This window comes from Staurois parvus, unplaced genomic scaffold (genome assembly GCF_062004578.1).
Source record: "Staurois parvus isolate SC_StPar_1 unplaced genomic scaffold, SC_StPar_1.0 ptg001043l, whole genome shotgun sequence".
NCBI classification, from domain to species: domain Eukaryota; kingdom Metazoa; phylum Chordata; class Amphibia; order Anura; family Ranidae; genus Staurois; species Staurois parvus.
Genome location: NW_028318839.1, coordinates 418,151 through 706,508, shown reverse-complemented (window position 1 = coordinate 706,508; position 288,358 = coordinate 418,151). Strand labels below are relative to the sequence as shown.

Sequence of the window (288,358 nt, the reverse complement as noted above, 5' to 3'; positions counted from 1 at the left end):
GGTGCTGCAGTCCCTCCCTTTCCAAGTGGTGGACTCAGCACCTTTCCGAGAAATGATTACTTGTGCCGCGCCGCGGTGGAGAGTGCCAAGCCGTCATTTCTTCGCCAAAAAGGCAGTGCCAGCCCTGCATTCACATGTAGAAGAGATGGTGGGCCAGTCTTTGAGCATGTCGGTCTCTGCCAAAGTGCACGGCAGTGCCGACGTGTGGAGCTGTAACTACGGTCAGGGACAGTACATGTCATTTACGGCCCACTGGGTGAACGTGGTGCCGTCACAGCCGCACCAGCAACTTGGACAGGTCACGCCACTTTTGCCTCCACGTTTGCACGTCCTTGGTCCACAAAAGATGTCCGCCTCTACCACCTCTTCTTCCTTCGTGTCCTCAGCCTCCACCCCCGTGCCAAGTCCCATTACCCGACCGGCATATCACATGTGCAGGGCGCAACGGTGTCACGCTGTGCTGCAACTGGTATGCCTTGGCGAACGTAGTCACACAGGGGAGGAACTTCTGAGTGTAATGAACAGAGAAATCGACAGATGGCTGTCTCCGCGCAAACTGAAAATCGGAACCATGTTGACCGACAACGGAAAGAACATGGTGTCTGCTCTGCGTCAAGGAAGGTTGTGCCATGCGCCATGCATGGCTCACGTGTTCAATCTGGTTGTCAAGCGGTTCCTAAAATCCACCATCCCACTGCAAGACATCCTTAAAATGTCACGTAAACTTTGCATGCATTTCAGCCATTCCTACACCGCAAAGCACACCCTCCTTGAGCTGCAGTGGCAGAACGGAATTCCACAGCATCGCCTGATCTGCGACGTTGCAACAAGGTGGAATTCAAGCCTACACATGTTTGACCGCCTTTACGAACAGCGAAAGGCCATCACCGATTTCCTGATGTTACAAGCGGATAAAGGTACTCCCCTGTGTAACTTCGATGTCAGCCATTGGCAGCTCATGCGTGACACCTGTCGCTTGCTCAGGCCCTTTGAGGAGGCCACGCTAGGACTATGGGATGAACGACGTCATTCCTCTGTTGCACGTCCTGGAACAAATGCTGTTAACAATGGCTGGTCAGGGTGCGGTAGACGTGGCGCACAGATCTCAACGCCACATGACCCCTGTGGGGGCAGGACAGGAAGAAGAGGAGGAGGTAGAGGAGGACATTTGTGCTCAGGAATTATTGAGTGAAATGGGTGGTTTTTCCACTCAGCGGACAGGAGTGGAGGAGCAGGAGCATCTGGTAGAGGAGGAGGAGGAGGAGACAGAGGACCCAGATGCACCGTGGCAGTATGCTGTGGAGATGGAGGCAGAGAGTCCCTCGCATTCCTTGGCACAAATGGCCCATAGCATGCTCGGTTGCTTGCGTAGCGACAGCCGAATAATAACCATCAGACAGAGGGATGACTTTTGGCTGTCCACCTTGTTGGACCCTCGCTACCGTTCAAAAATGGTGGCCTTTTTCACACCTGCTGAGAGGGAGGCCAAAATAACGTACTATAAAAACCACCTATGTAGTCAGTTGGTCTCTGCCTTTGTGCGCCAACGTCCATCCTCAGACACTGTGGGCCCTGTGCGCTCGCGTTCCGCTGCCATGGCAGCAGGGGAGGGGTGGGGTGGTAGGAGCAGTGGTAGCTCCACCAGCAGCGGCTGCCTCAGTCTGCAGTCGATGATGAGTAGCTTTCTTCACCAGCGCAGTGAGGAAACTACTAACCAGCCGCAGCAGCAGCAGCATCAGGTGGACCTGGAGCAGGACCTCAAACAACAGGCTTGGGCCTACTTGGACAGCACCCTGCCAACCGAGGTAGACAATCCCCTTGACTACTGGGCAACGAAACTTGACCTTTGGCCCCAACTAGCTGAATTTGCCCTTGAAAGGCTGTCATGCCCGGCCAGTAGCGTGGCATCGGAGCGCGTGTTTAGTGCGGCAGGAGGAATTGTAACTCCGCGGAGGACACGACTGTCCACCCAAAGTGTGGAGAGACTCACGTTTGTGAAAATGAATCAGGCGTGGATTAGTCTGGATTTCAAACCACCAGTTCCTGACACAACTGACTAAATCCGCCATGAATCATGCCCCTGCCATGTGCCACTTTCACGTCTCCTCACACTGCTGGTGTGTTCCATTTTTTGTCATAGGGTGCTGGCAGATTACGGGCCTCTCATAGCTGCTGCCAGGACCATAATCTGCCATGGGCCCCTGTACCGCCTCCTCATGCTGCTACCAGGTCCACAGTGTCTCATGCCATGTGCCACTTTCAGGTCTCCTCACACTGCTGGTGTGTTCAATTTTTTGACATAGGGTGCTGGCAGATTACGGGCCTCCCATAGCTGCTGCCAGGCCCCTAATCTGCCATGGGCCCCTATACCGCCTTCTCATGCTGCTGCCAAGTCCAGAGTCTCTCATGGGTCCCTGTACGGCCTCCCATTGCTGCTGTCTCCATCGCCACACTCTGCCATGTGCCACTTTCTGGTCTCCTCACACACTGCTGGTGTGTTCAATTTTTTGACATAGGGTGCTGGCAGAATACGGGCCTCCCATAGCTGCTGCCAGGCCCCTAATCTGCCATGGGCCCCTGTACCGCCTCCTCATGCTGCTGCCAGGTCCACAGTGTCTCATGCCATGTGCCACTTTCAGGTCTCCTCACACTGCTGGTGTGTTCAATTTTTTGACATAGGGTGCTGGCAGATTACGGACCTCCCATAGCTGCTGCCAGGCCCCTAATCTGCCATGGGCCCCTATACCGCCTCCTCATGCTGCTGCCAAGTCCAGAGTCTCTCATGGGTCCCTGTACGGCCTCCCATTGCTGCTGTCTCCATCGCCACACTCTGCCATGTGCCACTTTCAGGTCTCCTCACACACTGCTGGTGTGTTCAATTTTTTGACATAGGGTGCTGGCAGATTACGGGCCTCCCATAGCTGCTGCCAGGCCCCTAATCTGCCATGGGGCCCTATACCGCCTTCTCATGCTGCTGCCAGGTCCAGAGTCTCTCATGGGTCCCTGTACGGCCTCCCATAGCTGCTGCCAGGACCATAATCTGCCATGGGCCCCTGTACCGCCTCCTCATGCTGCTGTCAGGTCCACAGTGACTCATGCCATGTGCCACTTTCAGGTCTCCTCACACTGCTGGTGTGTTCAATTTTTTGACATAGGGTGCTGGCAGATTACGGGCCTCCCATAGCTGCTGCCAGGCCCCTAATCTGCCATGGGCCCCTATACCGCCTCCTCATGCTGCTGCCAAGTCCAGAGTCTGTCATGGGTCCCTGTACGGCCTCCCATTGCTGCTGTCTCCATCGCCACACTCTGCCATGTGCCACTTTAAGGTCTCCTCACACACTGCTGGTGTGTTCAATTTTTTGACATAGGGTGCTGGCAGAATACGGGCCTCCCATAGCTGCTGCCAGGCCCCTAATCTGCCATGGGCCCCTGTACCGCCTCCTCATGCTGCTGCCAGGTCCACAGTGTCTCATGCCATGTGCCACTTTCAGGTCTCCTCACACTGCTGGTGTGTTCAATTTTTTGACATAGGGTGCTGGCAGATTACGGACCTCCCATAGCTGCTGCCAGGCCCCTAATCTGCCATGGGCCCCTATACCGCCTCCTCATGCTGCTGCCAAGTCCAGAGTCTCTCATGGGTCCCTGTACGGCCTCCCATTGCTGCTGTCTCCATCGCCACACTCTGCCATGTGCCACTTTCAGGTCTCCTCACACACTGCTGGTGTGTTCAATTTTTTGACATAGGGTGCTGGCAGATTACGGGCCTCCCATAGCTGCTGCCAGGCCCCTAATCTGCCATGGGGCCCTATACCGCCTTCTCATGCTGCTGCCAGGTCCAGAGTCTCTCATGGGTCCCTGTACGGCCTCCCATAGCTGCTGCCAGGACCATAATCTGCCATGGGCCCCTGTACCGCCTCCTCATGCTGCTGTCAGGTCCACAGTGACTCATGCCATGTGCCACTTTCAGGTCTCCTCACACTGCTGGTGTGTTCAATTTTTTGACATAGGGTGCTGGCAGATTACGGGCCTCCCATAGCTGCTGCCAGGCCCCTAATCTGCCATGGGCCCCTATACCGCCTCCTCATGCTGCTGCCAAGTCCAGAGTCTGTCATGGGTCCCTGTACGGCCTCCCATTGCTGCTGTCTCCATCGCCACACTCTGCCATGTGCCACTTTAAGGTCTCCTCACACACTGCTGGTGTGTTCAATTTTTTGACATAGGGTGCTGGCAGATTACGGGCCTCCCATAGCTGCTGCCAGGCCCCTAATCTGCCATGGGCCCCTGTACCGCCTCCTCATGCTGCTGCCAGGTCCACAGTGTCTCATGCCATGTGCCACTTTCAGGTCTCCTCACACTGCTGGTGTGTTAAATTTTTTGACATAGGGTGCTGGTAGATTACGGACCTCCCATAGCTGCTGCCAGGCCCCTAATCTGCCATGGGCCCCTATACCGCCTCCTCATGCTGCTGCCAAGTCCAGAGTCTGTCATGGGTCCCTGTACGGCCTCCCATTGCTGCTGTCTCCATCGCCACACTCTGCCATGTGCCACTTTCAGGTCTCCTCACACACTGCTGGTGTGTTCAATTTTTTGACATAGGATGCTGGCAGATTACGGGCCTCCCATAGCTGCTGCCAGGCCCCTAATCTGCCATGGGCCCCTATACCGCCTCCTCATGCTGCTGCCAAGTCCAGAGTCTCTCATGGGTCCCTGTACGGCCTCCCATTGCTGCTGTCTCCATCGCCACACTCTGCCATGTGCCACTTTCAGGTCTCCTCACACACTGCTGGTGTGTTCAATTTTTTGACATAGGGTGCTGGCAGATTACGGGCCTCCTATAGCTGCTGCCAGGCCCCTAATCTGCCATGGGCCCCTATACCGCCTCCTCATGCTGCTGCCAAGTCCAGAGTCTCTCATGGGTCCCTGTACGGCCTCCCATTGCTGCTGTCTCCATCGCCACACTCTGCCATGTGCCACTTTCAGGTCTCCTCACACACTGCTGGTGTGTTCAATTTTTTGACATAGGGTGCTGGCAGATTACGGGCCTCCCATAGCTGCTGCCAGGCCCCTAATCTGTCATGGGCCCCTATACCGCCTCCTCATGCTGCTGCCAAGTCCAGAGTCTCTCATGGGTCCCTGTACGGCCTCCCATTGCTGCTGTCTCCATCGCCACACTCTGCCATGTGCCACTTTCAGGTCTCCTCACACACTGCTGGTGTGTTCAATTTTTTGACATAGGGTGCTGGCAGATTACGGGCCTCCCATAGCTGCTGCCAGGCCCCTAATCTGCCATGGGCCCCTATACCGCCTCCTCATGCTGCTGCCAAGTCCAGAGTCTTTCATGGGTCCCTGTACGGCCTCCCATTGCTGCTGTCTCCATCGCCACACTCTGCCATGTGCCACTTTCAGGTCTCCTCACACACTGCTAATGTGTTCCATTTTTTGACATAGGGTGCTGGCAGATTACGGGCCTCCTATAGCTGCTGCCAGGCCCCTAATCTGCCATGGTCCCCTATACCGCCTCCTCATGCTGCTGCCAAGTCCAGAGTCTCTCATGGGTCCCTGTACGGCCTCCCATTGCTGCTGTCTCCATCGCCTCACTCTGCCACGTGCCACTTTCAGGTCTCCTCACACACTGCTGGTGTGTTCAATTTTTTGACATAGGGTGCTGGCATATTACGGGCCTCCTATAGCTGCTGCCAGGCCCCTAATCTGCCATGGGCCCCTATACCGCCTCCTCATGCTGCTGCCAAGTCCAGAGTCTCTCATGGGTCCCTGTACAGCCTCTCATTGCTGCTGTCTCCATCGCCACACTCTGCCATGTGCCACTTTCAGGTCTCCTCACACACTGCTGGTGTGTTCCATTTTTTGACATAGGGTGCTGGCAGATTAGGGGCCTCCTATAGCTGCTGCCAGGCCCCTAATCTGCCATGGGCCCCTATACCGCCTCCTCATGCTGCTGCCAAGTCCAGAGTCTCTCATGGGTCCCTGTACGGCCTCCCATTGCTGCTGTCTCCATCGCCACACTCTGCCATGTGCCACTTTCAGGTCTCCTCACACACTGCTGGTGTGTTCAATTTTTTGACATAGGGTGCTGGCAGATTACGGGCCTCCTATAGCTGCTGCCAGGCCCCTAATCTGCCATGGGCCCCTATACCGCCTCCTCATGCTGCTGCCAAGTCCAGAGTCTCTCATGGGTCCCTGTACGGCCTCCCATTGCTGCTGTCTCCATCGCCACACTCTGCCAGGTGCCACTTTCAGGTCTCCTCACACACTGCTGGTGTGTTAAATTTTTTGACATAGGGTGCTGGCAGATTACGGGCCTCCCATAGCTGCTGCCAGGCCCCTAATCTGCCATGGGGCCCTATACCACCTCCTCATGCTGCTGCCAGGTCCAGAGTCTCTCATGGGTCCCTGTACGGCCTCCCATTGCTGCTGTCTCCATCGCCACACTCTGCCATGTGCCACTTTCAGGTCTCCTCACACACTGCTGGTGTGTTCAATTTTTTGACATAGGGTGCTGGCAGATTACGGGCCTCCCATAGCTGCTGCCAGGCCCCTAATCTGCCATGGGCCCCTGTACCGCCTCCTCATGCTGCTGCCAGGTCCACAGTGTCTCATGCCATGTGCCACTTTCAGGTCTCCTCACACTGCTGGTGTGTTCAATTTTTTGACATAGGGTGCTGGCAGATTACGAACCTCCCATAGCTGCTGCCAGGCCCCTAATCTGCCATGGGCCCCTACACCGCCTCCTCATGCTGCTGCCAAGTCCAGAGTCTCTCATGGGTCCCTGTACGGCCTCCCATTGCTGCTGTCTCCATCGCCACGCTCTGCCATGTGCCACTTTCAGGTCTCCTCACACACTGCTGGTGTGTTCAATTTTTTAACATAGGGTGCTGGCAGATTACGGGCCTCCCATAGCTGCTGCCAGGCCCCTAATCTGCCATGGGCCCCTATACCGCCTCCTCATGCTGCTGCCAAGTCCAGAGTCTCTCATGGGTCCCTGTACGGCCTCCCATTGCTGCTGTGTCTATCACCACACTCTGCCATGTGCCACTTTCAGGTCTCCTCACACTGCTGGTGTGTTCCATTTTTTGACGTAGGGTGCTGGCAGATTACGGGCCTCCTATAGCTGCTGCCAGGCCCCTAATCTGCCATGGGCCCCTATACCGCCTCCTCATGCTGCTGCCAAGTCCAGAGTCTCTCATGGGTCCCTGTACGGCCTCCCATTGCTGCTGTCTCCATCGCCACACTCTGCCATGTGCCACTTTCAGGTCTCCTCACACACTGCTGGTGTGTTCAATTTTTTGACATAGGGTGCTGGCAGATTACGGGCCTCCTATAGCTGCTGCCAGGCCCCTAATCTGCCATGGGCCCCTATACCGCCTCCTCATGCTGCTGCCAAGTCCAGAGTCTCTCATGGGTCCCTGTACGGCCTCCCATTGCTGCTGTCTCCATCGCCACACTCTGCCACGTGCCACTTTCAGGTCTCCTCACACACTGCTGGTGTGTTCAATTTTTTGACATAGGGTGCTGGCAGATTACGGGCCTCCCATAGCTGCTGCCAGGCCCCTAATCTGCCATGGGCCCCTATACCGCCTCCCCATGCTGCTGCCAAGTCCAGAGTCTCTCATGGGTCCCTGTACGGCCTCCCATTGCTGCTGTCTCCATCGCCACACTCTGCCATGTGCCACTTTCAGGTCTCCTCACACACTGCTGGTGTGTTCAATTTTTTGACATAGGGCGCTGGCAGATTACGGGCCTCCTATAGCTGCTGCCAGGCCCCTAATCTGCCATGGGCCCCTATACCGCCTCCTCATGCTGCTGCCAAGTCCAGAGTCTGTCATGGGTCCCTGTACGGCCTCCCATTGCTGCTGTCTCCATCGCCACACTCTGCCATGTGCCACTTTCAGGTCTCCTCACACTGCTGATGTGTTCCATTTTTTGTCATAGGGTGCTGGCAGATTACGGGCCTCCCATAGCTGCTGCCAGGCCCCTAATCTGCCATGGGCCCCTGTACCGCCTCCTCATGCTGCTGCCAGGTCCACAGTGTCTCATGCCATGTGCCACTTTCAGGTCTCCTCACACTGCTGGTGTGTTCCATTTTTTGTCATAGGGTGCTGGCAGATTACGGGCCTCCTATAGCTGCTGCCAGGCCCCTAATCTGCCATGGGCCCCTATACCGCCTCCTCATGCTGCTGCCAGGTCCAGAGTCTCTCATGGGTCCCTGTACGGCCTCCCATTGCTGCTGTCTCCATCGCCACACTCTTCCATGTGCCACTTTCAGGTCTCCTCACACACTGCTGGTGAGTTCAATTTTTTGACATAGGGTGCTGGCAGATTACGGGCCTCCCATAGCTGCTGCCAGGCCCCTAATCTGCCATGGGCCCCTGTACCGCCTCCTCATGCTGCTGCCAGGTCCACAGTGTCTCATGCCATGTGCCACTTTCAGGTCTCCTCACACTGCTGGTGTGTTCAATTTTTTGACATAGGGTGCTGGCAGATTACGGGCCTCCCATAGCTGCTGCCAGGCCCCTAATCTGCCATGGGCCCCTGTATCGCCTCCTCATGCTGCTGCCAGGTCCACAGTGTCTCATGCCATGTGCCACTTTCAGGTCTCCTCACACTGCTGGTGTGTTCCATTTTTTGTCATAGGGTGCTGGCAGATTACGGGCCTCCTATAGCTGCTGCCAGGCCCCTAATCTGCCATGGGCCCCTATACCGCCTCCTCATGCTGCTGCCAAGTCCAGAGTCTCTCATGGGTCCCTGTACGGCCTCCCATTGCTGCTGTCTCCATCGCCACACTCTGCCATTTGCCACTTTCAGGTCTCCTCACACTGCTGGTGTGTTCAATTTTTTGTCATAGGGTGCTGGCAGATTACGTGCCTCCTATAGCTGCTGCCAGGACCATAATCTGCCATGGGCCCCTGTACCGCCTCCTTATGCTGCTGCCAGGTCCACAGTGTCTCATGCCATGTGCCACTTTCAGGTCTCCTCACACTGCTGGTGTGTTCCATTTTTTGTCATAGGGTGCTGGCAGATTACGGGCCTCCTATAGCTGCTGCAGGCCCCTAATCTGCCATGGGCCCCTATACTGCCTCCTCATGCTGCTGCCAAGTCCAGAGTCTCTCATGGGTCCCTGTACGGCCTCCCATTGCTGCTGTCTCCATCGCCACACTCTGCCATGTGCCACTTTCAGATCTCCTCACACTGCTGGTGTGTTACATTTTTTGTCATAGGGTGCTGGCAGATTACGGGCCTCCCATAGCTGCTGCCAGGCCCCTAATCTGCCATGGGCCCCTGTACCGCCTCCTCATGCTGCTGCCAGGTCCAGAGTCTCTCATGGGTCCCTGTACGGCCTCCCATTGCTGCTGTCTCCATCGCCACACTCTGCCATGTGCCACTTTCAGGTCTCCTCACACACTGCTGGTGTGTTCCATTATTTGCTATAGGGTGCTGGCAGATTACGGGCCTCCCATAGCTGCTGCCAGGCCCCTAATCTGCCATGGGCCCCCGTACCGACTCCTCATGCTGCTGCCAGGCCCGTAATCTGTCATGGGCCCCTGTTGTCGCTTGTTGGCATATTCCGCTCGTTCAGATGCTCCTTCTCCTGCTACTCCTCTTCACGGATTCCGTCAGCAGTCTTTCTTGGAATCCGTTTCCAAGAGACAACAGTTTGCGAGCACGCACCCGACGGTGCAGAAGCTGAACGTCCTCCTGTCCAAGTTGCTGCTGCCAGGCTCGTAATCTGTCATGCGCCCCTGTTCCGCCTCCTCATGCTGCTGCCAGGTCCAGAGTGTGTCATGGGCCCCCGTACCGACTCCTCATGCTGCTGCCAGGCCCGTAATCTGTCATGGGCCCCTGTACCGCCTCCTCATGCTGCTGCCAGGTCCAGAGTGTGTCATGGGTCCCTGTACGGCCTCCCATTGCTGCTGCCAGGCCCGTAATCTGCCATGGGCCCCCGTACCAACTCCTCATGCTGCTGCCAGGCCCGTAATCTGTCATGGGCCCCTGTACCGCCTCCTCATGCTGCTGCCAGGTCCAGAGTGTCTCATGGGTCCCTGTACGGCCTCCCATTGCTGCTGTCTCCATCGCCACACTCTGCCATGTGCCACTTTCAGGTCTCCTCACACTGCTGGTGGTTTCCATTTTTGTCATAGGGTTCTGTATGGCCTCCCATTGCTGCTGCCTCCACCGCCACACTGTGGCTCCACACTCTGGTTTTGGCCCCGTGACTGCCCAAATGAGTGAAGTGTGCGGTGATTCTAAGATCGACGGCACTCATCTGCATGTCATACTGACTGTCAGTATTATTTCTCTTCCCCAGCAGACTCCAAGGGCATTTAAATTAAAGGTACAGTGTTCTGCACTAATATAAAGGCTCTCTGAAGCCTAGAAACACCCTTTTATAAGTTAAATTCGCAGCGAATATATTCAACTCGAATCAAAATTTTTCCACGAATTCGCCGAATCAGTCGAATCGAATTTTTGAATACTTCGCTCATCTCTAATCCTAACCATCTAATCATTCTCCACTCTATTCAAACTGAGAAAAAAAGTTTAGCAATTTTAAATTTCTACAATCTCCTCTGATATGTTTCATTCCTCCGTTGTTTCACCGTATTTTGTTTTCCAGTACATAAAAAAAGTCCCAGCATCTCTACAAAATGTCCTTGATCCTATAAGTCCCAACATCTCTATCCAGTGTCTGTGATACTACAAGTCCCATCATCTCTATCCAGTGTCTGTGATACTACAAGACCCATCATCTCTATCCAGTTTCTGTGATACTACAAGTCCCATCATCTCTATCCAGTGTCTGTGATACTACAAGTCCCAACATCTCTATCCAGTGTCTCTGATACTACAAGTCCCAGCATCTCTATCCTGTGCCCGTGATACTACAGGTCCCAGCATCTCTATCCCGTGTCCGTGATACTACAAGTCCCGGCATCTCTATCCTGTGTCCGTGATACTACAGGTCCCAGCATCTCTATCCTGTGTCCGTGATACAAAAAGTCCCATCATCTCTATCCCGTGTCTGTGATACTACAAGTCCCATCATCTCTATCCAGTGTCTGTGATACTACAAGTCCCGGCATCTCTATCCTGTGTCTGTGATACTACAAGTCCCAGCATCTCTATCCAGTGCCTTTGATACTACAAGTCCCAGCATCTCTGTCCAGTGTCTATGATACTACATGTCCCATCATCTCAATCCCGTGTCTGTGATACTACAAGTCCTGGCATCTCTATCCAGTGTCTGTGATACTACAAGTCCCATCATCTATATCCAGTGTCTGTGATACTACAAGTCCCAACTTTTCTATCTAATGTCTGTGATAATACAAGTCCCAGCATCTCTATCCAGTGTCTGTGATACTACAAGTCCCATCATCTCTATCCCGTGTCTGTGATACTACAAGTCCCATCATCTCTATCCAGTGTCTGTGATACTACAGGTCCCAGCATCTGTATCCCGTGTCTGTGATACTACAAGTCCCAGCATCTCTGTCCAGTGTCTATGATACTACATGTCCCATCATCTCAATCCAGGGTCTGTGATACTACAAGTCCTGGCATCTCTATCCAGTGTCTGTGATACTACAAGTCCCATCATCTATATCCAGTGTCTGTGATACTACAAGTCCCAACTTTTCTATCTAATGTCTGTGATAATACAAGTCCCAGCATCTCTATCCAGTGTCTGTGATACTACAAGTCCCATCATCTCTATCCCGTGTCTGTGATACTACAAGTCCCATCATCTCTATCCAGTGTCTGTGATACTACAGGTCCCAGCATCTGTATCCCGTGTCTGTGATACTACAAGTCCCATCATCTCTATCCAGTGTCTGTGATACTACAGGTCCCAGCATCTCTATCCTGTGTCCGTGATACTACAAGTCCCGGCATCTCTATCCCGTGTCCGTGATACTACAGGTCCCGGCATCTCTATCCAGTGTCCGTGATACTACAAGTCCCATCATCTCTATCCCGTGTCTGTGATACCACAAGTCCCATCATCTCTATCCAGTGTCTGTGATAATAAAAGTCCTGGCATCTCTATCCAGTGTCTGTGATACTACAAGTCCCAGCATCTCTACCCCGTGCCTGTGATACTACAAGTCCCATCATCTCTATCCAGTGTCTGTGATACTACAAGTCCCGGCATCTCTATCCCATGTCTGTGATACTACAAGTCCCATCATCTCTATCCAGTGTCTGTGATACTACAAGTCCCATCATCTCTATCCAGTGTCTGTGATACTACAAGTCCTGGCATCTCTATCCAGTGTCCGTTATACTACAAGTCCCATCATCTCTATCCCGTGTATGTGATACTACAAGTCCCAGCATCTCTATCCAGTGTCCGTTATACTACAAGTCCCATCATCTCTGTCCAGTGTCTGTGATACTACATGTCCCATCATCTCAATCCAGTGTCTGTGATACTACAAGTCCCATAATCTCTATCCCGTGTATGTGATACTACAAGTCCCAGCATCTCTATCCAGTGTCTGTGATACTACAAGTCCCATCATCTCTATCCCGTGTCTGTGATACTACAAGCCCCATCATCTCTATCCAGTGTGTGTGATACTACAAGTCCCATCATCTCTATCCCGTGTCTGTGATACTACACGTCCCAGCATCTCTATCCAGTGTCCGTTATACTACAAGTCCCATCATCTCTATCCAGTGTCTGTGATATTACAAGTCCCAGCATCTCTGTCCAGTGTCTGTGATACTACAAGTCCCATCATCTCTATCCCGTGTCTGTGATACTACAAGTCTCATCATCTCTATCCCGTGTCTGTGATACTACATGTCCCAGCATCTCTATCCAGTGTCTGTGATACTACAAGTCCCATCATCTCTATCCCGTGTCTGTGATACTAGAAGTCCCATCATCTCTGTACAGTGTCTGTGATACTACAAGTCCCATCAACTCTATCCAGTGTCTGTGATACTACAAGTCCCATCATCTCTATCCCGTGTTTGTGATACTACAGGTCAAATCATCTCTATCCAGTGTCTGTGATACTACAAGTCCCATCATCTCTATCCAGTGTCTGTGATACTACAAGTCCCAGCATCTCTATCCAGTGTCTGTGACACTACAAGTCCCATCATCTCTATCCAGTGTCTGTGATACTACAAGTCCCGGCATCTCTATCCCATGTCTGTGATACTACAAGTCCCATCATCTCTATCCTGTGTCTGTGATACTACAAGTCCCGGCAACCCTATCCCGTGTATGTGATGCTACAAGTCCCAGCATCTCTATCCTGTGTCTATGATACTACAAGTCCCGGCATCTCTATCAAGTGTCTGTGATACTACAAGTCCCAGCATCTCTATCCAGTGCCTTTGATACTACAAGTCCCATCATCTCTATCCAGTGTCTGTGATACTACAAGTCCCATCATCTCTATCCCGTGTCTGTGATACTACAAGTCCCGGCATCTCTATTTTGTGTCTGTGATACTACAAGTCCCATCATCTCTATCCCGTGTCTGTGATACTACAAGTCCCGGCATCTCTATTTTGTGTCTGTGATACTACAAGTCCCATCATCTCTATCCCGTGTCTGTGATACTACAAGTCCCGGCATCTCTATTTTGTGTCTGTGATACTACAAGTCCCATCATCTCTATCCCGTGTCTGTGATACTACAAGTCCCGGCATATCTATCCAGTGTCTGTGATACTACAAGTCCCATCATCTCTATCCCGTGTCTGTGATGCTACAAATCACATCATCACATTCTAGCATCCGTAGTTAAAGATGTCCCTGACTTGACATTTAACCCCTTCACGATAACCGTATGCAAATTAGCGGCCCCACTGGACTGGGCTTTTTTCCGTGGGGCCGCTAATTTGCATAGCTGTCTTTGTGCTGGGAGAGCGCTGCACAGTGCGTTCCCGGCACGGAGACCTGAGTCTAACTAAAAGTCCTGGGTCCTCTTATAACAATTAGGACCCGGAACTCCTGATTCAAGGTCAACCGATCGCTGTGATTGCCTCTGATTGGCTATCACAGGGATCAATCACTGTGAATCCCGCCCCTGTGATTTCTCTCTCTAAATGGAGGAGAGAGATAGATTATCTCTCTCTCTGTCAGGGGTGGACTGACCATTTGGAAACTCGGGCACTGCCCGAGGGACCGGGGTCAGTAGGGGGCCCCATGAGATGCCCCTGGTACCTTTTTCATAGGCTTTTTTGAGTTTGGGCAAGGACACAGGGGCCCCATGATCCCCTATTGCCCGGGGGCCCCATGAGTTGTCAGCCCGCCCCTGCTCTCTGTCCTTTCAGAGAGGAAAAAAACAAAAGAGAAAAAGAAAGAGAGAAAAAGAAAGAAAAAGAAAGAAAAAAAAAGGAAAGAAATTGAAAAAAGGTTTGACCTAGGTCAGTGCCAGGGTTAACTTTTGGGTCAAGGTCAACGTTCATGGTCAAAATTCAGGGTCAAGTGTCAGGATTTTTTTTTCCTGTCAAGATTTTTTTTTTCAATTCTTTAAATTAGCATCAGTGTCTATTAATGTGCACTATTATTGATGGGCTGTACTACGGCTACAAACAACTAACATACACATATGAGGTATCACTGCAATCGTCAGGAGCAGGAGAAATTATTTGGGGCGATTGATTGGTGGTAGGTTATGGTAGTAGCGAGAAATATACAGTTACATTGAAATTTGGTTTTTTTTGTTACTATTTTGGGCCAGTTTTCCTTTGATAATAAAAATAAATAGTGTTTTTAGAAAAGTGCTACACCCTAAATCTCTAAAGCAGCAAATTCCACTCCAAAAAATCCCAAATTAATTTTTTGTTCAAACAAATAAATAAAATGAATGCGCTAAATAATAATGTGAAAAAAATATATATAAAAAATTATATATAAAAAATTATTTATAAATCATTAAATATTCCAAATCAAAAAGTCTTCAAATAATGTCCATACTGTGTTGAAGCCACCACCAAAAAATGTTGAATCACTCACCAGAGCTAAATGCTGAACAATTGGACTCACAACAAGCACTTTTTGCTCTGGGGCAATATATATTTTTATATTTTGATTTTGAATATTTAATGATTTATGAATAATTTTTTATATATAATTTTTTATATATATTTTTTTCACATTATCATTTATTTGATAATAAAAATAAATCAGGAGATATCCATTACCATTTGCCACCAAATGAAAGCCCAATTTGTCCTGAAAAAGAAACAAGGTATAATCCACCTGGATACACAAAGTAATTGTGATGAGATGAATGCTTTTGCAACACACATGTCAAAGTTGCAAAATTGTGCTTAGGCGTTAAGATTTGTTTTACCCTTAGGGGTTAATATCTATGATATGGTAAGTCCTCGCATTTCTATTTAGTGCCAAGCATACTAACAATGGTGATATCCATTAAAAATAAATCAGTGATGTAGCGCTGCTAAATAATAGCTACAAAAAATAAAAGAGTGACATAGCTGAATAAAACGTCCATAATGAGTCCATATATGCAAAATCAATCAATTTGTAATAAAGATTCTTCCATAATTCATGTGTTTTCTTCTTGTGCTGATATCCCCAAACACCATCCAGTGAAACAGTGCACATGACATATAGTGCCACCTCCGTGCTCACAGAACTCTCACCTCGGAGCACATGGAAATGCACTTTATGATATCAAATAGACAAAAGGATTCTTCACTTTTTCAATCCACAGCCATGTGATAGTAATCAAACACCTTTGAGCTTTCAATAGATTGTCAAACCAGAGCCAGGGATCGGTCCCTTTAACCTCTTGCCTACAGGACACTGTCACCCCCTTCCTGCCCAGGCCAATTTCCAGCTTTCAGCGCTGTCACACTTTGAATGACAACTGCGCGGTCATGCAACACTGTACCCATATGACATTTTTATCATTTTTTAGATAGAACTTTCTTTTGGTGGTATTTAATCACCTCTGCGGTTTTTATAAACAAACCAAAAATAACTGAAAATTTTGAAAAAAAAAGTTTTTTCTTAGTTTTTGTTATAAAATTTTGTAAATAAGTAATTTCTCTCCTTCACTGATGTGCACTAATGAGGCTGCACTGATGGGCACTGATAGGTGGCACTGATGGGCACTGATGAGGAGGCACTGGTAGGTGGCACTGATGGGCATTGACAGGCATCACTGATGAGCACTGAAAGGCAGCACTCATATATGGCACTGATAGGCAGCATTGATCGGTGGCACTGATAGGCGTCACTGACTGGCACTGATAGGCGTCACTGACTGGCACTGTTAGGTGGCACTGATAGGCATCACTGACATGCACTGATAGGCAGCCAGGGGCGGACTGACCATTTGGAAACTCGGGCACTGCCCAAGGGCCCAGGGTCAGTAGGGGGCCCCATGAGATGCTCCTGGTACCTTTTTCATAGGCTTGTTTGAGTTTGGGCAAGGACACAGGGGCCCCGTGATCCCCTATTGCCCGGGGGCCCCAGGAGTTGTCAGTCCGCCCCTGTAGGAGTCACTGACTGGCATTGATAGGCGGCACTGATTGGCAGCAATGATAGGTGGAACTGACTGGCATTGATAGGTGGAACTGACTGGCACTGATAGGTGGAACTGACTGGCATTGATAGGTGGCACTGACTGGCACTGTTAGGTGGCACTGACAGGCACTGATAGGGGCACTGGTGCGCACTGATAGGCAGCACTGACAGGCACTAATAGGTGGCACTGACTGGCACTAATGGATGGCACTGAAAGGCTGCTCAGATGGACACTGATATCTGGCACTGATGTGCACTGGTAGGCACTGATATGTGGCATTGATGTGGTATTGATGGGCACTGACAGCTGGCATTGATGGACACTGACAGCTGGCATTGATGGACACTGACAGGGGACACTTCTGGGGCTACACTGATCATCAGGGCACACTGATCATCAGTGCCCTGATGATCAGTGTAGATGTCCCCTCTGAGGAATGCCGATTACCGGCTCACCTCTCCTCCCCTCTGTCAGCGTGACAGATCGTGAGCAAGGAAATGCAGATAACCGGCATTTCCCTATTTATATGTTATCAGCTGTGATTGGACACAGCTGATCACATGACCGAGCCAACGTCTTCGGCTCTTTCCATTGATCGGTGATCCGCTCCCAGAACAAGAGAACTGCCTTGTTCCCGTCATTTCTTTATATGGCTGGCGGGAGGTGGTTAAGGGTGATGGAGGTCACACATTTCTATCCATAAAAGGGAACAAAGGACACTCCCATGGTGCAGTATGTACTAGAATAAAAATGTATTAAGAAACAGTAATACACTCATATGTAGTAAATTATTAAAATGCCATAAAATCATCAAATGCAGGCTTCACTTGTTGTCAGCTGAACTCACTATTTATGGCCCATGAAAATCTGGCCCAACATAGTAAAAAAAAATGTTTTTTTGCAATGTAAACGTCAAGGGCAGACTGACAACTCATGGGGCCCCCCGGGCAATAGGAGATCATGGGGCCCCTGTGTCCTTGCCCAAACTCAAAAAAGCCTATGAAAAAGGTATCAGGGGCATCTCATGGGGCCCCCTACTGACCCCGGGCCCTCGGGCACTGCCTGAGTTTCCAAATGGTCAGTCCACCCCTGGTAACTGTATGTTTCTTGCTACTACCATAACCCAGCATAGAATAACCCCAGATAAGTCCTCCTGAATCTTTATTACAAATTGATTGATTTTACATATATGGACTCATTATGGACGTTTTATGCAGCTATGTCATTCTTTTATTTTTGTAGCTATTTAGCAGCCCTGCATTACTTATTTATTTTTAATTTGCTTTACTATTGTGGAACACAATTTGATGTTAGCAGCAGCCACTATCATCACAATTTTTATTTTCCTTTCTGCTTGTGTGAGTTTTTTTTTTCCCTCTCTCTCATTTTTGAGATAGCGCAGGGGTTTCATTCCTATATTCCACTAGTATGCTATCCATTGTCTTTGGTGCTATAAGTCCCATCATTTACGTCTGTTTTTTGTTTTACTGCAAGTCCCATTGATACTACCCATTGTCTGTAGCACACATGCTGCAATGTCACCCTTATTACTGCATTCAGTTTCAATGCTTTATAAATAAGTTCAGCAGATTTTTTTTTTCACAATTTCACTATAAATTTATAGAAATTCACTATAAATGCATTAAAAATGTATGTAAACCTGTATGTAGAAAAGCACTCTGAGCACGGGGGGATTGTGGATTGAACTAGTCCTAAGGCCCCATTCACACCGCCACTGTCTAACCTGCATTTGTAAGTATTTAAATGACATTTCTAAACACATATAAATGGATGTAATGAATCTTCCATGATGCCATTCACAATGAGTGTTTAGTTTAGGTGCGATCAGATTTGTTGAGTTTAGAGAAATCCGACTTCTGTGTGTCTAGGATCTGATTGTACACTCGTAACCTGACTAATGCAGGGACATCTGGACACCGGAGAAAGTGATCTGGGAGGAATAAAAGGTCTGTATATGTCCTAGATGACTTCTACTGTGTTTAGAAATGTTAAATACAAGGGTGTCAGTGTGAAGACCCATTGTGTGTCAGGATCTCTTCATTCTATGACTCAAAGAGGACAATGAAGTCTACTAATCTCAGATGTGAATGTCTCTATGTTATATCCCCCCCCCCCCGTGCTATCCAGGAATGAAGGTGGCTAATATGTTAGATGAAGACTCTATGTGTGTGACAGGGTCTCTTTATTCTATGATACATTGTACAAAATTCATCCTCAGCCTCGTATATTCACCTATACTAATCTCAGATGTGAATGTCTCTGATTAGCTCTACTAATCTCAGATGTGAATGTCTCTGTACCATGTCCCCACCCGTGCTATCCAGGGATGAAGGTGACTCAGCGTGTAATATGTCAGATGAGGACTCTAAGTGTGTGACAGGGTCTCTATATTCTATGATACATTGTACAAATTTCATCCTCAGCCTCGTATATTCACCTCTACTAATCTCAGATGTGAATGTCGCTATGTCATATCCCTACCATTCCATCCAAGAATGAAGATGACTAACATGTAAGATGAGGACTCTACGTGTGTGACAGGGTCTCTTTATTCTATGGTACATTGTACAAAATTCATCCTCAGCCTCGTGTATTCACCTCTACTAATCTCAGATGTGAATGTCTCTGATTAGCTCTACTGATCTCAGATGTGAATGTCTCTGTGCCATGCCCCCCCCCCCCTTCCCCCACCATACTATCCAGGGATGAAGGTGATTCAGCGTGTAATATGTCAGATGAGGACTCTATGTGTGTGACAGGGTCTCTTTACTCTATGATACATTGTACAAAATTCATCCTCAGCCTCGTATATTCACCTCTACTAATCTCAGATGTGAATGTCTTGATGTCATATCCCCCCGTGCTATCCAGAAATTAAGATGACTAATATGTCAGATGAAGACTCTAAGTGTGTGACAGGGTCTCTTTATTCTATGGTACATTGCACAAAATTCAACCTCAGCCTCATATATTCACCTCTACTAATCTCAGATGTGAATGTCTCTGATTACCTCTACTAATCTCAGATGTGAATGTCTCTGTGCCATGCCCCCCCGTGCAATCCAAAGATAAAGGTGATTCAGAGTGTAATATGTCAGATGAGGACTCTATGTGTGTGACAGGGTCTCTTTATTCTATGGTAAATTGCACAAAATTCAACCTCAGCCTCGTGTATTCACCTCTACTAATCTCAGATGAGAATGTCTCTGATTAGCTCTACTAATCTCAGATGTGAATGTCTCTGTACCATGTCCCCACCCGTGCTATCCAGGGATGAAGGTGACTCAGCGTGTAATATGTCAGATGAGGACTCTAAGTGTGTGACAGGGTCTCTATATTCTATGATACATTGTACAAATTTCATCCTCAGCCTCGTATATTCACCTCTACTAATCTCAGATGTGAATGTCTCTATGTCATATCCCTACCATTCCATCGAAGAATGAAGATGACTAACATGTAAGATGAGGACTCTATGTGTGTGACAGGGTCTCTTTATTCTATGGTACATTGTACAAAATTCATCCTCAGCCTCGTGTATTCACCTCTACTAATCTCAGATGTGAATGTCTCTGATTAGCTCTACTGATCTCAGATGTGAATGTCTCTGTGCCATGCCCCCCCCCCTTCCCCCACCATACTATCCAGGGATGAAGGTGATTCAGCGTGTAATATGTCAGATGAGGACTCTATGTGTGTGACAGGGTCTCTTTACTCTATGATACATTGTACAAAATTCATCCTCAGCCTCGTATATTCACCTCTACTAATCTCAGATGTGAATGTCTTGATGTCATATCCCCCCGTGCTATCCAGAAATTAAGATGACTAATATGTCAGATGAAGACTCTAAGTGTGTGACAGGGTCTCTTTATTCTATGGTACATTGCACAAAATTCAACCTCAGCCTCATATATTCACCTCTACTAATCTCAGATGTGAATGTCTCTGATTACCTCTACTAATCTCAGATGTGAATGTCTCTGTGCCATGCCCCCCCGTGCAATCCAAAGATAAAGGTGATTCAGAGTGTAATATGTCAGATGAGGACTCTATGTGTGTGACAGGGTCTCTTTATTCTATGGTAAATTGCACAAAATTCAACCTCAGCCTCGTGTATTCACCTCTACTAATCTCAGATGAGAATGTCTCTTATTAGCTCTACTAATCTCAGTTGTGAATGTCTCTGTGCCATGCCCCCCCCCCCCCGTGCAATCCAAAGATGAAGGTGATTCAGCATGTAATATGTCAGATGAGGACTCTACGTGTGTGACAGGGTCTCTTTATTCTATGGTACATTGTACAAAATTCATCCTCAGCCTCGTGTATTCCCTTCTACTAATCTCAGACGTGAATGTCTCTGATTAGCTCTACTGATCTCCGATGTGTAGGTCCCCCTCCCGTGTTATCTGGAGAGGAAGGTGACTCGGTGTGTAATATGTCAGATGAGATGACATGAAGTGATGATCTGTGTGTATCTCTATTCTGTATCTCCCCCTCCCTCCCTCCTACATGAAGGATGAAGATGATTCTACTTACAGGGCGCTCTACCGGCAGAGTGTCCGGGGATCTGCGGCTCTGGAAGATACCTGCTAAGTTCTGCTCTCTTTATATAGATAAGTTCTATGTACAGAGAGATGGGGAGATCGACAGGGGAATACGGGGAGCGAAGATGCACCTGACAAGATAGTAACATGGAAGATAATTATTTTCTATTAAAGAGAGAGACAAAAAAAGATCAGTGATGCCAACTTTACTTTATATGGAGTTATTAAAAGATATACTGCAAACCATATTCAGATATTGGTAATGAAACCATTATGAGCCAACTTTTTCAAACTTTTGTGCTCACATTCTAAGTGCCAATGGCCCCTCTTTAGAAAAAAATACAATTTAGTTAAATAAATCTATACATGGAACATACTGTATATACATATTCAATGTTGATTTATAGAAAAAGAATTTGAACAGTTTAATTTTCATATCAAAGTATACATTTGGTACTCAACATCACAAATTAAAATTGAAAGACACAAACTAATATATGAATATATGAATGTAAGAAACAAAATTTCCTCTTTTTTATCTGTAAGTCCTGGTTGCCCACCCCATAACCCCTTTGTCTGCTGCATGCCCTGTTTTGTACTCCAGGGTGATCACTCTCCATCCTCGTCATCTTCAACTTCCACATAATCTGTCACTCCATCCTCTGCTCACCCTATCATCCACCATTTCTGCTGACTCCATCTTCTATTCTCTCTTTCCTCCTGTGATAGATATTTTGGGACCACAATAATTTTTAACATTATTGTGAACTTCTGATAGGGGTCTAAGTCTCAATTCCTGCAACTTTTTTACCATCTGTTTCATAACCTCAACACCTCCCCCCCTTCCTTTTTGAAGCTTTCCTGTTCATGGCAGTATGGCCACCTGGCTGAATAAGCACTGGAGTTGTCATTTCTCATTCAAACTTTTTTATTAACCTCCTTGGCAGTATGATTCTTTCCGATTTTTTGTGCTGAAAGCGGTACCATTTTTTTACATGGAAATATGTAGTTTTTTATTATAGGCCTGTAATTTTTAGGAATAACTCACTGAAATCTGTCCGAACAAGAGTCTATTAAACATCCCGGATATGATAAAACTTGAAACACGAAATCATAAATTATAATTTAACAAATAATCCTAAAAAATAATAATATAATAATAATAAATGTAATTCAATAATATAATTAGAGATGAGCGAATCGAAGTATCCGAAGTGGAATTCGAGTCGAATTTCGGAAAAATTTCGATTCGTGCCGAATCCGAAAAACAGCCTAATTCGGACGCGCGAATCGAAATTTTTCCGAAAATGGCGGCTGACATGTGCGGCGACGGAGCGGGGATGTCGGGGAAGGCGCGCAGACAAGGCGCGCTGCCCCATAATGCATTCCTCAACGACATGTGATCGCATCAGCCAATCAGCAGCCAGCCAGCCAGCACTGTGTAATGGTCGAGGTATATATAGCGGCCATTTTGGAAATCTTCATTTGCCTGCAGTCATTGAACAGAGGCAGACCGCTCTGTACTAGGGACAGGGACAGAGTTAGGGCCACAGAAACGAGAATTGGGGACAGAGAGAAGTTACTTAGGGACAGAGAACCATTACTCAGGGACACAGACTTGTTAATGAGGGCCACAGAATCGTTATTTAGGGACAAAGAAACGCTAGTTAGGGCCACAGAATTCATACTCAGGGACAGACAGAATTGTTACTCAGTGCCAGAGAATTGTTACTTAGGGCCACAGAAACGTTATTAGGGCCACAGAATTTTTACTCAGGGACAGACAGAATTGTTACTGAGTGCCAGAGAATTGTTACTCAGGGACAGACAGAATTGTTACTGAGTGCCAGAGAATTCTTACTCAGGGCCACAGAATTCATTCTCAGGGACAGACAGAATTGTTACTCAGGGACAGACAGAATTGTTACTGAGTGCCAGAGAATTGTTACTCAGGGACAGACAGAATTGTTACTGAGTGCCAGAGAATTGTTACTCAGGGACAGACAGAATTGTTACTGAGTGCCAGAGAATTGTTACTCTCACAGACACAAAATTGTTACTTGCACAGACACAGAATTGTTACTTGCACAGACACACAATTGTTACTCAGGGCCACAGAATTCATACTCAGGGACAGACAGAATTGTTACTGAGTGCCAGAGAATTCTTACTCAGGGCCACAGAATTCATACTCAGGGACAGACAGAATTGTTACTCAGGGACAGACAGAATTGTTACTGAGTGCCAGAGAATTGTTACTCAGGGACAGACAGAATTGTTACTGAGTGCCAGAGAATTGTTACTCTCACAGACACAAAATTGTTACTTGCACAGACACAGAATTGTTACTTGCACAGACACACAATTGTTACTCAGGGCCACAGAATTCATACTCAGGGACAGACAGAATTGTTACTGAGTGCCAGAGAATTGTTACTCAGGGACAGACAGAATTGTTACTGAGTGCCAGAGAATTGTTACTCTCACAGACACAAAATTGTTACTTGCACAGACACAGAATTGTTACTCGCACAGAGACAGAATTGTTACTCAGGGCCACAGAATTCATACTCAGGGACAGACAGAATTGTTACTGAGTGCCAGAGAATTGTTACTCAGGGAAGACAGAATTGTTACTGAGTGCCATAGAATTGTTACTCAGGGACAGACAGAATTGTTACTGAGTGCCAGAGAATTGTTACTCTCACAGACACAAAATTGTTACTTGCACAGACACAGAATTGTTACTCGCACAGAGACAGAATTGTTACTCAGGGCCACAGAATTCATACTCAGGGACAGACAGAATTGTTACTGAGTGCCAGAGAATTGTTACTCAGGGACAGACAGAATTGTTACTGAGTGCCAGAGAATTGTTACTCTCACAGACACAAAATTGTTACTTGCACAGACACAGAATTGTTACTTGCACAGACACACAATTGTTACTGAGTGCCAGAGAATTGTTACTCAGGGACAGACAGAATTGTTACTGAGTGCCAGAGAATTGTTACTCAGGGACAGACAGAATTGTTACTGAGTGCCAGAGAATTGTTACTCAGGGACAGACAGAATTGTTACTGAGTGCCAGAGAATTGTTACTCTCACAGACACAAAATTGTTACTTGCACAGACACAGAATTGTTACTCGCACAGAGACAGAATTGTTACTCAGGGCCACAGAATTCATACTCAGGGACAGACAGAATTGTTACTGAGTGCCAGAGAATTGTTACTCAGGGACAGACAGAATTGTTACTGAGTGCCAGAGAATTGTTACTCTCACAGACACAAAATTGTTACTTGCACAGACACAGAATTGTTACTTGCACAGACACACAATTGTTACTGAGTGCCAGAGAATTGTTACTCAGGGACAGACAGAATTGTTACTGAGTGCCAGAGAATTGTTACTCAGGGACAGACAGAATTGTTACTGAGTGCCAGAGAATTGTTACTCTCACAGACACAAAATTGTTACTTGCACAGACACAGAATTGTTACTCGCACAGAGACAGAATTGTTACTCAGGGCCACAGAATTCATACTCAGGGACAGACAGAATTGTTACTGAGTGCCAGAGAATTGTTACTCAGGGAAGACAGAATTGTTACTGAGTGCCATAGAATTGTTACTCAGGGACAGACAGAATTGTTACTGAGTGCCAGAGAATTGTTACTCTCACAGACACAAAATTGTTACTTGCACAGACACAGAATTGTTACTCGCACAGAGACAGAATTGTTACTCAGGGCCACAGAATTCATACTCAGGGACAGACAGAATTGTTACTGAGTGCCAGAGAATTGTTACTCAGGGACAGACAGAATTGTTACTGAGTGCCAGAGAATTGTTACTCTCACAGACACAAAATTGTTACTTGCACAGACACAGAATTGTTACTTGCACAGACACACAATTGTTACTGAGTGCCAGAGAATTGTTACTCAGGGACAGACAGAATTGTTACTGAGTGCCAGAGAATTGTTACTCAGGGACAGACAGAATTGTTACTGAGTGCCAGAGAATTGTTACTCAGGGACAGACAGAATTGTTACTGAGTGCCAGAGAATTGTTACTCTCACAGACACAAAATTGTTACTTGCACAGACACAGAATTGTTACTCGCACAGAGACAGAATTGTTACTCAGGGCCACAGAATTCATACTCAGGGACAGACAGAATTGTTACTGAGTGCCAGAGAATTGTTACTCAGGGACAGACAGAATTGTTACTGAGTGCCAGAGAATTGTTACTCTCACAGACACAAAATTGTTACTTGCACAGACACAGAATTGTTACTTGCACAGACACACAATTGTTACTGAGTGCCAGAGAATTGTTACTCAGGGACAGACAGAATTGTTACTGAGTGCCAGAGAATTGTTACTCAGGGACAGACAGAATTGTTACTGAGTGCCAGAGAATTGTTACTCAGGGACAGACAGAATTGTTACTGAGTGCCAGAGAATTGTTACTCTCACAGACACAAAATTGTTACTTGCACAGACACAGAATTGTTACTCGCACAGAGACAGAATTGTTACTCAGGGCCACAGAATTCATACTCAGGGACAGACAGAATTGTTACTGAGTGCCAGAGAATTGTTACTCAGGGACAGACAGAATTGTTACTGAGTGCCAGAGAATTGTTACTCTCACAGACACAAAATTGTTACTTGCACAGACACAGAATTGTTACTTGCACAGACACACAATTGTTACTCAGGGCCACAGAATTCATACTCAGGGACAGACAGAATTGTTACTGAGTGCCAGAGAATTCTTACTCAGGGCCACAGAATTCATACTCAGGGACAGACAGAATTGTTACTCAGGGACAGACAGAATTGTTACTGAGTGCCAGAGAATTGTTACTCAGGGACAGACAGAATTGTTACTGAGTGCCAGAGAATTGTTACTCTCACAGACACAAAATTGTTACTTGCACAGACACAGAATTGTTACTTGCACAGACACACAATTGTTACTCAGGGCCACAGAATTCATACTCAGGGACAGACAGAATTGTTACTGAGTGCCAGAGAATTGTTACTCAGGGACACCTAATCGTTGAATTAAATAGTATGTCAGACAACATGCAGAGGAGTGGCAGAGGAGGCAATGTTTTAGGAGCGAGCAGACGTGGCAGCAGAGGAAGGGGTCGAGGCAGCAGTATTCGCAGCCAGAGGCCAGTGCTCCCGGTGTCATCCAGCGGTCGTGTCTCCACCGACAACCCTGCCGTCATTGATTGGTTGGCTCGGTCGTCTTCCTCTTCCCAGGTCACCTCTGACACCTACAGCCAACGGTCGGTGGGTACGTCAGACACAACCGTTAGTTGGCATGGCCCGGGACCAAGCCCACTGAAATCACGTGTCCTCTACCTGCCCCTGTCCTTTGCTGTTCCCTCACCAAGCGAAGTATCGCATGCTGTGGGCTCAGCCCCACTGTACAGTGAGGAAGAGCTAACAGAGGGCGGTCAGGAACGGGGGGAGACATCGGCCTTTTCAGCAGCCAAGCGAACAAGTACTGGCGAGGAGAGTGGCTCGGTAGCCGGTCTAGAGACAGGTCTGTCTCCTGACCCAGACGCAGCCGAGGGGGCTAGTAGTGAGGCGGAGACCCTACTTGATGATGAGGAGGTTGATCGCACTTGGCAGCCTCGTCGTCATCAGGCAATTTCTTCCGCATCATCAGGAGAAGAGGGTGGCAGCTTGGCAGCGAGCAAAACAGTCGGTGGGTTGCCCAGGAGACAGCAGCAGGGTCGCATCAGTGTCAGTGGAGCCAAACGTCCACGGAGTAGAGCACCAGCTCCACTGCAGCCTACCACCACGGCCAGTAGTGGTGCCGGTGCGCACGGAGGAAGTAGCAGTCAGCCAGTGAAGAGTAGCGGGGGCAAAGTTTCCTACTCGGTGGTGTGGCAATTTTTCCTCAAGCCGCCCGAGGAAGTAAACGTAGCCGTATGTCGACTATGTGGCCAGAAATGCAAGCGTGGCCAGGGGGCCCATGTTGGGACTACAGCGTTGCGTCAGCATATGCAGCGTCACCATTCGGTGGCCTGGGAAAACCGTGATAAACATACGGCGGTTCTGCCTGCCCCAGCCCCCGCTCCATCACCCGCTCCGTTACTTGCTCCGTCACCCGACGTCGTCAATCGCCCTCTATCAGCCAGTCAAGGCTCCAACACCTCTGCTGAGGGGAGTTGTCGCTCATTGGCATCTTCCGCTCGTTCAGATGCTCCTTCTCCTGCTACTCCTCTTCTCGGATTCCGTCAACAGTCTTTCTTGGAATCCGTATCCAAGAGACAACAGTTTGCGAGCACGCACCCGACGGTGCAAAAGCTGAACGTCCTCCTGTCCAAGTTGCTGGTGCTGCAGTCCCTCCCTTTCCAACTGGTGGACTCAGCACCTTTCCGAGAAATGATGGCTTGTGCCGCGCCGCGGTGGAGAGTGCCAAGCCGTCATTTCTTTGCCCAAAAGGCAGTGCCAGCCCTGCATTCACATGTAGAAGAGATGGTGGGCCAGTCTTTGAGCATGTCGGTCTCTGCCAAAGTGCACGGCAGCGCCGACGTGTGGAGCTGTAACTACGGTCAGGGACAGTACATGTCATTTACGGCCCACTGGGTGAACGTGGTGCCGGCACAGCCGCACCAGCAACTTGGACAGGTCACGACGCTTTTGCCTCCACGTTTGCACGTCCTTGGTCCAGCAAGCATGTCCGCCTCTACCACCTCTTTTTCCGCCGTGTCCTCAGCCGCCACCCCCGTGCCAAGTCCCATTACCCGACCGGCATATCACATGTGCAGGGCGCAACGGTGTCACGCTGTGCTGCACCTGGTATGCCTTGGCGAACGTAGTCACACAGGGGAGGAACTGCTGAGTGTAATGAACAGAGAAATCGACAGATGGCTGTCTCCGCGCAAACTAAAAATCGGAACCATGTTGACTGACAACGGAAAGAACATGGTGTCTGCTCTGCGTCAAGGAAGGTTGTGCCATGCGCCATGCATGGCTCACGTGTTCAATCTGGTTGTCAAGCGGTTCCTAAAATCCACCATCCCACTGCAAGACATCCTTAAAATGTCACGTAAACTGTGCATGCATTTCAGCCATTCCTACACCGCAAAGAACACCCTCATTGAGCTGCAGCGGCAGAACGGAATTCCACAGCATCGCCTGATCTGCGACGTTGCAACAAGGTGGAATTCAACCCTACACATGTTAGACCGCCTTTACGAGCAGCGAAAGGCCATCACCGATTTCCTGATGTTACAAGCGGATAAAGGTACTCCCCTGTGTAACTTAGATGTCAGCCATTGGCAGCTCATGCGTGACACCTGCCGCTTGCTCAGGCCCTTTGAGGAGGCCACGCTATTCGTGAGTCGGCAGGACTATGGGATGAACGACGTCATTCCTCTGTTGCACGTCCTGGAACAAATGCTGTTAACAATGGCTGGTCAGGGTGCGGTAGACGTGGCGCACAGATCTCAACGCCACATGACCCCTGTGGGGGCAGGACAGGAAGAAGAGGAGGAGGTAGAGGAGGACATTTGTGCTCAGGAATTATTGAGTGAAATGGGTGGTTTTTCCACTCAGCGGACAGGAGTGGAGGAGCAGGAGCATCTGGTAGAGGAGGAGGAGGAGGAGACAGAGGACCCAGACGCACCGTGGCAGTATGCTGTGGAGATGGAGGCAGGGAGTCCCTCGCATTCCTTGGCACAAATGGCCCATAGCATGCTCGGTTGCTTGCGTAGCGACAGCCGAATAATAACCATCAGACAGAGGGATGACTTTTGGCTGTCCACCTTGTTGGACCCTCGCTACCGGTCCAAAATGGTGGCCTTTTTCACACCTGCTGAGAGGGAGGCCAAAATTACGTACTATAAAAACCACCTATGTAGTCAGTTGGTCTCTGCCTTTGTGCGCCAACGTCCATCCTCAGACACTGTGGGCCCTGTGCGCTCGCGTTCCGCTGGCATGGCAGCAGGGGAGGGGTGGGGTGGTAGGAGCAGTGGCAGCTCCACCAGCAGCGGCTGCCTCAGTCTGCAGTCGATGATGAGTAGCTTTCTTCACCAGCGCAGTGAGGAAACTACTAACCAGCCGCAGCAGCAGCAGCAGCATCAGGTGGACCTGGAGCAGGAGCTCAAACAACAGGCTTGGGCCTACTTGGACAGCACCCTGCCAACCGAGGTAGACAATCCCCTTGACTACTGGGCAACGAAACTTGACCTTTGGCCCCAACTAGCTGAATTTGCCCTTGAAAGGCTGTCATGCCCGGCCAGTAGCGTGGCATCGGAGCGCGTGTTTAGTGCGGCAGGAGGTATTGTAACTCCGCGGAGGACACGACTGTCCACCCAAAGTGTGGAGAGACTCACGTTTGTGAAAATGAATCAGGCGTGGATTAGTCTGGATTTCAAACCACCAGTTCCTGACACAACTGACTAAATCCGCCATGAATCATGCCTCAAACATGTGCCACTTTCAGGTCTCCTCACACTGCTGGTGTGTTGAATTTTTTGACATAGGGTGCTGGCAGATTACGGGCCTCCTATAGCTGCTGCCAGGCCCCTAATCTGCCATAGGCCCCTATATACCGCCTCCTCCTGCTGCTGCCAGGTCCAGAGTCTCTCATGGGTCCCTGTACGGCCTCCCATTGCTGCTGTCTCCATCGCCACACTCTGCTGCCATGTGCCACTTTCAGGTCTCTTCACACTGCTGGTGTGTTAAATTTTTTGACATAGGGTGCAGGCAGATTACGGGCCTCACATAGCTGCTGCCAGGCCCCTAATCTGCCATGGGCCCCTATATACCGCCTCCTCATGCTGCTGCCAAGTCTAGAGTCTCTCATGGGTCCCTGTACGGCCTCCCATTGCTGCTGTCTCCATCGCCACACTCTGCTGCCATGTGCCACTTTCAGGTCTCTTCACACTGCTGGTGTGTTAAATTTTTTGACATAGGGTGCTGCAAGATAACGGGCCTCACATAGCTGCTGCCAGGCCCCTAATCTGCCATGGGCCCCTATATACCGCCTCCTCATGCTGCTGCCAAGTCCAGAGTCTGTCATGGTCCCTGTACGGCCTCCCATTGCTGCTGTCTCCATCGCCACACTCTGCTGCCATGTGCCACTTTCAGGTCTCTTCACACTGCTGGTGTGTTAAATTTTTTGACATAGGGTGCAGGCAGATTACGGGCCTCACATAGCTGCTGCCAGGCCCCTAATCTGCCATGGGCCCCTATATACCACCTCCTCCTGCTGCTGCCAGGTCCAGAGTCTCTCATGGGTCCCTGTACGGCCTCCCATTGCTGCTGTCTCCATCGCCACACTCTGCTGCCATGTGCCACTTTCAGGTCTCTTCACACTGCTGGTGTGTAAAATTTTTTGACATAGGGTGCTGCAAGATAACGGGCCTCACATAGCTGCTGCCAGGCCCCTAATCTGCCATGGGCCCCTATATACCGCCTCCTCATGCTGCTGCCAAGTCCAGAGTCTGTCATGGTCCCTGTACGGCCTCCCATTGCTGCTGTCTCCATCGCCACACTCTGCTGCCATGTGCCACTTTCAGGTCTCTTCACACTGCTGGTGTGTTAAATTTTTTGACATAGGGTGCTGCAAGATAACGGGCCTCACATAGCTGCTGCCAGGCCCCTAATCTGCCATGGGCCCCTATATACCGCCTCCTCATGCTGCTGCCAAGTCCAGAGTCTGTCATGGTCCCTGTACGGCCTCCCATTGCTGCTGTCTCCATCGCCACACTCTGCTGCCATGTGCCACTTTCAGGTCTCTTCACACTGCTGGTGTGTTAAATTTTTTGACATAGGGTGCAGGCAGATTACGGGCCTCACATAGCTGCTGCCAGGCCCCTAATCTGCCATGGGCCCCTATATACCACCTCCTCCTGCTGCTGCCAGGTCCAGAGTCTCTCATGGGTCCCTGTACGGCCTCCCATTGCTGCTGTCTCCATCGCCACACTCTGCTGCCATGTGCCACTTTCAGGTCTCTTCACACTGCTGGTGTGTAAAATTTTTTGACATAGGGTGCTGCAAGATAACGGGCCTCACATAGCTGCTGCCAGGCCCCTAATCTGCCATGGGCCCCTATATACCGCCTCCTCATGCTGCTGCCAAGTCCAGAGTCTGTCATGGTCCCTGTACGGCCTCCCATTGCTGCTGTCTCCATCGCCACACTCTGCTGCCATGTGCCACTTTCAGGTCTCTTCACACTGCTGGTGTGTTAAATTTTTTGACATAGGGTGCAGGCAGATTACGGGCCTCACATAGCTGCTGCCAGGCCCCTAATCTGCCATGGGCCCCTATATACCGCCTCCTCCTGCTGCTGCCAGGTCCAGAGTCTCTCATGGGTCCCTGTACGGCCTCCCATTGCTGCTGTCTCCATCGCCACACTCTGCTGCCATGTGCCACTTTCAGGTCTCTTCACACTGCTGGTGTGTTAAATTTTTTGACATAGGGTGCAGGCAGATTACGGGCCTCACATAGCTGCTGCCAGGCCCCTAATCTGCCATGGGCCCCTATATACCACCTCCTCCTGCTGCTGCCAGGTCCAGAGTCTCTCATGGGTCCCTGTACGGCCTCCCATTGCTGCTGTCTCCATCGCCACACTCTGCTGCCATGTGCCACTTTCAGGTCTCTTCACACTGCTGGTGTGTAAAATTTTTTGACATAGGGTGCTGCAAGATAACGGGCCTCACATAGCTGCTGCCAGGCCCCTAATCTGCCATGGGCCCCTATATACCGCCTCCTCATGCTGCTGCCAAGTCCAGAGTCTGTCATGGTCCCTGTACGGCCTCCCATTGCTGCTGTCTCCATCGCCACACTCTGCTGCCATGTGCCACTTTCAGGTCTCTTCACACTGCTGGTGTGTTAAATTTTTTGACATAGGGTGCAGGCAGATTACGGGCCTCACATAGCTGCTGCCAGGCCCCTAATCTGCCATGGGCCCCTATATACCGCCTCCTCCTGCTGCTGCCAGGTCCAGAGTCTCTCATGGGTCCCTGTACGGCCTCCCATTGCTGCTGTCTCCATCGCCACACTCTGCTGCCATGTGCCACTTTCAGGTCTCTTCACACTGCTGGTGTGTTAAATTTTTTGACATAGGGTGCAGGCAGATTACGGGCCTCACATAGCTGCTGCCAGGCCCCTAATCTGCCATGGGCCCCTATATACCGCCTCCTCCTGCTGCTGCCAGGTCCAGAGTCTCTCATGGGTCCCTGTACGGCCTCCCATTGCTGCTGTCTCCATCGCCACACTCTGCTGCCATGTGCCACTTTCAGGTCTCTTCACACTGCTGGTGTGTTAAATTTTTTGACATAGGGTGCAGGCAGATTACGGGCCTCACATAGCTGCTGCCAGGCCCCTAATCTGCCATGGGCCCCTATATACCACCTCCTCCTGCTGCTGCCAGGTCCAGAGTCTCTCATGGGTCCCTGTACGGCCTCCCATTGCTGCTGTCTCCATCGCCACACTCTGCTGCCATGTGCCACTTTCAGGTCTCTTCACACTGCTGGTGTGTTAAATTTTTTGACATAGGGTGCTGCAAGATAACGGGCCTCACATAGCTGCTGCCAGGCCCCTAATCTGCCATGGGCCCCTATATACCGCCTCCTCATGCTGCTGCCAAGTCCAGAGTCTGTCATGGTCCCTGTACGGCCTCCCATTGCTGCTGTCTCCATCGCCACACTCTGCTGCCATGTGCCACTTTCAGGTCTCTTCACACTGCTGGTGTGTTAAATTTTTTGACATAGGGTGCAGGCAGATTACGGGCCTCACATAGCTGCTGCCAGGCCCCTAATCTGCCATGGGCCCCTATATACCACCTCCTCCTGCTGCTGCCAGGTCCAGAGTCTCTCATGGGTCCCTGTACGGCCTCCCATTGCTGCTGTCTCCATCGCCACACTCTGCTGCCATGTGCCACTTTCAGGTCTCTTCACACTGCTGGTGTGTTAAATTTTTTGACATAGGGTGCAGGCAGATTACGGGCCTCACATAGCTGCTGCCAGGCCCCTAATCTGCCATGGGCCCCTATATACCACCTCCTCCTGCTGCTGCCAGGTCCAGAGTCTCTCATGGGTCCCTGTACGGCCTCCCATTGCTGCTGTCTCCATCGCCACACTCTGCTGCCATGTGCCACTTTCAGGTCTCTTCACACTGCTGGTGTGTAAAATTTTTTGACATAGGGTGCTGCAAGATAACGGGCCTCACATAGCTGCTGCCAGGCCCCTAATCTGCCATGGGCCCCTATATACCGCCTCCTCATGCTGCTGCCAAGTCCAGAGTCTGTCATGGTCCCTGTACGGCCTCCCATTGCTGCTGTCTCCATCGCCACACTCTGCTGCCATGTGCCACTTTCAGGTCTCTTCACACTGCTGGTGTGTTAAATTTTTTGACATAGGGTGCAGGCAGATTACGGGCCTCACATAGCTGCTGCCAGGCCCCTAATCTGCCATGGGCCCCTATATACCGCCTCCTCCTGCTGCTGCCAGGTCCAGAGTCTCTCATGGGTCCCTGTACGGCCTCCCATTGCTGCTGTCTCCATCGCCACACTCTGCTGCCATGTGCCACTTTCAGGTCTCTTCACACTGCTGGTGTGTTAAATTTTTTGACATAGGGTGCAGGCAGATTACGGGCCTCACATAGCTGCTGCCAGGCCCCTAATCTGCCATGGGCCCCTATATACCGCCTCCTCCTGCTGCTGCCAGGTCCAGAGTCTCTCATGGGTCCCTGTACGGCCTCCCATTGCTGCTGTCTCCATCGCCACACTCTGCTGCCATGTGCCACTTTCAGGTCTCTTCACACTGCTGGTGTGTTAAATTTTTTGACATAGGGTGCAGGCAGATTACGGGCCTCACATAGCTGCTGCCAGGCCCCTAATCTGCCATGGGCCCCTATATACCACCTCCTCCTGCTGCTGCCAGGTCCAGAGTCTCTCATGGGTCCCTGTACGGCCTCCCATTGCTGCTGTCTCCATCGCCACACTCTGCTGCCATGTGCCACTTTCAGGTCTCTTCACACTGCTGGTGTGTTAAATTTTTTGACATAGGGTGCTGCAAGATAACGGGCCTCACATAGCTGCTGCCAGGCCCCTAATCTGCCATGGGCCCCTATATACCGCCTCCTCATGCTGCTGCCAAGTCCAGAGTCTGTCATGGTCCCTGTACGGCCTCCCATTGCTGCTGTCTCCATCGCCACACTCTGCTGCCATGTGCCACTTTCAGGTCTCTTCACACTGCTGGTGTGTTAAATTTTTTGACATAGGGTGCAGGCAGATTACGGGCCTCACATAGCTGCTGCCAGGCCCCTAATCTGCCATGGGCCCCTATATACCACCTCCTCCTGCTGCTGCCAGGTCCAGAGTCTCTCATGGGTCCCTGTACGGCCTCCCATTGCTGCTGTCTCCATCGCCACACTCTGCTGCCATGTGCCACTTTCAGGTCTCTTCACACTGCTGGTGTGTTAAATTTTTTGACATAGGGTGCAGGCAGATTACGGGCCTCACATAGCTGCTGCCAGGCCCCTAATCTGCCATGGGCCCCTATATACCACCTCCTCCTGCTGCTGCCAGGTCCAGAGTCTCTCATGGGTCCCTGTACGGCCTCCCATTGCTGCTGTCTCCATCGCCACACTCTGCTGCCATGTGCCACTTTCAGGTCTCTTCACACTGCTGGTGTGTAAAATTTTTTGACATAGGGTGCTGCAAGATAACGGGCCTCACATAGCTGCTGCCAGGCCCCTAATCTGCCATGGGCCCCTATATACCGCCTCCTCATGCTGCTGCCAAGTCCAGAGTCTGTCATGGTCCCTGTACGGCCTCCCATTGCTGCTGTCTCCATCGCCACACTCTGCTGCCATGTGCCACTTTCAGGTCTCTTCACACTGCTGGTGTGTTAAATTTTTTGACATAGGGTGCAGGCAGATTACGGGCCTCACATAGCTGCTGCCAGGCCCCTAATCTGCCATGGGCCCCTATATACCGCCTCCTCCTGCTGCTGCCAGGTCCAGAGTCTCTCATGGGTCCCTGTACGGCCTCCCATTGCTGCTGTCTCCATCGCCACACTCTGCTGCCATGTGCCACTTTCAGGTCTCTTCACACTGCTGGTGTGTTAAATTTTTTGACATAGGGTGCAGGCAGATTACGGGCCTCACATAGCTGCTGCCAGGCCCCTAATCTGCCATGGGCCCCTATATACCGCCTCCTCCTGCTGCTGCCAGGTCCAGAGTCTCTCATGGGTCCCTGTACGGCCTCCCATTGCTGCTGTCTCCATCGCCACACTCTGCTGCCATGTGCCACTTTCAGGTCTCTTCACACTGCTGGTGTGTTAAATTTTTTGACATAGGGTGCTGCAAGATAACGGGCCTCACATAGCTGCTGCCAGGCCCCTAATCTGCCATGGGCCCCTATATACCGCCTCCTCATGCTGCTGCCAAGTCCAGAGTCTGTCATGGTCCCTGTACGGCCTCCCATTGCTGCTGTCTCCATCGCCACACTCTGCTGCCATGTGCCACTTTCAGGTCTCTTCACACTGCTGGTGTGTTAAATTTTTTGACATAGGGTGCAGGCAGATTACGGGCCTCACATAGCTGCTGCCAGGCCCCTAATCTGCCATGGGCCCCTATATACCACCTCCTCCTGCTGCTGCCAGGTCCAGAGTCTCTCATGGGTCCCTGTACGGCCTCCCATTGCTGCTGTCTCCATCGCCACACTCTGCTGCCATGTGCCACTTTCAGGTCTCTTCACACTGCTGGTGTGTTAAATTTTTTGACATAGGGTGCTGCAAGATAACGGGCCTCACATAGCTGCTGCCAGGCCCCTAATCTGCCATGGGCCCCTATATACCGCCTCCTCATGCTGCTGCCAAGTCCAGAGTCTGTCATGGTCCCTGTACGGCCTCCCATTGCTGCTGTCTCCATCGCCACACTCTGCTGCCATGTGCCACTTTCAGGTCTCTTCACACTGCTGGTGTGTTAAATTTTTTGACATAGGGTGCAGGCAGATTACGGGCCTCACATAGCTGCTGCCAGGCCCCTAATCTGCCATGGGCCCCTATATACCACCTCCTCCTGCTGCTGCCAGGTCCAGAGTCTCTCATGCCATGTGCCACTTTCAGGTCTCTTCACACTGCTGGTGTGTTTAATTTTTTGACATAGGGTGCAGGCAGATTACGGGCCTCACATAGCTGCTGCCAGGCCCCTAATCTGCCATGGGCCCCTATATACCGCCTCCTCATGCTGCTGCCAAGTCTAGAGTCTCTCATGGGTCCCTGTACGGCCTCCCATTGCTGCTGTCTCCATCGCCACACTCTGCTGCCATGTGCCACTTTCAGGTCTCTTCACACTGCTGGTGTGTTAAATTTTTTGACATAGGGTGCTGCAAGATAACGGGCCTCACATAGCTGCTGCCAGGCCCCTAATCTGCCATGGGCCCCTATATACCGCCTCCTCATGCTGCTGCCAAGTCCAGAGTCTGTCATGGTCCCTGTACGGCCTCCCATTGCTGCTGTCTCCATCGCCACACTCTGCTGCCATGTGCCACTTTCAGGTCTCTTCACACTGCTGGTGTGTTAAATTTTTTGACATAGGGTGCTGCAAGATAACGGGCCTCACATAGCTGCTGCCAGGCCCCTAATCAGCCATGGGCCCCTATACCGCCTCCTCCTGCTGCTGCCAGGTCCAGAGTCTCTCATGCCATGTGCCACTTTCAGGTCTCTTCACACTGCTGGTGTGTTAAATTTTTTGACATAGGGTGCAGGCAGATTACGGGCCTCACATAGCTGCTGCCAGGCCCCTAATCTGCCATGGGCCCCTATATACCGCCTCCTCCTGCTGCTGCCAGGTCCAGAGTCTCTCATGGGTCCCTGTACGGCCTCCCATTGCTGCTGTCTCCATCGCCACACTCTGCTGCCATGTGCCACTTTCAGGTCTCTTCACACTGCTGGTGTGTTAAATTTTTTGACATAGGGTGCTGCAAGATAACGGGCCTCACATAGCTGCTGCCAGGCCCCTAATCTGCCATGGGCCCCTATATACCGCCTCCTCATGCTGCTGCCAAGTCCAGAGTCTGTCATGGTCCCTGTACGGCCTCCCATTGCTGCTGTCTCCATCGCCACACTCTGCTGCCATGTGCCACTTTCAGGTCTCTTCACACTGCTGGTGTGTTAAATTTTTTGACATAGGGTGCAGGCAGATTACGGGCCTCACATAGCTGCTGCCAGGCCCCTAATCTGCCATGGGCCCCTATATACCACCTCCTCCTGCTGCTGCCAGGTCCAGAGTCTCTCATGCCATGTGCCACTTTCAGGTCTCTTCACACTGCTGGTGTGTTTAATTTTTTGACATAGGGTGCAGGCAGATTACGGGCCTCACATAGCTGCTGCCAGGCCCCTAATCTGCCATGGGCCCCTATATACCGCCTCCTCATGCTGCTGCCAAGTCTAGAGTCTCTCATGGGTCCCTGTACGGCCTCCCATTGCTGCTGTCTCCATCGCCACACTCTGCTGCCATGTGCCACTTTCAGGTCTCTTCACACTGCTGGTGTGTTAAATTTTTTGACATAGGGTGCTGGCAGATTACGGGCCTCCTATAGCTGCTGCCAGGCCCCTAATCTGCCATGGGCCCCTATATACCGCCTCCTCATGCTGCTGCCAAGTTCAGAGTCTGTCATGGGTCCCTGTACGGCCTCCCATTGCTGCTGTCTCCATCGCCACACTCTGCTGCCATGTGCCACTTTCAGGTCTCTTCACACTGCTGGTGTGTTAAATTTTTTGACATAGGGTGCAGGCAGATTACGGGCCTCACATAGCTGCTGCCAGGCCCCTAATCTGCCATGGGCCCCTATATACCGCCTCCTCCTGCTGCTGCCAGGTCCAGAGTCTGTCATGGGTCCCTGTACGGCCTCCCATTGCTGCTGTCTCCATCGCCACACTCTGCCATGTGCCACTTTCAGGTCTCCTCACACTGCTGGTGTGTTGAATTTTTTGACATAGGGTGCTGGCAGATTACGGGCCTCCTATAGCTGCTGCCAGGCCCCTAATCTGCCATAAGCCCCTATATACCGCCTCCTCATGCTGCTGCCAAGTCCAGAGTCTGTCATGGGTCCCTGTACGGCCTCCCATTGCTGCTGTCTCCATCGCCACACTCTGCCATGTGCCACTTTCAGGTCTCCTCACACACTGCTGGTGTGTTGAATTTTTTGACATAGGGTGCTGGCAGATTACGGGCCTCCTATAGCTGCTGCCAGGCCCCTAATCTGCCGTAGGCCCCTATATACCGCCTCCTCATGCTGCTGCCAGGTCCAGAGTCTCTCATGGGTCCCTGTACGGCCTCCCATTGCTGCTGTCTCCATCGCCACACTCTGCCATGTGCCACTTTCAGGTCTCCTCACACTGCTGGTGTGTTCCATTTTTTGTCATAGGGTGCTGGCAGATTATGGGCCTCCCATAACTGCTGCCAGGCCCCTAATCTGCCATGGGCCCCTATACCGACTCCTCATGCTGTGACGTTGCAACAAGGTGGAATTCAACCCTACATATGTTAGACCGCCTTTACGAACAGCAAAAGGCCATCACAGATTTCCTGATGTTAAAAGCAGATAAAGGTACTCCCTGTGTAACTTAGATGTCAGCCATTGGCAGCTCATGCGTGACACCTGCGCTTGCTCAGGCCCTTTGAGGAGGCCACGCTATTCGTGAGTCGGCAGGACTATGGGATGAACGACGTCATTCCTCTGTTGCACGTCCTGGAACAAATGCTGTTAACAATGGCTGGTCAGGGTGCGGTAGACGTGGCGCACAGATCTCAACGCCACATGGCCCCTGTGGGGGCAGGACTGGAAGAAGAGGAGGAGGTAGAGGAGGACATTGGTGCTCAGGAATTATTGAGTGAAATGGGTGGTTTTTCCACTCAGCGGACAGGAGTGGAGGAGCAGGAGCATCTGGTAGAGGAGGAGGAAGAGGAGACAGAGGACCTAGACGCACCGTGGCAGTATGCTGTGGAGATGGAGGCAGGGAGTCCCTCGCATTCCTTGGCACAAATGGCCCATAGCATGCTCGGTTGCTTGCGTAGCGACAGCCGAATAATAACCATCAGACAGAGGGATGACTTTTGGCTGTCCACCTTGTTGGACCCTCGCTACCGTTCAAAAATGGTGGCCTTTTTCACACCTGCTGAGAGGGAGGCCAAAATAACGTACTATAAAAAACACCTATGTAGTCAGCTGGTCTCTGCCTGTCTGCGCCAACGTCCATCCTCAGACACTGTGGGCCCTGTGCGCTCGTGTTCCGCTGCCATGGCAGCAGGGGAGGGGTGGGGTGGTAGGAGCAGTGGCAGCTCCACCAGCAGCGGCTGCCTCAGTCTGCAGTCGATGATGAGTAGCTTTCTTCACCAGCGCAGTGAGGAAACTACTAACCAGCCGCAGCAGCAGCAGCAGCATCAGGTGGACCTGGAGCAGGACCTCAAACAACAGGCTTAGGCCTACTTGGACAGCACCCTGCCAACCGAGGTAGACAATCCCCTTGACTACTGGGCAACGAAACTTGACCTTTGGCCCCAACTAGCTGAATTTGCCCTTGAAAGGCTGTCATGCCCGGCCAGTAGCGTGGCATCGGAGCGCGTGTTTAGTGCGGCAGGAGGTATTGCAACTCCGCGGAGGACACGACTGTCCACCCAAAGTGTGGAGAGACTGACGTTTGTGAAAATGAATCAGGCGTGGATTAGTCTGGATTTCAAACCACCAGTTCCTGACACAACTGACTAAATCCGCCATGAATCATGCCCCAAACATGTGCCACTTTCAGGTCTCCTCACACTGCTGGTGTGTTCCATTTTTTGTCATAGGGTGCTGGCAGATTACGGGCCTCCCATAGCTGCTGCCAGGCCCCTAATCTGCCATGGGCCCCTATACCGCCTCCTCATGCTGCTGCCAAGTCCAGAGTCTCTCATGGGTCCCTGTACGGCCTCCCATTGCTGCTGCCTCCATCGCCACACTCTGCCATGTGCCACTTTCAGGTCTCCTCACACTGCTGGTGTGTTCCATTTTTTGTCATAGGGTGCTGGCAGATTACGGGCCTCCCATAGCTGCTGCCAGGCCCCTAATCTGCCATGGGCCCCTATACCGCCTCCTCATGCTGCTGCCAGGTCCAGAGTCTCTCATGGGTCCCTGTACGGCCTCCCATTGCTGCTGTCTCCATCGCCACACTCTGCCATGTGCCACTTTCAGGTCTCCTCACACTGCTGGTGGGTTCCATTTTTTGTCATAGGGTGCTGGCAGATTACGGGCCTCCCATAGCTGCTGCCAGGCCCGTAATCTGCCATGGGCCCCCGTACCGACTCCTCATGCTGCTGCCAGGCCCGTAATCTGTCATGGGCCACTGTTGTCGCTTGTTGGCATATTCCGCTCGTTCAGATGCTCCTTCTCCTGCTACTCCTCTTCACGGATTCCGTCAGCAGTCTTTCTTGGAATCCGTTTCCAAGAGACAACAGTTTGCGAGCACGCACCCGACGGTGCAGAAGCTGAACGTCCTCCTGTCCAAGTTGCTGCTGCCAGGCTCGTAATCTGTCATGCGCCCCTGTACCGCCTCCTCATGCTGCTGCCAGGTCCAGAGTGTGTCATGGGCCCCCGTACCGACTCCTCATGCTGCTGCCAGGCCCGTAATCTGTCATGGGCCCCTGTACCGCCTCCCCATGCTGCTGCCAGGTCCAGAGTGTGTCATGGGTCCCTGTACGGCCTCCCATTGCTGCTGCCAGGCCCGTAATCTGCCATGGGCCCCTGTACCGACTCCTCATGCTGCTGCCAGGCCCGTAATCTGTCATGGGCCCCTGTACCGCCTCCTCATGCTGCTGCCAGGTCCAGAGTGTGTCATGGGTCCCTGTACGGCCTCCCATTGCTGCTGTCTCTATCGCCACACTCTGCCATGTGCCACTTTCAGGTCTCCTCACACTGCTGGTGGTTTCCATTTTTGTCATAGGGTGCTGTATGGCCTCCCATTGCTGCTGCCTCCACCGCCACACTGTGGCTCCACACTCTGGTTTTGGCCCCGTGACTGCCCAAATGAGTGAAGTGTGCGGTGATTCTAAGATCGACGGCACTCATCTGCATGTCATACTGACTGACAGTATTATTTCTCTTCCCCAGCAGACTCCAAGGGCATTTAAATTAAAGGTACAGTGTTCTGCACTAATATTAAGTCTCTCTGAAGCCTAGAAACACCCTTTTTTAAGTTAAATTCACAGCGAATTTATTCGACTCGAATCGAATATTGTCCACGAATTCGCCGAATCAGTCGAATCGAATTTTTCATTTCTTCGCTCATCTCTAAATATAATCAAACCAAAAACACTGAAATTTGAAATACAGAGACAAATTCACACATCGCAGAGCAAAGTCGCAAAATCGTTTTCAGTGTCTGATGACGAATTTCCCCACAAATCATTATCACTCAATTCTGCAAGTGGTTCTGATTTACTATCGCTGTTCTCTAGCCGGTCTAAAACCGCTTTTGACGTAAAGGGACGCTTTTTGGATGCCATGGACTTTTCTAAGTTTCCAGGCAGAAAGAACAGTCAAAATGCAGGCAGGGCACAGGACAAAGCACTAGGCACAAAATGTATGTGAAATGCATTGAAACAGCAATGACAGCAAAAATGACATTTTTGAAAAATTTCAAATTTGCTGCCGGTTCCGGCACCCGTACGCCCCGACGTCACAGGGACCGGAACACAGAAGGCGGATGCCGGCATCAGCCAGAGGAGATTGCCGGGGATGCTGCAGGGGACACATCGCGGGAGCGAAGGACAAGGGAAGTGCTGCAGGGACCCACAGAACAACGCCGCATGGTAAGCCCGAGTGTAGCTCGGGGTTGCCGCTCTTGGTACTCAAATTTTACCCCGAGCTACACTTGGGAACACCGCTAAGGAGGTTAATTTCAGTAACATAAAAAAACAACAGGTATAGGACATCCATTAACATATACGGAGAGGAGGATTACTGCATAAAAAACTTGTTGCGAGGAACCATAGGGTAACATAAAGGGTCATGGTGATACAAGGGAAGATGGGACCATAATGAGCAACTGAGAAGGAGCACTATTCCCAATAACCATTTGGGGGTTCCGTATGAGGCATGAGGAGGGAGATAAAAGTGAGCAGAAAGAAGAAAAAGAAGAAAGAAAAAAGAGAGGGTGGAGGATTAGGGGAGACTGATGGAGAGAGAGGGAGAGAGAGGGAAAGGGCGTGTGACTTCCAGAAGAGAATAGAAAATCTCAGAACCAGTTCAATGCAAGATGCGGTTTTTAGGATTATTACGATGCGGGATTAGAGGACATCAGGGAAGGAGCAGCGAGTCATCGAAGTTTGGTGGGAGGAAACATTCCACCCATGGGGTCCAGGTTGACAGAAACTTAGGGACCGAATCTAAATTGGTATCCTCAATTTTGATGTGGATCATTGCTTGTGAGACCTTGTTTTGAACTGCTAATATACTCAGAGACGGCGACTTCCACGATTTGGCCATGATCTGTTTAGCTGTGGTGGTGATTTGTAGGAGTAGTTTAATAATGGGTGTCACGGCTATAGCGGGTAGCTCTCTAGACCCACAGCTAGGGTTTCCCAGGGTGCAGGGTCTAAGCCCCAGTCTGCTTGTTCACCAGAGCCACTGATGGTGGGGATGGACTTGGAGCAGGCTGGGGCCAGGTCGCGGCCCCCGGTACACCCAGCTGAGGTAGAGAAGACTGCAAGCGGAAGCAGGATACAGGGTGACTATTACGAACCTGATTGGGGAGCCTGAAATGGAGAGAATGCGTCCTCTTACAACTCCCGCTCGGAGTCCCTGAAGGTGGGAGCAAGGGTGCAGAGCCAGGAGTGGCGGGAGTGCCGTGCAGATCTTGTAGCTGCCAGTAGGTAGCTGGGAACTCAGGAGATCCAGACAAAGCCAGGTGTGGGTGCAGGAACGTAGGTGCAGCAGCAGGCAGGTGTGGCGGTAGTCTGGATGCGGAACCGTAAGTGCAGCGGTAGGTAGGCAAGATGCAGGTAAGGCGCGGTTGCAGACAGAATCATATAGCAGAGTCAGGCAGGCCGGGTCGGTAACAAGCGGGCAGATAAGTACAAGTGGAGCAGGCAGGAGAATGGTCATGAATAGCCGGGGTCGGTGCAGGCAGAGTTCTTTCTTAGGTGAGTATACAGAAGAGCAGGTATCAGGATCAGAATCAGGAATTTGAGCACAGGAACGTATTTAGACCAGAAGGCAGTGATTCTTCATTGCAGCAGGTTTAAATAGCCCGCCGCCCATGACATGAGCGCTTATTGTGCATGCGGGAGCTTCCCGCGCTACTGCGCATGCGCAGCTGCGCGCTCCCGTGCCTACGCACTCGCTCCGCTGCTACTCTAGGGGATCCGTCGCCGTCGCACCGCTGCACGGTGACGGATCCCTGACAGTGCCCCCTCCCTAAGGAAAGCCTCTGGATGCCCAACTGGGCCATCTTTTCTGGATGCCTGAGTTTAAATGCTTTGATCAATTCTTTGGCATGGATGTTAGCTTCCGGCTCCCAAGAATTATCCTCGGGGCCATACCCTTTCCTTTTAATCAAGTATTGAAGTTGGTTTCTCCTCTTCCTGCAGTTAATAATGGTCTCAATTTTGTATTCCTCTTTGCCGTCGACGATTACTGGTTCAGGTGACCCCGATACCCGGAAAGGGGTTAGAGGGTGCAGTCTTGAGTAGCGATACATGAAATACGGGATGAATCTTCAGGGAATCTGGTAATATGAGTTCATATGCTACATCGTTGATTCTCCTTTTTACGGGAAAAGGCCCCTATGAATTTTGGGCCTAGCTCCTTCAAGGGCCAAGTTAATCTTAGGTTGGTTGTTGACAGCCATACCTCTTGTCCCGGTTCCAGGATCAGTTCTCCTTTCCTCTTTCTATCAAAAAACTTCTTGGTGTCCAGCTGAGCCTTTAGGATTGTTTCCTGTAGAATCTTATTATTTCGCTGTAGGAATTCAGAGATATCCTGGACTGCTGGAATTGCTGATTCTAGTATTGAATTGGAAATAGATGCAGGGTGATATCCACAGTTCGCAAAGAAGGAAGATTGTCTTGTGGCCGAGTGTCTTGAGTTATTGTAAGCAAATTCTGCCAAGGGTAAAAGAGATACCCAGTCATCCTGAGAGAAGGATGTAAAACATTGAATATATTGCTCCAAGGTTTGATTGGTTCTCTCCGTCTGGCCGTTCATCTGGGGGTGATAGAGAGAAGAGAGCGAGAGTCCGACTCTCAATTTTTCACAAAGGGCTCTCCAGAACTTTGAGGTGAACTGCACCCCTCAATCTGAAACAATGTTTCCTGGAACACCATGGAGCCTCACCACTTCTTTAATGAAGACTTCGGCTGTTTCCGCTGCGAATAGTACTCCTTTCAGGGCAATGAAGTGGGCCATCTTGGAGAATCGGTCTACAATAACACAGATGGCAGAATGTCCTTCAGATGGGGGTAGTTCCACGATGAAATCCATTGATATCATCTTCCAGGGATGGTCAGAAACTGGTAGAGGCCTCAATAATCCCCAGGCCTGGCTATGACTGCCCTTACTCTGGAAGCATGTGGGACAGGAGCTCACGTAGACCTTACAATCCTTCTCCCATTCAGGCCACCAAAACAGATGTTGTACTAAGTCCAAGGTCTTGTGGACCCCGAAGTGCCCTGCCAGCGGATGGTCATGACAGAGCTTCATAATTGTCAGTCGGGTGACTTCGGGTGCAAAAATTCGGTCTCCTGACCACAGTAATCCTTCTCTGGAGGACAGGGTTACTCTTGGAGGAGAAGGAGCCCCAGAAGATGCCTGCTGAATATGTGAAAGAAGATCAGGTTGTAAGAGGCAGAAATTACCTGCAGAGAGTACTGTATCTGGGCTAGGAGGATCTTTTGGATCATCAAAAATTCTGGACAGGGCATCTGGTTTGACATTTTTGGAGCCTGGCCTGTAGGTGATATGGAAGCTGAATTGAAAGAAGAAAAGCGCCCACCTGGCCTGTCGAGGTTTTAGACGTCTTGCCATCTTTAGGTACTCCAGATTCTTATGATCCGTGTAAATTAGGATGGGATGTGCTGCAGATATCTCCATTCTTCCAAGGCGGATTTGATGACCAGTAATTCCCGATCCCCTACATCATAATTCCTTTCTGCCGGAGCTAATTTCCTGGAAAAGAAAGCAACAGGGTGAAGCAGAAGTTTTAGACCCTGTCGCTGTGAGAGGACGGCCCCAATAGCACTTTCTGAAGCATCTACTTCTACCACAAAGGGTAGTACTGGGTTCGGATGGCTCAGTATGGGTGCTGAAGTAAAGAGCTTTTTTAAAGTTTCGAAGGCATCTTGAGCTCCTGGAGGCCAATGAAATCGGACTCCCTGCTTGGTCAGTTGTGTGATCGGAGTAATGATGGCCGAGAATCCTCTGATAAACCTTCTATAAAAATTGGAAAAGCCTATGAAGCGCTGAATTCCTTTCTTATCGGCTGGTGCAGGCCATTCCAGTATAGCAAAACTTTCTGAGGATCCATCTTAAACCTTCCGTGGATATAATTAATCCCAGAAACTGAATGCTTTGGCGTTCGAACTTGCATTTTTCTGTCCGCCCATGCCTGTGGTTCACTCTGGAGAAGGGAGATTACAAATCCCACTTTGGTTGCTTCGAGAGAGAAGGTGCGAGGTTGCAACACAAAATACAACTCGCATGCGTTTTTGAAGGCTCTGAATTTGCAACGATCGCCAGAAAATCTCTCGGGCTTGGGCACCCAAGGCTCAGAAGGCAGCATCATCACAGTGGGACCCGCCACGGTTCCCAGAGCGGCAGCTGGAGGGGCCGGAGCCAAGATGCTAGCGGCGGATGCCGGTGGGGATAGGGCCTGAAAACGATCCTCCAGACGGTTGTATCCCTCTTGCAGACCTTTGAAGGCTTGTGTTAATGCCACAATGTGCTGGCAAATTTCTTCCAGAGGAGAGGCCCCTCTCTCAGACTTCGACATGGCCTTCTAGTACTGTCACGGCTATAGCGGGTAGCTCTCTAGACCCACGGGTAGGGTTTCCCAGGGCGCGGGGTCTAAGCCCCAGTCTGCTTGTTCACCAGAGCCCCTGATGGTGAGGATGGACTTGGAGCAGGCTGGGACCAGGTTGCGGCCCCCGGTACACCCAGCTGAGAAGACCACTAGTGGAAGCAGGAAGGCCGGGTCGGTAACAAGCTGGCAGATAAGTACAAGAGGAGCAGGCAGGAGAATGGTCAGGAATAGCCGGGGTCGGTGCAGGCGGAGTTCTTTCTTTGGCTAGTATACAGAAGAGCAGGTATCAGGATCAGAATCAGGAATTTGAGCACAGGAACGTATTTAGACTAGAAGGCAGTGATTCTTCATTGCAGCAGGTTTAAATAGCCCGCCGGCTGTGACGTGGGCGCTTACTGTGCATGCGCGAGCTTCCCATGCTACCGCACCTGTGCACTCACTTCGCCGCTACTTGAGGGGATCTGTCGCCATCGCACCGCTGCACGGCTACAGGATCCCTGACAATGGGATATGGAAATAGAGCGCAAATTTAAAAGCACCACAGTTGGGTCTGGAGGTAATGATTTTGCAAAAAGCTGGGAACAACATAAGGAAAACTTTGGCCCAAAAGGTTTAGGCAATCGGGCAGGACCACCAGACATGAAAGTAAGTCCCTACTGTTACGCAACCCCAAAAACATTCAGAAGAGTAGTTGAGGGTATATTTAGCAATGCTCGCTGGGGCTAGGTACCACTTAGTCAAAACTTTGTAATTAGTTTCCAAAGCCACCACGTTCTGTGAGGAGGATTTGGTAGCAGACCATATGCGGTCCCAATCCGTTGGGCTCAACTGGATTTCCAGGTTTTCTCCCATAAGGAGGTGGAGTAGTCATTTCTAACACCTCCTAGGGATTATTGTCATAGATCTTCCTGGGGGAACTGGCTTCAAAGGAGGTATGCTCGGCTGGACATTGGCCTATCATAAATTTCATCTGATGAGCTACAGTTGGCCAATATCTTTCACAAGTCACAGAGCCCCCCTTTGAATAGAAATGGCAAAATACTGGAACTTCATAAAGGACGTGATTACATGGAATGGAGGGGAAGGGGGTATAAAAGTAAGCCATTGCTCTCTTTCTGTCTTTCAGAGCCCAGGCGTCAGGATATCAGGATGTCCTCGTAATGTACCACCATTGTTCTATGTTTCTTTCCTGTAACTTTCCTATAGTCATCTCTCTATACTGGTAATATACTGTATGTTATACTGTAACATCAATGTTTTGTGTAGTATCATATCTTTTGTATTTCAGTATATTTGATTTGATTACTACATTTCTTTGCTGTAAATAAATTAGATTTTTATTTTCTTTTTATTCATTTTATTCAGCACAGTGGTTATTTATTTATTTATGGTACTTATATAGCACCGTCGATTTGCGCAGCGCTTTACATATATATAGTACATTCACATCAGTCCCTAACCCTCAAGGGGCGTACAATCTAAGGTCCCTAACTCACATTCATACATACACATACTAGGGCCAATTTAGACAGGAACCAATTAACCTATCAGTATGTCTTTGGAGTGTGGGAGGAAACCGGAGTACCTGGAGGAAACCCACGCAGGCACAAGGAGAACATGCAAACTCTAGGCAGGAAGTGTCGTGGCTGGGATTCTAACCAACGACCCTAGTACTGCCAGGCGGAACTGCTAACCATTTGGCCACTGTGCCACTCACATTGGTTATAATCTATATCTGAGAGAGAGGCAACAAGGCCTGATTCTGATGTGGACAAAAGGTGTTAATTACTTATTACATTTATAATCTTAGATAGATCCAAGGGAATAAGTGAGGTAGCAAAGTTGTCAAAACACTCCATCTTCTGCTTCCTTTTCTACTCCATTTTCATCCACTGTCTGTCTCATCTTCTGTCAATTCTATCAGAATGCAGGCAGACACTAGAATATCAAGCCTGTTAATCCTGAACACGAATATTGAGTAAATCAAAGGATCTCCAGAGGCTCTATATAGGGATGAGGTTCCTGTCTACCATCGGTTCAGTGGTGAATCCTTTCCTGTTGGCAGACGAGTCAAACTAATGTGACATGTCACCTCCATAGTAGCCAACCCATAATGCACTTCTGGCTTTTAAATTAAAGTCAGCTGGCTTAGAAGGACCATAAAGGGGGCTTTTGGATAAGCCTCTCCCTATAAAAGAGCCACATTAACAATGTTCTATAGCTGTTATAGGGAAAGCATTAGATGTGTTGCTGATAAAGTGCATAGAGGAAGATTAGTGTAGGGTTTGTAGGCATTGGCCGATCTCTTAAAGTAGTAAACTCTTACTGAATAGTAGGTAGAAAGTGCTTTTTATTTTGGAAAATTTGTAAGGGGGGTTATATCTTAATGCCACTGGTGTCCCACATCCTCTTTAGAGCCTGCTCACATGCACTATAGGGATAACAAGCTGCAGGTGCCTTTTTTCACAGGGAATATTTCCAAAATGCTGCTGGCTGCAACTGTTTTTTCACAACCACTTTATGAGCTGTCCCTGTTCATATGCACTGCAGTGATAACAGGGTGCATGTGTATTTTCTTAGGGCAGACGAGTCAAACTAATGTGAATATAATAAATAAATATTTTGTAATTGCTGCTGCCTGTAATAGTTTTTTTTCAAAGCCTCTCTATAGAGCATGCCAATGACTAAAACGGTGAAATATGCCCAGAAATTGTGTATAAGCACAAAAGCTTATATATTTCCTTTGGGAGAACATGTGACAGAGTGATTTATCAGTAAAAGATTGTAGGAGACAGGAACAGAGCATTGTTATCCCTTAATATAAAGTGCCCAAACAAGGTCCTTTCATATCAGTATCACCGTGTGTTATTTTCATGAAAGCTCATGGTTAAAAATACACTGTTCAAAAAAATTAAAGGAACACTTTGTAATCAGAGTATAGCATCAAGTCAAGTAAACTCCTGGTACATTGATCAGGTCAGGTAAGTAGCAGAGGGGGTTGTTAATCATTTTCAGCTGCTTTAGTGTTAATGAAATGAACAACAGGTGCACTAGATGGGCAACAATGAGACGACCCCCAAAACAGGAATGGTTTTACAGGTGGAGGCCACTGACATTTTTTTTCCCTATTCATCTTTCTGACTATTTTTCACTAGTTATGCATTTGGCTAGGATCACTACTCATAGCAGGAGGTGATACCTGGACTCTACAGAGGTTGCGCAGGCAGTCCAATTCTCCAGGATAGCAAATCAATATGTGCCGTTGCCAGAAGGTTTGCTATGTCTCCCAGCACAGTCTCAAGAGCATGGAGGAGATTCCAGGAGACAGGCAGTTTCTCTAGGAGAGCTGGACAGGGCTGTAGAAGGTCCTTAACCCATCAGCAGGACCGGTTTATGCTCCTTTGTGGAAGAAGGAACAGGATGAGCATTGCCAGACCCCTGACCTGACCATTTTGGTGGTGGGTCAGTGATGATCTGGGGAGGCATATCCATGGAGGGACGCACAGACCTATACAGGCTAGACAATGGCACCTTGACTGCCATTAGGTATCAGGATGAAATCCTTGGACCCATTGTCAGACCTCCTGGTGCACAGCAATGCCCGGCCTCACATGGTGAGGCTATACAGGCAGTTTCTGAAGGATGAAGGAATCAATATCATTGAATCATTGAATGGTGCCCACGCTTGCCTGACCTAAATCCAACAGAATTAGTAAACTGTCCTTGAGCTTGGTTTTGTGTTTTTATTAAGGGGTTAAACTTGGATAGGAACTGTAGAACTTGTGAACAACTCCTTAGAAACTATGTAGAAAGACTCGGATTAGTAACAGTCTCTTCTAGGAGAGCACTAAAGGTCTACCTCCTCAGTTCCTGGATGATTCCTTCTCTTCACCTGGTAGCCTGAGGGCATCTCTGAGCATGAGGGCCCAAGAGCTGCTGATTTAACAGTTCCAGATGAGAAGCTAGTTGGGTATTACACCTGACTGCTCTCTCACCTTATCTGGCCCAGGGGGTGAAGGAGTACTCACACTGTCCTCTCCTGTTAGCTTAGTGGGTTGATGGCTGCCTTCAGGCCTTAAGCTGGGCTGGTTCCTTTCCTGCTACACAGGCTGTCCTACCCAGGAGATGTTGAGGTAGTGGAGATCCTCCTTCCCTGTGACCTGCCTGTAGGTAGGCTCCCCTCCATGGGGCCCCCTCCCAAGCTCTGCCACATTTGAGGGTTGCCAGGAGGACAAAGTCCTTCAAATATGCAACTCTGGGCCTCCTCCCCTCCTCTCCCCTGCTCCAGAAAGCTTTCATATTTCTGGAAAGGTGAGAAGGCTCCAGAAGCCCTGACCTGTTGGAGCCTCCCAGTCTGTTCTGAGGTGACCTCACTCCCAGCCTGACTCATCCCCGGGCTGCTACTCTATCTAACAAAAAAAAAACCTAACTAACCCAGAGGGCATCACATTATCATGGTCCTTTTAAAGCTTGACAAAGACCCTCTTATACCTGAAGTATATTGCCCCATCTCATTGCTCACACTTGACATTAACGCCCATTAAGGTGCATTTCCGTAGGCCAAAGTCTACTTTTCATTAGAATCCATCTACTTTTAGACGGCAAAGACATTTACCTAAGAAAACGTCTAACAAATAGACGCAAAAGCGAATTTACTAATGGCCACAATAAAGAATCTAACTAAAAAAACACACGTCCTAGAAGCTAAAAGAATGAAAAATCACTATAGAAACATGTTCACATTAAAATTTGCTTTCCCAAATATCTGGACTTCACTTTAAAGAATATATTACTTTTCAAAAAAATTCTGCAGTGGGTAAAAAATTGTTTTTTTCATGGAATTCATGACAGTCAAGAACTAGACGCTTTTCCAACGTCTATGCACAGATAGAAATGCGCATGTGCAGAACACAATTTAGCCGTCTACCACGGGCACTTTTCTTTTAGACGCTGTTTAATAGTACAGTTGTGTCCAAAATTATTCAACCCCCAATGCTGTAAAGGGGTTTAGGGACTATAGTGTACATTTGGAATTGTATTCAGAATCAAATCCTACAAGGACGTTGTAACTACCCAAATGCAACTAAAATGACATCAATTGTTTATGTAATACAGTAGTAAATGGTTCTTATGTGGTTTCTTCATTGCCACAATTATTCAACCCCTTAAAGACTACCACTCTGAAGAACAGAGGTTCATACAGGTGCTTTCCATCAGGTATTGAAAACACCTGTGGATGTCACCGAGCAGCAATCAAGCATAATAAGCACCAATTAGGCAGCTTTAAAATGACTGTGATACTCAGCTCCTTCTAGACATTTACTGGTGTGGTTACAAACATGGTGAAGGCAAGAGAATGGTCCAGGAAGACAAGAGAAGAGGTGATTTCTCTTCACAGGAAGGGCAATGGCTATAAGAAGATTGCAAAGATGTTAAACATACCAAGAGACACCTTAGGAAGCATCATTCGCAAATTCAAGGCAAAGGGCACTGTTGAAACGCTACCTGGTCGTGGCAGAAAGAAGATGCTGACTTCGACTGCTGTGCGCTACCTGAAGCGTAGAGTGGAGAGAAGTCCCCGTGTGACTGCTGAGGAACTGAGAAAAGATTTGTCAGATGTGGGTACAGAAGTTTCAGCCCAGACAATAAGACGCACACTGCGTAATGAAGGCCTCCGTGCCAGAACTCCCAGGCGTACCCCCTTGCTGTCTCCAAAGAATAAGAAGAGTCGACTGCAGTATGCCAAAAGCCATGTGGACAAACCACAAAAGTTGTGGGATAGTGTTCTGTGGACTGATGAAACAAAATTAGAACTGTTTGGGCCCATGGATCAACGCTATGTTTGGAGGAGGAAGAACAAGGCCTATGATGAAAAGAACACCTTGCCTACTGTGAAGCATGGTGGAGGGTCAATCATGCTTTGGGGCTGTTTTGCTTCTGCAGGTACAGGGAAGCTTCAGCGTGTGCAAGGTACCATGAATTCTCTTCAGTACCAGGAGATATTGGATGGAAACGTGATGCAGTCCGTCACACACCTGAGGCTTGGGAGACGTTGGACCTTTCAACAGGACAATGATCCCAAGCATACCTCCAAGTCCACTAGAGCATGGTTGCAGAGGAAAGGCTGGAACATTTTGGAGTGGCCATCGCAGTCACCAGACTTAAATCCGATTGAGAACCTCTGGTGGGACTTAAAGAAAGCAGTTGCAGTGCGCAAGCCTAAGAATGTGACTGAACTGGAGGCCTTTGCCCATGAAGAATGGGCGAAGATACCCGTAGATCGCTGCAAGACACTTGTGTCAAGCTATGCTTCACGTTTAAAAGCTGTTATAACTGTAAAAGGATGCTGTACTAAGTACTAAGATTGAATGTCACTTGGGGGTTGAATAAAACTGATAATGCTGTGAGCACAGAAAAGACATTTGTGGTTATTTCATTATAACTGTTATGTTATATTTGTCTGACCTACAAGTGCCTCTTTAATGTAAATGTAAGCAAGATGACTGAATGATCAAAAGCAATGTCAAACTGGCCAAAACACTCAATTTCAGTGGGGGTTGAATAATTTTGGACACAACTGTAAATCTCTGTGTGGAGTCCTCTGAAAGACGGCAATCGCGACCGTCAACTGAGTTTCACAAACAGCACTATTTGTAGCTAGGCATATCTTAATGCATACTAATTTGATTTCCTTAGTTCTATTGATTCTATTTTTGTTTCTTATCCTTTATAATGATTTTCTGTAATGGTTTTACATATTTAGATCTAGATAATATATATTTTGACAGCTGAATCTAAATATAAAGGTCAACAATTAAATTTTTAAAAAAATGGCGTGGGGCCCCCCTCCCATCCATACCAATCCCTTCGGATCTGATGTGGATTTTGAGGGGAACTCCCATGCCAAAATTTTTAAAAAAATGGCGTGGGGGTCCCCCCAAAATCCATATCAGATGCTTATCCGAGCATGCAGCCTGGCAGGTCAGGAATAGGTGGGGCAAGCGAGCCCTTCCCTCAACCATACCAAGCCAAATGCCCTCAACATGAAGGGGTGCTTTGGCACAGGATATGGAGGGGAACCCCCATGCCAAAATTAAAAAAAAAATGGTGTGAGGTCCCCCCCAAAATCCATACCAGATCCTTATCTGAGCATGCAGCCCGGCAGGTCAGGAAAGGGGGGGGAGCGAGCACCCCCCCTCCTGAACCATTACATATTTAAGAACTGTCAAGACAGTGGGGCAGACAGACAGCTGATAGTCAGCATTGGGAGCAGAAACATTTTTTAGTCCTCTCAAGGTGGCCGAGGCAGCGGGGGTGGCGCCGGCATAGTGATTGATGTTGGATCTACTGCAGGGGACATTCTTTTAGTTTTCTTCTCTTAATAAAGAACTTGTCAAAGACTGACTGATTGTTTCTTCTGGCTCCAACTTCAGTCTACATTCCTTGTTGATAAATTCTTTAGCATTCTTAAAAATGGTGCATTATCTTGCCAGTTGAGGATGTTAGAATGGTAGCCAGATACTTAGCAATGCTGTGTGTGACAGAGTTGATTCTTTGGAAATCAGTGGTTGAAATGCCTGAACCTTGTCCCTGGATAATGCTGTACCCTGAGTTAAAGCATGAGGCCGGAGCCTGTTGGGATGCCGAAGAATATTTGCACAGTTGTCACTAAGGCAAGACATCTTAGGAGCTTTCTTTAAGGACCTGGAGCCCTCTGGTATTTTGTCAAGGGTGCAAAAAAGAAGATTGCGTTGGCCGGGAATCAAACCCGGGTCAACTGCTTGGAAGGCAGCTATGCTCACCACTATACCACCAACGCAAGGCTGTGCAGCAAGCATGCTGCTACCTCTGTACAATTAAGGCCACACATGACATTGACTCCACAGACCCCCTCCAGCGCAAGGTCCATTTTCTGCCATACCAACTGACCACTTGGAAGATCAGCTAGAAATATTTCCCCATTTGTGGAGAGAAAGAAAGCAGATCAAGTTTCAGAGTGAAAGGGCATGTCTCCCAAGTTGGTTCTGATGTTAAACGGGAAAATTCTTCAACTTCCCTTTCTTAGGCCTGACAACTCATTTTGTAGTTCCCTAGCAGGGGGTGTCTCTGAAGTCAAGGACCAATACCCCGTTTAGGGAGGGATCGTCTGGGTGTAGACCTAAACTAGAGCCAAAATCTCTTCTAGTTCATATTTTGGCTCATACCTTTCCCTATGCACAAGTGACATTCCATCCGCAGGTGGATTATTATGCAGACGCATCTGAGGAATGATTAGATATGAAATATGAAATTATACACTGAATGGTTCAAGAGATCTACTTTTCTACTCTCCTGTGTATTCCAGTCAGGGAGTGTGACCTATCTTTTTTTTTTTTTTTCTAGACATAAAAACATGATTTATTTTGTATCAAAATCCAATGTATAAGATAGATCCCCTGACGCAAGGGGCGGAGCCTAACTATGGCGGCGGCGGAGAGCTCGTGGTAGGAGCTCCCGCACGAGGCCCCTCCGACCTACCCCCCCTTGGACCTCAACATTCCCCCCATGGAGATGGAGAACTAGAAGGCAGAGACCTTCCTTGACCGGGGACTTACTGGCTCCTGTGGCTACCCGCGGTGAGGGGATTTGAGAGCGGAGACCGGCGGAGAGAGGCAGGAACGCTGAGCCTGGACGCCGAGCCTGGTTGCCGGGAAACAGGGAGGCGCGGCTAGGACACGTGACCGGCCGCGGTGCATCCCTGGGAGGCAAGGTAGCCGGCCGCCCGGCCGGAGGCTGACAGAGAGCAGGAGAGATCCCCGTTCTGTTGGACGACCTGCTATCCCTGGAGCCTTGGCAGGGATCAATGGTGAGCCTGCCCAACAATCCAACAAAGTAGAAGAGTGTGGAGAAAAGTCCTGGAGGGTCCCCCTGAAAGGAAGAGAGCTGATCTATCGAGAGAGATGGAGAGTGGAGCCTGAAGCTGTCTCACAAGAAGCGCAGGAAGGGTGAGTGAGTCTGGCGGTGGCCCCGAATATTAAAAAAAAAAACTGTATAGAGCTGGGAGAAAGAGAAAAGGGGGGGACCCCCAGAGAATAATAATAAAAATAAGGAGAAGAGCGCAAGGTGTAGCCAAAAGGCGTACAGAAAGGTGGGAAGACAGAGCTGGGAATTCTACCTCTATATCTTATCAGTATCCCTGTTTCTGTAAAGTATAAGTCTATGAGAAGAAAATAAAAGTTACAGAAGAAATGAAAAATAAAAGTACAAAAGGAATTGGGCCTAAGGGGACCCAAATTGGGACAATTAAAAAGTATACATCCCAGGGAAATATGACCCCAGAAAGGCCCCAGAGCAGAAATGATAGAGAGTCTGATTTAAGTATGCAAAATAGTCCTAAACAATCACTGGAATTGGATATCAGTAATCAGCAAATATCAGAGACAGAAAAAGACCTACAAATCCCAAATAAAAAAGAGATGACAGAAATGTTTAAAGATCTGGAGAGAACAATAAAGAAAGAAATGGTAAATATTCGGAATGACCTGGGGCAGCTGTTGTTAAGGGTGGAAGAAACGGAGCAGAAAGTTGAAAATCAGAACCAGATTATTTCCGAATTAGAGAAGAGGATAATTAATATGGAAAAAACTCAGGAAAAATTGCAGTACAAGGCGGAAATCCAAGAGAATAGAGAAAGAAGGAGAAACATAAGGATAAGAGGGATACCGGAAAGTTTAAAAGGAGAAATATTGGAAGAGATGGTCTGCAAAATTCTGAACTATATAATGGAAAATTCTGAAATGGAAAGGACTAATATACAAAGAATCTCTAGAAATGGGAAACTCCAGGGAAATTATGAGAAGGACAGGCCGAGAGACATACTTGTAAAATTCTATGAAGTACAGCAAAGGGAAAGACTCTGGAGGAAAACTAAGGGAAAATCAGCTATAAAGTATGGAGAAATGGATATTCAAATATATGCGGACTTGTCACTAGAGACTCTCCGGAGGAGGAGAACTTTGAGGCCTTTGCTGGAGCAGATGAAAAAACAGAAGGTGCAATATCTAGAGATGGAGTCGAAGGTTAGACTGAGGACTAGATATTTTCCAACATGGTTCTATGCGGATTCACCAACAAAAAGAGCAAAAGGAGTTGCTATAGGATTCGCAAAGAATATAAGGTTTGAGCTGGAGGAGAGATTAACAGATCTGGAGGGAAGGTTTTTGTTTTTGAGAGGTAAATTACAGGGAATTGAGTGTACAATAGCAAACATATACAGCCCAAATAAGAAGCCGGAGAGGTTTATGAGAGAAGTGTTGAGGAGATTGATGGATTTTAAAAGTGGATGCATGATAGTAGCGGGTGATCTAAATATCTGTATGGACCCGCGGATGGACACCACTTCCTCTGTGAGGAGGGAGGAAAGCAAATCTTTGAGAATGTTAAAGAAATTGATGCATGAGTGTCAGCTGGTAGACATCTGGAAAATTAGGAATATGAAGGAGAGAGATTATACTTTTTTTTCGCACGTTCATGAGACTTATTCTAGACTAGATTATATATTAGTAGAACATCGAATGATAGAGCTGGTAGTAGAAGTAAAAATTGAAGGAAGTACCCTGTCAGATCACGCCCCAGTTGCAATGAAGTTGAGATGGGGTAGAGAAAGGAGAGAAGGTTATGTATGGCGGTTGAATGAGGCACTTCTCATGGAGGAAGAGATTGGTCAAAGAATTGAGAGGGAAATTGAATGGTTTTTTGGAGAGAATGAAACAGAGGGTGTCTCGGTTGCAACGGTGTGGGAAGCTCATAAAGTTTATATCAGAGGTCTACTCATTGCAATGGGAGCAAAAAGAAAAAAGAAAGAAGAGAAAAGATAAATAGATTATTAAATGAAATATATGATCTTGAACAGGTGCATAAAAGGGAAAGATCTAAGGAGACAATGCAGATGTTAATAAAGAAGAAAGAAGAATTAGAGAATGTAATGGAGGAGGAAAAAAGAAGAATCTTTAATAAAATAACAAGTGAAAGATATAGATGGGGAGACAGGCCGGGAAAGTATTAAATGAGAACTTTAAGAAAAAAGAAAAATAGAAAATATATAGAGAAAATAAGAAATCCCAAGGGGGAATTTGTACATTCAACCAAGGATATTGCTAGAACATTTAAAGAATATTATAATGAGCTGTATAATATTATACCCCAGGATACGTTTAAGAAAATCGAAACAGTAAATAGAGGGGAAAGAAAGAAATATCTAGAGGAGGCAGGCCTACCGAAAATTAGAGAAACACAACTGAACTCTTTAGAGGCAGAAATAACTTCAGAGGAAATTAAAAATAGCATTAGAAAGCATGGCGGGAGGGAAAAGTCCAGGTCCGGATGGATATACGGCCAAATACTATAAAAAATATAAAGAGCTTTTAATACCTAAAATGAAGACCTACAGTTGTGGCCAAAATTATTCAACCCCCACTGAAATTGAGTGTTTTGGCCAGTTTGACATTGCTTTTGATCATTCAGTCATCTTGCTTACATTTACATTAAAGAGGCACTTGTAGGTCAGACAAATATAACATAACAGTTATAATGAAATAACCACAAATGTCTTTTCTGTGCTCACAGCATTATCAGTTTTATTCAACCCCCAAGTGACATTCAATCTTAGTACTTAGTACAGCATCCTTTTACAGTTATAACAGCTTTTAAACGTGAAGCATAGCTTGACACAAGTGTCTTGCAGCGATCTACGGGTATCTTCGCCCATTCTTCATGGGCAAAGGCCTCCAGTTCAGTCACATTCTTAGGCTTGCGCACTGCAACTGCTTTCTTTAAGTCCCACCAGAGGTTCTCAATCGGATTTAAGTCTGGTGACTGCGATGGCCACTCCAAAATGTTCCAGCCTTTCCTCTGCAACCATGCTCTAGTGGACTTGGAGGTATGCTTGGGATCATTGTCCTGTTGAAAGGTCCAACGTCTCCCAAGCCTCAGGTGTGTGACGGACTGCATCACGTTTCCATCCAATATCTCCTGGTACTGAAGAGAATTCATGGTACCTTGCACACGCTGAAGCTTCCCTGTACCTGCAGAAGCAAAACAGCCCCAAAGCATGATTGACCCTCCACCATGCTTCACAGTAGGCAAGGTGTTCTTTTCATCATAGGCCTTGTTCTTCCTCCTCCAAACATAGCGTTGATCCATGGGCCCAAACAGTTCTAATTTTGTTTCATCAGTCCACAGAACACTATCCCACAACTTTTGTGGTTTGTCCACATGGCTTTTGGCATACTGCAGTCGACTCTTCTTATTCTTTGGAGACAGCAAGGGGGTACGCCTGGGAGTTCTGGCACGGAGGCCTTCATTACGCAGTGTGCGTCTTATTGTCTGGGCTGAAACTTCTGTACCCACATCTGACAAATCTTTTCTCAGTTCCTCAGCAGTCACACGGGGACTTCTCTCCACTCTACGCTTCAGGTAGCGCACAGCAGTCGAAGTCAGCATCTTCTTTCTGCCACGACCAGGTAGCGTTTCAACAGTGCCCTTTGCCTTGAATTTGCGAATGATGCTTCCTAAGGTGTCTCTTGGTATGTTTAACATCTTTGCAATCTTCTTATAGCCATTGCCCTTCCTGTGAAGAGAAATCACCTCTTCTCTTGTCTTCCTGGACCATTCTCTTGCCTTCACCATGTTTGTAACCACACCAGTAAATGTCTAGAAGGAGCTGAGTATCACAGTCATTTTAAAGCTGCCTAATTGGTGCTTATTATGCTTGATTGCTGCTCGGTGACATCCACAGGTGTTTTCAATACCTGATGGAAAGCACCTGTATGAACCTCTGTTCTTCAGAGTGGTAGTCTTTAAGGGGTTGAATAATTGTGGCAATGAAGAAACCACATAAGAACCATTTACTACTGTATTACATAAACAATTGATGTCATTTTAGTTGCATTTGGGTAGTTACAACGTCCTTGTAGGATTTGATTCTGAATACAATTCCAAATGTACACTATAGTCCCTAAACCCCTTTACAGCATTGGGGGTTGAATAATTTTGGCCACAACTGTATATGAATGCCTTGGGGAATGGGATGGAGATGAGGGGAGAGTCTTTACAGGCGAATATAGTATTGATACAGAAGGAGGATAAAGACCCCTCACAATGTGCGAGTTACCGCCCAATAGCGCTGCTGAATGTAGATACTAAAATATATGCAAAGGTTCTGGCAAATAGACTGAAAGAGCTGATGCCTGAGTGGATACATGGAGATCAGGTGGGGTTTGTCTCGGGAAGAGAGGGTAGAGATAATGCTTTGAGATCATTGTTGCTTATACAGGAGGGCAAAAAAGGGAAAACCCCAATGATACTGATGTCGATAGACGCTGAGAAGGCATTCGACAGAGTGAGTTGGGGTTTTATGATGGATACTCTGGAAGCATTAGGAATGGGAGATAGAATGAGAGGGTGGATTGGAGAGTTATACAGAGGGCCTACCGCTACCATAATGGTAAATGGAGGAAGATCAGAGTACTTTAAGATGTCAAATGGTACAAGACAGGGATGTCCATTGTCTCCATTGTTATATGTGTTATCACTGGAGCCCTTGCTGTCCATGATTAGGAGGAATATAGACATAAAAGGAATAAAGATAGGTGATAGAGAACACAAGGTAGTGGCTTATGCGGACGATCTGATGTTTTATGTAGGAAACCCTAGAACATCCCTTCCAAATTTAATGAAAGCATTGAGGGAGTACGTAGACCTGTCAAACCTAAAAATTAACCCGAAAAAGACCGAAATCCTAAACATAAATCTCAAAAACAGTGAAAAAGAAAAACTACAAGAGGAATTCCCTTTCCTTTGGAGAGATAAAGAATTAAAATATCTAGGAATAAAACTATCAGCCTCAAATAAGAACCTTTATAAAGCCAATTATATAACGCTATTAAATGAAATCAAGGAGGAGTTGAGAAGAGTGGGAAATGGAAATCCATCGTGGATAGGTCGCATAAACTTGCTAAAGATGGTAATAGTCCCCAAAGTATTATATAAATTTCAAATGATCCCAATCAAACTCCCAGAGGCATATTTTAAAGAACTGAGGAAAATGATAATAAAATGCATATGGAGGAATAAAAAGCCTAGAATAGGTTATGAAACGCTGACCAGAAGCAAAGAAAGAGGAGGATTGGGGGTACCAGATTTTAGGAGATATTACAAAACAGGGATTATTGCAAGAATCTTCGACTGGATTCATAATCCGGAGAAAACTTGGGTTAAAATTGAGAAAGCACTGAGTGGAAAAAGTTTGAGTAATAGTATCTGGGTCCCTGCACAATATAGAGAATTAGAGGAGAGCACAAGCACGTACACTCTTAATGTTTTAAAAGAATGGGATTTATTATACAGACAAAAGGGGTGGGTTTTTAATTCACAACTAATGCCACTTAGGAACACAAAATATTTCATCCCGGAAAAAGATAGTATAACAGGGAAATGGATAATAAAACAGGAGGTGCAATTGAGAGATATAATGGTAGGAGAGGAAATGGGGTCATATAAGGATATGGAGGAAAGAAAGGGTGAAGTCTTTAATAAGATGGATAGACTAAGATATTACCAACTGAAGAATTTCTTTGAAAGCCTTCCAAAACCAATAAGAACTAGAAAAAACTGGAATCCATTTGAGAGAATCTTTGAGTCACGGGGAAATGGTAGACACGAAATGGCAAAAATACACAAGATATTAATGGAACTTGATATAGACACAAAATTAATGCACATAGAGAAATGGGAAAGAGATATGGGAAGAAAAATAGAGGAGGAGAAGAAGAAGAAGATGTTCACATTAATTCACGAAAATATTAGTATGAGAGAAGTGGAAATAAACTATAAGTGTTTGAATAGATGGCACATTACCCCCTATCTGGAGCACAAGATGAATACAGAAATCTCACAGATGTGTTGGAGAGGTTGTGGAGAGGTGGGCACGTGGTATCATGTGTGGTGGGAGTGTTCAGAAATACAGGTGTTTTGGCGGAGGATAGTTTATTTGATAGGGAAAATCACAAAAATCAATATAGGATTAGATCCAGAAGTATGTCTCCTCCATATCTCAGAACTCTCAGTGAAAACATATAAGAGTTCGGGGATATGGCATTACTTGACCGCAGCGAAGAGTCTGATACCCAGGTTCTGGAAGAAAAGAGAGGTGCCAACTGAGGAGGATTGGATAGCTAGAGTAAATCAGATCTCAGGGACAGAAAGATTGTATTACACGCACGAGGACAAGCTGGAGTTATATAATAAAAAATGGAAAGGCTGGGAAGAATACAGAGAAAAGGTGAAATATATGAAGAGATAATATTCCTGGAAGCTGGCTTAGAACTGAGATTTAGAAACAACAGAATAATATGGAGTTAACGAGAGTAAAAAGAATGTTGAGCGTGGGAGGGGTTGGAGGAGATGGGGGGGTGGAGGGGGGGGGGGGAGGGCAAGGAAAGAAAGTCATATACAGGGATAATTTATGTAAGAAGAGAAAACATTTGGGATAATTATTTTAATAGAAATGTTGAAATGTTTTGTATATGAATTGGAAAAATTTAATAAATATTTATAATAAAAAAAAAAAAATCCAATGTATAAAACAACATTCTATTTCACACCAACAATACTAAAGCGTGTAGAAAATAAAAAGTTTGTAATATCAAGGAACAGCAAATCTCTTCCCATGGGATCCAAATTCCTTGTAAACTTTAGGCTCATTCTTATCGGCTTGGGCTCAACGCGTTTCATGGACTTTCATCCACTTCTTCAGGAGCCATCACCTGGGGCGTCCCTAGGGTTGGTGTCACCCTGTGTGGTAACACTTGGTGACACCCCCTCTGACGATCCCCCAGTAGCAGTGGGGGGTTCCACCAGCCATTTCACCCAAACACTGGTGAACTGGTGAACTTTTTCTTCCCGCCCCAATTTTTTTTTTTTTTTAATTTAAATATTTATTCATTTTCCATATAAAATACATTTTCCATCATAACTCTCTTATAACATACAAAATCATCGAATTATATCCCTTTCTATCTTTGTTTCCATTCCCTCCCCCCCCATACACCTATCCCCACCCACCCGAAAAACCCCACCCCCCCTCCAATCCAAAACCCACCCACTCTGCATTTCTCCATTACATCTTCTCCTATGTAAGGGGGTACTTTCTCATATCCTATTCTATTCCTTCATATATTTCACCTTAGGCGCAAAAGATTCCCACTTTCCCCATCTCCTGTAATATAACCCCATCTTGTCTTCTTGCATATAATACAGTTTCTCCATCCTACTTATCTGAATCACTCTCTCCACCCAATCCTCTTCTCTCGGCACCTCAGAACTATGCCAAAACGTATGTATCAGACCCTTTGCCGCATTCAGACAGTACCAAATACCCGAATCCTTGTATTTGTTCACTGATAGCTCTGTACTATGCAACAGACACAACTCTGGATCCAATCCTATCTTTATCCCCGAAATTATCCCAATTGAATGAACCACTGTCTTCCAAAAACCTTCTATCTTTGGGCACTCCCACCATATGTGATATAACTTACCTATCCCTCCACACCCCCGCCAACACCCTGGTGTATTCTCCCCACACATCTTATATTCAACATTCGGTGCAATGTGCCATCTTGTTAAACACTTATAGTTTACCTCTACCTCTCTTATACTTACATTCTCATGTATTAATCTATATATTTTCCTCTGTTTTTCTTCATCTATCTCTATTCCCAATTCCCTTTCCCATTTTCCTATATACATTGGTTTTGTGTGTGTGTCTAACTCAGTGAGAATCTTATAAACTTTTGCCGTGCCCCGTTTCCCATCTCCACGTGATTCCAACAACCTCTCAAACAAATTCCAGTCCTTTCTCAATCTCAACGGTTTCGGAAGACTCCCAACAAAGTGTTTCAATTGATAATATCTCCACTTGTCTATCTTACTGAAAAGCTCCCTTTTGTCCTTTTTCAAATCCTTAAGTGTTCTCAATTTCTGCCCTTCCATAATATCCCTCAGTTGAATATCCTCCTTTTTAAACCATTTTGCTGTGCACTCCTCCCTACCTGGAGGGAAATACTCCGTGTTCCTCAGTGACATTAATTGTGAATTAAAATCCCATTTCATAAACTTGTGCAATTTATCCCAAACCTTTAAAACATTTAATGTATAAACACTCGTGGTATCTTTTAATCCTCTATATTGTGCTGGTGCCCATATGACTTTACTCAAGTTAACTCCGCTTAATTCATTTTCAATCTTAACCCATCTTTTCCCCTCTGGATTGTGTGTCCAGTCATAAATTCTTGCTAAAACCACTGCTCTATAATACCTCTTAAAATCTGGCACTCCCAATCCTCCCCTCTCTTTATTTCTACTCATCAACTCATAAAATATTCTGGGTTTTTTATTTTTCCATATATATCTTGTTAACATCTTTTTAATTACCTTGAAAAAGACCTCCGGAAGTTCAACTGGGATCACCTGGAATTTATATAGGATTTTAGGTACAATTACCATTTTAATCAGGTTTATGCGCCCTATCCATGATGGGTTACCTCCACCCAATTTGTTTAGTTCCTCCTTAATCTCGTTTAAAAGTGAGATATAATTTGATTTAAACAACTTCGTATATGTAGCAGTGAGTTTAATCCCTAGATATTTTATTTCTCTATCCTTCCATATAAAAGGGAATTCTTTTTGTACTTTTTCTTTTTCACTATTTGGAAAATTTATATTTAAGATCTCAGTGTTGGTTCGTGCTTCTCTGGAATGTCTTTGAACTCCTGGGAAGGCTTGCATTATCTTTTACAAGGTGCTAAATTGCACAGCTCTCTTAGACAACCAGGCACTTCAGCTCAAAAAGGTTTTATAGCTCTGGGCTCCCTGCTGTGCCCTGGCCTGGGCCTGTGACACTCCTAACACACAGGCCATATGTCAATGTGTACAAACAGAGAGGAAGGGGGGAGAATGAGGGGGAAATATGTTTGTCAGGATGGTTGACCCTTTGCCAAGATGAAGGTTGAAGCCAAAATGGTTGAACTGCGTCCATCTCTGGGTGCACGCCTGCCACACCGGACTTCTGGGTTGTATGCTCATTCCCAAAAGTTACATCATTCTCATGAGACCAGAACTGAACACCAAGGCTAATTTAAAGACTGCATGGAAATCATAGCAATCTACAATGTAGTTTACACAAACATACTTATTAATTCTTTAAAAGTAAATTTAAAAATATTAAAACTACAAAAAATGCATAAACTAAGGAATTCTCTGGCAAAAGGTACAACATAGGAAATATGATTTTTTAGGAAATATGATTTTAAACCCAATTAAATAGCCAGATTGTGTTTTCATAAATTATGGTCTGGATGACTAAAATCATACGTTTTTACCCAGAAATGTAAAGATAAGCAATGCAATGAAAATCTGATCTGTCTCTAACTTGTATTAATCAGACCTCGGTCAGGATATATCAGTTTATCAAATCAAAATCAGTAAAATACAGTATTATGGTGCTTCAAGAGTTATATTATGGTTGGAGGATGTTTGCTAAGGCTCTTTTTTATTTTAAAATATTCTTCAGCCTGAATAGATCCAGAAATGTGTACATCAAAAGGTGATTATATAAACAGTTAGGGGAGTTTGTTTTATCTAATAAGGCAACACATCACCAATGATCCAGCAAATACAAATGCTCCTGCGCTTGGGGATGGAGTCAATGCAGGCTACAACCACATCAAAAATCTCCAGGAACATGCACACCTTGCAGCCCTCAAAAGACCGGGGAAAAGAAAGAACAAACAGAGGGCGCATGGGCCTTGTGCAATAGCATAAAAAATATTTAATAAGAAGCGTAGACATCCAATAGGCTGACGCGTTTCAAGCGACTTGCCTCTTCCTCAGAGCCACTGAGCCAGCCTATTGGATGCCTACACTCCCTATTGCGGACAGTCACTTTGGGGAGCGGGGGTTGAGGAATTTGACAGGTACCCACTCCCACTTCCGGTCCGATCGCCTAGGTGTCCTCCCTCCCTGTAGTCTTTTGGGACATGTGACAAGTCCCAGAAGACTACAGGACCATTCACGAAGCTCAGCAATACATGCACATGTGCAGTGGGCATCCGGCTGTGAAGCTGCAAGCTGTCATAGCCGGGTGCCCAAACTTGAAGATGTCAGCTTCCTGGAATACAGGACGGCCGGTGAAACGAGCTGCGGAGGACACACCACGAGACCAGGGGACAGGTAAGTGGCTGTTTTTTAAAAGTCAACAGCTACAGTTTTTGTAGCTGCTGACTTTTATTTTTTGATAGGTTGAGTGGAAGTCCGCTTTAACATTACATGATTTGCCATTAGAATACAAATTTCCCCACTTGTCCCTGAATTTACTGACCATTTTAAATGCAAATCTTAGAAATATATGAAACAATGCATACAAAATGTGATGCACTTGATGTGTTAATACCATGCTGAACAGTTTCACCATCGAGAAATTCAAATTCATAAATTACAGATTGAGACTATTTAACATAAGGAAAAAAAAAATTACAAGATATTTCTTCTTCCTCTTTTAGACAGTCTTTCTGGATCGAATGCATCAATATCAACCACCAATCTCTACTTGAGTAAAGCAAATTATCTGAGACTTTTGTTTTATAGGTCACCAGCTCTTGATCAACACAGCTCACAGGTTTTGTCTTCAGATGAAATTGAGGTTATCAAAAAAGCTTACAAAGGGCTTACTTTTACCTGGAAACAAATACAGATACTGTACATTTGAAGTGAGTAAGGGGTACATCTCTTTGCTAGAAAAAACTGTAATATGGGTATTTTTGTGTATTAAGGAATGTGATTGTTTGTATTATTTCAATATAATTTGCCGCTTTAAATAAAGAATTAAAAAAAATCCTTTATATTACTTGTAGGTTCTATTTGATACCCAGCATTAGAAGTTTATGCCACATGTCACTTACTCTTTAACCACCTGAAGACCAAGTCTTTTCTGACACTTTTTGTTCACCTGAAAAAAATCAGTATTTTTTGCTAGGAAATTATTTTGAACCCCCAAATATATATATATTTTTTAAAGCCGACACCCTAGTGAATAAAATGGTCGGTGCTGCAATTTGTATGTCACATAGTCCTCATGCAGCAATTTTTAAAATGCTAATTTTTTTGCAAAAAATAAACTTTTTTTACTGTCAATGCACAAATACACAATATATTGGCCAATTGTTTGATAAAATATAAAAGATGGTATGTCGAGTAAATAGATATGAAACACGACATAGCATTGGCTGGTATTCTTGTTTGAGAAATCTGGGGTCTATCAGACTCTAGATATCTCCTCTGCCCTTACATTATCTAATCTCACCAAGATCAGTGTGATCAGTGCTCTGTGCTTTTATTATTATTATTATACAGGATTTATATAGCGCCAACAGTTTGCACAGCGCTTTACATTATAATGGGAGACAGTACACGAAACAGCACAGTAACAATACAATAATACACGAGGGGCTCAAGGGCCCTGCTCCTTAGAGCTTACAATCTAGGAGGGAGGGGATAGTGGTACAGGAGGAAGTGGCTGTGGGGGATGCATTGGTAGGAGGAGTGGAGGAGATCAACTGTTAGGTGAGGGCGGGGTAGGCTTCCCTGAAGAGATGGGTTTTCAGGGTGTGCCTAAAGGTGAGGAGGGAAGGTGACAGTCTGATGGATTGGGCTAGTGAGTTCCAGAGGATGGGAGAAGCCCTGTAGAAGTCCTGGAGATGGGCATCGGAGGAGGAGACCAGGGAACTAGAGAGTAGGAGGTCTTGTGAGGAGCGGAGAGTACATTTTGGATGGTATTTGGATACCAGATCGGTGATGTAGTTTGGGGCAGTGTTATGAACAGCTTTGTACATCAATGTTAGTAATTTGAATTTTTGCGTTGGGCAATCGGAAGCTAGTGGAGGGATTGGCAGAGGGGGGTGGCAGATAGGGAGCGGTTAGTAAGGTGGATGAGTCTGGCCACAGCATTCAGGATAGACTGAAGCGGGGATAGCCTGTGGTGAGGTAAGCCTGTGAGGAGGGAGTTACAGTAGTCAAGTTGTGATATAATAAGGGATGAATGAGTTGCTTTTAAAGGATGAGTTCACCTTTCATAACATGTTACATTCATATTCACGGTGTATCATGTAATGAAAGCACCGGCCCCAGCTCCCTGCTGGTCCCCCACTTTGACAGCTAGTGGGGGATCCCCCCATGCACGCTAACTGTCAAATTAAAAAAAAAACATGGCCATGTGGGGCAGTATTCTGTAAATGAGAACACTACAAGGTCATTCAGCTTTTGCAGCTGTTGGCTTGTAGTTCTCAATGAATTATAGTTCATTCGGTCTTCCTATCAGTATATCTGCTAGCTTGTACATCCCATGTGGGAAAGCAGATAGCAGATATACTGGCAGATCTGCAGAAGACCTGCATGGCACCAGTGGTCTGCTGATCGCTGGTGCAATACTTTCCAGGCTCCTGCAGCAAAAAATAATAAATGCATATTTTTTTACCTGCAAAAAATATGCATTTATTATTTTTTTATCAAAAGGCGAACTTAACTTTTATGTTACTTTGTAAGTTCAGTTTTAGAGATCAGTTATGTATTGATTATTGATTGATTGGGAGTACTCTCTCTAACTGTCTTATCAAAACTTCTACTATGTTTCACAAACTTATAAGGAAACACCATCTTTTTGATGCCTGGAGGGTCAAACACCCCACACAACACAATACACTTTCAACTCTCCATTACATCTAATGTATTCCAGACTAGATGACTTTTTTTTGTATTTGAAACATGGCTTAAATACACTGCTCAAAAAAATTAAAGGAACACATTTTGTAATCAGAGTCTAGCATCAAGTCAATGAAACTCCTGGGATATGGATCTGGTCAGGTAAGTAGCAGAGGGGGTTGTTAATCAGTTTCAGCTGCTTTGGTGTTAATGAAATTAACAACAGATGCACTAGATGGGCAACAATGAGATCTCCAAAACAGAAATGGTTTTACAGGTGGAGACTAGAGATGAGCGAAGAAATGAAAAATTCGATTCGACTGATTCGGCGAATTCGTGGACAATATTCGATTCGAGTCGAATAAATTCGCTGTGAATTTAACTTAAAAAAGGGTGTTTCTAGGCTTCAGAGAGACTTAATATTAGTGCGGAACACTGTACCTTTAATTTAAATGCCCTTGGAGTCTGCTGGGGAAGAGAAATAATACTGTCAGTCAGTATGACATGCAGATGAGTGCCGTCGATCTTAGAATCACCGCACACTTCACTCATTTGGGCAGTCACGGGGCCAAAACCAGTGTTTGGAGCCACAGTGTGGCGGTGGAGCCAGCAGCAATGGGAGGCCATACAGCAACCTATGACAAAATGGAAACCAGCAGGAGTGTGAGGAGACCTGAAAGTGGCACATGGCAGAGTGGGAGCAATGGGAGGCGGTACAGGGACCCAGGTCACACTGTGGGCCCAGCAGCAGCGTGACCAGGCGGTACGGGGGCCCATGGCCGATTTGGGGCCTGGTGGCACCTATGGAAGGCCTGTAATCTGCCAGCAACCTATGACAAAATGGAACACCGCAGGAGTGTGAGGAGACCTCAAAGTGGCACATGGCAGAGTGGGAGCAATGGGAGGCGGTACAGGGACCCAGGTCACACTGTGGGACCAGCATCAGCGTGAACAGGCGGTACGGGGGCCCATGGCCGATTTGACCTCGTTCATCCCATAGTCCTGCCGACTCACGAATAGCGTGGCCTCCTCAAAGGGCCTGAGCAAGCGCAGGTGTCACGCATGAGCTGACAATGGCTGACATCTAAGTTACACAGGGAGTACCTTTATCCGCTTTTAACATCAGGAAATCTGTGATGGCCTTTAGCTGTTCGTAAAGGCGGTCTAACATATGTAGGGTTGAATTACACCTTGTTGCAACGTCACAGCATGAGGAGTCGGTACGGGGGCCCATGGCAGATTACGTGCCTGGCAGCAGCAATGGGAGGCCCGTAATCTGCCAGCACCCTATGTCAAAATATTGAACACACCAGCAGTGTGAGGAGACCTCAAAGTGGCACATGGCAGAGTGGAAGCAATGGGAGGCCGTACAGGGACCCAGGTCACACTGTGGGCCCAGCAGCAGCGTGACCAGGAGGTACGGGGGCCCATGGCCGATATGGGGCCTGGCGGAACCTATGGAAGGCCTGTAATCTGCCAGCAACCTATGACAAAATGGAAAACCGCAGGAGTGTAAGGAGACCTCAAAGTGGCACATGGCAGAGTGGAAGCAATGGGAGGCCGTACAGGGACCCAGGTCACACTGTGGGACCAGCAGCAGCGTGACCAGGAGGTACGGGGGCCCATGGCCGATATGGGGACTGGCGGCACCTATGGAAGGCCGCTAATCTGCCAGCACCCTATGACAAAATGGAACCCTGGGCTGGGGCAGGCAGAATCGCCGTATCTTTATCACGTTTTTCCCAGGCCACCGAATGGCGACGCTGCATATGCTGACGCAACGCTGTAGTCCCAACATGGGCCCCCTGGCCACGCTTGACTTTCTGGCCACATAGTCGACATACGGCTACGTTTACTTCCTCGGGCGGCTTGACGAAAACTTGCCACACCGCCGAGTAGGAAACTTTGCACCCGCTACTCCTCACTGGCTGACTGCTACTTCCTCCGTGCACATCGGCACCACTACTGGCTGTGGTGGTAGGCTGCAGTGGAGCTGCTGCTCTACTCCGTGGCCGTTTGCCTCCACTGACACAGCTGCGACCCTGCTGCCTCCTGGCAGCAGCAATGGGAGGCCGTACAGGGACCCAGGTCACACTGTGGGACCAGCAGCAGCGTGACCAGGCGGTACGGGGGCCCATGGCCGATATGGGGCCTGGCGGCACCAATGGAAGGCCTGTAATCTGCCAGCAACCTATGACAAAATGGACAACCGCAGGAGTGTGAGGAGATTTCAAAGTGGCACATGGCAGAGTGGAAGCAATGGGAGGCCGTACAGGGACCCATGGGACACTCTGGACCTGGCAGCAGCATGAAGAGGCGGTACAGGGGCCCATGGCAGATTACGGGCCTAGCAGCAGCAATGGGAGGCCCGTAATCTGCCAGCACCCTATGTCAAAAAATTCAACACGCCAGCAGTGTGAGGAGACCTGAAAGTGGCACATGGCAGAGTGTGGCGATGGAGACAGCAGCAATGGGAGGCCGTACAGGGACCCATGAGAGACTCTGGACCTAGCAGCAGCATGAGGAGGCGGTATATAGGGGCCTATGGCAGATTAGGGGCCTGGCAGCAGCTATAGGAGGCCCGTTATCTTGCAGCACCCTATGTCAAAAAATTCAACACAACAGCAGTGTGAGGAGACCTGAAAGTGGCACATGGCAGAGTGTGGCGATGGAGACAGCAGCAATGGGAGGCCGTACAGGGACCCATGAGAGACTCTGGACCTAGCAGCAGCATGAGGAGGCGGTATATAGGGGCCCATGGCAGATTAGGGGCCTGGCAGCAGCTATAGGAGGCCCGTAATCTGCCAGCACCCTATGTCAAAAAATTCAACACACCAGCAGTGTGAAGAGACCTGAATGTGGCACATGGCAGAGTGTGGCGATGGAGACAGCAGCAATGGGAGGCCGTACAGGGACCCATGAGAGACTCTGGACCTAGCAGCAGCATGGGGAGGCGGTATATAGGGGCCTATGGCAGATTAGGGGCCTGGCAGCAGCTATAGGAGGCCCGTTATCTTGCAGCATCCTATGTCAAAAAATTCAACACAACAGCAGTGTGAGGAGACCTGAAAGTGGCACATGGCAGAGTGTGGCGATGGAGACAGCAGCAATGGGAGGCCGTACAGGGACCCATGAGAGACTCTGGACCTAGCAGCAGCATGAGGAGGCGGTATATAGGGGCCCATGGCAGATTAGGGGCCTGGCAGCAGCTATAGGAGGCCCGTAATCTGCCAGCACCCTATGTCAAAAAATTCAACACACCAGCAGTGTGAAGAGACCTGAATGTGGCACATGGCAGAGTGTGGCGATGGAGACAGCAGCAATGGGAGGCCGTACAGGGACCCATGAGAGACTCTGGACCTAGCAGCAGCATGAGGAGGCGGTATATAGGGGCCTATGGCAGATTAGGGGCCTGGCAGCAGCTATAGGAGGCCCGTTATCTTGCAGCACCCTATGTCAAAAAATTCAACACAACAGCAGTGTGAGGAGACCTGAAAGTGGCACATGGCAGAGTGTGGCGATGGAGACAGCAGCAATGGGAGGCCGTACAGGGACCCATGAGAGACTCTGGACCTAGCAGCAGCATGAGGAGGCGGTATATAGGGGCCTATGGCAGATTAGGGGCCTGGCAGCAGCTATAGGAGGCCCGTTATCTTGCAGCAGCCTATGTCAAAAAATTCAACAAAACAGCAGTGTGAGGAGACCTGAAAGTGGCACATGGCAGAGTGTGGCGATGGAGACAGCAGCAATGGGAGGCCGTACAGGGACCCATGAGAGACTCTGGACCTAGCAGCAGCATGAGGAGGCGGTATATAGGGGCCCATGGCAGATTAGGGGCCTGGCAGCAGCTATAGGAGGCCCGTAATCTGCCAGCACCCTATGTCAAAAAATTCAACACACCAGCAGTGTGAAGAGACCTGAATGTGGCACATGGCAGAGTGTGGCGATGGAGACAGCAGCAATGGGAGGCCATACAGGGACCCATGAGAGACTCTGGACCTAGCAGCAGCATGAGAAGGCGGTATATAGGGGCCTATGGCAGATTAGGGGCCTGGCAGCAGCTATAGGAGGCCCGTTATCTTGCAGCACCCTATGTCAAAAAATTCAACACAACAGCAGTGTGAGGAGACCTGAAAGTGGCACATGGCAGAGTGTGGCGATGGAGACAGCAGCAATGGGAGGCCGTACAGGGACCCATGAGAGACTCTGGACCTAGCAGCAGCATGAGGAGGCGGTATATAGGGGCCCATGGCAGATTAGGGGCCTGGCAGCAGCTATAGGAGGCCCGTAATCTGCCAGCACCCTATGTCAAAAAATTCAACACACCAGCAGTGTGAAGAGACCTGAACGTGGCACATGGCAGAGTGTGGCGATGGAGACAGCAGCAATGGGAGGCCGTACAGGGACCCATGAGAGACTCTGGACCTAGCAGCAGCATGAGGAGGCGGTATATAGGGGCCTATGGCAGATTAGGGGCCTGGCAGCAGCTATAGGAGGCTCGTTATCTTGCAGCACCCTATGTCAAAAAATTCAACACAACAGCAGTGTGAGGAGACCTGAAAGTGGCACATGGCAGAGTGTGGCGATGGAGACAGCAGCAATGGGAGGCCGTACAGGGACCCATGAGAGACTCTGGACCTAGCAGCAGCATGAGGAGGCGGTATATAGGGGCCTATGGCAGATTAGGGGCCTGGCAGCAGCTATAGGAGGCCCGTTATCTTGCAGCACCCTATGTCAAAAAATTCAACACAACAGCAGTGTGAGGAGACCTGAAAGTGGCACATGGCAGAGTGTGGCGATGGAGACAGCAGCAATGGGAGGCCGTACAGGGACCCATGAGAGACTCTGGACCTAGCAGCAGCATGAGGAGGCGGTATATAGGGGCCCATGGCAGATTAGGGGCCTGGCAGCAGCTATAGGAGGCCCGTAATCTGCCAGCACCCTATGTCAAAAAATTCAACACACCAGCAGTGTGAAGAGACCTGAATGTGGCACATGGCAGAGTGTGGCGATGGAGACAGCAGCAATGGGAGGCCGTACAGGGACCCATGAGAGACTCTGGACCTAGCAGCAGCATGAGGAGGCGGTATATAGGGGCCTATGGCAGATTAGGGGCCTGGCAGCAGCTATAGGAGGCCCGTTATCTTGCAGCACCCTATGTCAAAAAATTCAACACAACAGCAGTGTGAGGAGACCTGAAAGTGGCACATGGCAGAGTGTGGCGATGGAGACAGCAGCAATGGGAGGCCGTACAGGGACCCATGAGAGACTCTGGACCTAGCAGCAGCATGAGGAGGCGGTATATAGGGGCCTATGGCAGATTAGGGGCCTGGCAGCAGCTATAGGAGGCCCGTTATCTTGCAGCACCCTATGTCAAAAAATTCAACACAACAGCAGTGTGAGGAGACCTGAAAGTGGCACATGGCAGAGTGTGGCGATGGAGACAGCAGCAATGGGAGGCCGTACAGGGACCCATGAGAGACTCTGGACCTGGCAGCAGCAGGAGGAGGTGGTATATAGGGGCCTATGGCAGATTAGGGGCCTGGCAGCAGCTATAGGAGGCCCGTAATCTGCCAGCACCCTATGTCAAAAAATTCAACACACCAGCAGTGTGAGGAGACCTGAAAGTGGCACATGTTTGAGGCATGATTCATGGCGGATTTAGTCAGTTGTGTCAGGAACTGGTGGTTTGAAATCCAGACTAATCAAAGCCCGATTCATTTTCACAAACTTGAGTCTCTCCACACTTTGGGTGGACAGTCGTGTCCTCCGCGGAGTTACAATACCTCCTGCCGCACTAAACACGCGCTCCGATGCCACGCTACTGGCCGGGCATGACAGCCTTTCAAGGGCAAATTCAGCTAGTTGGGGCCAAAGGTCAAGTTTCGTTGCCCAGTAGTCAAGGGGATTGTCTACCTCGGTTGGCAGGGTGCTGTCCAAGTAGGCCCAAGCCTGTTGTTTGAGCTCCTGCTCCAGGTCCACCTGATGCTGCTGCTGCTGCTGCGGCTGGTTAGTAGTTTCCTCACTGCGCTGGTGAAGAAAGCTACTCATCATCGACTGCAGACTGAGGCAGCCGCTGCTGGTGGAGCTGCCACTGCTCCTACCACCCCACCCCTCCCCTGCTGCCATGCCAGCGGAACGCGAGCGCACAGGGCCCACAGTGTCTGAGGATGGACGTTGGCGCACAAAGGCAGAGACCAACTGACTACATAGGTGGTTTTTATAGTACGTAATTTTGGCCTCCCTCTCAGCAGGTGTGAAAAAGGCCACCATTTTGGACCGGTAGCGAGGGTCCAACAAGGTGGACAGCCAAAAGTCATTCCTCTGTCTGATGGTTATTATTCGGCTGTCGCTACGCAAGCAACCGAGCATGCTATGGGCCATTTGTGCCAAGGAATGCGAGGGACTCCCTGCCTCCATCTCCACAGCATACTGCCACGGTGCATCTGGGTCCTCTGTCTCCTCCTCCTCCTCCTCTACCAGATGCTCCTGCTCCTCCACTCCTGTCCGCTGAGTGGAAAAACCACCCATTTCACTCAATAATTCCTGAGCACAAATGTCCTCCTCTACCTCCTCCTCTTCTTCCTGTCCTGCCCCCACAGGGGTCATGTGGCGTTGAGATCTGTGCGCCACGTCTACCGCACCCTGACCAGCCATTGTTAACAGCATTTGTTCCAGGACGTACAACAGAGGAATGACGTCGTTCATCCCATAGTCCTGCCGACTCACGAATAGCGTGGCCTCCTCAAAGGGCCTGAGCAAGCGGCAGGTGTCACGCATGAGCTGCCAATGGCTGACATCTAAGTTACACAGGGGAGTACCTTTATCCGCTTGTAACATCAGGAAATCGGTGATGGCCTTTCGCTGCTCGTAAAGGCGGTCTAACATGTGTAGGGTTGAATTCCACCTTGTTGCAACGTCGCAGATCAGGCGATGCTGTGGAATTCCGTTCTGCCGCTGCAGCTCAATGAGTGTGTTCTTTGCAGTGTAGGAATGGCTGAAATGCATGCACAGTTTACGTGACATTTTAAGGATGTCTTGCAGTGGGATGGTGGATTTTAGGAACCGCTTGACAACCAGATTGAACACGTGAGCCATGCATGGCGCATGGCACAACCTTCCTTGACGCAGAGCAGACACCATGTTCTTTCCGTTGTCGGTCAACATGGTTCCGATTTTCAGTTTGCGCGGAGACAGCCATCTGTCGATTTCTCTGTTCATTACACTCAGAAGTTCCTCCCCTGTGTGACTACGTTCGCCAAGGCATACCAGGTGCAGCACAGCGTGACACCGTTGCGCCCTGCACATGTGATATGCCGGTCGGGTAATGGGACTTGGCACGGGGGTGGCGGCTGAGAACACGGCGGAAAAAGAGGTGGTAGAGGCGGACATGTTTGCTGGACCAAGGACGTGCAAACGTGGAGGCAAAAGAGTCGTGACCTGTCCAAGTTGCTGGTGCGGCTGTGCCGGCACCACGTTCACCCAGTGGGCCGTAAATGACATGTACTGTCCCTGACCGTAGTTACAGCTCCACACGTCGGCGCTGCCGTGCACTTTGGCAGAGACCGACATGCTCAAAGACTGGCCCACCATCTCTTCTACATGTGAATGCAGGGCTGGCACTGCCTTTTGGGCAAAGAAATGACGGCTTGGCACTCTCCACCGCGGCGCGGCACAAGCCATCATTTCTCGGAAAGGTGCTGAGTCCACCAGTTGGAAAGGGAGGGACTGCAGCACCAGCAACTTGGACAGGAGGACGTTCAGCTTTTGCACCGTCGGGTGCGTGCTCGCAAACTGTTGTCTCTTGGAAACGGATTCCAAGAAAGACTGTTGACGGAATCCGAGAAGAGGAGTAGCAGGAGAAGGAGCATCTGAACGAGCGGAAGATGCCAACGAGCGACAACTCCCCTCAGCAGAGGTGTTGGAGCCTTGACTGGCTGATAGAGGGCGATTGACGACGTCGGGTGACGGAGCAAGTAACGGAGCGGGTGATGGAGCGGGGGCTGGGGCAGGCAGAACCGCCGTATCTTTATCACGGTTTTCCCAGGCCACCGAATGGTGACGCTGCATATGCTGACGCAACGCTGTAGTCCCAACATGGGCCCCCTGGCCACGCTTGCATTTCTGGCCACATAGTCGACATACGGCTACGTTTACTTCCTCGGGCGGCTTGACGAAAAATTGCCACACCACCGAGTAGGAAACTTTGCCCCCGCTACTCCTCACTGGCTGACTGCTACTTCCTCCGTGCGCACCGGCACCACTACTGGCCGTGGTGGTAGGCTGCAGTGGAGCTGGTGCTCTACTCCGTGGACGTTTGGCTCCACTGACACTGATGCGACCCTGCTGCCTCCTGGGCAACCCACCGACTGTTTCGCTCGCTGCCAAGCTGGCACCCTCTTCTCCTGATGATGCGGAAGCAATAGCCTGATGACGACGAGGCTGCCAAGTGCGATCAACCTCCTCATCATCAAGTAGGGTCTCCGCCTCACTACTAGCCCCCTCGGCTGCGTCTGGGTCAGGAGACAGACCTGTCTCTAGACCGGCTACCGAGCCACTCTCCTCGCCAGTACTTCTTCGCCTGGCTGCTGAAAAGGCCGATGTCTCCCCCCGTTCCTGACCGCCCTCTGTTAGCTCTTCCTCACTGTACAGTGGGGCTGAGCCCACAGCATGCGATACTTCGCTTGGTGAGGGAACAGCAAAGGACAGGGGCAGGTAGAGGACATGTGATTTCAGTGGGCTTGCTCCCGGGCCATGCCAACTAACGGTTGTGTCTGACGTACCCACCGACCGTTGGCTGTAGGTGTCAGAGGTGACCTGGGAAGAGGAAGACGACCGAGCCAACCAATCAATGACGGCAGGGTTGTCGGTGGAGACACGACCGCTGGATGACACCGGGAGCACTGGCCTCTGGCTGCGAATAGTGCTGCCTCGACCCCTTCCTCTGCTGCCACGTCTGCTCGCTCCTAAAACATTGCCTCCTCTGCCACTCCTCTGCATGTTGTCTGACATACTCTTTAATTCAACGATTATGTGTCCCTAAGTAACAATTCTGTGTCCCTGAGTAACAATTCTGTGTCTGTGCGAGTAACAATTCTGTGGCCCTAAGTAACAGTTCTGTGGCCCTCAGTAACAGTTCTGTGTCTGTGCGAGTAACAATTCTGTGTCTGTGCGAGTAACAATTCTGTGGCCCTCAGTAACAGTTCTGTGGCCCTGAGTAACAATTCTGTGTCTGTGCGAGTAACAATTCTGTGGCCCTAAGTAACAGTTCTGTGGCCCTCAGTAACAGTTCTGTGGCCCTGAGTAACAATTCTGTGTCTGTGCGAGTAACAATTCTGTGGCCCTAAGTAACAGTTCTGTGGCCCTCAGTAACAATTCTGTGTCTGTGCGAGTAACAGTTCTGTGGCCTTCAGTAACAATTCTGTGTCTGTGCGAGTAACAATTCTGTGTCTGTGCGAGTAACAATTCTGTGGCCCTAAGTAAAGTTTCTGTGGCCCTAAGTAACAATTCTCTGGCACTCAGTAACAATTCTGTCTGTCCCTGAGTAACAATTCTCTGGCACTCAGTAACAATTCTGTCTGTCCCTGAGTAACAATTCTCTGGCACTCAGTAACAATTCTGTCTGTCCCTGAGTAACAATTCTCTGGCACTCAGTAACAATTCTGTCTGTCCCTGAGTAACAATTCTCTGGCACTCAGTAACAATTCTGTCTGTCCCTGAGTAACAATTCTCTGGCACTCAGTAACAATTCTGTATGTCCCTGAGTAACAATTCTCTGGCACTCAGTAACAATTCTGTCTGTCCCTGAGTAACAATTCTGTCTGTCCCTGAGTATGAATTCTGTGGCCCTAACTAGCGTTTCTTTGTCCCTAAGTAACAGTTCTGTGGCCCTGAGTAACAATTCTGTGTCTGTGCGAGTAACAATTCTGTGGCCCTAAGTAACAGTTCTGTGGCCCTCAGTAACAGTTCTGTGTCTGTGCGAGTAACAATTCTGTGTCTGTGCGAGTAACAATTCTGTGGCCCTAAGTAACAGTTCTGTGGCCTTCAGTAACAATTCTGTGTCTGTGCGAGTAACAATTCTGTGTCTGTGCGAGTAACAATTCTGTGGCCCTAAGTAAAGTTTCTGTGGCCCTAAGTAACAATTCTCTGGCACTCAGTAACAATTCTGTCTGTCCCTGAGTAACAATTCTCTGGCACTCAGTAACAATTCTGTCTGTCCCTGAGTAACAATTCTCTGGCACTCAGTAACAATTCTGTCTGTCCCTGAGTAACAATTCTCTGGCACTCAGTAACAATTCTGTCTGTCCCTGAGTAACAATTCTCTGGCACTCAGTAACAATTCTGTCTGTCCCTGAGTAACAATTCTGTCTGTCCCTGAGTATGAATTCTGTCTGTCCCTGAGTATGAATTCTGTGGCCCTAACTAGCGTTTCTTTGTCCCTAAGTAACAGTTCTGTGGCCCTGAGTAACAATTCTGTGTCTGTGCGAGTAACAATTCTGTGGCCCTAAGTAACAGTTCTGTGGCCCTCAGTAACAGTTCTGTGTCTGTGCGAGTAACAATTCTGTGTCTGTGCGAGTAACAATTCTGTGGCCCTAAGTAACAGTTCTGTGGCCCTCAGTAACAGTTCTGTGGCCCTGAGTAACAATTCTGTGTCTGTGCGAGTAACAATTCTGTGGCCCTAAGTAACAGTTCTGTGGCCCTCAGTAACAATTCTGTGTCTGTGCGAGTAACAATTCTGTGTCTGTGCGAGTAACAATTCTGGGGCCCTAAGTAAAGTTTCTGTGGCCCTAAGTAACAATTCTCTGGCACTCAGTAACAATTCTGTCTGTCCCTGAGTAACAATTCTCTGGCACTCAGTAACAATTCTGTCTGTCCCTGAGTAACAATTCTGTGGCCCTAAGTAAAGTTTCTGTGGCCCTAAGTAACAATTCTCTGGCACTCAGTAACAATTCTGTCTGTCCCTGAGTAACAATTCTCTGGCACTCAGTAACAATTCTGTCTGTCCCTGAGTAACAATTCTGTGGCCCTAAGTAAAATTTCTGTGGCCCTAAGTAACAATTCTCTGGCACTCAGTAACAATTCTGTCTGTCCCTGAGTAACAATTCTCTGGCACTCAGTAACAATTCTGTCTGTCCCTGAGTAACAATTCTGTGGCCCTAATAACGTTTCTGTGGCCCTAAGTAACAATTCTCTGGCACTGAGTAACAATTCTGTCTGTCCCTGAGTATGAATTCTGTGGCCCTAACTAGCGTTTCTTTGTCCCTAAATAACGATTCTGTGGCCCTCATTAACAATTCTGTGTCCCTGAGTAATAGTTCTCTGTCCCTAAGTAACTTTTCTCTGTCCCCAAGTATCGTTTCTGTGGCCCTAACTCTGTCCCTGTCCCTAGTACAGAGCGGTCTGCCTCTGTTCAATGACTGCAGGCAAATGAAGAATTCCAAAATGGCCGCTATTTATAGCTCGACCATTACACAGTGCTGGCTGGCTGGCTGCTGATTGGCTGATGCGATCACATGTCGTTGAGGAATGCATTATGGGTCAGCGCGCCTTGTCTGCGCGCCTTCCCAGACATCCCCGCTCCGTCGCCGCACATGTCAGCCGCCATTTTCTGAAAAATTTTGATTCGCGCGTCCGAATTAGGCTATTTTTCGGATTCGGCACGAATCGAAATTTTTCCGATATTCGACTCGAATTCCACTTCGGATACTTCGATTCGCTCATCTCTAGTGGAGACCACTGACATTTTTTCCCTACTCACCTTTTCTGACTGTTTTTCACTAGTTTTGCATTTGTCTAGGGTCAGTGTCACTACTGGTAGCATGGGGTGATACCTGGACCCTACGGAGGTTGCGCAAGCAATCCATCTCCTCCAGGATGTCACATCAATACGTGCCATTGCCAGAAGATTTGCTGTGTCTCTCAGCACAGTCTCAATAGCCTGGAGGAGATTCAGGGAGACAGGCAGTTACTCTGGGAGAGCTGGACAAGGCCGTAGAAGGTCCTTAACCCATCAGCAGGACTGGTATCTGCTCCTTTGTGCAAGGAGGAACAGGATGAGCACTGCCAGAGCCCTACAAAATGACCTCCAGCAGGCCACTGGTGTGAATATCTCTGACCAATTAGAAACAGATTTCATGAGGGTGGCCTGAGGGCCTGATGTCCTCTAGTGGGCCCTGTGCTCACTGCCGGGCACCATAGAGCTCAATTGGCATTTGCCATTGAACACCAGAATTGGCAGGTCTGCCACTGGCACCCTGTGCTTTTCACAGATGAGAGCAGATTCACCCTGATCATATGTGACAGATGTGAAAGGGTCTGGAGAAGCCGTGGAGAACGTTATGCTGCCTGTAACATCATTCAGCATGACCGTTTGGGTGGTGGGTCAGTGATGGTCTGGGGAGGCATATCCATGGAGGGATGCACAGACCTCTACAGGCTAGACAGTGACACCCTGACTGCCATTAGGGATGAAATCCTTGGACCCATTGTCAGACCCTACGTTGGTGCAGTGGGTCCTGAGTTTCTCCTGGTGCACGACAATGCCCAGCCTCATGTGGTGAGAGTATTCAGGCAGTTCCTGGAGGATAAAGGAATTGATGACATTGAATGGCCCCCATGCTCGCCTGACTTAAATCCAATAGAACACCTCTGAGATATCATGTTTCATTCCATCCGACACTGCCAAGTTGAACCTCAGACTGTCCAGTTGCTCAGTGATGCCCTGGTACAGATCTGGGAGGAAATACCCCAGGACACGAGCCGTAGTCTCATTAGCAGCATGCCCCGATGTTGTCATGCATGCATACAAGTACATGGGGGCCATACAAACTACCGAGGAGTAGTTTCAGCAAAATGGAGTAGCCTGCTGCATAATATTTTCACTTTGATTTTCGGGGTGTCTTTGAATTCAGTCTTCTATAGGTTGATATTTTTCATTTCTATCAAATGATGGGAAATCCTTATGTTCCTAACACATTACCCAATCCATATCAGTATAGATATCTAGCAGGAGATTTTTCCCCATTGAGATCTGATGTATAGTATTTTCAAAGTGTTCCTTTAATTTTTTTGAATAGTGTATATTCATGTTTATACTCACTTACAGTATATGTTATCAGCCTAGACTGCCTCTTGTTTTCCTGAAGAAGAGAACAGCAAATTTCATTGAGACTACATGGCCGCCACATATTGAAATTTCATATATAAAGTTCTCCAAAATAAGTAAAGGCTATGAGGCAATAAGTGCTGACATATTTTTTAGGCATTCAAATTATGCTTCAGATGACAACCAATATAGAATCATTTGTTTTTATGTAATATTTGAGTCTTAAGTTATAATAAAGACTTAAATATATTATATGTGATCATTTGTGTGGCATGTGATTTTAGCACCTAAAAAGTCCCAATCCTTCTAAAGGATGTATTAGCATATAAGTGATTTTTTTTTAAGATGTGGTGACTGATGACCACCAACTGCATTATTAAGTTATATTGTATTCCAATCCTCTTGTTGGATTGTACAGTTCATATAGTCACAGAGGAACATCACTCATGATATACAGTATATGAGGAGGCTTAGCAGCCATAGCAGCCTGTTTATCCATACAACAATGATAAGCATTACACTTAAAAGGACACTAACACAGTCATGACCCTTACCAGGGTGGACAAGTATGCAGACATATATTTAGGTATTGGGACTGGACTATATAGTGGTGCAAGTAGGTAGGTGGTATTTTTCCTGTTCCTTGGGGGCCCCCTCAAGATACCAACGGTCACACCTGGACACAGCTACGAGATCTCGGAAAGTGAATGCACTCAAGTCACCTCAGTTGCGATTGCAAACACTTCAGTTTTATTGGCATAACATCAGGGTTATTATACTATAGTCTTTGGGCAAACACACCCTCAGAGCATCCAATCAAATACATGTACATTTTTTTACCTTAACTCAACATTTATTTGTATGAGGTTTGCTTTTTCACTCTTCTGCTTTATCTGTCACGCCATATCTGGTCTAAAGCCCAGACCATGGCTGTAATCTGACCCAACGCCCAGACCATGGTTGTAATCTGACCCAACGCCCAGACCATGGCTGTAATCTGACCCAACGCCCAGACCATGGCTGTAATCTGACCCCACGCCCAGACCATGGCTGTAATCTGACCCAACGCCCAAACCATGGCTGTAATCTGACCCAACGCCCAGACCATGGCTGTAATCTGACCCAACGCCCAGACCATGGCTGTAATCTGACCCAACACCCAGATCATGGCTGTAATCTGACCCAACACCCAGACCATGGCTGTAATCTGACCCAACGCCCAGACCATGGCTGTAATATGACCCAACGCCCAGACCATGGCTGTAATCTGACCCAACGCCCAGACCATGGCTGTAATCTGACCCCACGCCCAGACCATGGCTGTAATCTGACCCAACGCCCAGACCATGGCTGTAATCTGACCCAACGCCCACACTGTGGTTACAACTTTTCAGAAATGAGAGTAAACCTTATCTGCTTTTTTGTAAAGTTTGCAAAAACACTCATTTCTACTTGAAGCTGACATAAACAGTTTTGTTAGTGTGTACATATCTCATATATATGTATGTTAAACAAGCATCTTGTATTAGTGTATACAAAATGGATTCAGTTATATTCCATTTAATCCTTTCAAGTGGAACATTCTCAACAGTTTTCCACTCGATCCACCATGACTTCCAACCAGCTGCTGAGTTAATTTGAACAATATGCCATATTCAGAGAAAAATGATTGCCAGAGACACAGATTTCATATTTCCACTAGTCCTGATGAAGGCATGAAGTGTGGCCCCAAAAACACTTTGTCTCTTTTACTAAAGCAATATTTGGAATAAAACCTTACTATGTACACAAATTTATTGGTGTGGTGCTTTGATTTTAGATTCAAATATTGACACCAAGGTGTCACATGTCCTTTGTAGTGATGAGCAGATCTGCAGAAATTTGATTCACCCAGATTTTAGTGAAGAAATGGAAAATTTGCCAAAGGTGTATTTTGAGGTGAATTGCATTGAAATCATAAAGAGGTGAAGATTAGATTTTCCATTTTCTACAATGGAAGTGTCAACTGATTTTTTTTAGCTTGCTTAGCCCTCACCCAAATGTAGATTTGGTATTACCCTCAAAAGAATAACAATGTTATAACAAGTAACTGTTTGCTTTTCTGCTTTCTAATTTGACTTGAAATGCATTGCAGTCATGGAGAGGTGAATTTTAATTTTTCATTTTCTATAATTAAAATGTGAACTGGATTTTTTTTATTGGTAGCTTGCTTCACTTTCACTTAAATGTGGCAGGTTTGGCACTACCCTAAAAATAAAAAGAGTGTAATAACAAGTCATTGCCTTTCTGCTTTGTAATTTGAAGTGAAGGAAATTAATTGCATTGAAGTTAATGGGAGGTGAAGCTTGGATTTTTAATTTTCTACAATGAAAATGTAATTTCTTTTTTACACCTTGCTTAGTCTTTACCTAAACATAGGAGATTGGGTATTACCCCTTATGTAATAGCAGTGTTATAGCAATTCATTGTTTGGGGTTTTTTTTGCTTGGTGATGCCCTAGAATGAGACATATGGTCCCTTTGCATGTTTAATAACTTACTGGAAATTAGTGAACAAAAAGTATCACTTAAACTACAGGCTTTGGGAATTGACGGATGGATAACAAGGTACAAGACTCTACTATTATACTGCATATATAAACCAAATTAGCAGACTCTGATCTCTTGAACCTGAACCCTTAAAAGTATATGAAGGTGTTACTTTATCTTGGTAATTCAGGTAATGGAGGTGAATGGCAAAAGTTTTCAAAACCCTTTCTTCTTCTACCTGTAATTTAAAGGGATCACATTTCCCATAATTGCTGTGTCTGTACTCTTTTATACAGATTCTAAGCCCTGCCTAAGGAATGGTCTTGGATAAGAGAACATGTGGTAACAGTGGGCAATACATTTTATAATAAGTTCATAGACTTTACTATTACATGTTTTCTCTTCTTTCATTATCAAAGTCCTCAATTTATTGTTTGAAAGACTTATAACACAACACTTTATGATGTAATTTTGGTGTGAGCACTGCAAATCCAATGCTAGGATATAATGAATCACTTTCTAGGAATTCTACCTGCTTAGATCTCGTTCAAGAAGGACTCCTTCATGTACATCAAATCTGCTTTTGTAACTGAGAAGTCGCTCTGGTCATGTACATAATACTTTCCTTCTATATATCGATCTATGAATGAATTATGTCCTCTAAAAATCCATTATAGTTAAGTAAAAAAAAAATCAGATTTTCATAGGGAGTGATCAAACCTGATAGAAAATCCAATCCATGTGAGCTAAATCAGTCTATTTTCTTTTTTGTGCCAAATGACTGTTTTAGAGCAAAACATCAATTGAACTAGTAATAGTTGATATGTTATTCATTTTTTGTATGGCATTAGGCCATTGTGTATTTTTTGAACTATTTATATGACTTCCTGTACTCTAAATGAGACTCTGAGCTTCATGTTGATGTTGGAGGAAAGTTTTGCTAATCAGTTTTATTGGACCATTCTTGTCCTCTTTAACCCCTTGCCTACTGGGCACTTATACCCCCTTCCCGCCCAGGCCAATTTTCAGCTTTCAGCGATGTCACACTTTGAATGACAATTGCGCGGTCATGCAACACTGCACCCATATGACATTTTTAGCATTTTTTTCATACAAATGGAGTTTGGTGATATTTAATCATCACTGGGTGTTTTATTTTTTGCACTATAAACAAAAAAAGAGCAAAACATTTGAAAAAAAAGTTTTTTTTTGTATCTATTATAAAATTTTGCAAACAGGTAATTTTTCTCCTTCACTGATGTGCGTTGATGAGGCTGCACTGACAGGCAGCACTGATGGGCACTGATAGACAGCACTGATGGGCACTGACAGGCAGCACTGATGGGCACTGATAAGGTGGGACAGATAGGCAGCACTGATGGGCACTGATAGGAGGCACTGATAGGCAGCGTTGATAGGTGGCACTGATGAGCTGGCACTGATGATGCTGCACTGATAGGCGGCACTGATGGGCAGCACTTCTGGCACTGATGGGCGGCACTGATGGGTAGCACTGATGGGTGGCACTGCAGGGCACAGTGGGTGGCACTGCAGGGCACAGGTGGGTAGCACTGCTAGTCACAGGTGGGTGGCACTGGTGGGCACAGGTGGGTGGCACTGCAGGGCACAGGTGGGTAGCACTGATGGGTACAAGTGGGTGGCACTGCAAGGCACAGGTTGGTGGCACTGCTGGGTACTAATCATCAGGGCACTGATCATCAGTGCCAATCCCTTTTCTGACAATTGCCGGTTCTCAGCAGTACTTTCCTCACGCTGTGCAGCCGATAACCGGCAGCTGTATTTACCCAGTGATCTGCTGTGTCTCTGGACACAGCTGATCACGTGTTAAAAGGTTGCTGTGATTGACTGTTTACCACACTCTGTGATCAACTGTGTCCACTGGGGGCATGCAGGGGGTCACAGCGATCACCGGTAGTGCCATGTACGTTCTGCTGGGGGCACACAGGGGGGCGTGTTCTGGAATGATGTCCATGGACGTCATCCCAGAACTAGACAACCGTGCTGTAGCCATCCTTTGGCTATAGCGTGGTTGGGAACTGATTAAGCTGCCTCTAAATTCCTTGAAAATGGATCAGATGAAGGAAACTTTCTTTATGGTGTGACAGTGCGAGGCTCTGTCACTATGAAAATGGCCAGGGAAAAGACACAGAGTTTGCATGTCTGCAATGCTACAGAGCATAGATTTGGAGTGGAGAAAATTGCTTTTGAAGCTTTCCCTGGATCTTGGTATTGCCAGATGGGGCTCTGTGGTTTGGAGATTCCTAAGAGTCTTGGATGGGACGAAATCTCCAATCCTGTGTCCGGGTGTTATGGATAACCAGCAGGGTGTGTGCCCAGGTGTACACAGCCCTTATAACAATGGGCTGCTGAGAGCAGTAGGTGGTGGTGGTGGTGAGAGTTGGAGTGGCTTGAAGACAGAACCCTGTCAGGAAAGCTGTGAGTTTCTGTTGGAGACTACAATCCGTGTGAGGGGGATTCTGGGCCCAAGGATTTGAAAAGTCTGGCCAGTGCTGAGAGTCTGGGAGACCAAGAGAGGGTCTGGGAGACTGAGGAAGCTGTGGAGGCCAGTGAATCCAGGGTGGTGGAGCAAATCTGTGGGACTTTGGTGGATACAAGCTGGAGATACTGTCAAAACCCTTTCAAAAGGCCTTGCGGACCTGAACATCAAGGTTCTGTCAACCTATCTACAGAGAGAGAGAACCTGAATAGCATGTGGTCTGTAAGACCAAAGCAAGCAGAGGCACTGCTAACCAAAGAGCCAGGTGGATTGGTATTTTCTGTTTATGTTTGCTGAATGAAGTTGAATGCCCTGCATGGGAATCCTGGATGGACGTTTGTGTTGTTTTCTCTCTTTTAATAAAAGTGGGCAACCAGGCCCTTAACTATAATGCCTGTTTGAAATGGACTCACTGTACACAAATTTCATCTGCCACTGAGCTAAACATTCCCGATACAACAATGGGTATCTCTTCTCTGATGCCATCTACAACATGGGTCCTGGCCCTCTATTTTTTTTTTTTTACTTATTGGACAGCAAACCCAATTTACATTTCTTTACAATCAAGTATTTCTTTAGAGGAACATCCAAACTAAATATGAACCTTTCCCATTGTTTCTCACCCAACATCTCAAGCTATTTTTGGGGGGCCTCTCATTTTAATTTTGCTATTTATTTCCCGCATCGTGTGTGCCTAACCCCTTTTGGCTGCTGGTATTCTTTGGACAACTCATTAAACATTTTTGGCAGTTATGTTCCCTGGCTCCAGCCTCCTATAAATATTACATTTGCAGTATTCCATTATTTATAAAATAAAGGAAGCTTGTAGGGAAAAGTAAATTATGTACTGTAGTAAAATGAATTAACTTTTACTATACACGTAAAACAATTGACATAGGATATGGAGTTTATATGTGAACCTGTGGTTTGTTCATCAATGAGGAGTACCATAATTACAGTGTGGGAATGCCTGAGAATTCTGGACCTACTGTCAGCCACATTTCTAGTAGTCATGTGGGTGGAATGGCATCAGTGGGTATTACAGTATACCTCCTCCAACAGTGGAACTGAACCTCCTCGTTCCAAATGATTCCTTTAACAGTTTTAATAAGAGGATCCTCAACCTGATGAGTAGAATCCATCATTCTCTCACTGGCCAAAAATGAAATTGTTCTAATCTCTCATTCCAATCATAGAGGCTAGGGGGTGCATTGTCTGAGGCAACAGGCACAGGGCCGCTGAGCACAATTATGATCCCAAACTTTGAACTGCAGGGTCGTGATGTCAATATCTTGTCATATAATACGATGCCTGTGTGGTCAGGCTAACAGGGACCAGGAGTATTCTATTATTACAGATCTCTAAAAAGATCTTCTTGTGTGCAAAACTGTTTTTCACAGATTCATTTTTACTGGGAGTTCGAACTATGGAAAAACCCAGCAGAAACTTCTGCTATCACAACAAATAGTCCCTGAAAAGTTGATTTTTGACCAATGAGGATATCTGGAGGAGTATTTGATAATGTCAACCTCCAACGTTCAACTTCCCTGCTACTTCTCCAGGTTTCAAGATCCTCAGACAAAGATGCTGTGTTGGTAGTCTGGGACTACGTATTTCCACCGGTTGCTTTGATGCTTTAAAGCCCTTCTCAAAACTCATAAAGAGCACATATCAGCAATCACAATTCTAAATTTCAAGCCCCAAAGATCATGGTTTACGGCACTTAGGAAAATAGTCAAACCACTGATTTTATTGCCAATAAATCCAGATCTACTAATGCAAGGCAAGCTCCAACATCTAAAACATCAGACTTCGTACGCTGATGGCATAATAATTGAAAGGCAAAAATGTAAGTGTTAGATATCTCATATTCAGTCATTGTGACCTTGTTAAAAGCTAGAAAATTATTCTTGAACTCAACCTATTACAGAATTTGGAATGTCTTTCTTTAAATCTGTACATTTCCACTTTGTCCATGTTAACTGATAAGAAGAGGGCTTTAGTCTCTTTAGTGTAACACACAAATACAGACACATCCAGTATGGCAAAAAAAATGTAAAACTTTACACCTGTAGGAGTTTTTTGAACATCCCATCCAAAATCAGAGACACTAATATGGAGATGCCTCCCTTTATGGTTACAATTAGTGATGGTCTTCATGTTTGAGTGGAATGTAAGTTTAAGGTTCTCCTCAAAGTCCATACCAGACCCAGGGGCTTATCTGCTGCGAGGCAAACAAGGCATCTGCCTTGGGCGGCACTTTTCAGGGGGGCGGCATCGCCCCCAGGCAGAAGGGACCAGTGCTGTCATTGCAAAGGGCTGTGCTTGGCCAGGGGGGCGTGCTCGTGTGTGCTAGAGCTGGGCGGGTTCGGGCGGGTTCATGTGTGCTCCGCGGCGAGGATGGGTGAGGAGACAGAGAACCTGTCAGCCATGGAGCCGGCTAGAGAGGGGTTGCCAGGCAGCACACAGAGGACCATTTATTTCTCTTTTGCTCTATGTGCCGCCGATCACCTCCCCTATCCATCTCCTGCATGCTGTCAGCTACTGTATGCTCCCCCACGACTGCCCCCTCCCTCCAGCACTGCAGGGGATCTGTCAGCATATGCAGTCCCCAGTGCTGACAGTTCCCCCCTCACACAGACAGGAGAGGAGAGAGAAAGCTGCCCCTCCTCCTCCCGTCCTCTCCTCCTGTGTCTGCCCCGCCCACACTTCCAGCCAGCCTTGTGTATTCTTTCCCCCCTCTCTCTCTCTCTTCCCCCTCCCTCTCCCCTTCTCTCCCCCCTCTCTTCTCCCTCCCCTCTCTCCCTCTCCCCCCCTCTCTCTTCCCCCACTCTCTCCCTCCCTGCCCCCCATCTCCTTCTCTCTCGCTCTCCTCTCCCCCTCTCCCCCCTCCCCCTACCCCTCTCTCTCTTCCCCCATCTCTCTCGCTCTCTCTCTTCCCCCCTCCCCCTCTCTCTCTTCTCCCATCTCTTCCTCACTCTCTCTCCCCCTTTCTCCCCCTTCTCTCTCTCCCTCTCCCCCCCCTCTCTCCCTCTCCCCCTCCCTCTCCCCCTCTCTCTCCATCTATTCTCTCTCTCTTCCCCCCTCTCTCTTCTCTCTCCCCCTCTCCTCTCCCCCCACCCCTCTTCTCTTCCTCCTCCTCTCTTCCTCCCTCCCTCCTCCCTTTCTCCCTCCCTCCTCTCTCCCTCCTCTCTTCCCCCCCGTCTCTCCCCCCTCTCTCCCTCCCTCCCTCTCCCTCACCCCCCTCTCTCTCCTTCCCTCCTCACTCCCTCCCCCCTCTCTTCTCCCTCTCTCTCCACCCCCTCTATTCTCTCTCTTTTTTTCTCTCCCCCTCTCTCTCTTCCCCCCCCTCTCTCTTCCCCCGCTTTCCCCCTCCCCCCCTCTCTCTCCCCTCTTATTATCTTTCTCCCCCCTCTCTCTCTCCCTTCTCTCTCTACCTCCCATCTCTCCCCCCAATCTCCTCTCTTCTCTCTCTCATCTCCCTCCCTCCTCTCTTTTCCCCCTCTCTCCTCTCTCTCTCTCTCCTCTCCCATCTCTCTTTCTCCCTCCTTCCCTCCCCCCTCTCTCCCTCTATCTCCCCTCTCTCCTCCATCTCTCTCTCTCTTCCCTCTCTTCTCTCTCCCTCCTCTCCCATCTCTACCCCCCCTCTCTCTCCCCTCTCTCTTGCATCTCTCCCCTCTCTCCCCTCCCTCTCTCTCTATCTCCCCACTCTCTCTTTCCCCTCTCTCGCCCCCCTCTCTCCCCTCTCCTCTCTCTCTCTCCCTCCTTTCCCCATCTCCCTCCCCTCTCTCTCTCTCTGATTGGTGTCAGTGGGAGGAATAGTGCCCCACCATTAGTCCCAGTGTGGGAGGAATAGTGCCCCATCATTGGTGTCAGTGTGAAAGTAATAGTACCCCATCATTGGTGTCAGTGGGAGGAATAGTGCCCCATCATTGGTATCAGTGGGAGGAATAGTGCCCCATCATTAGTGCCAGTGTGGGAGGAATAGTGCCCCACCATTGGTATCAGTGGGAGGAATAGTGCCCCATCATTAGTTCCAGTGTTTGAGGAATAGTGCCCCATCATTGGTGTCAGTGTGGGAGGAATAGTGCCTCATCATTGGTGTCAGTGTGGGAGGAATAGTGCCCCATCATTGGTATCAGTGGAAGGAATAGTGCCCCATCACTCGTGTCAGTGTGGAAGTAATAGTACCCCATCATTGGTGTCAGTGGGAGGAATAGTGCCCCATTATTGATGTCAGTGGGAGGAATAGCACCCATCATTGTCAGTGGACGGAGCCTTAATAAGAAGAGGTGGAGCCTAAATAGGAAGGGGTGGGGTTTACAGATGAAGGGGTGGATCTTAAACAAGAAGGGGTGGGACAAATTTAGATGTGGGGGGTGCCCGATTTTAGTCTTTCCTAGGGCAGCACAAAACCAAAATACACCACTGACCAGACCCAAAGTGCTTGGTATGGATGGGAGGGGGGACTCCACACCGTTGTTTTTTTTTAAATTTTAATTGTCGGGCACTGACGACAATTCTTTTGACATTCAGCTGTCAGCGGGGAAGCCCACTGACAGCTGAAACATTAATGAATATTTCAGAACTAAAATACTGCATGACTTAATAATATAACTCATGCGGTATTTTAGTAGCTGAACGGTATCTTACTGCATAGTCAGATGCTATAAGATACCGCTCAGTAAATTGTCCCTGTTCGAAGATTGCTGTCAAACTTTCAGTAGTTTTGGATGTTCAACCGTAAACCAAACAGGGGGTTGTTCGGCCCATCACTAGTTACAATAGCCTCCACTCTTCTGGAAAGCCTTTTTACAGGATGTTAGCGTGTGTCTGTGTGAAGTGGTGGCCATTCAACTTTAGTAAAAAATACATTTAATAATATACTGTAAACCGGGGATTAGCTAGTGCACAATTCCTATATTTCGTGCTTGAATGCATTCAATGGGAGGTAGGAGAACTATTCTATAGTCTCAGTACTGGTCAAGCTGGGGAGTATCATGACCTGATGCCAGCATGCAAATCAGAACCACAAGTAGGGCATCATGAAGACAGCCTCCATGACAGTGAAAGGTGGTCCAAGCATCAAAGGATGAGCATTTCTTTGGGAGATAAATTCATAGCAAGAGTACATGTTAATAATAAGCATAAAAACGAGGTTTAAAGAAAATAATGTTGCCACGTAGGCCTTAATTTTAAGGTTACTAAAAGATGTGCTTGAAATGATTACAAAATAAAAACTGTTAGAGATAACATGAAGCCTCCACATCAGAGACGACTGGTTGAAATTGTTTAACATTTGTTTCATTTCAATCATTTTCTTTTTCTTCAACTGATTCTTTTACTACTTTTACAAAATGAAAACATTAAGCAAGAATTGTATTTTTCTAAAACTCACTATCCCTAATTTACAACATTTTATGAGTTGAATGCAGATGTTGCTTTTCTTTGGGATACGGTTGCCTTCACATTCAATTCTGGCTTGATCAGAATGATGTAACATTTGGGACTGAAGATGCAGCCCAGGAGTCCAGCACTGGAAGACAAGATGGCGAAGACCTCCACAGCCACTGTGTATCTCCCTTTGGTGCTGAGGTAGGCTGGGATGAAGGAGATCCAAACACTACAGAAGACCAGCATGCTGAATGTGATGTACTGAGCTTCATTGAACACATCTGGAAGTTTCCTGGCTAAAAATGCTATAATAAAGCTAAAAACAGCCAGACCTCCCATGTATCCAATCACAGTGTAAAAACCAATGACAGATCCCTCATTACACTGTAATATTATCTTTCCCATTTCTAACTGGGTGTTATACTCTGGGAATGGTGGAGACAAAGTCAACCAAAGAATACAAATTACAATCTCTGCTAGAGAGCAGACAATCAGAAGAAATATAGAAAAATGTTTCCCCACCCATTTATTCAGTTTGCTGTTAGGTTTGGTCATGTTAAAAGCTAAAACCACGGTGACTGTTTTAGCCAAAACTGAAGAAACTGCAACAGAAAAAGTTATTCCAAAAACAGTTTGTCGGAGGAGACAGGAAATCTTTGTGGGACGTCCGATGAACAGCAGAGGACAAAGAAAGGACAGGATCAGTGAGATGAGAAGGATGAAGCTGAGGTTCTGATTATTGGCTCTTACTATTGGAGTGTTTTTGTATTTGAAAAACACTCCAGACACAATAATAGTTCCAAAACAGAATGACAAAGCCGTAACTGTAAGAGATGATCCTAATGTATCTCCATAAGATAGGAATTCAGTTGCTCTTTGTATACAGGCATCTCTTCTCTCATTGGGCCATTGATCCTCCGGACACTTGTAGCATCTTTCCATGTCTGAGAGAAGAAAAAAGTTCAAGCATTTGAAAAAACTGGAGGAGGCATATGTTTGACTGATATTACTGTAATTTCAAAGATACAAACAATCTAATGAATATACTGTAAGCTACATTTATAAGTCCTGTATTGTGTTGTATATAATTTGAAAGGAGGAAGGATAAGATTCTGAATGATTGTGAATGTTTTAAATCCTTTTCTGTGTTCTGAGGAACCTTTTTATAAAGTAATTGGAAGTATGGGCTTTAAAATGCTAAATTACGTTCATATTTTTTTTTTTTTTTCCATAAAGTCTTTTATTAAGAACAAATGATATCAACAGCAATAGCATTCCAGAATTATTTTTACATGAAATCATCACAGCAAAAAGAAAGGGGACATTTAGAAAAGAAAAACAGGACACAAACAGTTGGTTTACAGCAAAATAGAATACAATCCAACGTTCTGTGTACAAAAGAAAAGAAATATACAAACCGTATTCTGTCAGAAGAGTAGACCTGCCAAGCCACTGGTACAGGTAAAAAAAAACAGTCAATAATGTAGCTCTGATAACAGCTTTAGTACTCCAGATCTACAAATATAGTGGGATTACAGAAAAAAAATAAAAAAATCCCAATAAACAATTAATAAACAATTAGTCCACCTTTCCCACAGGCACGTGACCTAGCACCTCAAAAATGCCAAAGCCACCCCTATTAACAGTGTCTGGGGGATATAACTGAAAAGGAGCATCTCCAGATGCCCAAAGAAGGGCCATCCAGCAAGGTCTTTAAAATACATCCCAGATAATCCTCAGTGGATTTAAAGTAAATCCAGTCAGACCAAACTGTGTGAAACGTCTGTATATTTTCATGTGAAACATAAATAAGCTCTTCCATTTCCTCAGTTGTATTAATCCTCAGAAACCATTCTCTAATCATTGGGACAGTCTGTGAGCGCCAGTGGAATGGTATACACATTCTAGCCGCATTCGCCATGTGCATGGCAAGTGATTTAAAATATTTCCTTCGAGGGAGGGTGGCGTGATGCAATAGATATTGAGATGGAGTAAAATCCATGGGTAACGCTGTAATTTGGCAAATAAATTTATGGACAGTAGACCAAAAGGGTGTCAGAAGGTCACAACTCCACCAAATGTGAAGCATAGATCCCTCTTGTCTACCACATGTCCAACAAAGGTTAGATACCGAGGGGTAGCATTTATGCAGGAGCATCGGAGTCCTATACCACCGCATCCTAACTTTGTAGGCATTTTCCTGAACCGCCACATTAAGTGAGCCCTTGTGCACAGACTCAGTAAGCTTTTCCCAGACATCATCCACAAATGTGAGTTGGAACTACTTTTCCCAAGCTTCTCTCGCTTTATCCAGTACATCTGAAGAACACGCAAGCAGCATAGAGTATATTGCCGAAATCAAATGGCATTGGGGACGTTTTCGAGTACACAAGGCTTCAAAAGCTGTTAGGGACCTATTCCACGGCTGCATTGCAGTGGTAGGTTGTAGAAAATGCTTAATTTGTCTGATCCAGGATGAAAAAGCCTTCGTAGAGGAAATGGACTCAAGATGTGCAAGCAAGACAAATTTCCCCCGAAGAAAGAAGTGAAAACTCAAAATATCACTGTGAGGCCACCCTAAGTTTAGAAACGTGTCTGAAAGCCCGGGAGGAAAGTCCTTATTGCCATGGAGGGATGTTAAAGGACCAGGGTTGGACGAAAAAAGCGGGGACTTACATGCCTCCTGAATATTTTTAAGTGAGCGGCCTATAAGAGGATGATCTAGCACTGCTTTCAGCCAATGTTGGGGGGGGGTCCAGGACAAGAGCCGCAAAGTTCGATGACTCAAATCCCTTTCCAGATCCACCCATGCTTTCCCCGCAGCATGGATACATCTGTCTACGATACGAACCAATTGGCAAGCCAAACAATATCTATGGAGGTCTGGGAGGCCGATACCCCCTTCAGTTTTGGGAGAGTAAACCAGGAATATTTAATATGGGGCACCAAGTTTTTCCACATAAACTATAAGCAAGCTGTCTTATATGTTTTAAAAAACAACTTTGGGAGAGCAATGGGAACGGTTTGCATCAGGTACAGCAATCTGAGAAATATGTTCATTTTAATCCCAAATGATGAGACATTAAGATTGGCCCATTGCTGGAGATTATCTTGAGTTGTATGAAGAAGTGATTTAAAATTTCTGTCATAGAGTTCAGCCAAAGAAGCTGGAATCTGCAAACCCAAGTAGGTAATATCGCGGCCTTGCCAAGCAAACGGGAAGTATTCCATACACTGAGCAACAACAGACTGTAGCAAGGAGACATTCAGGGTATAAGATTTGTAATAATTTATCCTCAAATGGGAAAGAGTATGGAAGCGGTCCAATTGGCAGAGCAAAACAGGCAAAGAAAGCTGGGGCGACTGTCAAAACAACATGAGATCATCGGCAAATGCAGCCACCTTGTATTCCCTACCTCCTACCGAAAAGGCCCTTTATATCCATATGCGATCGAATTCTATTCAAAAAAGGTTCCAGAGTTAAAACAAAAATTAGAGGGGAAAGAGGGCAACCTTGTCGGGTGCCATTAGTTATAGGAAAGGCCTCCGACAAGTGTCCATTAGCTCAGACCCAGGCAGTCGGGTTGGAATACAATGCCAATATATTGGCCACCATCCTGGGGAGCAACCCAACTGCTTGGAGAACCTCTTGCACGTAGGGCCACGCAACCCTGACAAATGCCTTTTTGGCATCAAGGAATAGAAAAAACCCTGGGTTTGACTGGTCATAAGCCAGTGATGCAGGTTGAGGACTATAATGGTATTATCACGGGCCTCTCTGCCCGGAACAAAACCCATCTGGTCCAGCCCTACCCAATAGAGTAAGAAAGGAAGTAACCTATTTGCTAACATCTTTGCGAACAACTTTAAATCAACATTAAGAAGCGATATTGGCCTATAGCTTTCAACTCTGGATGCATCCTTTCCTTCCTTAGGGATTACAGTAATATGGCTTCTAGGGAAAGAGACAGAATCTGCTACAGAATTAAACAGCTCCATTAGGCGAGGTGCAAGAACCTCCTGGAAGCACTTGTAGTACTGTAAAGTCAGGCCATCAGGACCAGGACTCTTACGGGGGTTTCATCTGTTTTGGGGCAGTAATAAGCTCTTCCAGGGAAAGACTATGCTGAAGATTGTGAGCCACCTGATGGGAGATAGCCTTTGGGCCATATTTAGCCAAAATCGCCTAATGTGCTGGGTATGGGAAATGGAAGTAACCTGTATTTCCGATTGCAAATTCTAAAGGTTCCTATAGTAACATTCAAATTGATGTGCTATTTCCTCACTGCAGGAGTGTAGCTTATCGTGAGGTCCTCGAAGGTGGTATATCTGTAGTGATGATCTCACCGTCTGTACCATCCTAGCCAACTGTCTCCCACTTTTGTTTCCGTACTCACAGAACACTCTCTGCCTCAATACATACCTACGTCTCGTTTGTATGCCCAACTCCTCTATTAAGAGAGAGCGCAGTTGAGAAAGCTCCAACAAGGAATGTCGTGCGCAAGACTGTTTTTGGAGATTTTCTAGCACATGTATACGGTCAGTAAGACCTACGACTTTATCTTGGCGGATTTTCTTTGCTTGGGCCAACAAAGCTAACAATTCCCCTCGAATCACACATCTGTGAGTCTCCCACAGGGATACCCTATGGCTTCCATATTTTAGAAAGCAATTACCTTAGAGATATATGGTAAACATTTTAGGACAGCGCCTTGTTGAATAGATTTACCTTGTTTACAGTTTACTTTTGCAGTGCCCACTAGGTAGGCCTAGTGTGAGGTAAATTCATTTTTGGCTCATGGTAGTGAGTGAGCCCAAATTACTGAGGGTTCAGTGTGAGGTCAGGCTGGATGACTCAGTAGGTTGGGGCTCTATCACCTCCACCTGGTTCTGGAGGTCCATGGAAGCTTTCAGAACCAAAGAATATAGGGGTGGAGACTTCAATCTGCATATTTATGGGAGTATGACAAGTCACAGAAGTCTAGCAGTGTAGTAGGCCAATCTATAAATATGAGAGAGTCATGCTTGTCAGGTGGAAGATGGATTGCCGAGAGGTGTTTCAGTGTAACCTGGAAGGGAGCCCCGGAGGAGGGGGGGTTCTGCTTCCAGGCTGGAAGCTGAGGAGAAGCTGAAAGATGGAGCTTTGGTGCCCTGCACTCCACTGGGGAAGGATAGCATGCAAAGCTTGGAGAGGAACCAGCCCAGCTAGAAGGCCTGAAAGCAGTTCTTTCCACAGCTGCAGGACAAGGACAGTGTGAGTACTTCTACACCCCCATGGTATAGAAAGGAGAGTTTTCCTGGAAATTCTGACAAGTCTTCAAGAAATAGTTCATAGCCAAGTATTTGTCGTTTTCTTTTTCTAAGTGTGCCAGAGCAGGAAAGTACTCATCATTCTGTTTCTTCAATCAGATTGGACATCCCATAATCGCTTTACCCCATCCAAGTTGATAACCCCTAATAAAACGAAAAAAAACCAATCCAGGCCCATGGACTGTTTACTGACTTTGGATGCAAATGTTGAAAACGCATGTTGCCTAGCTGTGCAGAGCTTAAGGGGGACAATGATGCCGTATAGCGAGAATGGGACATTTTTTACAGTGTTTAGACTTCCAGGTGCTGTGTGAAGGCAACCCTTTGAAGTCTATTAGGATGCAGCATCTGCATGGGCACAGCCACTGGTTCTAATGTGACAGGCATGGAGGTGTAGGTGATTTGCCCTGAATATAGTGTATGTTCGGGGCCACTCAAGCACACCTGCATGCCTGTTAAATTAGGACCAGAAACTATGTCTATGCAGCCACTGCCTCGTAATAGACTTCAATAGGCTACCTGCACACAACACCTGGAAGTTACATATGTTTTAAAAAAACAGCTGTTCACTGCAATAAATAGGCATCATTGTACATGTGAACGAGGCCTAAGGGTCTGGTATAGATGAAGAGAATGCATGTTGTTTAATAGAGTTTTACATTTTAAATGTTTCACTTTAATCATTAGAAAATAAAGTCTCCCCACCAAATAAAAATTTAAAACTATTTTCTTTGGACCTACAAGTCCTTGCCCAACCCTCCATGACTTTGTTTAGAGTCTGGGGTTTGGTGGTAGATAGCAAACCAACGGAGATGACCAGGAGTCTCTGGTAAAGCTCAGATTGTTCACTAAAAAAGAAAAGAGAGGGAGGTGAGAGAGACCTTATAGTGTAGTAGAATAATTCAGATACAAGGGTAAAATGCTTCCTCATAAAAGGAAAAAAGTTCAGTCTAGACTTGTTGAGGCAACTGTTGAGGCAGTGGTCACCCAACAAGGGGGAACACGTGGCCTTCCTAGTGCATGAGTGGAGAAAGCCTGTCTCCACACAAGGTCAGTGTGGTCACTCTCTATGCCTCCGACATTCCCATCCTGGGTGCTCTCTGGGATTCTCAGGTGAGTGAACAAATTGGTAAGAAGAGTCAGCTGAAAAAAAACCAGTTGGTAGTTCAATTGTCAGAGGAGCCCAATGTGGCTTTTCAAAGGACAGGCACAAGTCGTCTGCTTTAGTAAAACATCCAAATACTTTATTTCGCAGAATAAAATGCATTTTGTAGTTTTAAAGGATAAGTTCACCTTTTAGATAAAAATAATAAACCTACATTTTTTTGCAGGTAAAAAAAAAATGTGCATTTATTATTTTTGTCTATAGGAGCCTGGAAAGCATTGCACTAGTGATCAGTAGACCACTGATGCCATGCAGGTCTCCTGCAGACCTGTCAGAATATCTGCTTGCCGTACGGGATGTATGAGCAATATACTGACAGGAAGAATCAATGAACTACCACGGTGCTCCACTGAATACTACAAGGCCACAGCCGCTAAGGCTGTCAGAAGTTGTAGGCACACATTCACAGAGCTCTGGGGTGGGGCTGATTGGGTCACTTCTGGTCTACATGAGGGTGAATGAAGAGCGCAACAGCGTTCCAGGACATATTGTAACCCCCCTGGCGGTATTCTCGAGTGTAGCTCAGGATTAACTTTCAGTACCAAAAGCAGTAACCCCAATCTACACTCGGGAATACCCTGCAGTTTTGCTCAGGGATTCCCTCCATCACTTACCTTGTTCTGCGCTCCCGCGATGTCCCCCCTGCAGCGTCCCATCTCATCCAGCCGATGCCGGCATCCGTCTTCCGGGTTCCATCCCCTGCGACTTCGGGACGTACGGGGGACGGAACCGGTGGGAAATTCAAAAATGTAAAAATGTGACATTCGCTCAATACACTACTATGGTAACATTGTACTACTTTGGTCATAGTGAAATATGAAAAAAAATCTTAAAAAAAAAAAAAAAATGTAATAAAAAATGTAAAATAATAAAAGAAAAATTAAAAAAAAAAAAAAAATTTTCACACTGTCACCAATCAGTGTCCCTGATCACCACCATGCCAGTTATATGATGACGCTGTACTGCACTGGTGACAGTATGTAAAAATAAAATAGTGAAAATAATTTTTTTTATTTTTTCATTTTCCGAAAAATTCTGACAAAAAAATACAACTTGAAAAAACTCGCCATGCCTCTTATGAAGTACGTCGGACTGTCTACTCTGCAAAAAGGGGTCACTTGGGGGATATCTGCACTGTTCTGACATTTGGGGGATATCTGTACTATTCTGACATTCTTGGACCTCAAGAAATTAGATTGGCTGTCAGTACTTCAGGATTGATCAATATTCAGATCTATACCATAGTTTGTGAACTCTATAACTTTCCTACAAACTAAATAATACATCCTAATTTGGGTTATTTTCACCAAAGAAATGTAGCAGAATACATCTCGGCCTAAATTTATGAAGAACAATTAGTTACTTGCAAACTTTTATAACGGAAACAAAGAAAACGTGTTTTTTTTTCAAAATTTTCGGTCTTTTTTTGTTAATTTAGCAAAAAATAAAAACCCGGGTGGTGATTAAATACCACCAAAAGAAAGCTCTAGTTGTGTGAAGAAAATGATAAAATTTTAGTTTGGGTACAGTGTTGTATGACCGCACAATTGTCATTCAAAGTGTGAGAGCGCTGAAACCTGAAAAATGGCCTGGGCAGGAAGGGGTAAAATGCCCGGTATTGAATTGGTTAAATACTATGTACATGCTCCTACTTATCATGTGTGAGGACTTTTTCCTAATCCAACCAAAACCACCAGGTCAGTCTTTGTTCATGGTTTTTAACCACAGTCATGCCTTTGTACATTGAGCAGTTCTTGGATTCTGCATTAATGTGGTAAAGGCTAACTGCACCATTGAGACCATCTTACATTTGATACTCATTTTTAGGGTGTAGCGTGTAACGTGATGCCGATCAGATCACCCAACCACAAAATATACCCACTCTGACAGCATGCCGGGGGGGAAGAATGAACTCTAAATCACGTCTTTCACCATGGACGATGGATTTGAAGTTCTCAATGGAACACAAGTGCGGTGATCACCACATTAGTAGTCCATTGACCTCCAGCTTAACAGCTGAAAGTTTGTACCTCAGTAAAGACAGTGCTGGGGGAACAGTCTGCAGGAGCTTTGCACTGCACTTGCGATCCACTAATTGTGGCTGCAAAACTTTGTAAGCTCATATGCAAAAAATTATAAATGCATTTTTTTTGTTGCAAGCCTATGTGTATTTATTATTTTCCTGCAAAAGGTGGGCCTAACCTTGAACATGTGTAATGTTAAGGCAGCCCGTTCATTCTGAAATTCCACTATCATTCTTGGTGACTTCAACATCCCTGTTAATCTTAACACTCCTGCTACATCTAAATGTCTGAGCCTAACCACTTCTTTTGACCTAAAACAATGGACGCATGCTTCTACTCACTCCAATGGTAACTGTCTCGACCTTGTATTCTCCTACCTATGCACTCCTCCTTGCAACCTCACCAGCTTTCCTCCTCCTCTCTCTGATCACTCCCTTATTAGCTTCACTCTCTCTGTGGCATCCTTCTCCTTCTCTTCCAACTACCAAACAGTTACCCGTAGAAACCTTCGTTATCGTAACCCTTCTCTTCTTTTTTCAGCAAAATATTGTCTCTATGACAAAATCTCAGCCTTGTCCTGCCGCAACCTGGCCACTTCTGTCTACAATAGTTCACTGTCATCCACCCTGGACACATTGGCCCCCCTCACTACACACAGAATTAGGCCCGACCGCTACAGCCCTGGCAAACAGACAATACCAGATGCCTCAAAAAACGTAACCGTGCTCTGGAGCATTTATGGTGTAAGACTAGGACCCAGCAAGACTTCGACCAATATAAATCTGCCCTTCAAAAATACAATTCTTGTCTCCACACTGCCAAACAGACCTATTTTATCACTCTTATTAACACCCTCTCACACAATCCCCATCAACTCTATTATACTTTTAACTCTCTACTTCGTCCTTCTCTACCTCCACCCACTAACTCACTCACTGGCCAGGAGATCGCTAATCACTTAAAAAATAAGTTTGATACAATTTGTGACGAGATCTCCACTGTATAGTTAAACCCCTCACCCTACACTCCTTGTCCACCTGCACAATCTATACTTCCCATGTTTAACCCAGCTACTAAAGAGGTTGGTAAACTGTTTTCTAAAGCCCACCTAACCACCTACCCCCTGGACCCTGTTCCCTCGCAAATTCTACGGTCACCCTCTGGCTCTATCCTTCATTCTTTAACTCATATCTTCCATCTCTCCCTGTCTACTGGCATCTTCTCCAACTCTCTAAAACATGCGCTAGTCAACTTCATACCTAAAAGAGCCACACTGGACCCCGCCAATCTTAGCACTCTAAGACCCATCTCCTTACTCCCTTTTGCCTCCAAACTCCTTGAACGTCTAGTCTACAACTGGCTGAGCTGCCACCTTATTGAGAATAATGTTCTCGATTCCCTTCTGTCTGGATTTTTCCCACAACACACCACAGAAACTGCTCTCCTAAAACTCACAAACGACTTACTAACCGCTAAAACCAATGGTCACTACTCTTGCTTTTGGACCTCTCCTCTGTCTTTGACACAGTTGACCACCCCCTCCTCAAAAAAAACTCTATTTACTTGGTCTCTGTGACTATACTCTCTGTTGGTTTGAATCTTACCTATCTCACCGCACCTTCAGTGTCACTTACAACTCTACTTCCTCCTCTCCTACTCCTCTTACTGTCGGGGTCCCCCAAGGTTCTGTCCTTGGACCTCTCCTATTCTCGATTTACACTTCTTCCTTGGGTCAGCTGATAGCTTCCCATGATTTCCAATACCATTTCTATGCTGATGACACACAAATTTATCTCTCTACTCCTCAGCTCACCCTATCAGTTTCCTCATATATCACCAATTTACTAACAGACATATCAGACTGGATGTCACACCACTTCCTAAAACTCAATGTATCCAAAACTGAGCTCATAATATGTCCTCCCCCATGTGCCTCTTCCCCTGATTTCTCGGTCAGGATCAATAGCACCACTATCAACCCATCCCTGCATGCCAGGGTGCTAGGGGTAACCCTGGATTCTGAACTATCCTTTCAGGCCCACATCCAATCCCTGTCCAAATCATGCCACCTCAACCTCCACAACATCTCCAGAATATGCCCCTTTTTAACCAATGATACCACAAAGCTCCTAATTCACTCCCTGGTCATCTCTCGCCTGGACTACTGCAACTCCCTCCTCATTGGCTTACCTTTACATAGGCTATCCCTCCTCCAAGTCCATCATGAATACTGCTGCCAGGCTCATCCACCTTACCAACCATTCAGTGTCTGCTACCCCTCTCTGCCAATCCCTCCATTGGCTTCCACATGCCCAACAAATAAAATTCAAAATACTAACAACAACTTACAAAGTCATCCACATCTCTGCCCCCAGCTACATTACCAACCTGGTCTCAAAATATCAACCAAACCACTCTCTTCGATCCTCCCAAGACCTTCTGCTCTCTAATACCTGTATCACCTCCTCCCATGCTCGCATCCAGAACTTCTCCCGAGCTTCTCCCATCCTATGGAACTCCCTACCCCAATCTGTCCGGCTGTCTCCTAATCTATATACCTTTAGACAATCCCTGAAAACCTTTCTCTTTAAAGAAGCCTATCCTGCTTCTACCTAGTAAACTGCCATTTATTTCCTCCATCAGCTCATCCCCCCCACAGCTATTACCTTTTGTATCACTCAACCCCTCCTCCTAGATTGTAAGTTCTAATGAGCTGAGCCCTCTGTTTCCTCTTGTACCAAATTGTATTGTAACTGTAATGTCTACCTTCATTTTGTAAAGCGTTGCGCAAACTGTTGGCGCTAAATAAATCCTGTATAGTATTAATAATAATGTGTATTTATTATTTTCCTGCAAAAGGTGGACCTAACCTTGAACATGTGTAATGTTAAGGCAGCCCATTCATTTTGAACGGACAGAAAAATGGGCATGAAGCCTTTTTCCTGCTGTAGATTATCATAATGCAGAGTAGCGCATTACTGCAATGCATCTCTAACTTGGATTTCAGCCCTAGATGAACGCAGCATTGCAAGGGGTACCCATTACAGTGTGTTGCAGTGTACTGCAGCACATATGCAACAGAACTGAATGGTGTGGTGATCTATTGTTATAATACATGTTTACGTGAGCTGGGATAACACGGTACTGCAATGCATCACATTACTAACTTAAATTTCAGCCCTAGATGAACTCAGCATAACAAGAGGTACCAACTAGTTTGATTGGTGAACTCGTTCTCCGGACAGGGCACACAGATGTGGCAGCAGGAATGTCCTCCTCTCTGATGGACTTTTTGGTATCCGGGGAGGCAGCTCTCAGAGCACACGGAACTCGGAGTCTAAAGACAAAATCCATGATTACAACTATACTAAGTTCTCAAATACATAAAAAAAAAACAGTTTCAATTACCGGTAACGGTATTTCTGGAAAATCTTCAAGGACGGCACACCTGAGTGATGACTAGCTCCACCTGACAGGAGACACAATCCACAATTGACAGAGTTTAAATTCCCTGCCCTTCCCTCCACTCCTCAGTTATATAAGAGTATTCCCACACCCTGGTGCATGAAAGGTAACCTGTCTTGAAATAACCATCACCAGATAAGGGTGTGAAGTAGGCCCGCCATCCTGGAAGATTTCCCAGAAATACTGTTACCAGTAAGTGTAACTGGTACTTTCTTCTAGTCATCTGCCAGGATGGAACACCTGAGACCATAAGCAAGGTACTCAGGCCTACCTTAGGGCAGGACCACTGTCTGTAATACTTTCCTGCAGAACATCAGGTCCTGAGGTGACAACAACTCTACCCTGTAGTGTCTCACAAAGGTGTCCTGGCTTGTCCATGTGTCCGCTTGGCAGATCTGCTCAATCTATGCTCCGGCCCTCTCTGCCCAGGAGGTCGCTAGCGCTCTAGTAGAGTGAGCCCTCAGGTGTGAGGGAACTGAAACCGCTGATTGCTCATAAGCTAAGGAGTGGAGGGAAGGGTGAAGAATTTAGTCTCTGTTAACTGTTGAGTGTGTTTCCTGTCAGATGGAGCTAGTCATCTCTCAGGTGTGCCTTCCTGGAAGATGACTAGAGAAAATGGTAGTTTATAAAATGTTCATTATGCTCATGTGGCAAACAACTGCATGTTTAAAATCAAAATCAACATTATTATTATACAAGATTTATATAGCGCCAACAGTTTGCTCAGCGCTTTACAATATAAAGGGATACAATACAGCAACGATACAGTTCAATACAAGAGGGTTAGCAGGGCCCTGATCCTGGGAGCTTACAATCTAAGAGGGAGGGGCTGGTGGTACAAAAGGTAATAACTGTGGGAGATAAACTGATAGGAGGAATAGAAGATTCCATTATTAGCTGACGGCAGGATAGGCTTTCCTGAAGAGAGAGGTTTTCAGAGATCGCCTAAAAATGGGCAGAGTAGGCGATAGTCTGATAGATTGGGGTAGAGAATTCCAGAGGATGGGGGAGGCTGATAGACTGAAGAGGGGATAGCCTGCGATGAGGTCGGCCAATGAGGAGGGAGTTACAATAGTCAAGGAGAGAGATAACCAGGCAGTGAATAAGTTGCTTAGTGGTTTCAGAGGTTAAGAACGGGCGTATCTTGGAGATGTTGCGGAGGTGACGTCTACAAGATTTGGACAACGATTGGATTTGGGGCTGAAAGGACAGATGGGAGTCTAGGGTTAAACCTAGTACCCTGGCATGAGGGGAAGGACTGATGGTTGTATTATTGGTCTTGATGGAGAAGTCAGGGGAGGGGGCACGGGCTGGAGGGAATAGTATGAGCTCAGTTTTGGAAAGATTTAGTTTGAGGAAGTGGAGTGACATCCATGCTGATATGTCACATAGTAAGTTAGTAATGCGAGAGGAGGCTGAAGGGGTGAGGTGAGGGGTAGAAAGATAGATTTGTGTGTCATCAGAATAGAGATAATACATGAAGCCATGGGAGTTTATCAATTGACCAACTGAGGAGGTATAGATGGAGAAGAGAAGGGGTCCAAGGACAGAACTCTGAGGGACCCCCACAGAAAGAGAAAGTGTAGAGAAGGAGACAGAGCTATACGTAACGCTGAAGGAGTGCTGCGATAGGTAGGAGGAGAACCAGGAGGAGAACCAGGAGAGAGCAGAGTCTCGGAGGCCAAGAGAGTGGAGTTTTTTGAGGAGGGGATGGTCAACAGTATCAAAAGCCACAGAGGAGGTCAAGTAGTAAGAGTACGGAGTAGTGGCCATTGGTTTTAGCAGTTAGCAGTTAGTAAATCATTAGCGAGTTTTAGTAGGGCAGTTTCAGTGGAGTGTAGTAATTTCACTTACTGTAAGGGGTCAAGAAGGTTGTTATCAGTGAGGTAGGAGCTCAGGCGATTGTAGACTAAGCGTTCTAAGAGTTTAGGGGTAAGCGGGAGCAGGGAGATGGGTCTTAAGTTGTTCAGGTTGGTGGGGTCCAACAAGAGCTTTTTAAGAATGGGAGTGACCTGTGCATGCTTTAGAGGGGTGGGGAAGGCACCATTGGAAAAGTAGAGATTGAAGATGTGAGTGAGGGAGCATAGGACAGAAGAAGAGGGTGACCGTAAAAATTGAAAGGGGACAGGATCCAGAGGGCAGGTGGTGTAGCGGGCTTCTGAGAAAACTTTAGCGACCTCTTCAGTAGTAGCAAGGTCAAAAGAGGAAAGTGTTGAGGGAGATTTAGCACAAGATATGCTAAGTAGGATGAATGTCTGTGCAGTAGAGTGCCCCTATGAATTGCATCAATCTTGTTTTTGAAATGATTTGCACTCTTGTAAGCAGTAAATGTGATTTACTGGGTGAAGGGGGAGAAAGTAGAGAGTTAAAAATAGAGAAGAGACAACGAGGACTGAATGACAAGCTATTGATGAGCGTGACAAAGTAGGCTTGTTTTTTAGCATGGAAGGAGGAATTGTATGATAAGAAAGCAGATTTATATATGGTGAATGCTTGCTGGGATTTGGTTTTATGCCACAATCGCTCCAGTGCATGACTATGTCGCTTAAGATTTCTGGTGTTGTCAGTCTGCCATGGTTGTAATGGTCTGGGTACGATACTTTGTGTAGTTAGAGGAGCAAATGAGTCTAGTGTGGATGAAAGTGAACTGTTGTAGACAGCAGTGGCCAGGTCAGGGCAGGACAGGGGAGAGATTCTGTCATAGAGGCGGTCAGTTGCAGAGTGGAAAAGAGAAAGGTTCAAGTTGTGAAGGTTTCTGCGGGTAATTGTTTGCTGCTTGGAGGGATAGGTGTTTGAAGATGAGGAGACTGCGAAGGTGATGAGATTGTGATCAGAGAAAGGAAAGGAGGTGTTTGTGAAGTTGTAGGGAGTGCAAAGATGGGAGAAAACAATGTCTAATGTATTCCCATCAGAGTGAGTGGAGGATTGTGTCCATTGTGTTAAGGCAAAAGATGAGGTTATGTTGAAGAGTCGGGATGTAGCCGGGTTGTTAGCATTAATGTGGATGTTAAAATCTCCGAGAATGATAGTGGGTAGTTCAGAGGAGAGAAAGTAGGGTAGCCAAGCAGAGAAGCCACCCAGAAAGCGAGACACAGGTCCAGGAGGCTGATAGAACACTGCAATCCTCAGAGAAATGGGAGAAAAAAGCAGAATGCAGTGAGTCTTGAAATAAGAGAAGGATAGAGAGGGAGGGTTAGGGAGGACTTGAAAGTTGCTCAGTGGGGAGACATAATTGGCTATAAGGTGTTTTTTCCCTATAAATACCTCAATCAGGTAAAAAAAGCATTATGGCCACTAGGTAGCAATGACGATATAAGAACTACACATATTAGAAAAAATATGGCAATTTTCATTCTAAATGTGGGAATGCACGTAACATCCACACAAATATCAAACTACCAAACTACCTCACCGACCCGATACCCAAATACCACCCAACCCGTACCCTTCGCTCCTCACAAGACCTCGTACTTTCTAGCTCCCTGGCCTCCTCCTCCCACGCCTGACTGCAGGACTTCTCCAGGACTTCCCCCATCCTCTGGAACTCACTACCCCAATCTATCAGACTGTCACCTACCCTCCTCACCTTTAGGCGCACCCTGAAAACCCATCTCTTCAGGGAAGCCTACCCCACCCTCACTTAACAGCCAAACTCCTCCACTCCTCCTACCACTCCATCCCCCACAGCCACTTCCTTCTGTACCACTATCCCCTCCCTCCTAGATTGTTAGCTCAAAAGAGCAGGCCCTCAAACCCGTTGTGTATTGTTTTGTCACTGTATTGTCTCATGTTCTGTCCCCCATACATATTAACTGTGTTAATGTACAGTTAGGGGGGGATATGATCACCATGTATAATACATAAGGGGGGATATGATCTCCATGTATAATACATAAGGGGGGATATGATCTCCATGTATAATACATAAGGGGGGATATGATCTCCATGTATAATACATAAGGGGGGATATGATCTCCATGTATAATACATAAGGGGGGATATGATCTCCATGTATAATACATAAGGGGGGATAGAATCATCATGTATAATACATAAGGGAGGATATGATCACCATGTATAATACATAAGGGGGGATATGATCTCCATGTATAATACATAAGGGGGGATATGATCTCCATGTATAATACATAAGGGGGGATATGATCTCCATGTATAATACATAAGGGGGATATGATCTCCATGTATTATACATAAGGGGGATATGATCTCCATGTATAATACATAAGGGGGATATGATCACCATGTATAATACATAAGGGGGATATGATCACCATGTATAATACTCAAGGGGGGATATGATCACAATGTATAATACATAAAGGGGATATGATCTCCATGTATAATACATAAGGGGGATATGATCTCCATGTATAATACATAAGGGGGGATATGATCACCATGTATAATGCATAAGGGGGGATATGATCTCCATGTATAATACATAAGGGGGATATGATCTCCATGTATAATACATAAGGGGGATATGATCTCCATGTATAATACATAAGGGGGATATGATCTCCATGTATAATACATAAGGGGGGATATGATCACCATGTATAATGCATAAGGGGGATATGATCTCCATGTATAATACATAAGGGGGGATATGATCACCATGTATAATACATAAGGGGGGATATGATCACCATGTATAATGCATAAGGGGGATATGATCACCATGTATAATACATAAGGGGGGGATATGATCTCCATGTATAATACATAAGGGGGGATATGATCTCCATGTATAATACATAAGGGGGGATATGATCACCATGTATAATACATAAGGGGGGATATGATCACCATGTATAATACATAAGGGGGATATGATCTCCATGTATAATACATAAGGGGGGGATATGATCACCATGTATAATACATAAGAGGGGATATGATCTCCATGTATAATACATAAGGGGGGATATGATCCCCATGTATAATACATAAGGAGGATATGATCTCCATGTATAATACATAAGGGGGGATATGATCTCCATGTATAATACATAAGGGGGGATATGATCTCCATGTATAATACATAAGGGGGGATATGATCTCCATGTATAATACACAAGGGGGGATATGATCTCCATGTATAATACATAAGGGGGATATGATCACCAAATATAATACATAAGGGGGGATATGATCTCCATGTATAATACATAAGGGGTGATATGATCTCCAAATATAATACATAAGGGGGGATATGATCTCCATGTATAATACATAAGGGGGATATGATCTCCATGTATAATACATAAGGGGGGATATGATCTCCATGTATAATACATAAGGGGGGGGTATGATCTCCATGTATAATACATAAGGGGGGGATATGATCACCATGTATAATACATAAGGGGGGATATGATCTCCATGTATAATACATAAGGGGAGATATGATCTCCATGTATAATACATAAGGGGGGATATGATCTCCATGTATAATACATAAGGGGGGATATGATCTCCATGTATAATACATAAGGGGGGATATGATCTCCATGTATAATACATAAGGGGGGATATGATCTCCATGTATAATACATAAGGGGGGGATATGATCTCCATGTATAAATACATAAGGGGGGATATGATCTCCATGTATAATACATAAGGGGGGATATGATCTCTATGTATAAATACATAAGGGGGGATATGATCTCCATGTATAATACATAAGGGGGGATATGATCTCTATGTATAAATACATCAGTGGTTCATATAGTGAACTCGGTGTAGAGTTATTCACCCTGAGGTCAACACAGAGGACAAGGGGGCACTCTTTATGTCTGGAGGAAAAGAAATGTAATCTCCAAACACGGAAAGGTTTCTGGAGAATGTGGAATAGACTCCCTCAAGAGTTGGTTCTGGCCAGCTCAGTGGATTGCTTTAAAAAAGTCCTGGATTCTTTCTTGGATACACAGAATATAACTGGAAATAACATTTATAGGTAAAGTTGATCCAGGGAATATCTGATTGCATCTCGGGGGATCAGGAAGGAATTTTTTTCCCTGCAGGAGGAAATTGGATCATGCTTTGTTGGTTTTTTCCTTTCCTCTGGATCAACTGTGGGTGTAGGATTATAACTTTTTTTTTTAATGGTTGAACTGGATGGACTTTTGTCTTTTTTCAGCCAGACTAACTATGTAACTATGTAACACCTATTGTAAAACATGGAATAATTAAAGAAAGCTGAAGATTCCTTTATGAACACTGTTAGTTGAGATGTCCATTCAGTAATTCTGAATACAAATAATTTAGGATAGAAAGCCTCTTAAATGTATATTTGTGATCTCCTGTTTTTTTCTTTGTTTTATTTTCAATACTTAGAATTTCTGTGTTTCAGATTTTATACACAAAAGGTGAAGATGCATTTTTCCTACACCTTTTACAATTTTTATTATTCATGTATAAAGACTGACACAAAGGTATCCAAATTAATACTTTGCTAAACACTGTATCAGTGCCACCTATCAGTACCCGTCAGTGCTGCCCATCAGTGCTGCCTAACAGTACCAGTCAGTGCTGCCTATCAGTGCCGCCTATCAGTGCCACCTATCAGTGCCATATATGAGTGCTGCCTTTCAGTGCCCATCAGTGATGCCTGTCAATGCCCATCAGTGCCACCTACCAGTGCCTCATCAGTGCCCATCAGTGCAGCCTATCAGTGCCCATCACTGCAGCCTCCTTAGCACACATCAGTAAAGGAGAAAAATCACTTATTTACAAAATTTTCTAACAAAAACTAAGAAAACATTTTTTTTTTCAAAATTTTCAGTTGTTTTTGGTTTGTTTAGCAAAAAATAAAAAACCCAGAGGTGATTAAATACCACCAAAAGAAATCTCTATGTCTCAAAAAAATAATTAAAATGTCATATGAGTACAGATTTGCATGACTGCGCAATTGTCATTCAAAGTGTGACAGCACTGAAAGCTGAAAATTGGCCTGGGCAGGAAGGGGTTATAAGTGCCCTGTAGGCAAGTGGTTAAAGAGACTCCAAAAACATCTCCCTGTACCCCCCCCCCCCCGCCTATCTTGATCCCTTTTGCTCTCTACTCTTTTTCCTATTCTATTTCTCTTTTGAATTGTTCATTGGAGGCTTATTACCTTGCGCACTACCTGAAGGATCTCAGTGCGGTTTCTACCCTGTGAATTGGGATCAATTTATGTCAATATCTCTGATTGTCCCCAATTCTATAGATTTCTTTAGCTTGACTACAGTTTCAGATTCTCATATGTACTATAACTAATTAGTAAAACATATTTCCTCTAGCTAACAGAGAGTATTACATTATGATCTTATACAAGATTACATTTCTGCCTGTACACTGATGTGTTCTTTTATTAAAAAATTGCAAATATTTGAAAGAATTAGGGTCTAGGCTGGTTAAGGGGATGATAAGTAGGAATGAGATCCGTGTTCGGGTCAGTCATGACTTTACAATGTACATGCTCATTTTGTGACCTGGTGGACGAAAGCAGCCATTCATGCTATAGCAACCAATTACCAATAGTAGAGTAATAATAAGGGCTTTATTATGTGTAAGCCCCACTCCCTGTAATGATAGGGTTCCAGGCAGCATTTCCTCAAAGTGTTACTAAACCCACAACAGTAAAATCAGTCTGTATATGCTGTAAAGCATGCTTGTTATACTCACTGTGGAACCTAAGGGGTTAATCCTCTGCATTGTGTACAAAGGTCACTTGATCCTGTCTTCTCTTCCCCTCCTCTTGCACAAATGTCCACCTTATAATACAGACTGAACCCGTAGCCACATGCACATGCTCAGTTTGGTGTGTATTGCTAGAAAGGATTTTTTTTTCTTGGGAGAGTGCATGTGATCAGCTCAGGGCCAATCAGCACTGTCCAGACAGAGGGTCAGGGGTTTTGCATCCTCCTAGAGCAGAAAGAAAACTCCTACAAGCTTTAACCAGTGCTTTGCTGAAGTCACAAGACTGTTCTAACTGCTGATGAGAAAAGATAATTAGCAGTTTATGTTTACTAAAATAATTGCACTTCCATGTTCTGTGTACTGTGGGAGACCAGATATAGTGAATGCAGGGTCCGGGGTGACCAGATATAGTGAATGCAGGGTCCGGGGAGACTGGATATAGTGAATGCAGGGTCCAGGGAGACCGCATATAGTGAATGCAGGGTCCGGGGAGACCGGATATAGTGAATGCAGGGTCCAGGGAGACCAGATATAGTGAATGCGGGGTCTAGGGAGACTGGATATAGTGAATGCAGGGTCCAGGGAGACCAAATATAGTGAATGCGGGGTCCGGGGAGACCGGATATAGTGAATGCAGGGTCCGGGGAGAGCGGATATAGTGAATGCAGGGTCCAGGGAGACCGGATATAGTGAAGGCAGGGTCTGGGGAGATCAGATATAGTGAATGCAGGGTCCGGGAAGACTGGATATAGTGAATGCAGGGTCCAGGGAGACCAGATATAGTGAATGCGGGGTCTAGGGAGACTGGATATAGTGAATGCAGGGTCCGGGGAGAGCGGATATAGTGAATGCAGGGTCCAGGGAGACTGGATATAGTGAAGGCAGGGTCTGGGGAGACCAGATATAGTGAATGCAGGGTCCTGGGTTTAGCAACACTTTAACCTCCCGACCCTTTAAGAGTTTCAGAAGCCAGGAGGAGGGCGGGATTTTAGGTTCATGTGACCGCTGTGATTCGCCGTCATGGCGGTCACATGATTGGAAAAGGTCCCAATCGAAAGGGGAGATCAGGACCTTTCCGTGAGTCACGGACATATGTGCTGGGAGCGCGCTGGGCCTAGATGCCGAGAGTCCGCATATTTGCGTGTGCCCGGCGTCAAGGGGTTAATGTGTGTTGGAATAGATAGGGATGTAGAAGGTGCAAGTAGTCTATTGTCCTATAGGTGGCACTGTACCAACTCTACAGGGGAAAAGTGAACTCAGTTAGTTCTCTCTGGGAAGGTAAGTATTTGATATGATGCCAAATTCTTGCCAGAGATCAGGCAGCCATCTTATCAAGGAAGCCTTTAAAAAGGGAATCCTATGTCATTTGGGTGAACTTCTAGCGAGTGGTAAGTTAGGGAAAGGAATCCACTGGTTAGAGACAATGCTTAGCACAGGGAAAGGTTCCTGGTGAGTAGGGACAGAGCAAGGGCACTGTCTACTGCCGTAGCATTTCCCAATGATCCCTTTCATTGGGCCAGTACAGCGTGATTATACAGTGTGCTGTCACAGCTCCAGCAGAGGCTGTTTTTTGGGAACATCGCTGTAACGCACACTACGGGGTCTTTTATTTTTTGCACTATAAACAAAAATAAGACCGACAATTTTTTTTTTGTAATTTCTGCTATAAAACATATCCAATACAAATTTTTATAAAATGTATCCCAATATATATTCTGCTACATATTTTTGGTAAAAAAAATCCCAATAAACGTACATTGATTGGTTTGCATAAAAGATATAGCATCTAAAAACTACAGTGTATACTATAATTTTAATTTTTTTTATACCATTAATGGTGGCGATCAGAGACTTATAGCCGGACTGCGATATTGAGGTGGGCAATCTGACACTAACTGACACTTTGTGGGAACCAGTGACACTAAAACAGTGATTAGTGCTAAAAATATACACTAATGACACTGGCTGGGAAGGGGTTAAACATCTAGGGCAATCAAATGGTTAACTCAGGGGCGGACTGACCATTTGGAAACTCGGGCACTGCCCGAGGGCCCGGGGTCTGTGGGGGGCCCCATGAGATGCCCCTGGTACCTTTTTCATAGGCTTTTTTGAGTTTGGGCAAGGACACAGGGGCCTCATGATCCCCTATTGCCCGGGGGCCCCGTGAGTTGTCAGTCCACCCTTGGGTTAACTGTGTGCCTAGCCAGTGTTTACATGTGTAGTTTGTGGTGTTTTTAGCAAGGGATGTGCTGGATTTTATTCCCTGAAAAAAACCCAGCAGATCGCTGCTGTGTTGTCTTTCTCCTTGCCAATCAGAGGGTGCAGGTGGTCATCTATTGGCCAGCACCCGATGATCGGCTTCTAGTCACAGCAGAACCCCCACCAGGAAGTGCAGAATCACGCATGTGTATTATTTATATATATATATATATATATATATATATATATATATATATATATATATATATATATAATATTGTAAAGCGCTGAGCAAACTCTTGGCGCTATATACATCCTGTATAATAATAATTATATATATATATAGTTCTGCGCACAGTAGCCGCCCTGTAGCAGTAAAGCTGCTACAGGCCGGTCGCCAACTGGTTATTATTGGGAACCCCTCCGTGTTTATGGTACATAGAGCCAGCAGTCCTTTTTACTTTTTTAAAACAAATTTTATACTTTCATTTAGGTCTTAAAAATTATATAGTCATGAAAAATGAAGGATTAGTTCACCTTTTCACAAAAAATTGAAAATATGAATTAAGTCGCCACACCCTCCCCACCCATTGGTCCTTGATGAACATAGGTCCTTCATTGTGAATCTTTCACCACCAATGCTACCCAATATAGCATTCTGGGTATGTGAAAAAAAAACTAAATTGGAAACAATACAAGTCTATACCAGGACTTTATATATGCATCTCAAGAGTTATTGATTAGCCACACAAAAATAATATCAACTGAAATGTGTGCTTTGATTGTATATACATCAGTATAATTGCAAAAATAAAAGGATCTTTCTTCAAACACAGGATTTGAGAGATTCTCACTGGTCTGCACATTCATGTGCCAGCACTAGCCAATGACCGCTTGTTGATTTTTTCAAATGTCCAGTGGCTGGTGTTAGCAGCAGAAAATAACTATTGAAAGAGCTGGGGGGTGGGCAGGGGTTTGTGTATAAGAATGGCCACACATTATACAGTTTTCTTGTACAATTCTCCTTTAGAATTTTATATATATATTGAAATATTGAAATCTGGTGTTTTTGTTTGGGTGCCAATGGTTAGAGCCTCCTCACGTGTCCAATGGGCCGTCCGGACATGTCGCCCTTTTGCAGACTACAGCTCCTCACCATCTGCTGTAGAACCTTCTGGGTTGGCCGGTGTGTTGTAGCCCGTTGCCAATACCTCGGCCCTTCTTTGGCATAGAGTTGGTGGTCTGGGTCCCTCAGCACGTTCATACCTAGTGTCACGTCCATCCCTCTCCTGAACGAATGATCCACCAGCACGACCCCCTTCTTGCCGACGTCTTGCCCACATTCTGGACCCGCATCCAGACTATTCCTCGGACGTCCATCTCTCTGTTATTGGCAGCCATCAGCTTGATGACACTCTTCCGGCTCCATCATATGTCCAAAGTGTCTTTCGAAGAACTCCAAAGGCATAAGGGTGCATTCCGACCCTGTATCAACTAGGCAGCGTACCTTCTGGCCTTCCAACTCAGCTTCCATAAAGGGGCTGCTGGCATACAGGTCGTGTTCCTCATACTTAGGGCTTAGCTTCTGGTGTACCGCCGCAGGAAGCCCAGCTACTGCGGCGGTCGGAATATTAACGTCGGCTCGGCCTTCATCTGTTCTGGGCAGTCTCTAGTCATGTGGCCGTACTGTCAACAAGCCCAACAGAGGGGTCCCCTTTTGACGTGCCCCCACAGCTGAGTTATCCTGAGTGGAGTGGTGCGAGGTGCTGAGGTCATTTCCGGAGAACGGGGAGATTCTGCCTTCATCTGGGACACTTCCAGCCGAAGTTCTCTTAATTCTGTCCGCAGGGCCTGGACCACATCCTTTAAGGATTCTGAGTCTTCAGATACAGACTGACCTCTTGTAGCATGGGTACAACACACTATTCTCACCGCCACAGGTATGCACTCTTCCTCTCTCTCCACGGCGGCTAAGTAGATGCTGTAGAATGTCATGTTGGGGCCCGTCCGGGTCATCTCTTGTCTTGTAAGAACTTGTTGGAGAGCCCCGCTATGAACTGGTCTCGTACCAGTCCACCTCCTGGAAAGCTCCCATGGCCTCTGGATCTCGCCGCTGTATTTCATTTAGGGTCTCCTGTACGGCATTGGAGTACTGCATCAGGGTCTCGCCCTCTCGCTGTGGTCAGTTGAAGAAGTGGCTCCGCAGCTGCACTACTTTAGCATGCCCCCTTGGGCTTTCTCCAGCAGGGAGAATATTTTCACTAGGGTGTCTCTCTCAGATTCGGGCCTTACCATTACTGTCCGTCTGACGTCACCCTCTAGATCCCCCAATGCAACCTCTGCCCGCAGCTCGGACGTCAGGTTGCACATCCTAACCGCACTTCGCACTCTTTCAGTCCAGTCCTGCAACGTCATATTTTTACCGTCAAATTTTGGCAGGTGACTCAACAGTGCCCCCATGGGAATGTATCCTACTGGTACGGGCGGGGGCAAGCTGTATCAGTGGTGTTGGGACAACTTGGTCCTGCACCAGCGCACCCTGAGCTGGGTCTTGGACCAGTGCCATTGGCGCCGGGGGAAGATCTCCAGCCGCATTCCCGTCCATAACTGTCACTGTATCCCGTTGACTACGCCAAGTTGTAAGCGCGGTGGGCTCCCCCCAGGATACAGTGAAGTCACGAACGAGGAAAGCAACCCCAACAACAGCTTTTGTCACAACAGAATTTTACTTAGATGTGGCAAATAAACAAAACCACAAATGCTGGAATATACCATAAATTTACATACACTTAGCTTAAAGACTGAGACCCCTGTGCTGCACAGCACGGCGCCTTCTGATGGATGAAGGTAGAAAGTGCAGTAATTTACCTACTGGCGGGCACAACTAAGCTGCCTCACCTTACCTGTTATTACCCTAAAAGAACAAGAATCAGTGTATGAGTGTACGGTATGGGCTAGCCTGCGGTGCAGCACAACAGCTTACAATCTTACACAAATCTACAATATTCCCCCTCCAATAACTGGTTGTATAGCACGTGCCTGAGTATTCCTTCTGAGCAAAATGCCAGTCTGGCTTGAGTTTGTAGGATATCAGCTCTCCAATGTGAAATGTCACTTTAAGTTGTGGAGTCCTTCCAATGATCAGTAACAACACTTGTGGCCTGACACAAACAGAGACCCTAACTAACTAACTATAGGCCTGTCTCAGTCCTATATGTGCCAACACTGAAATGAGGTGCGTGCACGATCTTACCGACCCGGGTCTGCTTTTCATCCGCTGGTGACTCTGAACAGAACAAGTGTCTCTTCAACAGGCCTGAGATGTTGCAGTATATGCTGCGTTGTTCCTCTGCTCTCATCAGCTTCTTGGCAGAAATCTCATCAGCTTTCTGGCAGCAATCTCATCAGCTTCACCCAACTGAATTTCGGATTACGGAGGGCTGTCCTCACATCTGGATGGCATTGGATTCTCAGATCACTCAGCCCCCCTTCTCTCTCTCAAGCATGGCTGCTCTCCTCTCTTTTTCCTGTTTCACTCTCCAAGTGTAAAACCCCACCCCTTCATGAATATAGAAATCTGTATGCAGTCTGAGGCCGTGTTAGAAAAAACAGTAACATCTTGTGGCGAAACTGCAGAATGTCAGTCAGAACGTTTTTAATTTACTTCAATCGGTGTTCAAACAATGAAAGCTGTTTCCCCATCTCACAGGGGGTCTTGACTAACCTATCTCTTGTGCACTAGTCAAGAGATGCCCGTAACAAAAGAAAAGAAAATAGCGCAGGGCAGACATGACGAGGCTAAGAGGGGGTTAAAAAGACAGGAAAGGGTTAAAGAAAAAGGAAGAGGTGGATTTTAGTATATGGCCAAGTACCTCATTGGTAACTGGGGGGTGTAAGGTGGGGTCTGCAACACCTTTGGGTGTGGATGAGGTAGGGTCATCTAGCAGTTCAGGAAGAGACAGCAGAGAGCGAGCTTCCCTCCCACCCTCCCTTGGGGTTGTGTGGGTGTTTTGTCACTCCCCAGGGGGGGTTTGTTCAGGTTTCAGGGGAGCAGTTGTTCTCTGGAGGCAGCACGTATTTTGAAGCTAAAGATAATGGTTTGGGACCCATTGGCAGTATGGTCTGACCGGGGGCAATCCAGTTAACCAAGGTTTAACTGGAAGGTGGTGGTTCTACACTGCGGATGGTATGTTTTGTCTCCGAGCCGGTGCGTTGTGGCTGGAGACCTAGTTATAGTATTGGTTCCGCAGCTGGATATCGGTTCTGGTTTGGTGCCTTCGAAGACCAACAACTTCTCCTATGTGTTTCTGTTTTAAGGAATGTTTTGTGTTGAATTTGAAGTGTTAATAAAAGGCTGTGTTGGCCATTTTACGCCAATCGGTGTTATGTTTTTTCTTTACTGATAGGTTAAAGGGGGGTATGTGAGAGAGTGAGATGGTGGTGTAGGGGGTCTTGACTAGCCTATCTCTTGTGCACTAGTCATGGGTGAATCTGTACATACATTTCTGGGGCCACAAATCTAAATCTCAAACCTTTGAATTAGCCTCAACACCATGGTGGCAGTAGATTTGAAACCCATCCCTATTTAAGAGGATACTGCTTCTAGGTTGTATACCTTAACGAAATGTGGATTCCACTGGATGGCACTGTTATTAATGTTCAGTTCATAGTTGTCATCTTTTTGCTTATAAAATCCAACCATCTTTGTTTGCCTTGTCTTGTTTGGCCATGCCACAAAGTTTAAAACATCAAACTTTATAGGAAAACTCCCATCTTCATTAAAATACACCTCCTCTCCACCGAGGGTCTTAAAATAAACATTCTTCAGATAATGACTGAGCTATGAAAAAGAAAAATAGAGTGTTGCCGTATTTTTCGCCGTATAAGACGCACCTGACCATAAGACGCACCTAGGTTTTAGAGGCAGAAAACAGGAAAAAAAAATTCTGAACTAATGGACTGCAGACACAGTACAGGAGATGACCAGAGACTGCGGACAGCACAGGGATGACCAGAGACTGCGGACAGCACAGGGATGACCAGAGACTGCGGACAGCACAGGGATGACCAGAGACATTTTTGTTTGATCTTACCTGTTCCTCGATCCAGCCGCGCGCTGTCTTCCCGGCTTCTGTAATGGCGCTCGGCATGACAGCCGGGTGCCCAGTGCGCATGAGCGAGAAGCACTTGCGCTTTGTGATTGGTCCGGCGGCTTCTGGGATCTGTCATGTGTCCCAGGTACCGCCTTACCATTCACAAAGCGCACCGCTTCTCGCGCATGCGCACTGGGCACCCGGCTGTCATGCCCAGTGCCCACACTACAGAAGCCAGGAAGACAGCACGCCGCTGGATAGAGAACAGGTAAGGTCCCGCTGCAGAGCTGAGCGGCCGGCCCGGTATTCTGACACGGCCTCGGTGGAAATACCGGACCGGCCGCTCCATATTCGCCTTATAAGACGCACTGACATTTCCCCCCCAGTTTTGGGGAAGAAAAAGTGCGTCTTATACGGCAAAAAATACGGTAATTACATATCCAGATAACATTGTCGAAGGATTAACTGTACCATTAACAAAATGAACACTTCCTCCCTAGCCCCTCCAAACAAATCTGCCTGTAACCTCCTCAGTACTGGACAGTTTCACCTCCTTCCTGCCCAGGACATTTTTAATTACTTGAGCTCTAGAAGGTTTTACCCCTTTCACAACAAGACCATTTTTTGGTGTTTGCACTGCAATTGCGTGGCCATGCAACATTGTACCCAAATGAAAATGTTATCGATTTTGTTTCACCAAATAGAACTTTCTTTTGGTGGTATTTGGTCACTACTGTTTTTTTTTTAATTATTTAATATATGAATGTAAAAAGACAGCAAATGTTGGAAACAATAGATATTTTCTATTATAAAATACATCCAGTGAAAAAATTAAAATATCTAATTTCTTTATAAATTTAAGCAAAAATGTATTCTGCTACAGCGGTCATAAATGGATTTCCCATTCATGAACAGCTCCCTTTTGATTGTGATCTGTGATTGGCTAAGCTAATCACATGGTACAGGTAGCCAGGTACCATGTGATTGCTGTGGGCCAAGCACAAATCACAACAATAAGCAAGCTTTTCATGAATGGAACGCTATTCATAACAGGTTGTTTTCCATGTTATTATTATGCGATTGCTGTGACCAATCATAGCAATCACATAATACCCAGTTACCAGTAACAGTGATTCTGTGTCCAGCGGGGATGCAGTACACTCCTAAACCAGGGCAGGCTCAATCTCATATATATATATATATACCTGACTGAGCCTGCATGTCCTGACCTGCTGCAGTAATTGTACTGTAGTGGGGTGGCAAGTGGCTATGTTTTCAGCGCTGTAACAATTTGAATAACTATTACTCAGTCAAGGAACTCTGTACCCAACAAAAATGTTTATGATATTTTATGACAGATATAGATTTCTTTTGGTGGTATTTAATCATTACTGGGTTTTTAATTTTTTGCTATATATATGAAAAAAATGCTGAACATTTAAAAAAAAAAAAAAAATGCTTTTCTCCGTTCCTGTTATAAATGTTTGCAAATAAATAATCTTTCTTCATAAATTTGGGTCAAAATGTATTCTACTACATTTCTTTGGTAAAAATAACCCAGATAAGTGTATATTACTTACTCTGTGTGAAAATGATATAGTCTATAAAACTATGGTATATATATTTGAAAATTGACTATTACTGATGTACTATCTCATTTCTTGAAGCCCTAATATGCCAGGACAGTACAAATACTCCCAAATAACCTCTTTTTTAGAAAGTAGACATCCAAGCTATTTAGTTAGAGGCACGGGCATGGTGAGTTTGTTAAAGTTATAATTCTTTGCCACAATTTTTGGAAAATTAAGAAATTAATTTTTTTCATACAGTTATCATTTTAACAGGATATGTCTCAAACACATCACAGGCATACTTCTAATTACAACCCCAAAACAAATTCTGCTATGTTTACCGAGTACAGCAATACCACATATGTGTTTTTTTTTCACAGCCTAGATGCATAGAAGGGCCCAAAATCCAAGGAGCACTTATGGGCTTTCAAGAAGCATAGATTATACGCAAGTTACATATCTAATTTCCACACTGCCTATCTTATTTTTGGAGACCCAGAAGAAACAACCACAAAATGATATCATTTTTGAAAGTCAACACCTCAAGTTATTTTCTAAGAGGCATGGTGGGTCTTTTGAAGACTTTATTCTTTTGCCATAAATTTTTGGAAAATGAGGAAGGATTTTTATGCAAAGTTGTACATTTACTGGCCTGATGATGTACCCACATATAACCCGCATGTCATGGCTATAACATTTGGGGAATATTATGAGAAACTTTACAATTGTCTTGCTCCTGAGATCCATACTCCCTTCCAGATTAATATTATACAGGATTTATATAGCGCCGACAGTTTGCTCAGCGCTTTAAATTATGGTGGGAGACAGTAAATGAGACAGTACAGTAACAATACGATTCAATACAAGAGGGGTTTGAGGGGCCTGCTCCTTGGAGCTTACAATCTAGGAAGGAGGGGATAGTGGTACAGGAGGAAATAGCTTTGGGGGATGGAGTGGTTGAAAGAGTAGAGGAGTTCAGTATTAGCTGAGGACGGGGTAGGCTTCCCTGAAGAGATAGGCTACTTTTGATATATTTTTTTACTCCTTGCGTTTACGTCTGTCGGTCTCTGATGTTACTGCGTTGAGCGCGAGGGTCTCCATAGAGGAACTCCTAGATGTTGTTAAGAATCTTCCCACTCACAAGTCTCCAGGACTGGATGGTCTTCTCTACTCATATTCTAAATCCTTTATTAGCATCCTCGCCCCCTATCTTTTTAACCAGTTTCAGGCTCTCCTGCAGGGATTCCCAACTGCACAATGATTTTACACACTCTGTGATCCCAAAGCCGGACAAGGACCATTCTCTCCAGATAATTACTGCCCCATAGCCTTATTGAACTCTGACTATGAAATAGTCACAAAAATGCTGCCAATAGACTGGCCAAATGTATCTGTCAGGGCTCCAGGTATGACCAGAGGTGTGTGGACTGACACAGGGAAACGCAGGCTTCAGATATAGTATAAACAATATAATTTATTTAAGACTAAACAATACATAAACGCAGTGCAAGACTAAACATAAACACAGTGCAAACAAACCAAACCAAAACCCCCAACAGATAACAAAAGAACAATACTAAGCGTAGTCGGGCAGGCCGGGTCAGTAGCAAACGGGCAGGCAAGGTACAAAGGAGCAGGCAGAGCGTAGTCAGACGGGCCGGGTCAGGAACAATCAGGTGGACAAGGTACCAAAAGAGCAGACTAGAGAGTGGTCAGGAATAGCAGAGGTCAGGACAGGCGGAGTTCAATCAGAGTCAGGGATCAAGCAGGATCAGACAGGAAGCAGACAGGATGCAGGTACAGGGGCTCTTGGGAAACATACACCAAGGCCCTGATTGCAAGTCTGGCCATTCCTTATATGCACCTCCTGCAGTCAGCCTCAGGTGTTTTGGCTGACTGCAGGAGTGAGCCTCTGGTTGCTGAGAGCACCCGCTGGCCAGTCCTGGTACTGCAACCCACAAGGCAGGTGAGTCCCACCACTATTGGCGAGTCTATTCCTGACAGTACCCCCCCCTTAAGGAGCGGCCTCAGGAAGCTCCAAACCATCCTATATGGGCAAAATGTTCCACCGCCCGGATCCGGTAATTGGCGGGATATCAAGGACTGGTACATCAGGCTGAGCACCGGAGAGAGGCACATCAGGCTGGGCACCGGACAGAGGCACATCAGGCTGGGCACCAGACAGAGGCACATCAGGCTGGACACCGGACAGAGGCACATCAGGCTGGGCACCGGAGAGAGGCACATCAGGCTGGGCACCGGAGAGAGGCACATCAGGCTGGACACCGGACAGAGGCACATCAGGCTGGACACCGGACAGAGGCATATCAGGCTGGGCACCAGACAGAGGCACATCAGGCTGGGCACCGGACGGAGGCACATCAGGCTGGACGCCGGATCACCAGGTGGAGCAGTGGGCACCGGGCCACCAGGCGGAGCAGCAGGCACTGGGCCACCAGGCGGAGCAGCAGGTACCGAGTCATCTGGCAAAACAGCGGGCACGAGTCATCTGGCAAAACAGCGGGCATCGGGTCGTCAAGCTCGACAGCGGGCACCGAGTCATCTGGCAAGACAGCAGGCACCGAGTCATCTGGCAAGACCGCGGGCACCGAGTCATCTGGCAAAACAGCGGGCACCGAGTCATCTGGCAAGACTGCGGGTGCCGGGTCATCTGGCAAGACAGCGGGCATCGGGTCGTCAAGCAAGACAGCGGGCACAGAGTCATCTGGCAAGACAGCGGGCACCAAGTCATCTGGCAAGACAGCGGGCACCGAGTCATCTGGCAAGACAGCGGGCACCGAGTCATCTGGCAAGACAGCGGGCACCGAGTCATCTGGCAAGACAGCGGGCACCGAGTCATCTGGCAAGACAGCGGGCACCGAGTCATCTGGCAAGACAGCGGGCACCGAGTCATCTGGCAACACAGCGGGCTCTGAGTCATCTGGCAAAACAGCGGGCACCGAGTCATCTGGCAAGACTGCGGGCACCGAGTCATCTGACAAGACAGTGGGCGCCGAGTCATCTGGCAAGACAGCGGGCGCCGAGTCATCTGGCAAGACAGCGGGCGCCGAGTCATCTGGCAAGACAGCGGGCGCCGAGTCATCTGGCAAGACAGCGGGCACCGAGTCATCTGGCAAGACAGCGGGCATCGGGTCGTCAACCTCGACAGCAGGCACCGAGTCATCTGGCAAGACAGCGGGCACCGAGTCATCTGGCAAGACTGCGGGCACCAGGTCATCTGACAAGACAGCAGGCACCGAGTCATCTGGCAAGACAGCGTGCACCGAGTCATCTGGCAAAACAGCGGGCATCTGGTCGTCAAGCTCGACAGCGGGCACCGAGTCATCTGGCAAAACAGCGGGCACCGCGTCATCTGGCAAGACAGCGGGCATCGGGTCGTCAAGCAAGACAGCGGGCACCGAGTCATCTGGCAAGACTGCGGGCGCCGAGTCATCTAGCAAAACAGCGAGCACTGGGTCATCTGGCAAGACAGCAGGCATCGGGTCGTCAAGCAAGACAGCGGGCACCGAGTCATCTGGCAAGACTGCGGGCGCCGAGTCATCTGGCAAGACAGCGGGTGCCAGGTCATCTGGCAAGACAGCAGGCATCGGGTCGTCAAGCAAGACAGCGGGCACAGAGTCATCTGGCAAGACTGCAGGCACGAGTCATCTGGCAAGACTGCAGGCACGAGTCATCTGGCAAGACAGCGGGCGCCGAGTCATCTGGCAAGACCACGGGCACCGAGTCATCTGGCAAAACAGCGGGCATCGGGTCTTTAAGCTCGACAGCGGGCACCAAGTCATCTGGCAAGACAGCGGGTACCGAGTCATCTGGCAAGACTGCGGGCACCGAGTCATCTGGCAAGACAGCGGGCGCCGAGTCATCTGGCAAGACAGCGGGCGCCGAGTCATCTGGCAAGACAGCAGGCATCGGATCGTCAACCTCGACAGCAGGCACCGAGTCATCTGGCAAGACAGCGGGCACCGAGTCATCTGGCAAAACTGCGGGCACCGGGTCATCTGGCAAAACAGTGGGCACCGGGTCATCTGGCAAAACAGCAGGCATCGGGTCGTCAAGAATCAGGGTATCAGGCTGAATTGCGGGTGCCGGGGCACCAGGCTGAACCACGGAAGGCGGGTTCTCAGACGGCAGGCTGACCGGTTTGGATACTGGCAGGATGGTACTGGTTGGAAAGAATTTTCGCTTTTTCCTGGTTTTAGTTACTGGAGCACAGGAAGTAAGCGCAGGTTTGTAAGTGGATAGAGCAGCTGTAGGCAGAGAAGAGCTGGGAGATGGAACAAAGGAGGGCGCAGTTGCTACAGAGGACTTCTTTACAGGGTTAAAGAATGGATAGGTGCAGCGAGTGGGAGCTGACTGAGGCTGGGTGCAACAAGTCTGACCATGTCTACAGTATGGGTTGAACAAAGCTCAGCTTACACAAAGCCTGTCTGGTCAAAGACTGCACTGCGTTTATACAGTCACTTAGTAGCTGTTGTGAACATGCAGAATAACGCTCCAGAAAGTAATCCACATCATCCTCCAATAACCACACCAGGGACTCTACCTGGTCGGCACTAAATGGCGGCAAAAATTCATCACTGCTTTCGGGGGTACCAGATGAAACCAACTCTGCACAAACCTGAATCAATGGTTGCACCTCAGAGAACTCTGTGCCCTGATCTACTAGGCAATGAGCGATCCTTATGCACTCTAGTAGTTGATCCCGGGTATACTCCTTCAGAGTCTGATAAGCATAATCTCGGTCATCAAACACTAGCAGAGACAAATACACCACCTCATCAAGATTCATCCTTCCCAGCAACAATAAGCCAAGATGGCTTCCCTGTGCAGCCAATTCTGGTCAGGATTGGCCTTGGTGTAATATCAGGGCTCCGGGTATGACCAGAGGTGTGTGGACTGACACAGGGAAACGCAGGCTTCAGATATAGTATAAACAATATAATTTATTTAAGACTAAACAATACATAAACGCAGTGCAAGACTAAACATAAACACAGTGCAAACAAACCAAACCAAAACCCCCAACAGATAACAAAAGAACAATACTAAGCGTAGTCGGGCAGGCCAGGTTGGTAGCAAACGGGCAGGCAAGGTACAAAGGAGCAGGCAGAGCGTAGTCAGACGGGCTGGGTCAGGAACAATCAGGCGGACAAGGTACCAAAGGAGCAGACTGGAGAGTGGTCAGGAATAGCAGAGGTCAGGACAGGCGGAGTTCAATCAGAGTCAGGGATCAAGCAGGATCAGACAGAAAGCAGACAGGATGCAGGTACAGGGGCTCTTGGGAAACATACACCAAGGCCCTGATTGCAAGTCTGGCCATTCCTTATATGCACCTCCTGCAATAAGCCTCAGGTGTTTTGGCTGACTGCAGGAGTGAGCCTCTGGTTGCTGAGAGCACCCGTTTGGCCAGTCCTGGTACTGCAACCCACAAGGCAGGTGAGTTCCACCACTATTGGCGAGTCCATTCCTGACAGTATCTCCAAATTTATACACAGAGATCAGGTGGGATTTGTCCTAGCTAGACACACGGGGGATAACACTAGGAGGACCATTGACTTGATCGATCTTACCAAGTCCCCGAAACCCACTCTCTTGTTAAGCTTAGACGCCCAAAAAGCATTTTATAGATTGGGCTAGCCTTATATGTTTCTTGTCCTGGAGAGATTTGAATTCAGTGGTTTGTTTGTAAATGCTTTGACAGCCCTCTACTCCACTCACTCTTCCCAGGTCAAAATGGATTTGTACTTATCGCCCCCATTTCAGATGTCTAATTGAACGCGCCAGGGATGCCCTCTTTCCCCTTTACTGTTTATTCCCTGTCTAGAGCCTCTAGCAATAGCTATCAGATCCAATCTTAGTATCAATGGGATATGTACTCACAATAATGAGTTTAAGCTATCTTTGTTCACAGATGATATCCTACTAACACTGATGGATCCCCATACCACGCTTCCTGTTCTGCATGGTACTCTCCAACTCTTTGATGCCTTGTCCAGATATAAAGTTAACACTACTAAAACAGAAGCGTTACCCCTTCACATACCCCCAGACATTTTATCCTCCCTTAAATTAAATTACCCTTACCGCTGGTGCTCCCATTCCTTGAGGTATCTAGTGTCAAGGTCCTACCTTTCTTCAGAGCTTGTGCATCTCCATGAGCTGGCCTCCATCTTGGTTTTCTGCAAAGCATGGTGGGAACCTTTATGCCTTCAGGCTTCTGCGGCTCCTCCTCAGAAGGGTGTGGTTGAGCACATTTAAACCTGCTGTCTGCAAGTGTGCTCTGCACTTGTGTCCTGTATGTTGCCCTGTTGCAAGCTCTTGTGTTGTTCCCATTGCTCTCCTGGTAACCGACTCGGCTTGGACAAGACTACTCTCTGCGTTAACCCTTTATCTGACCTCCCGTTGTTGAATCCGGCCCGTGACCTGAGTATTCTTTGCCTACCGTCTAGTACTGTCTGCTCCATTGTTATTGACCCGGCTTGTCTGACTACTCTACTCGTGATCCCATCTAGCTCCCACCAGCTGTACGCCATTGGCGGCAGTCGTTATCGCAGCTGGGGTCACTCGGGGGCCGCGACCTGGTCTCAGGCTGCGTCAAGTCCATCCCCACCATCAGGGGCCCTGGTGAAGGGTAGCCTGGGGCTTAGACTCCGCGCCCTGAGGGACTCTGGTCTGTGGGTAGTGGCTGTCGTCAGTCGCAGCGTGACCGTACCATAGGCCTGCCTGCCCATTCCAGCGTTCCTGCCCTGACATTACACAAGTGCCATGAATCCTGACGGTGCAGGTACGCCTTCGATCCCTATGTTACTCGCCAGACTTGACCAACAGGATCGCTTGTTGGATCAGTTCGCTCAGGCGTTGCAGGCTCTGCTTGCACGCACAGCGCACCTTACCCCTGGGGCTATTAGGTCAGTTGTTACTCCGGTGGACTCTCCCACTGTTGCTCCGGTTGTTGCACCTACCTCTGCATCTGTTGCGGAACCCGCGGTACCCAGAGGTATGACTGGTTCTGCCCCTCTTCCTCAGCGCTTTGGGGGGGAACCGAGTCAGTGTCGTGGTTTTCTTAACCAAGTGGGGATTTACTTTGAGTTAATACCTCACGCTTTCCCTACTGAGAGGGCAAAAGTGGGCTTCCTAATCTCGCTGCTCTCTGATAGGGCCTTGGCCTGGGCTAATCCCTTATGGGAGAGGAATGACCCGGTGATTCACGTGTTTACCCGTTTCGTTGCCTCCTTCCGTACGGTATTCGACGTACCCGCTCGCTCCGCTTCTGCTGCCAAATTGCTCATGTCCATGCATCAGGGTTCACGAACCGTTGCCGAGTACGCCATCGAATTTCGTACTTTGGCGGCAGAGGTGGGTTGAAACAATGAGGCTCTAGTGGCTGCTTTCTCTCATGGTCTCATGGATGCGTTGAAGGACGAGATCGCAGCCAAAGAACTGCCTGTGGAGTTAGAGGCACTCATCTCCTTCCTAATCTTGATTGACACCAGGCTCAGAGAGAGGCCTTCATTTAAGGAGCGGCTGCGGAGGCCTCCTAACCGTTTGGCGCCTACGTTTTCTGTCCCACCCGTGCCTCCCTCTCCTCCCACGCCTCCTGGGGATGGTTTGTCTGGTTGTGAGCCCATGCAGCTGGGGTTTGCTCGCCTTTCCGAGGGGGAGCGGGCTTCTCGGCGTCGGGAGGGTCGCTGCCTGTACTGTGGACTCGGGGGGCATTTTCGGCAGTCCTGTCCGGTCCGTCCGGGAAACGCCCGCACCTGAGATCCTGTCGGGGGCAGATCTTGGGTGGAGTTTCCTCGTCCCCGGTTTCCCGTAAAGATAAACCGCTTATCACCGTTGTCCTTTCTTGGGCAGGAGGCTCGGTGACGGCCCAGGCGCTGGTAGACTCTGGGGCTGGCGGTTTGTTTATGGACAGTTCGTTTGCGGCCCAGTACTCCATTCCTCTGCAGGCTCGAGAGACTCCATTGGTTCTCGAGGCGATAGATGGCAGGCCCTTGCAGCCATCGCAGGTTACCCACGAGACCCTGCCGGTGGAGGTAGCTATTGGGGCTGTTCACAGGGAATTGGCCTGTTTCCAGGTAATTTCTTCCCCGCACTACTCCGTGGTTTTGGGCTATCCCTGGCTTCAGAGGCACAATCCGACCTTTGATTGGCGATCGGCCGAGATTCTCTCATGGTCACCACGGTGTGGGGCTGGTTGCATCCGTGGTCCGGTTAAGGTGCTGTGCACCTCCTCGGACTCTGTGCTGCCCACTGAATATGGGGAGTACCTGGACGTGTTTGACAAGGTGCGCGCCGGTGCCCTGCCTCCTCATCGTCCATACGATTGTGCCATAACCTTACAAACTGGTGCTACTCCTCCGCGTGGCAGGGTGTATCCTCTTTCGGTGGCAGAGAATCAGGCCATGGAGGAATACGTTGCGGATGCGCTTTCCCGGGGGCACATTCGCAAGTCTACGTCTCCAGCAGGAGCTGGGTTTTTTTTTGTGAAAAAGAAGGGAGGTGAGCTGAGACCCTGCATTGATTTTAGGGGTCTCAATCGGATCACGATTAAAAATGCTTATCCTATTCCGTTGATCACCGAGTTGTTTGACCGCCTCAAGGGAGCAACGGTCTTTACTAAGCTAGACCTTAGGGCTGCCTACAACCTTGTACGGATCAAGGAGGGCGATGAGTGGAAGACCGCGTTCAACACCAGAACCGGCCACTATGAATACCTGGTTATGCCCTTCGGGTTGTGTAACGCACCCGCGGTCTTTCAGGAGTTTATTAACGATGTCTTAGGTGACTTGTTGCAGCAGTGCGTGGTGGTTTACTTGGACGACATCCTGGTTTACTCTGCGTCTATGGAGACTCATATCCAGGATGTTAAGCGGGTGCTGCAACGGTTACGTGAAAACGAGCTTTTCTGTAAGCTCGAGAAGTGTGAATTTCACCAATCCCAGGTTGCCTTTTTAGGCTACATCATTTCCCCGATGGGTTTTTCTATGGACCCTGAGAAGGTTTCAGCGGTTCTGCAGTGGCCTCGTCCCAGTGGTCTTCGGTCCATTCAGCGCTTTTTGGGATTTGCCAACTATTATCGGAAGTTTATCAGGAACTTTTCCACATTGGCAAAGCCTCTCTCAGATCTGACCAAGAAGGGCAGTAACCCTCACGAGTGGTCACCCGAGGCCATCTCAGCTTTCAAGGCTCTGAAAGCCGCCTTCACTTCGGCCCCAATTCTGTCTCATCCCAATCCTGGGTTGCCTTTTCTTCTCGAGGTTGATGCATCTGAGACAGGAGTAGGCGCCCTCTTGTCCCAGCGACGGTCACCCGAGGGACCCCTACTTCCTTGTGGGTTCTACTCCAAGAAGCTTTCCTCTGCAGAGTGCAACTACCAGATTGGAGACAGGGAGTTGTTGGCCATTATTCTGGCTCTCAAGGAATGGAGGCACCTGCTTGAGGGTTCTGTGGTCCCGGTCCTAGTTCTCACTGACCACAAGAACCTCACATATCTCTCGGAGGCTAAGAGGTTGACACCCCGTCAGGCCAGGTGGGCTCTGTTTTTGTCACGTTTTAACTATGTGGTCTCTTACTTGCCTGGTTCCAAGAATGTCAGGGCTGATGCCTTGTCGCGGCAATACTCTGAGCTGTCCAGGGAGGACACTGAGCCGACCTCGGTCATTCCTCCAAACCAGATCCTGGCTGCCATTCGTACCAACCTGACTTCTCCCCTTGGGGAGCAGATTTTGGCGGCTCAAACTAACGCTCCCCCTGAGAGACCTGCTGGAAGATGTTTTGTACCTGAGGGATTGCGTACCCGCTTGCTACGTACCTACCATAATGCCAAGACTGCCGGTCATCCTGGTAGGAACCAATTGTCCTGGGTCGTTTCTCGGTTATTCTGGTGGCCATCTCTCCGTTCTGACATCGCCTCATATGTAGCAGCTTGTTCGGTCTGTGCCCAGAATAAATCTCCTCGGCACCTTCCATTGGGCCTTCTGCAACCCATTCCCAATGGGGAGCGTCCCTGGTCACACCTGGGAATGGATTTTATTGTGGATCTTCCTGCGTCTCAAGGTCATACGGTCATTCTTATGGTGATCGATCGTTTTTCTAAGATGTGCCATTGCGTTCCATTCAAGAAATTGCCGACTGCACAGGAACTGGCTACGGTTTTCGCCAAGGAGATCTTTCGCTTGCACGGGTTGCCCAAGGTGATTGTCTCGGACCGTGGGAGCCAGTTTGTGTCCAGGTTCTGGCGCGCCTTCTGCTCCCAGTTGGGTATCGAGCTTTCCTTCTCTTCGGCCTACCACCCTCAGTCCAATGGGGCTGCGGAGCGTTCCAACCAGGCCCTGGAACAATTCCTTCGTTGCTATATATCGGATCATCAGGACAACTGGGCCGATCTCCTGCCATGGGCAGAGTTTGCGAGGAACTCGGCTGTCAACTCCTCCTCTGGGATGTCCCCCTTCATGGCCAACTATGGGTTCCAACCCGCTGTATTGCCTGAGTTGTTCTCTCCACAGGACATTCCGGCTGTGGATAACCACCTGGCTGCTCTGCGCTCCTCATGGGGGCAGATTCAGAGGTCCTTGAAGGACTCAGCACAGCGCCAGAAGCTCCAGGCTGATCGTAGACGGTTGCCCGCTCCCTCATACCAGGTCGGAGATCGGGTGTGGTTGTCCACTCGCAACCTCAAGCTTCGGGTGCCCACACCAAAGCTGGCCCCCCGTTTTGTTGGTCCTTTCCGCATTCTTCGCAGGGTGAACCCGGTTGCCTATGCCCTTGCTCTTCCTCCTGGGATGCACATCTCCAATGTCTTCCACGTATCCCTGTTGAAACCTCTGATCTGTAATCGCTTTACTGCCTCTCTGCCTCGTCCTCGTCCTATCAGGGTCGACGGTCATGAGGAGTATGAGGTGAGCCGCATCTTGGATTCTCGGTTGGTCCGCGGTCGGGTACAGTTTTTGGTCCATTGGCGTGGTTATGGTCCCGAGGAACGTTCCTGGGTTCCTTCCGCGGATGTTCATGCTCCTGCCCTCCTCCGCGCTTTTCACGCCCGATTTCCTCAGAAACCTTTTGTGGAGCCACGGAGGGGGAGGGGCCCTTGAGGAGGAGGTACTGTCAAGGTCCTACCTTTCTTCAGAGCTTGTGCATCTCCATGAGCTGGCCTCCATCTTGGTTTTCTGCAAAGCATGGTGGGAACCTTTATGCCTTCAGGCTTCTGCGGCTCCTCCTCAGAAGGGTGTGGTTGAGCACATTTAAACCTGCTGTCTGCAAGTGTGCTCTGCACTTGTGTCCTGTATGTTGCCCTGTTGCAAGCTCTTGTGTTGTTCCCATTGCTCTCCTGGTAACCGACTCGGCTTGGACAAGACTACTCTCTGCGTTAACCCTTTATCTGACCTCCCGTTGTTGAATCCGGCCCGTGACCTGAGTATTCTTTGCCTACCGTCTAGTACTGTCTGCTCCGTTGTTATTGACCCGGCTTGTCTGACTACTCTACTCGTGATCCCATCTAGCTCCCACCAGCTGTACGCCATTGGCGGCAGTCGTTATCGCAGCTGGGGTCACTCGGGGGCCGCGACCTGGTCTCAGGCTGCGTCAAGTCCATCCCCACCATCAGGGGCCCTGGTGAAGGGTAGCCTGGGGCTTAGACTCCGCGCCCTGAGGGACTCTGGTCTGTGGGTAGTGGCTGTCGTCAGTCGCAGCGTGACCGTACCATAGGCCTGCCTGCCCATTCCAGCGTTCCTGCCCTGACATCTAGGTACTAACCTTACTTCCACTTACCACTCCCTCTATGAAGCTAATTTTCCACCCTTTTCCAATCCATTACTTAATCCTTAAAATCTTGGGACAAACTTGCCATCTCCTTCCTCGGAAGGATTCATGTACTAAAAATGACCAACCATTCTGCTCAAACTCTTGTATCTGTTTGAGATGCTTCCAGTCCCCATCCCTATATCAAAGCTACGTTCTCTACAGAAATCTTTCCTCCACTTTATCTGGCATAATGAATCTCCCTGAATTGTCCACACAGTTCTCCTTTCACCATGATCTCAGGGAGTCCTGGGGGCTCCAGATTTTGTGACATACTATTTGGCTACTCATCTCCGTACTCTTGTTTATTGGTCTTCTCAGCATCCCCCTAATAAATGGTCTGAGATTGAATGGCTTCAGCTATGTCCATTACACCCTTGTTCCCTAGTCTGGTCCATGACCCCCACTGAAATTGCCTCACATAAACACAGACTGCTCGGGCCAATACACTTCATGTTGTCCATATGGAGGCGCTGCAACGGTAAATTCTCTCTAACTTCTCCTTTCTCGCCTCTGACCAATGTTATATTTAATTTTAATCTCCCTGCTAGCTCAACCCCTGCCCTTGGGCTACAGCCAATTTATTTCAACTGAGACATCTGGTAAACCTGGTGTCTCGAAAGCTTAAACCCTTTATAGAGTTACAAAAATCTGTGCAGCTGCCTCCTCATCAAGATTATGTTTACCTGCAGATAAGACATTTTTTTCTTTCAAGATCCCTTCCCTGACTCTACAGAAGCCTACTCCTTTTGAACTCATTTGCATTCATGGTCCTTGCCAATGGGGCCTTATTTCCTCCATTTATAAACTATTACAGGACACTTGTCCCTTATCTACAGACCTACATCTTTATATGCGGAAATGGCCCCATACTCTTCAGCAAGATATGCCCCTAGATCAGTGAAATAGGATCATGTGTGGTATATAAAGAAAATACTTACAAAAGTTTGATGTTTTGGTACAAGACCCCTGAGGTTCTCCATTTCCCGCAATCCAAATGTTTCTCCTGTCTGCTGGTGATGTGGCAGAGAAATTGGCACCCTATTTTATATTTTACGGCTTTGTCAACACATTGCACCTTTCTGGAGTGAAGTGCAAAGCCTTTTTTGGCTTCTTTTACGGGTTCATATTCCTTTTGATCCTATTCATTTTTTATTAGGCCTACCTGTTCCAGGTCTCTCCAAGTTTGCCAAGAAACTATCTTCCCATGTCTTAACAGTGGCCAGGAGAACCATACCCATGCACTGGTTATCTACTACACCTCCCTCACGGTTGGAACTGTTGAAAGTTATTGGTGAGAATAGAACAATGGAGTATTTAAGTGCCATACATGCCAGCCTTGTTCCCCTTTTCGAAGCAATTTGGGATCCATGGGACCATTTTATCTCCAATATGCCTATTCAGATGTCTGATTTTACCGGTTAAGCCACTGTTATCCAACAACATTATCTATATGTGCATTTTCATTGATGGGTTCTGTTTCATTTTTCTTTTGTTGATTTGTGATATGTTACTGTTGTCTCATAATAATATGCAACTTCTTGTCTGTTGTATGTCTTTAAAAACTCAATAAAAATATAATTAAACAAAAAAAAGTTGTACATTTATTAAAATATTTCTCACATACAGCTTGCTGCACCTCCTTCAACACACATGCTACTACTCCTTCTGGGTATGGCAATGCTACATATGTGAGACTTTTTCAGTGCCTTGTCTGATTATGTAGCAGACATTGTATCTCATGTATCACACAAATCAAACAATTGTATCACAAATATACTTTATTGGTTGCCTCTGTATGAGTGGTCAGGGAATACAGCTTAGTTAGCGTCACGTATAGCAGTCTGTGTTCCTATAAGCCAACCAAGACTGGCCTACTGTTAGATGGCTGCTCCCAGGAACGCCATGTTCACTGGTAAGGAAGTACAGAAGGCTAAAGAATGTTCTTCAAGGAACATAGTCAATTTGACGTGTAGATGAGTCAGTTGAGGCTCAGGAAGAGACATGGTCAGTATATGAGCACAGGATCGGTGCAGGCATCAGGCAGAAATGTGGTCCATAAGCAGGCAAACTAGGAACACTAATTCTAGCTACACTGGTCTTGTGACACTGTGGCTAGTGCTGTGGTGATTGAGAACTGTTACTGGCTGCGCTATTAGGGCTCGATCACTCGTTGGGGGTAGTAAAACTTTGTGGTTGAGCCACGGATTTACCACTTTTCAACCACTACCCCCTTTAGCTGTACAGGCAGTGGCTGGGAGTGTACATCTGCTGTGACTGTGTCTCATGCCTAGGTAGTGAGCCTGACATGCAGAGGAAGACCTCTCATACAGCTCTGACTCAGGGGCCACTGAAGGTGGAAAAGCAACCACGAGAGCATGGTGAGGTATGAGTGCCTGAACAATCTGGTAGTCTGCAGGAGTAGCCGACAACTTGCTGGATGGATGGCTGGAGTAGCGCAGTTGGCTGTAGGCAGATGTTGCAGCAGAGCAGGCTGGCAGTAGGTGGCACAGCAGAGCAGGCTGATAGCAGATTGGCTGCCAGCAGACAGGGGATCAGCAGAGCAGGCTGGCAGTAGGTGGCACAGCAGAGCAGGCTGGTAGCAGATTGGCTGCCAGCAGACAGAGGCTCAGCAGAGCAGGCTGGTGGCAGGCAGGCTGGCAGCAGGCAGATGGCACAACAGAGCAGGCTATTAGCAGGCAGGCTAGCAGTAGACAGCAGTGCGGGATGGTAAGGCAGGATGCAGGGTCAGACGAGCCAGGGTCGGTAACAAACAGGCAGATCCGGCATAAAATGGCAGACAGAAGAGAAGTCAGTTCCCAAGCCAAAGTCAGCAACGGTGGGGGCAGACCAGGCAGAGGCAGGATGCAAGAAGCAAGCTGAGGTCAGGGCAAGTAATGTTCAAGTGAGGTCAGGAGAAGCCGAGTCAATCACAAGAACAGGAATACAGGGGGAGATGCAGATCAGCCAGCAATCTCAGTGCAGCTGCTGCACTTACATAGGCCATTTGGAGCCAGCATTAGCAGTGAATGCACGCATGCCTGAGTCAGGCACCTGCAGGGTCACACCTGCGCATCTGTGTGTGCTTCGGAGCTCCAGTTGTGGCATGGCCAGTGCATTCCTGACATTGCCGACTCCTTATAGTCAACCTCTGGATCCCCACTTGGCTCTCTTTCTGTGGAAAAAGCATTAATAAGGCATTGATACTTTTCTTGGCTCCAGGCCATACCCTTCCCATTTAATTAAGTATTGCAGTTTGTTCCACCTTCTCCTACAGTCCAGGCTTCCACCTCATATTCTTCATCTCCATTAACAATCACAGGCTCAGGTGGACCAGACACCCTATCTAGAAAAGGAGCAGGTACTTTAGGTTTCAACAAAACATGGAACACTGGATGAATGTTAAACAAGTCAGGTAAGGATAATTCAGACAATACCTCATTAGGCTTCCTCTTAACTGGAAGCGGTCCCACAAACTTAGGTGCAAGCTTCTCTGAGGGACATGCCAACCTAAGGTTTGTTGTAGACAGCAATACTTTATCACCGGGCTGGAGACTCAGTTCCCCCCTTGTTTTCTTGTCAAAAGCTCTCTTGTTATCCACCTGTTCCTTGGTTACTGCTTCTTGCAGGCAAAACTGTTTAGGTCAAGGCTGTTTTCCTATGTCTTTAAGAAAAGGATCATTCTTTCAAGGACAGAGAAGTGAAAATTCTGTAAAAAGAGCACAATTGGAAAGAGACCACACACAGGGCAGACTGACCATTCAGGCACTCGGGCACTGCCTGAGGGCCCAGGGTCAGTAGGGGGCCCCATGAGATGCCCCTAGTACCTTTCATAGGCTTTTTTTAGGTGTGGTTTGAGTGTGGGCTAGGACACAGAGGCCCCAAGATCCCCTATTGCCCGGGGGCACCATGAGTTCTCAGTCCACCCGTGGACCACACTGTATGTCAAACTGGAAAAAACATCCTTAAGAAAAGGATCATTCTTTCAAGGACAGAGAAATGCAAATTTTGGAAAGAGAGCACACTGTATATCAAACTGGAAAAAACATCCTTAACCACTTCCCGTCTTGCCCGTGTACATAAACAGCCAGTGCAGGAGTGGGTGGCCGTTCATAAATGGTGCCCGCATTTATAGGCTGTGCACACTCCCTGGGATTGCGCAGCACCACGATCCGGTGCCGCTGTCCAATCACTGTACGGGACCTCTGTGTGAGGTCCCGATCATGTGATCGCTGATTGGCCAATCAGCCATCACATGAACAGTAGTAAACAAGATGTCAATTCTGACATCATTGCTTACTATGTGTGAAATCTGTGAATGATCACAGAGGTCACATGGTACAAGGCTATTCACAACAGCTTTGTACCATGTGACAAGCTGTGACCAATCACAGCTCTCACAGTATTTCTCAATGGCTGCAAGAATGAAGCCAGAGAGGAGAAATGATTGCTTGTACAGCCTTTATGGGTGTAAAAGCAATCAGTGTAAAAAAAAAAAAAATCTTCATCACCCCCCACAAGTAGTACAGTGTCACCATGGTGACACTATACTGCTAGGGAGACAGTGTGTTAAAAAAAAAAGAACATAAATAATAATATAAAAAAATAAAATAAAAATGTAAAAATTTTTTTTGAAAAATTATAAGTTTTGCTTATAAACTAATTTGGGTTATTTTTTTTTTTACTAAACAGATAACCGAATAAATTTTGGCCAAGATTTATGAAAAACACTTTTTTTCAAAATTTTTGGACTTTCATTTATAGAGCAAAATAAATAAAAATCCTAGTGGTGAATAAATACCACCAAACTAAAGTTTTATCTGTCTCAAAAAAATGCTAAAAAATTCATATGGGTACAGTGTTGCATGACCGCGCAATTGTCATTCAAAGTATGATAGCAATGATAGCTGAAAATTGGCCTGGACAGGAAGGGGGTAAAAGTGTCCGGACTGGAAGTGTTTAAACAGGGGTAGGGAACTTTGGCACCATCTGTCTCCCACATATTACATTACATCATCTCTATCCCGGCATTTTGGCAACAATACACACCTTCAGCCATGTTTATTGAAAGTGTAACACCTATGCAGACAACATGAGACCAAGAATGGCATTATAGTAAGTAACCAGAACAGGATGGATCCATATCTTTCACACCTCTTATCCTGTTCTTGGACAATCAATAACTGCCTAACATTGGGGTGCATATGCTACCTGTGTGGATGTGCAGTAAATGATAGGGAATCTTCCTGACACTCATCAGAATTAAATAAGTGGCTTGTATAATCTACAAAGTGTCTTCAACATTACAGGACAAGTCCAGTTGATTGTGACTAAATAATACTAGCTGCACAATGACGTTGATAAATGAGACCCTTCAAAGTTATGTGCACTTAGAGCTTTATTATGTTTTAGTAGTCCTATCTCTATAACATGTAATACATGGTAGCTCAGTCTGAGTGTTACCTCCAACGTCTGCCAGTGTTCACGTCTCGTAACTATTTTTCCACCAGACTTGTAATAAATCATCTCATGCAGTGCATGTGCTAGGGCAATGACCGCGGCATACACCTGGAAGGTAATTCGGAAATGTTCCACGTCATAGTAAATCTGCGGCAATGTGCTGAGGCTCTCTGTCCCATTGCACTCCCCCCAAACTTTTTCTTTCATTTTTTTAGGCAAACAATCAAATAACATCTTCCACATATTTTTTATGGTGGGAATATCAGGAAACTTCTCAGGGCTTGCAGTCAGCAAGTAATTTTTAAGATCCGGAACCTCCGCTTTACCGAGATGCAACAGTAAGGAGCCATTCAGACTGACAACTCTAACAAAGTCTAAATAGTCTGGAAAGTTAAAAACAAAAATGAAGACATTTCTTAGGTCTGTCTTACTGGTCAGTTCTGAAAATAGGTGAAAATTTGCTTGGTTTCCAATGACAAGGATAGCGATACAACTGGACTTTGTTATTATTCTGGCAAGTGCTTTCTGCTCATGACTAAAGAGGATGTCTTTGATTGTCAGGGTGAACTCTACACAGATCTTATTTTGTGCCATCATCTGCTGGAGCTCAACACTTGAACGTTGGCTGCTCTCATCATCCGAATACACAATACCAACCCAGGTCCAACCAAAGTGCTTCAGTAACTGAATGATAGCATTATATTGCTTTCTCCCAGCAGGAAATATGGGGTGAAATGAAGGAGACTGAATCCTCTCTTTAAAAAAAGAATCCTGGGTCCCATAGCTCATCTGTGAAAACATAAGGGAAGCCATGGACAGTTGCTTAACGGGATCTACTATAAATTAAATTACCATTTTTACCACCTTGATAAACATTTAATTGCAAGTGTTCTTGTCACTTCCAGTTAAACTGGAAGTATGAAGCAATGTATACCTTATTCTGTAAACTACCAACGTCCCCAACCCCCATACAATAGAGATTAACAAAGGCAGACATGTTTAGTAGTCAGTCTGGGTGACAACCATGGATCCCTCCATTCATACAGAGGTAGGCATAGCCACCCTAAGATGGGAAGTATGTTGTTTGCAGGTTTATTAGGTGAAAATAAAGGAAGAAAAGCCTGAAGCTTCATTCACATAAGTGCATTGTGGGAATGTGTGTAAAAATTATGCACTCTGACAGGCTCACAGCACATGAAAATGCACTGCAAAATGTACACTGCTCAAGCAAATTAAAGAAATACTTTTTAATCAGAGTATAGCATCAAGTCAGTGAAACTCCTGGGATATTGATCTGGTCAGGTAAGTAGCAGAGGGGGTTGTCAATCAGTTTCAGCTGCTTTGGTGTTAATGAAATTAGCAACAGGTGCACTAGATGGGCAACAATGAGATGACCCCCAAAACTGGAATGATTTTACAGGTAGAGGACACTGACATTTTTTTCCCTACTCTTTTCTGACCGTTTTTCACTAGTTTTACGCTTTGCTAGGGTCAGTGTCACTACTGGTAGCATGAGGCAATACCTGGATCCTACAGAGGTTACACAGGCAGTCCAACTCCTCCAGGATGGCACATAAATACGTGTCATTGCCAGAAGGTTTGCTGTGTCTCCCAGCACAGTCTCAAGAGTATGGAGGAGATTCCAGGAGACAGGCAGTTACTCTAGGAGAGCGGGACAGGGCTGTAGAAGGTTCTTAATTTATCAGCAGGACCGGTGTCTGCTCCTTTGTTCAAGGAGGAACAGGATGAGCACTGCCAGAGCCCTACAAAATGACCTCCAGCAGGCCACTGGTGTGAATGTCTCTGACCAAACAATCAGAAACAGACTTCATGAGGGTAGCCTGAGTGCCCAATGTCTTCTAGTGGGCCCTGTGCTCACTGCCCGGCATCCTAGAGCTCAATTGGAATTTGCCATTGAACACCAGAATTGGCAGGTCCGACACTGGCGCCCTGTGCTTTTCACAGATGAGAGCAGGTTCACCCTGAGCACATGTGACAGACGTGAAAGGGTCTGGAGAAGCCGTGGAGAACATTCTGCTGCCTGTAACATGGTTCAGCATGACAGTTTTGGTGGTGGGTCAGTGATGGTCTGGGGAAGCATATCCATGGAGGGAGACAGACCTCTACAGGCTAGACAATGGCACCCTGACTGCCATTAGGTATCGGGATGAAATCCTTGGACCTATTGTCAGACCCTACACTGATGCAGTGGGTCCTGGGTTCCTCCTGGTGCACGCCAATGCCCGGCCTCATGTGGTGAGAGCATGCAGGCAGTTCCTGGAGGATGAAGGAATTGATACCATTGAATGGCCACCACGTTCGCCTGACCTAAATCCAACAGAACACCTATGGAATGTCATGTTTCAGTCCATCTGACACCGCCAGGTTGTACCTCAGACTGTCCAGGATCTCAGTGATGCCCTGGTCCAGATCTGGGAGGAAATACCCCAGGACACCATCCGTTGTCTCAGTAGAAGCAGACCCTGATGTTGTCAGGCATGCATACAAGTACATGGGGGCCATACAAATTACTGAGGACCATTCTGAGTTGCTGCAATGACATTTCAGCAAAATGAACTAGCCTGCTGCATAATTTATTTCACTTTGATTTTCAGGGTGTCTTTGAATTCAGTCCTCTGTAGGTCGATCATTTTCATTTCCATCAAATGATGGGGCATCCTTACATTCCTAATACATTACCCAGTCCATATCAATATAGAGATCCAACATGATATTTTTCCCCATTGGAAGCTGATGTGTTTTCAAAGTGTTCCTTTCATTTTTTTGAGCAGTACACAACCATATTCTTCTCTTAGGGATTGTATACTGAATAATGGAGGATGTAGTACCTGTAAATCCAAAAAATTATGGAGGCAGCCATTGAATCCATATTCCTCACTTTCCTGGATTTTGCGTTGGTTTTTATGCAAGTTCAATTAAATAAAAGATATCCTATATATTCCATCCTCATACCGGAGCAAAATTATTTAACCCCCTCCAAGACATCGCAGATGCATTTCATGACTACTATAACTTAAAGTGGTTCTAAGGACCAGTTCACACTCCATGCGTTTCGGCTGCTTTTTTTTCTGGATCCAAAATGCACAGAAAGTAGATTATATAGTTCTTAATGTCATAGTTCACATCAGTGCATGCAGTTCCAGTGTGTTCCGGTTGCAGAAAAAAAATGTAGGACAGGCTGCATTTTTTTTCTGCACAGAACTTTACTGGAATACAGTAAAACGCATCAAAAATGTACCGAAATGCACTGGAATGCACAAAAACACAACAAAAATGCACTAGAATGCACATGTCCCTGTTTAACCACTTGAGCTCCAGAGGATTTACCCCCCTTAATGACCAGGCCTTTTTTTGCTGTTTGGCGCTGCACTAATTCAAATGATAATTTTTGCGCTATAAACAAAAAAAACAAGAAAATTTTGAAAAAAAAACAATATTTTCTACTTTCAGCTATAAAAAATATATCGTAAACTCAAAGTTAGTCATAAATTTAAGCCAAAATGTATTCTGCTACGTTTTTGGTAAAAAAAATCCTGTGCATTAGCGGGCAAACTGGCGCTATCTAGGAGGGGCGCTAACACTATCAGAAGTCACCAGTGACACTAATACAGTGATCAATAAAAATCTGTTCACTGTAATCAATGACACTGGTGACAGGGCAGTGAAGAGGTTAACTGGGGGGGGGGGCGATCAAGGGGTTAAATGGGATTTCTGGTGCACTAGCGGGCAAACTGGCACTATCTGGGAGGGGCGCTAACACTATCGGAAGTCGCCAGCGACACTGATACAGTGATCAGTAAAAATTGGTTCACTGATCAGTGATACTGGTGACAGGGCAGTGAAGGGGTTAACTGGGAGGGGGGCGATCAAAGGGTTAGACGGGACTACTGGTGTATTAGCGGGCAAACTGGCGCTATCTGGGAGGGGCGCTAACTCTATCGGAAGTCGCCAGCGACACTGATCAGTAAATATTGCTTCACTGATCAGTGACACTGGTGACAGGGCAGTGAAGGGGTTAATTGGGGGGGGAGGGGGGCGATCAGGGGGTTAAATGTGACCTAGAGTGTTCTAACTGTCAGTGTGTAGTGTTTTACTCACTGTTTGGATGTCTTCTTCTCTGTCTGGAACGGAATGTGTCCAGGCAGAGAAGAATGACATCATATCCTGCCCTGTGTAAATGTCAACACAGGACAGGATAGTACAGGGACCGATCATGTGATTTCAGCCAGAAATCACTGGCTGAAATCTAATGATTGATCCCTCCTGGATCGAATCGTGTCACCCACGGGTCGGCGTGAGCGCGCGCGCACGCGCGCCCCCTACCCGTGAATGTGTCGGGAGGGCGGAGCACGTTTTAAAACATGGTTTTGCACTCCACTCTATATAAAACCAATTAATACGGCGCTAAATAAGCAAAATAAGATAAACCATATAATATAGTGGCTGACATATATAAGGAGTGGCTGACATATATATAAAGAGTGAAGTGGACAGCTTTGAGGATAACATGCATGAAGGTGAGCAAAAACGTGAATAATGTCCTTAATGGGTAAACATAAGGTGAATGGTGTCCTTAATGGGTCACACAGACTTCATGCAGGTGTGAGCCACAATGTGCCAATCCTCTACGGCTGGGGTGCCCCCTCACCTTCCTGCTCAGGCCCCCAGGGACCAAAGAGCTTATAATGCTGATTGTAATGATCCTGCTGGTCGGTGGATCCTGCTGGTAATAGTGGTGTCACTCACTCCTCCTGGTAGGTCTTAGTATGGAATAGTAACCTCAGCACTGCCCGTGATGTCTCTCCGATAAAGGCTACGGATCTGATAGTAAGCAGGCCTTTACACCTCTCCAAGGGTGTACTGTGTTCAGGACTTGGAGCACCAAGATGGCGTCCCCGCCGGATGTGACGTCAAGCCGTCAATCGTAGGAAGCTCCTCCCTCTGGCGTATCTACGCGTTACGTCACTCAAACACGTGACTTCATCAGGATATACGCCTACTAGCGGTGGAGCTTGATTTATTGGTCGATTACCCAATCAGCATTGCTGATGGGCGGTGCCGACCGCCATTGGAGTGAAGTACAATAAGGGGCGGACAGTCTTCTAGGTATCTTGGTTAAAATAAAAATAAAATCTCAAACCGAACGATCGTATCGGGGGTGGATATATGGGATGAAAATATATATAGGTGGATTACGGTCACTCAGGTGCAAGCTCCGATGACAAAGTAAGGCAACCTAAAGCGGCACTCTAACCTCAATTCCCACCATAGAAACAATATTATAAAAGGAAAATGTAAAATAGTTTTGGATTAAACCAAATTAAAAGGAGATAAAACATTAGGGGGATCTATAATAAAGATAACCCCTAGTAGTACCTATTCATCAAGGGTGACTAGGTATATATCATAAATATAAAGACCAGATCGCCCATATATACAGTACACCATAGGGTTGGTCAATGACCATAACATGACATTATAATTAACAATACAGAGCCTAATGCAAACATAATGCAGAACATAGAAGGTGTTAGGGGTCTGATTTAATAGTTGCTGATGAAGCAATTCAGGTCGAATTCAACGTTGAGGCCCCTCGGGGCTTGTGACCTCAAAAGGAAAATCCATTTGGATTCCATTTGACTAATAGATCTCACTTTATTGCTCCCCCTCCAGTGTCTTTTATATTTTTCTATTGCCCAGAATTTAAGTTTGGACGGATCATTATGATGGTGGGTGGTAAAATGCCTGGGAACACTGTGTTTAGTGTGGCCCTTTTTTATATTTTGGATATGTTCCCTAATCCTCTTCCACATGGGCCTCTTAGTTCGTCCCACGTATTGCAGCCCACACTCGCACTGGAGACAATATACTACCCCTTCTGTGTGGCATGTAATAAACTCCTTGATGGTATATGTCATTCCTGTAGTGGTTGCTTGGAATTCTCTCATTTTCCTATTACTTCCTTTTGTGGCCTTGCAGGCGTAGCAGGTCTTACACGGGTAGAAACCCTTTAGATCAAAAAGTGTATTGCTGCGGTTAATCTGAGGGGGGTCAATCACATTTTTGACTATACTAGTTCTAATGCTGGGGGCCTTCCTATATATAAACAATGGTTTAGCAGGTAGGGCTTTCTCTAAAAGGGGATCCGATTGGAGGATAGGCCAGTACTTCTTAAATATTTTCTCGATTTTTTTATAGTGCATGTTGTAATCTAAAATGATAGATACGCGGTCATCTAGATGTGCCTCCTTAATCTTATCTGTCAACAATTGGGTTCTGTCCATTTTCCCCACTTCGTCGATTTTTTTAGAAATGAGATGTTTACTATAACCTTTTTGTTCGAATCTATCCCCTAGTTTTTGGACCTGGTTGTTATAATCCTCTATCTCGGTACAGTTTCTCCTTAGACGAATGAACTGACCCTTGGGAATATTCAAAAGCCACTTAGGATAGTGGCAGCTGTCCAGTGCAATGTAGCCATTCCGGTCAACATTTTTGAAATAAGTAGTGGTGGTTAATCTGTTTCTTTTGATTGCAATGTTTAGGTCCAAGAAATGAATGGATTCTTCACTGGTTTCCCATGAAAGTGAGATATTTCGGTCATTAGAGTTAAGCGTTTGTAAAAATAACTGCAAGGAGGTCTCATCACCCCTCCAAAAGATTATCACATCATCTATATAGCGTTTGTATAACGCCAACTCCTTCGGTGTTTGGGAGTAGATGGAATATTGTTCCCAGTGGGCCATAAACAGGTTGGCCACGCTCGGGGCAAAGCGGGCACCCATGGCAACCCCTCTTATTTGTTTATAAAATTGATGTCCATGCCAGAAATAGTTATGGGTGAGGCAAAAATCTAGACAGTCAATAATGTACTTCTGCTGTTTCACTTGTAAGTTACTATATTTGTTCAGACCCCAATTAGTGGATGAAATTGCATTATCATGGTCAATTATGGTATATAAAGAGGAGACATCAGCTGTGGCTATTCGCAGGTTGTCCGTATTCTGGATGGTATCAAGTAACTGGATCAGATGTTTAGTGTCCCTAAGGTAAGCACGTGTCTCTTTGACTAGGGGTTGTAAAAAAATATCCACATATTGTCCCAATCTAGATAGGATAGAATCGATGCCGTTCACTATGGGCCTCCCTGGGGGGTTATGGAGGTCCTTATGGATTTTAGGGACTAAGTAGATGACCGGTATCCTGCATGTGTCAGGCACAAGGAATCTTACTTCTTTTTTATTCAGGATCTTATCCTGCATTCCTTTATTAACCAAGGATTCTAATTCTTGTTTATAGTTGGCGGTGGGATCCTTTTGTATACTAGGTGGGGCAAACTTAAGTCCCTTATCTAATACTTCCAGTTCTTCTCTAGAGAGATCTGCCCCACTGAGGTTGAAAACTCCAACCCCTCAGTGGGGCAGATCTCTCTAGAGAAGAACTGGAAGTATTAGATAAGGGACTTAAGTTTGCCCCACCTAAACCTGCTAATAAATTTAGTATCTATGTAGATATGTTGAAGTTCACTAGGAAACTCAACATTAAAAAACATTTTGCAGGGATACCAGGCAATACACATAATACCAACAGAGGGGCCAGCCAATATATGCATACCGAGCTGAGGAACAAATCATTGTTTAACCCACAGATAAGTAAAAACAATCAAATTGAAGTATTTAAAAAGATGCTGCAACAAGATATAGAGAAACTTAAACTACCACGTCTATCTGGTAACAATTTGATACAAATGGGTACAAAGAAATTATCCCAGCGGGATGACATAGTGGTCAGACCAGCTGACAAAGGAGGTGGGATAGTAGTCCTATCTAAAGACCAGTACTTGAAGGAATTGAATCTGCAATTGGCAGACACTACTACATATAAAATCTTACAAAAGGATCCCACCGCCAACTATAAACAAGAATTAGAATCCTTGGTTAATAAAGGAATGCAGGATAAGATCCTGAATAAAAAAGAAGTAAGATTCCTTGTGCCTGACACATGCAGGATACCGGTCATCTACTTAGTCCCTAAAATCCATAAGGACCTCCATAACCCCCCAGGGAGGCCCATAGTGAACGGCATCGATTCTATCCTATCTAGATTGGGACAATATGTGGATATTTTTTTACAACCCCTAGTCAAAGAGACACGTGCTTACCTTAGGGACACTAAACATCTGATCCAGTTACTTGATACCATCCAGAATACGGACAACCTGCGAATAGCCACAGCTGATGTCTCCTCTTTATATACCATAATTGACCATGATAATGCAATTTCATCCACTAATTGGGGTCTGAACAAATATAGTAACTTACAAGTGAAACAGCAGAAGTACATTATTGACTGTCTAGATTTTTGCCTCACCCATAACTATTTCTGGCATGGACATCAATTTTATAAACAAATAAGAGGGGTTGCCATGGGTGCCCGCTTTGCCCCGAGCGTGGCCAACCTGTTTATGGCCCACTGGGAACAATATTCCATCTACTCCCAAACACCTAAGGAGTTGGCGTTATACAAACGCTATATAGATGATGTGATAATCTTTTGGAGGGGTGATGAGACCTCCTTGCAGTTATTTTTACAAACGCTTAACTCTAATGACCGGAATATCTCACTTTCATGGGAAACCAGTGAAGAATCCATTCATTTCTTGGACCTAAACATTGCAATCAAAAGAAACAGATTAACCACCACTACTTATTTCAAAAATGTTGACCGGAATGGCTACATTGCACTGGACAGCTGCCACTATCCTAAGTGGCTTTTGAATATTCCCAAGGGTCAGTTCATTCGTCTAAGGAGAAACTGTACCGAGATAGAGGATTATAACAACCAGGTCCAAAAACTAGGGGATAGATTCGAACAAAAAGGTTATAGTAAACATCTCATTTCTAAAAAAATCGACGAAGTGGGGAAAATGGACAGAACCCAATTGTTGACAGATAAGATTAAGGAGGCACATCTAGATGACCGCGTATCTATCATTTTAGATTACAACATGCACTATAAAAAAATCGAGAAAATATTTAAGAAGTACTGGCCTATCCTCCAATCGGATCCCCTTTTAGAGAAAGCCCTACCTGCTAAACCATTGTTTATATATAGGAAGGCCCCCAGCATTAGAACTAGTATAGTCAAAAATGTGATTGACCCCCCTCAGATTAACCGCAGCAATACACTTTTTGATCTAAAGGGTTTCTACCCGTGTAAGACCTGCTACGCCTGCAAGGCCACAAAAGGAAGTAATAGGAAAATGAGAGAATTCCAAGCAACCACTACAGGAATGACATATACCATCAAGGAGTTTATTACATGCCACACAGAAGGGGTAGTATATTGTCTCCAGTGCGAGTGTGGGCTGCAATACGTGGGACGAACTAAGAGGCCCATGTGGAAGAGGATTAGGGAACATATCCAAAATATAAAAAAGGGCCACACTAAACACAGTGTTCCCAGGCATTTTACCACCCACCATCATAATGATCCGTCCAAACTTAAATTCTGGGCAATAGAAAAATATAAAAGACACTGGAGGGGGAGCAATAAAGTGAGATCTATTAGTCAAATGGAATCCAAATGGATTTTCCTTTTGAGGTCACAAGCCCCGAGGGGCCTCAACGTTGAATTCGACCTGAATTGCTTCATCAGCAACTATTAAATCAGACCCCTAACACCTTCTATGTTCTGCATTATGTTTGCATTAGGCTCTGTATTGTTAATTATAATGTCATGTTATGGTCATTGACCAACCCTATGGTGTACTGTATATATGGGCGATCTGGTCTTTATATTTATGATATATACCTAGTCACCCTTGATGAATAGGTACTACTAGGGGTTATCTTTATTATAGATCCCCCTAATGTTTTATCTCCTTTTAATTTGGTTTAATCCAAAACTATTTTACATTTTCCTTTTATAATATTGTTTCTATGGTGGGAATTGAGGTTAGAGTGCCGCTTTAGGTTGCCTTACTTTGTCATCGGAGCTTGCACCTGAGTGACCGTAATCCACCTATATATATTTTCATCCCATATATCCACCCCCGATACGATCGTTCGGTTTGAGATTTTATTTTTATTTTAACCAAGATACCTAGAAGACTGTCCGCCCCTTATTGTACTTCACTCCAATGGCGGTCGGCACCGCCCATCAGCAATGCTGATTGGGTAATCGACCAATAAATCAAGCTCCACCGCTAGTAGGCGTATATCCTGATGAAGTCACGTGTTTGAGTGACGTAACGCGTAGATACGCCAGAGGGAGGAGCTTCCTACGATTGACGGCTTGACGTCACATCCGGCGGGGACGCCATCTTGGTGCTCCAAGTCCTGAACACAGTACACCCTTGGAGAGGTGTAAAGGCCTGCTTACTATCAGATCCGTAGCCTTTATCGGAGAGACATCACGGGCAGTGCTGAGGTTACTATTCCATACTAAGACCTACCAGGAGGAGTGAGTGACACCACTATTACCAGCAGGATCCACCGACCAGCAGGATCATTACAATCAGCATTATAAGCTCTTTGGTCCCTGGGGGCCTGAGCAGGAAGGTGAGGGGGCACCCCAGCCGTAGAGGATTGGCACATTGTGGCTCACACCTGCATGAAGTCTGTGTGACCCATTAAGGACACCATTCACCTTATGTTTACCCATTAAGGACATTATTCACGTTTTTGCTCACCTTCATGCATGTTATCCTCAAAGCTGTCCACTTCACTCTTTATATATATGTCAGCCACTCCTTATATATGTCAGCCACTATATTATATGGTTTATCTTATTTTGCTTATTTAGCGCCGTATTAATTGGTTTTATATAGAGTTGTTGATTTTGGTGCTGTGGCTGTGGCACTACTAATACAGGCTGCTTTAATCATTCAATCATTTACATCTACATTTTGGCGCAGGAGATTATCCTTTTTATTTGCACTCCACTGCCGCCCTGCACACGTATATATACAGTGGCAGGGCGGCAAGCGGTTAAATTGAAGAAAAAGAGGGGAAAATGAACTGGAATGCATACAAATGCACTGGAACGCATCAAAAATGCATCATAAACGGAGCGGAACGCGTCAAAAATGCGTATGCAGAAACTCATCTGGACTGAGTTTCTATAGTGTAAACCGGCCCTCAGGAGAGAAGGATTTTTTTTACCTTAATACATTCTGTCAGGGATCGCCACGGCACATAGGTCTGCGCATGCGCAGATTGCCAAAACGCACTAATATGCGGGCGCTAGGACCTGGGCGCCCGCGGCGGCAGTTTCGGCCACGCATGCGCACTTGCTTGTCACCAATGACAGCGCAGGGCGCTCTATTTAAAGCTGGCTCCTGCAATGCTTAAGTGCCGTATGGTCTTGTTCCTGTTCCTAGTGCTGAGATTGCTTGTTGCCAAACCTGCCTGACCCGGATTATCGTGACCTTCTCCTGCCCTGATCCCTGGCTTGTCTGACCATTCTCCTGCCTTCTCCTGTTTGTCTGACCTCCTGTTGCTGAACCTGGCCCGTGACCTGTTTATCCTTTTGCCTGCCGCTCTGTACCATCTACCTCTGCTGTTACCGACCCGGCCTGTCTGACTACGCTACTACCTCTTCACATCTGGCTCTCACCGGCCACCTGCCATTGGTGGCTACCTCTACTACAGCTGGTTGTACTTGGGGGTCGCGACCTGGTCTCAGGCTGCTTCAAGTCCATCCCCACCATCAGGGGCTCTGGTGAATCAGCAGGCTGAGGCTTAGACTCCGCGCCCCGGGGAACTCCGGCCTGTGGGTCGCTAGAGGCTACCAACAGTCAGCTCCTAACAGAACCATACGGCCATGACTGAGCCAGAAAGAGGTCCCTCACCCTTGGAAGAGATATGCCAATACCTGGCGGCACTCACCTAAGCTGTCAAAACTCTCCAAGAAAGCTATACACATCTGGAAGGACGAATTCAGACCCTAACCACGCCATCAGCCCCGGCTGATCCGCCTCCTGCCAGGGACCCCGCAGGATCGTCCACTCGAGCAGTGGTCACCATGCCTGCACCAGAACCTCGAGTGCCAAAGCCTGAGCGGTTCAATGGGGATTGAGGGAAGTTCAGGGCCTTCCAGAATTCTTGTCTATTATACTTTAGCCTGCAGCCATGGACTTTTTCATCAGAATCTGTGAAAGTGGGGTTTGTAATATCCTTACTGCAGGGGGAACCCTAAGGCTGGGCCCACTGTCTGATGGAGAGCCACCATTCGTACCTGGACTCAGTTTCCTCATTTTTCAAAGCAATGGTGGAACTATATGATGACCCACAACGAGCTGCTTCGGGCTGAAGCGGTTCTACATACTTTGCAGCAGGGTCGCCAGGCAGCAGAGGACTATGCCTCAGAATTCAGGCACTGGTGTGGGGATACCCAATGGAATGACGCAGCCTTGCGTCACCAGTTCTGCATAGGCCTTTCTGATCCGCTGAAGGACGAGCTTGCCAGAGTAGGTGTGCCTGATTCCCTGGAAGGTTTGATAACTCTGGCAATTCATATCGACCGCAGGCTTCGGGAACAGAGCTCTGAAAGATCCAGTCAAGGGTTAAAACCCACATGGATGCTGCCACAGGTTCTAACCATTCCAAACTCCCCTGCCAGTACTCGGAATCCAGAACCATCAGAGGGAGCCGAACCTATGCAAATGGGGTTGATGCGGCCTTCCCTAACATTTGAAGAGCGCCAGAGACGCTGGGTAAACAACCTTTGCCTATACTGTGGAGCAGCAGGCCATGTGGTACGTTCCTGCCCGTAGAAGTTAAGTAAGTGTTCTTCCATTACTTCTGCTATGACTCCTGCCTGTGTGCCTGTGTATATAAACCAAAAAGCAAGAGATCCCTGTGCTCAAATCCATACAGCTAGTGCATGCATTTATCCATCAGGTGCTAAAGGGGTGTAACCACATTAACTCTAGAAATTCTGTGAAATTCTGTGTATATAAACCCTCTCACTTGGCCATACCAATCTCATTTCAGCTTCGCGAGAAGAACGATGCAGGTGACGGCCATTATTAACTCAGGGGCCTGCAGTTGTTTTATTGATCTTAAATTTTCAACGCAGCAACAGATTCCCTTACTGACCAAGGAGCACGGCCTGAACATCCTCTTGGCCGATGGAACTCAAGTTAAATCTGGGTTGGTAGATCGGGAGACCCCTCCTATATGCACTATAATGGCTGATCATCATCAGGAACTCCTCCGCTTGGACGCCATCGCGTCCCCTCTATTAACAGTTATTTTGGGGCTTCCTTGGCTACGTGCACACAACCCCCAAATTAACTGGAGGACTGGGTCAGTTCAGTTTAGTTCACCCTATTGCCAGGAACATTGCTACCCAAGGTCACCACCGGACACCCAGACTCTGCTTTGTGTAAACACAGACACTGAGCTAGCACAAACGGTTCCTACCGCATACCATCAGTACCTTGACCTTTTTAGTCCCCGGGGAGCAGACATCCTTCCCCTGCACAGGGCGTATGACTGTCCCATTGACCTTCTCCCGGGATCTGAAATTCCCTTCGGCCAAATTTTTCCCTTGTCTGAACGGGAGTTGGGGACTTTAAAGGAATATTTTGACGAAAGCCTAAGAAAGGGATTTATCCGTCCGTCCACATCACCGGCAGGGGCCGGAATCTTCTTCGTGAGGAAAAAGGATAAATCCCTGAGACCCTGTATTGACTATACAAAACTACGGTTAAAACCCGTTATCCTCTCCCCTTAGTCCCCAAGTTTTTTCAGAGGTTGAAATCAGCCTCTATTTTTACCAAACTAGACCTCAGGGGTGCATATAACCTGGTTCGTATACGCGAGGGGGATGAGTGGAAGACAGCTTTCCGCACTCGATTTGGTCACTTTGAATATTTAGTCATGCCCTTCGGGTTATGTAATGCACCGGCCCCTTTTCAACAGTTTGTGAATGATATATTTAAAGATTTCTTGGACATCTTTGTAATTGTTTACCTAGATGATATCTTGATCTTTTCATCATCTTTGGAGGCACATCAAGGTCACGTCAGAAGCGTGTTGAAGCGACTTTGCCAGCACGGGCTCTACGCCAAAGCAGAAAAATTTAGTTTTGAACATCCCAGCATCCAATATCTGGGGTTAATCATTTCCACCACTGGAATTGCTATGGACCCTCAAAAAATCTCGGCCATCCTGGAATGGCCGGTACCCACAGATAAGAAAGGGGTTCAGCGATTTATATAGGAAGTTTATTAAGAACCTCTCTGGCCTGGTATCTCCTATCACCCAACTCACAAAGATGGGAGTACGCTTTCAGTGGACACCAGAGGCACAGGTCGCCTTCGAGTCTCTCAAGAAGCTGTTTATGACAGCTCCCATTTTAAGTCACCCTGATGCATCACTACCCTATATATTGGAGGTAGATGCGTCAGAAAACGCAGTGGGGGCAATCCTGTCACAGAGGGTGTAAAGGAACTGATGCATCCGGTGGCTTCTTTCTCCAGGAAGCTTACCCTGTCAGAAAGGAATTATGACATCGGAGATCGGGAGTTGTTGGCCATTAAAACGGCACTAGAAGAATGGAGATACCTATTGGAGGGAGCCTTGCATCCCATTCTGGTCTACACAGACCATAAAAACTTGGAATATCTGAGGACTGCTAAACGCCTCAGACCGCGTCAAGCCAGGTGGGCGTTATTCTTTTCAAGGTTCAGCTTCCACATAACATACCGACCAGAGTCCAAGAATACAAAACCTGACGCACTCTCGCGTATGTATGAGGACCCCAAAGAAACTCCCAAACCAGATACCATCCTGCCGGCAGATAATTTCCTATTATTACAATCAGAGCTCCTGTCTAAATTACAGGCTGCATCCATGGAGCCCCCAACTTACCTGGAATCCCGATACAGAGTAGGGAGGGTCTCTTATGGAAAGGGGAGCAGATCATGGTACCAGAAGGAGCTCGGACCTTGGTCCTGGGCTACTGCCACGACCATCCGTTGGCGGGTCATTTCGGAGTACACAAGACCCTAGAGTTGGTGCAACGCACATTTTGGTGGCCAAGTATGGCCAAAGATTGCGAGGCTTATGTAAGTACCTGTGCAGTCTGCAACAGGAGTAAGCCCTCCAGGAGCAAAGCTTGGGGCCTGTAACGTCCTTTACCGGTGCCCGACAGACCCTGGAGCATGATCTCCATGGACTTTATAGTGGAACTACCACCATCGCAGAATCATACTGCAATTTTTGTGGTGGTGGACCGCCTGTCAAAGATGGCCCACTTCCTTCCACTGAAAAGTACCCCATCTGCTTCCGAGACAGCACAAGTCTTCATCAGGGAGATAGTGAGACTGCATGGTGTACCCAAAAATATAGTCTCAGATCGGGGTGTTCAATTCACTTCTAAATTCTGGAAAGCTCTATGCGAGAGTCTGGAAGTGGAACTGTCCTTTTCCTCAGCCTACCACCCACAACGAATGGGCAGACTGAGCGAACCAACCAAACGTTGGAATAATATCTCAGATGCTACACCTCGTTCTTGCAGCACGACTGGCTGGCACTCTTGCCCCTGGCGGAGTTCGCCTACAACAATGCAAACCACTCTACCACCAGGCAGTCCCCGTGTTTCGCCAATTATGGTTTCCATCCAACTTTCTTGCCCGACCTGATCCCAGAAAACCCAGTTCCAGCAGCCCAAGACTCCTTAAAATTTTTTGCGTCCAACAATAAACTGTTACAGGAGGCAATGGCTAAGGCTCAGGAGGATAGCAAAAGGGCTTTTGATAAAAGAAGAAGAGGGGAATTGGTCGTGGTCATCTGGCTCTCACCTGCCACTGGCGGCTACCTCTACCACAGCTGGTTGTACTCGGGGGTCACGACCTGGTCTCAGGCTGCTTCAAGTCCATCCCCACCATCAGGGGCTCTGGTGAATCAGCAGGCTGAGGCTTAGACTCCGTGCCCTGGGGAACTCCGGCCTGTGGTCCGCTAAAGGCTACCACCAGTCGGCTCCTAACACATTCTATGCATTAAACCTTCTGGGTGTAGCTCAGCCTTCAACTCCCCCCCCCCATACTTACCTGAGCCCCAACTCAATCCAGCAATGTTCATGCTCTCCCAGGTCTCTCTCTACTCATTGGCTCACACTGCTGCAGAATCAGTAGCTCCTGCTGATGTCAATCACAGCCAGTTAGCCAATGAAGAAAAAACAGGGAGTGCACCCGGCAGGGAGTGCATTGGGGGCACCCGGCAGAAGGGACCAGCCAGGACCGCTGGTGGGGGATCCAAAAAGAAGAAGAGGATCAGTGTTGATCTCTGCATAACCATTGCACAGAGTAGGTACATGTGACGCGTTATTTTTTATTTTTCTTTTAATGACAACCTTTAGAATCTGATGACTCTGATATCCCTCAACCTACAGCTGAGACTGTTTCTAATTTTTTGGACTCTTTTTACCACATCTGGATAAAAGAGAGAAACGAAGCGAGCACCAAGACCAACTAGCAGCTGATACACCAAAGGCAACCATAAAATACCTCAAAGGATAAAATTCAACATAAGGGGTGCAGCTCTATATCAATATATAAGAACCAAAAATTGAGTAGGTAAGTAAAGTGCCCATATACAGTGACAAAAAGAAATACACATAATAGATAGAGTGTCGTGCATGTAATGGTAAGGATAATAAATATTTCCCAAAAAACTCTCCTGTTAGGGAGTATAAAACAGTTCAAACATGTTATGTTGGATTGAGAAGGTGGTCACGAAAGGGCAAGTTTTAGTCGGTCTCTGTATACCACTATTATTTAACATACCATCTCTGTCGGCTTCTGCAATTGACATGTTATTTAATACAGATTCACTATACCCTTTTTCTACAAACCTCTCTTTCAAGATGGGGGCTTTTGAGAAGTAGGTGTCAAGATCAGAGCAGTTCCTCCGAATCCTTAGGAACTGTCCTTTCGGTATGTTTGACAGCCAGGCTGAGTGGTGACAACTATCATTAGGGATATAACTATTCCTGTCTGATTTCTTAAAAAATTATTCTGTGATGATCATACCATCTCTCTTAATTAGTGTTAAGTCTAGGAAATTAATCTGGCTAAGGCTATAATCAAAAGTTAGTTTGATGTTCAGATCATTGTTATTCAGAGTGCCGAAAAAGTTAAGAAGTGTCTGTACGTTGCCATTCCATAACAAGAAAACATCATCGATGTAGCGTCTTTAAAAGGACAATTCAGGCCACTCTCTAGAACAGTGGTTCTTAACCTGGGTTCGATCGAACCCCAGGGGTTCGGTGAGTCAGTCTCGCGGGTTCGGCGGAGGTGAAGACCCACACCCGACTCATATGATTCGTGCAGTAAATATTCATTATTATGTTTTTGTTTTTGTGTGAAAATCATGTTTTAATGGTTTTGTTCTTTGTTCTTAATGGTTTTGTTCATTTTGTGCACCTACGTATAAATATATACCTAAATATATACCTATGTTTTGAATTTGAAAAATCATATTTTATTTTTCCAATTAAGAAGGGTTCGGTGAATGCGCATATGAAACTGGTGGGGGTCAGTACCTCCAACAAGGTTAAGAACCACTGCTCTAGAATAAATAATAACTCTCTAGAATAAATAATGTCCTCCTCCCACCTGGCCATGAAGAGGTTGGCCAGGCTGGGAGCAAATTACGTGGTGACGTCACGCTGCTGAGACCACGAGGAGGTCCAGCGGCCATTCTGCTTTCTGTATACGGTCAGTGTTAGTTCCTATGCTGATTCTATTTGTATACCTTACCTTTAATAAAGCGTTTTTTTGGCTGGAAATTACTACACTATGGGCATTCTTCTTTTTGGCTCTGGATGAGCCAATACCGCCTTGAAGCCCATTCCTGGAGGCCAAATACCATATACATTGCATATTATGCTTTGGCATCTGGCGAGTGTGCACTTTAAACATTCCTTCTGACACGTCACCTGTGAGATTATCCAGGAATACACGGATCACCTACTAGAGTAAAGAGGTCACTTACTAGAGACTACCCTGATTACATCGGTTACCATTATTGTTTGAACTATTTTATACGCCCTAACAGGAGAGTTTTGGGATATATTTATCATCCTTACCATTATATGCACGGCACTTTATCTATCATATGTGTATTGCATTTTGTCACTGTATATGGGCACTTTACTTATCTAGTCAATTTTTGGTTCTTATATATTGATTTAGCACTGCACCCCTCATGTTGAATTTTATCCGTTGAGGTATTTTATGGTTGCCTTTGGTGTATCAGCTACTAGTTGGTCTTGGCGCTCGCTTCATTTCTCATTTTTCTCCATTTTATTTTCACCATTCTGTAGCTGTAGCTGCCAATACTCTTTTATATTTATGTAAATTTTCTGCAATATGAATGACATTTTCGAAATTTAGATCTAAAAGAACCTGTATCCCAGATGATGTGTTCTCTATTACTAATGAGACTGAGGACATTAAAGGGACGTTTATACATTTACAGAACCTAGCATCCTCAGAAATACGCACACTCTGGGATATTTCTTTCTTAAATTTTTAATAATGCAGGAATCGACTTATTGAAATTTCTAGTTTTACGAAAAAAGAAAAAATTGTTGCATTTAGACGCTGAAATCAATAAGGTCCGGGATAAACATAATCCTTTCAAAGATCTGAATGATTATAAATCAGAATCAGATAGACTGAAAACATATCTGGAAGGAATTGAAAAGGAACAGAAAATTAAAAAACAAAAAAAAATATACGGGATTCCAGAGATTACCACGATAATTGTATATTCAAAATGGCAAACTCACAATGACGAATCCCATACTTCCCCCATTCCGGTGGATAACAATACTCCATTACGACCCCCTAGATCATCTGGGAATTTCCAGAAATCCCACCAGAATTATCAACATCCTTCTAATACAGGTGGTTTCTCTAGGCAACCTGAGAGACCACAGCACTATGAATATACTATACCAGTTAGTAATAGGTTTGATCCCTTCAATCACCTACCAGATAATAATATAGGTTCTCGTGGATTCAATTGGTCCTTCGATAGAGATTACTCAAATAGAATGCCTACCCAACATCATTCCAGACCTAGGACATCCAACAATGATTTTAGACACAATTGGCAACCCCCGAGGAATAACTCTGGGTATCAAAATGGCCCAGGGGCGGACTTACAACTCATGGGGCCCCCGGGCAATAGGGGATCATGGGGCCCCTGTGTCCTTGCCCAAACTCAAAAAAGCCTATGAAAAAGGTACCAGGGGCATCTCATGGGGCCCCCTACTGACCCCGGGCCCTCAGGCAGTGCCCGAGTTTCCAAATGGTCAGTCCGCCCCTGGTTTGGCCCCAAGAAATGTTTGAATAAATTCAATAAATATATTGACATTAATAAGTTTGTTAGACAGCTAACACATAAGAGACATTTTGCTAACCCTACCAATAATCCAGCTGGGCTTAATCCTCCCTCTATCATGTACCTGGTGATGGAGGCCAATGGAGAGAGGGCTTCCCTTGTGGCTAAATTCCAGACTCCCCTGAAAGTGGGACAGTGGGAGTCAGGCACAAAGTTGCACAGGTCGCCTGTAGAAGTGCTGATTGGTGGTCCACTCAGGAGCACAGCTGGTGCACGGAGATAGCTTTGCAGACTGCAGGAGCCTGTGCGTGGTATGCAAGCCTTCCAGGATTTGGATGTTTGTTGGATAGTCAGTTCGAGCCAAGGTCAGGTACCGGTTGGGGAACAGAACAGACGTGGTCAGGTGGGATAGCCGAGGTCATGCACGGAGGAGTGAGAGAGAGCGTATCCTTTAGCCAAGGCAAAATCATATCAGGGGGTCAGTAGAGCAGACAAGTCCAAGTACAAGCCGGGTCGGAATCAGGAAGTCGCAGGTAACAGGAAACAGGAACAAACCACGGGGAGATAGAGGTCATCCAGCAACCAGAGGAAGTGATGAGTCTCCTTATAAAGGCCGTCTGGCACCAGACTGAGGCTGAGGTGTCCTTCTACGGCCATGTAAAGTATTGGCAGAAACGCCAGAACTTCTGCTGTGGACAGGACCCTGACACCCTCACAAGGCATTTCTGATTCAGGGGGCATTATATGCTCTAACTTCAGAAATGCATCCCTTTTCAACCCACCCCAACAGTCACATTCATATATTAATGTGTTTAAAGAAATGGTCTTGAAAGATTTGGACGTTTTGAAAGTTAAACGCCCACGGGATCAACAATATGTTAATGACGCTGTGGATAGTCTTTTGAACAAAAAAGACTTAGTAATACGACCGGCTGACAAAGGAGGAGGTGTGGCTGTCCTTAATAAGGTAGATTACATGACTGAAGCCTATAAAATTCTTAATGACACTAGTACCTATCGTTTGCTACCCAAAGATCCTGTGATACAATATAAAAAGGCACTTAAGACTAATATTAATAAGGGGTATCAAGACCACATTATCAATAAAAAGGAGAAAGAGTTCTTGTGTCCCTCAGCCCCAAAATTGCCGGTTATGTATATCCTACCAAAGGTACACAAAGATCCTATCAACCCCCCAGGTAGGCCTATAATTAGTGGAATAGGATCACTGTGCTCCAAAATAGGTCAATATATAGACCATTGTCTTCAGCCCCTTGTAACTGGTACCCCATCATACCTGAAAGACACGAAGCAGATGCTTAATGATTTCCGAGATTTATCTGCCTATCCTGATACATTTCTTGTCACTGCAGATGTGTGTCTTCTCTATATAGTAATATAGATCACAACGATGGGATGGAAGCATTGATATTTTATCTAGATGGTTTTACTAACATTCCATCTATACAGAAAGATTTTATTTTGCAACTTTTAGGATTTGCAATGGCGAACAATTACTTTTGGTTTGATAACAAATTTTACCTTCAGACACGCGGAGTAGCTATGGTAGCAAAATTTGCTCCCAGCCTGGCCAACCTCTTCATGGCCAGGTGGGAGGAGGACATTATTTATTCTAGAGAGTGGCCTGAATTGTCCTTTTTATAGATGCTACATCGATGATGTTTTCTTGTTATGGAATGGCAACGTACAGACTCTTCTTAACTTTTTCGGCACTCTGAATAACAATGATCTGAACATCAAACTAACTTTTGTTAATAGCCTTAGCCAGATTAAATTCCTAGACTTAACACTAATTAAGAGAGACAGTATGATCATCACAGAATAATTCTTCAAGAAATCAGATAGGAATAGTTATATTCCTACGGATAGTTGTCACCACCCAGCCTGGCTGTCAAACATACCGAAAGGACAGTTCCTAAGGATTTGGAGGAACTGCTCTGATCTTGACACCTACTACTCAAAAGCCTCCATCTTGAAAGAGAGGTTTGTAGAAAAAGGGTATAGTGAATCTGTATTAAATAAGACACTTATGTCAGTTGCAGAAGCCGACAGAGATGGTATGTTAAATAATAGTGGTATACAGAGACCAACCAAAACTTGTCCTTTCGTGACCACCTTCTCAATCCAACATAAGCTGATCACTAAAATATTTAACAAAAACTGGGGTATACTAAAGGCTGACCCAGTCCTTACTAAAATATTACCTGATAGACCAGAGATGACTTTCAGAAGAACAATGGCATTAAGAAATGTTATAGCCCCTAATGTGGTAAACCCTCCCACTAGCTTATCCTTTTTCTCCAATGTTACTGGATTTTTTCTGTGTAACAAATGCGTTATTTGTGTGTGCAATAATCATCGTAAAAGGAAAGTACATTCATTTACCTCAACATATTCTGGAAAAAACTACAAAATTGATACGTTTATTACGTGCCATAGCCGATATGCGGTCTATCTTTTGGGGTGCCCCTGTGGCAAACAGTATACAGGACATACCACAAGGAAATTGAATGACAGATTGAGGGAACATCTATACAACATGAAAAGAGGTTTTAAGGATCACTCGCTTTCAAAGCACTTTAAAAGATGTCATAATAAAGATCCTTCCAGCCTCACATTTGTGGGCATAGACATGATCAAATCACATTAGAGAGGTACCAATAGGAAAAGGGCAGACTCTCAACTTGAATCCAAATGGATTTTCCAGATGGGCACCCTTTACCCCAGAGGTCTCAATGTTGATATGGATCTCAACTGCTTTATTGATAACAGTTGAGACCACCCATTGGACCTTCTGTTTTTTAAAAAAACATTTCTTTATTTTTCCTAGCTCTAAATTTTCATATATTCCCCGCCTTAGTGTCCTATCCATTTCATTGCCTAGGATTTTTTCACCATAGCAAATCTATTTATTCTTATCTTATTTTATCTTCAATGCATGGACATTTTATTATCATCTTCCTTTGCATTTTTTATTTTATTTTTTATTCTACCAGTTTTCAGCATTTAATTTTTATGGGTGTTCCTATTGTCATCTAATGAATACAGGTGAAACTCGAAAAATTAGAATATCGTGCAAAAGTTCATTTATTTCAGTAATGTAACTTAAAAGGTGAAACTAATATATGAGATAGACTCATTACATACAAAGCAAGATAGTTCAAGCCATGATTTGTCATAATTGTGATGACTATGGCTTACAGCTCATGAAAACCCCAAATCCACAATCTCAAAAAATTAGAATATTGTGAAATATTGTGAAAAGGTGCAATATTCTAGGCTCAAAGTGTCCCACTCTAATCAGCTAATTAAGCCATAACACCTGCAAAGGGTTCCTGAACCTTTAAATGGTCTCTCAGTCTGGTTCAGTAGGAATCACAATCATGGGAAAGACTGCTGACCTGACAGTTGTGCAGAAAACCATCAATGACACCCTCCATAAGGAGGGAAAGCCTCAAAAGGTCATTGCAAAAGAAGTTGGATGTTCCCAAAGTGCTGTATCAAAGCACATTAATAGAAAGTTATGTGGAAGGGAAAAGTGTGGAAGAAAAAGGTGCACAAGCAGCAGGGATGACCGCAGCCTGGAGAGGATTGTCAGGAAAAGGCCATTCAAAAGTGTTGGGGACTTTCACAAGGAGTGGACTGAGGCTGGAGTCAGTGCATCAAGAGCCACCACACACAGACGGATCCTAGACATGGGCTTCAAATGTCGTATTCCTCTTGTCAAGCCGCTCCTGAACAACAAATGTCAGAAGCGTCCTACCTGGGCTAAAGAAAAACAAACCTGGTCTGTTGCTCAGTGGTCCAAAGTCCTCTTTTCTGATGAGAACAACTTTTGCATCTCGTTTGGAAACCAAGGACCCAGAGTATGGAGGAAGAATGGAGAGGCACACACTGCAAGATGCTTGAAGTCCAGCGTGAAGTTTCTACAGTCTGTGCTGATTTGGGGAGCCATGTCATCTGCTGGTGTTGGTCCACTGTGCTTCATTAAGTCCAGGGTCAACGCAGCCGTCTACCAGGAGATTTTGGAGCACTTCATGCTTCTTTCCGCAGATGAGCTGTCAAGGTCCTACCTTTTCCCAGAGGTTATGCTGCTCCATGTGCTGGCATCCATCTTGGGTTTCTGCAGAGCACGGTGGGAGCCTTTTATGCTTTCAGGCCTCTGCGGTCCATCCCCCAGAGGGGTGTGGTTGATCACATTTAAGCCTGTTGTCTGCACTTGCTCTTTTGCATTCGTGTCTTGTATGTTTGTGTTGCAGCAAGCTCTGTTTCTACTCTCGTGGCTCTCCTAGAAACTGACTCGGCTTTGACTAGACTATTCTCAGCGTTATCCCTTTATCTGACCTCCCGTTGCTGAACCCGGCTTGTGACCTGTATATTCTTGTCTACGGTTCTGTACTGTCTGTCCCGCTGTTATCGACCCGGCCTGCCCGACTACGCTATTGTCTTATCTGGTTCCTACCAGCTATACGCCATTGGCGGCAGCCATTACCACAGCTGGGGTGACTAGGGGGTCGCGACCTGGTCCCTGGCTGCGTCAAGTCCATCTCCACCATCAGGGGCCCTGGTGAAGGGCATCCTGGGGCTTAGACTCCGCGCCCTGAGGGACTCCGGTCTGTGGGTGGTGGTTGTCGTCAGTCGGTGCGTGACCCTGCTATTAGGCCTGCCTGTCCGTTCCACAGCTCCTGCCCTGACATTACATGAATGCCATGAATCCTGAGAATGCAGGTACGCCTTCGCTTCCCATGTTATTCGCCAGACTTGATCAACAGGATCTCCTGTTGGATCAGTTCGCTCAGGCATTGCAGACGCTGCTTCCACACACCGTGCACCTTACTCCTGGTGCTATTAGGCCGGTTTTCACTCCGGTGGTCACCCCTGCTGCTGCTTTGGTTGTTGCGCCTACCGCCGCGGCTGCTGCTGCACCCGCGGTGCCCAGAGGTATGACTGGTAAAAGCCCCTCTTCCACAGCGCTATGGGGGTGAGCCAAGTCAGTGTCGTGGGTTCCTCAACCAGGTGGGCATTTATTTTGAGTTAATACCCCACGTTTTTCCGACTGAGAGGTCAAAGGTGGGCTTCCTAATCTCGCTGCTCTCAGACAAGGCCTTAGCCTGGGCAAATCCCTTATGGGAGAGGAATGACCCGGTGATTCACGAGTTTTGTCGACGCATTCCGTAGGGTATTCAACGTGCCTGCTCGCTCCGCCTCGGCTGCCAAGATGCTCATGTCCATGCATCACGGTTCACGGACCGTTGCCGAGTACGCCATAGAGTTTCGTAACCTGGCGGCAGAGGTGGGCTGGAACAATGAGGCTCTGGTGGCTGCTTTTTCTCATGGCCTTTCAGATGCGTTGAAGGACGAGATTGCAGCCAAGGAACTGCCTGTGGAGCTGGAAGCACTAATTTCCTTCCTAATCCTGATTGACACCAGGCTCAGGGAGAGGCCTTCACTCAAGGAGCACCTGCGGAGGCCTCCCAACTGACTGGCGCCTGCGTTTTCTGTCCCACTCATTCCTCCCTCTCCTCCCACGCCTCCTGGGGATGGCTTGTTTGGCGGTGAGCCCATGCAGCTGGAGTTTGCTCGCTTTTCCGAGGGACAGCGGGCCGCTCAGCGTCGGGAGGGTTGCTGCCTGTACTGTGGCCTTGGTGGGCACTTTCGGCAGTCCTGTCCGGTCCGTCCGGGAAACGCTCGCACCTGAGATCCTGTCGGGGACAGATCTTGGGTGGAGTTTCCTCGTCCCCGGCGTTCCGCAAAGATAAACCACTGATCACCGTTGTCCTCTCTTGAGCGGAGGGCTCGGTGACGACCCAGGCATTGGTAGACTCTGGGGCCGGTGGGTTGTTTATGGACAGCTCGTTTGCTGCCCAGCACTCCATTCCCCTGCAGGCTCAAGTTACCCCATTGGTTCTCAAGGAGATAGATGGCAGGCCCCCGCAACCGCCGCAGGTTACCCACGAGACCCTGTCGGTTGAAGTAGCTATTGGGGCTGTTCACAGGGAGTTGGCCTGTTTTCAGGTAATTTCTTCCCCGCACTATTCTGTGGTGTTGGGCTATCGCTGGCTCCAGAGGCACAATCCAACCTTTAATTGGCGAACGGCCGAGATTCTCTCGTGGTCTCCACAGTGTGGGGCCGGGTGCATCCGTGGGCCGGTTAAGGTGTTGTGTGCCTCCTCGGACTCTGTGTTGCCTACCGACTATAGGGAGTACCTGGACGTGTTTGACAAGGTGCGCGCTGGTGCCTTACCTCCCCATCGTCCTTACGACTGCACCATACCCTTGCAACCTGGTGCCACTCCTCCACGTGGCAGGGTGTATCCTCTTTCGATTGCGGAGAATCAGGCCATGGAGGAGTACATTGCGGATGCACTTTCCCGGGGGCACATTCATAAGTCTACCTCCCCAGCAGGAGCGGGCTTTTTCTTCCTAAAGAAGAAGGGTGGTGAATTGAGGCCTTGCATCGATTATAGGGGTCTCAATCGAATCACCATCAAGAATGCCTACCCTATTCTGTTGATTACCGAGTTGTTCGACCGCCTCAAGGGAGCAACGGTCTTCACCAAACTCGACCTTAGGGCGGCGTACAACCTCGTACGGATCAAGCAAGGGGACGAGTGGAAGACCGCGTTTAACACCAGAACCGGTCACTATGAATCCCTGGTGATGCCCTTCGGGTTGTGTAACGTGCCTGCGGTCTTTCAGGAGTTCATAAATGATGTCTTTTGTGACTTGTTGCAGCAGTGCGTGGTGGTTTACTTGGATGACATCCTGGTTTACTCTGCCTCCATGGAGTCCCATATCCAGCATGTCAAGCGAGTGCTGCAACGGTTACGTGAGAACGAACTCTTTTGTAAGCCTGAGAAGTGTGAATTCCACCGGTCCCAGGTTGCCTTTTTGGGCTACATCATTTTTGCGGTGGGATTCTCCATGGACCCTCAGAAGTTTGCGGCGGTTCTGCAATGGCCTCGTCCCAATGGTCTTTGGCCCATTCAGCGCTTTTTGGGTTTCGCCAACTATTATCAGACGTTCATCAGGAACTTCTCCACGCTGGCAAAGCCTCTCTCAGACCTAACCAAGAAGGGCAGTAATCCTCACGAGTGGCCATCCGAGGCCATCATAGCTTTCGAGGCTCTGAAATCCGCCTTCGCTTCGGCTCCGATACTGTCTCATCCCAATCCTGGGTTGCCTTTCGTCCTCAAGGTTGGTGCATCTGAGACGGGAGTAGGCGCTCTCCTGTCTCAGCGTCGGTCGCCCGATGGACCCCTACTTCCCTGGGGGTTCTACTCCAGGAAGCTTTCCTCTGCAGAATGCAACTACCAGATTGTAGATAGGGAGTTGTTGGCCATCATTCAGCCTCTCAAGGAATGGAGGCACCTGCTCGAGGGCTCCGCGGTTCCGGTCCTCATTCTTACCGATCACAAGAACCTGACATATCTCTCAGAGGCCAAGAGACTGACGCCCCATCAGGCCAGATGGGCCTTGTTCTTGTTGTGTTTCAACTATGTCATCTCCTATTTGCCTGGTTCCACAAATGTCAGGGCTGATGCATTGTCGCGGCAATACTCTAAGTTGTCCAGGGAGGACTCTAAGCCAACCTCGGTCATACCTCCGGATCAGATCCTGGCTGCCATTCGCACCAGTTTGACTTCTCCCCTTGGGGAGCAGATTTTGGTGGCTCAAACTGACGCTCCTCCCGAGAGACCGGATGGTAGATGTTTCGTACATGAGGGATTGCGCTACCATAACTCCAAGACTGCTGGTCAACCAGAGATGAACCAGTTGTCCTGGGTCGTCTCTCGTTTATTCTGGTGGCCAACTCTCCATGCCGACATCGCCTGTTCGGTCTGTGCCCAGAATAAATCTCCACGGCATCTTCCATTGGGCCTTCTGCAACCCATTCCCAATGGGGAGCGTCCCTGGTCACACCTGGGCATGGATTTTATTGTAAACCTCCCTGTGTCTCGGGGCCATACGGTCATTCTCATGGTCGTCAATTGTTTTTCCAAAATGTGCCATTGTGTTCCGCTCAAGAAATTACCAACTGTGCAAGAACTGGCCACGGTTTTTGCCAGGGAGATTTTTCGCCTGCATGGGTTGCCCAGGGTGATTTTTTCGGACCGTGGGAGTTAGTCCGTGTCCAGGTTCTGGCGCGCCTTCTGCTCCCAGTTGGGTATCAGGCTCTCCTTCTCTTCGGCCTACCACCCGCAATCCAATGGGGCTGCGGATCGTTCCAACCAGGCCCTGGAACAATTCCTTCACTGCTATATCTTGGACCAACAGGACGATTTGGACAATCTCCTGCCATGGGCAGAGTTTGCCAGGAACTCAGCTGTCAACTCCTCCTCCGGGATGTCTCCCTTCATGGCCAACTATGGATTCCAACCTGCGGTATTACCTGAGAGGTTCTCGCCATGCTCTGTAGAGAACCATCTTGCTGCCCTGCGTTCTTCATGGGGGCAGATCCAGAAGTCCTTGAAGGACTCAGCACAGCGCCAGAAGTTCCAGGCTGATCGCAGACGGCTGCCCGCTCCTTCATACCAGGTTGGAGATCGGGTGTGGTTGTCTACTCGCAACCTCAATCTTTGGGTGCCCACACCCAAACTGGCCCCCCGTTTTGTTGGCCCTTTTCGCATCCTCCGCAAGGTGAATCCGATTGCCTATGCCCTTGCCCTTTCTCCTGGGATGCGGATCTCTAATGTCTTCCCTGTATCCCTGTTGAAGCCTCTGGTCTGCAATCGCTTCACTACCTCTCTGCCTCGGCCCTGTCCCATCCGGGTTTACGGTCATGAGGAGTATGAGGTGAGCCGGATCCTGGACTCTCGATTGGTGCGTGGTCGGGTGCAGTTCCTGGTTTATTGGCGCAGTTATGGTCCCAAGGAGCGTTCCTGGGTTCCTTCCGCGGATGTTCATGCTCCTGCCCTCCTCTGCGCTTCTCATGCCCGCTTTCCTCAGAAGCCTTTTGTTGAGCCACGGGGGGGGGGGGGCCCTTGAGGAGGAGGTACTGTCAAGGTCCTACCTTTTCCCAGAGGTTATGCTGCTCCATGTGCTGGCATCCATCTAGGGTTTCTGCAGAGCATGGTGGGAGCCTTTTATGCTTTCAGGCCTCTGCGGTCCATCCCCCAGAGGGGTGTGGTTGATCACATTTAAGCCTGTTGTCTGCACTTGCTCTTTGCATTCGTGTCTAGTATGTTCGTGTTGCAGAAAGCTCTGTTTCTACTCTCGTGGCTTTCCTGGAAACCGACTCGGCTTTGACTAGACTATTCTCAGCGTTATCCCTTTATCTGACCTCCCACACTGCCAAAAGCACCAAAACCTGATTCAATGACCTTGGAATTACTGTGCTTGATTGGCCAGCAAACTTGCCTGACCTGAACCCCATAGAGAATCTATTGGGCATTGCCAAGAGAAAAATGAGAGACATGAGACTGAACAATGCAGAAGAGCATCATTGGTCTATAGCACAGTCAAGAAGAGGTTAAACAGTAAGGGTATTATGTACTGTACCTCTTACTCATTCACGTGAGGAGTGGGCCTTCTCATTTTAAAGTAGCTTCTAGATTCTGATAAGTCCCTGCCCACAGACCTCCACTAGATCAGTTGCGGGTTTCCACCAGAAAGGTACCCTTTCAAGTTTGAGGGCATGTGGTCTAGTATGGTTTAGGAGGAGTGGGCATGCACACTTGCTGCTCCTAACATTCTGGCATGTTGGGTAGCATACCTGGATGAAGGTCTGGTATGGATTTTGGGGGAAACTGCACTTTTCTTGTGGGGGTTCCCCCTTGAAATCCATACCTGACACTCCTCAAGGATAAAGGTCTGGTACTGGCTCTGGTGTTAACCCCATGCTGGTCATTTAACAACTTTTTTCTTTTTGCTTACTTCCTCATAAAAAGACAAACAGATTTGCATGATACTTTTGGTCTTTAATGAATCCATGCTGACAATTGCTTAGAACAGTGGTCTCCAAACTGCGGCCTGGGCCAGATGTGGCCCTTTGATTGTCTTTATCCGGTCCTCAGAGTACTATTCCTATCACCGACATAAAAAATAGAACATAATTCCTCTCACTGACACCAATGATGGGACACTATTCCACCCACTGACACCAATGATGGGGCATTATTGCTTCCACTGATACCAACGGTAGGGCAATACGCATCCCACTGACACCAATGATGGGACACTATTCTGCCCACTAACACCAATGATGTGGTACTATTCCTCCCACTGACACCAACAATGGGACACTATATAAAACATCAAATATAGGGCATTGTTCACTCCCACTGATGCCAACACATTTTCTACTCCCTCTGGCCACAGTCTGGCCCCTCTGAAGTCTAAAGGCCAGAAAACTGGCCCTTTGTTTTGAAAGTTTAGATACCTCTGGCTTAGAACATTGTTTGTGCTGTGTGGCCTTTTATCAAATACTTTAGAAATATGTAAACATTATTGGGAGTATGCCAATCTCAATATGTAGAATTGTTGCTCACCTGTGGGTACCTGTAGATTCCAGTCACACTGGCCATGGAAGTCGATGAGGAGGATAGCCTGTGCCCAATAATTCCAACCACTTTGCCTTGTTTATAACAGCTGTAATTTGGCACTATCTTCTCTTTCCCTGAAATAATACCGAGAGTACTCTGCAAGGCTTTCAGCTGTGAAGTGCAGGAATCGTAGATGGTGTAACCCAGAGTTATGTTTGGCAAGATGTCTGTTCTGCGGTTTATTTCCTCTATGGCAAACATGAACGCCAGCATGTGCCGGAGAAAAACTGGTGTTGGGCTGAAAGAGACAATTATTTATGCAAAGGTATAGTAAACCAAAAATCACCCCTAATCTCCTTATTTTTCATTAAGCGGCTGTGGAATTCCTGACAGCAACAAATTAACTATGACAATGTATCAGGCAGGTTAAAGAGCATGCCTAAGAATCTTTTTATGCTTTTATTTTTTTATTGAATAATAATAAAGAATAATGCATGAGGAGCCAATTTAAATCTTTATCTTTGAACAAATGGCGACTATGGAGTATACAACCTCCTTTCTATACAGTTTCAGAGGTTTCCATTACATCAGGAAGCGGAGGAGTGAACAACAATTCGTAGACACATGGGGAACTGCAGTGATTTTGCAGCCAGGTGCTCAAAGGGATCTGCTAAGTACTAGGGATGAGTTTGTAATAACAAAGGGTTTGCCATGAACTCTGGATGCTTGCAGTTCATGAACAGGAAAACCTAAAGTTGTGTTTACCTGCTCAGCTGAAGCAAACTTTTGTTTGCAGTCGGAAGCCATTCATGTGGTATTGCTACCGCCACTAAATGACAACTTCCTGCTGTGAGGGCAGTAAGCATCTTTGGTTGATAGGACACAAGGGGCCACCTGCATCCTAGCAACCAAGGACACTGTGCGACATCATTGGCAGCTAGGATGCCAGCAGCCTCACAGTCATTATTTGTGTAGCACTACCCCTTAACCTCCCTGGCAGTCTGATTATGTCAGTATTTCTGTGCTCAAAGCGGTACATTTTTTTGCATGGAAAAATGTTGTTTTTTTATTGTAGGCCTGTAATTCTTAGGAATAACTCACTGAAATCTGTCCAAACAAGGAGTCTAGTAAACATCCCGGGTATGATAAAATTTTAAACACGTAATCATAAATTATAATATAATAAATAATCATAAAAAATAATCATATAATAATAATACATTTAATTCAATAAGTTAATCAAACCAAAAACACTGAAATGTGAAATATAGCGCCAAGTTTGCACATCACTGAGCTCAGTCGCAGAATCGTTTTCAGTATCTGATGACGAATTTCCCCCACAAATCATTATCACTCAATTCTGCAAGTGGTTCTGATTTACTATCGCTGTTCTTTAGCCGGTCTAAAGCTGCTTTTGACCTAAAGGGACGCTTTTTGGACGCCATGGACTTTTCTCAGTTTACAGGCAGAAAGAACAGTAAAAATGCAGGCAGGGCACAGGACAAAGCACTCGGGACAAAATGTATGTGAAATTGTTTGATACAGGAATGTTTTACTATGTGATTTTAGTGTATTGAGTGAATGTCACTTTTTAACATTTTTAAATTTCCCGCCAGTTCCATTCCCCATGCGTTCCGTACATCCCTGACGCTCACAGGGAACGGAACCCGGAAGATGGCCAGCATCGGCCGGAGGAGTTGGCCAGGGGGCGCTGCAGGAGGGACGTCGTGGGAGCGCAAGACAAGGTAAGTGATACAGGGATCCCGGAGCAACGGTGCAGGGTATTCCCAAGTGTAGCTCGGGGTTACCGCTTTTGGTACTGAAAGTTTACCCGGAGTTACACTTGGGAATACCGCCAGGGAGGTTAAGGGTTGCTTAGTAATTTTTGGGTTCCCTGTCATGTCATTCTGGACCTCTCTCTGAAAGCCCAACCTCTGCTGACACCACTGCATTCTTGTGACTTGAATAAGTCACCACTGTAAAAGGGACTCACAGACAAGTTACTGTAAATCAATATGAAGTTTATACTGAGCTTGAATTTAACTCAATAAAAAAAAATAACACAAAATAGCATTAGCCCATGCAACAATATAATCCATCTTGTCAGCTTTAAGTAAAGTAACAGCATCCACAGTAAAATACCAGTAACTGTTAGCAGACCTGCTTTCAGAAATAATCCACTGCCTCCAATCTGAGGTGGCTGTTGAATCACCAGCGAGCAAGAACAACTATCAATAAATAGATAAGCTCACTACAGGTCCTCAGAACTTGATGGCAAGGATTAGATTTGAAAATGGAAAGACCTCTCATCTATAATCAATCAATGTCCCTTTAAGAACAATATGGAGTCTTCTGCACGCTAGTTGGGGCCCAATTGGCGTGAAGATGATCATTAGTAAGTACCTCTCCTACTAATGGTGGTGAACTTGATGTAAAGTCCCCTGTAAGTCAGTAAGCAAGGACAGATTTGAAGTGGTAAAATATAACAATTGACATAAGTGTCTGTAGGCAAGAACAGCTCTCTCTCTCTGACAAGGGCCACAGGCAACAGTAATAGAAGAGTAAATTGCTGTTTCAGTTTGGCACTGCTGTACTCTGGTCTGCAGCTTTGTGTCCTGCAGTCAGCCTGGATGATGAGACTGTAACACAAATACATTCTAACGGTGGCAGCTGGAAGAACTAGGCCACCGGTTGGTTTCCTGCTTGCAGATTGGCTCACTGGGCAGCGTGACAAGACTGACAATCAGCAGACTTTTTCTGCTCCTCCTTTCTCTCTGACTCTGGCTCCGCAGCCTGGTACAACACTCCATCAGTCAGCACACTTCCTCCTCCCTCGATCTCTCCCCTCTCTCTTCCTGGCCAGTCTCCCGAATTTTGAGTTATATATGCCCCCGCCCACACGTAAGCTCCTCTGGGAAATGTAGTTCCTAGGTGCACTGTTCTTCAGTAAAGTCCTGCAATTCAGCATACAAGTTCCACGTGGCTATTCTTCAACATGTGACTGCTACTGTTCTGCAGGGCACTGCCATCTTGTGTTGGCTTCTACATCCTGCATTAGACATGTATAGCAGGGTGTTACATTTGTTATGGTACAACAACTATTAATGCTTTTGGATAAAAGAAAAACTAAAAAAATACCCTTATCCTAAATAGGGGTCTGGTATGGATTTTAAGGGGGAACCCCACACAAAAAAGGTAGTGTGGGCCCCCTACAATTCCTACCAGACCTCTACCAGAGTGTGCAGACTGCCTGATCTTAAAAGGGGGAGGGATTAGCCCCCTCCTGAACCATATCAAGTCATGTGCCCCCAACATAAAGAGGGTACCTTTCCAGAGAGGCCTCCCCTGGGAAAACATTGCTTCCTTGTTGATGTGGCCTCTTCCCCACAGCTGCAGCCTGCTGGATGTGGGGATCCATGGGGGAAACTTATATGAATCTTAAACTTTCTTTAACCGCTAGCCTACCGGGCACTTCTACCCCCTTCCTGCCAAGGCCAATGTCCAGCTTTCAGTGCTGTCACACTTTGAATGATAATTGCGCGGAAATGCAACACTGTACCCATATGACATTTTTAGCATTTTTTTGTGACAGATAGAGCTTTATTTTGGTGGTATTTAATCAACTCTGGGTTTTTACTTTTTTCTTAAACAAACCAAAAACCACTGAAAATTTTGAAAAGAAAACACATTTTTTCTTAGTTTTTGCTATAAAATTTTGTAAATAAGTGATATTTCTCCTTCACTGATATGCGCTAATGAGGCTGCAGTGATGGGCACTGATAGGCTGCACTGATGGACACTGATAGGTGGCACTGATGGGCACTGATGAAGAGGCACTGGTAGGTGGCACTGATGGGTATTGACAGGCATCACTGATGGGCACTGAAAGGCAGCACTGATACATGGCACTGATATATGGCACTGATAGACATCACTGATAGGTAGCACTGACTGGCACTGATAGACGGCAATGTCGGGCACTGTTAGACGACACTGACTGGCACTGTTAGGCGGCACTGACTGGTTCTGAGAGGCAGCACTGATGTGCACTGATAGGCGGCACTGATGCGCACTGATAGGCAGCAATGACTGGCACTGATATGTGGCACTGATTGTCAGCACTGATAGCTGGCACTGATGGGCATTGATAGGTGGCACTGACTTGCACTGATGGGTGACACTGAAAGGCAGCTCAGATGGGCACTGATATGTGGCATTGATGGGCACTGGTAGGCACTGATATGTGGCATTGATGTGGCACTGATGGGCACTGGCATGTGGCACTGATGAGCACTGACACAAGGCACTGGTGGACACTGACAGGTGGCACTGCTGGGGCTACACTGATCATCAGGGCACACTGATCATCAGTGCTCTGATGATCAGTGTACATGTCCCCTCCGTGGAAACCCGATTACCTGCTCTCCTCTCCTCTCGAGCTGTCAGTGTGACAGCTCGAGAGGAGAGAAATGCTGATAACCGGCATTTCCCTATTTACATGTGATCGGTTGTGATTGGACACAGCTGATCACATGACCAAGCCGATATCTTCGGCTCTTTCCGTGATCGGTGATCCGCTGTGTCCCAGGGACACAGCACACCGCCGATCACCGCGCTGCGCGCTCCCTGAGCCGCGCATGTGTGGTGAGAATGGGAGGGCGTCATATGATGTCCTCCCAGAACGAAAGAAAAACCTTGCTTCCGTCATATTATTATATGGCGGGCGGGGGGTGGTTAAAATAAGGGGAACCCGGATATTCATCCCCTACATAAATAAGAGGAAAATTACAATGTAAATAAACACACCACACCACATCAGAACTTCAAGGGATGAGAGTCACATCAACCATAATGTAAAGAGCTGAACAAACTTTTGGCGCTATATAAATCCTGTATAATAATAATAATAATAATAATAATCATGATAAATGATGCCCGTCAACCCACCACAAAAGCCTTGCTGCAAATGACATATCCTAGCCCCACAGCTGAATCTTAACAAAGAAGAATGGGATCCTAGATAATGTCACTGACCAAATGGATATGGACATGATCTTATTTGGTGAATTACATCACAATGGATTCCGGTGACATCATTGACACAATGGGGTTGACTTGAATAGTATATACAAGTAGGTCAGTGCACAAAAGAACATGTAATCAACCAATTGACCATGGCCTCCAAGACACCTAAAACAAGTCCAAAATAAACTTATAATAGTCCATGTATCTAGATGTATATGGCACAAAGTGGCAGCCTTCCCAGAATGAGCCAACTCTAAGAATGAAAAAAGAAGGGAGGGAAGGGAAAAAAGCACCTTCTTAGTGCAATATGCAAGATGGTTTTAATAAACTCCAGTTAAAAACACTCACGAGATAACAAATATAAAAATGCCTGTCAGGGATCGCGGCTCCGGAATCCTGGATCGCGGCACCTTCCCCCGAGCATGCGCACTGGCGGCGGATCACGCCAGGACACAGGGACTAGGTCCCGGCGAGCCGCGGCTGACAGGACACCACGCATGCGCAGTAGAGAGCCGCGGGCGCGCCTCAGGCATCCAATGACAGCCGGGGCGCATCCTAGCCGGCCAATGACAGTGCAGGGCGCACTATTTAAAGATGCCCTGCACTGTCACAGATTGCCGCAAGGTCTTTCTGTGATTCTGAGTTCCTGCACCCGTCTAGTGACCCTGATTGACCCTGACTACGCTGCCTGCTCCTGTGATTGACCCGGATTGCCCTGACCATTCTACGGACTGACTTACCCTGCTGATCCTGCGTGTGACCCGTCTACTCTTTGCCCGCCGATTCTGTACCCCGCTTACCCCCACGGGACCACGATCTGTTACTACCCTGCTGGGGCCGCCATCCTCTTCACATCTGGCTCTCCCGGTACCTGCATACGTCTCCGGAGGTCTCCTCAGCCACTGGTGGGCCTGCTCGGAGGTCGTGACCTGGCCCGGGACTGTTTCAAGTCCATCCCCACCATCAGGGGCCCTGGTGAAAGCACAGCCCGGGCTTAGACCCCACGCTCTGAGTAGGTCTGTCAGTTGGCAGCCTGAGGCACCACCTGGCGGATCATAACAGTACCTTGCGGCCATGACAGAGCCAGGAAGTGGACCGGCGTCCTTAGAGGATATTTGCCAGCACCTGGCAACTTTGACCCAGGCTTTCCAGAATTTCCACAGTCGCTGCGCCCGACTGGAGGACCGCATGGAGTCGTTAGCCCCCCTGACTCCCCCTGCTCAGAGTCCTCCATCTGCAGAACCTCCCGCTACTCCGGTATCCGGAGCGGTTGCCACATCCCCAGCCGGAGAGAAGAAGGACAAATCGTTACGGCCCTGCATAGACTACCGTGATCTGAACAAAATAACGGTAAAGAATCGTTATCCCTTACCCCTAGTCCCCGAGCTCCTCCAGAGATTGAGATCGGCAATGATATTTACTAAATTAGACCTGCGGGGGGCCTATAACCTTGTTCATATCAGGGAGGGGGATGAGTGGAAGACGGCGTTCCGTACGAGATTCGGTCACTATGAGTATTTGGTGATGCCGTTTGGGCTCTGTAACGCACCGGCAACCTTCCAGCACTTTATCAATGATGTTTTTCGCGATTTTCTCGATGTTTTCGTGGTGGTTTATTTGGATGACATCCTAATTTTTTCCCCCTCACTGGAGGTTCATCGGGGTCACAAGTTACGGGTATTAGAACGGTTGCGTCAACACGGGCTATACGCTAAGGCAGAAAAGTGCTGTTTCGAACAGCGCAAAATCACGTTCTTGGGACTGGTTCTCTCTTCCGCGGGGGTCGCGATGGATCCCCAGAAAGTCACGGCGATCTTAGATTGGCCAATACCCGCCGACAAAAAGGGGGTACAGCATTTTATCGGCTTTTCTAACTTTTATAGAAAGTTTGTTAGGAACTTCTCCAGTCTGGTGTCCCCGATCACGCAACTGACGAAACAAGGGGTCCGCTTTAAGTGGACTCCCGAAGCTCAGACGGCATTCGAAAAGCTCAAGAAATTGTTCACCTCTGCTCCCATTCTCTGCCATCCGGATTCTTCTCTCCCATATGTTTTGGAAGTGGACGCCTCAGAAAACGCGGTAGGAGCGGTTCTGTCCCAAAGGAATGGTACCAAGGAACTACTGCACCCTGTGGCGTTCTTCTCCAGGAAGTTGACACCGGCGGAACGTAACTATGACATTGGAGATCAGGAGCTCCTGGCCATTAAATCCACTCTAGAAGAATGGAGGTATTTACTGGAAGGAGCCACACACCCAATACTAATATTCACAGATCACAAAAACCTTGAATATTTAAGAACGGCAAAACGACTGAGACCTCGCCAGGCGAGATGGGCTCTTTTCTTTTCATGATTTGTATTCCATATAACGTACAGACCCAGTACTAAGAATACAAAACCAGACGCTCTGTCCCGCATGTTTGAGGACCCCGACAACACAGTGGTACCTGACACCATCTTACCTTCCGGAAGCTTCCTCGCTCTACAAACGGAACTTCGCTCCCGACTTCTCGATGCTTCTGTAGGACTACCAGTTCCGTCTGGGTCACCCCTCCAGAACCACGGTGGGCTGTTTTGGAAGGAAGACCAGATCATGGTCCCAGAAGAAGTGCGAACCTTGGTCCTAGGGCACTGCCACGACCATCCAATGGCGGGTCACTTCGGGGTTACGAAAACTCTGGAACTACTACGGCGCTTGTTCTGGTGGCCGGACATGATCAAGGATTGCGAGCGTTACGTCCAGACTTGTCCCACCTGTCAAAGGAACAAGCCCTCCAGGAGCAGGGCATGGGGATTGTTACGTCCATTACCTATACCCAAGCGGGCCTGGCAAATGATAGCCATGGATTTCGTGGTCGAACTCCCACCATCCCAAGGCTACACAGCAATAATGGTGATTGTCGACAGCTTCTCAAAGATGGCACATTTCGTACCCCTGGAGAAGACCCCATCGGCACCAGAAACGGCACGGATCTTCATTAAGGAAGTAGTGAGGCTTCATCCCGAAGATATAGTGTCAGATCGGGAAGTCCAATTCACCTCCAGGTTCTGGAACTCCTTGTGTAAAGCGCTGGGAATCAAGCTGTCGCTTTCATCCGCCTACCATCCACAGAACAACGGCCAAACCGAGAGGACCAACCAAACGCTGGAACAGTACTTAAGATGCTACACATCCTACCTTCAGGATGACTGGCTGACGTTGTTGCCTTCCGCAGAATTCTCGTACAACAACTCGAATCACTCAGCTACAGGTCAATCCCCGTTCTTTTCCAATTATGGGTATCATCCCACATTCCTCCCTGATCTGATGCCTGAAAATCCGGTACCTGCGTCTCAAGACATCTTGAACTTCTTTTCTGTCAATAACAAAACGATTCAGGAAGCCATCGCTAAAGCCCAAGAGGACAGTAAAAGGGCGTTCGACAGGAAAAGAAGAGGAGAGTTACTGCTTCAACCAGGGGATCAGGTTTGGCTGGCAACGACCAACTTGAAGATGCTGTGTCCTTCAAGGAAGCTGGGACCCAAGTACATTGGCCCATTTCCGGTAAAACGAGTAGTCAACGAGGTGGCCTACGAACTCGAGCTTCCGCGGACCTTCAAGATACATCCTGTGTTCCATGTATCTCTCCTGAAGCCATCCAGACCGGATCCCTTCCCGGACCGTGAATCCAGACCTCCCGAGGCAGTCACCATAGGTGACCAGGAAGAATATGAAGTGGAGACTATCCTCAGTTGCCGAAAGAGGGGGGGCCAGACACAGTTCCTGATAAAATGGAAGGGTTATGGCCCTGAGGAGAACTCATGGGAACCCGCCCAGAACATTCACGCACCCAGGCTCATCCAGGAGTTTTTTCGTAGTCACCCACGGTGGAGAGATCAGTGGGGCTCCCGGAGGGTGCCCATTGGGGGGGGGGGCAATGTCAGGGATCGCGGCTCCGGAGTCCTGGATCGCGGCGCCTTCCCCCGCACATGCGCACTGGCGGCGGATCACGCCGGGACACAGGCACTAGGTCCCGGCGAGCCGCGGCTGACAGGACGCCGCGCATGTGCAGTAGAGAGCCGCGGGCGTCCAATGACAGCCGGGGGCGCATCCTAGCCGGCCAATGACAGTGCAGGGCGCACTATTTAAAGATGCCCTGCACTGTCACAGATTGCCGCAAGGTCTTTCTGTGATTCTGAGTTCCTGCACCCGTCTAGTGACCCTGATTGACCCTGACTACGCTGCCTGCTCCTGTGATTGACCCGGATTGCCCTGACTACGCTGCCTGCTCCTGTGATTGTCCCGGATTGCCCTGACTATGCTGCCTGCTCCTGTGATTGACCCGGATTGCCCTGACTACTCTGCCTGCTCCTGTGATTGACCCGGATTGCCCTGACCATTCTACGGACTGACTTACCCTGCTGATCCTGCGTGTGACCCGACTACTCTTTGCCCGCCGATTCTGTACCCCGCTTACCCCCACGGGACCACGATCCGTTACTACCCTGCTGGGGCCGCCATCCTCTTCACATCTGGCTCTCCCGGTACCTGCATACGTCCCCGGAGGTCTCCCCAGCCACTGGTGGGCCTGCTCGGAGGTCGTGACCTGGCCCGGGACTGTTTCAAGTCCATCCCCACCATCAGGGGCCCTGGTGAAAGCACAGTCTGAGCTTAGACCCCACGCTCTGAGTAGGTCTTTCAGTTGGCAGCCTGAGGCACCACCTGGCGGATCATAACAATGCCTTTAAGCACAAATGAAGTTGCACCGCCAGATTCCACAGCCTAAACATAACCTGATCCTGAGATGCGATCGCTGTTGATGGAAAAAGAGCCTCAAGCTGCTGCATCTGGACCTGGAAGTTCCTAAAACCAGGAGGAATGCACTAGTCGGGCGGACGTGACGCCATTGCGGGGAAGGAACGGCACCACAGGGAAACAAGGCTGCGTGCTCAGAGCTCAAGGCTGTAATTAGGATTCCTCCATAGATCACTATGGTACAATGTAGCAAGACTTTAAGGGTCTCCTTGTAATGGTGGGTTCACATGTGGTGGCTGCAGTCTGCAGTGTAATGGCTAATTGATTCCCTATGTCCATCCATGGATCCACCTATCCTGACCCCATTTCATCATAGGGACAAGCAACTTCTTATCATATTATGCATGCTTGTCCCTCTGGTGAAAGCTTGAGTCCTGGAATCAATTTGGGTCAGGAGAGAGCTCACTAACAGACCAAAAGCTGCACACAGTCACTGACTCTCCAACACATGGACCATCTACTTACACAGCCACAGTATTATTAGTTGCCTCATGCCAATATCTACCAGACTCTTCACGGTGAGGGCGATGCAGACTCACACCACCCTAAGACACTTGGACACTCTTTCTCCCAACTTCCTAATGTAAAAATATCTTTAACCATGTTGATCTATGCAGTGTGGCATGGCGGAGTGGCAGCAGTCCACCACTGTGCAATAAATCTAGGGGCCAAAAACAGAACCCAATGAACAGATATCTGAATGGCTGGGGGCATTATTTCCTCTTCCATCAAACCAAGCAAGCACAGCTTGGGTTCCATTAAAAAGGAAATATGAAAAACATTATTTATTGTGGTTAACACATCAGGCCAATATCTATGACGTTTTGGACGTCTCCAATACATATGTTGGGACTGTACACATTGCGTTATTCTGCTGCCATACTGAATTAACTTCTGAGGGGAGAACATGGAGTATGAACAGTTGAGTTAGCTTTTGAGAGGGTGACAGGGACACCATAGGTAGATATATATACACTATATTGCCAAAAATATTGGGACTCTTGCCTTTACACACACATGAACTTTAATGGCATCCCAGTCTTAGTCCGTAGGGTTGAATATTGAGTTAACCCACCACTTGCAGCTATAACAGGTTCAACTCTTCTGGGAAGGCTGTCCACAAGATTTAGGAGTGTGTCTATGGGAAAGTTTGACCATTTTTCCAGAAGAGCATTTGTGAGGTCAGGCACTGATGTCGGACGTGAAGGCCTGGCTCACAATCTCTACTCTAATTCATCCCAAAGGTGCTCTATCGGGTTGAGGTCAGGTTCTGGTGTAAAGACATGTAGGCCAGTAAAGTTCCTCCAAACTCGCTCATCCATGTATTTGTGGACCTTGCTTTGTGCACTGGTGCGCAGTCATATTGGAACAGGAAGGGCCATCCCCAAACTGTTCCCACAAAGCTGGTAGTATGAAATTGTCCAAAATGTCTTTGTATGCTGATGCCTTAAGAGTTCCCTTCATTGGGACTAAGGGGCCAAGCCCAACCCCTGAAACACAACCCCACACTACAATCCCCCCCTCCACCAAACTTTACACTTGGCACAATGCAGTCATACAAGTACTGTACTCCTGGCAACCACCAAACCCAGACACGCCCATCAGAGTGATTCATCACTCCGGAGAACACATCTCCACTCCTCTGGAGTCCAGTGGTAGCATACTTTACACCACTGCATGCGATGCTTTGCATTGCACTCGGTGATGTAAGGCTTGGATGCAGCTGCTCGGTCATGGAAACCCATTCCATGAAGCTCTCTACGCACTGTTGCTGTGCTCATCTGAAGGCCATGCAAAATGTAGAGGTCTTTAGCTATTGGCTCTGCAGAAAGTTGGCAACTTCTGCACACTGTGCGCTTCAGCGTGAACTGACCCCTTTCTGTAATTTGTTCTAATACCACTAACAGTTGACCGAGGAATATTTATGCAGGCCATAGATGGGTCGAAAATCGGCCGATTTTTCGACCGAAAATAAAATCGGCCGATTTTCGGATCGTTAGTGGGTTAATTGTTCGGCCATTTTTCGGTATTTTGGCAGATTTTTTTTTCATCGGTAAAGTTGGAAAAAGATCGGCCGATTTTGGCGATCGGCCCATTTTCATGGCAATTATGGGCAAAATGGCCAATCTTTTTACCGATAAAAAATCTGCGCATGAGCTGTGACCTGCAAGAGGAAGACAAAAAGAAGAAGAAAAAGAAGAAGAAGAGGATGAAGAAGAAGAAGAGGATGAAGAAGAGGAAGAAGAGGATGAAGAAGAAGAAGAGGAAGAAGAGGATGATGAAGAAGAAGAGGATGAAGAAGAAGAAGAGGATGAAGAAGAAGATGAAGAAGAAGAGTTTGAAGAAGAGGATGAAGAAGAAGAAGAGGATGAAGAAGGAGAAGAGGATGATGAAGAAGAAGAGGATGATGAAGAAGAAGAGGATGATGAAGAAGAAGAGGAAGAAGAGGATGAAGAAGAAGAAGAAGAAAAAAAAGAAGAGGATGAAGAAGAAGAAGAGGATGATGAAGAAGAAGAGGATGATGAAGAAGAGGGGATGAAGAAGTAGAAGAAGAGGAAGAAGAAGAGGAAGAAGAGGATGAAGAAGAAGAAGAAGAAGAAGAAGAAGAGGATGAAGTAGAAGAAGAGGATGAGGATGAAGAAGAGGAAGAAGAAGAGAAAGAAGAGGAAGAAGAGGAAGAAAAAGAAGAGGATGAAGAAGAAGAGAAAGAAGAAGAGAAAGAAGAGGATGAAGAAGAAGAAGAAGAGGAAGAAAAAGAAGAGGATGAAGAAGAAGAGGAAGAAGAAGAAGAAGACGAAGAAGAAGAGGAAGAAGAAGAAGAGGATGAAGCAGAAGAGTAAGAAGAAGTAGAGGATGAAGAAGATGAAGAAGAAGAAGAGGATGAAGAAGAGGAAGAGGAAGAAGAAGAAGAGGATGAAGAAGAGGAATTCCAGTCCTGCAAAAAGTGTCCCTGCAGAGAGCTCCGCTATTTCTTTGACAGTGCTTTGACATTTATAGCGGTTGCAACAATGTATCTATTTGTTTCCGAATAAAAACATCTGTATCCAAAATGGATACAAATAGATACATTGTTGCAACCGCTGTAAATGTCAAAGAAATAGTGAAGCTCTCTGCAGAGACACTTTTTGCCGGCTCTAGACAGGATTAAAATCGGCTGATTTTTTTTACCATTCCTAGTAACGTCGGCCACTTGAACGACCGATTTTTCGTTTTTTTAAAGAAAAATCGTCCGGTTTTCTCCCCATCTATGGCCTGCATTAGTAGCAAGGAAATGTCAAGGATGGACTTATTGCACAAGTGTCAACATATCATATGACCACGCTTGAATTCACTGAGCTCCTGAGAGCGACCCATTCTTTCACAAATGTATGTAGAAGCAGTCTGCATGCCTAGGGGCTTGATTTTATACACCTGTGGCCTTGGAGGTGATTGAAACACCTGAATCCAATGTTTTCGAGGGCTGGCCCAATAGTTTTGGCAATATAGTGTATATATTCATGGGCAAAAATATTGGCACCCCTGTATTTATCTCAGGCAATGCACCATTTCTCCCAATTACAAATGTTTAGGTATTCTCATGTGTATTTTTTTCTATTGATATGGAACAAAAAGCCTTTGATAACGTGCAATTGCCACGAAACGCGTTAGAGAGATGCTACTTGACCGACAACTACTACCCACATGGTCCACACCTTGACACGGGCGGCCATCTTTGGAATTGTGTATTGCACCATGTAAGTGCTTTATTTGTCTATTACTCCTTAATAAAAGTTATCACACTATCGGAAGCCTCTCTTTTGGGTTTATTTCTGAGCCCTGAAGGTGATTCCTGTTCCTTGAGCGCACACCGCACCCCTGGAGGTCGCTGACATAAGGATTCCACTACATACCGGATGAGCGTTTATTCCACTGGACACCTGGGAATTCCATATTTGGAGAGGACGCAGATGATTCTGGTGACCACAGCAGAGACGACCACCATTCCGGCAGGTTCCCTGATCCATTGACCAGGAGTAGGTCATTTTACTCCAATGTGCTACTATCTGCGCTATCTGGTTAGTGCATTCTACAGCCACATTTCCTACCACAGATGTCACATATTTATTTACGTCACTCCTATGATATATTGACTTTGACACCTATATCACCATTTACACCTTCTTAACCATGAGAATGTTATAGTATTGGTTGCTTAAGACCATTATGCTAGCTGCGTTTATACCTTATTAGGTGGTCACACTGTATCATGAGATAGATCTATATACTCTAGCGCTGCATGTTTTTGTATATGAAAGTCTGACACATTGCATGCAAAACCCCCAAAACAGACTGGGCAATATTATTGGCACCAGTATCAATTAACAGATCTTAATGTCCTGTGTCCACTGTGCGCAACATTGTCAAAATGTTTACAGCCTATGGCACTGTAGCTAATCTCTTTGGATGCGGATGAAAGAGAAAAACTTTTTCCCCAACAAGGAGTAAACCATTGTGGCAGTAAGCAAATAACAACAGTTAAATCTACTGATAATAGGATACATATATAATAGACCTGTTATTGGTCACATGGTCTAGAGATTGGTATTTTTATCCTTAAGGGAAGAGAAGAGAGTAAAAAAAAAAGGAGGAAGTATATGTAAAGGATAGGGATTAAAGATGAGGAACAATATCTTTGATGCTATCAATACAGTAAGTATCTTAAGGCAATCAGATTGCAGACATGTAGCAAAAGGAACAAAAAAGGGAAATGTATAATTACACCAATCCAAAGCATCACTTAGAAGTCTACAGTTTGGGTGGGGTAGTGGGAGTGCCCAATACCAGAGTAAACCGGTCACCCACAGATTACCTAAGGCAGTGGTCGGCAAGCCACGGCTCGCGAGCCACATGCGGCTCTTTACACTCTTCTGTGTGCTGGGCGCCCGCTCCCCTCCCTCCTCTCGGGCGGCCGCCCCAAAAGTCAGGACTCTGCAGCTAGCCCAGCAATGGGCAAACTACGGCCCGGTGGACCTTTTAATCCGGCCCGCGGAGCGTGGCAAACATTGGCTGTCAGGATGTAGGCGGGGCAGCGTGACAAACTCCTCTCCTCTCACAGTCCGCCCTGAAGACCAGAACAGCGCGGGAACACGGCGAGAGGAACACACGGAGCACAGGTAAGTGAATTGACACAATATGGGGAATGAATTACTATAGGGGGGATGAATTACTATATGGGGGATGAATTACTATGGGGATGAATTACTATGGGGGACGAATTACTATATGGGGGATGAATTACTATGGGGGATGAATTACTATGGGGGATGAATTACTATAGGGGGGATGAATTACTATGGGGGATGAATTACTATATGGGGGATGAATTACTATGGGGGATGAATTACTATGGGGGATGAATTACTATATGGGGGATGAATTACTATGGGGGATGAATTACTATAGGGGGGATGAATTACTATATGGGGGATGAATTACTATGGGGGATGAATTACTATATGGGGGATGAATTACTATGGGGGATGAATTACTATATGGGGGATGAATTACTATGGGGGATGAATTACTATATGGGGGATGAATTACTATGGGGGATGAATTACTATGGGGGTTGAATTACTATATGGGGGATGAATTACTATGGTGGATGAATTACTATATGGGGGATGAATTACTATATGGGGGATGAATTACTATGGGGCATGAATTACTATGGGGGATGAATTACTATATGGGGGATGAATTACTATGGGGGATGAATTACTATATGGGGGATGAATTACTATATGGGGGATGAATTACTATGGGGGATCAATTACTATATGGGGGATCAATTACTATATGGGGGATGAATTACTATGGGGGATGAATTACTATATGGGGGATGAATTACTATGGGGGATGAATTACTATATGGGAGATGAATTACTATGGGGGATGAATTACTATATGGGGGATGAATTACTATGGGGGATGAATTACTATATGGGGGATGAATTACTATGGGGGATGAATTACTATATGGGGGATGAATTACTATGGGGGATGAATTACTATATGGGGGATGAATTACTATGGGGGATGAATTACTATATGGGGGATGAATTACTATGAGGGATGAATTACTATATGGGGGATTAATTACTATATGGGGGATGAATTACTATGGGGGATGAATTACTATGAGGGATGAATTACTATATGGGGGATGAATTACTATGGGGGATGAATTACTATATGGGGGATGAATTACTATATGGGGGATGAATTACTATAGGGGGGATGAATTACTATATGGGGGATGAATTACTATATGGGGGATGAATTACTATGGGGGATGAATTACTATGGGGGATTAATTACTATATGGGGGATGTATTTTCAGTTTTAAAAATGTGGCTCTCAAAATAAATTTCAGTCGTGGTTTTGGCGAGATTTGGCTCAGTTGAAAAAAAAGGTTGCCCACCACTGACCTAAGGCAATTGATATTGAGGTAACCTGGCATAGAAAAGTGACTAACTACAGCTCCACAGTCAAAAAAGAAAAAAAGGGTAAATTATTTAAAATTAGTTTGGCCTTATTAAATAATGTATAGAATACATAATAGTATACATAAAATAATATATGTGTAATATAATATATGTGTATTGTCAGCGTAAACAGGTTTAACCTTTTTTTAGGCATGCTGTATGAATGGTAACACATTAGAAACATATAGTAAGGTTTTTATCAAATGTGACCGTTAAATTGGAAATATAAATTTTAAGGCATTCTCCTAGATTATTAGTTTCAAGGAGCAGGGCCCTCCTAACCCTCTTGTATTGAACTGTATTGTTGCTGTATTGTCTCCCATTATATTGTAAAGCGCTGAGCAAACTGTTGGCGCTATATAAATCCTGTATAATAATAATAATAATAATAATATACTAATAATAATTCACCAAGCATGCTATTTAGCCACCTTCTGCCCGCTCTATAGTACAATGACGGGCGCAAGGTGGAACTCTCGTTCTGATAGAACGTCATATGATGCCCTTCCATTCTCGCGCAGCGGGGCAATCGCAGGGACACAGCGGATCACGGAAAGAGCCGAAGATGTCGGCTCGGTCATGTGATCAGCTGTGTCCAATCACAGCTGATCGCATGTAAGCACGGAAATGCCAGTTATTGGCATTTCTCTCCTCTCAAGCTGTCACGCTGACAGAGGAGAGGAGAGCTGGTAATCGGCTTTCCGTGGAGGGGACATGTACACTGATCATCAGGGCACTGATGATCAGTGTGCCCTGATGATCAGTGTGGCCCCAGAAGTGCCACCTGTCAGTGGCCATCAATGCCAGCAGTCAGTGCTCATCAGTGCCACATGCCAGTGCCCATCAGTGCCACATCAATGCCACATATCAGTGCATACCAGTTCACATCAATGCCACATATCAGTGCCCATCTGAGCTGCCTTTCAATGTCACCCATCAGTGCCAGTCAGTGCCAACTATCAATGCCAATCAGTGCCACCTATCAGTGCTGCCAATCAGTGCCACCTATCACTGCCAGTCAGTGTCACCTATCAGTGCTCATCAGTGCCACCTATCAGTGCCAGTCAGTGCCACCTAACAGTGCCAGTCAGTGCCACCTAACAGTGCCAGCCAGTGCTGCCTATCAGTGCCAGTCAGTGCTGCCTATCAGTGCCACCTATCAGTGCCATATATCAGTGTCATGTATCAGTGCTGCCTATCAGTGCCCATCAGTGATGCCTGTCAATGCCCATCAGTGCAACCTACCAGTGCCTCCTCATCAGTGCCCATCAGTGTCACCTATCAGTGTCCATCAGTGCAGCCTATCAGTGCCCATCACTGCAGCCTCATTAGCGCATATCAGTGAAGGAGAAAAATCACTTATTTACAAAATTGTATAACACAAACTAAGAAAAAACACTTTTTTTCAAAATTTTCAGTGGTTTTTGGTTTGTTTAAGAAAAAATATAAATACCAGAGGTGATTAAGTACCACCAAAACAAAGCTCTATCTGTCTCAAAAAAATGATAAAAACTTCATATGGGTACAGTGTTGCATGACCGCGCAATTGTCATTCAAAGTGCGACAGCGCTGAAAGCTGGAAATTGGCCTGGGCAGGAAGGGGGTATAAGTGCCCTGTAGGAAAGGGGTTAAATAAATTGTGCTTTTTTATGATTCATTTTCTTCCTTTATTAAAAAAGCTGCTCTCCATTGAACTGTATTTTTTACTTTCCCAATGCCCTGTGATAGAAATCAAACACCTTTGAGCTTTCAATAGATTGTCAAACCAGAGCCAGGGATCGGTCCCTTTAACCTCTTGCCTACAGGACACTTTCACCCCCTTCCTGCCCATGCCAATTTCCAGCTTTCAGCACTGTCACACTTTGAATGACAATTGCGCGGTCATGCAACACTGTACCCATATGAAATTTTTATCTTTTTTTTCCCACACAAATAGAGCTTTTTTTTGGTGGTATTTGATCACCACTGGGTTTGCTATACAAATGAAAAAAAAGACTGAACATTTTGAATAAAAATGTGTTTTTCTTATAAAATTTTGCAAATAAATAATTTCTCTTCATAAATTTAGGCCACAATGTATTATGCTACCTTTATTGTTAAATAAAATAACACAAATCAGTATATATTAAAAAAAATAATATATATATTTATATATATATACAGTTGTGTTCAAAATAATAGCAGTGTGTTGAAAAAAGTGAATAAAGCTGAAAATCCTTCTAATAGCTTTTATTTCCATCCACTCAAATGCATTGGGAACACGACACATTCTATTCCAAATCAAAACATGAAGAAAAATAGATCAAATTTGTGTTGTTCCTCTAAAAAAATTGAAGAAAAGTGAATATTAGACCGTTCAAAAAAATAGCAGTGTTTGTATTCTTCTTTACAAACTCAAACATTCACTATATAAACTGAAAATGTTTGAAGATTTTGCTTTCCTTTGAATGACTTAATGAATATTTGGTTGTAGTCGCACTGTTTCTGAGAACTGCTGTACGTCTGTGTTGTATGGAGTCACCCAACTTCTGGCCCCTGTGATCAGGTATTCCAGCCCAGGATGATTGGACGACATTCCACAGTTCTTCTCTATTTCTTGGTTTTGCCTCAGAAACTGCATTTTTGATGTCACCCCACAAGTTTTCTATTGGATTAAGATCCAAGGATTGGGCTGGCCACTCCATAACATCAATCTTGTTGGTCTGGAACCAAGATGTTGCACATTTACTGGTGTGTTTGGGGTCGTTGTCTTGTTGGAACACCCATTTCAAGGGCATCTCCTCTTCAGCATAAGGCAGCATGACCTCTTCAAGTATTCTGATTAGAGATGAGCGAAGAAATGAAAAATTCGATTCGACTGATTCGGCGAATTCGTGGACAATATTCGATTCGAGTCGAATAAATTCGCTGTGAATTTAACTTAAAAAAGGGTGTTTCTAGGCTTCAGAGAGACTTAATATTAGTGCAGAACACTGTACCTTTAATTTAAATGCCCTTGGAGTCTGCTGGGGAAGAGAAATAATACTGTCAGTCAGTATGACATGCAGATGAGTGCCGTCGATCTTAGAATCACTGCACACTTCACTCCTTTGGCCAGTCACGGGGCCAAAACCAGTGTTTGGAGCCACAGTGTGGCGGTGGAGCCAGCAGCAATGGGAGGCCATACAGCAACCTATGACAAAATGGAAACCAGCAGGAGCGTGAGGAGACCTGAAAGTGGCACATGGCAGAGTGGGAGCAATGGGAGGCGGTACAGGGACCCAGGTCACACTGTGGGACCAGCAGCAGCGTGACCAGGCGGTACGGGGGCCCATGGCCGATATGGGGCCTGGCGGCATCAATAGAAGGCCTGTAATCTGCCAGCAACCTATGACAAAATGGACAACCGCAGGAGTGTGAGGAGATTTCAAAGTGGCACATGGCAGAGTGGAAGCAATGGGAGGCCGTACAGGGACCCAGGTCACACTGTGGGCTCAGCAGCAGCGTGACCAGGAGGTACGGGGGCCCATGGCCGATATGGGGCCTGGCGGCACCTATGGGAGGCCGCTAATCTGCCAGCAACCTATGACAAAATGGAAAACCGCAGGAGTGTAAGGAGACCTCAAAGTGGCACATGGCAGAGTGGAAGCAATGGGAGGCCGTACAGGGACCCAGGTCACACTGTGGGCTCAGCAGCAACGTGACCAGGAGGTACGGGGGCCCATGGCCGATATGGGGCCTGGCGGCACCTATGGGAGGCCTGTAATCTGCCAGCAACCGATGACAAAATGGACAACCGCAGGAGTGTGAGGAGATTTCAAAGTGGCACATGGCAGAGTGGAAGCAATGGGAGGCCGTACAGGGACCCAGGTCACACTGTGGGCCCAGCAGCAGCGTGACCAGGCGGTACGGGGGCCCATGGCCGATATGGGGCCTGGCGGCACCTATGGGAGGCCGCTAATCTGCCAGCAACCTATGACAAAATGGAAAACCGCAGGAGTGTAAGGAGACCTCAAAGTGGCACATGGCAGAGTGGAAGCAATGGGAGGCCGTACAGGGACCCAGGTCACACTGTGGGCTCAGCAGCAGCATGACCAGGAGGTACGGGGGCCCATGGCCGATATGGGGACTGGCGGCACCTATGGAAGGCCGCTAATCTGCCAGCAACCTATGACAAAATGGACAACCGCAGGAGTGTGAGGAGATTTCAAAGTGGCACATGGCAGAGTGGAAGCAATGGGAGGCCGTACAGGGACCCAGGTCACACTGTGGGCCCAGCAGCAGCGTGACCAGGAGGTACGGGGGCCCATGGCCGATATGGGGCCTGGCGGCACCTATGGGAGGCCGCTAATCTGCCAGCAACCTATGACAAAATGGAAAACCGCAGGAGTGTAAGGAGACCTCAAAGTGGCACATGGCAGAGTGGAAGCAATGGGAGGCCGTACAGGGACCCAGGTCACACTGTGGGCTCAGCAGCAGCGTGACCAGGAGGTACGGGGGCCCATGGCCGATATGGGGACTGGCGGCACCTATGGAAGGCCGCTAATCTGCCAGCACCCTATGACAAAATGGAACCCTGGGCTGGGGCAGGCAGAACCGCCGTATCTTTATCACGTTTTTCACAGGCCACCGAATGGCGACGCTGCATATGCTGACGCAACGCTGTAGTCCCAACATGGGCCCCCTGGCCACGCTTGACTTTCTGGCCACATAGTCGACTTTAGGCTACGTTTACTTCCTCGGGCGGCTTGACGAAAACTTGCCACACCGCCGAGTAGGAAACTTTGCACCCGCTACTCCTCACTGGCTGACTGCTACTTCCTCCGTGCACACCGGCACCACTACTGGCTGTGGTGGTAGGCTGCAGTGGAGCTGCTGCTCTACTCCGTGGCCGTTTGCCTCCACTGACAAAGCTGCGACCCTGCTGCCTCCTGGCAGCAGCAATGGGAGGCCGTACAGGGACCCAGGTCACACTGTGGGCTCAGCAGCAGCGTGACCAGGAGGTACGGGGGCCCATGACCGATATGGGGCCTGGCGGCATCAATAGAAGGCCTGTAATCTGCCAGCAACCTATGACAAAATGGACAACCGCAGGAGTGTGAGGAGATTTCAAAGTGGCACATGGCAGAGTGGAAGCAATGGGAGGCCGTACAGGGACCCAGGTCACACTGTGGGCTCAGCAGCAGCGTGACCAGGAGGTAAGGGGGCCCATGGCCGATATGGGGCCTGGCGGCACCTATGGGAGGCCGCTAATCTGCCAGCAACCTATGACAAAATGGAAAACCGCAGGAGTGTGAGGAGATTTCAAAGTGGCACATGGCAGAGTGGAAGCAATGGGAGGCCGTACAGAGACCCAGGTCACACTGTGGGACCAGCAGCAGCGTGACCAGGAGGTACGGGGGCCCATGGCCGATATGGGGCCTGGCGGCATCAATAGAAGGCCTGTAATCTGCCAGCAACCTATGACAAAATGGACAACCGCAGGAGTGTGAGGAGATTTCAAAGTGGCACATGGCAGAGTGGAAGCAATGGGAGGCCGTACAGAGACCCAGGTCACACTGTGGGACCAGCAGCAGCGTGACCAGGAGGTACGGGGGCCCATGGCCGATATGGGGCCTGGCGGCACCTATGGGAGGCCGCTAATCTGCCAGCAACCTATGACAAAATGGACAACCGCAGGAGTGTGAGGAGATTTCAAAGTGGCACATGGCAGAGTGGAAGCAATGGGAGGCCGTACAGGGACCCAGGTCACACTGTGGGCTCAGCAGCAGCGTGACCAGGCGGTACGGGGGCCCATGGCCGATTTGACCTCATTCATCCCATAGTCCTGCCGACTCACGAATAGCGTGGCCTCCTCAAAGGGCCTGAGCAAGCGCAGGTGTCACGCATGAGATGACAATGGCTGACATCTAAGTTACACAGGGAGTACCTTTATCCGCTTTTAACATCAGGAAATCTGTGATGGCCTTTAGCTGTTCGTAAAGGCGGTCTAACATATGTAGGGTTGAATTACACCTTGTTGCAACGTCACAGCATGAGGAGTCGGTACGGGGGCCCATGGCAGATTACGTGCCTGGCAGCAGCAATGGGAGGCCCGTAATCTGCCAGCACCCTATGTCAAAAAATTCAACACACCAGCAGTGTGAGGAGACCTGAAAGTGGCACATGGCAGAGTGTGGCGATGGAGATAGCAGCAATGGGAGGCCGTACAGGGACCCATGAGAGACTCTGGACCTGGCAGCAGCAGGAGGAGGTGGTATATAGGGGCCTATGGCAGATTAGGGGCCTGGCAGCAGCTATAGGAGGCCCGTAATCTGCCAGCACCCTATGTCAAAAAATTCAACACACCAGCAGTGTGAGGAGACCTGAAAGTGGCACATGGCAGAGTGTGGCGATGGAGACAGCAGCAATGGGAGGCCGTACAGGGACCCATGAGAGACTCTGGACCTAGCAGCAGCATGAGGAGGCGGTATATAGGGGCCCATGGCAGATAAGGGGCCTGGCAGCAGCTATAGGAGGCCCGTTATCTTGCAGCACCCTATGTCAAAAAATTCAACACAACAGCAGTGTGAGGAGACCTGAAAGTGGCACATGGCAGAGTGTGGCGATGGAGACAGCAGCAATGGGAGGCCGTACAGGGACCCATGAGAGACTCTGGACCTAGCAGGAGCATGAGGAGGCGGTATATAGGGGCCCATGGCAGATAAGAGGCCTGGCAGCAGCTATAGGAGGCCCGTTATCTTGCAGCACCCTATGTCAAAAAATTCAACACACCAGCAGTGTGAGGAGACCGGAAAGTGGCACATGGCATGAGAGACTGTGGACCTGGCAGCAGCATGAGGAGGCGGTACAGGGGCCCATGGCAGATTAGGGGCCTGGCAGCAGCTATGGGAGGCCCGTAATCTGCCAGCACCCTATGACAAAATGGACAACCGCAGGAGTGTGAGGAGATTTCAAAGTGGCACATGGCAGAGTGGAAGCAATGGGAGGCCGTACAGGGACCCAGGTCACACTGTGGGCTCAGCAGCAGCGTGACCAGGCGGTACGGGGGCCCATGGCCGATTTGACCTCATTCATCCCATAGTCCTGCCGACTCACGAATAGCGTGGCCTCCTCAAAGGGCCTGAGCAAGCGCAGGTGTCACGCATGAGATGACAATGGCTGACATCTAAGTTACACAGGGAGTACCTTTATCCGCTTTTAACATCAGGAAATCTGTGATGGCCTTTAGCTGTTCGTAAAGGCGGTCTAACATATGTAGGGTTGAATTACACCTTGTTGCAACGTCACAGCATGAGGAGTCGGTACGGGGGCCCATGGCAGATTACGTGCCTGGCAGCAGCAATGGGAGGCCCGTAATCTGCCAGCACCCTATGTCAAAAAATTCAACACACCAGCAGTGTGAGGAGACCTGAAAGTGGCACATGGCAGAGTGTGGCGATGGAGATAGCAGCAATGGGAGGCCGTACAGGGACCCATGAGAGACTCTGGACCTGGCAGCAGCAGGAGGAGGTGGTATATAGGGGCCTATGGCAGATTAGGGGCCTGGCAGCAGCTATAGGAGGCCCGTAATCTGCCAGCACCCTATGTCAAAAAATTCAACACACCAGCAGTGTGAGGAGACCTGAAAGTGGCACATGGCAGAGTGTGGCGATGGAGACAGCAGCAATGGGAGGCCGTACAGGGACCCATGAGAGACTCTGGACCTAGCAGCAGCATGAGGAGGCGGTATATAGGGGCCCATGGCAGATAAGGGGCCTGGCAGCAGCTATAGGAGGCCCGTTATCTTGCAGCACCCTATGTCAAAAAATTCAACACAACAGCAGTGTGAGGAGACCTGAAAGTGGCACATGGCAGAGTGTGGCGATGGAGACAGCAGCAATGGGAGGCCGTACAGGGACCCATGAGAGACTCTGGACCTAGCAGGAGCATGAGGAGGCGGTATATAGGGGCCCATGGCAGATAAGAGGCCTGGCAGCAGCTATAGGAGGCCCGTTATCTTGCAGCACCCTATGTCAAAAAATTCAACACACCAGCAGTGTGAGGAGACCGGAAAGTGGCACATGGCATGAGAGACTGTGGACCTGGCAGCAGCATGAGGAGGCGGTACAGGGGCCCATGGCAGATTAGGGGCCTGGCAGCAGCTATGGGAGGCCCGTAATCTGCCAGCACCCTATGTCAAAAAATTCAACACACCAGCAGTGTGTGAGGAGACCTGAAAGTGGCACATGGCAGAGTGTGGCGATGGAGACAGCAGCAATGGGAGGCCGTACAGGGACCCATGAGAGACTGTGGACCTGGCAGCAGCATGAGGAGGCGGTATAGGGGCCATGGCAGATTAGGGGCCTGGCAGCAGCTATGGGAGGCCCGTAATCTGCCAGCACCCTATGTCAAAAAATTGAACACACCAGCAGTGTGAGGAGACCTGAAAGTGGCACATGGCATGAGAGACTCTGGACCTGGCAGCAGCAGGAGGAGGCGGTATAGGGGCCCATGGCTGATTAGGGGCCTGGCAGCAGCTATGTGAGGCCCGTAATCTGCCAGCACCCTATGTCAAAAAATTGAACACACCAGCAGTGTGTGAGGAGACCTGAAAGTGGCACATGGCAGAGTGTGGCGATGGAGACAGCAGCAATGGGAGGCCGTACAGGGACCCATGAGAGACTGTGGACCTGGCAGCAGCATGAGGAGGCGGTATAGGGGCCATGGCAGATTAGGGGCCTGGCAGCAGCTATGGGAGGCCCGTAATCTGCCAGCACCCTATGTCAAAAAATTGAACACACCAGCAGTGTGAGGAGACCTGAAAGTGGCACATGGCATGAGAGACTCTGGACCTGGCAGCAGCAGGAGGAGGCGGTATAGGGGCCCATGGCTGATTAGGGGCCTGGCAGCAGCTATGGGAGGCCCGTAATCTGCCAGCACCCTATGACAAAAAATGTAACACACCAGCAGTGTGAGGAGACCTGAAAGTGGCACATGGCAGAGTGTGGCGATGGAGACAGCAGCAATGGGAGGCCGTACAGGGACCCATGAGAGACTGTGGACCTGGCAGCAGCATGAGGAGGCGGTATATAGGGGCCTATGGCAGATTAGGGGCCTGGCAGCAGCTATAGGAGGCCCGTAATCTGCCAGCACCCTATGTCAAAAAATTCAACACACCAGCAGTGTGTGAGGAGACCTGAAAGTGGCACATGGCAGAGTGTGGCGATGGAGACAGCAGCAATGGGAGGCCGTACAGGGACCCATGAGAGACTGTGGACCTAGCAGCAGCATGAGGAGGCGGTATATAGGGGCCTATGGCAGATTAGGGGCCTGGCAGCAGCTATAGGAGGCCCGTAATCTGCCAGCACCCTATGTCAAAAAATTCAACACACCAGCAGTGTGTGAGGAGACCTGAAAGTGGCACATGTTTGAGGCATGATTCATGGCGGATTTAGTCAGTTGTGTCAGGAACTGGTGGTTTGAAATCCAGACTAATCCACGCCTGATTCATTTTCACAAACGTGAGTCTCTCCACACTTTGGGTGGACAGTCGTGTCCTCCGCGGAGTTACAATACCTCCTGCCGCACTAAACACGCGCTCCGATGCCACGCTACTGGCCGGGCATGACAGCCTTTCAAGGGCAAATTCAGCTAGTTGGGGCCAAAGGTCAAGTTTCGTTGCCCAGTAGTCAAGGGGATTGTCTACCTCGGTTGGCAGGGTGCTGTCCAAGTAGGCCCAAGCCTGTTGTTTGAGCTCCTGCTCCAGGTCCACCTGATGCTGCTGCTGCTGCTGCGGCTGGTTAGTAGTTTCCTCACTGCGCTGGTGAAGAAAGCTACTCATCATCGACTGCAGACTGAGGCAGCCGCTGCTGGTGGAGCTGCCACTGCTCCTACCACCCCACCCCTCCCCTGCTGCCATGCCAGCGGAACGCGAGCGCACAGGGCCCACAGTGTCTGAGGATGGACGTTGGCGCACAAAGGCAGAGACCAACTGACTACATAGGTGGTTTTTATAGTACGTAATTTTGGCCTCCCTCTCAGCAGGTGTGAAAAAGGCCACCATTTTGGACCGGTAGCGAGGGTCCAACAAGGTGGACAGCCAAAAGTCATCCCTCTGTCTGATGGTTATTATTCGGCTGTCGCTACGCAAGCAACCGAGCATGCTATGGGCCATTTGTGCCAAGGAATGCGAGGGACTCCCTGCCTCCATCTCCACAGCATACTGCCACGGTGCGTCTGGGTCCTCTGTCTCCTCCTCCTCCTCCTCTACCAGATGCTCCTGCTCCTCCACTCCTGTCCGCTGAGTGGAAAAACCACCCATTTCACTCAATAATTCCTGAGCACAAATGTCCTCCTCTACCTCCTCCTCTTCTTCCTGTCCTGCCCCCACAGGGGTCATGTGGCGTTAAGATCTGTGCGCCACGTCTACCGCACCCTGACCAGCCATTGTTAACAGCATTTGTTCCAGGACGTGCAACAGAGGAATGACGTCGTTCATCCCATAGTCCTGCCGACTCACGAATAGCGTGGCCTCCTCAAAGGGCCTGAGCAAGCGGCAGGTGTCACGCATGAGCTGCCAATGGCTGACATCTAAGTTACACAGGGGAGTACCTTTATCCGCTTGTAACATCAGGAAATCGGTGATGGCCTTTCGCTGCTCGTAAAGGCGGTCTAACATGTGTAGGGTTGAATTCCACCTTGTTGCAACGTCGCAGATCAGGCGATGCTGTGGAATTCCGTTCTGCCGCTGCAGCTCAATGAGGGTGTTCTTTGCGGTGTAGGAATGGCTGAAATGCATGCACAGTTTACGTGACATTTTAAGGATGTCTTGCAGTGGGATGGTGGATTTTAGGAACCGCTTGACAACCAGATTGAACACGTGAGCCATGCATGGCGCATGGCACAACCTTCCTTGACGCAGAGCAGACACCATGTTCTTTCCGTTGTCGGTCAACATGGTTCCGATTTTCAGTTTGCGCGGAGACAGCCATCTGTCGATTTCTCTGTTCATTACACTCAGCAGTTCCTCCCCTGTGTGACTACGTTCGCCAAGGCATACCAGGTGCAGCACAGCGTGACACCGTTGCGCCCTGCACATGTGATATGCCGGTCGGGTAATGGGACTTGGCACGGGGGTGGCGGCTGAGGACACGGCGGAAAAAGAGGTGGTAGAGGCGGACATGCTTGCTGGACCAAGGACGTGCAAACGTGGAGGCAAAAGCGTCGTGACCTGTCCAAGTTGCTGGTGCGGCTGTGCCGGCACCACGTTCACCCAGTGGGCCGTAAATGACATGTACTGTCCCTGACCGTAGTTACAGCTCCACACGTCGGCGCTGCCGTGCACTTTGGCAGAGACCGACATGCTCAAAGACTGGCCCACCATCTCTTCTACATGTGAATGCAGGGCTGGCACTGCCTTTTGGGCAAAGAAATGACGGCTTGGCACTCTCCACCGCGGCGCGGCACAAGCCATCATTTCTCGGAAAGGTGCTGAGTCCACCAGTTGGAAAGGGAGGGACTGCAGCACCAGCAACTTGGACAGGAGGACGTTCAGCTTTTGCACCGTCGGGTGCGTGCTCGCAAACTGTTGTCTCTTGGATACGGATTCCAAGAAAGACTGTTGACGGAATCCGAGAAGAGGAGTAGCAGGAGAAGGAGCATCTGAACGAGCGGAAGATGCCAACGAGCGACAACTCCCCTCAGCAGAGGTGTTGGAGACTTGACTGGCTGATAGAGGGTGATTGACGACGTCGGGTGACGGAGCAAGTAACGGAGCGGGTGATGGAGCGGGGGCTGGGGCAGGCAGAACCGCCGTATCTTTATCACGGTTTTCCCAGGCCACCGAATGGTGACGCTGCATATGCTGACGCAACGCTGTAGTCCCAACATGGGCCCCCTGGCCACGCTTGCATTTCTGGCCACATAGTCGACATACGGCTACGTTTACTTCCTCGGGCGGCTTGACGAAAAATTGCCACACCACCGAGTAGGAAACTTTGCCCCCGCTACTCCTCACTGGCTGACTGCTACTTCCTCCGTGCGCACCGGCACCACTACTGGCCGTGGTGGTAGGCTGCAGTGGAGCTGGTGCTCTACTCCGTGGACGTTTGGCTCCACTGACACTGATGCGACCCTGCTGCCTCCTGGGCAACCCACCGACTGTTTCGCTCGCTGCCAAGCTGGCACCCTCTTCTCCTGATGATGCGGAAGAAATTGCCTGATGACGACGAGGCAGCCAAGTGCGATCAACCTCCTCATCATCAAGTACGGTCTCCGCCTCACTACTAGCCCCCTCGGCTGCGTCTGGGTCAGGAGACAGACCTGTCTCTAGACCGGCTACAGAGCCACTCTCCTCGCCAGTACTTCTTCGCCTGGCTGCTGAAAAGGCCGATTTCTCCCCCCGTTCCTGACCGCCCTCTGTTAGCTCTTCCTCACTGTACAGTGGGGCTGAGCCCACAACATGCGATACTTCGCTTGGTGAGGGAACAGCAAAGGACAGGGGCAGGTAGAGGACACGTGATTTCAGTGGGCTTGCTCCCGGGCCATGCCAACTAACGGTTGTGTCTGACGTACCCACCGACCGTTGGCTGTAGGTGTCAGAGGTGACCTGGGAAGAGGAAGACGACCGAGCCAACCAATCAATGACGGCAGGGTTGTCGGTGGAGACACGACCGCTGGATGACACCGGGAGCACTGGCCTCTGGCTGCGAATACTGCTGCCTCGACCCCTTCCTCTGCTGCCACGTCTGCTCGCTCCTAAAACATTGCCTCCTCTGCCACTCCTCTGCATGTTGTCTGACATACTCTTTAATTCAACGATTAGGTGTCCCTGAGTAACAATTCTGTGTCCCTGAGTAACAATTCTGTGTCTGTGCGAGTAACAATTCTGTGGCCCTAAGTAACAGTTCTGTGGCCCTCAGTAACAGTTCTGTGTCTGTGCGAGTAACAATTCTGTGTCTGTGCGAGTAACAATTCTGTGGCCCTAAGTAACAGTTCTGTGGCCTTCAGTAACAATTCTGTGTCTGTGCGAGTAACAATTCTGTGTCTGTGCGAGTAACAATTCTGTGTCTGTGCGATTAACAATTCTGTGTCTGTGCGAGTAACAATTCTTTGTCTGTGCGAGTAACAATTCTCTGGCACTCAGTAACAATTCTGTCTGTCCCTGAGTAACAATTCTCTGGCACTCAGTAACAATTCTGTCTGTCCCTGAGTAACAATTCTCTGGCACTCAGTAACAATTCTGTCTGTCCCTGAGTAACAATTCTCTGGCACTCAGTAACAATTCTGTCTGTCCCTGAGTAACAATTCTCTGGCACTCAGTAACAATTCTGTCTGTCCCTGAGTAACAATTCTCTGGCACTCAGTAACAATTCTGTGTCTGTCCCTGAGTAACAATTCTCTGGCACTCAGTAACAATTCTGTCTGTCCCTGAGTAACAATTCTCTGGCACTCAGTAACAATTCTGTCTGTCCCTGAGTAACAATTCTGTGTCTGTGCGAGTAACAATTCTGTGGCCCTAACTAGCGTTTCTTTGTCCCTAAATAACAGTTCTGTGGCCCTGAGTAACAATTCTGTGTCTGTGCGAGTAACAATTCTGTGGCCCTAAGTAACAGTTCTGTGGCCTTCAGTAACAATTCTGTGTCTGTGCGAGTAACAATTCTGTGTCTGTGCGAGTAACAATTCTGTGTCTGTGCGAGTAACAATTCTGTGTCTGTGCGAGTAACAATTCTTTGTCTGTGCGAGTAACAATTCTCTGGCACTCAGTAACAATTCTGTCTGTCCCTGAGTAACAATTCTCTGGCACTCAGTAACAATTCTGTCTGTCCCTGAGTAACAATTCTCTGGCACTCAGTAACAATTCTGTCTGTCCCTGAGTAACAATTCTGTCTGTCCCTGAGTATGAATTCTATGGCCCTAACTAGCGTTTCTTTGTCCCTAAGTAACAGTTCTGTGGCCCTGAGTAACAATTCTGTGTCTGTGCGAGTAACAATTCTGTGGCCCTAAGTAACAGTTCTGTGGCCCTCAGTAACAGTTCTGTGTCTGTGCGAGTAACAATTCTGTGTCTGTGCGAGTAACAATTCTGTGGCCCTAAGTAACAGTTCTGTGGCCTTCAGTAACAATTCTGTGTCTGTGCGAGTAACAATTCTGTGTCTGTGCGAGTAACAATTCTGTGTCTGTGCGAGTAACAATTCTGTGTCTGTGCGAGTAACAATTCTCTGGCACTCAGTAACAATTCTGTCTGTCCCTGAGTAACAATTCTCTGGCACTCAGTAACAATTCTGTCTGTCCCTGAGTAACAATTCTCTGGCACTCAGTAACAATTCTGTCTGTCCCTGAGTAACAATTCTGTCTGTCCCTGAGTATGAATTCTGTGGCCCTAACTAGCGTTTCTTTGTCCCTAAGTAACAGTTCTGTGGCCCTGAGTAACAATTCTGTGTCTGTGCGAGTAACAATTCTGTGTCTGTGCGAGTAACAATTCTGTGTCTGTGCGAGTAACAATTCTCTGGCACTCAGTAACAATTCTGTCTGTCCCTGAGTAACAATTCTCTGGCACTCAGTAACAATTCTGTCTGTCCCTGAGTAACAATTCTCTGGCACTCAGTAACAATTCTGTCTGTCCCTGAGTAACAATTCTCTGGCACTCAGTAACAATTCTGTCTGTCCCTGAGTAACAATTCTCTGGCACTCAGTAACAATTCTGTCTGTCCCTGAGTAACAATTCTGTCTGTCCCTGAGTATGAATTCTATGGCCCTAACTAGCGTTTCTTTGTCCCGAAGTAACAGTTCTGTGGCCCTGAGTAACAATTCTGTGTCTGTGCGAGTAACAATTCTGTGGCCCTAAGTAACAGTTCTGTGGCCCTCAGTAACAGTTCTGTGTCTGTGCGAGTAACAATTCTGTGTCTGTGCGAGTAACAATTCTGTGGCCCTAAGTAACAGTTCTGTGGCCTTCAGTAACAATTCTGTGTCTGTGCGAGTAACAATTCTGTGTCTGTGCGAGTAACAATTCTTTGTCTGTGTGAGTAACAATTCTGTGTCTGTGCGAGTAACAATTCTGTGTCTGTGCGAGTAACAATTCTCTGGCACTCAGTAACAATTCTGTCTGTCCCTGAGTAACAATTCTCTGGCACTCAGTAACAATTCTGTCTGTCCCTGAGTAACAATTCTCTGGCACTCAGTAACAATTCTGTCTGTCCCTGAGTAACAATTCTGTCTGTCCCTGAGTATGAATTCTGTGGCCCTAACTAGCGTTTCTTTGTCCCTAAGTAACAGTTCTGTGGCCCTGAGTAACAATTCTGTGTCTGTGCGAGTAACAATTCTGTGTCTGTGCGAGTAACAATTCTGTGTCTGTGCGAGTAACAATTCTGTGTCTGTGCGAGTAACAATTTTGTGTCTGTGCGAGTAACAATTCTCTGGCACTCAGTAACAATTCTGTCTGTCCCTGAGTAACAATTCTCTGGCACTCAGTAACAATTCTGTCTGTCCCTGAGTAACAATTCTCTGGCACTCAGTAACAATTCTGTCTGTCCCTGAGTAACAATTCTCTGGCACTCAGTAACAATTCTGTCTGTCCCTGAGTAACAATTCTCTGGCACTCAGTAACAATTCTGTCTGTCCCTGAGTAAAAATTCTGTGGCCCTAATAACGTTTCTGTGGCCCTAAGTAACAATTCTCTGGCACTGAGTAACAATTCTGTCTGTCCCTGAGTATGAATTCTGTGGCCCTAACTAGCGTTTCTTTGTCCCTAAATAACGATTCTGTGGCCCTCATTAACAAGTCTGTGTCCCTGAGTAATGGTTCTCTGTCCCTAAGTAACTTTTCTCTGTCCCCAATTCTCGTTTCTGTGGCCCTAACTCTGTCCCTGTCCCTAGTACAGAGCGGTCTGCCTCTGTTCAATGACTGCAGGCAAATGAAGAATTCCAAAATGGCCGCTATTTATAGCTCGACCATTACACAGTGCTGGCTGGCTGGCTGCTGATTGGCTGATGCGATCACATGTCGTTGAGGAATGCATTATGGGTCAGCGCGCCTTGTCTGCGCGCCTTCCCAGACATCCCCGCTCCGTCGCCGCACATGTCAGCCGCCATTTTCTGAAAAATTTCGATTCGCGCGTCCGAATTAGGCTATTTTTCGGATTCGGCACGAATCGAAATTTTTCAGATATTCGACTCGAATTCCACTTCGGATACTTCGATTCGCTCATCTCTAATTCTGATGTATTCAAACTGATCCATGATCCCTGGTATGCGATAAATAGGCCCAACACCGTAGTATGAGAAACCTCCCCATATCATGATGCTTGCACCACCATGCTTCACTGTCTTCACAGTGTACTGTGGCTTGAATTCAGTGTTTGGGGGTCGTCTGACAAACTGTCTCCGGCCACTAGACCCAAAAAGAACAATCTTACTTTCATCAGTCCACAAAATGTTGCGTCATTTCTCTTTAGGCCAGTCAATGTGCTCTTTGGCAAATTGTAACCTCTTCAGCACGTCTTTTTTCAACAGTGGGACTTTGCGGGGGCTTCTTGCAGATAGCTTGGCTTCACATAGGCGTCTTCTAATTGTAACTGTACTCACAGGGAACTTTACACCTTCTTTCATCTTCCTGGAGCTGATTGTTGGCTGAGTCCACGCCATTTTGGCTATTCTTCTATCCATTTGAATGGTAGTTTTTCGCTTTCTTCCACGTCTTTCGGGTTTTGGTTGCCTTTTTTAAGCATTTGCGATCATTTTAGCTGAGCAGCCTATCATTTTCTGCACTTCTTTATATGTTTTCCCCTCTCCAATCAACTTTTTAATCAAGGTACGCTGTTCTTCTGAACAATGTCTGGAACGACCCATTTTCCTCAGAATTTCAGAGAGAAATGCACTGTAACCAGCATGTACAACATTTGCTGCCTTCCTTCCTTAAATAAGGGCAATAATTGCCACCTGTTTTTCAAAGAATGAATGACCTCACTAATAGAACTCCACACGGCTATTATTTTGAACATGCCCCTTTCAATGAGTGATTCAATGACACAGAATCAGCAGCATGCATGTCATGACTGTTGGGTCTGTTGGATTTCTATTAAACTACTACACCTGCTAGTAAATTTTTTGCCACGTAGAAATATCATTTCTACCAAAAACAGTGATTGATCCGGTTAGTGATGTCTGACTGCTATCATTTTAAACACAACTGTATATATATATATATATATATATATATATGTTTATATATATATATATATATATATATATATATATATTACAAAATATATATATATATATTTTTTTTTTTTACTTATTTATGTATTTTTTGTATACCTGTGCCCTATCAGTACAGTGCCACCATATTGACACTGTACTAGTTGTGAAGAGTGAACAGGACTTTTTTTTTACACTGCTGGCTGTAAAAGCAATCATCTCTCCCTTGATCCTACCGAATCTGGCCTAATAGCCTTGAAAATGGAGAGGATTTTCAAGATTCTCATGCTATTGACTTTGCAAAGTACACAATCTATTTGCCTTTAGTAAACCAACCCCATAGTGTTGATGATACAGCCCTTTTACAGCCATCCCTATGACAGGTTCATAATGGGTTTTTAACCACTTCCCGTCCGGCCTATGTACATAAACAGCTGGACAAGAGCAGTGCAGGAGCAGGTGGCCGTTTTTAAATGTCCTCCAGTATTTACTGCCTGTGCGTGCTCCCTGGGAGAGCTCACTCCGCGATCTGGTGCCCACTGTGCCCATCACTGTACAGGACCTCTGTGTGAGGTCCCGATCATGTGATCACTGATTGGCTAATCAGTGATCACATGAATGGTAGTAAACAAGATGTCACTTCCTGACATCATTATTTACTACTTGTTAAACCTGTGAATGATCACATGGTACAAGGCTATTCACAACAGCTTTGTACCATGTGACAAGCTGTGACCAATCACAGCTCTCACCGTATTTCTCAATGGCTGCAATAATGCAGCTAGAGAGAAGGAGAAATGATTGCTTTTACAGCCTTTATGGGTGAAAAAGCAATCAGTGTAGAAAAAAAAATCTTCATCACCCCCCACAAGTAGTACAGTGTCACCATGGTGACAGTATGTTAAAAAAAAATAATAATATAAAAAAAAAATAAAAATGTAAAAACAATTTTGAAAAATTATAATTCTTCGTTATAAACTAATTTGGGTTGTTTTTTTTTACTAAAAAGATAGCTGAATACATTTTGCCCAAGATTTATGAAGAAAGATTATTTATTTGCAAAATTTTAAAAGAAAAACACTTTTTTTCAAAATATTTGGACTTTTTCATTTATATAGCAAAAGAATAAAAATCCCAGTGCAGGGGTGGACTGACAACTTATGGGGCCCCCGAGCAATGGGGGATCATGGAGCCCCTGTGTCCTTGCCCACACCCAAAGCACACCCAAAAAAGCCTATAAAATGTACAAGGGGCATTTCATGGGGCCCCCTACTGACCCCGGGCCCTCGGGCAGTGCCTGAGTGCTCGAATGGTCAGTCCGCCCCTGTCCCAGTGGTGAATAAATACCACCAAATTAAAGTTTTATTTGTCTCAAAAAATGCTATAAAATTCATATGGGTACAGTGTTGCATGACCGCTTAATTGTCATTCAAAGTGTGAAAGCTGAAAATTGTCCTAGACAGAAAGGAAATGTCCGAACTTGAAGTGGTTAAATAATCTCACATCTAAACCAGTGTCTATTTATGGCTTTCAACATACAGCAGAGCAAAGGTGGTCCCATTGACCTCTTTGCACACAGTGCAGCCTAACCTAGGAGCGAGAAAGGTTTGCAGGTAATGTTAGGGCACTTTCTTCATTTCGAAAATTAAAAAAAAAAACTTTCAACATTACAAGTAAATGTTGTGCATACTTACAAAATGCAGTCTCCGAGTCTGGGTCGGAGAGTAAACCATTCTCTACCTATGGAGGAATCAGCATAGCTAATTTGCAGAACTGCGCCTACAATCGCATCACCTTCTCTGTGTCGTTCCCTAGGGAGCAGAGCTTCCTTCAATTCACATTTTGAGTATATTTCAGGGTCTTTGGAAAATGGAAACAATGATGATAGCAGGAGCGGATTGAGAATGTTGGTCAATGCATTCCCTGCCTGAAAAAAGAAACACTATTTAGGTTAACGCCTTAAAAGTCACCTGTACCCTAAAACACCTGAGCTATTCTCATACAGTGAAGGAACAGTGAAGGAAATAAGTATTTGATCCCCTGCTGATTTTGAATGTTTCCCCACTCACAAAGAAATGATCAGTCTAAAAATCGAATGTTCGGTGTATTGAAACACTGAGTGACAGAATAACAAGAAAACATTCAAAAGAAATACATGTCTAACAAATGATGCACTGATTTTCATGTACATGAGAGAAATAAATATGTGATCCCCTATCATTCAGCAGGATTTCTGGCTACCAGGTGTCTTTCATACAGGTAACAAGCTGAGATTAGAAGCAGTCTCTTGAAGGCAGTGCTGCTAATCTCATTTTGTTACCTGTATAAAAGACACCTGTCCACAGGAGCAATCAAACATCATATTCCAAACTCTCCACCATGGCAAAGACCAAAGAGCTGTCCAAGAATGTCAGGGACAAGATTGTAGACCTACACAAGGCTGGCCTGATCTACCAAACTATCGTCAAATTGCTTGGTGAGAAGGTGACAACAGTTGGTGGAAACATTCGCAAATGGAAGAAACACAAAACAACTGTCAGTCTCCCTAGGTGTGGTGCACCATGCAAGATCTCACCTCGTGGAGTGTCAATGATCATGAGAACAGTGAGGAATCATCCCAGAACTACACGTGAGGATCTTGTCAATGATCTCCAGGCAGCTGAGACCACAGTCACCAAGAAAACAATTGGAAACACACTACACCAACAAGGACTGAAATCCTGCAGTGCCCGCAAGGTCCCTCTGCTCAAGAAAGCACATGTCTAGGCCCGTCTAAAGTTTGCCACTGAACATCTGAATGATGCAGAGGAGGACTGGTTGAAAGTGTTGTGGTCAGATGAGACCAAAATCGAGCTCTTTGGCATCATCTCAACTCACCGTGTTAGGAGGTGCAGGAATGCTCCCTATGACCCCCAAGAAAACCATCCCAACTGTCAAACATGGTGGTGGAAACATTCTGCTTCGGGGGTGTTTTTCTGCTAAGGATACAGGACAACTGCACCGCATCAAAAGGGGCGATGGACGGGGCAATGTACCGTCAAATCTTGGGTGAGAACCTTCTTCCCTCAGCCAGGGCATTGAAAATGGGTCATGGATGGGTGTTCCAGCATGACAATGACCCAAGGCAACAAAGGAGTGGCTCAAGAAGAAGCACATTAAGGTCCTGGAGTGGCCTAGCCAGTCTCCAGACCTTAATCCGATTGAAAATCTGTGGAGGGAGCTGAAAGTTCAAGTTGACAAATGTCAGTCACCAAACCTTAATGACTTGGAGAGGATCTGCCAAGAGGAGTGGGCCAAAATCCCTCCTGAGATGTGTGCAAACCTGGTGGCCAACTACAGGAAACATCTGACCTCTGTGATTGCCAACAAGGGATTTGCATTAAGTACTAAGTCATGTTTTGTGAAGGGGATCAAATATTTATTTTTCTCATAAATATGCAAATCAGTGCATCATTTGTTAGACATGCATTTCTTTTGATTTTTTTGTTGCTATTCTGTCTCTCAGTGTTACAGTACACCTACCATTCGATTTTTAGACAGATCATTTCTTTGTGAGTGGGCAAACATTCAAAATCAGCAGGGGATCAAATACGCATCTCCATCACTGTATATCTAAGGATACTGAGCAGCTTGGCAAATATAACCTCTTATCTCTGCCTTTTCTTTCCCCATACTTTGAGAACTGTAATCACAGGCCAAATCCGATTTAGACACTGTCTTGGTATCAGTGGGAGGAATTCTGTCCCATCATTGATATCATTGGATCCTATCATTGTGTCACTAGGACGAATTGTTCCCCATCGTTTGTGTCATTGGAAGGAGTTGTGTCCTCTTCATTGGTGTAACTGGGGGGAATTTTACCCAACTGTTGGTATCAGTGGCTGAAATAGTGCCAAAAGGGCCAGATAAAAGCGAGCAAAGGGCCACATCTGGCCCACAGGCCACAGTTTGGAGACCAATGCCATACCGGCTGATTTATATAAACTGCACTCATGTAATCAGTGAAGACCACAAATTGGTGGAAACAGACTGCCCTGGAAAATGGCTGCCTACATCAGAACCTAATCACACATGATTTCCCCCCTTCATAACTGAACCTATTTGATGATATAATAATTTTGGAATTTTGAAGACAGTAGAGTACCATGTAAGGTATTGTTACTGTATAAAAATAATATGGTAGATGATGTGTTCATTTGCTGCTGCAACATTTTTAGAAGGGAACATATTTTAGATCTGGCCATTTCCTTCATAAATACATTTGAATAGTTTAAATGCTTACTGTCATAATTTCTGCAATGACTGTTCTTCTGGCCTTGTTTCCTTTGTCTTTCCTGTGAATAGAGAGTACACACCAATAAACATCAATTTTTTTTAATATAACAGAAAAGATGCTTCGCCATTTCAGGTAACTATGTGGGAATCACGTAATGAGGTACATACAGACAGAAATTATGTGACCATCGTAAGAGTAGGTTTAAACTTGTGAGAAACAAAGGGAAAGAAGTCCCCAAGCCTTTTTTTTTTAAATGGAAGCACCAAAATTATTAGCACCATGCGATTTTGCGCACTACATATTTTGATGTGTGAGAATGCCATTAAATATGAATGTCACCCCCGCACATCTGCATTTTGCCTTTGGGAGGGGAATGTGTGCGATTATACACTAGTTCCTGACCTGCACAAGTGTGCACCTAGGCTAAATGTGCCAACTAGGACTCCAAAACATTCATTAGCAAACCAAGCCAATTAGGACCAATACAAAAGAGGATTCACCAAAGGGCCAAAGTCAAGTGGGCCCAGAATCTTTCTGCACACTAGGGACTCTTTAATTACTGACATTGTACCACTGGGTTGGTTTAAAGCCAATGTAATACTGGATAATACCCTGATGAAGTCACGTGGTAACGTGACGTAACGCGTCGGTATGCAACTTCCGGAGACGCATTTCCAGCTGGATGCCATATTGGTACACCATGCAGTACACCCATAGCATGAGGTGTAAAAGCGTTTTGTGAAGGAGATAAATGTGAGTGGGCTTATATACATTTTATCTTGATATGTTGGCAAAATAAATGTTATTGCACTATGGAGGATGTTTCTGCTTGTGTCTTATTATTATTATTATTATACAGTGTTTATATAGCACCAAAGGGTTTGCCCAGCGCTGTACATTATAGTTGGGGACAGTACATGAGACAATACAGTAACAATACACAAGGGGTTTGAGGGCCCTGCTCTTTCGAGCTTACAATCTAGGAGGGAAGGGGTAGAGGTACAGGAGGAAGTGGCTGTGGGGGATGGAGTGGTAGGAGGAGTGGGGGAGAACGGCTGTTAGGTGAGGGTGGGGTAGGCTTCCCTGAAGAGATGGGTTTTCAGGGTGCGCCTAAAGGTGAGGAGGGTAGGTGACAGTCTGATGGATCGGGGTAGTGAGTTCCAGAGGATGGGGGAAGTCCTGGAGAAGTCCTGCAGTCGGGCGTGGGAGGAGGAGACTAGGGAGCTAGAGAGTAGGAGGTCTTGTGAGGAGCGAAGGGCATGGGTAGGGTGGTATTTGGGTATCAGGTCAGTGAGGTAGTTTGGGGCAGCGTTATGAATGGCTTTGTATGTCAGAGTTAGTCATTTGAATTTGATGCGTTGGGCAATTGGGAGCCAGTGAAGGGATTGGCAGAGGGGGGTGGCAGAAGTAGCCATCATTATTCATTATTAACATGGTCCTGATGGGAATGTGACCTGAGAGTGGTATTAAGGAAAGGATCTTATACGGCATCTCTACCTGGATGAGATTATTCTCATAAGGATCGTGCTGTGATCCTAAAAAGGCGAGTTGGCCCTTGTGGTCAAGGTTTGGAGGTGAGGGGGCATTTCTGCTATCTGGAGGATTTTTTTCTCCAGAGTGAAGATCACCTGATCACGTGCACGTGTTTATGTGTTTAAAGACCACAGATATATGAAATTGGACATTATTTGGGTTTTCTATTGTTTGATTCACATGTGTGTATTTATGTGGTTGATTCACGTGTTTTGTTGAAATTTTGTTCATTTTATGTCAGTTATTTTTAATTGGCATCATACACATATGAATGTTTCCCTTTAATATAAGGGAACACATATTTATCACTTATAGTCCCCTACAGGGACAGGGGGAGTTTTGTGTGTTTTTTCCATTTGGAAAAAGGGATTCATTTTATAATGTACAGGTTATCCTGTGTTTTTTCACCTAAGTGCACCTGAGTGGATCCATCTGGATCAGAGCACTGTGTGAATATAATATATTTCATTATTACACTGTATATACTGTATATATGTGTGTTATCATTTACATTGGTGCACTTTATTATTATTAGTTTACACTCTGATACTTATTAGGATTAGCGCCTCACCATTTATTTATTTCAAGGCCAATGTGCTGCCTATATTTAAAAAAGGATCTTTACCAAGTCTTTACCAAGTAGTTTTCGTTGAACGTCTATAGTTGGGAAGATACTGGAGAGTTTAATAACAGACCACATAGATGAGTTCTTGCTGAGAAAAAAAAATGTGAGTCCTGGTAGATCACAAGCTTAATAATGGCATGCAATGCCAAGCTGTGGTTTCTAAAGCGAGCAAAATCCTCTATTGTAATAAAAGAGGTATAGACTCCAGAGAGAGAGATATTATTTCCCCAGTAAAAATCATTAGTAAGACCTCATCTGGAATATGCAGTTTAGTTTTGGGCACCAATTCACAAAAAGAACATTGGGGAACTGGAGAAAGTACAGAGAAGGGCAACCAAACTGATAAGAGGCATGGAGGAGCTCAGCTATGAGGAAAGATTAGAGGAACTGAATGTATTCTCTCTTGAGAAGAGGAGATTAAGGGGGAATATGATCAACATGTATAATACATAAGGGGGGGATATGATCTCCATGTATAATACATAAGGGGGGATATGATCTCCATGTATAATACATAAGGGGGATATGATCTCCATGTATAATACATAAGGGGGGATATGATCTCCATGTATAATACATAAGGGGGGATATGATCTCCATGTATTATACATAAGGGGGGATATGATCTCCATGTATAATACATAAGGGGGATATGATCACCATGTATAATACATAAGGGGGATATGATCTCCATGTATAATACATAAGGGGGGATATGATCTCCATGTATAATACATAAGGGGGGGATATGATCTCCATGTATAATACATAAGGGGGGATATGATCTCCATGTATAATACATAAGGGGGGATATGATCTCCATGTATAATACATAAGGGGGGATATGATCTCCATGTATAATACATAAGGGGGATATGATCTCCATGTATAATACATAAGGGGGGGATATGATCTCCATGTATAATACATAAGGGGGGATATGATCTCCATGTATAATACATAAGGGGGGGATATGATCTCCATGTATAATACATAAGGGGGGATATGATCTCCATGTATAATACATAAGGGGGGATATGATCTCCATGTATAATACATAAGGGGGGATATGATCTCCATTTATAATACATAAGGGGGGATTTGATCGCCATGTATAATACATAAGGGGGATATGATCTCCATGTATAATACATAAGGGGGGATGTGATCTCCATGTATAATACATAAGGGGGAAAAGATTACCATGTATAATACATAAGGGGGGATATGATCTCCATGTATAATACATAAGGGAGAAATGATCTCTATGTATAATACATAAGGGGGGATATGTTCTCCATGTATAATACATAAGGGGGATATGATCTCCATGTATAATACATAAGGGGAGATATGATCTTCATGTATAATACATAAGGGGGGATATGATCTCCATGTATAATACATAAGGGGGGATATGCTCACCATGTATGATACATAAGGAGGGATATGCTCACCATGTAAAATACATAAGGGGGATATGATCTCCATGTATTATACATAAGGGGGGATATGATCTCCATGTATAATACATAAGGGGGATATGATCACCATGTATAATACATAAGGGGGATATGATCTCCATGTATAATACATAAGGGGGGATATGATCTCCATGTATAATACATAAGGGGGGGATATGATCTCCATGTATAATACATAAGGGGGGGTATGATCTCCATGTATAATACATAAGGGGGGATATGATCTCCATGTATAATACATAAGGGGGGATATGATCTCCATGTATAATACATAAGGGGGATATGATCTCCATGTATAATACATAAGGGGGGATATGATCTCCATGTATAATACATAAGGGGGGATATGATCACCATGTATAATACATAAGGGGGGATATGATCACCATGTATAATACATAAGGGGGGATATGATCACCATGTATAATACATAAGGGGGGATATGATCTCCATGTATAATACATAAGGGGTATATGATCTCCATGTATAATACATAAGGGGGGATATGATCTCCATGTATAATACATAAGGGGGATGTGATCTCCATGTATAATACATAAGGGGGGGATATGATCTCCATGTATAATACATAAGGGGGATGTGATCTCCATGTATAATACATAAGGGGGGGATATGATCTCCATGTATAATTCATAAGGGGGGATATGATCTCCATGTATAATACATAAGGGGGGATATGATCTCCATGTATAATACATAAGGGGGGATATGATCACCATGTATAATACATAAGGGGGGATATGATCACCATGTATAATACATAAGGGGGATATGATCACCATGTATAATACATAAGGGGGGATATGATCTCCATGTATAATACATAAGGGGGATATGATCTCCATGTATAATACATAAGGGGGATATGATCTCCATGTATAATACATAAGGGGGATGTGATCTCCATGTATAATACATAAGGGGGATATGATCTCCATGTATAATACATAAGGGAGAAATTATCTCTATGTATAATACATAAGGGGGGATATGATCTCCATGTATAATACATAAGGGGGATATGATCTCCATGTATAATACATAAGGGGGGATATGTTCTCCATGTATAATACATAAGGGGGATATGATCTCCATGTATAATACATAAGGGGGATATGATCTCCATGTATAATACATAAGGGGGGATATGTTCTCCATGTATAATATATAAGGGGGATATGATCTCCATGTATAATACATAAGGGGAGATATGATCAACATGTATAATACATAAGGGGGGGATATGATCTCCATGTATAATACATAAGGGGGATATGATCTCCATGTATAATACATAAGGGGGGATATGATCTCCATGTATAATACATAAGGGGGGATATGATCTCCATGTATTATACATAAGGTGGGATATGATCTCCATGTATAATACATAAGGGGGGATATGATCTCCATGTATTATACATAAGGGGGGATATGATCTCCATGTATAATACATAAGGGGGATATGATCACCATGTATAATACATAAGGGGGATATGATCTCCATGTATTATACATAAGGGGGGATATGATCTCCATGTATAATACATAAGGGGGGGATATGATCTCCATGTATAATACATAAGGGGGGATATGATCTCCATGTATAATACATAAGGGGGGATATGATCTCCATGTATAATACATAAGGGGGGATATGATCTCCATGTATAATACATAAGGGGGATATGATCTCCATGTATAATACATAAGGGGGGATATGATCTCTATGTATAATACATAAGGGGGGATATGATCTCCATGTATAATACATAAGGGGGGATATGATCTCCATGTATAATACATAAGGGGGGATATGATCTCCATGTATAATACATAAGGGGGGATATGATCTCCATGTATAATACATAAGGGGGGATATGATCACCATGTATAATACATAAGGGGGGATATGATCTCCATGTATAATACATAAGGGGGATATGATCTCCATGTATAATACATAAGGGGGGATATGATCACCATGTATAATACATAAGGGGGGATATGATCGCCATGTATAATACATAAGGGGGATATGATCTCCATGTATAATACATAAGGGGGGATATGATCTCCATGTATAATACATAAGGGGGATGTGATCTCCATGTATAATACATAAGGGGGATATGATCACCATGTATAATACATAAGGGGGGATATGATCTCCATGTATAATACATAAGGGAGAAATGATCTCTATGTATAATACATAAGGGGGGGTATGTTCTCCATGTATAATACATAAGGGGGATATGATCTCCATGTATAATACATAAGGGGAGATATGATCTTCATGTATAATACATAAGGGGGGATATGATCTCCATGTATAATACATAAGGGGGGATATGCTCACCATGTATGATACATAAAAAGGGATATGCTCACCATGTATAATACATAAGGGGGATATGATCTCCATGTATTATACATAAGGGGGGATATGATCTCCATGTATAATACATAAGGGGGATATGATCACCATGTATAATACATAAGGGGGATATGATCTCCATGTATAATACATAAGGGGGGATATGATCTCCATGTATAATACATAAGGGGGGATATGATCTCCATGTATAATACATAAGGGGGGATATGATCTCCATGTATAATACATAAGGGGGGATATGATCACCATGTATAATACATAAGGGGGGATATGATCACCATGTATAATACATAAGGGGGATATGATCACCATGTATAATACATAAGGGGGGATATGATCTCCATGTATAATACATAAGGGGGATATGATCTCCATGTATAATACATAAGGGGGGATATGATCTCCATGTATAATACATAAGGGGGGATATGATCACCATGTATAATACATAAGGGGGGATATGATCACCATGTATAATACATAAGGGGGGATATGATCACCATTAGAGATGAGCGAAGAAATGAAAAATTCGATTCGACTGATTCGGCGAATTCGTGGACAATATTCGATTCGAGTCGAATAAATTCGCTGTGAATTTAACTTAAAAAAGGGTGTTTCTAGGCTTCAGAGAGACTTAATATTAGTGCAGAACACTGTACCTTTAATTTAAATGCCCTTGGAGTCTGCTGGGGAAGAGAAATAATACTGTCTGTCAGTATGACATGCAGATGAGTGCCGTCGATCTTAGAATCACTGCACACTTCACTCCTTTGGCCAGTCACGGGGCCAAAACCAGTGTTTGGAGCCACAGTGTGGCGGTGGAGGCAGCAGCAATGGGAGGCCATACAGCAACCTATGACAAAATGGAAACCAGCAGGAGCGTGAGGAGACCTGAAAGTGGCACATGGCAGAGTGGGAGCAATGGGAGGCGGTACAGGGACCCAGGTCACACTATGGGCCCAGCAGCAGCGTGACCAGGCGGTACGGGGGCCCATGGCCGATATGGGGCTTGGTGGCACCTATGGAAGGCCTGTAATCTGCCAGCAACCTATGACAAAATGGACAACCGCAGGAGTGTGAGGAGATTTCAAAGTGGCACATGGCAGAGTGGAAGCAATGGGAGGCCGTACAGGGACCCAGGTCACACTGTGGGACCAGCATCAGCGTGAACAGGCGGTACGGGGGCCCATGGCCGATTTGACCTCATTCATCCCATAGTCCTGCCGACTCACGAATAGCGTGGCCTCCTCAAAGGGCCTGAGCAAGCGCAGGTGTCACACATGAGCTGACAATGGCTGACATCTAAGTTACACAGGGAGTACCTTTATCCGCTTTTAACATCAGGAAATCTGTGATGGCCTTTAGCTGTTCGTAAAGGCGGTCTAACATATGTAGGGTTGAATTACACCTTGTTGCAACGTCACAGCATGAGGAGTCGGTACGGGGGCCCATGGCAGATTACATGTCTGGCAGCAGCTATGTGAGGCCCGTAATCTGCCTGCACCCTATGTCAAAAAATTTAACACACCAGCAGTGTGAAGAGACCTGAAAGTGGCACATGGCAGCAGAGTGTGGCGATGGAGACAGCAGCAATGGGAGGCCGTACAGGGACCCATGAGAGACTCTAGACTTGGCAGCAGCATGAGGAGGCGGTATATAGGGGCCCATGGCAGATTAGGGGCCTGGCAGCAGCTATGTGAGGCCCGTAATCTGCCTGCACCCTATGTCAAAAAATTTAACACACCAGCAGTGTGAAGAGACCTGAAAGTGGCACATGGCAGCAGAGTGTGGCGATGGAGACAGCAGCAATGGGAGGCCGTACAGGGACCCATGACAGACTCTAGACTTGGCAGCAGCATGAGGAGGCGGTATATAGGGGCCCATGGCAGATTAGGGGCCTGGCAGCAGCTATGTGAGGCCCGTAATCTGCCTGCACCCTATGTCAAAAAATTTAACACACCAGCAGTGTGAAGAGACCTGAAAGTGGCACATGGCAGCAGAGTGTGGCGATGGAGACAGCAGCAATGGGAGGCCGTACAGGGACCCATGAGAGACTCTAGACTTGGCAGCAGCATGAGGAGGCGGTATATAGGGGCCCATGGCAGATTAGGGGCCTGGCAGCAGCTATGTGAGGCCCGTAATCTGCCTGCACCCTATGTCAAAAAATTTAACACACCAGCAGTGTGAAGAGACCTGAAAGTGGCACATGGCAGCAGAGTGTGGCGATGGAGACAGCAGCAATGGGAGGCCGTACAGGGACCCATGACAGACTCTAGACTTGGCAGCAGCATGAGGAGGCGGTATATAGGGGCCCATGGCAGATTAGGGGCCTGGCAGCAGCTATGTGAGGCCCGTAATCTGCCTGCACCCTATGTCAAAAAATTTAACACACCAGCAGTGTGAAGAGACCTGAAAGTGGCACATGGCAGCAGAGTGTGGCGATGGAGACAGCAGCAATGGGAGGCCGTACAGGGACCCATGACAGACTCTGGACTTGGCAGCAGCATGAGGAGGCGGTATATAGGGGCCCATGGCAGATTAGGGGCCTGGCAGCAGCTATGTGAGGCCCGTAATCTGCCTGCACCCTATGTCAAAAAATTTAACACACCAGCAGTGTGAAGAGACCTGAAAGTGGCACATGGCAGCAGAGTGTGGCGATGGAGACAGCAGCAATGGGAGGCCGTACAGGGACCCATGACAGACTCTGGACTTGGCAGCAGCATGAGGAGGCGGTATATAGGGGCCCATGGCAGATTAGGGGCCTGGCAGCAGCTATGTGAGGCCCGTAATCTGCCTGCACCCTATGTCAAAAAATTAAACACACCAGCAGTGTGAAGAGACCTGAAAGTGGCACATGGCAGCAGAGTGTGGCGATGGAGACAGCAGCAATGGGAGGCCTTACAGGGACCCATGACAGACTCTGGACTTGGCAGCAGCATGAGGAGGCGGTATATAGGGGCCCATGGCAGATTAGGGGCCTGGCAGCAGCTATGTGAGGCCCGTAATCTGCCTGCACCCTATGTCAAAAAATTTAACACACCAGCAGTGTGAAGAGACCTGAAAGTGGCACATGGCAGCAGAGTGTGGCGATGGAGACAGCAGCAATGGGAGGCCGTACAGGGACCCATGAGAGACTCTAGACTTGGCAGCAGCATGAGGAGGCGGTATATAGGGGCCCATGGCAGATTAGGGGCCTGGCAGCAGCTATGTGAGGCCCGTAATCTGCCTGCACCCTATGTCAAAAAATTTAACACACCAGCAGTGTGAAGAGACCTGAAAGTGGCACATGGCAGCAGAGTGTGGCGATGGAGACAGCAGCAATGGGAGGCCGTACAGGGACCCATGACAGACTCTAGACTTGGCAGCAGCATGAGGAGGCGGTATATAGGGGCCCATGGCAGATTAGGGGCCTGGCAGCAGCTATGTGAGGCCCGTAATCTGCCTGCACCCTATGTCAAAAAATTAAACACACCAGCAGTGTGAAGAGACCTGAAAGTGGCACATGGCAGCAGAGTGTGGCGATGGAGACAGCAGCAATGGGAGGCCTTACAGGGACCCATGACAGACTCTGGACTTGGCAGCAGCATGAGGAGGCGGTATATAGGGGCCCATGGCAGATTAGGGGCCTGGCAGCAGCTATGTGAGGCCCGTAATCTGCCTGCACCCTATGTCAAAAAATTTAACACACCAGCAGTGTGAAGAGACCTGAAAGTGGCACATGGCAGCAGAGTGTGGCGATGGAGACAGCAGCAATGGGAGGCCGTACAGGGACCCATGACAGACTCTGGACTTGGCAGCAGCATGAGGAGGCGGTATATAGGGGCCCATGGCAGATTAGGGGCCTGGCAGCAGCTATGTGAGGCCCGTAATCTGCCTGCACCCTATGTCAAAAAATTAAACACACCAGCAGTGTGAAGAGACCTGAAAGTGGCACATGGCAGCAGAGTGTGGCGATGGAGACAGCAGCAATGGGAGGCCTTACAGGGACCCATGACAGACTCTGGACTTGGCAGCAGCATGAGGAGGCGGTATATAGGGGCCCATGGCAGATTAGGGGCCTGGCAGCAGCTATGTGAGGCCCGTAATCTGCCTGCACCCTATGTCAAAAAATTTAACACACCAGCAGTGTGAAGAGACCTGAAAGTGGCACATGGCAGCAGAGTGTGGCGATGGAGACAGCAGCAATGGGAGGCCGTACAGGGACCCATGAGAGACTCTAGACTTGGCAGCAGCATGAGGAGGCGGTATATAGGGGCCCATGGCAGATTAGGGGCCTGGCAGCAGCTATGTGAGGCCCGTAATCTGCCTGCACCCTATGTCAAAAAATTTAACACACCAGCAGTGTGAAGAGACCTGAAAGTGGCACATGGCAGCAGAGTGTGGCGATGGAGACAGCAGCAATGGGAGGCCGTACAGGGACCCATGACAGACTCTAGACTTGGCAGCAGCATGAGGAGGCGGTATATAGGGGCCCATGGCAGATTAGGGGCCTGGCAGCAGCTATGTGAGGCCCGTAATCTGCCTGCACCCTATGTCAAAAAATTAAACACACCAGCAGTGTGAAGAGACCTGAAAGTGGCACATGGCAGCAGAGTGTGGCGATGGAGACAGCAGCAATGGGAGGCCTTACAGGGACCCATGACAGACTCTGGACTTGGCAGCAGCATGAGGAGGCGGTATATAGGGGCCCATGGCAGATTAGGGGCCTGGCAGCAGCTATGTGAGGCCCGTAATCTGCCTGCACCCTATGTCAAAAAATTTAACACACCAGCAGTGTGAAGAGACCTGAAAGTGGCACATGGCAGCAGAGTGTGGCGATGGAGACAGCAGCAATGGGAGGCCTTACAGGGACCCATGACAGACTCTGGACTTGGCAGCAGCATGAGGAGGCGGTATATAGGGGCCCATGGCAGATTAGGGGCCTGGCAGCAGCTATGTGAGGCCCGTAATCTGCCTGCACCCTATGTCAAAAAATTTAACACACCAGCAGTGTGAAGAGACCTGAAAGTGGCACATGGCAGCAGAGTGTGGCGATGGAGACAGCAGCAATGGGAGGCCGTACAGGGACCCATGAGAGACTCTAGACTTGGCAGCAGCATGAGGAGGCGGTATATAGGGGCCCATGGCAGATTAGGGGCCTGGCAGCAGCTATGTGAGGCCCGTAATCTGCCTGCACCCTATGTCAAAAAATTTAACACACCAGCAGTGTGAAGAGACCTGAAAGTGGCACATGGCAGCAGAGTGTGGCGATGGAGACAGCAGCAATGGGAGGCCGTACAGGGACCCATGAGAGACTCTGGACTTGGCAGCAGCATGAGGAGGCGGTATATAGGGGCCCATGGCAGATTAGGGGCCTGGCAGCAGCTATGTGAGGCCCGTAATCTGCCTGCACCCTATGTCAAAAAATTTAACACACCAGCAGTGTGAAGAGACCTGAAAGTGGCACATGGCAGCAGAGTGTGGCGATGGAGACAGCAGCAATGGGAGGCCGTACAGGGACCCATGAGAGACTCTGGACTTGGCAGCAGCATGAGGAGGCGGTATATAGGGGCCCATGGCAGATTAGGGGCCTGGCAGCAGCTATGTGAGGCCCGTAATCTGCCTGCACCCTATGTCAAAAAATTAAACACACCAGCAGTGTGAAGAGACCTGAAAGTGGCACATGGCAGCAGAGTGTGGCGATGGAGACAGCAGCAATGGGAGGCCTTACAGGGACCCATGACAGACTCTGGACTTGGCAGCAGCATGAGGAGGCGGTATATAGGGGCCCATGGCAGATTAGGGGCCTGGCAGCAGCTATAGGAGGCCCGTAATCTGCCAGCACCCTATGTCAAAAAATTAAACACACCAGCAGTGTGAGGAGACCTGAAAGTGGCACATGTTTGAGGCATGATTCATGGCGGATTTAGTCAGTTGTGTCAGGAACTGGTGGTTTGAAATCCAGACTAATCCACGCCTGATTCATTTTCACAAACGTGAGTCTCTCCACACTTTGGGTGGACAGTCGTGTCCTCCGCGGAGTTACAATACCTCCTGCCGCACTAAACACGCGCTCCGATGCCACGCTACTGGCCGGGCATGACAGCCTTTCAAGGGCAAATTCAGCTAGTTGGGGCCAAAGGTCAAGTTTCGTTGCCCAGTAGTCAAGGGGATTGTCTACCTCGGTTGGCAGGGTGCTGTCCAAGTAGGCCCAAGCCTGTTGTTTGAGCTCCTGCTCCAGGTCCACCTGATGCTGCTGCTGCTGCTGCGGCTGGTTAGTAGTTTCCTCACTGCGCTGGTGAAGAAAGCTACTCATCATCGACTGCAGACTGAGGCAGCCACTGCTGGTGGAGCTGCCACTGCTCCTACCACCCCACCCCTCCCCTGCTGCCATGCCAGCGGAACGCGAGCGCACAGGGCCCACAGTGTCTGAGGATGGACGTTGGCGCACAAAGGCAGAGACCAACTGACTACATAGGTGGTTTTTATAGTACGTAATTTTGGCCTCCCTCTCAGCAGGTGTGAAAAAGGCCACCATTTTGGACCGGTAGCGAGGGTCCAACAAGGTGGACAGCCAAAAGTCATCCCTCTGTCTGATGGTTATTATTCGGCTGTCGCTACGCAAGCAACCGAGCATGCTATGGGCCATTTGTGCCAAGGAATGCGAGGGACTCCCTGCCTCCATCTCCACAGCATACTGCCACGGTGCGTCTGGGTCCTCTGTCTCCTCCTCCTCCTCCTCTACCAGATGCTCCTGCTCCTCCACTCCTGTCCGCTGAGTGGAAAAACCACCCATTTCACTCAATAATTCCTGAGCACAAATGTCCTCCTCTACCTCCTCCTCTTCTTCCTGTCCTGCCCCCACAGGGGTCATGTGGCGTTGAGATCTGTGCGCCACGTCTACCGCACCCTGACCAGCCATTGTTAACAGCATTTGTTCCAGGACGTGCAACAGAGGAATGACGTCGTTCATCCCATAGTCCTGCCGACTCACGAATAGCGTGGCCTCCTCAAAGGGCCTGAGCAAGCGGCAGGTGTCACGCATGAGCTGCCAATGGCTGACATCTAAGTTACACAGGGGAGTACCTTTATCCGCTTGTAACATCAGGAAATCGGTGATGGCCTTTCGCTGCTCGTAAAGGCGGTCTAACATGTGTAGGGTTGAATTCCACCTTGTTGCAACGTCGCAGATCAGGCGATGCTGTGGAATTCCGTTCTGCCGCTGCAGCTCAATGAGGGTGTTCTTTGCGGTGTAGGAATGGCTGAAATGCATGCACAGTTTACGTGACATTTTAAGGATGTCTTGCAGTGGGATGGTGGATTTTAGGAACCGCTTGACAACCAGATTGAACACGTGAGCCATGCATGGCGCATGGCACAACCTTCCTTGACGCAGAGCAGACACCATGTTCTTTCCGTTGTCAGTCAACATGGTTCCGATTTTTAGTTTGCGCGGAGACAGCCATCTGTCGATTTCTCTGTTCATTACACTCAGCAGTTCCTCCCCTGTGTGACTACGTTCGCCAAGGCATACCAGGTGCAGCACAGCGTGACACCGTTGCGCCCTGCACATGTGATATGCCGGTCGGGTAATGGGACTTGGCACGGGGGTGGCGGCTGAGGACACGGCGGAAAAAGAGGTGGTAGAGGCGGACATGCTTGCTGGACCAAGGACGTGCAAACGTGGAGGCAAAAGCGTCGTGACCTGTCCAAGTTGCTGGTGCGGCTGTGCCGGCACCACGTTCACCCAGTGGGCCGTAAATGACATGTACTGTCCCTGACCGTAGTTACAGCTCCACACGTCGGCGCTGCCGTGCACTTTGGCAGAGACCGACATGCTCAAAGACTGGCCCACCATCTCTTCTACATGTGAATGCAGGGCTGGCACTGCCTTTTGGGCAAAGAAATGACGGCTTGGCACTCTCCACCGCGGCGCGGCACAAGCCATCATTTCTCGGAAAGGTGCTGAGTCCACCAGTTGGAAAGGGAGGGACTGCAGCACCAGCAACTTGGACAGGAGGACGTTCAGCTTTTGCACCGTCGGGTGCGTGCTCGCAAACTGTTGTCTCTTGGATACGGATTCCAAGAAAGACTGTTGACGGAATCCGAGAAGAGGAGTAGCAGGAGAAGGAGCATCTGAACGAGCGGAAGATGCCAATGAGCGACAACTCCCCTCAGCAGAGGTGTTGGAGCCTTGACTGGCTGATAGAGGGCGATTGACGACGTCGGGTGACGGAGCAAGTAACGGAGCGGGTGATGGAGCGGGGGCTGGGGCAGGCAGAACCGCCGTATGTTTATCACGGTTTTCCCAGGCCACCGAATGGTGACGCTGCATATGCTGACGCAACGCTGTAGTCCCAACATGGGCCCCCTGGCCACGCTTGCATTTCTGGCCACATAGTCGACATACGGCTACGTTTACTTCCTCGGGCGGCTTGAGGAAAAATTGCCACACCACCGAGTAGGAAACTTTGCCCCCGCTACTCTTCACTGGCTGACTGCTACTTCCTCCGTGCGCAACGGCACCACTACTGGCCGTGGTGGTAGGCTGCAGTGGAGCTGGTGCTCTACTCCGTGGACGTTTGGCTCCACTGACACTGATGCGACCCTGCTGCTGTCTCCTGGGCAACCCACCGACTGTTTTGCTCGCTGCCAAGCTGCCACCCTCTTCTCCTGATGATGCGGAAGAAATTGCCTGATGACGACGAGGCTGCCAAGTGCGATCAACCTCCTCATCATCAAGTAGGGTCTCCGCCTCACTACTAGCCCCCTCGGCTGCGTCTGGGTCAGGAGACAGACCTGTCTCTAGACCGGCTACCGAGCCACTCTCCTCGCCAGTACTTGTTCGCTTGGCTGCTGAAAAGGCCGATGTCTCCCCCCGTTCCTGACCGCCCTCTGTTAGCTCTTCCTCACTGTACAGTGGGGCTGAGCCCACAGCATGCGATACTTCGCTTGGTGAGGGAACAGCAAAGGACAGGGGCAGGTAGAGGACACGTGATTTCAGTGGGCTTGGTCCCGGGCCATGCCAACTAACGGTTGTGTCTGACGTACCCACCGACCGTTGGCTGTAGGTGTCAGAGGTGACCTGGGAAGAGGAAGACGACCGAGCCAACCAATCAATGACGGCAGGGTTGTCGGTGGAGACACGACCGCTGGATGACACCGGGAGCACTGGCCTCTGGCTGCGAATACTGCTGCCTCGACCCCTTCCTCTGCTGCCACGTCTGCTCGCTCCTAAAACATTGCCTCCTCTGCCACTCCTCTGCATGTTGTCTGACATACTATTTAATTCAACGATTAGGTGTCCCTGAGTAACAATTCTCTGGCACTCAGTAACAATTCTGTCTGTCCCTGAGTATGAATTCTGTGGCCCTGAGTAACAATTCTGTGTCTGTGCGAGTAACAATTCTGTGTCTGTGCGAGTAACAATTCTGTGTCTGTGCAAGTAACAATTTTGTGTCTGTGCGAGTAACAATTCTCTGGCACTCAGTAACAATTCTGTCTGTCCCTGAGTAACAATTCTCTGGCACTCAGTAACAATTCTGTCTGTCCCTGAGTATGAATTCTGTGGCCCTGAGTAACAATTCTGTGTCTGTGCGAGTAACAATTCTGTGTCTGTGCAAGTAACAATTTTGTGTCTGTGCGAGTAACAATTCTCTGGCACTCAGTAACAATTCTGTCTGTCCCTGAGTAACAATTCTCTGGCACTCAGTAACAATTCTGTCTGTCCCTGAGTATGAATTCTGTGGCCCTGAGTAACAATTCTGTGTCTGTGCGAGTAACAATTCTGTGTCTGTGCAAGTAACAATTTTGTGTCTGTGCGAGTAACAATTCTCTGGCACTCAGTAACAATTCTGTCTGTCCCTGAGTAACAATTCTCTGGCACTCAGTAACAATTCTGTCTGTCCCTGAGTAACAATTCTCTGGCACTCAGTAACAATTCTGTCTATCCCTGAGTATGAATTCTGTGGCCCTGAGTAACAATTCTGTGTCTGTGCGAGTAACAATTCTGTGTCTGTGCAAGTAACAATTTTGTGTCTGTGCGAGTAACAATTCTCTGGCACTCAGTAACAATTCTGTCTGTCCCTGAGTAACAATTCTCTGGCACTCAGTAACAATTCTGTCTGTCCCTGAGTAACAATTCTCTGGCACTCAGTAACAATTCTGTCTGTCCCTGAGTATGAATTCTGTGGCCCTGAGTAACAATTCTGTGTCTGTGCGAGTAACAATTCTGTGTCTGTGCAAGTAACAATTTTGTGTCTGTGCGAGTAACAATTCTCTGGCACTCAGTAACAATTCTGTCTGTCCCTGAGTAACAATTCTCTGGCACTCAGTAACAATTCTGTCTGTCCCTGAGTAACAATTCTCTGGCACTCAGTAACAATTCTGTCTATCCCTGAGTATGAATTCTGTGGCCCTGAGTAACAATTCTGTGTCTGTGCGCGTAACAATTCTGTGTCTGTGCAAGTAACAATTTTGTGTCTGTGCGAGTAACAATTCTCTGGCACTCAGTAACAATTCTGTCTGTCCCTGAGTAACAATTCTCTGGCACTCAGTAACAATTCTGTCTGTCCCTGAGTAACAATTCTCTGGCACTCAGTAACAATTCTGTCTGTCCCTGAGTATGAATTCTGTGGCCCTGAGTAACAATTCTGTGTCTGTGCGAGTAACAATTCTGTGTCTGTGCAAGTAACAATTTTGTGTCTGTGCGAGTAACAATTCTCTGGCACTCAGTAACAATTCTGTCTGTCCCTGAGTAACAATTCTCTGGCACTCAGTAACAATTCTGTCTGTCCCTGAGTAACAATTCTCTGGCACTCAGTAACAATTCTGTCTATCCCTGAGTATGAATTCTGTGGCCCTGAGTAACAATTCTGTGTCTGTGCGAGTAACAATTCTGTGTCTGTGCAAGTAACAATTTTGTGTCTGTGCGAGTAACAATTCTCTGGCACTCAGTAACAATTCTGTCTGTCCCTGAGTAACAATTCTCTGGCACTCAGTAACAATTCTGTCTGTCCCTGAGTAACAATTCTCTGGCACTCAGTAACAATTCTGTCTATCCCTGAGTATGAATTCTGTGGCCCTGAGTAACAATTCTGTGTCTGTGCGAGTAACAATTCTGTGTCTGTGCAAGTAACAATTTTGTGTCTGTGCGAGTAACAATTCTCTGGCACTCAGTAACAATTCTGTCTGTCCCTGAGTAACAATTCTCTGGCACTCAGTAACAATTCTGTCTGTCCCTGAGTAACAATTCTCTGGCACTCAGTAACAATTCTGTCTGTCCCTGAGTAACAATTCTCTGGCACTCAGTAACAATTCTGTCTGTCCCTGAGTAACAATTCTCTGGCACTCAGTAACAATTCTGTCTGTCCCTGAGTATGAATTCTGTGGCCCTGAGTAACAATTCTGTGTCTGTGCGAGTAACAATTCTGTGTCTGTGCAAGTAACAATTTTGTGTCTGTGCGAGTAACAAATCTCTGGCACTCAGTAACAATTCTGTCTGTCCCTGAGTAACAATTCTCTGGCACTCAGTAACAATTCTGTCTGTCCCTGAGTAACAATTCTCTGGCACTCAGTAACAATTCTGTCTGTCCCTGAGTATGAATTCTGTGGCCCTGAGTAACAATTCTGTGTCTGTGCGAGTAACAATTCTGTGTCTGTGCAAGTAACAATTTTGTGTCTGTGCGAGTAACAATTCTCTGGCACTCAGTAACAATTCTGTCTGTCCCTGAGTAACAATTCTCTGGCACTCAGTAACAATTCTGTCTGTCCCTGAGTAACAATTCTCTGGCACTCAGTAACAATTCTGTCTATCCCTGAGTATGAATTCTGTGGCCCTGAGTAACAATTCTGTGTCTGTGCGAGTAACAATTCTGTGTCTGTGCAAGTAACAATTTTGTGTCTGTGCGAGTAACAATTCTCTGGCACTCAGTAACAATTCTGTCTGTCCCTGAGTAACAATTCTCTGGCACTCAGTAACAATTCTGTCTGTCCCTGAGTAACAATTCTCTGGCACTCAGTAACAATTCTGTCTGTCCCTGAGTATGAATTCTGTGGCCCTGAGTAACAATTCTGTGTCTGTGCGAGTAACAATTCTGTGTCTGTGCAAGTAACAATTTTGTGTCTGTGCGAGTAACAATTCTCTGGCACTCAGTAACAATTCTGTCTGTCCCTGAGTAACAATTCTCTGGCACTCAGTAACAATTCTGTCTGTCCCTGAGTAACAATTCTCTGGCACTCAGTAACAATTCTGTCTATCCCTGAGTATGAATTCTGTGGCCCTGAGTAACAATTCTGTGTCTGTGCGAGTAACAATTCTGTGTCTGTGCAAGTAACAATTTTGTGTCTGTGCGAGTAACAAATCTCTGGCACTCAGTAACAATTCTGTCTGTCCCTGAGTAACAATTCTCTGGCACTCAGTAACAATTCTGTCTGTCCCTGAGTAACAATTCTCTGGCACTCAGTAACAATTCTGTCTGTCCCTGAGTATGAATTCTGTGGCCCTGAGTAACAATTCTGTGTCTGTGCGAGTAACAATTCTGTGTCTGTGCAAGTAACAATTTTGTGTCTGTGCGAGTAACAATTCTCTGGCACTCAGTAACAATTCTGTCTGTCCCTGAGTAACAATTCTCTGGCACTCAGTAACAATTCTGTCTGTCCCTGAGTAACAATTCTCTGGCACTCAGTAACAATTCTGTCTGTCCCTGAGTAACAATTCTCTGGCACTCAGTAACAATTCTGTCTGTCCCTGAGTAACAATTCTCTGGCACTCAGTAACAATTCTGTCTGTCCCTGAGTAACAATTCTGTCTGTCCCTGAGAATGAATTCTGTGGCCCTGAGTAAGAATTCTCTGGCACTCAGTAACAATTCTGTCTGTCCCTGAGTAACAATTCTCTGGCACTCAGTAACAATTCTGTCTGTCCCTGAGTAAAAATTCTGTGGCCCTAATAACGTTTCTGTGGCCCTAAGTAACAATTCTCTGGCACTGAGTAACAATTCTGTCTGTCCCTGAGTATGAATTCTGTGGCCCTAACTAGCGTTTCTTTGTCCCTAAATAACGATTCTGTGGCCCTCATTAACAAGTCTGTGTCCCTGAGTAATGGTTCTCTGTCCCTAAGTAACTTCTCTCTGTCCCCAATTCTCGTTTCTGTGGCCCTAACTCTGTCCCTGTCCCTAGTACAGAGCGGTCTGCCTCTGTTCAATGACTGCAGGCAAATGAAGATTTCCAAAATGGCCGCTATATATACCTCGACCATTACACAGTGCTGGCTGGCTGGCTGCTGATTGGCTGATGCGATCACATGTCGTTGAGGAATGCATTATGGGGCAGCGCGCCTTGTCTGCGCGCCTTCCCCGACATCCCCGCTCCGTCGCCGCACATGTCAGCCGCCATTTTCGGAAAAATTTCGATTCGCGCGTCCGAATTAGGCTGTTTTTCGGATTCGGCACGAATCGAAATTTTTCCGATATTCGACTCGAATTCCACTTCGGATACTTCGATTCGCTCATCTCTAATCACCATGTATAATACTTAAGGGGGGATATGATCTCCATGTATAATACATAAGGGGGATATGATCTCCATGTATAATACATAAGGGGGGATATGATCTCCATGTGTAATACATAAGGGGGATGTGATCTCCATGTATAATACATAAGGGGGGATATGATCTCCATGTATAATACATAAGGGAGAAATGATCTCTATGTATAATACATAAGGGGGGATATGATCTCCATGTATAATACATAAGGGGGATATGATCTCCATGTATAATACATAAGGGGGGATATGATCTCCATGTATAATAAATAAGGGGGGATATGCTCACCATGTATGATACATAAGGGGGATATGATCTCCATGTATAATACATAAGGGGGATATGATCTCCATGTATAATACATAAGGGGGGATATGCTCACCATGTATGATACATAAGGGGGATATGTTCTCCATGTATAATACATAAGGGGGATATGATCTCCATGTATAATACATAAGGGGGATATAATCTCCATGTATAATACATAAGGAGGGATATGATCTCCATGTATAATACATAAGGGGGATATGATTTCCATGTATAATACATAAGGGGGGATATGATCTCCATGTATAATACATAAGGGGGGATATGATCTCCATGTATAATACATAAGGGGGGGGTATGATCTCCATGTATAATACATAAGGGGGGATATGATCTCCATGTATAATACATAGGGGGGATATGATCACCATGTATAATACATAAGGGGGGATATGATCACCATGTATAATACATAAGGGGGATATGATCTCCATGTATAATACATAAGGGGGGATATGATCTCCATGTATAATACATAAAGGGGGATATGATCACCATGTATAATACATAAGGGGGGATATGATCACCATGTATAATACATAAGGGGGGATATGATCACCATGTATAATACAGAAGGGGGGGATATGATCACCATGTATAATACATAAGGGGGGATATGATCTCCATGTATAATACATAAGGGGGGATATGATCTCCATGTATGATACATAAGGGGGGATATGATCACCATGTATAATACATAAGGGGGGATATGATCTCCATGTATAAATACATCAGTGGTTCATATAGTGAACTTGGGGTAGAGTTATTCACCCTGAGGCCATCACAGAGGACAAGGAGTCCACAGTGGGAGCCATTGGCTCCTGCTGCTGTCAATCAAATCCTGTGAGGAGGGAGCGGGATGGGGAGGCAAGGCTGAGTCTATGGACACACACATCTGCTGCCATAGCAAGCTCTTATTATGGGAGCAGACACAGCAGAGAAGAAAGCTAAAGCACCAGCTGGGGAACCCAGAATAGGAGGCCTGGGTCTGCTCTGTGCAATATCAGCCCTAACTTGCTGAAAAAAACCTGTCAACCCACACAAAGCAGAACGAGTTCTCAAAGCTGCCAACAGCTATATAAAGGAAGAGGCTGGGAAAGTGATGACATCAGTGCCACAATATGGCCATGGTTATATTTAGGCAATGCTGTAATGCTCCATTCTCCATTCCCGGCCATGTAATTGAATGGGTTGACTGACATCAGAGGTTGGTAAGAACATGGTGGTTGTAAGCAGCCTCTACTTCCTTAGCAACCGTTGATAGAACAGAGCCAGGATAGGGGTGACATCAGTGTCCAAATATGGCCATTTAATCATATTTAGACAACAACGTAACCTTCTTCATCTGATGCCCATTTATTTATATGAACGGATATTAACCCCTCGCCTACAGGGCACTTATACCCCTTTCCTTACATGGCCAATTTTCAGCTTTCAGCGCTGTTGCACTTTGAATGACAATTGCGCGGTCATGCAACATTGTACCCATATAACATTTGTATATTTTTTTTCTCACAAATAGAGCTTTCTTTTGGTGGTATTTACTTGCAGCTGGGTGTTTTATTTTTTGCGCTATAAAGAAAAAAATAGCAAAAAATTTGAAAAAAAAGTTTCTTTGTTTCTATTATAAAATTTTGCAAACAGGTAATTTTTCTCCTTCACTGATGTGCATTGATGAGACTCCACTGATAGGCAGCACTGATGGGCACTTATAGGCAGCACTGATGGGTACTGATAGGCAGCATTGAAGGGAACTGATAGGTGGCTCTGATAGGCAGTACCAGGGACGGACTGACAACTCATGGGGCCCCTGGGCAAAAGGGGATCATGGGGCCCCTGTGTCCTTGCCCACACTCAAACCACACCCAAAAAAGCCTATGAAAGGTACCAGGGGCATCTCATGGGCCCCCCTTCTGACTCCGGGCCCTCGGGCAGTGCCCGAGTTCTCAAATGGTCAGTCCGCCCCTGGGCAGTACTAATGAGGTGGCATGGATTGGTGGCACTGATGATTGGTACTGATAGTTGGCACTGATAGGCAGCACTGCTGGGCACTGACTGGCGACACTGCTGGGCATTGACTGGTGCAACTTCTGGGCACTGACTGGCGGCACTGCTTGCTGCACTGATGGGCACTGGTGGGTGGCACTGGTGGGCACTGATGGGCACAGGTGGGTGGAACTGGTGGGCACAGGTGGGTGGCACAGGTGGGTGGCACTGCTGGGCACAGGTGGATAACACAGGTTGGTGGCACTGATGGACACTGGTGGGTGGCACTGATGGGCACAGGTGGGTGGCACTGATGGACACAGGTGGGCGGCACTGCTGGGCACAGGTGGGCAGAACTGGTGGGTGGCATTGCTGGGCACCGATCATCAGGGCACTGATCATCAGTGCCCTGGTGATCGGTGCCGGTCCCTTTTCTGACAAATGCCTGTTCTCGGCAGCACTTTCCTCATGTTCTGACAACGTGAGGAAAGTGTAGCCGAGAACCGGCAATTGCATTTCTAGGTGATCAGTGTGTCATTGGACACGGCTGATCACGTGGTAAAAGGGAGCTGTGATTGGCCTTTTACCACATCATGTGATCAGCTGTGTCCTTAGGACACAGTGATCACAGAGATTGCCGGGTGCGCCCCTGGAGGGTTGCAGGAGAGTGCGTTCTGGTAGGACGTCATATGACGCCCTCCCAGAACTAGCCGGCCACAGTGCAGCCATCATTCGGCTATCTGCCGTCGGCAACTAGTTAACAGCCATGTAAGTGAAAAAGCTGGGTGACGTCAATGGTTGGTAGGGACGCAGTGGGTGCAAGCATCTGCTGCTTCCTTAGCAACTATTATTAGCTGAAAGCTGTCATGTCCATCCACATGGAATGCCTTAAATGTTCAGACAAACATCTGAACAGCCAGTGTTTGGTCCGAACTGACATTCAGACTGAACACGGAGCTCACCCCTAATCCTGACACTGACCACCAACAAAAGATGGCATTCTTTATAACATTGACCACCAACACAAGGGAGGATTGTTCCTTCACCATCACTTTTGGTGATAACGGTCAAAATGAGAGAAAAGCTCCCTAATGAGGACACCGACACAAATAGCAATATAATCTTAACCATCTAATCATTCTCCACTCTATCCAAGCTGAGAAAAAAAAGTTTAGCATTCAGTTAAATTTTAAATTTCTAGTCCCCTCTGATATGTTTCATTCCTCCATTGTTTCACCGTATTTTGTTTTCCAGCATGTAAAAAAATGTCCCAGCATCTCTACAAAATGTCCTTGATACTACAAGTCCCAGCATCTCTATCCTGTGTCTGTGATACTACAAGTCCCAGCATCTCTATCCTGTGCCTGTGATACTACAAGTCCCAGCATCTCTATCCTGTGTCTGTGATACAAAAAAATCCCATCATCTCTATCCTGTGTCCGTGAAACTACAGGTCCCAGCATCTCTATCCTGTGTCTGTGATACTACAAGTCCCATCATCTCTATCCAGTGTCTGTGATACTACAGGTCCCAGCATCTCTATCCCGTGTCTGTGATACTACAAGTCCCATCATCTCTATCCAGTGTCTGTGATACTACAAGTCCCAGCATCTCTATCCAGTGTCTGTGATACTACAAGTCCCATCATCTCTATCCAGTGTCTGTGATACTACAAGTCCCATCATTCTATCCAGTGTCTGTGATACTACAAGTCCCAGCATCTCTATCCAGTGTCTGTGATACTACAAGTCCCATCATCTCTATCCTGTGTCTGTGATACTACAAATCACATCATCACATTCTAGCATCTTCACGACAACCGTATGCAAATTAGCGGCCCCACTGGACTGGGCTTTTTTCCGTGGGGACGCTAATTTGTATAGCTGTCTTTGTGCTGCGAGAGCGCTGCACAGTGCGTTCCCAGCACGGACACCTGAGTCTAACTAATGCAGGGCATAGATGGGTCGAACATCGGACGATTTTTCGAACAATAAACGAAAAATCGGTCGTTCGTTCGGCCGACGTTACCATCAACGAGTAAAAAAATCGGCCGACTAAATCCTAAAGTTCACCCCATAACGTCTGTCCCTTGCAGGTCACTGCTCATGCGCCGATTTTTTTATCGTTAAAACGATCGGCCGATTTGCCCATCATTGCTGCGAAAATCGGCCGATGGACAAAATCGGGCGTTTTTTTTTCCAACATTGCCGATTAAAAAAATGTGTCAAAATCACGAAAAACGGCCGACAAATTCACCCACTAACGATCCGAAAATCGGCCGATTATTCTTTTGGACTAATTTTCGGCCGATTTTCGACCCATCTATGGCCTGCATAAAAGTCCTGGGTCCGCTTCTAACAATCAGGACCCGGAACTCCTGATTCAAGGTCACCCGATCGCTGTGATAGCCTCTGATTGGCTATCACAGGGATCAATCACTGTGAATCCCGCCCCTGTGATTTCTCTCTCTAAATGGAGGAGAGATATAGATTATCTCTCTCTCTGTCAGGGGCGGACTGACCATTTGGAAACTCGGGATGCCCGAGGGCCCGGGGTCAGTAGGGGGCCCCGTGAGATGCCCCTGGTACCTTTTTCATAGGCTTTTTTGAGTTTGGGCAAGAACACAGGGGCCCCATGATCCCCTATTTCCCGGGGGCCCCATGAGTTGCAGCCCGCCCCTGCTCTCTGTCCTTTCAGAGAGGAAAAAAACAAAAGAGAAAAAGACAGAAAAAGAAAGAAAAAGAAAAGAAATTGAAAAAAGGTTTGACCTAGGTCAGTGCCAGGGTTAACATTTGGGTCAAGGTCAACGTTCATGGTCAAAATTCAGTGTCAAGGGTCAGGAATTTTTTTTTCCTGTCAAGATTTTTTTTTTCAATTCTTTAAATTAGTATCAGTGTCTATTAATGTGCACTATTATTGATGGGCTGTACTACGGCTACAAACAACTAACATACACATATGAGGTATCACTGCAATCGTTGGGGTATTCATTGGTGGTAGGTTATGGTAGTAGCAAGAAACATACAGTTACATTGAAATTGTTATTTTGTTACTATTTTGGGATGGTTTTCCTTTGATAATAAAAATAAATCAGGAGATATTCATTACCATTTGCCACCAAATGAAAGCCCAATTTGTCCTGAAAAAGAAACAAGGTATAATCCACCTGGATACACAAAGTAATTGTGATGAGATGAATGCTTTTACAACACACATGTCAAAGCTGCAAAATTGTGCTTAGGCGTTAAGATTTGTTTTACCCTTAGGGGTTAATATCTATGATATGGTAAGTCCTCACATTTCTATTTAGTGCCAAGCATACTAACAATTGTGATATCCATTAAAAATAAATCAGTGATGTAGCGCTGCTAAATAATAGCTACAAAAAATAAAAGAGTGACATAGCTGAATAAAACCTCCATAATGAGTCCATATATGCAAAATCAATCAATTTGTAATAAAGATTCTTCCATAATTCATGTGTTTTCTTCTTGTGCTGATATCCCCAAACACCATCCAGTGAAACAGTGCTCATGACATATAGTGCCACCTCCGTGCCCACAGAACTCTCACCTCGGAGCACATGGAAATGTACTTTATGATATCAAATAGAAAGAAGGATTCTTCACTTTTTCAATCCACAGCCATGTGATAGAAATCAAACACCTCTGAGCTTTCAATAGATTGTCAAACCAGAGCCAGGGATCGGTCCCTTTAACCCCTCGCCTACAGGACACTGTCACCCCCTTCCTGCCCAGGCCAATTTCCGGCTTTCAGCGCTGTCACACTTTGAATGACAACTGCGCGGTCATGCAACACTGTACCCATATGACATTTTTATCATTTTTTAGATAGAACTTTCTTTTGGTGGTATTTAATCACCTCTGGGGTTTTTATAAACAAACCAAATATAACTGAAAATTTTGAAAAAAAAAGTTTTTTCTTAGTTTTTGTTATAAAATTTTGTAAATAAGTAATTTCTCTCCTTCACTGATGTGCACTAATGAGGCTGCACTGATGGGCACTGATAGGTGGCACTGATGGGCACTGATGAGGAGGCACTGGTAGGTGGCACTGATGGGCATTGACAGGCATCACTGATGAGCACTGAAAGGCAGCACTCATATATGGCACTGATAGGCAGCATTGATCGGTGGCACTGATAGGCATCACTGACTGGCACTGATAGGCGTCACTGACTGGCACTGTTAGGTGGCACTGATAGGCATCACTGACATGCACTGATAGGCAGCCAGGGGCGGACTGACCATTTGGAAACTCGGCCACTACCCGAGGGCCCAGGGTCAGTAGGGGGCCCCATGAGATGCTCCTGGTACCTTTTTCATAGGCTTTTTTGAGTTTGGGCAAGGACACAGGGGCCCCGTGATCCCCTATTGCCCGGGGGCCCCATGAGTTGTCAGTCCGCCCCTGTAGGAATCACTGACTGGCATTGATAGGCGGCACTGATTGGCAGCAATGATAGGTGGAACTGACTGGCATTGATAGGTGGCACTGACTGGTACTGATAGGTGGAACTGACTGGCATTGATAGGTGGCACTGACTGGCACTGTTAGGCGGCACTGACTGGCACTGTTAGGTGGCATTGACAGGCACTGATAGGGGGCACTGACTGGCACTAATGGGTGGCACTGAAAGGCAGCTCAGATGGACACTGATATCTGGCACTGATGTGAACTGGTAGGCACTGATATGTGGCATTGATGTGGCATTGATGGGCACTGGCAGCTGGCATTGATGGACACTGACAGGGGACACTTCTGGGGCTACACTGATCATCAGTGCACACTGATCATCAGTGCCCTGATGATCAGTGTAGATGTCCCCTCTGAGGAATGCCGATTACCGGCTCACCTCCCCTCCCCTCTGTCAGCGTGACAGCTCGTGAGGAGAGAAATGCCGATAACCGGCATTTCCCTATTTATATGTTATCAGCTGTGATTGGACACAGCTGATCACATGACCGAGCCAACGTCTTCGGCTCTTTCCATTGATCGGTGATCCGCTCCCAGAACGAGAGAACTGCTTTGTGCCCGTCATTTCTTTATATGGCTGGCGGGAGGTGGTTAGGGGTGATGGGGGTCATACATTTCTATCCATAAAAGGGAACAAAGGACACTCCCATGGTGCAGTATGTACTAGGATAAAAATGTATTAAGAAACAGTAATACACTCACATGTAGTAAATTATTAAAATGCCATAAAATCATCAAATGCAGGCTTCACTTGTTGTCAGCTGAACTCACTATTTATGGCCCAACATAGTAAAAAAAAATGTTTTTTTGCAATGTAAATGTCAGGGGCAGATTGACAACTCATGGGGCCCCCCAGGCAATAGGAGATCATGGGGCCCCTGTGTCCTTGCCCAAACTCAAAAAAGCCTATGAAAAAGGTATCAGGGGCATCTCATGGGGCCCCCTACTGACCCCGGGCCCTCGGGCACTGCCTGAGTTTCCATATGGTCAGTCCACCCCTGGTAACTGTATGTTTCTTGCTACTACCATAACCCAGCATAGAATAACCCCAAATAAGTCCTCCTGAATCTTTATTACAAATTGATTGATTTTACATATATGGACTCATTATGGACGGTTTATGCAGCTATGTCACTCTTTTATTTTTGTAGCTATTTAGCAGCCCTGCATCACTTATTTATTTTTAATTTGCTTTACTATTGTGGGACACAATTTGATGTTAGCAGCAGCCACTATCATCACAATTTTTATTTTCCTTTCTGCTTGTGTGCGTTTTTTTTTCTCCCTCTCTCTAATTATTGAGGTAGCTCAGGGATTTCACTCCTATATTCCACTAGTATGCTATCCATTGTCTTTGGTGCTATAAGTCCCATCATTTACGTCTGTTTTTTGTTTTACTGCAAGTCCCATTGATACTACCCATTGTCTGTAGCACACATGCTGCAATGTCACCCTTATTACTGCATTCAGTTTCAATGCTTTATAAATAAGTTCAGCAGATTTTTTTTTTCACAATTTCACTATAAATTTATAGAAATTCACTATAAATGCATTAAAAATGTATGTAAACCCGTATGTAGAAAAGCACTCTGAACACGGGGGATTGAGGATTGAACTAGTCCTAAGGCCCCATTCACACCGCCACTGTCTAACCTGCATTTGTAAGTATTTAAATGACATTTCTAAACACATATAAATGGATGTAATGATTCTTCCATGATGCCATTCACAATGAGTGTTTAGTTTAGGTGCGATCAGATTTGTTGAGTTTAGAGAAATCAGACTTCTGTGTGTCTAGGATCTGATTGTACACTCATAACCTGACTAATGAGGGACATCTGAACACTGGAGAAAGTGATCTGGGAGGAATAAAAGGTCTGTATATGTCCTAGATGACTTCTACTGTGTTTAGAAATGGTAAATACAAGAGTGTCAATGTGAAGACCCATTGTGTGTCAGGATCTCTTCATTCTATGACTCAAAGAGGACAATGAAGTCTATTAATCTCAGATGTGAATGTCTCTATGTTATATCCCCCCCCCCCATGCTATCCAGGAATGAAGGTGACTAATATGTCAGATGAAGACTCTATGTGTGTGACAGGGTCTCTTTATTCTATGGTACATTGTACAAAATTCATCCTCAGCCTCATATATTCACCTCTACTAATCTCAGATGTGAATGCCTCTGACTAGCTCTACTAATCTCAGATGTCACTGTCTCTGTGCCATGCCCCCCCCCATGCTATCCAGGGATGAAGGTGACTCAGCGTGTAATATGGCAGATGAGGACTCTACGTGTGTGACAGGGTCTCTTTATTCTGTGATACATTGTACAAAATTCATCCTCAGCCTCGTATATTCACCTCTACTAATCTCAGACGTGAATGTCTCTATGGCATATCCCCCCGTGCTATCCAGAAATGAAGATGTCTAATATGTCAGATGAGGACTCTACGTGTGGGACAGGGTCTCTTTATTCTATGGTACATTGTACAAAATTCATCCTCAGCCTCGTATATTTACTTCTACTAATCTCAGACGTGAATGTCTCTGTGTCATATCCCTACCATTCCATCCAAGAATGAAGATGACTAATATGTCAGATGAAGACTCTATGTGTGTGACAGGGTCTCTTTATTCTATGGTACATTTTACAAAATTCATCCTCAGCCTCGTGTATTCACCTCTACTAATCTCAGATGTGAATGTCTCTGATTATCTCTACTAATCTTAGATGTGAATGTCTCTGTGCCATGCCCCCACCCGTGCTATCCAGGGATGAAGGTGACTCAGCCTGTAATATGTCAGATGAGGACTCTACGTGTGTGACAGGGTCTCTTTATTCTATGATACATTGTACAAAATTCAACCTCAGCCTCATATATTCACCTCTACTAATCTCAGATGTAAATGTCTCTGATTAGCTCTACTAATCTCAGATGTGAATGTCTCTGATTAGCTCTACTAATCTCAGATGTGAATGTCTCTGTGCCATGTCCCGCCATTCCCCGTGCTATCCAGGGATGAAGGTGATTCAGCGTGTAATATGTCAGATGAAGACTCTACGTGTGTGACAGGGTCTCTTTATTCTATGATACATTGTACAATATTCATCCTCAGCTTCGTATATTCACCTCTACTAATCTCAGATGTGAATGTCTCGATGTCATATCCCCCCATGCTATCCAGGAATGAAGATGACTAATATGTCAGATGAGGACTCTATGTGTGTGACAGGGTCTATTTACTCTATGGTACATTGTACAAAATTCATCCTCAAACTGGTGTATTCACCTCTACTAATCTCAGATGTAAATGTCTCTGATTAGCTCTACTAATCTCAGATGTGAATGTCTCTGTGCCATGTCCCGCCATTCCCCATGCTATCCAGGGATGAAGGTGATTCAGCGGGTAATATGTCAGATGAAGACTCTACATGTGTGACAGGGTCTCTTTATTCTATGATACATTGTACAATATTCATCCTCAGCCTGGTGTATTCACTTCTACTAATCTCAGATGTGAATGTCTCGATGTCATATCCCCCCATGCTATCCAGAAATGAAGGTGACTAATATGTCAGATGAAGACTCTAAGTGTGTGACAGGGTCTCTTTATTCTATGGTACATTGTACAATATTCATCCTCAGCCTCGTATATTCACTTCTACTAATCTCAGATGTGAATGTCTCTGTGCCATATCCCTACCATTCCATCCAAGAATGAAGGTCTAATATGTCAGATGAGGACTCTACGTGTGTGACACGGTCTCTTTATTCTATGATACATTGTACAATATTCATCCTCAGCCTCATGTATTCACCTCTACTAACCTCAGATGTGAATGTCTCTGTGCCATGCCCCCCCCCCCCCCGTGTTATCCAGGGATGAAGGCGAATCAGCGTGTATTGTGTCAGATGAGGACTCTACGTGTGTGACAGGGTCTCTTTATACTATGATACATTGTACAATATTCATCCTCAGCCTCGTGTATTCACCTCTACTAATCTCAGATGTGAATGTCTCGATGTCATATCCCCCCGTGCTATCCAGAAATGAAGATGACTAATATGTCAGATGAAGACCCTAAGTGTGTGACAGGGTCTCTATATTCTATGGTACATTGTACAAAATTCATCCTCAGCCTCGTATATTCACCTCTACTAATCTCAGATGTGAATGTCTCTGTGCCATGCCCCCACCCGTGCTATCCAGGGATGAAGGTGATTCAGCATGTAATATGTCAGATGAGGACTCTATGTGTGTGACAGGGTCTCTTTATTCTATGATACATTGTACAAAATTCATCCTCAGCCTCGTGTATTCACCTCTACTAATCTCAGATGTGAATGTCTCTATGTCATATCCCTACCATTCCATCCAAGAATGAAGATGACTAATATGTCAGATGAAGACTCTATGGGGTTTATTTACTAAAGCTGAAGAGTCCAAAATCAGACTCCCTTCTGCATAGAAACCAATCAGCTTCCAGGTTTCATTGCCAAAGCTTCATTGAACAAGCTGAAGTTAGAAGCTGATTGCTTTCTATGCAGAAGGGAGTCTGAGTTTGGACTCTCCAGCTTTAGTAAATAAACACCTATGTGTGTGACAGGGTCTCTTTATTCTATGATACATTGTACAAAATTCATCCTCAACCTCTACTAATCTCAGATGTGAATGTCTCTTATTAGCTCTACTAATCTCAGTTGTGAATGTCTCTGTGCCATGCCCCCCCCCCCCGTGCAATCCAAAGATGAAGGTGATTCAGCATGTAATATGTCAGATGAGGACTCTATGTGTGTGACAGGGTCTCTTTATTCTATGGTACATTGTACAAAATTCATTCTCAGCCTCATGTATTCCCCTCTACTAATCTCAGATGTGAATGTCTCTGATTAGCTCTACTGATCTCCGATGTGTAGGTCCCCCTCCCGTGTTATCTGGAGAGGAAGGTGACTCGGTGTGTAATATGTCAGATGAAATGACATGAAGTGATGATCTGTGTGTATCTCTATTCTGTATCTCCCCCTCCCTCCCTCCTACATGAAGGATGAAGATGATTCTACTTACAGGCGCTCTACCGGCAGAGTGTCCGGGGATCTGCGGCTCTGGAAGATACCTGCTAAGTTCTGCTCTCTTTATATAGATAAGTTCTATGTACAGAGAGATGGGGAGATCGACAGGGGAATACGGGGAGCGAAGATGCACCTGACAAGATAGTAACATGGAAGATAATTATTTTCTATTAAAGAGAGAGACAAGAAAAGATCAGTGATGCCAACTTTACTTTATATGGAGTTATTAAAAGATATACTGCAAACCATATTCAGATATTGGTAATGAAACCATTATGGGCCAAATTTTTCAAACTTTTGTGCTCACATTCTAAGTGCCAATGGCCCCTCTTTAGAAAAAAATACAATTTAATTAAATAAATCTATACATGGAACATACTGTATATACATATTCAATGTTGATTTATAGAAAAAGAATTTGAACAGTTTAATTTTCATATCAAAGTATACATTTGGTACTCAACATCACAAATTAAAATTGAAAGACACAAACTAATACATGAATATATGAACGTAAGAAACAAAATTTCCTCTTTTTTATCTGTAAGTCCTGGTTGCCCACCCCATAACCCCTTTGTCTGCTGCACGCCCTGTTTTGTACTCCAGGGTGATCACTCTCCATCCTCGTCATCTTCAACTTCCACATAATCTGTCACTCCATCCTCTGCTCACCCTATCATCCACCATTTCTGCTGACTCCATCTTCTATTCTCTCTTTCCTCCTGTGATAGATATTTTGGGACCACAATAATTTTTAACATTATTGTGAACTTCTGATAGGGGTCTAAGTCTCAATTCCTGCAACTTTTTTACCATCTGTTTCATAACCTCAACACCTCCCCCCCTTCCTTTTTGAAGCTTTCCTGTTTATGGCAGTATGGCCACCTGGCTGAATAAGCACTGGAGTTGTCATTTCTCATTCAAACTTTTTTATTAACCTCCTTGGCAGTATGATTCTTTCCGATTTTTTGTGCTGAAAGCGGTACCATTTTTTTACATGGAAATATGTAGTTTTTTATTATAGGCCTGTAATTTTTAGGAATAACTCACTGAAATCTGTCCGAACAAGAGTCTATTAAACATCCCGGATATGATAAAACTTGAAACACGAAATCATAAATTATAATTTAACAAATAATCCTAAAAAATAATAATATAATAATAATAAATGTAATTCAATAATATAATCAAACCAAAAACACTGAAATTTGAAATACAGAGACAAATTCACACATCGCAGAGCAAAGTCGCAAAATCGTTTTCAGTGTCTGATGACGAATTTCCCCACGAATCATTATCACTCAATTCTGCAAGTGGTTCTGATTTACTATCGCTGTTCTCTAGCCGGTCTAAAACCGCTTTTGACGTAAAGGGACGCTTTTTGGATGCCATGGACTTTTCTAAGTTTCCAGGCAGAAAGAACAGTCAAAATGCAGGCAGGGCACAGGACAAAGCACTAGGCACAAAATGTATGTGAAATGCATTGAAACAGCAATGACAGCAAAAATGACATTTTTGAAAAATTTCAAATTTGCTGCCGGTTCCGGCACCCGTACGCCCCGACGTCACAGGGACCGGAACACAGAAGGCGGATGCCGGCATCAGCCAGAGGAGATTGCCGGGGATGCTGCAGGGGACACATCGCGGGAGCGAAGGACAAGGGAAGTGCTGCAGGGACCCACAGAACAACGCCGCATGGTAAGCCCGAGTGTAGCTCGGGGTTGCCGCTCTTGGTACTCAAATTTTACCCCGAGCTACACTTGGGAACACCGCTAAGGAGGTTAATTTCAGTAACATAAAAAAACAACAGGTATAGGACATCCATTAACATATACGGAGAGGAGGATTACTGCATAAAAAACTTGTTGCGAGGAACCATAGGGTAACATAAAGGGTCATGGTGATACAAGGGAAGATGGGACCATAATGAGCAACTGAGAAGGAGCACTATTCCCAATAACCATTTGGGGGTTCCGTATGAGGCATGAGGAGGGAGATAAAAGTGAGCAGAAAGAAGAAAAAGAAGAAAGAAAAAAGAGAGGGTGGAGGATTAGGGGAGACTGATGGAGAGAGAGGGAGAGAGAGGGAAAGGGCGTGTGACTTCCAGAAGAGAATAGAAAATCTCAGGACCAGTTCAATGCAAGATGCGGTTTTTAGGATTATTACGATGCGGGATTAGAGGACATCAGGGAAGGAGCAGCGAGTCATCGAAGTTTGGTGGGAGGAAACATTCCACCCATGGGGTCCAGGTTGACAGAAACTTAGGGACCGAATCTAAATTGGTATCCTCAATTTTGATGTGGATCATTGCTTGTGAGACCTTGTTTTGAACTGCTAATATACTCAGAGACGGCGACTTCCACGATTTGGCCATGATCTGTTTAGCTGTGGTGGTGATTTGTAGGAGTAGTTTAATAATGGGTGTCACGGCTATAGCGGGTAGCTCTCTAGACCCACAGCTAGGGTTTCCCAGGGTGCAGGGTCTAAGCCCCAGTCTGCTTGTTCACCAGAGCCACTGATGGTGGGGATGGACTTGGAGCAGGCTGGGGCCAGGTCGCGGCCCCCGGTACACCCAGCTGAGGTAGAGAAGACTGCAAGCGGAAGCAGGATACAGGGTGACTATTACGAACCGGATTGGGGAGCCTGAAATGGAGAGAATGCGTCCTCTTACAACTCCCGCTCGGAGTCCCTGAAGGTGGGAGCAAGGGTGCAGAGCCAGGAGTGGCGGGAGTGCCGTGCGGATCTTGTAGCTGCCAGTAGGTAGCTGGGAACTCAGGAGATCCAGACAAAGCCAGGTGTGGGTGCAGGAACGTAGGTGCAGCAGCAGGCAGGTGTGGCGGTAGTCTGGATGCGGAACCGTAAGTGCAGCGGTAGGTAGGCAAGATGCAGGTAAGGTGCGGTTGCAGACAGAATCATATAGCAGAGTCAGGCAGGCCGGGTCGGTAACAAGCGGGCAGATAAGTACAAGTGGAGCAGGCAGGAGAATGGTCATGAATAGCCGGGGTCGGTGCAGGCAGAGTTCTTTCTTAGGTGAGTATACAGAAGAGCAGGTATCAGGATCAGAATCAGGAATTTGAGCACAGGAACGTATTTAGACCAGAAGGCAGTGATTCTTCATTGCAGCAGGTTTAAATAGCCCGCCGCCCATGACATGAGCGCTTATTGTGCATGCGCGAGCTTCCCGCGCTACTGCGCATGCGCAGCTGCACGCTCCCGTGCCTACGCACTCGCTCCGCTGCTACTCTAGGGGATCCGTCGCCGTCGCACCGCTGCACGGTGACGGATCCCTGACAGTGCCCCCTCCCTAAGGAAAGCCTCTGGATGCCCAACTGGGCCATCTTTTCTGGATGCCTGAGTTTAAATGCTTTGATCAATTCTTTGGCATGGATGTTAGCTTCCGGCTCCCAAGAATTATCCTCGGGGCCATACCCTTTCCTTTTAATCAAGTATTGAAGTTGGTTTCTCCTCTTCCTGCAGTTAATAATGGTCTCAATTTTGTATTCCTCTTTGCCGTCGACGATTACTGGTTCAGGTGACCCCGATACCCGGAAAGGGGTTAGAGGGTGCAGTCTTGAGTAGCGATACATGAAATACGGGATGAATCTTCAGGGAATCTGGTAATATGAGTTCATATGCTACATCGTTGATTCTCCTTTTTACGGGAAAAGGCCCCTATGAATTTTGGGCCTAGCTCCTTCAAGGGCCAAGTTAATCTTAGGTTGGTTGTTGACAGCCATACCTCTTGTCCCGGTTCCAGGATCAGTTCTCCTTTCCTCTTTCTATCAAAAAACTTCTTGGTGTCCAGCTGAGCCTTTAGGATTGTTTCCTGTAGAATCTTATTATTTCGCTGTAGGAATTCAGAGATATCCTGGACTGCTGGAATTGCTGATTCTAGTATTGAATTGGAAATAGATGCAGGGTGATATCCACAGTTCGCAAAGAAGGAAGATTGTCTTGTGGCCGAGTGTCTTGAGTTATTGTAAGCAAATTCTGCCAAGGGTAAAAGAGATACCCAGTCATCCTGAGAGAAGGATGTAAAACATTGAATATATTGCTCCAAGGTTTGATTGGTTCTCTCCGTCTGGCCGTTCATCTGGGGGTGATAGAGAGAAGAGAGCGAGAGTCCGACTCTCAATTTTTCACAAAGGGCTCTCCAGAACTTTGAGGTGAACTGCACCCCTCAATCTGAAACAATGTTTCCTGGAACACCATGGAGCCTCACCACTTCTTTAATGAAGACTTCGGCTGTTTCCGCTGCGAATAGTACTCCTTTCAGGGCAATGAAGTGGGCCATCTTGGAGAATCGGTCTACAATAACACAGATGGCAGAATGTCCTTCAGATGGGGGTAGTTCCACGATGAAATCCATTGATATCATCTTCCAGGGATGGTCAGAAACTGGTAGAGGCCTCAATAATCCCCAGGCCTGGCTATGACTGCCCTTACTCTGGAAGCATGTGGGACAGGAGCTCACGTAGACCTTACAATCCTTCTCCCATTCAGGCCACCAAAACAGATGTTGTACTAAGTCCAAGGTCTTGTGGACCCCGAAGTGCCCTGCCAGCGGATGGTCATGACAGAGCTTCATAATTGTCAGTCGGGTGACTTCGGGTGCAAAAATTCGGTCTCCTGACCACAGTAATCCTTCTCTGGAGGACAGGGTTACTCTTGGAGGAGAAGGAGCCCCAGAAGATGCCTGCTGAATATGTGAAAGAAGATCAGGTTGTAAGAGGCAGAAATTACCTGCAGAGGGTACTGTATCTGGGCTAGGAGGATCTTTTGGATCATCAAACATTCTGGACAGGGCATCTGGTTTGACATTTTTGGAGCCTGGCCTGTAGGTGATATGGAAGCTGAATTGAAAGAAGAAAAGCGCCCACCTGGCCTGTCGAGGTTTTAGACGTCTTGCCATCTTTAGGTACTCCAGATTCTTATGATCCGTGTAAATTAGGATGGGATGTGCTGCAGATATCTCCATTCTTCCAAGGCGGATTTGATGGCCAGTAATTCCCGATCCCCTACATCATAATTCCTTTCTGCCGGAGCTAATTTCCTGGAAAAGAAAGCAACAGGGTGAAGCAGAAGTTTTAGACCCTGTCGCTGTGAGAGGATGGCCCCAATAGCACTTTCTGAAGCATCTACTTCTACCACAAAGGGTAGTACTGGGTTCGGATGGCTCAGTATGGGTGCTGAAGTAAAGAGCTTTTTTAAAGTTTCGAAGGCATCTTGAGCTCCTGGAGGCCAATGAAATCGGACTCCCTGCTTGGTCAGTTGTGTGATCGGAGTAATGATGGCCGAGAATCCTCTGATAAACCTTCTATAAAAATTGGAAAAGCCTATGAAGCGCTGAATTCCTTTCTTATCGGCTGGTGCAGGCCATTCCAGTATAGCAAAACTTTCTGAGGATCCATCTTAAACCTTCCGTGGATATAATTAATCCCAGAAACTGAATGCTTTGGCGTTCGAACTTGCATTTTTCTGTCCGCCCATGCCTGTGGTTCACTCTGGAGAAGGGAGATTACAAATCCCACTTTGGTTGCTTCGAGAGAGAAGGTGCGAGGTTGCAACACAAAATACAACTCGCATGCGTTTTTGAAGGCTCTGAATTTGCAACGATCGCCAGAAAATCTCTCGGGCTTGGGCACCCAAGGCTCAGAAGGCAGCATCATCACAGTGGGTTCCCAGAGCGGCAGCTGGAGGGGCCGGAGCCAAGATGCTAGCGGCGGATGCCGGTGGGGATAGGGCCTGAAAACGATCCTCCAGACGGTTGTATCCCTCTTGCAGACCTTTGAAGGCTTGTGTTAATGCCACAATGTGCTGGCAAATTTCTTCCAGAGGAGAGGCCCCTCTCTCAGACTTCGACATGGCCTTCTAGTACTGTCACGGCTATAGCGGGTAGCTCTCTAGACCCACGGGTAGGGTTTCCCAGGGCGCGGGGTCTAAGCCCCAGTCTGCTTGTTCACCAGAGCCCCTGATGGTGAAGATGGACTTGGAGCAGGCTGGGACCAGGTTGCGGCCCCCGGTACACCCAGCTGAGAAGACCACTAGTGGAAGCAGGAAGGCCGGGTCGGTAACAAGCTGGCAGATAAGTACAAGAGGAGCAGGCAGGAGAATGGTCAGGAATAGCCGGGGTCGGTGCAGGCGGAGTTCTTTCTTTGGCTAGTATACAGAAGAGCAGGTATCAGGATCAGAATCAGGAATTTGAGCACAGGAACGTATTTAGACTAGAAGGCAGTGATTCTTCATTGCAGCAGGTTTAAATAGCCCGCCGGCTGTGACGTGGGCGCTTACTGTGCATGCGCGAGCTTCCCATGCTACCGCACCTGTGCACTCACTCCGCCGCTACTTGAGGGGATCTGTCGCCATCGCACCGCTGCACGGCTACAGGATCCCTGACAATGGGATATGGAAATAGAGCGCAAATTTAAAAGCACCACAGTTGGGTCTGGAGGTAATGATTTTGCAAAAAGCTGGGAACAACATAAGGAAAACTTTGGCCCAAAAGGTTTAGGCAATCGGGCAGGACCACCAGACATGAAAGTAAGTCCCTATTGTTACGCAACCCCAAACACATTCAGAAGAGTAGTTGAGGGTATATTTAGCAATGCTCGCTGGGGCTAGGTACCACTTAGTCAAAACTTTGTAATTAGTTTCCAAAGCCACCACGTTCTGTGAGGAGGATTTGGTAGCAGACCATATGCGGTCCCAATCCGTTGGGCTCAACTGGATTTCCAGGTTTTCTCCCATAAGGAGGTGGAGTCGTCATTTCTAACACCTCCTAGGGATTATTGTCATAGATCTTCCTGGGGGAACTGGCTTCAAAGGAGGTATGCTCGGCTGGACATTGGCCTATCATAAATTTCATCTGATGAGCTACAGTTGGCCAATATCTTTCACAAGTCACAGAGCCCCCCTTTGAATAGAAATGGCAAAATACTGGAACTTCATAAAGGACGTGATTACATGGAATGGAGGGGAAGGGGGTATAAAAGTAAGCCATTGCTCTCTTTCTGTCTTTCAGAGCACAGGCGTCAGGATATCAGGATGTCCTCGTAATGTACCACCATTGTTCTATGTTTCTTTCCTGTAACTTTCCTATAGTCATCTCTCTATACTGGTAATATACTGTATGTTATACTGTAACATCAATGTTTTGTGTAGTATCATATCTTTTGTATTTCAGTATATTTGATTTGATTACTACATTTCTTTGCTGTAAATAAATTAGATTTTTATTTTCTTTTTATTCATTTTATTCAGCACAGTGGTTATTTATTTATTTATGGTACTTATATAGCACCGTCGATTTGCGCAGCGCTTTACATATATATAGTACATTCACATCAGTCCCTAACCCTCAAGGGGCGTACAATCTAAGGTCCCTAACTCACATTCATACATACACATACTAGGGCCAATTTAGACAGGAACCAATTAACCTATCAGTATGTCTTTGGAGTGTGGGAGGAAACCGGAGTACCTGGAGGAAACCCACGCAGGCACAAGGAGAACATGCAAACTCTAGGCAGGAAGTGTCGTGGCTGGGATTCTAACCAACGACCCTAGTACTGCCAGGCGGAACTGCTAACCATTTGGCCACTGTGCCACCCACATTGGTTATAATCTATATCTGAGAGAGAGGCAACAAGGCCTGATTCTGATGTGGACAAAAGGTGTTAATTACTTATTACATTTATAATCTTAGATAGATCCAAGGGAATAAGTGAGGTAGCAAAGTTGTCAAAACACTCCATCTTCTGCTTCCTTTTCTACTCCATTTTCATCCACTGTCTGTCTCATCTTCTGTCAATTCTATCAGAATGCAGGCAGACACTAGAATATCAAGCCTGTTAATCCTGAACACGAATATTGAGTAAATCAAAGGATCTCCAGAGGCTCTATATAGGGATGAGGTTCCTGTCTACCATCGGTTCAGTGGTGAATCCTTTCCTGTTGGCAGACGAGTCAAACTAATGTGACATGTCACCTCCATAGTAGTCAACCCATAATGCACTTCTGGCTTTTAAATTAAAGTCAGCTGGCTTAGAAGGACCATAAAGGGGGCTTTTGGATAAGCCTCTCCCTATAAAAGAGCCACATTAACAATGTTCTATAGCTGTTATAGGGAAAGCATTAGATGTGTTGCTGATAAAGTGCATAGAGGAAGATTAGTGTAGGGTTTGTAGGCATTGGCCGATCTCTTAAAGTAGTAAACTCTTACTGAATAGTAGGTAGAAAGTGTTTTTATTTTGGAAAATTTGTAAGGGGGGTTATATCTTAATGCCACTGGTGTCCCACATCCTCTTTAGAGCCTGCTCACATGCACTATAGGGATAACAAGCTGCAGGTGCCTTTTTTCACAGGGAATATTTCCAAAATGCTGCTGGCTGCAACTGTTTTTTCACAACCACTTTATGAGCTGTCCCTGTTCATATGCACTGCAGTGATAACAGGGTGCATGTGTATTTTCTTAGGGCAGACGAGTCAAACTAATGTGAATATAATAAATAAATATTTTGTAATTGCTGCTGCCTGTAATTGTTTTTTTTCAAAGCCTCTCTATAGAGCATGCCAATGACTAAAACGGTGAAATATGCCCAGAAATTGTGTATAAGCACAAAAGCTTATATATTTCCTTTGGGAGAACATGTGACAGAGTGATTTATCAGTAAAAGATTATAGGAGACAGGAACAGAGCATTGTTATCCCTTAATATAAAGTGCCCAAACAAGGTCCTTTCATATCAGTATCACCGTGTGTTATTTTCATGAAAGCTCATGGTTAAAAATACACTGTTCAAAAAAATTAAAGGAACACTTTGTAATCAGAGTATAGCATCAAGTCAAGTAAACTCCTGGTACATTGATCAGGTCAGGTAAGTAGCAGAGGGGGTTGTTAATCATTTTCAGCTGCTTTAGTGTTAATGAAATGAACAACAGGTGCACTAGATGGGCAACAATGAGACGACCCCCAAAACAGGAATGGTTTTACAGGTGGAGGCCACTGACATTTTTTTTCCCTATTCATCTTTCTGACTATTTTTCACTAGTTATGCATTTGGCTAGGATCACTACTCATAGCAGGAGGTGATACCTGGACTCTACAGAGGTTGCGCAGGCAGTCCAATTCTCCAGGATAGCAAATCAATATGTGCCGTTGCCAGAAGGTTTGCTATGTCTCCCAGCACAGTCTCAAGAGCATGGAGGAGATTCCAGGAGACAGGCAGTTTCTCTAGGAGAGCTGGACAGGGCTGTAGAAGGTCCTTAACCCATCAGCAGGACCGGTTTATGCTCCTTTGTGGAAGAAGGAACAGGATGAGCATTGCCAGACCCCTGACCTGACCATTTTGGTGGTGGGTCAGTGATGATCTGGGGAGGCATATCCATGGAGGGACGCACAGACCTATACAGGCTAGACAATGGCACCTTGACTGCCATTAGGTATCAGGATGAAATCCTTGGACCCATTGTCAGACCTCCTGGTGCACAGCAATGCCCGGCCTCACATGGTGAGGCTATACAGGCAGTTTCTGAAGGATGAAGGAATCAATATCATTGAATCATTGAATGGTGCCCACGCTTGCCTGACCTAAATCCAACAGAATTAGTAAACTGTCCTTGAGCTTGGTTTTGTGTTTTTATTAAGGGGTTAAACTTGGATAGGAACTGTAGAACTTGTGAACAACTCCTTAGAAACTATGTAGAAAGACTCGGATTAGTAACAGTCTCTTCTAGGAGAGCACTAAAGGTCTACCTCCTCAGTTCCTGGATGATTCCTTCTCTTCACCTGGTAGCCTGAGGGCATCTCTGAGCATGAGGGCCCAAGAGCTGCTGATTTAACAGTTCCAGATGAGAAGCTAGTTGGGTATTACACCTGACTGCTCTCTCACCTTATCTGGCCCAGGGGGTGAAGGAGTACTCACACTGTCCTCTCCTGTTAGCTTAGTGGGTTGATGGCTGCCTTCAGGCCTTAAGCTGGGCTGGTTCCTTTCCTGCTACACAGGCTGTCCTACCCAGGAGATGTTGAGGTAGTGGAGATCCTCCTTCCCTGTGACCTGCCTGTAGGTAGGCTCCCCTCCATGGGGCCCCCTCCCAAGCTCTGCCACATTTGAGGGTTGCCAGGAGGACAAAGTCCTTCAAATATGCAACTCTGGGCCTCCTCCCCTCCTCTCCCCTGCTCCAGAAAGCTTTCATATTTCTGGAAAGGTGAGAAGGCTCCAGAAGCCCTGACCTGTTGGAGCCTCCCAGTCTGTTCTGAGGTGACCTCACTCCCAGCCTGACTCATCCCCGGGCTGCTACTCTATCTAACAAAAAAAAAACCTAACTAACCCAGAGGGCATCACATTATCATGGTCCTTTTAAAGCTTGACAAAGACCCTCTTATACCTGAAGTATATTGCCCCATCTCATTGCTCACACTTGACATTAACGCCCATTAAGGTGCATTTCCGTAGGCCAAAGTCTACTTTTCATTAGAATCCATCTACTTTTAGACGGCAAAGACATTTACCTAAGAAAACGTCTAACAAATAGACGCAAAAGCGAATTTACTAATGGCCACAATAAAGAATCTAACTAAAAAAACACACGTCCTAGAAGCACATCTAAAAGAATGAAAAATCACTATAGAAACATGTTCACATTGAAATTTGCTTTCCCAAATATCTGGACTTCACTTTAAAGAATATATTACTTTTCAAAAAAATTCTGCAGTGGGTAAAAAATTGTTTTTTTCATGGAATTCATGACAGTCAAGAACTAGACGCTTTTCCAACGTCTATGCACAGATAGAAATGCGCATGTGCAGAACACAATTTAGCCGTCTACCGCGGGCACTTTTCTTTTAGACGCTGTTTAATAGTAAATCTCTGTGTGGAGTCCTCTGAAAGACGGCAATCGCGACCGTCAACTGAGTTTCACAAACAGCACTATTTGTAGCTAGGCATATCTTAATGCATACTAATTTGATTTCCTTAGTTCTATTGATTCTATTTTTGTTTCTTATCCTTTATAATGATTTTCTGTAATGGTTTTACATATTTAGATCTAGATAATATATATTTTGACAGCTGAATCTAAATATAAAGGTCAACAATTAAATTTTTAAAAAAAATGGCGTGGGGCCCCCCTCCCATCCATACCAATCCCTTCGGATCTGATGTGGATTTTGAGGGGAACTCCCATGCCAAAATTTTAAAAAAAATGGCGTGGGGGTCCCCCCAAAATCCATATCAGATGCTTATCCGAGCATGCTGCCTGGCAGGTCAGGAATAGGTGGGGCAAGCGAGCGCTTCCCTCAACCATACCAAGCCAAATGCCCTCAACATGAAGGGGTGCTTTGGCACAGGATATGGAGGGGAACCCCCATGCCAAAATTAAAAAAAAAATGGTGTGAGGTCCCCCCCAAAATCCATACCAGATCCTTATCTGAGCATGCAGCCCGGCAGGTCAGGAAAGGGGGGGGAGCGAGCACCCCCCCTCCTGAACCATTACATATTTAAGAACTGTCAAGACAGTGGGGCAGACAGACAGCTGATAGTCAGCATTGGGAGCAGAAACATTTTTTAGTCCTCTCAAGGTGGCCGAGGCAGCGGGGGTGGCGCCGGCATAGTGATTGATGTTGGATCTACTGCAGGGGACATTCTTTTAGTTTTCTTCTCTTAATAAAGAACTTGTCAAAGACTGACTGATTGTTTCTTCTGGCTCCAACTTCAGTCTACATTCCTTGTTGATAAATTCTTTAGCATTCTTAAAAATGGTGCATTATCTTGCCAGTTGAGGATGTTAGAATGGTAGCCAGATACTTAGCAATGCTGTGTGTGACAGAGTTGATTCTTTGGAAATCAGTGGTTGAAATGCCTGAACCTTGTCCCTGGATAATGCTGTACCCTGAGTTAAAGCATGAGGCCGGAGCCTGTTGGGATGCCGAAGAATATTTGCACAGTTGTCACTAAGGCAAGACATCTTAGGAGCTTTCTTTAAGGACCTGGAGCCCTCTGGTATTTTGTCAAGGGTGCAAAAAAGAAGATTGCGTTGGCCGGGAATCAAACCCGGGTCAACTGCTTGGAAGGCAGCTATGCTCACCACTATACCACCAACGCAAGGCTGTGCAGCAAGCATGCTGCTACCTCTGTACAATTAAGGCCACACATGACATTGACTCCACAGACCCCCTCCAGCGCAAGGTCCATTTTCTGCCATACCAACTGACCACTTGGAAGATCAGCTAGAAATATTTCCCCATTTGTGGAGAGAAAGAAAGCAGATCAAGTTTCAGAGTGAAAGGGCATGTCTCCCAAGTTGGTTCTGATGTTAAACGGGAAAATTCTTCAACTTCCCTTTCTTAGGCCTGACAACTCATTTTGTAGTTCCCCAGCAGGGGGTGTCTCTGAAGTCAAGGACCAATACCCCGTTTAGGGAGGGATCGTCTGGGTGTAGACCTAAACTAGAGCCAAAATCTCTTCTAGTTCATATTTTGGCTCATACCTTTCCCTATGCACAAGTGACATTCCATCCTCAGGTGGATTATTATGCAGACGCATCTGAGGAATGATTAGATATGAAATATGAAATTATACACTGAATGGTTCAAGAGATCTACTTTTCTACTCTCCTGTGTATTCCAGTCAGGGAGTGTGACCTATCTTTTTTTTTTTTTTTTCTAGACATAAAAACATGATTTATTTTGTATCAAAATCCAATGTATAAGATAGATCCCCTGACGCAAGGGGCGGAGCCTAACTATGGCGGCGGCGGAGAGCTCGTGGTAGGAGCTCCCGCACGAGGCCCCTCCGACCTACCCCCCCTTGGACCTCAACATTCCCCCCATGGAGATGGAGCACTAGAAGGCAGAGACCTTCCTTGACCGGGGACTTACTGGCTCCTGTGGCTACCCGCGGTGAGGGAGACCGGCGGAGAGAGGCGGGAACGCTGAGCCTGGACGCTGAGCCTGGTTGCTGGGAAACAGGGAGGCGCGGCTAGGACACGTGACCGGCCGCGGTGCATCCCTGGGAGGCAAGGTAGCCGGCCGCCCGGCCGGAGGCTGACAGAGAGCAGGAGAGATCCCCGTTCTGTTGGACGACCTGCTATCCCTGGAGCCTTGGCAGGGGATCAATGGTGAGCCTGCCCAACAATCCAACAAAGTAGAAGAGTGTGGAGAAAAGTCCTGGAGGGTCCCCCTGAAAGGAAGAGAGCTGATCTATCGAGAGAGATGGAGAGTGGAGCCTGAAGCTGTCTCACAAGAAGCGCAGGAAGGGTGAGTGAGTCTGGCGGTGGCCCCGAATATTAAAAAAAAAAACTGTATAGAGCTGGGAGAAAGAGAAAAGGGGGGGACCCCCAGAGAATAATAATAAAAATAAGGAGAAGAGCGCAAGGTGTAGCCAAAAGGCGTACAGAAAGGTGGGAAGACAGAGCTGGGAATTCTACCTCTATATCTTATCAGTATCCCTGTTTCTGTAAAGTATAAGTCTATGAGAAGAAAATAAAAGTTACAGAAGAAATGAAAAATAAAAGTACAAAAGGAATTGGGCCTAAGGGGACCCAAATTGGGACAATTAAAAAGTATACATCCCAGGGAAATGTGACCCCAGAAAGGCCCCAGAGCAGAAATGATAGAGAGTCTGATTTAAGTATGCAAAATAGTCCTAAACAATCACTGGAATTGGATATCAGTAATCAGCAAATATCAGAGACAGAAAAAGACCTACAAATCCCAAATAAAAAAGAGATGACAGAAATGTTTAAAGATCTGGAGAGAACAATAAAGCAAGAAATGGTAAATATTCGGAATGACCTGGGGCAGCTGTTGTTAAGGGTGGAAGAAACGGAGCAGAAAGTTGAAAATCAGAACCAGATTATTTCCGAATTAGAGAAGAGGATAATTAATATGGAAAAAACTCAGGAAAAATTGCAGTACAAGGCGGAAATCCAAGAGAATAGAGAAAGAAGGAGAAACATAAGGATAAGAGGGATACCGGAAAGTTTAAAAGGAGAAATATTGGAAGAGATGGTCTGCAAAATTCTGAACTATATAATGGAAAATTCTGAAATGGAAAGGACTAATATAGAAAGAATCTCTAGAAATGGGAAACTCCAGGGAAATTATGAGAAGGACAGGCCGAGAGACATACTTGTAAAATTCTATGAAGTACAGCAAAGGGAAAGACTCTGGAGGAAAACTAAGGGAAAATCAGCTATAAAGTATGGAGAAATGGATATTCAAATATATGCGGACTTGTCACTAGAGACTCTCCGGAGGAGGAGAACTTTGAGGCCTTTGCTGGAGCAGATGAAAAAACAGAAGGTGCAATATAGATGGGGAGTTCCGGAGAGTTTAATAGGATGGAAAAATGGAATAACAGCCCAATTGAGGTTCCCAGAGGACTTGAGAAATTTTTGTGATAGACTTGAAATGCAGAAAATTGAAATAAACGGTTGGGAAGAAGATTCTGGGAGAAATAGATTAAAAAGAGGGGAGGGGTGGAGGTGGGTGGAGGGGGGGAGGGGTGGAGGCGGGTGGAGGGGGGGGGGAGGAGGGGGGGGAGGGTGAGTGAAGAGGAGAGAAGTTTTTTTTTTTCTCTCTATCCTTGCTCCCATCCCGTTGCCTTTTTTTTCTCCCTTGTCCCTTCAGCCTGGCTCCTTTCTTTTCCTTTCTCAGAAAGTACAAGTAGAGAGGAGGTCAAGGGGGGGATTTGGAGGGAGGGGAGGCCATCCATGGGAGGAGTAAAGCCCTGAGGATTAAGTCAAAGGTGGATACTGCCTCCACAGATGACGGTTAGGCAAAGTGAAGGCCTAAAAAGAGGGGGGGGGGGGAGGGGGGAGGAGGGAGGGGAGGGAGAGGGAGTAGATTGAGGGGCGCATGGAGAGAGGGGGGGAGGGAAAAGGGGAGAGAAAAGGGTAGAGGGATAAAAACGCTCCATAGGAATAAGAAAGAAGAAGGAAAGGAGGAAGAAGGAGACGGTAGAAAAAGAGTAAGATGGAAGAAATCCAATATATAACCTATAATGTAAAAGGGTTAAGTTGTCCAGGAAAGAGATTCAGGTTATTTAAAGAACTCCAACATAGAAAATCCTCAGTGGTATTCCTGCAGGAAACACATCTAGAGATGGAGTCGAAGGTTAGACTGAGGACTAGATATTTTCCAACATGGTTCTATGCGGATTCACCAACTAAAAGAGCAAAAGGAGTTGCTATAGGATTCGCAAAGAATATAAGGTTTGAGCTGGAGGAGAGATTAACAGATCTGGAGGGAAGGTTTTTGTTTTTGAGAGGTAAATTACAGGGAATTGAGTGTACAATAGCAAACATATACAGCCCAAATAAGAAGCCGGAGAGGTTTATGAGAGAAGTGTTGAGGAGATTGATGGATTTTAAAAGTGGATGCATGATAGTAGCGGGTGATCTAAATATCTGTATGGACCCGCGGATGGACACCACTTCCTCTGTGAGGAGGGAGGAAAGCAAATCTTTGAGAATGTTAAAGAAATTGATGCATGAGTGTCAGCTGGTAGACATCTGGAAAATTAGGAATATGAAGGAGAGAGATTATACTTTTTTTTCGCACGTTCATGAGACTTATTCTAGACTAGATTATATATTAGTAGAACATCGAATGATAGAGCTGGTAGTAGAAGTAAAAATTGAAGGAAGTACCCTGTCAGATCACGCCCCAGTTGCAATGAAGTTGAGATGGGGTAGAGAAAGGAGAGAAGGTTATGTATGGCGGTTGAATGAGGCACTTCTCATGGAGGAAGAGATTGGTCAAAGAATTGAGAGGGAAATTGAATGGTTTTTTGGAGAGAATGAAACAGAGGGTGTCTCGGTTGCAACGGTGTGGGAAGCTCATAAAGTTTATATCAGAGGTCTACTCATTGCAATGGGAGCAAAAAGAAAAAAGAAAGAAGAGAAAAGATAAATAGATTATTAAATGAAATATATGATCTTGAACAGGTGCATAAAAGGGAAAGATCTAAGGAGACAATGCAGATGTTAATAAAGAAGAAAGAAGAATTAGAGAATGTAATGGAGGAGGAAAAAAGAAGAATCTTTAATAAAATAACAAGTGAAAGATATAGATGGGGAGACAGGCCGGGAAAGTATTAAATGAGAACTTTAAGAAAAAAGAAAAATAGAAAATATATAGAGAAAATAAGAAATCCCAAGGGGGAATTTGTACATTCAACCAAGGATATTGCTAGAACATTTAAAGAATATTATAATGAGCTGTATAATATTATACCCCAGGATACGTTTAAGAAAATCGAAACAGTAAATAGAGGGGAAAGAAAGAAATATCTAGAGGAGGCAGGCCTACCGAAAATTAGAGAAACACAACTGAACTCTTTAGAAGCAGAAATAACTTCAGAGGAAATAAAAATAGCATTAGAAAGCATGGCGGGAGGGAAAAGTCCAGGTCCGGATGGATATACGGCCAAATACTATAAAAAATATAAAGAGCTTTTAATACCTAAAATGAAGACCTATATGAATGCCTTGGGGAATGGGATGGAGATGAGGGGAGAGTCTTTACAGGCGAATATAGTATTGATACAGAAGGAGGATAAAGACCCCTCACAATGTGCGAGTTACCGCCCAATAGCGCTGCTGAATGTAGATACTAAAATATATGCAAAGGTTCTGGCAAATAGACTGAAAGAGCTGATGCCTGAGTGGATACATGGAGATCAGGTGGGGTTTGTCTCGGGAAGAGAGGGTAGAGATAATGCTTTGAGATCATTGTTGCTTATACAGGAGGGCAAAAAAGGGAAAACCCCAATGATACTGATGTCGATAGACGCTGAGAAGGCATTCGACAGAGTGAGTTTGGGTTTTATGATGGATACTCTGGAAGCATTAGGAATGGGAGATAGAATGCGAGGGTGGATTGGAGAGTTATACAGAGGGCCTACCGCTACCATAATGGTAAATGGAGGAAGATCAGAGTACTTTAAGATGTAAAATGGTACAAGACAGGGATGTCCATTGTCTCCATTGTTATATGTGTTATCACTGGAGCCCTTGCTGTCCATGATTAGGAGGAATATAGACATAAAAGGAATAAAGATAGAGAACACAAGGTAGTGGCTTATGCGGACGATCTGATGTTTTATGTAGGAAACCCTAGAACATCCCTTCCAAATTTAATGAAAGCATTGAGGGAGTACGTAGACCTGTCAAACCTAAAAATTAACCCGAAAAAGACCGAAATCCTAAACATAAATCTCAAAAACAGTGAAAAAGAAAAACTACAAGAGGAATTCCCTTTCCTTTGGAGAGATAAAGAATTAAAATATCTAGGAATAAAACTATCAGCCTCAAATAAGAACCTTTATAAAGCCAATTATATAACGCTATTAAATGAAATCAAGGAGGAGTTGAGAAGAGTGGGAAATGGAAATCCATCGTGGATAGGTCGCATAAACTTGCTAAAGATGGTAATAGTCCCCAAAGTATTATATAAATTTCAAATGATCCCAATCAAACTCCCAGAGGCATATTTTAAAGAACTGAGGAAAATGATAATAAAATGCATATGGAGGAATAAAAAGCCTAGAATAGGTTATGAAACGCTGACCAGAAGCAAAGAAAGAGGAGGATTGGGGGTACCAGATTTTAGGAGATATTACAAAACAGGGATTATTGCAAGAATCTTCGACTGGATTCATAATCCGGAGAAAACTTGGGTTAAAATTGAGAAAGCACTGAGTGGAAAAAGTTTGAGTAATAGTATCTGGGTCCCTGCACAATATAGAGAATTAGAGGAGAGCACAAGCACGTACACTCTTAATGTTTTAAAAGAATGGGATTTATTATACAGACAAAAGGGGTGGGTTTTTAATTCACAACTAATGCCACTTAGGAACACAAAATATTTCATCCCGGAAAAAGATAGTATAACAGGGAAATGGATAATAAAACAGGAGGTGCAATTGAGAGATATAATGGTAGGAGAGGAAATGGGGTCATATAAGGATATGGAGGAAAGAAAGGGTGAAGTCTTTAATAAGATGGATAGACTAAGATATTACCAACTGAAGAATTTCTTTGAAAGCCTTCCAAAACCAATAAGAACTAGAAAAAACTGGAATCCATTTGAGAGAATCTTTGAGTCACGGGGAAATGGTAGACACGGAATGGCAAAAATACACAAGATATTAATGGAACTTGATATAGACACAAAATTAATGCACATAGAGAAATGGGAAAGAGATATGGGAAGAAAAATAGAGGAGGAGGAGAAGAAGAAGATGTTCACATTAATTCACGAAAATATTAGTATGAGAGAAGTGGAAATAAACTATAAGTGTTTGAATAGATGGCACATTACCCCCTATCTGGAGCACAAGATGAATACAGAAATCTCACAGATGTGTTGGAGAGGTTGTGGAGAGGTGGGCACGTGGTATCATGTGTGGTGGGAGTGTTCAGAAATACAGGTGTTTTGGCGGAGGATAGTTTATTTGATAGGGAAAATCACAAAAATCAATATAGGATTAGATCCAGAAGTATGTCTCCTCCATATCTCAGAACTCTCAGTGAAAACATATAAGAGTTCGGGGATATGGCATTACTTGACCGCAGCGAAGAGTCTGATACCCAGGTTCTGGAAGAAAAGAGAGGTGCCAACTGAGGAGGATTGGATAGCTAGAGTAAATCAGATCTCAGGGACAGAAAGATTGTATTACACGCACGAGGACAAGCTGGAGTTATATAATAAAAAATGGAAAGGCTGGGAAGAATACAGAGAAAAGGTGAAATATATGAAGAGATAATATTCCTGGAAGCTGGCTTAGAACTGAGATTTAGAAACAACAGAATAATATGGAGTTAACGAGAGTAAAAAGAATGTTGAGCGTGGGAGGGGTTGGAGGAGATGGGGGGGTGGAGGGGGGGGGGAGGGCAAGGAAAGAAAGTCATATACAGGGATAATTTATGTAAGAAGAGAAAACATTTGGGATAATTATTTTAATAGAAATGTTGAAATGTTTTGTATATGAATTGGAAAAATTTAATAAATATTTATAATAAAAAAAAAAAAATCCAATGTATAAAACAACATTCTATTTCACACCAACAATACTAAAGCGTGTAGAAAATAAAAAGTTTGTAATATCAAGGAACAGCAAATCTCTTCCCATGGGATCCAAATTCCTTGTAAACTTTAGGCTCATTCTTATCGGCTTGGGCTCAACGCGTTTCATGGACTTTCATCCACTTCTTCAGGAGCCATCACCTGGGGCGTCCCTAGGGTTGGTGTCACCCTGTGTGGTAACACTTGGTGACACCCCCTCTGACGATCCCCCAGTAGCAGTGGGGGGTTCCACCAGCCATTTCACCCAAACACTGGTGAACTGGTGAACTTTTTCTTCCCGCCCCAGTTTTTTTTTTTTTTAATTTAAATATTTATTCATTTTCCATATAAAATACATTTTCCATCATAACTCTCTTATAACATACAAAATCATCGAATTATATCCCTTTCTATCTTTGTTTCCATTCCCTCCCCCCCCATACACCTATCCCCACCCACCCGAAAAACCCCACCCCCCCTCCAATCCAAAACCCACCCACTCTGCATTTCTCCATTACATCTTCTCCTATGTAAGGGGGTACTTTCTCATATCCTATTCTATTCCTTCATATATTTCACCTTAGGCGCAAAAGATTCCCACTTTCCCCATCTCCTGTAATATAACCCCATCTTGTCTTCTTGCATATAATACAGTTTCTCTATCCTACTTATCTGAATCACTCTCTCCACCCAATCCTCTTCTCTCGGCACCTCAGAACTATGCCAAAACGTATGCATCAGACCCTTTGCCGCATTCAGACAGTACCAAATACCCGAATCCTTGTATTTGTTCACTGATAGCTCTGTACTATGCAACAGACACAACTCTGGATCCAATCCTATCTTTATCCCCGAAATTATCCCAATTGAATGAACCACTGTCTTCCAAAAACCTTCTATCTTTGGGCACTCCCACCATATGTGATATAACTTACCTATCCCTCCACACCCACGCCAACACCCTGGTGTATTCTCCCCACACATCTTATATTCAACATTCGGTGCAATGTGCCATCTTGTTAAACACTTATAGTTTACCTCTACCTCTCTTATACTTACATTCTCATGTATTAATCTATATATTTTCCTCTGTTTTTCTTCATCTATCTCTATTCCCAATTCCCTTTCCCATTTTCCTATATACATTGGTTTTGTGTGTGTGTCTAACTCAGTGAGAATCTTATAAACTTTTGCCGTGCCCCGTTTCCCATCTCCACGTGATTCCAACAACCTCTCAAACAAATTCCAGTCCTTTCTCAATCTCAACGGTTTCGGAAGACTCCCAACAAAGTGTTTCAATTGATAATATCTCCACTTGTCTATCTTACTGAAAAGCTCCCTTTTGTCCTTTTTCAAATCCTTAAGTGTTCTCAATTTCTGCCCTTCCATAATATCCCTCAGTTGAATATCCTCCTTTTTAAACCATTTTGCTGTGCACTCCTCCCTACCTGGAGGGAAATACTCCGTGTTCCTCAGTGACATTAATTGTGAATTAAAATCCCATTTCATAAACTTGTGCAATTTATCCCAAACCTTTAAAACATTTAATGTATAAACACTCGTGGTATCTTTTAATCCTCTATATTGTGCTGGTGCCCATATGACTTTACTCAAGTTAACTCCGCTTAATTCATTTTCAATCTTAACCCATCTTTTCCCCTCTGGATTGTGTGTCCAGTCATAAATTCTTGCTAAAACCACTGCTCTATAATACCTCTTAAAATCTGGCACTCCCAATCCTCCCCTCTCTTTATTTCTACTCATCAACTCATAAAATATTCTGGGTTTTTTATTTTTCCATATATATCTTGTTAACATCTTTTTAATTACCTTGAAAAAGACCTCCGGAAGTTCAACTGGGATCATCTGGAATTTATATAGGATTTTAGGTACAATTACCATTTTTATCAGGTTTATGCGCCCTATCCATGACGGGTTACCTCCACCCAATTTGTTTAGTTCCTCCTTAATCTCGTTTAAAAGTGAAATATAATTTGATTTATACAACTTCGTATATGTAGCAGTGAGTTTAATCCCTAGATATTTTATTTCTCTATCCTTCCATATAAAAGGGAATTCTTTTTGTACTTTTTCTTTTTCACTATTTGGAAGATTTATATTTAAGATCTCAGTGTTGGTTCGTGCTTCTCTGGAATGTCTTTGAACTCCTGGGAAGGCTTGCGTTATCTTTTACAAGGTGCTAAATTGCACAGCTCTCTTAGACAACCAGGCACTTCAGCTCAAAAAGGTTTTATAGCTCTGGGCTCCCTGCTGTGCCCTGGCCGGGGCCTGTGACACTCCTAACACACAGTCCATATGTCAATGTGTACAAACAGAGAGGAAGGGGGGAGAATGAGGGGGAAATATGTTTGTCAGGATGGTTGACCCTTTGCCAAGATGAAGGTTGAAGCCAAAATGGTTGAACTGCGTCCATCTCTGGGTGCACGCCTGCCACACCGGACTTCTGGGTTGTATGCTCATTCCCAAAAGTTACATCATTCTCATGAGACCAGAACTGAACACCAAGGCTAATTTAAAGACTGCATGGAAATCATAGCAATCTACAATGTAGTTTACACAAACATACTTATTCATTCTTTAAAAGTAAATTTAAAAATATTAAAACTACAAAAAATGCATAAACTAAGGAATTCTCTGGCAAAAGGTACAACATAGGAAATATGATTTTTTAGGAAATATGATTTTAAACCCAATTAAATAGCCAGATTGTGTTTTCATAAATTATGGTCTGGATGACTAAAATCATACGTTTTTACCCAGAAATGTAAAGATAAGCAATGCAATGAAAATCTGATCTGTCTCTAACTTGTATTAATCAGACCTCGGTCAGGATATATCAGTTTATCAAATCAAAATCAGTAAAATACAGTATTATGGTGCTTCAAGAGTTATATTATGGTTGGAGGATGTTTGCTAAGGCTCTTTTTTATTTTAAAATATTCTTCAGCCTGAATAGATCCAGAAATGTGTACATCAAAAGGTGATTATATAAACAGTTAGGGGAGTTTGTTTTATCTAATAAGGCAACACATCACCAATGATCCAGCAAATACAAATGCTCCTGCGCTTGGGGATGGAGTCAATGCAGGCTAGAACCACATCAAAAATCTCCAGGAACATGCACACCTTGCAGCCCTCAAAAGACCGGGGAAAAGAAAGAACAAACAGAGGGCGCATGGGCCTTGTGCAATAGCATAAAAAATATTTAATAAGAAGCGTAGACATCCAATAGGCTGACGCGTTTCAAGCGACTTGCCTCTTCCTCAGAGCCACTGAGCCATCCTATTGGATGCCTACACTCCCTATTGCGGACAGTCACTTTGGGGAGCGGGGGTTGAGGAATTTGACAGGTACCCACTCCCACTTCCGGTCCGATCGCCTAGGTGTCCTCCCTCCCTGTAGTCTTTTGGGACATGTGACAAGTCCCAGAAGACTACAGGACCATTCACGAAGCTCAGCAATACATGCACATGTGCAGTGGGCATCCGGCTGTGAAGCTGCAAGCTGTCATAGCCGGGTGCCCAAACTTGAAGATGTCAGCTTCCTGGAATACAGGACGGCCGGTGAAACGAGCTGCGGAGGACACACCACGAGACCAGGGGACAGGTAAGTGGCTGTTTTTTAAAAGTCAACAGCTACAGTTTTTGTAGCTGCTGACTTTTATTTTTTGATAGGTTGAGTGGAAGTCCGCTTTAACATTACATGATTTGCCATTAGAATACAAATTTCCCCACTTGTCCCTGAATTTACTGACCATTTTAAATGCAAATCTTAGAAATATATGAAACAATGCATACAAAATGTGATGCACTTGATGTGTTAATACCATGCTGAACAGTTTCACATTCGAGAAATTCAAATTCATAAATTACAGATTGAGACTATTTAACATAAGGAAAAAAAAAATTACAAGATATTTCTTCTTCCTCTTTTAGACAGTCTTTCTGGATCGAATGCATCAATATCAACCACCAATCTCTACTTGAGTAAAGCAAATTATCTGAGACTTTTGTTTTATAGGTCACCAGCTCTTGATCAACACAGCTCACAGGTTTTGTCTTCAGATGAAATTGAGGTTATCAAAAAAGCTTACAAAGGGCTTACTTTTACCTGGAAACAAATACAGATACTGTACATTTGAAGTGAGTAAGGGGTACATCTCTTTGCTAGAAAAAACTGTAATATGGGTATTTTTGTGTATTAAGGAATGTGATTGTTTGTATTATTTCAATATAATTTGCCGCTTTAAATAAAGAATTAAAAAAAATCCTTTATATTACTTGTAGGTTCTATTTGATACCCAGCATTAGAAGTTTATGCCACACGTCACTTACTCTTTAACCACCTGAAGACCAAGTCTTTTCTGACACTTTTTGTTCACCTGAAAAAAATCAGTATTTTTTGCTAGGAAATTATTTTGAACCCCCAAATATATATATATTTTTTAAAGCCGACACCCTAGTGAATAAAATGGTCGGTGCTGCAATTTCTATGTCACATAGTCCTCATGCAGCAATTTTTAAAATGCTAATTTTTTTGAAAAAAATAAACTTTTTTTTACTGTTAATGCACAAATAAACAATATATTGGCCAATTGTTTGATAAAATATAAAAGATGATGGTATGTCGAGTAAATAGATATGAAACATGACATAGCATTGGTAGGTATTCTTGTTTTAGAAATCTGGGGTCTATCAGACTGTAGATATCTCCTCTGCCCTTACATTATCTAATCTCACCAAGATCAGTGTGATCAGTGCTCTGTGCTTTTATTATTATTATACAGGATTTATATAGCGCCAACAGTTTGCTCAGCGCTGTATATTATAATGGGAGATAGTACACGAGACAGCACAGTAACAATACAATAATACACGAGGGGTTAGGGGGCCCTGCTCCTTAGAGCTTACAATCTAGGAGGGAGGGGATAGTGGTACAGGAGGAAGTGGTTGTGGGGGATGGAGTGGTAGGAGGAGTGGAGGAGATCAGTTGTTAGGTAAGGGCTGGGTAGGCTTCCCTGAAGAGATGGGTTTTCAGGGTGCGCCTAAAGGTGAGGAGGGTAGGTGACAGTCTGATGGATTGCGGTAGTGAGTTCCAGAGGATGGGGGAAGCCCTGGAGAAGTCCTGGAGATGGGCATGGGAGGAGGAGACCAGGGAACTAGAGAGTAGGAGGTCTTGTGAGGAGCGGAGAGTACATTTTGGATGGTATTTGGATACCAGATCGGTGATGTAGTTTGGGGCAGTGTTATGAACAGCTTTGTACATCAATGTTAGTAATTTGAATTTTATGCGTTGGGCAATCGGAAGCTAGTGGAGGGATTGGCAGAGGGGGGTGGCAGATATGGAGCAGTTAGCAAGGTGGATGAGTCTGGCCACAGCATGCAGGATAGACTGAAGCGGGGATAGCCTGTGGTGAGGTAAGCCTGTGAGGAGGGAGTTACAGTAGTCAAGTTGTGATATAATAAGGGATGAATGAGTTGCTTTTAAAGGATGAGTTCACCTTTCATAACATGTTACATTCATATTCATGGTGTAACATGTAATGAAAGCACCGGCCCCAGCTCCCTGCTGATCCCCCAATTTGACAGCTAGTGGGGGATCCCCCGTGCAAGCTAACTGTCAAATTAAAAAAAAAACATGGCCATGTGGGCAGTATTCTGTAAATGAGAACACTACAAGGTCAGTCAGCTTTTGTGGCCGTTGGCTTGTAGTTCTCAATGAATTATAGTTCATTCGGTCTTCCTATCAGTATATCTGCTTGCTTGTACATCCCATGTGGGAAAGCAGATAGCAGATATACTGGCAGATCTGCAGAAGACCTGCATGGCACCAGCGGTCTGCTGATCGCTGGTACAATACTTTCCAGGCTCCTGCAGCAAAAAATAATAAATGCATATTTTTTTACCTGCAAAAAATATGCATTTATTATTTTTTTTATCAAAAGGCGAACTTAACTTTTATGTTACTTTGTAAGTTCAGTTTTAGAGATCAGTTATGTATTAATTATTGACTGATTGGGAGTACTCTCTCTAACTGTCTTATCAAAACTTCTACTATGTTTCACAAACTTATAAGGAAACACCATCTTTTTGATGCCTGGAGGGTCAAACACCCCACACAACACAATACACTTTCAACTCTCCATTACATCTAATGTATTCCAGACTAGATGACTTTTTTTTGTATTTGAAACATGGCTTAAATACACTGCTCAAAAAAATTAAAGGAACACTTTTTTAATCAGAGTCTAGCATCAAGTCAGTTAAACTCCTGGGATATGGATCTGGTCAGGTAAGTAGCAGAGGGGATTGTTAATCAGTTTCAGCTGCTTTGGTGTTAATGAAATGAACAACAGGTGCACTAGATAGACAACAATGAGATCTCCAAAACAGGAATGGTTTTACAGGTGGAGGCCACTGACATTTTTTTCCCTACTCACCTTTTCTGACTGTTTTTCACTAGTTTTGCAGTTGTCTAGGGTCAGTGTCACTACTAGTAGCATGGGGTGATACCTGGACCCTACGGAGGTTGCGCAAGCAGTCCATCTCCTCCAGGATGGCACATCAATACGTGCCTTTGCCAGAAGGTTTGCTGTGTCTCTCAGCACAGTCTCAATAGCCTGGAGGAGATTCCAGGAGACAGGCAGTTACTCTGGGAGAGCTGGACAAGGCCGTAGAACGTCCTTAACCCATCAGCAGGACCGGTATCTGCTCCTTTGTACAAGGAGGAACAGGATGAGCACTGCCAGAGCCCTACAAAATGACCTCCAGCAGGCCACTAGTGTGAATGTCTCTGACCAAACAATTAGAAACAGACTTCATGAGGGTGGCCTGAGGGCCTGATGTCCTCTAGTGGGCCCTGCACTCACTGCCAGGCACCATAGAGCTCAATTGGCATTTGCCATTGAACACCAGAATTGGCAGGTCCACCACTGGCGCTCTGTGCTTTTCACAGATGAGAGCAGGTTCACCCTGAGCACATGCGACAGACGTGAAAGGGTCTGGAGAAGCTGTGGAAAACATTATGCTGCCTGTAACATCGTTCAGCATTACTGTTTTGGTGGTGGATCAGTGATGGTCTGGGGAGGCATATCCATGGAGGGATGCACAGACCTCTACAGGCTAGACAATGACACCCTGACTGCCATTAGGGATGAAATCCTTGGACCCATTGTCAGACCCTACGCTGGTGTAGTGGGTCCTGGGTTCCTCCTGGTGCACGACAATGCCCGGCCTCATGTGGTGAGAGTATTCAGCCAGTTCCTGGAGGATGAAGGAATTGATGGCATTGAATGGCCCCCATGCTCGCCTGACCTAAATCCAATAGAACACCTCTGAGATATCATGTTTCAGTCCATCCGACACCGCCAAGTTGAACCTCAGACTGTCCAGTTATTCAGTGATGCCCTGGTACAGATCTGGGAGGAAATACCCCAAGACATGAGCCGTAGTCACATTAGCAGCATGTCCCAATGTTGTTGAGGTTGATATTTTTCATTTCTATCAAATTATGGGAAACCCTTATGTTCGTAACACATTACCTAATCCATATCAGTATAGATATCTAGCAGGAGATTTTTCCCCATTGAGATCTGATGTATAGTATTTTCAAAGTGTTCCTTTAATTTTTTTCAATAGTGTATATTCATGTTTATACTCACTTACAGTATATGTTATCACCTTAGACTGCCTTTTGTTCTCCTGAAGAAGCGAACAGCAAATTTCATTGAGACTACATGGCCGCCACATATTGAAATTTCATATATAAAGTTCTCCAAAATAAGTAAAGGCTATGAGGCAATAAGTGCTGACATATTTTTTAAGCATTCAAATTATGCTTCAGATGACAACCAATGTAGAATCATTTGTTTTTATGTAATATTTGAGTCTTAAGTTATAATTAGAGATGAGCGAATTTTTGATTCGGCTGATTCGGCGAATTTCAGGAAGAAATTTGATTCGATGCGAATTAATTTGCTACGAAGTTAACTTATAAAAAGGGTTTCTAGGCTTCAGAGAGCCTTTAAATTAGTGCAGAACACTGTACCTTTAATTTAAATGCCCTTGGAGATGAGGAAGGAGAAGGAGAAGGAGAAGGAGAAGGAGAAGGATGAGAAGAAGGAGAAGGAGAAGGATGAGAAGAAGGAGAAGGATGAGAAGAAGGAGAAGGATGAGAAGAAGGAGAAGGATGAGAAGAAGGAGAAGGAGAAGGATGAGAAGAAGGAGAAGGAGAAGGATGAGAAGAAGGAGAAGGAGAAGGATGAGAAGAAGGAGAAGGATGAGAAGAAGGAGAAGGATGAGAAGAAGGAGAAGGATGAGAAGAAGGATGAGAAGAAGGATGAGAAGAAGGAGAAGGATGAGAAGAAGGATGAGAAGAAGGATGAGAAGAAGGAGAAGGATGAGAAGAAGGATGAGAAGAAGGAGAAGGATGAGAAGAAGGATGAGAAGAAGGAGAAGGATGAGAAGAAGGATGAGAAGAAGGAGAAGGATGAGAAGAAGGAGAAGGATGAGAAGAAGGAGAAGGATGAGAAGAAAGATGAGAAGAAGGATGAGAAGAAGGAGAAGGATGAGAAGAAGGACAGTTCTGTGACAGTTTCTGTCTATTTCTGACAGTTCTGTGACATTCACTCCATACAGCGGTTTCAAACTCTGTATGGAGGGAATGTCCCAGAACTGTCAGAAATAGTCTATTTCTGACAGTTCTGGGACATTCACTCCATACAGCGGTTGAAACATTGTATCTATTTGTTTCCATAAATGGATCCATATTTGGAAACAAATAGATACAATGTTTCAACCGCTGTATGGAGGGAATGTCCCAGAACTGTCAGAAATAGTCTATTTCTGACAGTTCTGGGACATTCACTCCATACAGCGGTTGAAACATTGTATCTATTTGTTTCCATAAATGGATCCATTTATGGAAACAAATAGATACAATGTTTCAACCGCTGTATGGAGGGAATGTCCCAGAACTGTCAGAAATAGTCTATTTCTGACAGTTCTGGGACATTCACTCCATACAGTGGTTTCAACCGCTGTATGGAGGGAATGTCCCAGAACTGTCAGAAATAGTCTATTTCTGACAGTTCTGGGACATTCACTCCATACAGTGGTTTCAACCGCTGTATGGAGGGAATGTCCCAGAACTGTCAGAAATAGTCTATTTCTGACAGTTCTGGGACATTCACTCCATACAGCGGTTGAAACATTGTGTCTATTTGTTTCCATAAATGGATCCATTTATGGAAACAAATAGATACAATGTTTCAACCGCTGTATGGAAGGACAGTCCCAGAACTGTCATTAATAGTCTATTTCTGACAGTTCTATGACATTCCCTCCATACAGCGGTTGAAACAGCTGTATGGAGTGAATGTCCCAGAACTGTCAGAAATAGACTATTTATGACAGTTCTGGGACATTCACTCCATACAGCGGTTGAAACATTGTATCTATTTTTTTCCATAAATGACATTCTGCAGATACACTTAGAGGAGCGCTGCAGATACACTTTTTGCCGGCTTGGAATTATTCTTATTTTCATCCTACTTCTTCTTTTTCTTCTTATGAGGATGAGGATGAAGAAGAAGAAGTAGGATGAAAATAAGATTAATTCCAAGCTGGCAAAAAGTGTATCTGCAGCGCTCCTCTAAGTGTATTTGCAGAATGTCATTTATGGAAAAAAATAGATACAATGTTTCAACCGCTGTATGGAAGGACAGTCCCAGAACTGTCATAAATAGTCTATTTCTGACAGTTCTGGGACATTCACTCCATACAGCTGTTTCAACCGCTGTATGGAGGGAATGTCATAGAACTGTCAGAAATAGACTATTAATGACAGTTCTGGGACTGTCCTTCCATACAGCGGTTGAAACATTGTATGTATTTGTTTCCATAAATGGATCCATTTATGGAAACAAATACATACAATGTTTCAACCGCTGTATGGAAGGACAGTCCCAGAACTGTCAGAAATAGTCTATTTCTGACAGTTCTGGGACATTCACTCCATACAGCTGTTTCAACCGCTGTATGGAGGGAATGTCATAGAACTGTCAGAAATAGACTATTAATGACAGTTCTGGGACTGTCCTTCCATACAGCGGTTGAAACATTGTATCTATTTGTTTCCATAAATGGATCCATTTATGGAAACAATGGATCCATTTATGGAAACAAATACATACAATGTTTCAACCGCTGTATGGAAGGACAGTCCCAGAAGTGTCATTAATAGTCTATTTCTGACAGTTCCATGACATTCCCTCCATACAGCGGTTGAAACAGCTGTATGGAGTGAATGTCCCAGAACTGTCAGAAATAGACTATTTCTGACAGTTCTGGGACAATCACTCCATACAGCTGTTTCAACCGCTGTATGGAGGGAATGTCATGGAACTGTCAGAAATAGACTATTAATGACAGTTCTGGGACTGTCCTTCCATACAGCGGTTGAAACATTGTATGTATTTGTTTCCATAAATGGATCCATTTATGGAAACAAATACATACAATGTTTCAACCGCTGTATGGAAGGACAGTCCCAGAACTGTCAGAAATAGTCTATTTCTGACAGTTCTGGGACATTCACTCCATACAGCTGTTTCAACCGCTGTATGGAGGGAATGTCATAGAACTGTCAGAAATAGACTATTAATGACAGTTCTGGGACTGTCCTTCCATACAGCGGTTGAAACATTGTATCTATTTGTTTCCATAAATGGATCCATTTATGGAAACAAATACATACAATGTTTCAACCGCTGCATGGAAGGACAGTCCCAGAACTGTCATTAATAGTCTATTTCTGACAGTTCCATGACATTCCCTCCATACAGCGGTTGAAACAGCTGTATGGAGTGAATGTCCCAGAACTGTCAGAAATAGACAGAAACTGTCACAGAACTGTCCTTCTTCTCATCCTTCTCCTTCTTCTCATCCTTCTTCTCATCCTTCTCCTTCTTCTCATCCTTCTCCTTCTTCTCATCCTTCTCCTTCTCCTTCTTCTCATCCTTCTCCTTCTCCTTCTTCTCATCCTTCTCCTTCTTCTCATCCTTCTCCTTCTCCTTCTTCTCATCCTTCTCCTTCTCCTTCTTTTCATCCTTCTCCTTCTCCTTCTTCTCATCCTTCTCCTTCTCCTTCTTCTCATCCTTCTCCTTCTCCTTCTTCTCATCCTTCTCCTTCTCCATCTTCTCATCCTTCTCCTTCTTCTCATCCTTCTCCTTCTCCTTCTTCTCATCCTTCTCCTTCTCCATCTTCTCATCCTTCTCCTTTTCCTTCTTCTCATCCTTCTCCTTCTGCTTCTCCTTCTCCTTCTTCTCATCCTTCTCCTTCTTCTCATCCTTCTCCTTCTTCTCATCCTTCTCCTTCTCCTTCTTCTCATCCTTCTCCTTCTTCTCATCCTTCTCCTTCTTCTCATCCTTCTCCTTCTTCTCATCTTTCTCCTTCTCCTCATCCTTCTCCTTCTTCTCATCCTTCTCCTTCTCCTTCTTCTCATCCTTCTCCTTCTCCTTCTTCTCATCCTTCTCCTTCTCCATCTTCTCATCCTTCTCCTTCTCCTTCTTCTCATCCTTCTCCTTCTTCTCATCCTTCTCCTTCTCCTTCTTCTCATCCTTCTCCTTCTTCTCATCCTTCTCCTTCTCCTCATCCTTCTCCTTCTTCTCATCCTTCTCCTTCTCCTTCTTCTCATCCTTCTCCTTCTCCTTCTTCTCATCCTTCTCCTTCTCCTTCTTCTCATCCTTCTCCTTCTTCTCATCCTTCTCCTTCTCCTTCTCTTTCCTCATCTCCAAGGGCATTTAAATTAAAGGTACAGTGTTCTGCACTAATTTAAAGGCTCTCTGAAGCCTAGAAACCCTTTTTATAAGTCATCTTCGTAGCGAAGAAATTCGCATCGAATCGAATTTCACACTGGAATTCGCCGAATCAGCCGAATCGAATTTTTGAGAAATTCGCTCATCTCTAGTTACAGCTTTTCAGAAATGAGAGTAAAACTTATCTGCTTTTTTGTAAAATTTGCAAAAACACTTTTTTCTACATGAAGCTGGCATAGACAATTTTGTTAGTGTGTACATATCTTATATATATGTATGTTAAACTAGCATCTTGTATTAGTGTATACAAAATGGATTCAGTTATATTTCATTTAATCCTTTCAAGTGGAACATTCTCAACAGTTTTCCACTCGATCCACCATGACATCCAACCAGCTGCTGAGTTAATTTGAACAATATGCCATATTCAGAGAAAAATGATCGCCAGAGACCATAGACACAGATTTCATATTTCCACTAGTCCTGATGAAGGCGTGAAGTGTGGACCCAAAACGCTTTGTCTCTTTTACTAAAGCAATATTTGGAATAAAACCTTACTATATACACAAATGTATTGGTGTGGTGCTTTGATTTTAGATTCAAATATTGACACCAAGGTGTCACATGTCCTTTGTAGTGATGAGCAGATCTGCAGAGATTTGATTCACTCAGATTTTACTGAAGAAATGGAAAATTTGCCAAAGGTGTATTTTGAGGTGAATTGCATTGAAATCATAAAGAGGTGAAGATTAGATTTTCCATTTTCTACAATGGAAATGCCATCTGATTTTTTTTAGCTTGCTTAGCCCTCACCCTAATGTAGATTTGGTTTTACCCTCAAAATAATAACATTGTTATAACAAGTTAGCAGACTCTGATCTCTTGAACCTGAACCCTTAAAAGTATATGAAGGTGTTACTTTATCTTGGTAATTCAGGTAATGGAGGTGAATGGCAAAAGTTTTCAAAACCCTTTCTTCTTCCACCTGTAATTTAAAGGGATCACATTTCCCATAATTGCTGTGTCTGTACTCTTTTATACAGATTCTAAGCCCTGCCTAAGGAATGGTCTTGGATAAGAGAACATGTGGTAACAGTGGGCAATACATTTTATAATAAGTTCAAAGACTTTACTATTACATTTTCTATTCCTTTCTTTATCAAAGTCCTCAATTTATTGTTTGAAAGACTTATCCACAACACTTTATGATGTAATTTTGGTGTCAGCACTGCAAATCCAATGCTAGGATATAATGAATCACTTTCTAGGAATTTTACATGCTTAGATTTTGTTCAAGAAAGACTCCTTCATGTACAGCAAATCTGCTTTTGTAACTGGTAATATTTTATCTGAGGAACGTATTTCCTCTAAGAAGTAAAAGTTGACATGTTAATAAGTTTGTGTATGGCATTAGGCCATTGTGTATTTTTTGAACTATTTATATGACTTCCTGTACTCTAAATGAGACTCTGAGCTTCATGTTGATGTTGGAGGAAAGTTTTGCTAATCAGTTTTAATGGACCATTCTTGTCCTCTTTAACCACTTGCCTACTGGGCACTTATACCCCCTTCCTGCCCAGACCAATTTTCAGCTTTCCATGATGTCACACTTTGAATGACAATTGCGCGGTCATGCAACACTGCACCCATATAACATTTTTATCATTTTTTTCATACAAATGGAGTTTGGTGGTATTTAATCATCACTGGGTGTTTTATTTTTTGCACTATAAACAAAAAAAGAGCAAAACATTTGAAAAAAAAGTTTTTCTTTGTATCTATTATAAAATTTTGCAAACAGGTAATTTTTCTCCTTCACTGATGTGCGTTGATGAGGCTGCACTGACAGGCAGCACTGATGGGTACTGATAGACAGCACTGATGGGCACTGATAGGAGGCACTGATAGGCAGCATTGATAGGTGGCACTGATGAGCTGGCACTGATGATGCTGCACTGATAGGCGGCACTGATGGGCAGCACTTCTGGCACTGATGGGCGGCACTGATGGGCAGCACTGATGGGTGGCACTGCAGGGCACAGTGGGTGGCACTGCAGGGCACAGGTGGGTAGCACTGCTAGTCACAGGTGGGTGGCACTGATGGGCACAGGTGGGTGGCACTGCAGGGCACAGGTGGGTAGCACTGATGGGTACAAGTGGGTGGCACTGCAAGGCACAGGTTGGTGGCACTGCTGGGTACTAATCATCAGAGCACTGATCATCAGTGCCAATCCCTTTTCTGACAATTGCCGGTTCTCAGCAGTACTTTCCTCACACTGTGCAGCCGATAACCGGCAGCTGTATCTGGACACAGCTGATCACGTGTTAAAAGGTTGCTGTGATTGACTGTTTACCACACTCTGTGATCAACTGTGTCCACTGGGGGCACGCAGGGGGTCACAGCGATCACCGGTAGTGCCATGTACGTTCTGCTGGGGGCACACAGGGGGGCGTGTTCTGGAATGATGTCCATGGACGTCATCCCAGAACTAGACAACCGTGCTGTAGCCATCCTTTGGCTATAGCGTGGTTGGGAACTGGTTAAGCTGCCTCTAAATTCCTTGAAAATGGATCAGATGAAGGAAACTTTCTTTATGGTGTGACAGTGCGAGGCTCTGTCACTATGAAAATGGCCAGGGAAAAGACACAGAGTTTGCATGTCTGCAATGCTACAGAGCATAGATTTGGAGTGGAGAAAATTGCTTTTGAAGCTTTCCCTGGATCTTGGTATTGCCAGATGGGGCTCTCTGGTTTGGAGATTCCTAAGAGTCTTGGATGGGACGAAATCTCCAATCCTGTGTCCGGGTGTTGTGGATAACCAGCAGGGTGTGTGCCCAGGTGTACACAGCCCTTATAACAATGGGCTGCTGAGAGCAGTAGGTGGTGGTGGTGAGAGTTGGAGTGGCTTGAAGACAGAGCCCAGTCAGGAAATCTGTGAGTTTCTGTTGGAGACTACAATCCATGTGAGGGGGATTCTGGGCCCGAGGACTTGAAAAGTCTAGCCAGTGCTGACAGTCTGGGAGACCAAGAGATGGTCTAGGAGACTGAGGAAGCTGTGGAGGCCAGTGAGTCCAGGGTGGTGGAGGAAATCTGTGGGACTTTGGTGGATGCAAGCTGGAGATACTGTCAAAACCCTTTCAAGAGGCCTTGCGGACCTGAACATCAAGGTTCTGTCAACTTACCTACAGAGAGAGAGAACCTGAATAGCATGTGGTCTGTAAGACCAAAACAGGCAGAGACACTGCTAACCAAAGAGCCAGGTGGCTTGGTATTTTCTGTTTATGTTTGCTGAATGAAGTTGAATGCCCTGCATGGGAGTCCTGGATGGACGTTTGTGTTATTAAAAGAGAGAAAACAAAAGTGGGCAACCAGGCCCTTAACTATAATGCCTGTTTGACATTGACTCACTGTACACAAATTTCATCTGCCACTGAGCTAAACATTCCCGATATAACAATGGCTATCTCTTCTCTGATGCCATCTACAACATGGGTCCTGACCCTCTATTTTTTTTTTTTACTTATTGGACAGCAAACCCAAATTACATTTCTTTACAATCAAGTATTTCTTTAGAGGAACATCCAAACTAAATATGAACCTTTTCCATTGTTTCTCACCCAACATCTCAAGCTACTTTTGGGGGGCCTCTCATTTTAATTTTGCTATTTATTTCCCGCATCGTGTGTGCCTAACCCCTTTTGGCTGCTGGTATTCTTTAGACAACTCATTAAACATTTTTGGCAGTTGTGTTCCCTGGCTCCAGTCTCCTATAAATATTACATTTGCAGTATTCCATTATTTATAAAATAAAGGAAGCTTGTAGGGAAAAGTAAATTATGTACTGTAGTAAAATGAATTAACTTTTACTATACATGTAAAACAATTGACATAGGATATGGATTTTATATGTGAACCTGTGGTTTGTTCATCAATGAGGAGTACCAAAATTACAGTGTGGGAATGTATGAGAATTCTGGACCTACTGTCAGCCACATTTCTAGTAATCATGTGGGTGGAATGGCATCAGTGGGTATTACAGTTAGAGATGAGCGAATCGAACATGGCGAAGTGGAATTCGTTTCGAAGATTAAGAAAAATTCGATTCGCGCCGAATCCGAAATTTAGCAAACTTCGGGTGCACGAATCAAATTTTTCCTAAAATGGCGGGCGACATGTGTGGCGACGGAGCGGGGATCTCTGGGAAGGCGCGCAGACAAGGCGCGCTGACCCATAATGCATTCATTCATGATATGTGATCGCATTAGCCAATCAGCAGCCAGCCAGCCAGCACTGTGTAATGGTGGAGCTATAAATCGCGGCCATCTTAGAATTCTCCATTAGCCTCCGGTCATTCAAGAGAGACAGACCTGTGTGTATGCAGGGACAGAGTTAGGGCCACAGAGACTTTAGGGCCAAAGAATCGTTACTCAGGGACACAGAAGTTTTACTCAGGGACACAGAAGTGTTACTCAGGGACACAGAAGTTTTACTCAGGGACACAGAAGTTTTACTCAGGGACACAGAAGTGTTACTCAGGGACACAGAAGTGTTACTCAGGGACACAGAAGTGTTACTCAGGGACACAGAAGTTTTACTCAGGGACACAGAAGTGTTACTCAGGGACACAGAAGTCTTACTCAGGGACACAGAAGTAATACTCAGGGACACAGAAGTTTTACTCAGGGACACAGAAGTGTTACTCAGGGACACAGAAGTTTTACTCAGGGACACAGAAGTAATACTCAGGGACACAGAAGTGTTACTCAGGGACACAGAAGTTTTACTCAGGGACACAGAAATGTTACTCAGGGACACAGAAGTTTTACTCAGGGACACAGAAGTGTTACTCAGGGACACAGAAGTTTTACTCAGGGACACAGAAGTGTTACTCAGGGACACAGAATTGATGCTCAGGGACACAGAAGTGTTGCTCAGGGACACAGAAGTGTTACTCAGGGACACAGAATCGTTACTCAGGGACACAGAATCGTTACTCAGGGACACAGAATTGTTACTGAGGGACACAGAATTGTTACTCAGGGACACAGAATTGTTACTGAGGGACACAGAATCGTTACTGAGGGACACAGAATTGTTACTCAGGGACAGACACAGAATTGTTACTGAGGGACACAGAATTGTTACTCAGGGACACAGAATCGTTACTCAGGGACACATAATCGTTACTCAGGGACACACAATTGTTACTCAGGGACACAGAATCGTTACTCAGGGACACAGAATTGTTACTCAGGGACACAGAATTGTTACTGAGGGACACAGAATCGTTACTGAGGGACACAGAATTGTTACTCAGGGACAGACACAGAATTGTTACTCAGGGACACAGAATTGTTACTCAGGGACACAGAATTGTTACTCAGGGACAGACACAAAATTGTTACTCAGGGACACAGAATTGTTACTCAGGGACACAAAATTGTTACTAAGGGACACAGAATTGTTACTCAGGGACAGACACAGAATTGTTACTCAGGGACACAGAATTGTTACTCAGGGACACAAAATTGTTACTAAGGGACACAGAATTGTTACTGAGGGACACAGAATCGTTACTGAGGGACACAGAATTGTTACTCAGGGACAGACACAGAATTGTTACTCAGGGACACAGAATTGTTACTCAGGGGCGACGGAGCGGGGATCTCTGGGAAGGCGCGCAGACAAGGCGCGCTGACCCATAATGCATTCATTCATGACATGTGATCGCATTAGCCAATCAGCAGCCAGCCAGCCAGCACTGTGTAATGGTGGAGCTATAAATCGCAGCCATCTTAGAATTCTCCATTAGCCTCCGGTCATTCAAGAGAGACAGACCTGTGTGTATGCAGGGACAGAGTTAGGGCCACAGAGACTTTAGGGCCAAATAATCGTTACTCAGGGACACAGAAGTTTTACTCAGGGACACAGAAGTGTTACTCAGGGACACAGAAGTTTTACTCAGGGACACAGAAGTGCTACTCAGGGACACAGAAGTGTTACTCAGGGACACAGAAGTTTTACTCAGGGACACAAAAGTGTTACTCAGGGACACAGAAGTTTTACTCAGGGACACAGAAGTAATACTCAGGGACACAGAAGTTTTACTCAGGGACACAGAAGTTTTACTCAGGGACACAGAAGTGTTACTCAGGGACACAGAAGTTTTACTCAGGGACACAGAAGTAATACTCAGGGACACAGAAGTTTTACTCAGGGACACAGAAGTTTTACTCAGGGACACAGAAGTGTTACTCAGGGACACAGAAGTGTTACTCAGGGACACAGAAGTTTTACTCAGGGACACAGAAGTGTTACTCAGGGACACAGAAGTTTTACTCAGGGACACAGAAGTTTTACTCAGGGACACAGAAGTGTTACTCAGGGACACAGAAGTTTTACTCAGGGACACAGAAGTGTTACTCAGGGACACAGAATTGTTGCTCAGGGACACAGAAGTGTTACTCAGGGACACAGAATCGTTACTCAGGGACACAGAATCGTTACTGAGGGACACAGAATTGTTACTCAGGGACACAGAATTGTTACTGAGGGACACAGAATCGTTACTGAGGGACACAGAATTGTTACTCAGGGACAGACACAGAATTGTTACTGAGGGACACAGAATTGTTACTCAGGGACACAGAATCGTTACTCAGGGACACAGAATTGTTACTCAGGGACACAGAATCGTTACTCAGGGACACATAATTGTTACTCAGGGACACAGAATTGTTACTGAGGGACACAGAATCGTTACTGAGGGACACAGAATTGTTACTCAGGGACAGACACAGAATTGTTACTCAGGGACACAGAATTGTTACTCAGGGACACAGAATTGTTACTCAGTGACAGACACAGAATTGTTACTCAGGGACACAGAATTGTTTCTCAGGGACACAAAATTGTTACTAAGGGACACAGAATTGTTACTCAGGGACAGACACAGAATTGTTACTCAGGGACACAGAATTGTTACTCAGGGACACAGAATTGTTACTGAGGGACACAGAATCGTTACTGAGGGACACAGAATTGTTACTCAGGGACACAGAATTGTTACTCAGGGACACAGAATCGTTACTCAGGGACACAGAATCGTTACTCAGGGACAGACACATAATTGTTACTCAGGGACACAGAATTGTTACTCAGGGACACAGAATCGTTACTGAGGGACACAGAATTGTTACTCAGGGACAGACACAGAATTGTTACTCAGGGACACAGAATTGTTACTCAGGGACAGACACAGAATGGTTACTCAGGGACACAGAATTGTTACTCAGGGACACAGAATTGTTACTCAGGGACACAGAATCGTTACTGAGGGACACAGAATTGTTACTCAGGGACACAGAATTGTTACTCAGGGACACAGAATTGTTACTGAGGGACACAGAATCGTTACTGAGGGACACAGAATTGTTACTCAGGGACAGACACAGAATTGTTACTCAGGGACACAGAATTGTTACTCAGGGACACAGAATTGTTACTCAGGGACACAGAATCGTTACTGAGGGACACAGAATTGTTACTCAGGGACAGACACAGAATTGAATCTCAGGGACACAGAATTGTTACTCAGGGACAGACACAGAATTGTTACTCAGGGACACAGAATTGTGACTCAGGGACACAGAATTGTTACTGAGGGACACAGAATCGTTACTGAGGGACACAGAATTGTTACTCAGGGACAGACACAGAATTGTTACTCAGGGACACAGATTTGTTACTCAGGGACACAGAATTGTTACTCAGGGACACAGAATTGTTACTCAGGGACAGACACAGAATTGTTACTCAGGGACACAGAATTGTTACTCAGGGACACAGAATTGTTACTGAGGGACACAGAATCGTTACTGAGGGACACAGAATCGTTACTGAGGGACACAGAATCGTTACTGAGGGACACAGAATTGTTACTCAGGGACAGACACAGAATTGTTACTCAGGGACACAGAATTGTTACTCAGGGACACAGAATTGTTACTGAGGGACACAGAATCGTTACTGAGGGACACAGAATTGTTACTCAGGGAAAGACACAGAATTGTTACTCAGAGACACAGAATTGTTACTCAGGGACACACAGAATTGTTACTGAGGGACACAGAATCGTTACTGAGGGACACAGAATTGTTACTCAGGGACACAGAATTGTTACTCAGGGACACAGAATTGTTACTCAGGGACACAGAATCATTGAATTAAAGAGTATGTCAGACAACACGCAGAGGAGTGGCAGAGGAGGCAATGTTTTAGGAGCGAGCAGACGTGGCAGCAGAGGAAGGGGTCGAAGCAGCACTAGTCGCAGCCAGAGGCCAGTGCTCCCGGTGTCATCCAGCGGTCGTGTCTCCACCGACAACCCTGCTGTCATCGATTGGTTGGCTCGGTCGTCTTCCTCTTCCCAGGTCACCTCTGACACCTACAGCCAACAGTCGGTGGGTACGTCAGACACAACCGTTAGTTGGCATGGCCCGGGAGCAAGCCCACTGAAATCACGTGTCCTCTACCTGCCCCTGTCCTTTGGTGTTCCCTCACCAAGCGAAGTATCGCATGCTGTGGGCTCAGCCCCACTGTACAGTGAGGAAGAGCTAACAGAGGGCGGTCAGGAACGGGGGGAGACATCCGCCTCTTCAGCAGCCAGGCGAAGAAGTACTGGCGAGGAGAGTGGCTCGGTAGCCGGTCTAGAGACAGGTCTGTCTCCTGACCCACACACAGCCGAGGGGGCTAGTAGTGAGGCGGAGACCCTATTTGATGATGAGGAGGCTGATCGCACTTGGCAGCCTCGTCGTCATCAGGCTATTGCTTCTGCATCATCAGGAGAAGAGGGTGCCAGCTTGGCAGCGAGCAAAACAGTCGGTGGGTTGCCCAGGAGGCAGCAGGGTCGCAGCAGTGTCAGTGGAGGCAAACGTCCACGGAGTAGAGCACCAGCTCCACTGCAGCCTACCACCACGGCCAGTAGTGGTGCTGGTGTGCACGGAGGAAGTAGCAGTCAGCCAGTGAGGAGTAGCGGGGGCAAAGTTTCCTACTCGGCGGTGTGGCAATTTTTCGTCAAGCCACCCGAGGAAGTAAACGTAGCCGTATGTCGACTATGTGGCCAGAAAGTCAAGCGTGGCCAGGGGGCACATGTTGGGACTACAGCGTTGCATCAGCATATGCAGCGTCGCCATTTGGTGGCCTGGGAAAACCGTGATAAAGATACGGCGGTTCTGCCTGCCCCAGCCCCCCCTCCATCACCCGCTCCGTTACTTGCTCCGTCACCCGACGTCAATCGCCCTCTATCAGCCAGTCAAGGCTCCAACACCTCTGCTGAGGGGAGTTGTCGCTCGTTGGCATCTTCCGCTCGTTCAGATGCTCCTTCTCCTGCTACTCCTCTTCACGGATTCCGTCAGCAGTCTTTCTTGGAATCCGTTTCCAAGAGACAACAGTTTGCGAGCACGCACCCGATGGTGCAGAAGCTGAACGTCCTCCTGTCCAAGTTGCTGGTGCTGCAGTCCCTCCCTTTCCAAGTGGTGGACTCAGCACCTTTCCGAGAAATGATGGCTTGTGCCGCGCCGCGGTGAAGAGTGCCAAGCCGGCATTTCTTCGCCAAAAAGGCAGTGCCAGCCCTGCATTCACATGTAGAAGAGATGGTGGGCCAGTCTTTGAGCATGTCGGTCTCTGCCAAAGTGCACGGCAGCGCCGACGTGTGGAGCTGTAACTACGGTCAGGGACAGTACATGTCATTTACGGCCCACTGGGTGAACGTGGTGCCGGCACAGCCGCACCAGCAACTTGGACAGGTCACGCCGCTTTTGCCTCCACGTTTGCACGTCCTTGGTCCAGCAAAGATGTCCGCCTCTACCACCTCTTCTTCCGCCGTGTCCTCAGCCGCCACCCCCGTGCCAAGTCCCATTACCCGACCGGCATATCACATGTGCAGGGCGCAACGGTGTCACGCTGTGCTGCACCTGGTATGCCTTGGCAAACATAGTCACACAGGGGAGGAACTTCTGAGTGTAATGAACAGAGAAATCGACAGATGGCTGTCTCCGCGCAAACTGAAAATCGGAACCATGTTGACCGACAACGGAAAGAACATGGTGTCTGCTCTGCGTCAAGCAAGGTTGTGCCATGCGCCATGCATGGCTCACGTGTTCAATCTGGTTGTCAAGCGGTTCCTAAAATCCACCATCCCACTGCAAGACATCCTTAAAATTTCACGTAAACTTTACATGCATTTCAGCCATTCCTACACCGCAAAGCACACCCTCCTTGAGCTGCAGCGGCAGAACGGAATTCCACAGCATCGCCTGATCTGCGACGTTGCAACAAGGTGGAATTCAACCCTACACATGTTAGACCGCCTTTACGAACAGCGAAAGGCCATCACCGATTTCCTGATGTTACAAGCGGATAAAGGTACTCCCCTGTGTAACTTAGATGTCAGCCATTGGCAGCTCATGCGTGACACCTGCCGCTTGCTCAGGCCCTTTGAGGAGGCCACGCTATTCGTGAGTCGGCAGGACTATGGGATGAACGACGTCATTCCTCTGTTGCACGTCCTGGAACAAATGCTGTTAACAATGGCTGGTCAGGGTGCGGTAGACGTGGCGCACAGATCTCAACGCCACATGACCCCTGTGGGGGCAGGACAGGAAGAAGAGGAGGAGGTAGAGGAGGACATTGGTGCTCAGGAATTATTGAGTGAAATGGGTGGTTTTTCCACTCAACGGACAGGAGTGGAGAAGCAGGAGCATCTGGTAGAGGAGGAGGAGGAGACAGAGGACCCAGACGCACCGTGGCAGTATGCTGTGGAGATGGAGGCAGGGAGTCCCTCGCATTCCTTGGCACAAATGGCCCATAGCATGCTCGGTTGCTTGCGTAACGACAGCCAAATAATAACCATCAGACAGAGGGATGACTTTTGGCTGTCCACCTTGTTGGACCCTCGCTACCGTTCAAAAATGGTGGCCTTTTTCACACCTGCTGAGAGGAAGGCCAAAATAACGTACTATAAAAACCACCTATGTAGTCAGTTGGTCTCTGCCTTTCTGCGCCAACGTCCATCCTCAGACACTGTGGGCCCTGTGCGCTCGCGTTCCGCTGCCATGGCAGCAGGGGAGGGGTGGGGTGGTAGGAGCAGTGGCAGCTCCACCAGCAGCGGCTGCCTCAGTCTGCAGTCGATGATGAGTAGCTTTCTTCACCAGCGCAGTGAGGAAACTACTAACCAGCCGCAGCAGCAGCAGCAGCATCAGGTGGACCTGGAGCAGGAGCTCAAACAACAGGCTTGGGCCTACTTGGACAGCACCCTGCCAACCGAGGTAGACAATCCCCTTGACTACTGGGCAACGAAACTTGACCTTTGGCCCCAACTAGCTGAATTTGCCCTTGAAAGGCTGTCATGCCCGGCCAGTAGCGTGGCATCGGAGCGCGTGTTTAGTGCGGCAGGAGGTATTGTAACTCCGCGGAGGACACGACTGTCCACCCAAAGTGTGGAGAGACTCACGTTTGTGAAAATGAATCAGGCATGGATTAGTCTGGATTTCAAACCACCAGTTCCTGACACAACTGACTAAATCCGCCATGAATCATGCCCCAAACATGTGCCACTTTCAGGTCTCCTCACACTGCTGGTGGGTTCCATTTTGTCATAGGGTGCTGGCAGATTACGGGCCTCCCATTGCTGCTGCCAGGCCCGTAATCTGCCATGGGCCCCTGTACCGCCTCCTCATGCTGCTGCCAGGTCCAGAGTGTGTCATGGGTCCCTGTACGGCCTCCCATTGCTGCTGTCTCCATCGCCACACTCTGCCATTTGCCACTTTCAGGTCTCCTCACACTGCTGGTGGGTTCCATTTTGTCATAGGGTGCTGGCAGATTACGGGCCTCCCATTGCTGCTGCCAGGCCCGTAATCTGCCATGGGCCCCTGTACCACCTCCTCATGCTGCTGCCAGGTCCACAGTGTCTCATGGGTCCCTGTACGGCCTCCCATTGCTGCTGTCTCCATCGCCACACTCTGCCATGTGCCACTTTCAGGTCTCCTCACACTGCTGGTGGGTTCCATTTTGTCATAGGGTGCTGGCAGATTACGGGCCTCCCATTGCTGCTGCCAGGCCCCTAATCTGCCATGGGCCCCTGTACCGCCTCCTCATGCTGCTGCCAGGTCCACAGTGTCTCATGGGTCCCTGTACGGCCTCCCATTGCTGCTGTCTCCATCGCCACACTCTGCCATGTGCCACTTTCAGGTCTCCTCACACTGCTGGTGGGTTCCATTTTGTCATAGGGTGCTGGCAGATTATGGGCCTCCCATTGCTGCTGCCAGGCCCATAATCTGCCATGGGACCCTGTACCGCCTCCTCATGCTGCTGCCAGGTCCACAGTGTCTCATGGGTCCCTGTACGGCCTCCCATTGCTGCTGTCTCCATCGCCACACTCTGCCATGTGCCACTTTCAGGTCTCCTCACACTGCTGGTGGGTTCCATTTTTTCATAGGGTGCTGTATGGCCTCCCATTGCTGCTGCCAGGCTCGTAATCTGCCATGGGCCCCCGTACCGACTCCTCATGCTGCTGCCAGGCCCGTAATCTGTCATGGGCCCCTGTACCGCCTCCTCATGCTGCTTCCAGGTCCACAGTGTCTCATGGGTCCCTGTACGGCCTCCCATTGCTGCTGTCTCCATTGCCACACTCTGCCATGTGCCACTTTCAGGTCTCCTCACACTGCTGGTGGGTTCCATTTTGTCACAGGGTGCTGGCAGATTACGGGCCTCCCATTGCTGCTGCCAGGCCCGTAATCTGCCATGGGTCCCTGTACCGCCTCCTCATGCTGCTGCCAGGTCCACAGTGTCTCATGGGTCCCTGTATGGCCTCCCATTGCTGCTGTCTCCATCGCCACACTCTGCCATGTGCCACTTTCAGGTCTCCTCACACTGCTGGTGGGTTCCATTTTGTCATAGGGTGCTGTATGGCCTCCCATTGCTGCTGCCAGGCCCGTAATCTGCCATGGGCCCCCGTACCGACTCCTCATGCTGCTGCCAGGCCCCTAATCTGCAATGGGCCCCTGTACCGCCTCCTCATGCTGCTGCCAGGTCCACAGTGTCTCATGGGTCCCTGTACGGCCTCCCATTGCTGCTGTCTCCATCGCCACACTCTGCCATGTGCCACTTTCAGGTCTCCTCACACTGCTGGTGGGTTCTATTTTGTCATAGGGTGCTGGCAGATTACGGGCCTCCCATTGCTGCTGCCAGGCCCGTAATCTGCCATGGGCCCCTGTACCGCCTCCTCATGCTGCTGCCAGGTCCAGAGTGTGTCATGGGTCCCTGTACGGCCTTCCATTGCTGCTGTCTCCATCGCCACACTCTGCCATGTGCCACTTTCAGGTCTCCTCACACTGGTGGTGGGTTCCATTTTGTCATAGGGTGCTGGCAGATTACGGGCCTCCCATTGCTGCTGCCAGGCCCGTAATCTGCCATGGGCCCCTGTACCGCCTCCTCATGCTGCTGCCAGGTCCAGAGTGTCTCATGGGTCCCTGTACGGCCTCCCATTGCTGCTGTCTCCATCGCCACACTCTGCCATGTGCCACCTTCAGGTCTCCTCACACTGCTGGTGGGTTCCATTTTGGAACCCACCAGCAGTGTGAGGAGACCTGAAAGTGGCACATGGCAGAGTGTGGCGATGGAGACAGCAGCAATGGGAGGCCGTACAGGGACCCATGAGACACTGTGGACCTGGCAGCAGCATGAGGAGGCGGTACAGGGGCCCATGGCAGATTACGGGCCTGGCAGTAGCAATGGGAGGCCCGTAATCTGCCAGCACCCTATGACAAAATGGAACCCACCAGCAGTGTGAGGAGACCTGAAAGTGGCACATGGCAGAGTGTGGCGATGGAGACAGCAGCAATGGGAGGCCGTACAGGGACCCATGAGACACTGTGGACCTGGCAGCAGCATGAGGAGGCGGTACAGGGGCCCATGACAGATTACGGGCCTGGCAGCAGCATGAGGAGTCGGTACAGGGGCCCATGGCAGATTACGGGCCTGGCAGCAGCAAAGGGAGGCCATACAGCACCCTATGACAAAATGGAACCCACCAGCAGTGTGAGGAGACCTGAAAGTGGCACATGGCAGAGTGTGGCGATGGAGACAGCAGCAATGGGAGGCCGTACAGGGACCCATGAGACACTGTGGACCTGGCAGCAGCATAAGGAGGTGGTACGGGGGCCCATGGCAGATTACGGACCTGGCAGCAGCAATGGGAGGCAGATTACGGGCCTGGCAGCAGCAATAGGGTGCTGGCAGATTACGGGCCTCCCATTGCTGCTGCCAGGCCCGTAATCTGCCATGGGCCCCTGTACCGCCTCCTCATGCTGCTGCCAGGTCCACAGTGTCTCATGGGTCCCTGTACGGCCTCCCATTGCTGCTGTCTCCATCGCCACACTCTGCCATGTGCCACTTTCAGGTCTCCTCACACTGCTGGTGGGTTCCATTTTGTCATAGGGTGCTGGCAGATTACGGGCCTCCCATTGCTGCTGCCAGGCCCGTAATCTGCCATGGGCCCCTGTACCGCCTCCTCATGCTGCTGCCAGGTCCAGAGTGTGTCATGGGTCCCTGTACGGCCTCCCATTGCTGCTGCCAGGCCCGTAATCTGCCATGGGCCCCCGTACCGACTCCTCATGCTGCTGCCAGGCCCGTAATCTGTCATGGGCCCCTGTACCGCCTCCTCATGCTGCTGCCAGGTCCACAGTGTCTCATGGGTCCCAGTACGGCCTCCCATTGCTGCTGTCTCCATCGCCACACTCTGCCATGTGCAACTTTCAGGTCTCCTCACACTGCTGGTGGGTTCCATTTTGTCATAGGGTGCTGGCAGATTACGGGCCTCCCATTGCTGCTGCCAGGCCCGTAATCTGCCATGGGCCCCTGTACCGCCTCCTCATGCTGCTGCCAGGTCCACAGTGTCTCATGGGTCCCTGTACGGCCTCCCATTGCTGCTGTCTCCATCGCCACACTCTGCCATGTGCCACTTTCAGGTCTCCTCACACTGCTGGTGGGTTCCATTTTGTCATAGGGTGCTGTATGGCCTCCCATTGCTGCTGCCAGGCCCGTAATCTGCCATGGGCCCCCGTACCGACTCCTCATGCTGCTGCCAGGCCCGTAATCTGTCATGGGCCCCTGTACCGCCTCCTCATGCTGCTGCCAGGTCCACAGTGTCTCATGGGTCCCTGTACAGCCTCCCATTGCTGCTGTCTCCATCGCCACACTCTGCCATGTGCCACTTTCAGGTCTCCTCACACTGCTGGTGGGTTCCATTTTGTCATAGGGTGCTAGCAGATTACGGGCCTCCCATTGCTGCTGCCAGGCCCGTAATCTGCCATGGGCCCCTCTACCACCTCCTCATGCTGCTGCCAGGTCCACAGTGTCTCATGGGTCCCTGTACGGCCTCCCATTGCTGCTGTCTCCATCGCCACACTCTGCCATGTGCCACTTTCAGGTCTCTTCTCCACTGCTGGTGGGTTCCATTTTGTCATAGGGTGCTGTATGGCCTCCCATTGCTGCTGCCAGGCCCGTAATCTGCCATGGGCCCCCGTACCGACTCCTCATGCTGCTGCCAGGCCCGTAATCTGTCATGGGCCCCTGTACCGCCTCCTCATGCTGATGCCAGGTCCACAGTGTCTCATGGGTCCCTGTACGGCCTCCCATTGCTGCTGTCTCCATTGCCACACTCTGCCATGTGCCACTTTCAGGTCTCCTCACACTGCTGGTGGGTTCCATTTTGTCATAGGGTGCTGGCAGATTACGGGCCTCCCATTGCTGCTGCCAGGCCCCTAATCTGCCATGGGCCCCTGTACCGCCTCCTCATGCTGCTGCCAGGTCCAGAGTGTGTCATGGGTCCCTGTACGGCCTCCCATTGCTGCTGTCTCCATCGCCACACTCTGTCATGTGCCACTTTCAGGTCTCCTCACACTGCTGGTGGGTTCCATTTTGTCATAGGGTGCTGGCAGATTACGGGCCTCCCATTGCTGCTGCCAGGCCCCTAATCTGCCATGGGCCCCTGTACCGCCTCCTCATGCTGCTGCCAGGTCCAAAGTGTCTCATGGGTCCCTGTACGGCCTCCCATTGCTGCTGTCTCCATCGCCACACTCTGCCATGTGCCACTTTCAGGTCTCCTCACACTGCTGGTGGGTTCCATTTTGTCATAGGGTGCTGTATGGCCTCCCATTGCTGCTGCCTCCACCACCACACTGTGGCTCCACACTCTGGTTTTGGCCCCGTGACTGCCCAAATGAGTGAAGTGTGCGGTGATTCTAAGATCGACGGCACTCATCTGCATGTCATACTGACTGACAGTATTATTTCTCTTCCCCAGCAGACTCCAAGGGCATTTAAATTAAAGGTACAGTGTTCTGCACTAATATAAAGGCTCTCTGAAGCCTAGAAACACCCTTTTATAAGTTAAATTTGCAGCGAATATATTCGACTCGAATCGATTTTTTTCCACGAATTCGCCGAATCAGCCGAATCGAATTTTTGAATAATTCGCTCATCTCTAATTACAGTATACCTCCTTCAACAGTGGAACTGAACCTCCTCGTTCCAAATGATTTCTATAACAGTTTTAATAAGAGGATCCTCAACCTGGTGAGTAGAATCCATCATTCTCTCACTGGTCAAAAATGAAATTGTTCTAATCTCTCATTCCAATCATAGAGGCTAGGGGGTGCATTGTCTGAGGCAACAGGCACAGGGCCGCTGAGCACAATTATGATCCCAAACTTTGAACTGCAGGGTCGTGATGTCAATATCTTGTCATACAATACGATGCCTGTGTGGTCAGGCTAACATTGACCAGGAGTATTCTATTATTACAGATCTCTAAAAAGATCTTGTGTGCAAAACTGTTTTTCACAGATTCATTTTTACTGGGAGTTCGAACTATGGAAAAACCCAGCAGAAACTTCTGCTATCACAACAAATGAACAGTTGATTTTTACCAATGAGGATATCTAGAGGAATATTTGATAATGTCAACCTCCAACGTTCAACTTCCCTGCTACTTCTCCAGCTTTCAAGATCCTCAGACAAAGATGCTGTGATGGTAGTCTGGGACTACGTATTTCCACCGGTTGCTTTGATGCTTTAAAGCCCTTCTCAAAACTCATAAAGAGCACATATCAGCAATCGCAATTTTAAATTTCAAGCCCCAAAGATCATGGTTTACGGCACTTAGGAAGATAGTCAAACCACTGATTTTATTGGCAATAAATCCAGTTCTACTAATGCAAGGCAAGCTCCAACACCTAAAACATCAGACTTTGTACGCTGATGGCATTATAATTGAAAGGCAAAAATGTAAGTGTTTAGCTATCTCATATTCAGTCATTGTGACCTTGTTAAAAGCCAGAAAATTATTCTTGAACTCAACCTATTACCGAATTTGGAATGTCTTTCTTTAAATCTGTACATTTCCACTTTGTCTATGTTAACTGATAAGAAGAGGGCTTTAGTCTCTTTAGTGTAACACACAAATACATACACATCCAATATGGCAAAAAATGTTTTAAAACTTTACACCTGTAGGAGTTTTTTTGAACATCCCATCCAAAACCAGAGACACTAATATGGAGATGCCTCCCTTTATGGTTACAATTAGTGATGGTCTTCATGTTTGAGTGGAATGTAAGTTTAAGGTTCTCCTCAAAGTCCATACCAGACCCAGGGGCATATCTGCCGCGAGGCAAACAAGACATCTGCCTTGGGCGGCACTTTTCAGGGGGGCGGGATCGCCCCCAGGCAGAAGGGACCAGTGCTGTCACTGCAAAGGGCTGTGCTTGGCCAGGGGGGCGTGCTTGTGTGCTAGAGCTGGGCGTGTTCGGGCGGGTTCGTGTGTGCTCAGTGGCGAGGATGGGTGAGGAGACAGAGAACCTGTCAGCCATGGAGCCGGCTGGAGAGGGGTTGCCGGGCAGCACATAGAGGACCGTTTATTTCTCTTTTGCTCTATGTGCCGCCGGTCACCTCCCCAATCCATCTCCTGCATGCGGTCAGCTACTGTATGCTCCCCCACGACTGCCCCTCCCTCCAGCACTGCAGGGGATCTGTCAGCATATGCAGTGCCCAGTGCTGACAGTTCCCCCCCTCACACAGACAGGAGAGGAGAGAGAAAGCTGCCCCTCCTCCTCCCATCCTCTCCTCCTGTGTCTGCCCCTCCCACACTTCCTGCCAGCCTTGTGTATTCTTTACGCCTTCTCTCTCTCTCTTCCCCCCTCCCTCTCTCTTCCCCCCTCCCTCTCTCTCTTCCCCCCCTCTCTCCCCCTCCCCCCCTCTCTCTCTTCCCCCTCCCTCTCTCTTTTCCCCCACTCTCTCCCTCTCTGTCTCCCCCTTTCCCCCTCTCTCCTTCTCCCTCGCTCTCCTCCCCCCCCCTCTCTCTCCCCCTCTCTCTCTTCCCCCATCTCTCTCTCGCTCTCTATCTCCCCCCTCTCTCTCTCTTCCCCTCCCCCTCTCTCTCCCTCTTCCCCCTCTCTCTCCATCTATTCTCTCTCTCCCCCCCTGTCTCTTCTCTCTCCCCCTCTCCTCTCTCTCCCCTCCTCTCTCCATCCCTCTCTTCTCTTCCTCCCTCCTCTCTCCCTCCCTCCTCTCTTTCTCCCTCCCTCCTCTCTCTCTCTCCCTCATCTCTCCCCCCTCTCTCTCCCTCTTCTCTCCCTCCCTCCCTCCCTCTCTCTCTCATCTCCCCTCCCTCTCTCTTCCCCCCTCTCTCACCCCCCCCTCTCTCCTTCCCTCCTCTCTCTCTACCTCCCCCTCTCTTCTCCCCTCTCTTCTCTCTCCCTCCTCTCCCATCTCTCCCCCCCTCTCTCTCCCCCCTCTCCCCCTCTCCCCCCTCTCTCTCCCCTCCTCTCTCCCTTCCTCTCTTCTCTCCCTCCCTCCTCTCTTTCTCCCTCCCCCTCTCTCTCTCTCACCCCCCTCTCCCTCCTCTCCCCCCTCCCCCCTCTCTCTCTCCCTCATCTCCCCCCCTCTCACCCCCCCTCTCCTTCCCTCCTCCCCCTCTCTTCTCCCCTCTCTTCTCTCTCTCTCTCTCTCCCTCCCCTCTCTTCCCTCTCTCTTGTCTCTCCTCTCTCTCTCTTCCCCCTTCTCTCTCTTCCCCGCTTTCTCCACCCCCCCCCTTTCTCTCTCCCCTCTTATTATCTTTCTCCCTCCTCTCTCTCCCTTCTCTCTCTACCTCCCATCTCTCACCCCACTCTCTTCTATTCTCTCCCTCATCTCCCTCCTCTCTTTCTCCTTCCCTCCTCTCTTTTTCCCCCTCCCTCCCCTCTCTCTCCTCTCGCCCATCTCTCTCTCTCTCCCCCTCCTTCCCTCCCCCCTCTCTCTCCCTATATCTCCCCTCTCCCCTCCATCTCTCTCCCTCTCTCTTCTCCTCTCGCTTCTATCTCCTCTCTCTCTTCCCTCTCTTCTCTCTCCCTCCTCTCCCATCTCTACCCCCCCCTCTCTCTCCCCTCTCTCTTCAATCCTTCTCTCTCTCCCCTCCCTCTCTCTCTCTCTTCCCCCTCTCTCTCCCCTCTCCCTCTCCTCTCGCCCTCCCTCCTCTCTCCCCCTCTCTCTCCCTCCCTCCTCTCTCTCTCTCTCTCTGATTGGTGTCAGTGGGAGGAATAGTGCCCCATCATTAGTCCCAGTGTGGGAGGAATAGTGCCCCATCATTGGTGTCAGTGTGAAAGTAATAGTACCCCTATCATTGGTATCAGTGGGAGGAATAGTGCCCCATCATTAGTGCCAGTGTGGGAGGAATAGTGTCCCATCATTGGTGTCAGTGGGAGGAATAGTGCCCCATCATTAGTGCCAGTGTGTGAGGAATAGTGCCCCATCATTGGTGTCAGTGTGGGAGGAATAGTGCCCCATCATGGGTCTCAGTGTGGGAGGAATAGTGCCCCATCATTGGTATCAATGGGAGGAATAGTGCCCCATCACTCGTGTCAGTGTGGAAGTAATAGTACCCCATCATTGGTGTCAGTGGGAGGAATAGTGCCCCATTATTGATGTCAGTGGGAGGAATAGCGCCCATCGTTGTCAGTGGGCAGAGCATTAATAGGAAGAGGTGGAGCCTAAATAGGAAGGGGTGGAGTTTACTGATGAAGGGGTGGATCTTAAAAAGAAAGGGGTGGGACAACTTTAGATGTGGGGGGTGCCCGATTTTAGTCTTGCCTAGGGCAGCACAAAACCAAAATACACCACTGACCAGACCCAAAGTGCTTGGTATGGATGGGAGGGGGGACTCCACACCGTTGTTTTTTTAAAATTTTAATTGTCGGGCACTGCTGACAATTCTTTTGACATTCAGCTGTCAGCGGGGAAGCCCACTGACAGCTGAAACATTAAAGAATATTTCATAACTAAAATACTGCATGACTTAATAATATAACTCATGAGGTATTTTAGTAGCTGAACGGTATCTTACTGCATACTCAGATGCTGTAAGATACCGCTCAGTAAATTGTCCCTGTTCGAAGATTGCTGTCAAACTTTCAGTAGTTTCGAATGTTCAACCGTGAACCAAACAGGAGGGTGTTCGGCCCATCACTAGTTACAATAGCCTCCACTCTTCTGGGAAGGCTTTTTACAGGATTTTAGCGTGTGTCTGTGTGAAGTGGTGGCCATTCAGCTTTGCAAAAAATACATTTAATAATATACTGTAAACCTGGGGTTAGCTAGTGCACAATTCCTTCATTTCATGCTTGAATACATTCAATGGGAGGTAGGAGAACTATTCTATAGTCTCAGTAATGGTCAGGCTGGGGAGTATCATGACCTGATGCCACTCATACAAATCAGGACCACGAGTAGGGCATCATGAAGACAGCCTCCATGACAGTGAAAGGTGATCCAAGCATCAGTCTCAACTATATCTGCAGCAGTATAAATAATTCATGAGGTCCCCTGGAGCTCTTCTGCAGTTGCAGTGCACACAAATGGTGTGGTGCTCTTGATTTTGGGGACACCTGCTATTAATTCCCAAGTACAAGATGG

General features: G+C 46.6%; 1 protein-coding gene across 1 annotated transcript; it reads right to left on the bottom strand.

The window, feature by feature from the left end:
• Nucleotides 1–91,288: 91,288 nt before the first annotated feature.
• On the bottom strand, nt 91,289–240,544 carry LOC149440963 (vomeronasal type-2 receptor 26-like). The gene is made up of 6 exons (XM_089657931.1): nt 240,191–240,544; nt 236,496–236,584; nt 167,205–167,496; nt 117,980–118,204; nt 103,207–103,330; nt 91,289–92,438 (listed from the first exon to the last, which is right to left on the bottom strand). Exons 1-6 carry the CDS (start codon nt 240,542–240,544, stop codon nt 91,519–91,521), a joined length of 2,004 nt encoding a protein of 667 aa, XP_089514057.1. The 3' UTR covers nt 91,289–91,518.
• Nucleotides 240,545–288,358: the final 47,814 nt, after the last annotated feature.

Excerpts from the sequence above, each read along its gene's own strand:
- LOC149440963 (XM_089657931.1), bottom strand. The coding sequence starts at position 240,544 with ATGAACGGCCAGACGGAGAGAACCAATCAAACCTTGGAGCAATATATT. Across the intron at positions 118,205-167,204 it reads GAATCTACAGGTACCCACAG|CTCAGTCATTATCTGAAGAA; the intron begins GTGAGCAACAAT and ends TCTTTTTCATAG. Across the intron at positions 92,439-103,206 it reads CGAGTTCACCAATCAAACTA|ACATGGAAAGATGCTACAAG; the intron begins GTTGGTACCTCT and ends TTCTTCTCTCAG.